Genomic DNA, 288,358 nt, shown 5'->3' on the forward strand with positions numbered 1-288,358 from the left:
TGGTGTTTTCTGGCACCCACTGCCATCAGAGGGTGCCAGAACATTAAAAAAAAAAAAAAAAAAAAAATCCCTTGGAACTTTAGGAAGGAAAACAAAGGAGGAAAGAGCGCTGTTTCTCCACTTACCATGGAGCTCCGTGTGGTTCCCTAACAGCCAAGTGATCTGGGGAGGGGGCTTGCTTCTCACGGTGGAGCATTTAAGTATAACTTGTTCTTCTCTATTTGGCATTCTGATGACTGAAGCTTCCAGGGTTGACTTGAAAGGAGTTGCTAGGAAAAAAACAGATTTTTCTGTGCTTAAGTAGCTGGCCTACATATCTCAGCAAAGCACAGAGCCTAATAATCTACAGGGATCAGTGTGGGTTATGGTCTAAATCATGGGCAAATTTTTTTACCTGACCTTTTCCAGAATATAGTTAAAGGGCTTTTATGTACCTGGAAAGCTACTTTGGCTGTAGTCAGAATGTTTGTCACCCAGAGCGTGATCAGGCCCTAAAAATTTCCAAACTGACTATGTTTCAAAAACAATTTTTACATTTGATATATGACTGTTATGTGATTGGCTGAGCACTAGGTCAGGAATGGAGACCGGAATTCTAGCTCCACGTTTGCCACCAACTTGTAAGAGCCTGGGTTAGGCCCCCAGTTCCTTGGTTTATCAGTTTCGTTGCCTGTGACGGGCAGAGACTGGTTTATGAGCTGACGGTTTCAGCTCTAAACTTCCTGGGCCTGAGACTCACTTCAAGGTAAGTTGCTTCTGTCCTCTCCCAGCATCAAGGACACGCGTGTCTTATGAAGGGTTCGCTGGTCCCTTTCCCTCCCACTCCTGTCTTGGGAACACGCTTTAGTCAGACCTCTCGCTCTTCCCGTTCTGCTTCGCACGTTGGCCCTGACCTGCCCCTTCACACTGAATCCCCGCTGCCACCCAGACGGCGCGAAGCCAGCTCCAAGGACCCCCCAGATGTGTTAGGTGCTGGCAGCTCCGATATGGGGGAGACGAGGCCGGTAAGGAACAGCGGCTGTTGGGACTCGGCCCCTAGACCGTTCGTTGGTTAGAAGACGACGTGATGGAGGTGGGCATGGGCGTGGGGCTGCCGAGGGCCCACAGCAGCCTGAGCCGAGTGCGGGGTGGCCGCAAGGTGAGGGAGAGACAGACCTGAGCTGTCACATTGGGCCTTGAGACCCCAGGAGCCACTCCTCTCCTGACACTCTCACTGTGCCATTCCTTTATGGAGGGCACCACACTATGGTTCCTCAATAAGGGAAGTTTAAGAAATTCATTTGTATGATATGTGGAATTAAGTTTTTAACTGAGCTGTTCTGCCACAGAAGCAAAACTGTAAAGATCGTAAGACTTGAGCTGAACAAAAGTGCCCATCTAGAGAACCAAGCAAGTCCCAGCCGAGCAGGGGGCTGCCACCGACTCGTGTCCCCACCCCCAGCCCACCCCCAACCGAGAGAGGGAACTTTGGCAGAGGATGCGGGCTGATTTTCCAGGGCAGCTACGTCCGAATCACGCTGTCATAATGTCCTACCTCATTACACACACGTGCTGCCTTTCTCAGCTAGCGAGCGGACTCCTGTGGGCAGAGGCTGTGCCTAGTTCGCCTCATTCCGAGCCTAGTGCAGTGCCTGACACAGGGTCTCAGGTCGTCAAATATTAATGCTCTTTTTCTAGTTCCCCGGAGAGAAAAGTAAATTGCTGCCAAAGATGGATTTCATGAATTCGCACTTTAATCTAGGGCTTGCCACTGAAAATGCTCCTTTCTGTTTCCTTTCCACAAAAGGCGGCCGAGGGGCCCAGGTGATAGCTCGCTGGAGGTAACGTTTTAAAACCGAAATGATCCGTGAGGTGCCTGCGCACCCTGCCCGCCTCCGGGGGCCCCGGCTGGGAGCCACTCACCCAGGACGACCACGCGCACCCGCTGAGTGCTCACGGCGCGCCCGTAGTGCAGGCACTTGTACACGCCTTCGTCCTGGGCCGTCACGCGGGCCACGCGGATGGCGAGCCGGTCGGGCGAGCGGTGAAGCAGCTGGTACCTGGTGCTCCTCAGACCTGTGCGGGGCAGAGGCAGAGCGGCCGTGAGAAAGGCCGCAGAGGCCAGACTCAGCGGGTCGACTCCTCCCAGGAGCAGCTCTTGCTTTTCACGCTTTAAAGGAACAAATATCCCATCTTGAATGGAGCTGACTTGCAAATTCTAGTTTTACCAGCTGGATGCCTGTCAACAGCTGGAAGTTAGTTTAGGGAATGTTTTGATACTAGTCTTTGCGAAATAAACCATTTGCTCTATTGCTGTTTGTAGGAAATTAAGAACACTATGCTGGTGGAGGGTTCAGGTGGCAGAAGAACTGTAAAGAATTCTATTTTCTACATGATGAAAAAGGCCTCACTAGCCCTGGCTGGTGTGGCTCAGTTGGTTGGGCGTTGTCCTGAGCACCAAAAGGTTGCCAGTTCGATTCCCGGGCAGGGCACATGCCCAGGTTGCGGACTCGATCCCCAGCAAGGGGAGCGTGCAGGAGGCAGCTGGCCAATGACTCTCTCATCATGGATGTTTCTCTCTCTCTCCCTTCCTCTCTCTGAAATCAATAAAGATATATTTTAAAACAACAACAATGCCCCACCTTTTTTAGGTCTGATTCATTTGATGTCTGGTCAGAATAAATGTGAAGAATGGAAAATAAAAGCTTTGGTCGTCATTGCTCCAGCTGGGCGCTTTTTATTTTTAATTTTTAATAGTTCATTATTATTTGAAGTTCCCCAAGGATTATGATTTAGTCTTTCCAGGTGTGCAGCCAATGGGGGTTTAAAAAATCAAACTCTGGAGAATCCCAGCCAGTAGCAAGTGTTCCTCGTCATTCTTTGTCGACCTGGGAAGCCCATCTCAAGTGAAGGTCCCTTCGCTCACCAGAGGCTCCTGAAGCGAGTCGCTTTGTCTTCCCTCCCTCCCTCCCTTCCTTTCTTTTTTCCCTTTCTGTTAAGATTTATCATATGAACAAGCCTAAACTTGCTAAACCTTGAATGGCTGAGAAGGAAGACTGTTTCTTGTCTGGAACCAGGGCTGCGTCCTGATGCTACCTGGACTGAATGCAGGAACTCGCACCTCAGCACCACTGACACTTGAGTCCTTAGTTCCTCGCCTGGGGCTGTTCTGTGCACTGTAAGGTGTTTACCTGCACCCCTGGCCTCTGCCCTCTGATGCCAGAACCCTCCTGCTCCCCCGCCTTTCTCCATCGCTGCCGCAGACTCTCTGCAGATCCTGCAAATGTCCCTGGAGGCAAACGTAGCCCTGCTTGGGAACCAGGGAGCTCAGTTCAGGCTTCCTGCCTGACATTTGATGACGTCATCACCATCGAGTTTAAAAACCCAACACAAAGAACCGAAAGCATCATGTAACAGAATTATCTCTATGTGAAGTTTTTCTGTCAGAGCTTTTAACAGTTAATATCTATTTCTTCTATTGGAATCTAGTCTTAATAGTTAATTTAGCTTGAAATAGTTATATTTAGTTATTTTACACCTAACATATCAACACTTAATAATGTTTTCAAAGCGTGTTACATTTTTCAGAGGCTCTGCTTTTTAAGAGCAGAATGAAATTTGCTGTTCTGAAGACTTTCCAAGTTGGAAATACTGAGTGGAGATATACGATGACTTATTGTGAAGGGCGGGGGGAGGGGTTACTATAGTCCTGCTCACAGAGATGAATTAAATAGGCTTAAGAATCCTGCAAACAAGAGATGTAAGTATATGGGGGTCATTTTGAATTTATATACACACATAGCAAGTCATTATGTTGTACACCCGAAACTAATATGTTATATGTCAATAACATCTCAGTAAAACTGAGAAATGGCTCCCTTTCCATGCCAGGCATTGAGGACACACTCAGGTGTGTTTGTGCAGAGAGGAGTGACGGCCTCCTTTCCAAGGCAGTGTGTCCCATCGGCTGCTGTAGCTCAGCCATCTGGACTTTGTTAAGGCTGAAGGAGATAGCATGCGACAGGACTGGATTGCTCAGGGGGACAATGAAGCAGCTGGCTGCAGGTGTGGGGGGTGCTGGCTGCAGGTGTGGGGGGTGCTGGCTGCAGGTGGGGGGGTGCTGGCTGCAGGTGTGGGGGGGTGCTGGCTGCAGGTGGGGGGGGTGCTGGCTGCATCAGAAGGAAGAGCAGTTAGTGGCTATGTGTCTGTGTGCAGCTGCTTGTTTCATGGTCACCGAGACTGGAAATGTGACGTGGGGATGAGGGGCCAGGCGGGTCATGAGAATATGCTTCATAATTTGAATCCCCTTTACCAACCACTCTGGTGAGGTTTCCATTTCAGACTTCCTGTCACAAAACGGAAGGTAGCCAGGTGTGAAATAACAAGCTTCTGGGTGATTCTGGGGTATTAGTAGGCGGGGCTAAGCCCACCCTTTGGGTGACTCATGCTGGCTTTCTGTCCCACCCACTTGTCTGTCTGGAAAATCCCTCCAGTTGAGGTCTGGGGCAGTTTATTTTTCTTTCACTTACCAGGATGCTCATTTAAAAAAATGGTGTACCCCGAGGGGGCCAGCCACTGCAGGGGGGCGGCCTTGGCCTGGGGCGCCATGCAGTCCAGGGTGAGGGCGTCGCCTTCCTCCACCGTCACCGTCTCTGTGCGCCCCGTCCTAAAGGCCTCTGCGGAGCGAGAGAATCGGGGAGGGTCAGGCTGGCCTGAGCCGGGCCGCTCCTGAGCCCAGGCAGGGACTCAGCCCCAACAAACCTCCCTCACTTCTTCGAGCATTTCATATACATTTCTATAGAAACAAAACGTGAGTCAATACCAAGAAACGCGAGGCGCGGAGTGGGCACTGTGTGCAGGAGCAGGACAGATGCTCCTGAAGGTCTCAGTGAAGGGGTGGGGTCTGGATAGGAAAAGGGGACAGTTGAAGAGCATCTGTGGGCACTTGTTCAGTCATGTGCCAGGAACTGTGACAGGTCACGTTACCTTCATTTAGATTAACTTTCGAACTACCCCTACAAAGCAAGAACTATTTGGCTCGCTCTACAGCTGAGGGAAGAGAGGCTCAAGGTCACACAGCCTTGGAGCTGGGGTCCGTACCCAGGTCTATAGGCCGCGAGCTCCAGGCCCAGGTAACTTGGTTGCACTAAGTGATGAGACCCAGGAGCCTCAGCCTCTCTGGCCTTGCTCTGTGAAACCAGCCCCTGAGCCTTCGAGTGCGAGTCTCGGTTCCCGGAGACAGAGTGTGAACTGTGTTGCCGCCCGTGGCGGGACCAGCTGGCTCCTGCAGAAGAGCTCCTACCCCGAGAGGGCGTCCGCAGAGGAGGCCAGTGGAGCATCCACAGCAGCACCCCTGCAGCAGGCGTGCAGTCTGACTCCCCAAGTCACAGTCCCCAGAGAATAGAAAACAACTGATCTGAAGCACCTGTAACTTGAGCCTCCCAAAAAGATAGTGACAGAAAAATAAATTGGCACACTTATTGCGGTCTCTTACTTCTTCAAATTTTAAATTAAAATTTTTTTTTCTGAGGATGACAATTCTTATCAAGGAGAGTACAAAACACTTCAGTGCATGTAAGAATACTGTGGGGTAGAAATTATGAATGACATGTAATGAGTTTTACTGCATTATTTTAAATTTTAAAAACGAGAAATAAGAAAGGAATTATTTGCTTGTGACAGATTTCAAGTATTAAGAAAGGTACTTTGGAGAGCTCTGGAAATTAATTGGTGTGGACCTTTTCGTTTGTTGCATTCCTAGGTCATTAATTCAATCGAGCCTCTGGCAGTAACCACCCAGAGTCATTGTATTGTATTCATTCTGCCTTTCCTGGGAAAAATTTCCCTGAGTCCCAAGGGAAAATACCCATATCATCAGCCAATGTTACAATGACCAACAGAGAGTCAATAAAAAGATTGTTTTTTCACAAAAGCATTGAGGCATAAGGCCACAGTTCTGCTTCGGTCGGGTCATTTGGAAACATTCCAATCTATAAAACCGATCCATAATTGAGTAATAAGGGTGTTAGCAGAGAGGCTTTGAAGTGACAACAGAATTTTCTCTAAGGTTAAACGGCTCTGAGCCAAGACTTTGATCTAGAGCTTCCAATGGTTGTGTCCACAGCCATTTCATTGTGACTCCTGCTTTGCTCTCTAGTTCTTGTGCATTACCTTGCTTCCCATAAACAGACTGAAGTTTCTGGAGGGCAGTGAGTATGTTTCACATTCCTTCCTTACAGGAACTATCGCGGTGCAAGCTTAAAAAGCAATGACTTAATGCCAGCCTCGTGCTGGCACAACAATGCAGGCAAGTGGGCAGAGATCTAGGTTCTCCTGTTTTTAATAAGAGCACTGAGAGGCAGGAGGGACATGCTGCATTGAATCAATAATAGAACAGAAACTACTGTAATCAGCATGCCCTGATTTCATCCTTCTGGCCAGAACTGATACTTAGAAATTTTGCCAATTTCTTCCCCTTGGTAAATGATTGCCCAGACAGGAAGCCTGCATCTGGGGAGACGGGAGTGGCAAGATTTATCGGCAGCCTGGTTATGAATAAATGCCTCTCATTTTAAACATGTGTATATCATTGTCTTTTTCTTGGGATACATGCTTATGAATTAAGTTGTACGGCTTTTTAGCCTATGCTAAAGAATTGCATCTCCTGAGATTAGTGCTTGCTCTTGCTGTTGAGAACGCAGGACCAGGCTGCTGAGCAGACTGCCCACATTGCAGGTGCCTGAGTTTAGACGGAAAGGGCTGTGTTTGAGGCATAGAAAATTAGTTGTTGTTTTTCACTGTCTGTGCTCCAAGCCTTGCTTCTGGCTGTACAGGCCTGTTTATCCTTCAGGGCTATCATGCAGACCCCACGCTTGATTCGGAGGCAGGAAGCCACTGCAGAAGGCAAGAGCACCAGCTGCGAAGGCCCCGGCCCCTGCTGCTTCGCTGCAGTGCTTGAAATGTGCACACGGCGTCTAGCGCATGTTAAGGGGGGAGAGGATGGCTGTACCTAAGTTTTGGTGGCACATCTTTTAAGTAACAGTTCCCCATGATCCTCTCATTGACATTTAAAACTAAACTGGAACTCCTCTTTTAAACTGTTTTCACCAAAGCTTGGAGTCAAACTTTCACCGTCTTCATCAGAGGGATGGATGGGGTGTGGGCATCTCCTCTGCTCACCACTTCCTCTCTGCAAGCTCGCAAACATGTACGTCTTTACTCAGCCTTTCCTGGGCAGACCTGAGTGCTCTGTGCCCGTTTAGTCTTCCCCGTCTGAGTGAGGAGTTCCAGCTGCAGATTAGCTCTCTGTGGCTCTGAGAGGCTGAGCGTGCAGAGCTTGGCAATGAATGACTTGTCTCTCTTGGTGTCGCCAGTTACCACTGGCAGGTCATGCTCACTCAGTGACTGTTGATTTCTGGGCTTGGCTGTCACTTCCATGACTGAATTCATCCATCCATGCAGTGTGTGTGTTAAGAGGTTGCTTGTTGAGTCTATGAGGGCTATTGATTGTGACTGGTTTGTGTGCGGAACTGGAACCTGCGACCTTTCACCATCTCCACCTCCAACCCCATTACCTAACTGTCCTAACGGTGGGACGACTTCATGCCAAAGCACATGTGATCCACTCCCCAGGCAAAGGGCAGGCAGCAGGCACAGCCCCCTGCCAAGCACACAGGGGTAAAAGCTGTGCCCCTCTAAAGAGTCCTTGGTTTTCCCCAAGGTTTGGGGAGTTGCAGTGTGATCTCTGCCTCTACTGCAGGTCAGCACAGTCGGCTGAGGAAAGGATTAGTATCCTTTCTTTTTCTTACCTTAGTGGGTTAGATTTGCATGTGATAAATTTAAAAGCTCCAGAACAGAGTCTGTCCTGCAGGGACCCTAAGATGGACACGGGCAATGGGAACCCACTATTTCTCCTGCTCCGTGCTGCGGGCACGCCTAGCACAAGCACGCCTCCTGCTCCTTTCCAGTGTTTCCTTGTGTTCAGTAATGTCCTCACCAGCCACTGCACACCAGATACCGGGAACCACTTTCTATCTCCTAAACACCTCTGTAATCAATTTGTCCCCCCCGCCCCTTCTTCATCTTTTTATTTTACGTTTTTACTGCTATTACTGCTTTAGCTGAGGCACTCAGTGTTTCTTTGCTGGGCCACTGCAATAACTTCCTTCAAGTCTCTGCTCCCTCGAATTGATCATCCTGATCTGCTTCTAGAGTTCCATTGAAAAACATAAATTTGATCACCTGTTTCCTCTACTAGACTACTTGTTAAGGCTCCTGTTACTTGCAAGAATGAGACCAAAATCCCAAATACCTTGATTCCTATCTTCTTGTCCCATATCACTGGCTGATACTTCTTTCCAGATGCTCCATGCAAGTGGCCAGTTGTTTTCCGAAAGTCCAGGCTCATGAAGATACTTTGCTTTGGTTCATGCTGTTCTCTTGGCCTGGAAGACCTTTCTTATCTCTTTCAAGACTAAACTCAAATTACACCACTTTTGTCAAACCTGCCCTACCCGCTCCGTCTTCCCCACAATGACCTACCTACTCTCTCCTCCAGGTCCCCAAAGGCGTTCAACAGGCTTCTGCTATAGCACTTAGCACAGCACTTTATAAATAAGTGGTTACACGTAAGTCTCTGTGGATGGATTACAAACTCCTCTTGGAAAAATGGTTTGCCATTCATTCATTTTATATTACCAGGGCCTAGCACAGAGTAAGATTTTAAGTATTAGTTGAATTAATGGCTAAAAATGAGTAAATGCACAATTCAGTAATAAGATGCTGACTTTGTATTTGTTGTGTTGAAAAATAAAGACTAGAGCTAAGTTAAAACCAGAGACATGCAGTGAGTTACTTCTCCAGCCAGGGCCTCATTTACAAGACTATTGTGAGGTGGGAGACGAAATGCGCTTTCGTCCATCAGAACTTCACAAAGAGGAATGATTATTATTCTGAAGATAGAATCAGTAGAGAAAATTATGAGTGTGAAAAAGAATCTGACTTTGGCAAAATCAAATTATTTCTAGTATAACTTTAAAGAAATTGCCTCAAATATGTGCCAACAAGCATATGACTTTTCCCTGGTCAGAAGAATCGACAGGACCCCACTCAATTGCAGCTGTTCCTTTGGTTTCCTGTAGCCTACCCTCCTCCAAGTGGCCAGCAGAGAGGGTGCAAGTTGGGGGACTGTCACCATCCACAACAGAGGCCAATGGGATTGATTCTGAAAAACCCTTCGTGCTTACTGATTAGCAGCCCTCGAAGCTAGTTATGCCAACGACAACCTTGGAAGGAGTGGGCTCCGAGACTGTGAGGCTTTTCTGGCCTGTAGACTTTGGGCAGCCTTAGAAGTTGCCACTAGAAGACGGTAGAGGGATCTCCCCGTAATCAATTAGCTAAGCACAGCTGATCATTTATAGTGGTGCCACAGTGGATTTCCTGCCTCTGTACCAACACGAAAGGACACAGTCAACCCCTTTCTTATTTGGGACTCTGGTGGGCCTGAGCCAGCTTAGGTCAGAGAGAGCAATCAGTTCTCAGATGTCAGTGGGACTAGACGCCCACTGGGTGGCCCTCTGCCAAGTTTTCACATCGGGATTTTTCAATAATGGACCTTCCAAACTGAGTAAATCAGTGGCTTTCAAACTTTTGCTCCACATTAAGAAACACATTTTCTGTCACAACCCAGTACACACTCACACATGCACACACACATGCACACACACCTGTGCACATACATTGATTCATGAGAAAATACTTTTACTATGTACTTTGTAGGCTGATATTTATGTTGTCATTAACTAGTTGTGAAAACCTGGGCAGGTTTTCTAACTTCTTTTATCCTCAAATTTTCTCCTATGTAAATTGGGGATATTAATACCTACCTCAGTATCTTTGCTAGAATTAAATCTAGTTAACAGAAAGTACCCAGTGCTGTGCATTACACAATACATATTTTTTCTCTCCTCTTTATAAACAGTATTTGAGCATATTTCTAAATGACCCATCTTAGGTTTACAGTAAAACATGATTATTGCTGTTTTTATTTAAAAACTTATTTTTGTGAGGTATTTTGATGAGATAATAACTGGAATCCTGACAAAGTTAAGATCAGTTAGAGGCTTTAAACTTCAGCATAATCTAAAGCATTCTAATTTTAGCTGTCTAATGTAGGGTTTTTCTGAATGTAGTAGCTATTCTTTAAGCCACTTATTAAAGGAACAAATATTGTTTATTACCAAAATTGCATACTTATCAAGTCCTTAGGGTACAGGGATCAAACTAGAAGGCACAAATTGAAATGTATGAGATAAAAAGTTGAAATACTAAATAAAGTAGGTAATTTAGTTTTTTAAATAGAATCTTTCCGAATCAATTCTATGGCAGGTACAGATTCAGGGGGACGGGGACGTCCCGTGTACCCAGGTTCAATGCTTGACAACAAGCGCGCACACACACAAGCAGCAGCACATTTCTGAGCGTTTCCTCTGCACGAATTGCACACAAGCCGCAGTCGCCGGGACACCCACTGCCCTGCCCCCACTTGGGGTAGGAATAATTTCACCTGCGCTCAAAAGGCAGCTGAGTCTTCCTTTAATTTGCACAAGGCTGCATTCGAATTAAAAACCAAGAGTAAAACTGAGAATGATGGTGAACACGGAGCACGGCGGCCCCTACGACACAGCGCGCGGTCCCGCCGCCCATGACCGGCTCTGCCTGACCCAGGCCCCGCAGCGCTTTGCTGCGCCCAGAGCGCTCCCGCGTTTTGACCTTGACCGTGTAGCGCCCGGGCATCGGTGGGTCACACTGTCCTCTTCATTTCAAGATGCAGAGACTGGGCTTCAGGGAAGCTGCATTGCTTGGCTAAGGCTCACACAGCAAGGAAATCTGAGAATCCAAAGCTGCCGCTCCTCCGGCGGGCACACTGAAGAGGCGGCCCCAGCAAGCTCGCCGCGTGTCCCCGACAGGTCCCACGGGGCCCACAGGACAGCGGCCTTCACTCCACCCCGTGTCCCCGCAGCGCAGGACGCCGCAGGGCTGCGCTTGGTGTGAGCGGGCGGACCCGCAGACCCCCTGGGCTGCTTCTGCGGGAGCTCCCGGGGACGCCGCCCACCGCCGGCAGCTCTGCCCCGACGCCAGGTGGCGGTCCGGGCGCGCCGGCCCTGAGGCCTTACCTTGCAGGGGGAGCCAGCCCAGCAGGCCGCAGACGGCCCACCACATCCTGCGCGGCGCTGCTGAAAGGCCGCCGCTTCCTCCCGGCGCTGAGCAACAGGAGCAGGTGGCGGCTTTTGAAGGGGGGAGGCAGCCGGTCTGTGACCTCATGGTCTCGCTCCTCCCCAGCCCTGGAAGCCCCCCTGCATTAGCTCCCCCAACACCTCCAGCTGGAACCCCGAGTGGGCCACATGTGTCATCGCCGTGGGAGAGGCGCGCGATGTGCCGGTGGCACAGATCATTCTGCCCCGCGGGCAGCGCCGGTGAGTCAACCAGCTGCAAGGCTGGGGAGAGGAGGCGTGGGAAGGACATTAAAGTGTCCTGTACAGTAAGGTCGCCTTCTCTTTACATTTCTTTTCTAGTTTATTAAACAATTATAATTAGACGAGTTTTGCTGAACCCTTGGCAATATTTTATATTTCTAATTCTGGCAGCAATTTATAATGGTTATTAGAAGCAGAATTCATTCTTTCACATATTTACTCATTTAAAAAACCTGTATATCTATCTGTCCATTATCCATCCATCATCCATCCATCCATCCATCCATCCATCCATCCATCCATCCATTATCCATCCATCATCCATCCATCCATCATGCATCCATCCATCCATCATCCATCCATCCATCCATCCATCCATCCATCCATCCATCATCCATCCCTTCATCTGTTCATGCATCCATCCATCCATCATCCATCCATCCATCCATCGTCCATCCCTTCATCTGTTCATCCATCTAGTAGGTATTGTTGTAAGATATATTCAGATAGGACAGATACATCTTTGTTTTTAGGAGGTTGTGATCTAGTGGGGGTGACAATATATAAATGAACAATTTTGGTATTTAATCCTCAAAAATTGTACAAGTTGAGATAGATTTGATTTCATTTTTCCAAGGACACACAGCAACATATGAATAGACTTATGTTTAGAAAATAGAAGCTAGTCTGTAATGTTTGGAAAACTGTAAAGGAAATAATATTTACTAGTTCTAACTGACATGAGTGTTAATATTCTGTAAATGTGTTAATAGTTTGGGTAGGCAAAACTCTATCCATCAAAACTGTCTTTCAAATATTTTACCTATTTCAATAGGCAGAAAGAGAATAAGAAGAGGAGAGAAAATAGATCTTTCTTAAGCAGTTTAGCGCGACCTAATATGTCTCAAATTGTATGGTGACATGAATGCCTTGGCCATCAGCTAAAATGCAGATTGCTAGAGTCAGCCCAAATTGATTAAACCAGATCTCACAGGAATGAGGAGCCTCCTGCATGCTTACCACGCTCTCCAGACACGGTAAGGAGGTCTGAGCAGCACTGAGGGCTCTGGGACAAACCAGGAGAGCGGGAGCCAGCCCTGACTCTGCCGTCAGCTGGGGTGGCTGGGGCCAGAGAAGGGTCTCCTAAGTGTGTGTTGACTGTATTGAAAAATACTGACTGCTTATGGAAGCAGGGAGTGAGTGTTGCAGTGTACCATTTTTAAAATAATGATTTAAGACCCTAGCTGGTTTGGCTCAGTGGTTAGAGCGTCGGCCCATGGAATGAAGGATCCTGTGTTCGATTCTGGCCAAGGGCATGTACCTTGGTTGCAGGCTCGATCCAGGAGGCAACCAATCGATGTGTGTGTTTCTCTCTCCCCCCTTTTTCTCTCTCTCTCTGAAAAGCAATAGAAAAAATATCCTCGAGCAGGGAATAAAATAAAAACAAAGAATCAAGGAGCTTGCCTGAGCAGACATGGTGTCCGTGGCAGAACTAAGAACACAAGGGAACACTTGGGTTTTTGCTCTGATTACTGTTTTTTCCTCACAAGGCTCCCTCCATGGACTCTAGTTTTTCCAGTTACGCCTCCATGGTGTCTCAGCCATGGCAGTCCTTCTCCAGGCAATGCCACGTCCTTGTTTGCGGGGGAGGCTTTCTTTTTGTGCCCATCTCCTACCCCCTTAAGAGGAAAGCCCACATGACGTGTTCCTGGCAGGCGACAGGCGACCACTGCTAGCTACCGGCTTCTCCCGTTTTCCCCCGAAGAGGCTGTTCTTCAGGGTTCTCTACCCGCCCGGTCACGGCTCAGGACAGGGCTTTGCCTCCAGGCTGCCAGGTGACGTCCTGGGGTCAGCGACACTGGTGCTGCTTGATTTTTCAGACCGTGAGCTGATCAGACAACTTGAACTTATGCGGAGGTAAAAGATCACTTTCACATGAAAAAAAGTTAAAATGTCATCATGGTACTTTTCATTTTAAGCCAGCGTAGGGACAACGTTGAACCAATTTTGAACTAAATTTAGGCAAAGGGCCTGCAAAAGGGTCACTTTGTTTCTCTATTTTCCAGTTGTGGTTGTCTGTAATTTTCTGTTGGGTAAAAAATGTACAGAAACACAGGTGAAAACAGAAAGAATACAGGACTCAGGTGACCAGAGAATGAAATATGCTGAGACTGAAACTTAAATTTACAGTGCGATCGATCCCAGCTCTATCGATTGACTATGGTCCTAGTGCAATGCCTGTGAATGGACCCACATGAGATTTGCCAGGTGTCCATTTGCCTGCAGGCGGGCAGCCTTTCTCTTTGCTCTCCACTCTCTTTCTAAAGCTCAGATTTGATGTTATTCTTCTGGTCAGAAACTTTCAGTGGCTTCCTTTTGCCGGAAGGTCAGAGTCCAAACTCCTTAGCAAATCACTCAAGGCCGCTCACACTGGCCGCAGTCTCCCTTTCCTCTCCCCTGCGGCTCTCCCAGTGTATCCCCGTAGAAATTCTTGCTGTATTTCAAGCATAGCTGCAGGCCCACCGGGTCACAATGCACACGGACCTCTGACGAAACAGCCTCTTTCTGGGGAGGCTCTACGCACCCTCCAAGGCCCGGGCCGAGCGAGGCTTCTCAGAGCGAGCGGTGACCAGTGAGCACGAACAGGGACTCTGGAGCCACCGATTCACCCGTGAAGCGGGTGGAAGGACAGCACCTCCAGACACGGTTGTCGTGAGAATTAAAGACGTCAACGTACTTTAGTGCCCTGCACATCGTAAATCCTGTATGAGTTAGCTGTTCCTATCCTCTACACTCCCAGAAAAAAATTCTCTCCTTTTCTTTGCCCCCATAATAGTTTCTTTCTTTATATCATGCTAGTTTTTATTTTGATTTGCATTCTATTTAGTTGAATGTACATCTGAGCTCCCTGGAAGCAGAGTTTGTTTCTTATTTACCTTTGTGTTCCTGAGGCCGGGCGCAGACACCTGCATAGGATAGTTGTTTTTAAAATAGCCCTATTGACATATAACTCACATAAGGGCTATATATTTGAAGTGTAGAGTTTGGTAAGTTTTGACATGTGCTTACACCTATCACACCCGTCACCCCAAGAGTTCCCCGTGGCCTTTTCCTGTCCTCTCTCTGGCCCGCCCCACATCCCTTCTTAAAACAACCACTGATCTGCCGTCACTGTCGGTTAGTTTTAATTTTGTAGACTTTGTGTAAGTGGAATCATACAGCATGTGTTTCCTTTGTCTGGCTTCCTTCGCTCAGCGGCATCATCCTAAGGTTCCTCTCTGATGCCGCAGGTAAAGTTCCTTCTTTTCTATTGCTGGGTCGGATCAGTGTATGAATACAGCCCAGGCACCTGGAGATGCACTTCTAGGCTGCTTACCATAGTATAGTTTTTAATGCTTGCTTATTAAATTGAATCAAGTGTAGGAAAACTTTAAATAAAGGGAAACTGGTGTGTTCCCACATTTGCTTTTCATGATAGTCTCCTAATTCAGAGGGAAAGTTCAAAGTTAGCAGGAGCAGTTAAATCAAATGCTGGTCCTGAGCAGGCACTTGGGGTATACACTCTGATGGACCACCCAGTTCTCTCTTGACCCCTGGCAGCTGGAAAGATGAGACATGTCATCTGGGTTCCTTTCTGAAAACTGCTTCAGTGGAAAAGAAGATCACACCCCTCCATGGGCACCAGATGGAGCTTAAAGGCCCTGCTCCCTTGCCTCAAAGAGGAGCAGCTCTGCAGGGAAGGGTTCCAGCTCCAGTGCTCCCGACACAGGATCAGCTGAGGCCGTTGTTCTGACTGCATTTCAATCCATCTTCTCTCCTCCTGGTCTTGCTTCCTTCTCAAGTATTGTCCCCGGAGCACTCCCTATAAACCCTGGGTGCAGATCACTCAGCATTGGACCCAGGGAACCCAACTCACAACAGCTCTTGAAGCACAAGTGAGTGAGTGAAAAATGAACGGACTTTCCCTTGAAATAGAGACACGGCTCTTTTTGCTCTGAAACCGAATGGATGTCTGGACTTACAGTTCTTCCCAAGCATCAAAGGAAATCCTACTTTAAATTTCACTGGGTGATGAGAAGTGTATCTTTTCACCCACAGGTGTGATATGCAACTGGTCAGAAAATTTCACAAATGTCACGGGAGTTTGTTGGACTCAGAGATTAAAGATGGTCCTGTGGGGGAAACGCTGCAGGCAGGGTTGTGAGTGACGTGAACTTGTGGTTTTCACAGTGCTTCCCACTCTCTCCTGCCCACACTGTGGCCTGCAGCCCATCCTGGGCTCAGCAGGGGAAAGCAGCCAATGGGGCTGCTTGCAGGGTGGGGGAAAAGGTGAGGTGGCACATAGTGGTCAAGCAGTGACCTTTTCCTGTTCCTAGTGGAACAATGTCTGCTGACCACCCTGAATGTGGGAGGCCTGGCAGCTGACGGCAATTTGTCATTTTGATCAGCATTTCCTGACAGTCTCCTGCAGTTTTAGTACTAGTAGGAAGTAACATTTGATGGGGTGGTGGCATGGGGACAGGTTTTAGAGAAATAAAATAGATCCTCTTTATTTCCCATCATCCCCGTGGTCAACATAGATTGTCAGGAGAGAGAAAAGCTGAAAAAGGAGATGCTTGTTAAGCAGGTGAAAGTTGGGCTGTTTCAGGGGCCACAGAGGACAGGGGATTTCCCCATGTGTGGAAGCCGCTGGGTTTTTGCTGCAATTACAGGAGAGGCCTGAACTTTCGTCTCGCCCTTTCACAGCTTCTGTAAAGCGTGCGCGGCCTTTCCCAAGGCCTGGGCAAGAGGGGGCTTGGCCTGCATTTCCCAGCAGCCGCTTCGAAGGGCTGGTTCACCCCAGTGCCGGGGTTTGGGCCTATTGTAGACTTCCACCAAGAGCAGGGAGTTTCCGCTCCAGAGCAGCAGCCTTTGTGGCTGGTCACTGGCTGAAAGAAAGGCTTCCTTGGAGCAGCAAAGCTTTAGAGGGATGAGCATGGGGGCAGGAGACAGCGACTAGATGTGTTGCCCGGACCTGTCACTAGCAGCCGCGGAGCCCTGAGCAGACTGCTGCCCCTGGGACTCAGTTTCCTCACCTGTGAAATGAGGAGAGTAGCGCAGCACGGGTGGCTGGGGCTGAATTAAGCGGAGGACCGAGGCGCCCGCTCATGGCCCACAGGCCTCCCTTAATCTGCAGCCCACACACGTCTGAAGCACATCTCGGCCACAGGGACCACGGTGGGTGAGACGTGCCTGGGAGGGGACGGAAGCAGCAAGCTTCTGTTCTTAAGGCCTATGCCTAGAGCTTCAGCCAATCAAAAGAGAAGCTAAGTAGGAGCCGATGTCAGAAGGACATCCTGGTCTGGGAGAAGGCACCACAGCACAGCAAGCGCCAGCTCAGGCCTCAGCCCACAGTTCTCTCCCAGGAGAAGTGACTTCCCTCAGTGTCTTTATCTGCAAATGAGGGATTGGATGAGAGCAGTGGTTCCCAAGCTGCGTTCAGAAGAACCCGAGTGTCCCCCAGGTGCCTCAGGGCTCTGCAATATTTTCTTGAAAATTTATTTAAATTTTATTAATCCAGGCTCTAGAACCAAGCTCACAGGCTCAAATCTCAGCTCTGACACTTACTAGCCATGTGACTTTGGACAAATTGTTGAATCCTTCTAAGACTCAGCTTTGACTTTGGTAAACTGAGACTAATAATAGCATCTACAAAGAAGGTCGTGGAGGAGATTAAAGAGGTTGACACATGTGAAGTACTTAAGGAAAGTGCTGGCTGTCACTGCCAGCCATGGATACCAGAGATCTATTAATCTGTTATGCCAGGTAAACTCGTTTCTGTGTCAGACTCCGCTGGCTTGGAGCAAATTCCAAAGGCTTCATCCTGGTCTACAGCAGAGGTCAGCAAAGTTTTCTGTAAAGAGCCAGGGAGCAAACATTTCAGGCTTGCAGGCCATGTGCCTTTAACTACTAACATCTGCCCTGTATCCTAGGACTAGCCACAGGCAATATGTGCATGAATGAGTGTGGCTGTGTACTAATAAAATTTTATTTATAGACACTGGAATTTGGATTCCATATGATTATCATGGGTCATAAAATAATATCCTTCTTTTGATGTTTTTCAACCATTATAATTTTGGGTGGTACAAACACAGGCTGTAAAAACATTCTTAGCTTGTGGGACATACAAACACGGCTATGGCCAGGTTCTGCTTGTGGGCAGTGGGTGACCCAACCCTGGTGTACAGGACCTATGTTTCTGGGTTGCCTGCTTCTTCAACCTCATTCCCCCCCACTCCCTGCTGTCCTACTAAGCTTTGGTTTCCTGCTCCTTGTGTTCTGACCCAGCCACTCCTCTCCATTCAGGAGCCTGGGCACTTGCTATCTGCCCGCAGGCCTCCTCATTCAGCTCTTCACCACGACCAGCTTCCACTCAGCCCCGACTGTCCATTTAAGTGCCGCCTGCCCAGGAGCACACACCTGACCTTCTTATCTAAAGGAGTGCCCCGTCCCACACACCTCCCAAAGTTACTCTCTATCATAGGACCCCGTTTATTTCGCCCTAAGCAGCAGTATTGGTCAGCGGCTGCAATTATGCGTCTTGTTTATTTATGTGTCCTGTGTCCATCTCTCCCCCTCATGAGAGCGGGGACATTGCTTTCTTACTTGCTGCGGCTGCTCCAGCCTTTCACTCTGTTAGGAAACAGTGTTCAATCAATATTGTAGGATGAGTGAGTCCACTGCCTCAGTATCTAGTTTCATACAGTGAATTAATAATGCTTGGCCTCCTCACCTTGTAAAATTCTGATGAGAAGCAAGTGAGAATGTGTTCCTAAGACTATAGTCTACAACGGGAAGGTGCAAGTCATCAAGGTAGCCTCTCAGACAACCCCAGAGGTCAACCAACACACCTACTTTTACCATTCTCCTCTACTGCAGAAGCTAACTTATGGGCAGAAGAGCAAAGTAATATCTGTATGGATGAGCCATTTTCATTCCTTGTCTTTGATATTCCCCATAGATAAGAAAATGGCTATATGTATAATCTTTATGTTGGCCTTAGCAAAAGCAACTATTTATTAACATGTAGTATTGTTATTAGTGGAAGTGGGGTTCTTGGGCTTCCGCTGGAATAAGAATTTCCAGATGTCCCACAGGAAGGTGAGATATTGTAGAAAGCTTAATTTCTGTGGAATCAAATCCCTGAGTTTCCAAGGTCCCCGCTCCCACCATCCCGCCAAGAAAGAAGTCCAATTTTGCTTTCAGCAGAGCTAAAATCAAAGCCAGTGTCCAGAGTCTCCATTTCATGTTAGAGCACAGTCCAACCCAGCATCGGGCTGGCTTAGTTTGTGTTTCCTGCTGTAGATTATCAGTCCATTAGATGTGGGCCTACATGGCTGGAACATGTGGCTATGGAGGCAACACAGACAATTACAAAGCCAAAGGAACCGGAGAGCCAAGAGTGAGCCAAGAGTGAGCCAAGAGCTCAAACTCCTTCATTTGGGAGATTATGTATCCCCCAATTTTTGTGGGCTTGCAATGGCCCTGACGACTCTAGCCAATCTGTGGTTTCCCAGGCTTGACTGGCAGACAGCTATCTTCCCTATGTCATCCTGACTCACTGCGCATGCACCCATCTTCCCCTTTGTCCAGTCCTTTCCCCCAGTAACCTGCAGAGACTGGGCTGGTGGTTTACTGGGGAATGTGAAATTGCAGCTTCCTGGTGAAGCTGCCCAAATGGCCATGCTTATAATACCTGGCCTTTCTTTGCTCCTTTCTTATTATTAATAGCTAGCTAATTACAACGGTATCAGTCCCGCCTTTAGACAGAAATGAGCCTGTTTGTAATCCTACAAAGAATGAATGGGTGAAGGTCTCCATCTTGTAGCTGCTTCATGCTGTCGAGGGGCACAGGCCTGCCTATCCCAAGGCTCAGAGGTTCTCCCCTGTCTGACAGAGGAAGGAGAAACAAAAGGGAAGGAGGGGTCTTCCTGCAGGGAAGAGGGATTTTGTAAAGTCCAGGTCAGTCTGATGTCTCTGGGAGGTGGCAGAGGAAGATGCACTAGATGGACAAGCTGGCATCCTTGCGGTATTCTAGAGGTGACAAGCTTGACGAGTTGGTTAAAAGGCATAATTCAAAAGTGAGGAGACTTACGGCAACTAAAGGCCCAGTGAGAGGTAAAAACCCACGTGATAAAGGGAAAGGTGAACTTCCCAATGTTCTAGATCAGGTTGGAGAAGTGGCTTCCCTGGAGGCAGGTGTGTCGCACCTGGTTGAAGTCCTCCTGTTCACTATACTTAGTCAAATGAGGCCAAGGGGCATAGTCTAAGACTTTCCCTGAGAGAAACTGTGGGCCTTTTCTCTCTGAACCATTTGGCCAGGAAAGGGAAAGCGGTTTCAAGTGAAGCCAATAGACCGTCCATACTTCATTGACTCAAAATAAGTCCCAATCATTGAGACTCATTTCAGGAGAAGGGGGTACAGATGGCTTCTAAAGTGAGGCCTATACTGTGCGAACAAGCAGTCAGGTAAATAAGGTCATAGGCACAGAATCCGTACAAACAGAAGGAAGAACACAAGACACAAAGGCTGGAGCACACAGCAAGTCCTGAACCACTTGAGACTTCCAGATGCAAGGCTTCTGCTGGAATGAGAGCAGTGAAATCTGATAGATTCCTTACAGTTAGAATATTCCTGGTGATATCATTAGGTGCTGAGGTCTGCACGGCCCACACAGGCATAGCCTTAAAAACAAAACTTTGAAGACAGTTAACTGCACTGCAGCCCAATATTCATAATTGGGCATTGTGATTTTCACTGAAACATAATTTAAGATTACCCTTATTTTCAAAGAGGCCGTATTAAGTCCGGTTTTAATTTGACCTGATTATTTACATAAACACAACAAGAATGGCAACTAACCTAATCAATCACTCATGCTCTTTCAAATTTGCTTTGCTGGAATTTTTTACAAGGAATCTGTAAATTGAGCTATAGTCAGCCCCTCAGGGCAAAGAAGCCAGACCATAGCTGCCATCAGGTTTTGCCTACAATACCTGCAGGTTTAGGTCAAGTCCTCAAGTCCTTCAGGTCCCTAAAGGTGTCTTGAGGCTCCTTTCTTGCGATCTTTCATGAAAACTACCTTTGTTCCTTACCTGGAAAGGTTGCCATGAACCACGTGACCAAGCAAGGTCTCAGGCCATTTCTGCAGCCCTTCTTCACCATTGGCTCTTCCAGAGTTTGCTGAGTGACCCCACAACTGGATCAGGGCACTGGACCTACAGAGGAGCCTCAAGCAGTAGGTGCCACTGCCCCCAGATGGCTGTGGCCAGGAGGGCCCTCCAGGCTTGGAAGTGTGGATCCCTAAAGCCTCCCAGAGCCTGGTTTCCCAGCTGCTTGGGCCTGAATTATTATAAGGGAGCTTTCTGTCCCATCCCACTTGACGGATATGGAAACGGAGGCCTGCAGGAGCACATGACTTCTCGTGAGCGACCCAGCCTCTGAAATCAGGCTCGGTTTCTGGACCTTGGAGTCAAGATCCTTGTCAATTGGAGCCCAATTAAATTTGATTTCAGATAAAAAACAGGTAGTCTTCCAGCAATCATGCCTCATGCAATATTTCATGTGCTGACATGCTATGTCTGGCAGCCCTACTTGTCAGGCCATGGAGCTGAGCCTGCACAGCCCCTGTGGCAGGTCGGAAGCTGGAGGGGAAGCTCCCGAGACACCTCCAGGGCAAGGACACATGACTTACAGGGTGACAGTGACTGAGTTAGTTTTCTATTGCAGCTCTAACAAGTGATTTCACATGGAGTAACCTGCACCACAAAGTGTGTGATCCCAGGAGGTGGGCGTGAGAAACGTGAAGTGGGTTCATTGGGGTGCACTCCTCCCCGCAGGCTCAGAGACACCTGGCCCCTGCCCATCGGGGGTTGGAAGAATCAGCTCCTTATGGGACAGTTTCCTTCTCTGTCACTCCCAGCTTCGAGGGGCCTGCAAAAACCTTGGCCCCTGGTCCCTTCCTCCAGACTCAAAGCGAGACATGTGGGTTGCGTCCCTCCCGAGGCATCTCTGACCCACGCTCCTGCCCACTTCCCAGGGTCAAGACACCTGGTTACTGAAGGTCAGGACCTCGGGCTGGGGAAACACCTTTTGTGCATTCAGTAGAGGGTCTGGGGTTTGTTGGTGCTCAATAAATGTTCATTCACAAGGGACACCTGGAACACCTGGATACCTTGGCTCACCTGGCTGACTTGGAATGGTTGCCGGGTTACCTCTATGACCTATCTTTCCAATGTGACCTGTCTCACTTCTGTGACCTGCTGCCTCTTGATACCCCACAGGGCTGGACTGAGCCTCAGCAGGGTGGCTCTCCAGCAGGCTCCGGGAAGGGCTCCCCAAGATCTTGTCATATTTCAACTCAGACTTGGCTGTTGAGACAGAGCTGGCCACATGGAGAACTGGGGAAGCCACCCCCAAAGGGACAGCAAGTACCCCCAGGGCAGGGAGAGCCAGGCTGGCTGGGGTGCAGAGATGGCTGGCGGGTGATTAAAAAGCCCTTGGTTGATTTGAAAATGCTCTCACAACCAGTAAGGCTTTTAGTCAAGAGAATAACATGATCTGATTTATATTTTTTAAAGATCACTCGTGATTTGACATTTGAAATGATATTTGAGAGGGTAGGATTTAGACAGCTGAAGACGGTGAGATGCGCTTCAGGTCCAGAGAGTGGAAATGCGGCCTGGAGACCGGACAGATGAACACTGAGGACCAGAGCACACACCGCTCAGGGCCTGTGAGTGACGACGCAGGGCAGGGAAACAGAAGAACCCCATGGAGGGGATGAGGGAAGGGGGACAGGGGACCCTTCATGGAGAGTGCAGAGGGGAGGGGACAAGGGACCCTCCATGGAGTGGAGGGGGGAGGGAGGATAGGGAACCCTCCGTGGAGGTGAGAGGTGGGGTTAAGGGACAGGTCATGGACGTGATAGGGTAGGAAAGGGATCCTCCATGGAGGTGAGAGGACAGACAGGGATGCTCCATGGAGGTGAGAGGGGAGGACAGGGAACCCTCCATGGAGGTGAGAGGGGAGGTAGGGGACCCTCCATGGAGGTGAGAGGGGAGAACAGGAATCCTCCATGGGGGTGAAAGGGGAGGTCAGGGGACCCTCCATGGAGGTGAGAGGAGAGGTTAGGGGATTCTTTATCGAGGTAAGAGGGGAGGACAGGAAACCCTCCATGGAGGTGAGAGGGGAGGTCAGGGGACACTCCATCGAGGTGACAGGGCAGGACAGGGAACCTCCATGGAGGTGAAAGGGGATATTAGGGGATTCTTTATGGAGGTGAGGGGACCCTTCAAGGACCTAGATGGCAGGACAGGGAACCCTCCATGGAGGTGAGAGGGGAGAACAGGAAATGCTCCATGGAGGTGACACAGCAGGACAGAGAACCCTCCATAGAGGTGAGAGGGAAGACGGGACAGGGAACCCTTGGTGAAGGTGAGAGGGCAGGAAGGACAGGGCACCTTCCATGCAGGTGAGAGGGGAGGTCAAGGGAGCCTCCATTGAGGTGACTGGGGAGGTAAGTAGACCCTTAATGGAGGTGAGAGGGAAGGCCAGGAAGTGCTCCATGGAGGTGAGAGAGCAGGACAGAGAACCCTCCATAGAGGTGAGAGTGAAGACAGGGGACAGGGAACACTCCATGAAGGGGAGAGGGGAAGTCAGTGGACCCTCCATGGAGCTGAGAGGACAGGAAGGACAGGGCATCCTCCATGGAGGTGAGAGTGGAAGAGACGGGACAGGGAACCCTCCATTGAGGTGAAGGGGAGGTAAGGGGACCTTTAATGGAGGTGAGAGGGGAGGTCACAGGATGCTCCATGGAGGTGACAGGGCAGGACAGGGAACCTTCCATGGAGGTGAGAGGGAAAGCCAGGAGACAAGGAAACCTCCATGGAGGTGAGAGGGGAAGAGAGGGGACAGGGAACCCTCCGTGGAGGGGAGAGGGGAAGACAGGCACACTCCATAAAGGTGAGCGGGGAAGACAGGAGACCTTCCATGGACCTGTCCCCTGGGCATGGGGGACAGGGGACCTTCCATGTAGGGGGCAGGGCATGGGGTACAAGGGACCTGCCATGGAAAGGCCAGGGCATGGGGGACAGGGGTCCCTCCATGAAAAGGCAGGGCAGTGCGGAAAGGCACCCTCCATAAAGAGGTCAGGGCAGGGGGACGGGCCTTCCATGAATGGGCAGGGCTTGGGGGACAGGGGCCTTCCATAGAGGGTTCAGGGAAGGGGGACAGGGATCTCCCTACTGAGGAGTTGAGCAGGGAAGATGGACCTTCCTTCAAGGTGAGTGGGCAAGAAGGACAGGGACCCTCCATGGACAGGGTCGGGCAGGGGGACAGGGAAGCCCCTGTGATGGGGCAGTGCAGTCATGGGCGGGGATCCTACTTGGAGGGGAATGGCCAGGGGAACAGGAGCTCTCTGTGGAGGGGAATTGGCAGGGAGGACAGGGCACCCTCCATGGAGCGGGCAGGGAATTCAGGACAGGGGACCTTCCACGGAGGGGGCAGGGCATGGGGACAAGGGACTTTCCATGGAGGGGGCAGGGCATGGGAAACAGGGGTCCCTCGATGGAGGGAAATAGGCAGGGCGACAGGGAACCCCCCCATGGATGGTGCAAGGCAGGGGGCAAGGATTCTCTATGGAGTTGAGAGGGCAGGGGGAGACAGTGCACACCCCTTTAAGGGTCAGGACAGGGGGAGAGGGGATCCTCCATGAGGGGAAATGTGCAGGGGGACAGGGAACTAACCCTGTGAAGCGGCAGGGGAGGGAAGACGGGAGCTTCCATGGAGGGACATGGGCAGGGAAACAGGAATATCCAACTGGGGTGGCAGGGCAGAGGGACACGGGACACTCCTAGGAGGGGACATGCAGGGAACACAGGTGACATCTCTTTGAGGGGACAGGGCAGGAGGACAGGGGCCCTCCATGGAAGACAATGGGTAGGGGCCAGGAAATCCCCTACTGAAGGGGCTGGGCGAGGGGGCAGGGGATCCCGCATGGAGGGAGCAGAGCTGGGGGACAGGAGACCCTCCAAGGAGATGACAGGGCAGGGAGGACAGGGGACCCTTAATGGAGGGGAATCAGCAGAGGGGTAGGGAAGCCCCTTTAGGGGGCAGGGCAGGGGCCACAGGGGATCCTCCATGGGGGCAAATCGGTAGGGCGAGTGGGAAACACCACCCTGGGAAGGGGCAGGGCAGGAAGGACAGGGGCGGCCCCTCCAAGAGCATACAAAACAGGGGGACAGGGGACCCTCTATGGAAGGTACAGGGCATGAAGGACAGGGGAGGCGACTCCTAGTAGGGGTCTCAATGCAGGGAACCCTGGAGACAGCCCTTTGAGGAGATAGGGCAGGGAGGACAGGGGACCCTCCATGGAGATCAGAGGGCAGTGTGTGTAGGAGGGAGGGCAGTGGACCCAGCATGAAAGGAGCAAGGGAGGAAGGGCAGGGGCAGATGAAGAGGTGACAGGGGACCCTTCCCCTTCCATTGAGGATCCCCTGTCCCCCCATGGAGGGTCCACTCTTCCTCCAGCCCTGTCCTTTCCCAGAGTCTCCTGTCCCCTCTGCCCAGACCCATTTTCCCTGTCCCCCCTGCCCAGCCCCTCCCACAGTCCCCTGTCGCCCTGCCCTGCCAGCCCATGATGGGCCCCTTATCTCCCCTGCTCTGAACACTCTGTGCTGGCTCCCCTTCCCCTCTGCCTCGTCCCCCCATGGAGGGTCTTCTGTTTCCCTGCCCTGAGCCCTCACTCACAGGCATCTGACAGGCGTGTGCTCTGGTCTCTCTGGTCTTCATCTCTCCTGCCTCCAGGCCGCATGCCCACCCTCTGTACCTGAAGGTATCACACCCTCTTCATCTGGCTAAGTCCTACCTGTATCAGGACACATCTCAAATATCATTTCAAATGTCAAATCACAGAGTGATCTCCAGAGGGGAAGGGGGGTGAGGGAGGTAGAGGAAGGTACAGGGGGGAATAAATGGTGATGGGAGGATTCTTGACTTGGGGTGGTGAACACAAAATACAACATACAGATATTTTATTATAGAATTGCACACCAAAATCCAATACAATTTTATTAACCAATGACACCAAATAAATTCAATTAAAAATAAACAATGGGGATATTTGATCATGATTAGATCATGAGGTTGGAGTCCTGAGGAATAGGATTAATTCCTTTTCAGAGAGACCCAATACTAGACTTAACAAGGGGATCACTTTGTAAGTTATATTAAAATCTACTGAACATGTTGTACACCTGAAACTAATATTAAATATCAATTCTAATTGAATTTTTAAAATTATTACAAATTAAAAATTTTTTAATAAAAGTCAGAGTGATCTTTAAAAAATATAAATCACATCATGTCACTCTCGTGTCTAAAAGCCTTAATGGCCCCAGCAGTGCTCAGCTCTCCAGCCAGCCTTGGTGCGCTGCTTGGACCCTCTTGAGCTCAATCAGGCCCAGCAGAGGCAGCCATAGACAATGAGTTACTTTGTAGCTCCAAACAGGTTGTCCAGGGCCAGTCACAGGACGCGTCTGGCATTGGCCAGCACCAGAGTACCTCTCAGGAGGCCTAAGGACAACGAACCCAGTAACCAGCTTCTGATGACATCAGAGCAGGACACAATTAGCTTCACAAGCGGCATATCCATAGAGAGATCTTGGCAGACACCAGAAGAGGTGAATTCTGCTCCATGTGGTCAGCACGTGCACAGCAGCTTATACACTGGTCAGGGTTGAGCTTCAGCCAGCCAGCCTGAAGGTCGACACCACACACAAATGGGCCACTAGCAGCAAGAAGATTAAACTACAACAGGAGGGCCCACACGGCACACACAAAGGACATTCATGGAGCACTCAGCTCAGGTGATCAAGAAGACTGTGCCACTGGGTCCCACAAGATACCTACTGCATAAGGCCACACTACCAAGACTGGGAGTCTAATATATAGAAACAAACACGGGGAGACAGCCAAAGTGGGGAGACAAAGGAACATGCCCCAAATTAAAGAACAGGAGACACCTCCAGAATAAAAGCTATCTACCAGATACAGAGTTCAAAAAAATGGTTATAAGGATGCTAAAGGAACTTAGGGGAAGAATGGATCACATCAGTGAGAACTTAGAGAGAGGATAACCATAAAAAAGGTATAAAAAGCATAAAAACGAACCAGTCAGAAATAAAGAGTACACTATCTGAAATGAATACACTAGAAGAAATAATCAGCTGGTTTGATGGCAGAACATCAAATCAGTGGTTTGGAACATGAGGCAGCAGAGGAAACCCAACCAGAGCAGCAAAAAGAAAAAAAAATTTTAATGACAATTTAGGGGACCTTTGAAACAACATGAAGCATAACAACAACCTCATTTCAGGAGGGCAAGAAGGAGAAAAGAAAGGGCAAGGGATCCAAAACCTATTAACATAAATAAACACTGAAAACTACCCTAACCTGGTGAAAAAAAGACACACAAGTCCAGGAACCAGAGTCCCAAATAAGATGAACCCAAAGAAACCCACCCCAAGATACATCACAATTAAAATGGCTAAAAGCATTTTAAAACGTTAAAGACAAAGAATCTTTTTCTTTTCAAACTTTTGTTTTTATATATATATATATCTGTAATGATTTCAGAGAGAGGAAAAAAGAGGGAGAGAGAGAGAGAGAGAAACATCAGTGATGAGAAACTCATTGATCGGCTGCCTCCTGGGGATCGAGCCTGCAACCTGGGCATGTGTCCTGACTGAGAATCCAACCCTGATTGCCTTGGTCCTAGGACGGTGCTCAACTGCTGAGCCATGTCCTGCCAGGCTAGATAAAGAACCTTAAAAGCAGCAAGAGAAAGGCTGTCAGTTGTGTACAAGGGAGCTCCCAGAAGACTGTCAGCTGATTTCTCAACAGAAACATTTCAGGCCAGGGGGGATTGGCATAAACTTTTCAAAGTGATGAACAGCAAAGATCTACACGCAAACTTACTCTCACCAGGAAGACTATCATTTAAAATTGATTGAGAAGTAAGGAGCTTCCCAAACAAGAAAAAGTTAAATGAGTTCGTTAAATCCAACCAGTGTTATAAGAACTGTTAAAGGGTCAAGAAAAAGTTGGGGTGAAGGAGGAACATAGTTATAACAGTAAAATGGCAATATATACGTACCTATCAATAATCACTTTAAATCTAAATGGCTTAAATGTTCCAATCAAAAGACGAGGTAGGTGAATGGATTAGAAAGTATGGCTCATATGTATACTGTCAACAAGAGACCTACCTCAGAATGAAAGATATACAAACAAGCAAAAGGATGAAAAAAGATATTTCATGCAAATGAGAATGAGAAAAAAAGCTGGGGTAGCCATACCTATATCTGACAAATGGACTTTAAAACAAAGGTTATATTAAAAGACAAAGGAAGACAATAATGATAAAGGGAGCAATCCAACAAGAGGCTATAACCCTTGTAAACATTTATGCACCAAACAAAGGAGCACCTAAATATATAAAGCAAACCTCGATGGACATAAAGGGAGAGACAGTAATAGAGTTACAGTAGGGGACTTTAACACCACCTTGACATCAGTGGATAGATTTTCCAGACAGGAAATCAACAGGGAAACCATGGCCTTAAATGATGCAATAGATAAGATGGATTTAATTGGTATCTTCAGAGCATTTCACCCTGAAGCAGTAGGATATATACATTATTTTCAAGCATGCATGAAACATTTTCTAGGATAGAGCACAAGTTAGGACAAAAACATATCTGAACAAATTAAAGAAGTTTGAAATCATAGGAAGAATTTCTCTAACCATAATGCTATACCACTAAGAGAACAATCACAAGAAGAAAAAACTGATATACAGGTGATGTAATATAGATTTTACACACCTGAAGCCCATATAATTTTACTAAATAATGTCACCCAAATACATTGAATAAAAAAAAAAAAAAAAGAGAAATGAGGAGAAAAAAAAGGCCTGGAGGTGGATGGTGTGGTGATAGTTGTATATCAGTGTACTTAATGCTACTGAATTGTAGACTTAAATGTGGTACAAACTGTACATCTTATGTCATATACATTTTGCCACAAGAAAAATTGTTATTTATAGGATTGAAAAAATGAAAATAAAAACCTGCCAAACAGAAAAAGACGTGGAGGCTAAATAACATAAATAACGTTACTAAACAATGAATGGATTAACAGTGAGATTAAGGGGACAAAAATCAAAAGATACCTTGAAACAAATGAACATGAGAACACTACAACCCAAAATATATGGGGAGCAGGAAAAGCAGTCCTAAGAGGGAAACTCATAACATTACAGGCCTACCTCAAGAAACAAGGAAAAGCTCAAATGAACAACCTAACTTTACACTTAGAGGAACCAGAAGAGGAATAACAAACAAAGCTCAAAGTGAGCAGAAGGAAGGAAAAAATGAAGATCAGAGCAGAACTAAATGAAACTGAGTCTTCAAAAATTACAAGGGATCAAAGCAGCCCTGGACAGTGTGGCTAAGTTGTTACAGCATCAGCACACCCACCAAAGGGCAATGGGCACAATTACCAGTCCAGGGCACATACCTGGGAGGCAGGTTCAATACCCGGCCCAAGTCCGAGTGTGTGCAAGGGCCAACTATTCGATGTGTCTCTCCCACACTGATGTTTCCCTCTTTCTCCTTCCCTCCTCCCTTCCACTGTCTCTCAAAATCAATGGAAAAAATATCCTCAGCTGAAGATCAACAACAACAAAAAAGAGTGAGAGAGAGATCAGTGAAATCAAGAGCTGGTTCCTTGAATAGATAAACAAGATTGACAAACCTTTATCCAGACTCATCAAGAAAAAAAGAGAGAGAGGACCCAAATAAATAAAATCAGAAATGAAAGAGGAGATGTGACAACTGACTCCACAGAAGTGCAAAGGAGTCTAAGAAAACAGAACGAACAACATTATGCCAACAAATTGGATAATCTGAACAAAATCAAAAAATTCCTAGAGATACACAACCTTCCAAAACTCAATAAGGAAGAAGCAGAAAATCTGAATAGACCAATTACAACTAATGAAATTGAAGCAGTCATCAAAAAAAAAAATCCCAACAGCCCTAGTGTTGGTCACTGGTTAGAGCACTGGCCAGTACACCAAAGGGTCAGGGGTTTGATTCCTGGTCTAGAGCTCATACCTGGGCTGCAAGTTTGATCTGTCGTCTTGGTCAGGAGGCAAGCAACAGAGGTGTCTATCCCACATAGATGTCTGTCTCTCTCTCCCTCCCTCCCTCTCTTCTTTCCCTCCCCATCTTTCTCTCCCCTCCCCTACTTCCCTTCCTTCCATAATCCCTAAAAATAAATCAATGGAAAAAATATTGGGTGACAATTAAGAATAAAAAAAAAAAAGAAGAAACATAGAAACAAACAAAAAAACCCTCCCAACAAACATGCTGGACTGGATGGCTTCAGAGGTGAATTTTTCCACAGATTCAAAGAAGAATGAATACCTGTTCTCCTCAAACTATTCGAAGACATGGGAAAACTCCCAAGCTCATTTTATGAGGCAAGCATTAGCCTAATTCCCAATCCAGATAAAGACACAACAGAAAAAATTACAGACCGATATCCCTGATGAACATAGATGCTAAGTTGGTCAACAAAATATTAGCAAACTGGATCCAGCAACACATGAAAAAAATCAGACACCATGGTTCAGTGGGATTTACTCTGGGGACTGAAGATTGGTACAATATCAGCATATCAGTAAATGTGATACATTACATAAACAAAATAAAAAAGAGGCATGACATAATGGTATCAACAGATGCAGGGAAAGCATTGGACAAAACCCAGTGCCCATTTATGATAAAAACTGTCAACAGAGTGGGTATAGAAAGAACATACCTCAACATAATGAAGGCCACACATATGGCAAACCCACAGCCAACATTATACTCAATGGGCAAATACTAAAGGCATTACCCTTAAGATCAGGAACAAGACTCGGATATCTACTTTCAGCACACTTATCATAGAACTGGAAGTCATAGCCATAGCAATTAAAAAGAAAGAAGAAAAAAAGCATTTGAATAGAAAAGAAGTAAAACTGTCATTATTTGCAGATGACATGATACTGTATGAAGAGAACTCAAAAGATTCCACCAAAAAACTACTAGAACTGATCGATGAATTCAGTACCTTAGCAGGATACAAAAGAAATATCCAAAATCAGTTGCATTTTTATACATCAATAATGAACGATTAAAGCAAAACGAAAAACAATCTCATTTACAATTGCATGAAAAAAATAAAAATAAGAAAACCTAAAAATACATTTAACCACGGATGTAAAAGACTTGTACTTGGAAAATTATAAGAAACTGAAGAAAGAAACTGAAGAAAATACAAATAAGTGGACTCACATACCATGTTCATGGAAAGGAAAAATTAACATCATCAAAATGTCCATACTACCCAAAGCAATCTATGGATTCAATGAAATTGCTATCAGGATACCAATGTTCTGTATTTTACAGAGCAAAAAATATTCCAAAAATTTATATGGAACCACAAAAAACAAACAAACCAAAAAAAATAAAACACACATACCCACAGCAATCTTAAGAAGAACAAATTTGGAGGTATCATGCTACCTGACTATGTTACAAAGCCATAGTAATCAAAACAGTGTGGTACTAGCATGGAAACAGACATACAGATCAATGGAACAAAATTAAACACCCAGAAATAAACCAGGCATTTATGGTTAATTAATACTTGACAAGGAGGCAAGAACATACAATGCGGTAAAGATTTTCTATTCAATAAATGGTGCTGGAAACTGGACAGAGAGGTGCAAAAAAATGAAACCAGACCACCTTCTAGCACCATACACAAGAAGAAATTCAGAATGGATTAAAGACTTAAATGTTAGACTCAAAACCATAAAAATTCTAGAAGGAAACACACTAAAATCCTGGACATTTCTTGCAGGAATATTTTCTCTGATATATCTCCTCGGGCAAGGGAAACCAGAAAAACAAGTGATGCTGCATCAAACTAATGAGTTTTTGCACAGCAAAGGACACCATCAACAAAATAAAAAGACAACCCACTGAATGGGAGGACATATTCGCAGATATATCTGATAGAGGCTTAACATCTAAAACTTACAAAGAACTTCTAAAACTCAACACCAAAATCCCAAAAATCCAATCAAAAAATAGGCAAAGGACCTGAACAGATACTTCTCCAGAGAGCACATACAGATGGCCAAGATATATGAAAAGATGCAAAAAGTCACTCATCATCAGAGAAGTGCAAATTAAAACCACATTGACACATCACCTCACACCAGGCAGAATGACAATCATCAATAAATCAACAAAGAAGTGTTGGCGAGGACCTGGGGAAAAGGGAACCATAATGCACTGCTGGTGGGAATGCAGACTGGTGCAGCCTCTGAGGAAACCAGTGTGGAGTTTCCTCAAAATATTAAACACGGAACTTTCTTAGGACACAGAAATTCCACTTCTGGGAATATATCCAAAGAATCCCACAACACTAATTTGGAAGAATAGATGCACCCCTGTGTTCATTGCAGCATCATTACAATGGCCAAGACTGGAAGCAGCCCAAGTGTCCATCAGTCGGTGAGTGGATAAAAATGCGGTGGTACATTTACACCGTGGAATACTATGCAGCTGTAAAAAAGAAGGAAATCTAACCATTTGTGACAGCGTGGATGCACCTGGAGACCATCCTGGTAAGTGAAATAAGTCAGAGAAAGTCAAGTATCCCATGATCTCACTCATATGTGGAATCTACTGAAAAAAAATAAACTAACATAATAGAGACAGGCTGACAGAGAACAGACTGTCAGCTGTCAGAGGGGAGGGGGTTGCGGGGCTGAGTGAAAAGGGTGAAGGGATTAAGGAAAGAAAACAACTCAGACCAGACGACAGGAATGTGATTACCGTGGGGAGAGGTTACAGAGGGAAAAGGGGAATAAACGTGACCAGAGGAGACTGGACTTGAGGTGGTGAACACACAATACGATATACAGGTGAAGTATCTAGAATTGTGCCCCTGAAACCTACATAATTTTATTAACCAATATCACCCCAATACATTGAATTTAAAAAGGAAGTACCTAGTGGCACATGCTGCACCTGGAAGGACCTTGGAGACATTCTGCTCAGTGAAAGAGGCAGTCACGAGAGGACAAATACTGTGTGATTCCGCTCAGTTGAGGCCCTCGGGACGTCGGAGTCAGAGACAGAAGGTAAGATGGAGGTGACCAGGGGTGGGGAGCGGGATGGGGGGTTTGGTGGGGCAGAGTTTCAGTTGGAGAAGATGGGAACAGTGATGAGATGATGGTGGTGTCAGCCCCACAACAGTATAATGTACTTAACACCACTGAACTGTGCATCAAAAAGTTTAAATGGGAAATGTCACTGTGTATCTTTTACTGTGAGCAAACCATCCAGAGAGAGAGAGAGGTCCGGGTCCTAAAAACAGAACAGTGGTGGGACGTGCTCAGGCTCCCTGAACCCCTGCTCGCAGGAGGCCTCGGGGCACACAGTGATGAGAAGGGCCTGGGGTCCGAGGTGCGTTGAGCAGCCTTGGACAAGCCTCAGTTCCCTCCTGTCTACTTCACAGGCTTATGAGACAAGCAGAGGACGCCGTGTGTGGGGAGCGGCCACTGTGTGTGCAAGTGCAGAGGGGCACAGCCAGGCCAGCCACCGCCTTCTCAGGCCTGAGGACAGCCGAGCAGCCCCCCCGATGCACAGCCACCTTTAGCTGACGGAGGGAACCCAGCATGGCGACCCCGCAGGCCAGCAGCGCCACAGAGCTGCCCATGAAGGAGCCAGCTGAGAAGTGCCTACAGGGCTTAGAATGATGGCCTGTTTTATTTATTTATATGTTTTCATTGTTGAGAGTATTATAGGTGTTCCCCATGTCCCCTTACCCCCCATCACCCATCTCCTACCCCGCCCCAGGCCCACACTTGCCCATTGTCTGTGTCCACGGGCTGTTCATTTATGCTGTTAAATTCCTTGGCTTATAAGTTGTCTTCCGACCCTCCTTCCCTCCTTCCCTCTGAGATCCTATTTTAAATCTTTACATTAATAAACGTTTCACCCCAAATAATTGATTCCATATGATAATGGTGCTATCCTAGAAAATTGTAGAATTTGACTTCTAAAGTACTGACTCACAGGGCTGCATTGGTGATGTGTCCACTCAGGGACACGTGTTACAAGCAGGCGGCATCGTTGGTCAAGGCTGTCCCTGTGTCCCTGACTTTAACTTCATCTAAAGATGAGACCAAAGGTCCAAATTTATGACCTTGAGGTTAAAATGAAACAATCCCCTCCCAAGGCACCCACCTACATACACACCCATTCACAATCATTCATCACACTGACATGCACAATCCCAGACAGGCACACTCCCATGCACTCACACACTCTCACAGTCCCAGTCCCACCCGTTCATACATTCACACACACACACACACACACACACACACGCTCACACACACACCCCTGTTGTAAAGGGCACATCTCTGCACCTGGCTTTGGTCCCAGGGTTCGTCCTGCTCACTCCTCAGATCAGGGCCGACATCAGCATCTCCAACTTGTGAAAGGTCATGAGCAGTGTCCTCGGGTTTCCTCAGACTCCCTCCTGGTGCAGCCTTCCAGCTCCAGCAGAGCACACCTGGGTGTCCCTCCTGCCCCTCCCCCGACTGTCCGGCCACTCTGGCAGGTGGGCAGCAGCAGGACAGTCCCCCGCAAAAAGAACGAAAGAGAAAGGAACAGAAAGCTGGTTGTGACACCCACACCCCAGAGGATCCTTAAGGGCGCTCCAGAAAATGCTGGGCTCTGCAGGGCCTTCAGGCCTCAGCCTCTCTTGTTCACGGATCCCTCTCTCCCTTCCCTGTCCTGCTGTCCTGTGAAATGCATATTTTCTCAGAGAAGAGAAAGTCACAGCCCAATCCCAGCCCTGGCTGATGGGAGGGAAAGGCTCAGCCTGGCCCCCTCCTCGGGGACGTACCCAGGAGTCCCAGCTGCCCCAGCAGACTCCCTCCCTATCTCCTTTCACGTGAACTTCCTTGGACAGGTCAGTGCTGGGAGACTCAGATGCAGGACCACGTTTCCGACAGGGCGTCCACGTGCTGTGCCACCTTAGCCAACGCAGACTGACGCATCAGTGACAGTACAAGACAGACAGACCAGTTCTGGACATTTCCCTGAGTTGACTTCACTTCGTTTAAACCTCAATACAGTTTGCAGTGCAGTTACCATCACCCCATTGTACAGATGGGGAAAGTGAGGCTTAAACAGCCTTCTCAGGTGGTAAGGCTGCAGTCAAGGTCAGTGTGGGGTGGAGCCTGACTCTTGGCTGCTGGGCCCAGCTCCTGCAGGGGCTCAGGAAGGGCTGGGCAGATGCTGGGACGTGGGGTGGACGGATTCATCACCCAAGGGGGTAGCTGAGTTCCTGGGACACAGACCATGATGGAGCGACCCTCGCTGCAGTCAAAATGCCAGGTCCCAAGCCACTCTGTCATCCAACAGCAAATATGGGAACCACCAGTGCTGGGATCACACACACACCATCACCAGTGAGTCAGGCCCTTCCCACACTGGACCTTGGATGAAGGCCTTTCCTCCTGTCTCCCCCACGCTGACCAGGGAGCTGCTCCTGGCCTGCGTCCCTGGCACACGGCATGAGGTCCCACCCTCAGCACCCCTATCACTGGCTGAATGGATGGACACACAGATGGGCAGACAGGTGGACAGATGGCGTGTGATTTCAGGTAGAGGACATCACATGCATACACCTTTTCCATTTTCTCTACATCAGGACTCTTCTCAGAGGACTGTGCTTGCAGTATTACAAGGTAGGACACAGACCAACAACTATCATCAGGGACGCCCCCAGGCCAGGACCCTGGGGCCTGCTTAAGGGAACAGATAAGAATGGTGTGTAAGTTGCCCATCAGTGAATAATTCAGAGCCCCTCAAGTGTCCGAAAACCTCTTGTTCTCTTCAGTAACCTGATTTCTAATGTTTCCTTACTTTGCAAACCTTTAACTACTTTAAATTTTAATAAATGTGCATTTAACATAAAATAGTGCAGAGGGCTGTTTAGACATGGGCTGAGAGATGGTGGGAGAGACACAAAGGGGGGGAGGGAGGGTGTGATGGAGGAGGGAGCGAGAACACTCCCTAATAAATGCAGGGGCCAGTGCGGCTCAGCAAGCACAAAGTCTGGTGTGAATAATTGGTAAAGTGTAAGAAAGAAACATTCCCCAGACATTGGCACTAGGAACCTCGCCTGTGAGTGGAAGGGGTTCGAATCTGAGGCTGTAAACCTCAAGTACACATTTCAGTCTTGCCAAGCAAAGCTACCAGCCTTTAATCTCCTAGGATCTGAGGACAAGATCAATGCCCAGTCTAACACTTTAGTGGTCATCTACAGGAGACAATGTGTTGTACAGATGCCCTAATAATTTACACGCCTTTCAAAATATCACCTCCACATGGGTTCTTGGCAGGGGCAATATCACACCCAATGGGCAGAAATTGGTCCAGAAGCAGGTAACAATTATTCACTATTACAAATGGTCTTTGACTCTGCCAAACTCAACTTTACCTGACAAAATCTTACTCTTTAATACTAATTTATCCCTGGTGAATACAGATGCTAAAACCCTCAACAAACGATTAGCAAATCAGATCCAGCAATAGATTAGAAAGATCATACCAGATGTCCAAGTGGGATTTATTCCATGGACACAATAGATGCAGAAAAAGCATGTGACAAAGTATCATTGTTTGTGTATAAAATGCCATCGGTGCTTGGAGGTTAATTTTGTATTATGCTCTTATTTTCAAAGATTCATTAAATTGAGCAGTTTTGGGCGCAATCTTAAGGGTTTTCAGTGCACGATTTCATGTCATCAGTGAACAATGCGGGTTCTAGTCCCTCCTCTCCAGCCTGGATGCCTTTTATGTTTCCTCCCTGTCTGATGGGGGTGGCCGGGCTTCCAGTTCTGTGTTGAATAAAGGTGGTGAAAGTGGACATGCGTCTTGTTCCTGTTCTTAAGGGAAATGGTTTTAGCTTTTGCCCATTGAGTCTGACGCTGGCTGTAGGTTTTTCATATTGGCCTTTATTATATTGAGGTATGTTCCCTCTGTTCCCACTGTGCTGAGAGTTTTAATCAAAACTGGGGGCTACTTTGTCAAATGCTTTTTCTGCATCTATTGTGTCCCTGGAATAAATCCCACTTGGTCATCTGGTATGATCTTTTCAATATATTGCTGGATCAGATTTGCTAATCTTTTATTGAGGATTTTAGCATCTGTATTCACCAGGGATAAATTAGTATTAAAGAGTAAGATTTTGTCAGGTAAAGTTGAGCTTTGCAGGGTCAAAGACCATTTGGAATAGTGAAGATTTTTTACCTGCTTCTGGACCAATTTCAGCCCCTTGGGTGCGATATTGCCCCTGCCAAGAACCCATGTGAAAGGTGATATTTTGAAAGGCGTGTAAATTATTAGGGCATCTGTACAACACATTGTCTCCTGTAGATGACCACTAAAGTGTTAGACTGGGCATTGATCTTGTCCTCAGATCCGAGGAGATTAAAGGCTGGAAGCTTTACTTGGCAAGACTGAAATGTGCACTTGAGGTTTACAACCAACTTTATTTTTCTACACTCATTTCAAAAGTGTAATTTTTGAACTTTATTTTCAATAGTTCCTGCTGAGGCATGTATTTCAGAATCATAAGACTAGCTCATATTTTAAGAAGGAAAAATGGATTTATTTACAAATATGAACTTGTTCTTGGACCTGATGTCCTGGCTGGGGGATCTACAGGCTGGGGCTCCAGAGCCCAGCTTCTCCCACTTGACCTCGTGCCTGTTCACAGTCAGTTATTTCGTCCCCCTAAACGTTGGATGCAGCTACGCTGGATGGACTGTCCCTAGGGACGGGTTCCACAGCCTGTCTTCCCACCACTGACAGGCAGGGGGGAGGGACCACTGTGAGTCTGTGAGAACACTGAGTTCAGGCCGCAGAGCAGGCTCAGTGTCTGTGGGGGTGACCTCAGCACCCAGGTGGCCCAGGCCCATGCGGCCTCAGGGTGGGCTCCCTGTGGGCCCAGTGTACCCCCAGCACGTCTTCTCTTGGAGTCCAGGCCCCTTTCTCAGTCCTTCCACTAGAAGCTCTGGTTTCCCTCAGAGCTTTCGCCCCCCTTCCCCTGTGCACTGTGTTGAAACTTCACATAACGGGGTGGTTTTCAGGGCAAAGTGACAAAAGAAAAACAACAAGAATAAGCAAGGTTTCCCCAGATTGTGGAGCATGGGAGCATTTTTTAGGTCCTCAGCAGAGACGGGTTTTCCTCAGCGTTTCAGGAGCTTATGCCCCGGCCACGGCTGCAGCAGCATCAGGGCAGGAGCAGGGCCAGGCGAGGAGAGGGAAGGGTCCCTGCAGTCAGTCGCCACTCTGGCTGTGACAGGCCCCTTGTCCAGTCCTCTGTGTCCTTCCCATTCTGCCCGGGAGCCGTGCTGAGACTCAGCCTTCAGAACAAAGCTGAGGCCCAGGAGGGAGACAGCCAGCTCCCTGTCCTGCTGGCCAGTCCTCGGGGTCTGACTGCCCAGGCCGCCTGCTGCTGCTGCTTCCGGGGTCTGTGGTTCTGGGCCTTTCTCTGCTGTCCTGAGTCCTGCTTGTCGCAGTGGGGCAGGGCGGGTGTGGACCTGCTCCATCTCGGTGGCCCCAGAACAATGTGACCTCTAAGAAAGAGAAAGGGAAGGAAGTGGGTCTGGACACGAGTAGACTTTCTTTGGAAATAAGGGGACAGTTTCTTTTCTCATGGTCTTTGAAGGCTGTGTTGCTGGGCATGAGCTGCTTTTATTTTATTCTCTCTGGATACTCTTCCTGAAGGTGGTGACAGTGTAAAATGAACAAACACGGGGACGGAGGGTGGGCTGCCGTCCCGGGTCCCAGGGGCACAGTGTTCCTGCTGCTTTGTTTCCCAGCCTCTCTCTCCCTGTGAGGCTCAGGCCCGGCTGGAGGTGGGACCAGCCATTTGAGTGGCTCCTCCTGGGCTTCCTGACACCAGTGGTCTGTCTGTCCTGCAGGCCGTTGCTCTGTGCTCACTGCCAGCTGAATGAGGAGGGTCAGCAGGCCTCGGGGCATGTGGTGGAGCCTCATGTCCGGGGAGCCCTGAGTCCCTGAGTCACTGAGTGTGGGGTGGAGCCCCGGTGGCTGCCTGGCCCACATCAGGGCACAGGAGCAAGTAGATTTCACTGGGTCAGGCACTGAAAAGTGTGTCAGGACAGCTCCATGTTAGTGCCCTGAGGGGGACATTCTTGCAGGGTGTGTGTGGGACTTTGGATGAGTCACTTCCTGTGTCATCTCCGTTTAACCCTCTGCGGTGGGGTGTGTTGAAGTCACCCACCAGCCTTGCTTGTCCTCCTGTCATCCCGTGTCCCTCACGGGCACTGAGCCTATGACAGCTGCCAGGACCCAGCCCAGGTACCAGGGTGAATCTGCTCCGCTAGCAGGACCCTGGCCCAGCCACCTGGGGACACACACCTACCTGTCCCTGTCACCTGTTGGATGTGGTTTAATTAAAGGGAAGGTCCCGGGTGGGGGGGACACTCTACCTGGGCTTTGACTTGTGAGATGGTCAAGACGCCTGGAATCTCCTTCAAGAAACCAGGTGGGGACGGGAAGGAGCCTTTCACCGGGTGATGACATCAGCGTTGGCAGAGACAGGGAGGCTTTGTTCAAGGTGGTGGCACCTTCATGATGGGAGGAGCAGAAAGAAGCTGTGGAGGTCAGGCCTCTGGGTGTGGCCTCGGCCCCCTGACCTCCAGGTTCCCTGGGCAGTTCCTTATTCCCAGCAGGGGCACAGCCAACCCTCCTGGGCCAGAATCTCTGGGGCCAGGAAGGACATCTGGGTCCACCTGTTGTTCTTCAACTTTTTTTTTTGGATATAATTGTAGATTCACACTGTTTGTGAGAAATAATGCAGAGGGGGCCGCATATTCTGACCCAGTTTCCCACAGTAACAACATTTTATATAAATCTCACCATCAGGATGTTGACACTGACACAGACATCTATGTTGGCAGGTTTCCTGGTTCCCTGAACCGTTTGTGTAAGAGCATCTAGCTCTGTGCACTTTTATCCCGTGTGTTCTCCGTGTGGTCCAGGTAGAGACCAGCCCCACCCACTCCCCAGCACTTTTATCCCGTGTGTTCTCTGTGTGGTCCAGGTAGAGACCAGCCCCATGGATGCCCCAGCGCCCAAATAGTGCCAAGCACACGGCAAGGACTCCAGAGTCAGCAGAATGAACCTTTCAGCCTGCCTGGGCATGGCTCCGCCGTTGGGCATGGACCTAGGATCCAGGAGATCACAGTTCCATTCCCAGTCAGGGCACGTGCCTGAGTTGTGGGCTCCATCCCCAGCAGGGGCCGTATTGGAGGCAGCCAATCAATGACTCTCTCATCATTGATGTTTCTCTCTCTCTTTCCCACTCTCTTCCTTTCTCTGAAATCAATAAAGATATATTTAATAAATAAAAAAAGAATGAGCCATTCAACTCCCCCCTGAAGAGGCCTGTGGGACTTTGGTGCCAGGTCAGGGAAGCGACAAGGAAGCATTTTGTCAACACACCTGGGACACTGTGGACGTGGTGCCAGCCCAGAGCTTTGAAGCGAGGGGCGGTCAGCTGGGTAGACGCGGCTGTTCTCTCCCGAGTGCGTCTGCCTGTGGAACATGAAGCAGGTGCAGGCGTGTCAGTCACCGCACATCACACCGAAAGACACTCAGATCACCTCCAGGTGTCTACCTGTAGCTCTAAGGGGCTTCTCCTCTGGAGTAGCTCTGATGTGGGGGATGGTTGTCACAAGTGTCCTCACGGTGCAGGGACAGGCTGTAGACACTGCAGGATTCAGTCCTGGGTTGCCCCCCTCTCGGACACGTGTGAGGTGCGTGTGCTCCCACCAGCCTCATGTCCCTTCTACAAAGGACGGAACAACATTGTCCGAGCTGCCAGGGTTCAGGTGCTGCGCGGCCAGGAGATGGAGCAGGCTGCTCGGGGGCCCAGGAGAGAAGTTCCTGGGGGGAAGGTGCTTGCAGACTCAGTAGTGAGCTCGAGAGGGTGGGAGATGGGGGCCACAAAAGGAGGAGTTGAAGGAAAAAAAGCTGGCTGCTCTAAAGTTAGACAAGAAGTTACAGTTAGGGTTCAAGTATGGGGCTGCCAGCCAACAAGAGGCAGCCTGAGAAATCCCCCCCCCAAGCAGAGGAAACGGGGTGTGAGCGCTGTGTGCAGTGCACAGTATCCTGGGGATGGACTTGGTGTTTCTTCTGTCTCAACAAGGGGAGGGGCTGTGAATCGCAGATTGTTGCAGACACAACTGCAGATGCCCTGATGAGGGAGGTGCCCCGGATGCCCCGCATGCACGTGACGGTGGCCTCACGGTCACCTGCACTCCCCGTCCTCTCCTCTGCCGCTGACGGAGGCTGCCCCTAGTGAAGGTGGAGAGCACTTAGTCTATTTTTACTCACGGTTAAGTCCCCTGTGCTCTGCCTGTAGAGTCTAGAAAGCTGAAAGCCAGTTAACCTGAGTCCGTTAACAGGGCTGATCACTAGAGCAGATAAACCCACAATAAAGAGCGGCACCGACACAATCCTGTTTCCTGTGTACCTGCTTCTAAAGGGAAACAGGTGCGAGAGCAGCCGCCAGGGACCCCAGGTGCGAGGCTCTGCCACCCTGACCCATGGCCTCTCTGGCTGTGCTGTGTTGTCCCATTTCAGCCACAGCAAGGAAACCCACGCGTGGAGGCACCTGGTAACAGAGATGCCGCAGGAGGGAGGTCCCTTGGCAGGCCGAACCCCGCAGCTTGTCACACCACATCTTCTGTGTGCCTGGACTGTGTAATTGATCTGCCTCAGGGACAGACCCCTTCCACTCACAGGTGAGGTCCTAGTGCCAACGTCGGGGGAATGTTTCTTTCTTACACTTTACCAAGAATTCAAACTACACCTTGTGCTGGCTGGGCTGCACTGGCCCCTGCGTTTATTAGGGAGTTTTCCCCCTCCCTCCTCCATCACACCCTCCCTCCCCCCTTTCTCTTTCTCCCACCACCTCTCTTTCTCAGTATAATCAGCCCTCTGCACTGTTTTATGTTAAATGTACATTTATTAAAATTTAAAGTAAAGGTTTGTAAAGTAAGGAAACGTTAGAAATCAGGTTACTGAAGAGAATAAGAAGTTTTCAGACACTTGAGGGGCTCTGAATTATTCACTGATGGGAAACTTACACACCATTCTTAACTGTTCCCTTAAGCAGGCCCCAGGGTCCTGGCCTGGGGTGTCCCTGATGTTAGTTGTTGGTCTGTGTCCTACCTTGTAATACTGCAAGCACAGTCCTCTGAGAAGAGTCCTGATGTAGAGAAAATGGAAAAGGTGTATGCATGTGATGTCCTCTACCTGAAATCACACGCCATCTATCTGTCCATCTGTCTGCCCATCTGTGTGTCCATCCATTCAGCCAGTGATAGGGGTGCTGAGGGTGGGGCCTCGTGCCGTGTGCCAGGGACACAGGCCAGGAGCAGCTCCCTGGTCAGCGTGGGGGAGACGGGAGGAAAGGCCTTCATCTGAGATCCCGTGTGGGAAGGGCCCGACTCACTGGCAATGGCGTGAGTGATCCCAGCACTGGTGGTTCCCATATTTGCTGATGGATGACAGAGTGGCTTGGGACCCGGCATTTTGGCTGCAGCGAGGGTCGCTCCATCATGGTAGTCCCCCAGGGACTCATCTGCCCCCTTGGGTGATGAATCCGTCCACCCCACGTCCCAGCATCTGCCCGGCCCTTGCTGAGCCCCTGCTGAGCCCCTGCAGGAGCTGGGCCTAGGAGCTAAGAGTCAGGCTCCACCCCACGCTGACCTTGACTGCAGCCTTACCACCTAAGAAGGCTGTTTAAGCCTCACTTTCCACATCTGTACAATGGGGTGAAGGTAACTGCAACACAGGCTGTTTTCAGGTTTAAATGAAGTAAAGTCAATTCAGGGAAATGTCCAGAACTGGTCTGTCTGTCTTGTACTGTCACTGATGCGTCAGTCTGCGTTGGCTAAGGTGGCACAGCACATGGATGCCCTGTCGGAAACATGGTCCTGCATCTGAGTCTCCCAGCACTGACCTGTCCAAGGAGGTTCACGTGAAAGGAGATAGGGAGGGAGTCTGCTGGGGCAGCTGGGACTCCTGGGTATGTCCCCGAGGAGGGGGCCAGGCTGAGCCTTTCCCTCCCATCAGCCAGGGCTGGGATTGGGCTGTGACTTTCTCTTCTCTGAGAAAATATGCATTTCACAGGACAGCAGGACAGGGAAGGGAGAGAGGGATCCGTGAACAAGAGAGGCTGAGGCCTGAAGGCCCTGCAGAGCCCAGCATTTTCTGAAGAGCCCTTAAGGATCCTCTGGGGTGTGGGTGTCACAACCAGCTTTCTGTTCCGTTCTCTTTCGTTCTTTTTGCGGGGGACTGTCCTGCCGCTGCTCACCTGCCAGAGTGGCCGGACAGTCCGGAGGAGGGGCAGGAGGGGCACCCAGGTGTGCTCTGCTGGAGCTGGAAGGCTGCACCAGGAGGGAGTCTGAGGAAACCCAAGGACACTGCTCATGACCTTTCACAAGTTGGAGATGCTGGTGTCGGCCCTGGTCTGAGGAGTGAGCAGGACGAACCCTGGGACCAACCCCAGGTGCAGGCAGGCCAGGTGCAGCAGGGAGGGGCGTCTACCCTGCCCCTCACAGCAGGGTGTGTGTGTGTGTGAGTGTGTGTGTGTGAATGTATGAACGGGTGGGACTGGGACTGTGAGAGTGTGTGAGTGCCTGTGAGTGTGCCTGACTGGGATTGTGCATGTCAGTGTGATGAATGATTGTGAATGGGTGTGCATGAAGGTGGGTGCCTTGGGAGGGGATTGTTTCATTTTAACCTCAAGGTCGTAAATTTGGACCTTTGGTCTCATCTTTAGATGAAGTTAAAGTCAGGGACACAGGGACAGCCTTGACCAACGATGCCGCCTGCTTGTAACACGTGTCCCTTAGTGGACACATCACCAACGCAGCCCTGTGAGTCAGTACTTTAGAAGTCAAATTCTACAATTTTCTAGGATAGCACCATTATCATATGGAATCAATTATTTGGGGTGAAACGTTTATTAATGTAAAGATTTAAAATAGGATCTCAGAGGGAAGGTGGGAAGGAGGGTCGGAAGACAACTTATAAGCCAAGGAATTTAACAGCATAAATGAACAGTCCGTGGACACAGACAATGGGCAAGTGTGGGCCTGGGGTGGGGGGGGAGATGGGTGACGGGGGGTAAGAGGGGAAGTGGGGAACACCTATAATACTCTCAACAATGAAAACATATAAATAAGTAAAACAGGCCATCATTCTAAGCCCTGTAGGCACTTCTCAGCTGGCTCCTTCATGGGCGGCTCTGTGGCGCTGCTGGCCTGCGGGGTCGCCATGCTGGGTTCCCTCCGTCAGCTAAAGGTGGCTGTGCATCGGGGGGGCTGCTCGGCTGTCCTCAGGCCTGAGAAGGCGGTGGCTGGCCTGGCTGTGCCCCTCTGCACTTGCACACACAGTGGCCGCCCCCACACACGGCGTCCTCTGCTTGTCTCATAAGCCTGTGAAGTAGACAGGAGGGAACTGAGGCTTGTCCAAGGCTGCTCAAGGCACCTCGGACCCCAGGCCCTTCTCATCACTGTGTGCCCCGAGGCCTCCTGCGAGCAGGGGTTCAGGGAGCCTGAGCACGTCCCACCACTGTTCTGTTTTTAGGACCCGGACCTCTCTCTCTCTGGATGGTTTGCTCACAGTAAAAGATACACAGTGACATTTCCCATTTAAACTTTTTGATGCACAGTTCAGTGGTGTTAAGTACATTATACTGTTGTGCGGCTGACACCACCATCGTCTCATCACTGTTCCCATCTTCTCCAACTGAAACTCTGCCCCACCAAACCCCCCATCCCGCTCCCCACCCCTGGTCACCTCCATCTTACCTTCTGTCTCTGACTCCGACGTCCCGAGGGCCTCAACTGAGCGGAATCACACAGTATTTGTCCTCTCGTGACTGCCTCTTTCACTGAGCAGAATGTCTCCAAGGTCCTTCCAGGTGCAGCATGTGCCACTAGGTACTTCCTTTTTAAATTCAATGTATTGGGGTGATATTGGTTCATAAAATTATGTAGGTTTCAGGGGTACAATTCTAGATACTTCACCTGTATATCGTATTGTGTGTTCAGCACCTCAAGTCCAGTCTCCTCCGGTCACGTTTATTCCCCTTTTCCCTCTGTAACCTCCCCGCATAGTAGTCACATTCCTGTTGTCAGGTCTGTGAGTTTTCTTTCCTTAATCCCTTCACCCTTTTCACTCAGCCCCGCAAGCCCCTCCCCTCTGACAGCTGACAGTCTGTTCTCTGTCAGCCTGTCTCTATTTTGTTAGTTTATTTTGTTCAGTAGATTCCACATATGAGTGAGATCATGGGATACTTGACTTTCTCTGACTTATTTCACTTACCAGGATGGTCTCCAGGTGCATCCACGCTGTCACAAATGGTTAGAGCTCCTTCTTTTTTACAGCTGCATAGTATTCCACGGTGTAAATGTACCACCGCATTTTTATCCACTCACCGACTGATGGACACTTGGGCTGCTTCCAGTCTTGGCCATTGTAATGATGCTGCAATGAACACAGGGGTGCATCTATTCTTCCAAATTAGTGTTGTGGGATTCTTTGGATATATTCCCAGAAGTGGAATTTCTGTGTCCTAAGAAAGTTCCGTGTTTAATATTTTGAGGAAACTCCACACTGGTTTCCTCAGAGGCTGCACCAGTCTGCATTCCCACCAGCAGTGCATTATGGTTCCCTTTTCCCCAGGTCCTCGCCAACACTTCTTTGTTGATTTATTGATGATTGTCATTCTGCCTGGTGTGAGGTGATGTGTCAATGTGGTTTTAATTTGCATTTCTCTGATGATGAGTGACTTTTTGCATCTTTTCATATATCTTGGCCATCTGTATGTGCTCTCTGGAGAAGTATCTGTTCAGGTCCTTTGCCTATTTTTTGATTGGATTTTTGGGATTTTGGTGTTGAGTTTTAGAAGTTCTTTGTAAGTTTTAGATGTTAAGCCTCTATCAGATATATCTGCGAATATGTCCTCCCATTCAGTGGGTTGTCTTTTTATTTTGTTGATGGTGTCCTTTGCTGTGCAAAAACTCGTTAGTTTGATGCAGTATCACTTGTTTTTCTGGTTTCCCTTGCCCGAGGAGATATAGCAGAGAAAATATTCCTGCAAGAAATGTCCAGGATTTTAGTGTGTTTCCTTCTAGAATTTTTATGGTTTTGAGTCTAACATTTAAGTCTTTAATCCATTCTGAATTTCTTCTTGTGTATGGTGCGAGAAGGTGGTCTGGTTTCATTTTTTTGCACCTCTCTGTCCAGTTTCCAGCACCATTTATTGAATAGAATATCTTTACCGCATTGTATGTTCTTGCCTCCTTTGTCAAGTATTAATTAACCATAAATGCCTGGTTTATTTCTGGGTGTTTAATTTTGTTCCATTGATCTATATGTCTGTTTCCATGCTAGTACCACACTGTTTTGATGACTATGGCTTTGTAACATAGTCAGGTAGCATGATACCTCCAAATTTGTTCTTCTTAAGATTGCTGTGGGTATGTGTGTTTTATTTTTTTTTTTGGTTTGTTTGTTTTTTGTGGTTCCATATAAATTTTTGGAATATTTTTTGCTCTGTAAAATACAGAACATTGGTATCCTGATAGCAATTTCATTGAATCCATAGATTGCTTTGGGTAGTATGGAAATTTTGATGATGTTAATTTTTCCTTTCCATGAACATGATATATGGGTCCACTTATTTGTATTTTCTTCAGTTTCTTTCTTCAGTTTCTTATAATTTTCCAAGTACAAGTCTTTTACGTCCGTGGTTAAATGTATTTTTAGGTTTTCTTATTTTTATTTTTTTCATGCAATTGTAAATGAGATTGTTTTTCGTTTTGCTTTGTTCATTATTGATGTATAAAAATGCAACTGATTTTGGATATTTCTTTTGTATCCTGCTAAGGTATTGAATTCATTGATCAGTTCTAGTAATTTTTTGGTGGAATCTTTCGAGTTCTCTTCATGCAGTATCATGTCATCTGCAAATAATGACAGTTTTACTTCTTTTCTATTCAAATGCTTTTTTTCTTCTTTCTTTTTAATTGCTATGGCTATGACTTCCAGTTCTATGATAAGTGTGCTGAAAGTAGATATCCGAGTCTTGTTCCTGATCTTAAGGGTAATGCCTTTAGTATTTGCCCATTGAGTATAACGTTGGCTGTGGGTTTGCCATATGTGTGGCCTTCATTATGTTGAGGTATGTTCTTTCTATGCCCACTCTGTTGACAGTTTTTATCATAAATGTGCACTGGGTTTTGTCCAATGCTTTCCCTGCATCTGTTGATATCATTATGTCATGCTTCTTTTTTATTTTGTTTATGTAATGTATCACATTTACTGCTTTGCTGATATTGTACCAATCTTCAGTCCCCAGAGTAAATCCCACTGAACCATGGTGTCTGATTTTTTTCATGTGTTGCTGGATCCAGTTTGCTAATATTTTGTTGACCAACTTAGCATCTATGTTCATCAGGGATATCGGTCTGTAATTTTTTCTGTTGTGTCTTTATCTGGATTGGGAATTAGGCTAATGCTTGCCTCATAAAATGAGCTTGGGAGTTTTCCCATGTCTTCGAATAGTTTGAGGAGAACAGGTATTCATTCTTCTTTGAATCTGTGGAAAAATTCACCTCTGAAGCCATCCAGTCCAGCATGTTTGTTGGGAGGTTTTTTTTGTTTGTTTCTATGTTTCTTCTTTTTTTTTTATTCCTAATTTTCACCCAATATTTTTTCCATTGATTTATTTTTAGGGATAATGGAAGGAAGAGAAGTAGGGGAGGGGAGAGAAAGATGGGGAGGGAAAGAAGAGAGGGAGGGAGGGAGAGAGAGACAGACATCTATGTGGGATAGACACCTCTGTTGCTTGCCTCCTGACCAAGACGACAGATCAAACTTGCAGCCCAGGTACGAGCTCTAGACCAGGAATCAAACCCCTGACCCTTTGGTGTACTGGCCAGTGCTCTAACCAGTGACCAACACTAGGGCTGTTGGGATTTTTTTTTTGATGACTGCTTCAATTTCATTAGTTGTAATTGGTCTATTCAGATTTTCTGCTTCTTCCTTATTGAGTTTTGGAAGGTTGTGTATCTCTAGGAATTTTTCGATTTTGTTCAGATTATCCAATTTGTTGGCATAACGTTGTTCGTTCTGTTTTCTTAGACTCCTTTGCACTTCTGTGGAGTCAGTTGTCACGTCTCCTCTTTCATTTCTGATTTTATTTATTTGGGTCCTCTCTCTCTTTTGTTCTTGATGAGTCTGGATAAAGGTTTGTCAATCTTGTTTATCTATTCAAGGAACCAGCTCTTGATTTCACTGATCTCTCTCTCACTCTTTTTTGTTGTTGTTGATCTTCAGCTGAGGATATTTTTTCCATTGATTTTGAGAGACAGTGGAAGGGAGGAGGGAAGGAGAAAGAGGGAAACATCAGTGTGGGAGAGACACATCGAATAGTTGGCCCTTGCACACACTCGGACTTGGGCCGGGTATTGAACCTGCCTCCCAGGTATGTGCCCTGGACTGGTAATTGTGCCCATTGCCCTTTGGTGGGTGTGCTGATGCTGTAACAACTTAGCCACACTGTCCAGGGCTGCTTTGATCCCTTGTAATTTTTGAAGACTCAGTTTCATTTAGTTCTGCTCTGATCTTCATTTTTTCCTTCCTTCTGCTCACTTTGAGCTTTGTTTGTTATTCCTCTTCTGGTTCCTCTAAGTGTAAAGTTAGGTTGTTCATTTGAGCTTTTCCTTGTTTCTTGAGGTAGGCCTGTAATGTTATGAGTTTCCCTCTTAGGACTGCTTTTCCTGCTCCCCATATATTTTGGGTTGTAGTGTTCTCATGTTCATTTGTTTCAAGGTATCTTTTGATTTTTGTCCCCTTAATCTCACTGTTAATCCATTCGTTGTGTAGTAACGTTATTTATGTTATTTAGCCTCCACGTCTTTTTCTGTTTTGCAGGTTTTTATTTTCATTTTTTCAATCCTATAAATAACAATTTTTCTTGTGGCAAAATGTATATAACATAAGATGTACAGTTTGTACCACATTTAAGTCTACAATTCAGTAGCATTAAGTACACTGATATACAACTATCACCACACCATCCACCTCCAGGCCTTTTTTTTCTCCTCATTTCTTTTTTTTTTTTTTTTTCATTCAATGGATTTGGGTGACATTATTTAGTAAAATTATATGGGCTTCAGGTATGTAAAATCTATATAACATCACCTGTATATCAGTTTTTTCTTCTTGTGATTGTTCTCTAGTGGTATAGCATTTTGGTTAGAGAAATTCTTCCTATGATTTCAATCTTCTTTAATTTGTTCAGATATGTTTTTGTCCTAACTTGTGCTCTATCTTAGAAAATGTTTCATGCATGCTTGAAAATAATGTATATCCTGCTGCTTCAGAGTGAAATGCTCTGAAGATACCAATTAAATCCATCTTATTTATTGCGTCATTTAAGGCCATGGTTTCCCTGTTGATTTCTTGTCTGGAAAATCTATCCACTGATGTCAAGGTGGTGTTAAATTCCCCTACTGTAACTCTATTACTGTCTCTCCCTTTATGTCCATCGAGGTTTGCTTTATATATTTAGGTGCTCCTTTGTTTGGTGCATAAATGTTTACAAGGGTTATATCCTCTTGTTGGATTGCTCCCTTTATCATTATTGTCTTCCTTTGTCTTTTAATATAACCTTTGTTTTAAAGTCCATTTGTCAGATATAGGTATGGCTACCCCAGCTCTTTTTCTCATTCTCATCTGCATGAAATATCTTTTTCCATCCTTTTGCTTGTTTGTATATCTTTCATTCTGAGGTAGGTCTCTTGTTGACAGTATACATATGAGCCATACTTTCTAATCCATTCACCTACCTCGTCTTTTGATTGGAACATTTAAGCCATTTAGATTTAAAGTGATTATTGATAGGTACGTATATATTGCCATTTTACTGTTATAACTATGTTCCTCCTTCCCCCCAACTTTTTCTTGACCCTTTAACAGTTCTTATAATACTGGTTGGGTTTAACGAACTCATTTAACTTTTTCTTGTTTGGGAAGCTCCTTACTTCTCAATCAATTTTAAATGATAGTCTTCCTGGAGAGAGTAAGTTTGCGTGTAGATCTTTGCTGTTCATCACTTTGAAAAGTTTATGCCAATCCCCCCTGGCCTGAAATGTTTCTGTTGAGAAATCAGCTGACAGTCTTCTGGGAGCTCCCTTGTACACAACTGACAGCCTTTCTCTTGCTGCTTTTAAGGTTCTTTATCTAGCCTGGCCGGACATGGCTCAGCAGTTGAGCACCGTCCTACGACCAAGGCAATCAGGGTTGGATTCTCAGTCAGGACACATGCCCAGGTTGCAGGCTCGATCCCCAGGAGGCAGCCGATCAATGACTTTCTCATCACTTATGTTTCTCTCTCTCTCTCTCTTCCTCTTTTTTCCTCTCTCTGAAATCATTACAGATATATATATATATAAAAACAAAAGTTTGAAAAGAAAAAAAAAGATTCTTTGTCTTTAACGTTTTAAAATGCTTTTAGCCATTTTAATTGTGATGTATCTTGGGGTGGGTTTCTTTGGGTTCATCTTATTTGGGACTCTGGTTCCTGGACTTGTGTGTCTTTTTCCTTCACCAGGTTAGGGTAGTTTTCAGTGTTTATTTATGTTAATAGGTTTTGGATCCCTTGCCCTTTCTTTTCTCCTTCTTGCCCTCCTTTAATGAGGTTGTTGTTATGCTTCATGTTGTTCCAGAGGTCCCCTAAATTGTCATTAAAATTTTTTTTTCTTTTTGCTGCTCTGGTTGGGTTTCCTCTGCTGCCTCATGTTCCAAACCACTGATTCGATGTTCTGCCCATCAAACCAGCTGATTATTTCTTCTAGTGTATTCATTTCAGATAGTGTACTCTTTATTTCTGACTGGTTCGTTTTTATGCTTTTTATACCTTTTTTATGGTTATCCTCTCTCTAAGTTCTCACTGATGTGATCCATTCTTCCCCTAAGTTCCTTTAGGATCCTTATAACCATTTTTTTGAACTCTGTATCTGGTAGATAGCTTTTATTCTGGAGGTGTCCCCTGTTCTTTAATTTGGGGCATGTTCCTTTGTCTCCCCACTTTGGCTGTCTCCCCGTGTTTGTTTCTATATATTAGACTCCCAGTCTTGGTAGTGTGGCCTTATGCAGTAGGTGTCTTGCGGGACCCAGTGGCACAGTCTTTTTGATCACCTGAGCTGAGTGCTCCATGAATGTCCTTTGTGTGTGCCGTGTGGGCCCTCCTCTTGTAGTTGAGTCTTCTTGCTGCTAGTGGCCCGTTTGTGTGTGGTGTCGACCTTCAGGCTGGCTGGCTGAAGCTCAACCCTGACCAGTGTATAAGCTGCTGTGCACGTGCTGACCACATGGAGCAGAATTCGCCTCTTCTGGTGTCTGCCAAGATCTCTCTATGGATATGCCGCTTGTGAAGCTAATTGTGTCCTGCTCTGATGTCATCAGAAGCTGGTTACTGGGTTCGTTGTCCTTAGGCCTCCTGAGAGGTACTCTGGTGCTGGCCAATGTCAGACGCTTCCTGTGACTGGCCCTGAACAACCTGTTTGGAGCTACAAAGCAACTCATTGTCTATGGCTGCCTCTGCTGGGCCTGAGTGAGCTCAAGAGGGTCCAAGCAGCACACTAAGGCTGGCTGGAGAGCTGAGCACTGCTGGGGCCATTAAGACTTTTAGACACGAGAGTGACATGATGTGATTTATATTTTTTAAAGATCACTCTGATTTTTATTAAAAAATTTTTAATTTGTAATAATTTTAAAAATTCAATTAGAATTGATATTTAATATTAGTTTCAGGTGTACAACATGTTCAGTAGATTTTAATATAACTTACAAAGTGATCCCCTTGATAAGTCTAGTATTGGGTCTCTCTGAAAAGGAATTAATCCTATTCCTGAGGGCTCCAACCTCATGATCCCATCATAATCAAATATCCCCACTGTTTATTTTTAATTGAATTTATTTGGTGTCATTGGTTAATAAAATTGTATTGGATTTCGGTGTGTAATTCTATAATAAAATATCTGTATGTTGTATTTTGTGTTCACCACCCCAAGTCAAGAATCCTCCCATCACCATTTATTCCCCCCTTTACCTTCCTCTACCTCCCTCACCCCCCTTCCCCTCTGGAGATCACTCTGTGATTTGACATTTGAAATGATATTTGAGATGTGTCCTTTTACAGGTAGGACTTAGCTAGATGAAGAGGGTGTGATACCTTCAGGTACAGAGGGTGGGCATGCGGCCTGGAGGCAGGAGAGATGAAGACTAGAGAGACCAGAGCACACGCCTGTCAGATGCCTGTGAGTGAGGGCTCAGGGCAGGGAAACAGAAGACCCTCCATGGGGGCGACGAGGCAGAGGGGAAGGGGAGCCAGCACAGAGTGTTCAGAGCAGGGGAGATAAGGGGCCCATCATGGGCTGGCAGGGCAGGGCGACAGGGGACTGTGGGAGGGGCTGGGCAGGGGGACAAGGGACGGTAGGAAGGGCAGTCAGGGGGACAGGAAAATGGGAAGGGGCAGGGCAGAGGGCACAGGAGACTCTGGGAAAGGGCAGGGCTGGAGGAAGAGTGGACCCTCCATGGGGGGACAGGGGATCCTCAATGGAAGGGGCAGGGTCCCCTGTCACCTCTTCATCTGCCCCTGCCCTTCCTCCCTTGCTCCTTTCATGGTGGGTCCACTGCCCTCCCTCCTACACACACTGCCCTCTCATCTCCATGGAGGGTCCCCTGTCCTCCCTGCCCTCTCTCCTCAAAGGGCTGTCTCCAGGGTTCCCTGCATTGAGACCCCTACTAGGAGTCGCCTCCCCTGTCCTTCCTGCCCTGCCCCTTCCCAGGGTGGTGTTTCCCACTCGCCCTACCGATTTGCCCCCATGGAGGATCCCCTGTGGCCCCTGCCTTGCCCACTAAAGGGGCTTCCTTACCCCCCTGCTGATTCCCCTCCATTAAGGGTCCCCTGTCCTCCCTGCCCTGTCATCTCCTTGGAGGGTCTCCTGTCCCCCAGCTCTGCTCCCTCCATGCGGGATCCCCTGCCTCCCTGCCCTGTCCCTTCAGTAGGGGATTTCCTGGCCCCTACCCATTGTCTTCCATGGAGGGCCCCTGTCCTCCTGCCCTGTCCCCTCAAAGAGATGTCACCTGTGTTCCCTGCATGTCCCCTCCTAGGAGTGTCCCGTGTCCCTCTGCCCTGCCACCCCAGTTGGATATTCCTGTTTCCCTGCCCATGTCCCTCCATGGAAGCTCCCGTCTTCCCTCCCCTGCTCCTTCACAGGGTTAGTTCCCTGTCCCCCTGCACATTTCCCCTCATGGAGGATCCCCTCTCCCCCTGCCCTGACCCTTAAAGGGGTGTGCACTGTCTCCCCCTGCCCTCTCAACTCCATAGAGAATCCTTGCCCCCTGCCTTGCACCATCCATGGGGGGGTTCCCTGTCGCCCTGCCTATTTCCCTCCATCGAGGGACCCCTGTTTCCCATGCCCTGCCCCCTCCATGGAAAGTCCCTTGTCCCCATGCCCTGCCCCCTCCGTGGAAGGTCCCCTGTCCTGAATTCCCTGCCCGCTCCATGGAGGGTGCCCTGTCCTCCCTGCCAATTCCCCTCCACAGAGAGCTCCTGTTCCCCTGGCCATTCCCCTCCAAGTAGGATCCCCGCCCATGACTGCACTGCCCCATCACAGGGGCTTCCCTGTCCCCCTGCCCGACCCTGTCCATGGAGGGTCCCTGTCCTTCTTGCCCACTCACCTTGAAGGAAGGTCCATCTTCCCTGCTCAACTCCTCAGTAGGGAGATCCCTGTCCCCCTTCCCTGAACCCTCTATGGAAGGCCCCTGTCCCCCAAGCCCTGCCCATTCATGGAAGGCCCGTCCCCCTGCCCTGACCTCTTTATGGAGGGTGCCTTTCCGCACTGCCCTGCCTTTTCATGGAGGGACCCCTGTCCCCCATGCCCTGGCCTTTCCATGGCAGGTCCCCTGTACCCCATGCCCTGCCCCCTACATGGAAGGTCCCCTGTCCCCCATGCCCAGGGGACAGGTCCATGGAAGGTCTCCTGTCTTCCCCGCTCACCTTTATGGAGTCTGCCCTGTCTTCCCCTCTTCCCCTCCACGGAGGGTTCCCTGTCCCCTCTCTTCCCCTCTCACCTCCACGGAGGTTTCCCTGTCTCCTGGCTTTCTCTCTCACCTCCATGAAAGGTTCCCTGTCCTGCCCTGTCACCTCCATGGAGCATCCTGTGACCTCCCCTCTCACCTCCATTAAAGGTTCCCTTACCTCCCCTTCACCTCAATGGAGGGTTCCCTGTCCCATCTCTTCCACTCTCACCTCCATGGAGGATGCCCTGTCCTGCCCTCTCACCCCCATGGAGGGTCCACTGACTTCCCCTCTCACCTGTATGGAGTGTTCCCTGTCCTGCCGTCTCAACTCCATGGAACGACCCCTGACCTCCCTTCTCACCTCCATTAAGGGTCTACTCACCTCCCCTCTCACCTCAATGGAGGGTCCCCTGACCTCCCCTCTCACCTGCATGGAGGGTGCCCTATCCTTCCTTCCCTCTCACCTCCATGAAGAGTCTCACGTCACCTCTCTTCCCTTCTTACCTCCTTGGAAGGTGCCTTGTCCGTCATATTCTCTCACCTCCATGGAGAGTGCCCTGTCCCCTGTCTTTCCCTCTCACCTCCATACACAGTCCCGTCTTACGCTCTCAACTCCATTGAGGGACCCCTGACCTCCCCTCTCACCTTCATGGAGGGTTCCCTGTCCCCTGTCTTCACTCTCACCTCTATGGAGGGTTCTCTGTCCTGCTCTCTCACCTCCATGGAGCACTTCCTGGCCTTCCCTCTCACCTCCATTAAGGGTCTACTTACCTCCCCAGTCACCTCAAAAGAGGCTCCCTTGACCTCCCCTCTCACCTGCATGGAAGGTGCCCTGTCCTTCCTGCCCTCTCCCCTTCATGGAGGGTTCCCTGTCCCGTCTTCCCTCTCACCTCTATGGAGGGTTCTCTGTCCTGCTGTGTCACCTCCATGGAGCATTTCCTGTTCTCCCCTCTCACCTCCATGGAGGGTTCCCTGCCCTGCCCTGTCGCCTCCATGGAGCATCTTGTTACCTCCCCTCTCACCTCCATTAAGGGTCCCCTTACCTTCCTTTCACCTCAATGGAGGGTTTCCTGTCCCCTCTCTTCTCCTCTCACCTCCATGGAGGGTGCCCTGTCCTGCCCACTCACCTCCATAGAGGGTGCCTTGTTCTTCCTGCTCTCTCCCTCCATTGATGGTCTCCTGACCTCCCCTCACACCTCCATGGAGGGTTCCCTGTCCTGCCATCTCACGTTCATGGAAGGTTCTCTGTCCTGCCCTCTCATCGCCATGGAGGTTCCCCTGAACTCCTCTCTATCCTCCATGGAGGGTTCTCTGACATTCCCTCTCACCTCCATGGAGGGTTCCCTGTCCTGCCATCTAGGTCCTTGAAGGGTCCCCTCACCTCCCCTCTCACCTCCATAAAGAATCCCCTAATACCCCCTTTCACCTCCATGGAGGGTTCCTTGACCTTCCTCTCACCCCCATGGAGGTTCCCTGTCCTGCCCTGTCACCTCGATGGAGTGTCCCCTGACCTCCCCTCTCACCTCCATGGAGGGTTTCCTGTCCTCCCCTCTTACCTCGATAAAGAATCCCCTAACCTCTCCTCTCACCTCCATGGAGGGTCCCCTGACCTCCCCTTTCACCCCCATGGAGGATTCCTGTTCTCCCCTCTCACCTCCATGGAGGGTCCCCTACCTCCCCTCTCACCTCCATGGAGGGTTCCCTGTCCTCCCCTCTCACCTCCATGGAGCGTCCCTGTCTGTCCTCTCACCTCCATGGAGGATCCCTTTCCTACCCTACCACGTCCATGAACTGTCCCTTAACCCCACCTCTCACCTTCATGGAGGGTTCCCTATCCGCCCTCCCCCCTCCACTCCATGGTGGGTCCATTGTCCCCTCTGCTCTGCACTCTCCATGGAGGGTCCCCTGTCCCCGCGCCCTCGTCCCCTCCATGGGGTCTTCTGTTTCCCTGCCCTGTGTCGTCACTCACAGGCCCTGAGAGGTGTGTGCTCTGGTCCTCGGTGTTCATCTGTCCGGTCTCCAGGCCGCATTTCCACTCTCTGGACCTGAAGCGCATCTCACCGTCTTCATCTGTCTAAATCCTACCCTCTCAAATATCATTTCAAATGTCAAATCACGAGTGATCTTTAAAAAATATAAATCAGATTATGTCATTCTCATGGCTAAAAGCCTTACTAGTTGTGAGAGCATTTTCAAATCAACCAAGGGCTTTTTAATCACCCGCCAGCCCTCTCCTGCACCCCAGCCAGCCTGGCTCTCCCTGCCCTGGGGGTACTTGCTGTCCCTTTGGGGGTGGCTTCCCCAGTTCTCCATGTGGCCAGCTCTGTCTCAACAGCCAAGTCTGAGTTGAAATATGACAAGATCTTGGGGAGCCCTTCCCGGAGCCTGCTGGAGAGCCACCCTGCTGAGGCTCAGTCCAGCCCTGTGGGGTAGCAGGTCACAGAAGTGAGACAGGTCACATTGGTAAGATAGGTCATAGAGGTAACCCGGCAACCATTCCAAGTCAGCCAGGTGAGCCAAGGTATCCAGGTGTTCCAGGTGTCCCTTGTGAATGAACATTTATTGAGCACCAACAAACCCCAGACCCTCTACTGAATGCACAAAAGGTGTTTCCCCAGCCCGAGGTCCTGACCTTCAGTTACCAGGTGTCTTGACCCTGGGAAGTGGGCAGGAGGCTTGGGTCAGAGATGCCTCGGGAGGGACGCAACCCACATGTCTCGCTTTCAGGCTGGAGGAAGGGACCAGGGGCCAAGGTTTTTGCAGGCCCCTCGAAGCTGGGAGTGACAGAGAAGGAAACTGTCCCATAAGGAGCTGATTCTTCCAACCCCCGATGGGCAGGGGTCAGGTGTCTCTGAGCCTGCGGGGAGGAGCGCACCCCAATGAACCCACTTCACGTTTCTCACGCCCACCTCCTGGGATCACACACTTTGTGGTGCAGGTTACTCCATGTGAAATCACTTGTTAGAGCTGCAATAGAAAACTAACTCAGTCACTGTCACCCTGTAAGTCGTGTCCTTGCCCTGGAGGTGGCTCGGGAGCTTCCCCTCCAGCTTCCGACCTGCCACAGGGGCTGTGCAGGCTCAGCTCCATGGCCTGACAAGTAGGGCTGCCAGACATAGCATGTCAGCACATGAAATATTGCATGAGGCATGATTGCTGGAAGACTACCTGTTTTTTATCTGAAATCAAATTTAATTGGGCGCCAATTGACAAGGCTCTTGACTCCAAGGTCCAGAAACCGAGCCTGATTTCAGAGGCTGGGTCGCTCACGAGAAGTCATGTGCTCCTGCAGGCCTCCGTTTCCATATCCGTCAAGTGGGATGGGACAGAAAGCTCCCTTATAATAATTCAGGCCCAAGCAGCTGGGAAACCAGGCTCTGGGAGGATTTAGGGATCCACACTTCCAAGCCTGGAGGGCCCTCCTGGCCACAGCCATCTGGGGGCAGTGGCACCTACTGCTTGAGGCTCCTCTGTAGGTCCAGTGCCCTGATCCAGTTGTGGGGTCACTCAGCAAACTCTGGAAGAGCCAATGGTGAAGAAGGGCTGCACAAATGGCCTGAGACCTTGCTTGGTCACGTGGTTCATGGCAACCTTTCCAGGTAAGGAACAAAGGTATTTTCATGAAAGATGGCAAGAAAGGAGCCTCAAGACAACTTTGGGGACCTGAAGGACTTGAGGACTTGACCTAAACCTGCAGGTATTGTAGGCAAAACCTGATGGCAGCTATGCTTGGCTTCTTTGCCCCGAGGGGCTGACTATAGCTCATTTTACAGATTCCTTGTAAAAAATTCCAGCAAAGCAAATTTGAAAGAGCATGAGTGATTGATTAGGTTAGTTGCCATTCTTGTTGTGTTTATGTAAATAATCAGGTCAAATTAAAACCGGACTTAATACGGCCTCTTTGAAAATAAGGGTAATCTTAAAAAAATTATGTTTCAATGAAAATCACAATGCCCCATTATGAATATTGGGCTGCAGTGTAGTTAACTGTCTTCAAAGTTTTGTTTTTAAGGCTATGCCTGTGTGGGCCGTGCAGACCTCAGCACCTAATGATATCACCAGGAATATTCTAACTGTAAGGAATCTATCAGATTTCACTGCTCTCATTCCAGCAGAAGCCTTGCATCTGGATGTCTCAAGTGGTTCAGGACTTGCTGTGTGCTCCAGCCTTTGTGTCTTGTGTTCTTCCTTCTGTTTGTATGGATTCTGTGCCTATGACCTTATTTACCTGACTGCTTGTTCGCACAGTATAGGCCTCACTTTAGAAGCCATCTGTACCCCCTTCTCCTGAAATGAGTCTCAATGATTGGGACTTATTTTGAGTCAATGAAATATGGACGGTCTATTGGCTTCACTTGAAACCGCTTTCCCTTTCCTGGCCAAATGGTTCAGAGAGAAAAGGCCCACAGTTTCTCTCAGGGAAAGTCTTAGACTATGCCCCTTGGCCTCATTTGACTAAGTATAGTGAACAGGAGGACTTCAACCAGGTGCGACACACCTGCCTCCAGGGAAGCCACTTCTCCAACCTGATCTAGAACATTGGGAAGTTCACCTTTCCCTTTATCACGTGGGTTTTTACCTCTCACTGGGCCTTTAGTTGCCGTAAGTCTCCTCACTTTTGAATTATGCCTTTTAACCAACTCGTCAAGCTTGTCACCTCTAGAATACCGCAAGGATGCCAGCTTGTCCATCTAGTGCATCTTCCTCTGCCACCTCCCAGAGACATCAGACTGACCTGGACTTTACAAAATCCCTCTTCCCTGCAGGAAGACCCCTCCTTCCCTTTTGTTTCTCCTTCCTCTGTCAGACAAGGGAGAACCTCTGAGCCTTGGGATAGGCAGGCCTGTGTCCCTCGACAGCATGAAGCAGCTACAAGATGGAGACCTTCACCCATTCATTCTTTGTAGGATTACAAAGAGGCTCATTTCTCTCTAAAGGGGGGACTGATACTGTTGTAATTAGCTAGCTATTAATAATAAGAAAGGAGCAAAAGAAAGGCCAGGTATTACAAGCATGGCCATTTGGGCAGCTTCACCAGGAAGCTGCAATTTCACTCAGGAACCAGTGGTCCATCCCCTGCAGGCCACTAGAGGTAGGGGTCCAACAAAGGGGGGATGAATGCATGCACAGTTAGGTTGGGGTATCTAAGGAAGGTGCCTGTCAGTCAAACCTGGGGACAGGGATCATTAACCCTGAGTGGTCAGGGTCACTGCATGCCTGTGAAAATTTGGGAATACACAGTTCCCTAAACAAAGAAATTCTCTCTTTTGGCTCCCTCTTGGCTCTCTGTTTCCTTTGGTCTTGCATTCGCCTGTGTTTCTTTCAGGGCTGCATGGCCCACAGACATGCAGACCCCACATGCAATTGAGTAGACTGCAGCGGGAAACACAAATGAAGCCAGCCTGATGCTGGACTGGACTATGCTCCAACCTGGGACAGAGACTTTGGACACTGGCTCTGGTTTAGCTCTGCTGAAGCCACAGCTAATCCTCTTCCTTGGTGGGGCAAAGGGAAATGGGACCTTGGAAACTCAGGGGTTTGATTCCACAGAAATAAGTCTTTCTACAATACCTCATCCTCTCAAGCGAGTCTCAGGAAATTCCTTTTCTTAGGATATCGCAAGAAGCCCACTTCCACCAGCAACCAGTGGAGATGAGGAACTCTCCACCCCAATAACAGAATTAGGTATTTTATGTTCATGTCCTGTTTTATGGTTACAACCATGCTGCAAACTATCATTATGTGCCCATTATTCAGGTGAACTGAGTTTGAGCAGCTAACCAGCTGCTCTAGTAAGCAGCTAAGCCAGCATCATAACTCATTTTTACCAGACTCTTCGGAAACCTGAGGCTCTTCCCCAGTGACACTCAGACCTTCTGATGGCCCATCAGCACAATGGCAACCTGTCAGCTGAATAAACTTCGATATCTTTTCATGGCCAGGAGCAAGCCATCTGGGGTTTACATGTTTATTTCTGGCAAAATGCAGTATTTTTTATTATCTTACTTCAGAAGGAAGACTTTTTTGGTCCTCAACTTAAAAAAAAAACACCAGACATTTTGTTGATTTTAGGTTAAACAAATCCAAAGTTCATTATTTTCTCTTGTTTGTAGGCAGCCTTTACATATGTCAGAAAAGGGCAAAGTGAGTTTGGGAATCTGTCAAGCAGGGAATAGCTGAGAACCTGCCACAAGGCTAAAGGCAGGCTGGCATTTTGTGAGATGTGAGCATTAGCTGCTATGTTTCTGTCAATGTAAGAAACGTTCAAACCTGTGAAGAATGTTTGTTAATCTATTTGAGCCAAACTGTCGACAATTGCCGGGGAGCAGAATCTCAATGGATTGAGATAATGCTCCAGAGAATGGCAGTTTTCCACCTTATTTTATGCATTACAATCAAAAGAGGAGACATAAGTGGGTTACATGAAATCCACTGGCGATAGATTAGGGAGGTGGGAGAAAGCAAAGTAGGGAAACCTAGGTTTGGATGAAAAGTAAAATGATGGACACACACTTCTTTTACTTAAGTGGGTGCAGGATAGTTAACAGTCAACAATTAACTCAATACAGTGATGGGATTTGTGGTCTCCACAGAGCAGTGCCTGTGCTTTCAGGGTCCAGAAAAAGGAAAATTACTTTAGTATCCCAAAGATACGTTATTGTAGATACAAAGACCATAGACAGGCTTAATTAAGGTGAAAATTGACCTTTGTCAGGGAAGATACCAGCATAGGACATGACTACCCACTGTAAACTTTTAGACAGTTTTCATTTCAGACTACCCTTTGGTTACTTTAGGTCTCTGAGTTTGCAAGGCAGCCAGGCAGGTCTCCCCTGAGCTTATTGGTTTCATGCGCGGCCCCTTTTCACCCACTTTTCCTCAGGATGTGAACCCTACCAGGGTAGGAGCTGGTGTGTCAGTGAAAATCTGCATCATTTCCTGGGCATAAATTTTCATATATGGTTTAAAATCTATTTGCTAACATGTGATTACTTTAAAAATGGGGTCCATGTAAGAGATTAGCAACAACTAATAATATAACAATTGTAACAATATACTGTAATAAGTTACATGAATGTGAAAAAATGGGGTCTATGGCTTTTAGTAATGGGAACCTGCTTTGAGCTGGATTTCCTCTCTCTTAACCAAATTCTTACTCTGTGGAGGCTCCTGATGCACCTCCCAAGGGGGGTAGTGGTGAGACCTGAAGGCTCGCACATGGGGCAGTGGAAGCATTTTGGAGCTTGCATTCCAGCCCTGGGTGGGTCTTCACCTCTTCAGCCTGATGCCTCAGAGGGGACCAGGGACCCACAGGGCTGCTAAGCATCCTCCCGTTCCCATCAGCAGCAAGCGGCCCTCTGGTCCTCACAGTCTCAGTGGAAACTGACAAATTAACGATGACCACAGTCACACCTGAGAACATCACAGGACCAGAGACCACTCAGGACTTAATATGAAATCACTCTGCATTGACCAAGGACAGCTTCTTTTATTAAATCTGCTGTGAGCCACTTAAGTGGAGATGCTCAGGAATGAAGTCATCACAGCGGTGGCAGTGCTGTGTCGGCGGAGCAGGCCGCCAGGAAAGCAAGGGTGCCACAGCATTACAAGGGATCTGGCGACACAGGTGCGGTTTATTTTTACACAGACCTCTTTCTTCAAATAAATACACCTGAATAACAGAGAAAAAACGATACAGTAGCCTTATAAATGAGGAAGGAACCAACATACCTCCAAAAGCAGAAGGTTCAGCATGGTCTATGCATTACCAACATGCTTTGGATGGTCTCGCCTTGAGTGGCAATCAAAGGAGCCAGCACACGTGTCCCATGTGCCATGGACAGCGTCCAGGGAGTTAAACAGCTGCAAACTCTCCACTTCTGTGGGCGTGATGGCAGCTAAGTGGTACCATGTGAAACATTTTTAAGAACTAGTTGTATATTAAGCTTGACTATTCATCACTTTAATTTTAAACCTGCATACACTGAACATATTACATGTATTTAAAAATTAAGTTATTTCCTCTGTATTATAGAGGCAATTTTTCCCTTTCTTGACTTTTCATAATAGCTAGTCATTTTCCTAGGAAAATTCCATGTGTTGAGTATGAAGAGAGAAGCAAATCTCATTTTAATCCCATGTTTAGAGATGAACAGCATCTTCTGTTACCTAAGGAAACACCTCCTTCACGTTTGTAAAGTGAATATTAACCTAAATAGATGCTAAATCGCTCCCTTCCCCTGCGTCACTGGCCAGTTTCATTCCTCTCGGCAAGGCCGCTAACGCCTCTTGGTTCTCACACATGTGAGGACTACAATTTAAATGCATATAACCCTGTGCCTCATCCTCGGAGAATTTCCTGCAGACACCGTACAGCTGTGACAGAGCCTGCGAAACTTAGAGAGGCTCCTCTGCATTCTAACACACACACACACACACACACACACACACACACACTCTCTCTCTCTCTCTCTCTCTCTCTCTCTCTCTCAGAGTAAACCCAAAAGAGCAATTCAACCCTGCTTTCCAGTTAACACCGGGCAGCAGAGTGCTTGGCTGCAAAGGCAGGCTTCCCTTTGCCACATGGGGGCCTCTCTCAAAGGCAATGACAAAGGAACTTCTCTCACTGCAGCTCTTCAATTACTAACCGGTAACACCAGGCGACTGAAATAAGAGGTGCTGTTTAATACACATGCAGCTACTAGAAAAGATACAGTAAGGTAATGCCCAACACAACTGGAGGACAACAGATATGCATTCCAAATACCACTGACCACATCAGCCTAAAAGGCAAGAAAATTAGCCACAGTGATTTACCAAATTGACATCACTCCAGAAAACATTTTTATTTTAAGTTTTATTTTTTTTTGCAAAATCATCTTTGAAATATAAGGTTATTTTAAAATAATTCTTTGGTTAAAGTGTAATTAAAAAGTAGAAGCTCCAAGAAGCCCTTCTCTGCAGGGTGAGAAACACCTCCCTCTTTCAGCCATCAGATGGCCACTTAATCAGCCATTCAGTCTATGAATCTCAATGTAATGGAAAACTCTTCAGAACTGCAAACTCGGGCGAGCAATAAAGCTCCTAAGGAGATGGAGATGAGAGCCTGGGAACAGGAAACTCTGCTTCTGCATTAAAATGTGCCAATTACTCCTGTCCTCCGAGGGGCAGGCGTCGCATTTTAAATCCATAGAAACCAAGGTCCCATCTATGACTAGCACTGGGGTGTCAGACAGCACCCCTGTGCAAGCAGCAAAATGCTTCAGACTTTCAACCTGACTAAATCCTTTAGTTAATGTCCTCTCAATTTGTCTCAGATAACTTTCAACATTAAAATAAAAACTCCTCTCTGCAGGAAACCATTTGGTTTTTATCTGGCATTTCCTTCTCCCTGCCCCTCAACCCCCCTTAATCAACATTTGTTCTTAATAATCATCAGGCTCAGATAAAAATAACCAGCCTGAACTTCAGGTGGTAGTATCAAGAACTAGAATTTTGGGTGAATATGAAATCATGTCTCATTTATTACACATAAATTCAACATGATTTCCAAAGAAGTTCTCATTTGGAATTAAAGTTTAGTTGTTTAAGTAGGTAAATATGAAAAGAGAATTTAATGTGAATTCAGATATTCAGGCCATTTAAAAAAAACCTGGATAATTAAAGCAGAGGACTTACTCAGGGATTTCCACCTCAAATGTTCAGAAAATGATTTCAGATCTGGGCCTCCTTTGACTCATGCAGACAGTAGCCTCAGGCTCTGTCCACACTGAACTAAGGACAATGTATGCAGCCCAGCTAAACTGGCTGGGTCCTCACAGGACCAAGACCACCCAGAGGAAGGGAGAGGGTATCTGGTGTCCGTGTAAGAACAGACACAGCCCAGGACATAGGGCTGTTACCACCCGGGACATCGCATGCGAGGTGTTCAAGCACTATCCTGAGCGCTGAACGCAGAACCTAGCATTACTCATGTGCAGAATGTAATACACAATATAAACTGGACCCAACGCGGGTCCACTTCCTTACGGATAAAAGAATGAATGGCAGCAACGTTACATTAACTGTAAAGTGATGTTTCTCTTACAACCTTTCCCAAGCTCTGGCCGGGCGGCTCAGCTGGTGGAGCGCCGTGCCGCACACCCAAAGGCTGCCGGCTTGGACCCCCGGTCGGGTGTGTACCCGCGGCAACCAATCCGTGCTTCTCTCGCACATCGACGTCTCTCTCTCCCTTCTTCTCTCTAAAGTAAATGAAAAATATACATCCTCGGTAAGGATAGAGAGAATCCTTTAATGAGAGCATTTTACCAAATGAAGGTCAAAACATTTAGATTAATCAATGATGTCAGCAGAATTACTCCTATGCTCAGAAGCTGTCTGTGAAATGCTAGAAGAAATGAGGATTTGCTTCTTAGAATGTAAAATTCATGACATATTTAAGTGTCTTCAAAATCCCCATTGTAATCCTCTTGCTGTCTGGCAAACACAGCCAGTGCCCTTCCACTCCCTCTTCTTTCTAGGGGCCATCAAATTCCCGTTTCAAACAGGCACACGGACCTGTGTTACACAGCGCGGGGCCTGGGGCTTGTGCGGGCCTACAGTGTGAGCTGTCGGCTTCACACCGATGTTCCAAGGGCACAGGGCCCCTCCAGCGCCACACTCAGCAGCCACACACCACACGGGCGTTCATGACTGATGTTTTGGCTTGTCATTCATTTTTTCAAATAAACTCCCTCTAAATTCAGGAAGCAGGTGTGAAGAGAAACCACAGGATATGGTTCTCCCAACTTTCCTTCAGTAGCCCTACCTACATATTTAAAATTATTATAGAAAAACAAACAAAATTGACAGCACAAGTAGCAGTGCAATCGTGACTGCCGTCATTTAAACTAGTTCCCTGACTTCGTACATTCACCCTGGTGTGAGGATGCAGCTGCGAATGTCCTGGTGACTGGCAGGTGCTGGGTGGAGGTGGGCCGCAGCCTGGCCTTGGTGCGGTTGGTAGATGCTCGCGTTACACGAGAGTGAGCTTTTCCTGCCTCAAATAACTCATGGAACATACATCGTTTCAGAACGTCAACTTCCTTAGCTAGTTACCACAGTCAGGCTTGAGGGCCAAGGACAAGTGACCAGGCAATTCAGATGGATGATTCAGTCACTTTATATTTTGAAAATTCTTTGCTCCTACAATTGAATACTTCACACATTTATTTTCCTCCTGAGTACCCAAAAGTGCTTCAGAGAGCAAAAGTGCTTTGTCTTCCCTTTCACAGACAGAGGCAAGGGGGCAGGGCCGCTGCGCAGTGGGAGCCAGCTGCTCTGCGACGGGCTGCACCCAAGCGACCAGCGCCCGCACGCACGACCTTGTGACAGGGGCCTGGAGCCAGCAGCACTGGTGGTCGTGGGACATGCAGCTTAAAAACAACTCTGCAGGGCATGAGGCTTTCTGATAACCTGAAAAGAATCCTTCAGCTTGGCTTTGCCTAACTGGAACATGGAGTTAAAAAGAAAATCCCATCACCAAACTGGCAGCTCAGTGTCCCTCCAGCTGGCTTCTGGACGTGCTCCTTCCTTCCTCCCTCCTGCATCCTCCCTCGGGGGGCTGGCACCTCCCCTTGGGAGACTCAGGGCCTTGGCCACGCATGGACGGAAGGAAGGACACATCCTCTGCCTTGGCTGGTGCCTCGACAGAGGAAGACAATTCTCGAAAGCCCTGTTAGCTAGGTAAGAGTCCAGAGAGAAAGAATTTTATCCCTGAATCAAGTTTTTTTTCCTTACGTACACAGTCTCATCACAAGAATTTAAAGCATGAAAGGAAGTATGCTAAATTATCTGAGCTGCCGCTTATAATGTGGTGCAGACTTTCACTGTTACTCAGCACACAAAGTCACTTCTCCCAGAGGCTTTCTAAGGCTTTCCCCCTCTTCATCGGGGTGGTTCACTCTTGCAGCAAGGTCTCTCTCCAGTTGAAGCCCCCTGTTGGTCCATGGGTAAGAGGAAGGATGGGTGGATCTGTCAGCTGCCATATTCCAGTTTCTCCCAATTCTTCACAGGAACAAAACCCCAAGTATGGAATCTGAAGAGTAATAAAGAAAGGAAAACAGAAAACAGAGGTTTAATGCTTCAACTTTTACCTATACACAGAGATCCTTGAGAATAAGGAATATTCAAAGCAATTAACAGGGGCTTTGTAGACAAGCATCCCCCCAAACCCATAAAGAAAATGAAATGGAAAAAGCTGGTAACTTAGAGGGAAGAGCATTTACACTGCAACGGGAGTCACTGGACGATCTATTAGGCGGTGATGAGCTCCTCCAGTGCAATTAGCTGTTCACAGCTTGCTGCTTTGTAGTGTGGCCGGGAAAGAGCACAATATAGAAAGTGAGGTGCTGGGAGTTAAGTGCTAATTACAAGTCAAGCCAAAAATGCAGCTCAAACATTTCTGAAATTATAGTCGACATTGGGACACTTTTGAGAAGCTGTTAATCTGTCCCACCCAGCCTCACTGACTTACTTCCATGTGTGTCTGGGACGTTCAGAGTTGAGGCTGTGCCCTTCCTAACTTCAGTGTCCATGGCATTTCACAGCTTATCTGTGTGTGTGTCCAGAGCTGCACTTATAAGCAAGACAACAATCTCTGCCCTTAAGTAGCTTCCAGAGCAATGGAAAGACAGACGCAGAAATAGGCTTTTACAAAATGAGAAGAGACTTGCAATCGAGTTTGAAGAAGGTTCTCTGGGGCACGGAGGAGCACATGTCACCTGGAGGGAAGCGTGTGGGAGGGTGGCCGGCAGGCGAGAGGAGGATCCGGGCGGCCTCCTGGCTTTTCTGTCTCACTGCCCTGCTCCCCGTTTGCCTTTCAGACTCACATTTTAAATCGCTGCTTCCCATGGCCGACCAGTCAGGCCCCGCTTCTAGCTGAGCTGTCAGATGCTGTGTTCTGGCCACACACTGCTCTCCATCCGACCCTGTCGCTCAGGGAAAGCCAGACAATCTGCTTGTACTTTTTAGCTTCTCCCTACATTTTAGCTCAGAAACTAGAAGCAGGCCAAACTTGCCTTTTTCTCTCACACAAGGCCCAATAAAGTGCCCTACACAGGGCACCATCAGGACATCTTGGTCGGGTGAGTCAATAAATGCATCTCCCGGCTCAGAGAATGTGCCTCAAAGAACGGCCACCAGCCAGCCGCTGAAAGATTCTGAAATTACCAGGCACCACGGGCCCGAGTGGAGGCATGATTACCTTTCGGACCATCTGTACGAAGTCCTTGGAGTTCTGAGGTGACAGGCCCTGCAGCTGGCAGGTACATGCTTCAAGGGAAGACGCATGGGCCACAAACAAGATGTTATTTCCTGGGGGAAAGAAGCAAGAGCCGGGAAGACTATTTCTATAAAGACATACATACACTTTGTCAACACCGAAGCCAGTGTTCAGGGGAGAGGCACACATTCTCAGGGAGACGATGTGGCCAAACAATATTCTGAAAATGCTTTGTGTTGTTAAGGCAACCTAATGTCATTTTAAAAAACACTTTAATCTTAAAATAGTTATAGATTCATAGGAGGTTACCAATGTAGAATACATGTATATATAAAATTATTGCTGAGCTTTGCACAGCATGGGTTCGAACCCTGCGGATCCACTCATATGCAAATTTTTTCATTAAATACTGTAAGTGTATGATCTCTTCCTTAGAATTTTCTTAATAACTTTCTTTTTTCTATTTTACTCCATTGTAAGAACATAGTATATAATACATAAAACAAACAAAATATGTGTTAGACCACTGTTCAGTAAGGCTGCCAGTCAACAGTGGGCTATTAGTGGAGTTCTGGGGGAGCCAAAAGCTCTAGGTGGATGTCCAGCCGCATGGAGGTTGACACCCTTAACTCCTGTTATTCAAGGTCAGCTTTACATAGAGTACATACACCACACGCCTGTACATTATATATGCCTCACAGATCATGTTTATACACACACACGCACACATACATTTGCATACCGCGTGGGCCTGTACACAGGGTATGTACACTACACATAGACGCACACGCACTCACACCAGGGTCCACGCACCCCTGCCAGCCTCCTCCCACGGCAACCTCTTGCCTACCTGCTACCTGGCCCTATCAGGAGGCGGGCGCTGACCCAACCCACACAGCTTATTTAAGTTCCATCAGGTTTACTCAGTTCCATCACATGTGTAACTTTTGTAAACACCACCACATTCAAGACACAAAACTGTTCGTTGCCTACAGTGCTCTCTGCTACTCTTGATCTGGTTTCCAGTGTTGCCACCGTGGACCGTGAGCACTGACAGTGCTCTCTGGTTGGCAGAACACGCTGCGTAGCTTCATGGTAGGATCACCGAAGAGGTGACGAGGCGAGTGCTTCAGGAGTGATACGGAAAGCTGGGGACCAACCATAATACTGCTGACCAGGGGTGCCCACCGTTAACATTCCAGTTTATAATTCCAGGCTTTGCTCTACAGATACACACTGACCAGGGAGGGGTGTCCACTGTTAACATTTCGCTGTATAATTTCAGTCTTTGCTCTATAAAGATACATATTTTAACTTGAAAAAAGCGATCAGAATGTATATACTCTTCTGTAACTTGCCTTTTTTACTACATATTTTATAGTGAACAGTTTGACATATTATTAAATATTTGAGTTCAATGTTTATAAAATCCAAGAGCACACAGACTTGAGTCCTACAGAGCACCTCTTGGCTGGCGGTAGCAGTGGCAGGGGCTGTGCTTGCATAGGTGTATTTGTGGGGGTGCTCGCGCTCCTGGTCCAATTACAGAAAAGGCCACGGTCCGCTAAAGAGCTCCGAGGGTGCACCGGGAGCCTCCGCCACAGCGCAGCACGAACGGCTGGCCCGCAGACGCTAAGCAACTTCGTACGGAAACCGAGCTGGCGGGTTCCCGGGATGCCTGCTGAGTCAGGTGCTCAAGGGAATATGAAGTTTAACATGAAAGCACCTACAGGAGAGTCCGGGAATGTTTTTTATTTATTAAGTAAGCTGAAACATCTTGACTAGCCTATTAACCATGATGGAGAAATGGTCACATTTAAATATGGAGTCTAAAATAATACCACTTACCTTTTTTACATTCACTTATTATTTCTTTTGTTACTTGGAAACTTCTGTTGATATAAGTGTCGTAGGATTCTGAAACCGCTAATTTGCTGACTGGAATGTGAGGTCTGTAATAGAAAAATGAACAAAGGCAATAAAACATTCTGATCCTAAGACAAAGCAACCGATATTACTCTTAACTTCTATTTCAAGAGCCTTCCAAAATTCCCATAATTCCGTTTATCCATCTCCCTAGAAAGGAAGGAGGCAGAGTATTCCCACTACCTAGATGTGCCCTGAGATGCACAGAAATAAAGGCTGTGGGTGCACAGGGCCACAGTGACCAGTTCAAAGTGAAACACTCAGTGCAGGCTTCACCTGCATGATTATTTACAAGCAGTTTGACTAATTTTACTGACCATCAGCCCCAAGCCACACAGCCAATAGGAGGCAAAGCGGAGGTTCGATTTCATTGTCTATTTAGAACACCAGATATTTGCTAAGCCTCTCTTCGGTGGCCTTACAAACAATAATCCGCAAGGACGGGATTATTTTTTTATAATTTTGTCCCAGCTTTACCGGGGTACGCTGACATGGAGCCCTGCGTAAGGTCAGGGCGTAGGGCGCTGGTCTGATGCGCATGTGCTGGAAAAGGGTGATCGCCACAGCCTTAGCGAACGTGTCCATCATGTGACATATCACTTCTGTTCTTCGTGGTGAGGACACATAAGATGTACTCTCCTAGCAACTTTAAAGTATATAATATACTCTTATTAACTATAATCACCTTACGGTTACATACACTAGATCCCCAGAACATGCTGGCTTTATAACTGGTAGTCTGTACCCCCCGGCGACCCTCTCATTTCCCCGAGTCCCTGGTGACCAACGCGCTGTCGTCTGTTTCTCGGAGTTGGGTTTTTGTAGATTCCACATAAATGATATATGCAGATGTCTCTTTGAGATCCTGCTTTCATTTCCTTTAGACATATACCCAGAGGTAGGACTGCTGGATCATATCGTGGCTCTATTTTTAATTTCTTGAGAAACCTCCGTTCTGTTTTCCATAGGGGACACCAATGTACAATTCTAAGAATACTGCAAAAAGTTTCCTTCTTCTTCTGCTGTTCTTGCCAACAGCAGATAGCTTTTGCATTTTGATGATAGCCATTCTAACGTGAGGTTTTGATTTGCATTTCTCTGATTAGTGATGTTAAGCACATTAGTGATGTACAAGCACCATGTCCTTGTGAGCTATTTGTATGTCTTTGAAAAAATACCTATTCAGTCCTTCCGTCAATTTTTTAAATTTAAATTTTATTTTTCAATGAGAGTACATATTCATTATTATTTTGTACTGGTTTCAGGTGTACAGCACAGTGGTCAGACAATCACATATTTTAAAAGTGACCCCCCAATATTTCCGGTGCCTTCCTGGCACCATGCGGGGTCATTACAGCAGCAGACTGGATCCCTGTGCTGTGCTTCACAGCCCGTGACTGCTTCGTAACTGCCACTTATGCTGCCTGCAGCCTTCACCTTTCCCACCCAGCTCCCAACCCACCTCTCCTCTGGCAACCATCAGGCCTCCCTCTGTATCTATGAGTCTCTATTTTGTTTGTTCATTTATTCTGTTCTTCGGATGTCACATGTAAGTGGAACCGTCTGGTATTGGTCTTTTTCTGAATTCTCTCACTTAGCGTAATACTCGCTAGGGCCATCCAGACCGTCACAAACGGTAAGACTTCGTTCTCTGTTAAGTCATAGTCCACTGCAGGCACGAACCACCTCCTTTAGCAGCCGTCCGACGGGCACTGGGGCGGCTTCCGTACCCGGGCTCCTGTCCGCACCGCATGAACACCGGGCGCGTATATTCTTTAGAACGAGCGTCTTGAGTTTCTTCAAATATATGCCCAGGAGTGGGATCTCTGGATCTAAGGCAGTTCCACTTTTAATTTTTTGAGGACCTTCCACACTGTTTTCTTTTTTTTTAAATCCTCACCCTGAGATATTTTCTTCGATTGCTTCTCAGGGAGAGTGGAAGGAGCAGAGAGAGACAACGACGTGAGAGACACACTGACTGGTTGTCTCTGCTCTCTCCCCTGCTGGGGTGGAGCCGAAACCGGAGTATATGGCTTTGGCTGGAATCGAACCCGGGACCCTTCAGTCTGTCGGCCGGCGTTCTAACCACTGAGGGAACTGGCCAGGGCCCTCCGTGCTGTTTCCACAGTGGCTGCACTAGTCCCATCCCAACGGTGCACCAGGGCCCCCTTTTCTCCGCACCCTGGCCAGCACTTGTTGTTTGTGGATTTATAGCCATTCTGACAGGTGTGAGGTGACATCTCATTGTCATTTTAATTTGCATCTCTGATGATTGGTGACACTGAGCATCTTTTCATAGTCTACTGGCCATCCGTATGTCCCCTTCGGAGAAGTGTGTATTCAGTATCTGCCCATTTTGTAATTGGATTGTTTTTCCTTTCTTTTTTTGGTATTGAGTTGTATGAGTTCTTTATAAACTTTGGATATCAACCCCCTATCCAATGTATCATTGGTGAATATCTTCTCCTATTAAATAGGTTGTCTTTTTTCCTTTCCAAATAAGCAGGATTGTTTCCTTTGCTATGCAAAAACATTTTAGTTTGATGTAGTCCCAATTGTTTATTTTTTCCTTTGTTTCCCTTACTCAGGAGATATATCAGAAAAAAATAATGCTAAAAGAAATGTCAGAGATTTTACTGACTCTGTTTTAGTCTAAAAGTTTTATGGTTTACTATCTTACTTGTAAGTCTTTTAAAATCTATTTTGAGTTTATTCTTGCAAATGGTGTAAGATGGTCTAGTTTCATTTTTTTGCAGGTATCTGTCCAATTTTCCCAACATCATTTGTGGAATACATTGTCTTTACCCCTTTGCATGTCCTGGCCTTCTCTGTCAAATACTAATTGACCATATAGGTAGGCGTGGGTTTACTTCTGGGCTCTCCATTCTGTTCCACTGATCTCTATGTCTGTTTTCAGGCCAGTATTATGTTGTTTTGATTACTACGAACTTGTAGCATACAGTGTGATACCTGCACGTTTGTTCCTCTTTCTCAAGGCTGCCGAGGCTATTTGGGGTCTTTTGTGGTTCCACATAAATTTTTGGATTATTTGTTTTAGTTCTGTGAAAAAAACCATTGTCCTTTAGATCAAAATAACATTGAATCTATACGTTGCTTTGGGTAGTATGGACATTTTAATGATGTTAAGTCTTCCAATCCATGAGCCTGGTATGTGCTTTCATTTATATCTTCAATTTTTTTTTCATCGTCTCATAAATTTCTGAGTATAAGTCATTTAGCTCCTTGGTTAAATTTATTCCTAGGTATTTTATTGGTGTGAGGCAACTGTAAATGAGATTGTTTTCTTAGTTTCCCTTTCTGATAGTTCATTATTAGTGTATGAAAATGAAACCGACTTCTGAATATTTATGTTGAATCCTGCTACTTTGTGGAATTCATTTAGAGGTTCTAGTAATTTTTTGATGAAATCTTTAGGGTTCTCTATATACAGTATCATGTCACCTGCAAATGATGGCAGTTTTACTTCCTCCTTTCCAATTTGGATGCGTTTTATTTCTTCTTGTCTGATCGCTGTGGCTCGTCCTTCCAGCACTGTGTTGAATAAGGGTGGTGAAAGCGAACACCCGTCTTGTGCCTGATCTTAAGGGAAATGCTTTTAGCTTTTCTCTGCTGAGTATGATGGTGGCTGTGGGTCTGTCATATTGGCTCTTATTACGTTCCTTCTATTTCCACTTTGCTGAGTTTTTATCATCAATGGGAGCTGGGTTTTGTCAAATGCTGTTTCTGCACCTAGTGATGTGCTCATGTGGTCTTTGTCCTGCACTTCGTGGATGTGACGCATCATGATTGATCTGTGGGGACTCTGCCAGCCTTGCACCCCAGGAATCAATCCCACTTGGTCTTAGTGAATGGCCTATTTAATGTATTGCTGAACTTGGTTTGCTAATACTCTGTTGAGGATTTTTGCATCTATAGGCCTATAATTGTCTTTCTTTATAGTGTCTTTATCTGGTTTTGGAAGCAGGATAATGCTGGCTCCGTAAAATGAGGCTGGGAGACTTCCATCCTCTTGAAATGTTTGGAATAGTTTGAGGACAGGTGTTGGCTCTTCTCTCTTTGGTAAAATTCAACTGTGAAGGCATCTGGTCCAGGACTTTTGTTGTTGGTAGTTTTTTTATTACTGTTCCAATTTTTGTTGATTTTCATCAGTCCGTTCAAATTTTTTCTTCTTCTTGACTCAGTCTTGGGAGATTGCATGTTTCTAGGAATTTATCCACTTTTTCCAGATTGTCCAATTTGTTGGCATATAGTTGTTTGTAATATTTTAGTTCTCCTCTTTCATTTATGGTTTTATTTGGATCCTCTCCCTTTTTCCTTGATGAGTCTGGTGAAAGGTGTATCAATCTCGTTTATCTTTTCCAACAACCAGCTCTTATTGTCATTGATCCCTTGTATTTTCTTTAGATTCTCTTTCATTTATGTTCACTCTGATATTTAATATTTCTTTCCCTCACTAACTTTGGGCTTTGTTTGTTGTTTTTCTAGTTCCTTTAGGTGTTAGGTTAGATTGCATATCTGAGATTTTTCTTGTGTGTTTTTTTGGTAGGCATGTATTGCTATGAATTTCCCTCTGAGGACTGCTTTTGTTGTGTCCCATAGATTTGGGGTTGTTGTGTTTTCATTTTCATTTGTCCCAAGGTATCTTTTGATTTCTTTCTTAATCTCATTGTTAACGTATTAATTTTTTTAGTAACCTGTTATTTAGCCACCATGTGGTTGTGTATTTTTTACTTTTTGTCTTTTGAAGTTTTATACCACTGTGTCCAGAGAAGATGCTTGATATGATGCCAATCTTCTTAAATTTACTGAGATTTGTTGTGTCCTAACATGTAGTCTATCCTGGAAAATGTTGCATGTCCCCTTGAAAAGAATGTATATTCTGCTGCTTTGGGGTGTAATGCTCTGAAAATGTCAATTAAGTCCACCTGGTCTAGTGTGTCATTTAAGGTCACCATTTTCTTGTTGATTTTCTGCCTGGAAGATCTATCCATTGATGTCTATGTGGTGTTCAAGTCCTGTGCTATAACTGTGTTATTGTCACTTTCTCCCTTTATGTCTATCAGTATTTGCTTAATGATTTCGGGGCTCCTATGTTGGGTGCATAAATGTTTACAAGGATTATATCCCCTTGTCAGATTGATCCTTTTAATATTATGTAATGACCTTCTTTGTCTCTTTTATATCCTTTGTTTTAAAGTCTAATTTTGTCTGACATATACATTGCTACCCGAGCTTATTTTTTAGTTTCCATTCATATGAACTACCTTAATCCATTCCTTTACTTTTGGTCTGTGTTTGTCTTTTGATATGAAGTGAGTCTCCTGCAGGCAGCATATATATGGGCCTTGTTTTCTAATCCATTCAGCTACTTACGTCTTTGGATTGGAGCATTTAACTCATTTACATTTAATGTGATTACTGATAGGTACACATTTATTGACATTTTATTATTCATATTTTGTTCTTCTGTTTTTTCTTTCTTCTTAAAAAAATCCTTCTGGTACCCTATGGTGCAGATGCTATTATGTTCATGTTGTCCCAGGGGTCCCGTAAACTATTCTATTTTTTAAAAAAATTATGTCGGGGCACATGCCTGTGTTGTAGGCTAGATCCCTGGTAGGGGGAGTGCAGGAGGCAGCTGATTGATGACTCTCTCTCATCACTGTTTCTGTCTCTCTCTCCCCCTCTCCCTTAAATACACACACACACACACACACATATATTTTTAATTATTCTGTTTTTTGCTGCTTTCATTGGGTTTCTTCTGCTACCTTGTCTTTCAAATTGCTGATTCAAGCCCTGCTTCATCTAACCTGCTGTTACTCCTTCTAGAATGTTCTTCATTTTAGATATTGTGTTCTTCATTTCTGACTGGTTCTTTTTTTTGTTTTCTATGTCCTTTTCATGCTTACTATCTCTTTGCTGCAGTTCTCATTAAGTTAATCCACTCTTCCCCTAAGTTCATTGGGCATCCTTATAACCACTGTTTTGAACTCTGTTTCTGGTAGATTGCCTCCAATTCATTTAATTCTTTTTTCTGAGGATTTCTCCTGTTCTTTTATTTTAGGTCATATCTCTTTGTTTCCCCATTTTGAGTGCCTTTCTGTACTTGTTTCTGTGTGTTAAGTAGATCTGCTATGTCTCCCAGTCTTGGTAGTAGGTGCTCCGTGGGGCTCAGTGGCACAGTCTCTGATTACCTGAGCTACATTCACCAGGAGTGTCCCTTGTGTGAATTATGTGAGCCTTCCTGTGGTAGCTGAGTCTTGATTGTTTTTGCCCCTTTTGTGGGTGGGGTTGGCGCTCAGGCTGGCTGACTGTGAGAACTGACCCAGACCACACTGTACTAACTGCTGTGTGGAGGCTGACCACATGAAGTGGAATTTGCCCCAGTGGGATCTGGTGCCTCCTGAGAGCTCCCTTTGGGTGTGCCACTTGTGGAGGTAGCTGGGTTGTGCTCTGATGTGGTCTGAATCCTGCCACAGGTGTGTTGGTTCTGGGGCCTCTTGGGAAGGCCTCTAGTGCAGGTTAATGTCAAATGTTGCCTGCGACCAGCCCTGGGCTACCTGTTAGGAGTTTCAAAGCAATCCACGTTTGGTGGTTGCCTCTGCTAGGCCTGGGTGAGTGTGAAAGCAGCAAAGCTGCACACCAAGGCCAGCTTTCACCAGTACCAAGCCTGGTGCAGGTCAGGAAAGCCTCTACCCACATTTTAATCACACTGCTTTCATTTTACTATTGAGCTGTATGAGTTCCTTATGTATTTTCTGTATTAAGACCTTATGAAGTATATGATTTGCAAATATTTTCTACTTTGTAGGTTGACTTTTTATTTGGTTGCTTGTTTCTATAGAAGTCTTTTAGTTTGATGTAATCCACTTATTAATTTTGACTTCTGTTTCCTGTGTTTTTGGTGTTGTATCCAAAAAAATCATTGCCAAGATCAATGTTAAGCAGTTTTCTTCCTATACTTCCTTAAAAAATTTTTATGGTTTCAGCTCTTATGTTTACATTTTTAATCCATTTTTAGTTAATTTTTGTGAGTGATGTAAAACTGGGGTCCAATTTCATTCTTCTGAATGTGGTTATTCAGTTTTCCAACACCATATATTAAAGAGTCTATCTTTTCCTCATTGAGTATTTTTGGCTCCCTTGTCAAATACTAGTTGAGTATATATTCAAGGGTTTATTTCTGGGCTTTTTTTTTTTTTTCAAGTCTGTGCCACTGGGTTATGCATCTATTTTTATACCAGTAGTACATTGTTTTGATTAGTACAGCTTTGTAGTATAGTTTGAAATCAGGAGTGTAATGCCTCTTTTTGTGGTTCCGTGTAAATTTTAGGATTGGTTTTTCTATTTGTGTAAATAACATCATTGGAATTTTGACAGACATTGCATTTAACCTATAGATGCCTTGGGTGTTACAGAGAGCTTAACAATATTAATTCTCCCAATTCGTGAGCATGGGATATCTTTGTATTTGTGTCTTCAGCTTCTTTCATCAAAGTCTTAGAGCTTTCAGTGTATAGATATTTCACCTCCTTGGTTAAATTCATTCCTAAGTATTATATTGTTGTTGATGCTACTGTGAATGGGACTATTTTATTTTATTTTCAGAACTCTCATTGTTAGTGTATAGAAAAACGATTGATTTCTGAATGTTGACTTTCTGTCCTGCAACGTTGCTGAATTTGCTGAGCAGTTCTGACAATTCTATGGTGATCTCAGGATTTTCAATACATCCTGTCATGTGCAAACAAGACATTTTACTTCTCTCTCTTTTCCATTGGGATGACTTTCATTTCTCTTCTTGCCCGATTTCTCTGGCTGGGACTCTTAGTACTGTAACTGGAGTGAGACGTGTGGGCATCCTTACCTCGTTCCCAATATTAGAGAAAAAGCTTTCACCAATGGGTATGATGTTAGCTGTGGGCTTGTCATATATGGCTTTTATTATGTTGATTCCTGTTTCTTTTATACCCAATTTGTTGAGCATTTTTATCATGAAAGGGTGGTGTATTTTGTCTAATTTTTTCCTGCGTCTATTGAGATGATCATTTATCTTTTATCCTACTAAAGTGGTGCATCATGTTTATTGATTTTCGTGTTGAACCACCCTTGAATGCCACTGGATGGTGATGTGTGATCCTTTTAATATGTTGATTTGGTTGGTTAATGTTTTGTTGAGAATTTTCACATCAATGTTCACCAGGAATATTAATCTGTAGTTCTCCTTTCTTGAGGTGTTCTTATCTGGCTTTGGTATCAGGGTAAAGCAGGCCTTGAAAAATGAGTTGGGGAGTTGTAGAATAGGTTTTAAATGCAGATATTAGGTCCCTTTACTATTTAGAATTTCTGGTCTATGAGATATTTATCTTGTTTTTAAATACAACTATGTCATATTTTTTGTTTCCTTATCTTTCATTTTTGATATTTAGAGCACGGTGGGTGGAGGTGGTAGTGAGTTCTCAAAGTGAATTCACACAAAATCTTGATCAGAATACATTACTGCTGCTACTACCACTATTATTACCACAAAGACTTACTGGAGGATTCCCATGTGTCAGGCTCTGTGCAGAGTGCCTCTTGCAGTCTCTGAATATAACCCTTCTAGCAACCCTTTTGCACATCCTGAGTTTATGGATGACAAAACTGAGGCTCAGAAAGGCTGCAGATGACTTGCCTATGCTTATGCCATTGGCAACTCTTAGAGCCTATTTTTGAACTTGGGCCTGAGATCAAAGCCTCCACGTTGGACCACTTTTGACAGTGTCCTCCTCAGGGCTGCCCCCTGTGCACCTGTGTTCACTGTCCAGAGAGGAAGAATGTTGTTCCACCTGAAGGGCCCCGGCCCTCACCTACAGAATGTTCTCTCAGCAAACGTCCTTCTCCCAGGAGACAGTCCTCTGACTCTCACAGCACTCAGGCTGGGGAAGGCACGAGTCACCGCTGATTGAGGCTGCACCTCACTGTTCTGGAACAAACCCTCTCTCCCCATCCAAACCTCACATCCAGGTCTATTACCACTATGTCGCCTGGTCCAGATGCACCCACTTCCCCACGAGAAAAGGCCTCTTTGTAAGGTCCAGACAGTCATTTCAGGTGAAACCACACTGTAATGTATGAGACTGGTGTAAGTAAAGAGCAGATGGGCTTGGGGATCCAGTTCCTCCTGGCCAGCTCTTGCCTTTGGCAGTTCTTGACTTGAAATTGAACCTATGAGTGGCTTTCATGTCTGAGCCACCAGTCCTGATGGGCATGGGACAGAGTCAAATATTTCTCACCCGTCAGCGGCATGTGTCATGCTCTAGCCACACCTGCAGGACACACGTGCTGTACCCAGAGTCAGGTGGGCCTCCAAACACCAACTAGACCCAGAACCCTGAGCTCTGGGTACTCAGGCACCATCCCTACAACATTAGTTTCCCCAGTAAACTCTGTCCGCCTCACTTTACTTGGGTCTGGGCTTCTGCCTTGAGCCCCACATCAAAGCTTGAGTCATTGCCCCTCTATCACTCCAGATCCACGCCTCCCCCATTTCCTACTCCGTCCAGCCAGGACCCCATTCTGAAGCTCCATCCAACTGCTGTACATATATTTTTTCTGCCTTGCTCCTTGGGGCCCAGCTCCCTAAGACTGGGGATGCTTTCTACACCCCGCGCACAGGCTGGGTCTTGCTGCCTGGGGATGACGTGACATTTGGATATTAGTCACCAGCCTGGTGCATTTCCCTTCACCTGGCTTCAGTCCTGCCTCCCTCCTGTTCTAAGGTGGCAGGGCTCTTCAAACAGATCTTGCTTGATCTGTAAGGCCCTGGCCAGCAGTCCTCACCTTCACTGTGCCTCTTCAGTCATCTGCACCTCTGCCTGCTTCCAAGGCCCACTCCCACATAACTAATTTCAGAGAAAACTTACCTCAATTTTGTGGTAAAAGCATGTGGTAAATTACTGACTTTCACAACTGATTTATACAATTAGGGGCTTTTTTCCCCTCTTAAACACAAAATGATTGAATTTTTATTTTCTCTAGAGGAAAAGAAAATGTGCAATAAGGACCATGTTCTGACTCCCAGGGTCCTGACATTCATCACTCTGCTTGGACTGCTGACGGGGTGTGTGTCTGTGTGGGCCTGTGTATGTGGTCTATGTGTGCCTGGGTGTGTGCCTGTGTGTGCCTGTGTATGTAGTCTGTGTGTGCCTGTGTATGTGGTCTGTGTGTGCCTGGGTGTGTGTCTGTACCTGTGTATGTGTGCCTGGGTGTCTAGGTGTGGCTGGGTATCTGTGTGTGCCTGGGTGTGTGCCTGCATGTGTTCAAAGGCTCAGAAAGAATTATTCTGGAGACATCTGTAAATCAGCTTGGGAAGAATTGCAGGACCCACTTAAGAAAAAAGCTGAAGACATAGCGGGCCCAAGTTGGGCTGGGAGGTGCTGGGTGGTGAAGAAAATCATTTTACCAGTGTTGGCAGTTAATTCACCCTCTTTCCAGGCCAAAAAGATGATGATTGTTGGCATGGGGACAATATTTCATTGCTGTTTTCCTCAAAGAATAAAAAAATCAGTGGCCATAGTGTGGACAGGACAAAATCTGATTAATTTAGTTTTATTTTTGAGGAATGCAAATTCTTTTAAGCAGGAAGAGGTAGTGCACATTAATTATGTATGGGGCTATATGAAGTCTTGTTTGCGAGCCGGAAAATAAGCATGGGGAAAAGATGTTCTCTTCAACCTTAGCCAGAAACTTCAATGGCTTATTGCGGTTTGAGAGGCTTTTGAAACGAGAGGTCAAGAGATATCACAAGGAAGAAATCTCTGCTTATATTGGTCACTTGTTCCAAATTCCAAAGTATATGAACTTAATTTCCCACTATAGCAGTTGTGACTAGCTGGCCCTCTCAAAGACAATATACAAATGTCCGCAGGGATTTCTGACAGTTAATGTAACTATATTATTATTGTCAATCCTGAATTATTTACATGTGGGTTATTCACTCGTGAGCAATGTACAAACACTTCTTTTTAACCCTAGCACAGTCTGGTGCAGTGGGAAAAAAGCAAAGGACTGGGAAAGGGAAGACGCTAAAGGAGATTACACAGTGCTTCACATGCAGAAAATGACCAATAAGAGTTATTGTTGTTATTACTGTGATATGTGTCCACTCAATGTATACTTTCAGGAAAAGCCACTTGCATTCTCTTATACATAAAAGTGGCTTGTGTACATTCTAGGGTTATGGCAATAATAAATGAGATAAAGAGAATTAAAAATGCTTTGAGCCATGGCTGGTGTGGTTCAGTTGGTCGGAGAGTCATCCTGTGCACCAGAAGGTGGCAGGCTCGATTCCTGGTCAGGGCACATACACAGGTGCAGGTTTGATCCCCAGTTGGGGTGCATGCGGGGGGCAACTGAACCATGTTTCTCTGACATTGATATTTTTCTCTCTCTCTCCCCCTTCCTCTTTCTAAAATCAATAAAAGCTGCTTTGAACAATTAAATAGGACAATTTAAGGTAAGATGTGGTCATCTCCCTTATCTCCCAGCAAGCTGCTGGAGGTGCCTCCCCACTGGCTGGGGCTGCTCCTGGCACGCACAGTGTTTCTCTCCCTGGGAGAGGTAGAATCAAGTCAGGAAAACCCAACATGTGGGGGTATAATCTAGAGTAAGGCAGACACAAGGGAATTCTGGCTTCCTGCAGCTTTGGTGTTTGAAACCATAGCCTGCCTTCTAGCAACATGGTAACTCCTGCGGGTGGTCTGGCCCTTCCCTTCCTTTGCAGCCTGGCCTGCGAGGGACGTCCTTCCACATCGGCCCAGGAGACAGCGGCTCAGAGGGTTACCTGTAGGTTGTATCAACACTCAGGTTGGCCGCAGCTAACTCTGACGGAGGTATCCACGCAGGCAACGTGCTCCCAGGGACCCATTTTGTCCACTCAAATAAGCCAGGCTCTACACGGATCTTCAAGTGGTTTTCTTGTTGTAAACCTTGGAGGTGAGAGAAAATGAAGGTGAAGGAAACGCCATTATGTTCTCAGTGAAAAAGTGAGTAGAGGCCAAATGGTTATAAAATCCTGGTCAATCTTCCACCCTCTTTTCAACCGGATACTATATACAGACAAAAGAAAGTGGGAGCATGTGCGTTTGGACCGGGTTTTTCATCTTGGTGAGTTACAGATATATGAGTGTAACACTGAGGCCACAGCACCGGAACAGGATGCACGCTGGCTTGAAGGGGTGTGTGGTTTTGGAAAAACCACAGTCATTGCCCTCGTAACTCACACAGTGCTGTGCTTACAACAATTCCTTTTTCTAAAGTAAGTTCCAAGAAGCCTCATGAAGAAACTTCGGAGATTCTCTTAGCATCCACAGTCTACAACAGCTTACACTGTATTTGAATGTCGTGTAAATTATTCATTTTCTCTATCAGAATATCCCGTGTTGAATACTTACAAGTGCCAGGACACAGCTTCATGTTTTATCAAAGTGTAATGACCCGCAGAGTAGGAATTGTCCCTGCTTAACTCTCTTTATAGTGCCCTAAGCCAAGTTTTTCTATGCAAATTTAATACATAATGCATTTACATATGTAAATATATTCTGGTTTACTTAAGACTAAACAACAGGAGTCTCAAATACAATGCAAATTCTTTGCTGGGTCGGCTATTTCTGGCCCTTCGTTTGTCTGGTGTAAGTACAGTCCAACGTTGTTTCTCTCAGTTTTCTTTCCAGTGAAATGGAAAGGTGATTCCTAGAACTCGAGCTTCCGTGGATTTTAGGGTGAAAGTTGAGTACCTGTATAGCAGGGGTGCTGTTAGAGTCATTCCCCTAAAGAAACGTGATGTGCAGGACCCTTGGAGAGCCACTGCCCCCGGGAAAGGAGGCGCACGGCACCCTGGGAGAGTGACCTCACCGTCCCTGTGCTCCAGGCTCCGAATTATTGCCAGACAACAGTACTCTACATGCCTACAACTCACCAAGAAAAATTTTCAAGAAAAAAAATTATTTGTATGCTTTCTTTGATTACACTTATGCTGCTAGAATATGGTTTGGGGACTCTTGTAGAGACATCTTCCAAAAGAATCATTGCTAAAACTCCCCAACTTGAAGCTGTCACTGGGCTAATGTCCCACGAGTCTAGGACAACTGAGGTGTAGGGCAGCCTGGAGACAGAAGGATGGACTCGCTGACCTTTACCAAGTCTTACCTTTCAAGATGTTGTGCGCAGTCTGAACGCAGCGCAGGGATGGGGAACAATAGACGTGGTCAATGATGGTGTTACTTTCTAATAAGGCTTCGCCTGCAAAGAAAACCAAAGGATCAACCTGATGGGCTCAGCCTCAGCTGGACCCTCAGTGTGGGAGAGGAGGCAGGAGACCCTGCTAACCTCTCTTTTTCAGGGAGGGATCACGTAACGCCAGCAGCTTCTGCCTCCTTTGTTTCCAACAAATCCCTTCATAGAGAGAGGTCTGTTTCTAGGAAAAGAAGCCAAAAGACTCCTTGTCTTTTTCTTTCCTCTCTCTGGTGCTAACAAGTGGCAAAACGTCCACCAAGGAGAGATCTAGAACCAGGATAATGCTCTGATTTCACGTTGGTGATAAAAGTAGGGTTTATATTCTGGAAATTAGGTCTTGACTTAATTTTATGTGCTAAACAAGGTTTCAACTTGTCATGTTCTTGGACCCGGTAATTCAACACTCTCCTCGTGGAATCCACTTCTTCCCTCCACTGGGTAAAGTCCAAACACTTTAATAGTGGTCAAGGTCTTCCACAGACTTGCCTTCATTCATCTTCCAGCCTCACCTGCTCCCCACTCACGATCTACAGTCGAGAAACAAGACAGGCTGTTTCCTCCACACTCCCAGTGCTGCTTCCCTTCCCTGACTTTACGCTGCTCTTCCCCGGGAACTGCCTCCCTCCCCTCCCCCTTCACCCAGCTGGCTGTGACTCGGGTCTCAGCTCACCCTCTTCCCCTTCGTGTGTCTTTTTTTGCTCCCATGATTCTTTTATCATTTAGTTAAAAGGGTGAAATCAGTTAGTCTTTTTAAATTTTGTTTTTCAATTAAGGTTTACATTCAATATCAATTTGCATTAGTTTCAGGTGTACAGCATAGTGTTAGACAACCATACATTTTACAAAGTGTTCCCCAGATATTTCTTGCACCCACCCAGCACTGCACACAGTTATTACAATATTATTGACTATGTTTCCTATCTATACTTTACATCCTCAAGACTGTTTTGTAACCACCAATCTGGACTTCTCAATCCCTTCACCTTTTCCACCCAGTCCCCTCAAACCACCACCCCTCTGGCAGCCATCAGTCTGTTCTCTGTGTCTTGTGAGTCTGTTTCTATTTTGTTTGTTCATTTTACTGTGTTCTGCAGATTTCACATATAAGTGAAATCATATGGTATTTGTCTTTTTCTGACATTTCACTTAGTATAAAACCCTCTAGGTTCGCACATGCTGTCGCAAAAGGTGAGATTCAATTTTGGGAGGCTGAGTAATACTCCACTGTGTAAATATACCAACTCTTCTTTATCCACTCGTCCTTTGATGGACACTGGGCTACTTCCGTATCTTGGCTATTGTAAATAATGCTGCAATGAACATAGGGGCGTTTATATTCTTTCAAATTAGTGTTTTGGGTTTTTGGGATATATGCCCAGAAGTGGAATCGCTAGATCATAAAGCAGCTCCATTTTTAATTTTTTGAGGAACCTCCACACTTTTCCTCAGTGGCTGCCCCAGTCTGCATTCCCCCCAGCAGGGCGCAGGGCTCCCCTTGCTCCACACCCTCGCCAACTCTTGTTGGTTCATCTACTGATGACTGTCATTGTGACAGGTGTGCGGTGGGGCCTCACTGTGGTTTTCCCTTGCACCTCTCTGATGGTGAGTGACTCTGAGCACCTGCTCATAGGTCTGCTGGGCATCTGACTTCCTCTCTTGAGAAGAGTCTACTAGGCCCCTTCCCACTGGGTTTTTATCCTCATTGGAGGATACGTGTTTAATGATTTTAGAGGAGGGGAGACAGAGAAAGAGGGAAACATCAACGTGAAAGAGAAACGCTGACTGGTTCCCACCCATACATGCCCCAACTGGGGATCGAACCAGAAACCTAGGAATGTGCCCGACAGGGAGTCAAACCCACAACCCTTTGGTGTATGGACGACCCTCCAACCGACTGTGCGGCCCAGTCATAACACCCTCTGCCCATTTTTTAATCGGGCTGGTTTTTTTCAGTGTTGAGTTGTATGAGTTCTTTATAAATTTTGGACATTAATCCCTTATCCAATGTATCATTGGCAAAAATATTTTCCCATTAAGTAGGCTGTCGTTTTGTTTTGTTGATGGTTTCCTTTGCTGTGCAAAAAACCCTTTAGTTTGATGTAGGCCCATTTATTATTATTATTTTTTTGCTTCCCTTACTGAAGGAGATATATCAGAAATACATATTGCTAAAATAAATGTCAGAGATTTTACTGCTTGTGTTTACTTCTAAAAGTTTTATGGTTTCCAGTTTTACTTTTAAATGTTTAATCCATTCTGAGTTTATTCTTGCATATAGTGTAAGAAGGCGGACTACTTTCATTTTTTTGCAGGTATCTATAGACTGTCTTTACCCAATTGCATGTCCTGGCCTCCTTTGTCAAATATTAATTGACCATAAAGGTAGGCGTGGGTTTATTTCTGGGCTCTCCATTCTGTTCCACTGATCTCTATGTCTGTTTTCAGGCCAGTACTATGCTGTTTTGATTACGAAGAACTTGTAGCATACAGTGTGATACCTGCACGTTTGTTCCTCTTTCTCAAGGCTGCCGAGGCTATTTGGGGTCTTTTGTGGTTCCACATAAATTTTTGGATTATTTGTTCTAGTTCTGTGAAAAAAACCATTGTCCTTTAGATCAAAATAACATTGAATCTATACGTTGCTTTGGGTAGTATGGACATTTTAATGATGTTAAGTCTTCCAATCCATGAACATGGTATGTGCTTTCATTTATATCTTCAATTTCTTTCTTCATCATCTCATAAATTTCTGAGTATAAGTCATTTAGCTCCTTGGTTAAATTTATTCCTAGGTATTTTATTGGTGTGAGGCAACTGTAAATGAGATTGTTTTCTTAGTTTCCCTTTCTGATAGTTCATTATTAGTGTATGAAAATGAAACCGACTTCTGAATATTTATGTTGAATCCTGCTACTTTGTGGAATTCATTTAGAGGTTCTAGTAATTTTTCGATGAAATCTTTAGGGTTCTCTATATACAGTATCATGTCACTTGTAAATGATGACAGTTTTACTTCCTCCTTTCCAATTTGGATGCGTTTTATTTCTTCTTGTCTGATCGCTGTGGCTCGTCCTTCCAGCACTGTGTTGAATAAGGGTGGTGAAAGCGAACACCCGTCTTGTGCCTGATCTTAAGGGAAATGCTTTTAGTTTTTCTCTGCTGAGTATGATGGTGGCTGTGGGTCTGTCATATTGGCCTTTATTATGTTGAGGTATATTTCCTCTATTTCCTCTTTGCTGAGAGATTTTATCAGAAGTGGGTGCTGGATTTTGTCAAGTTTTTTCTGCATCTATTGATATAATTATATGATTTATATCCTGCACTTCGCGTATGTGACGCATCATGTTAACTGATTTGTGGGTATTGTACCAACCTTGCATCCCAGGAATCAATCCCACTTGATCATGGTGAATGATTTGACATATTGATGAACATGGTTTACTAATACTTTGTTGAGGATTTTTGCATCTATGTTCCAAAGGGACATAGGCTATAATTTTCTTTCTTTATAGTGTCTTTATCTGGTTTTTAAAGCAGGATAGTGCTGGCTCCGTAAAATGAGGCTGGGAGACTTCCATCCTCTTGAAATGTTTGGAACAGTTTGAGGACAGGTGTTAGCTCTTCTTTGAATGTTTGGTGAAATTCAACTGTGAAGGCATCTGGTCCAGGACTTTTGTTTGTTGGTAGTTTTTGGGGTTTTTTATTACTATTTCATTTAGTTGATTGTAATAGATTTGTTTAAATTTTCTCTTTCTTCTTGACTCAGTCTTGGGAGATTGTATGTTTTAGGAATTTATCCATTTTTTCCAGATTGTCCAATTTGTTGGCATATAGTTGTTTGTAATATTTTCTTGTAATTCTTTATAATTCTGTGGTGTTGTAAGTTGTCCTCTTTCATTTATGGTTTTATTTATTTGGATCCTCTCTTTTTCTTGATGAGTCTGGTTAAAGGTGTATCAATCTTGTTTATCTTTTTCAAGAACCAGCTCTTATTGTCATTGATCTCTTGTATTTTTTATACTCTATTAATCTACTGAACCCCGTGGACTGGTTAGCAGAAGGCCCAAGGCACCCCGAGACCTTCCTCTGCCTGCCTTCGCCGGTCAGCTGCATGTTAGGCTGTCATCGTCAGAGCCTCTGGTGAGACGAGAGCAGGTTCTCAGTGAGTCAACAGTTAGGTGGGAGTGGTGTTCACAAGACTGATACAGGTTCAAGCTCAGCAGATGCTGCATCAGAGGCTGCGCAGCAAAAGTTTCAGGGTTCACCAAAGCCAGCTGCCACCTGCTGTGTGCCTGCTAACCTTTGTTTTGGGGCATAGTCTCAGGGATGTGAAGGTGAGGCCAGCAGCGTTCATCAGGCCCAATGAGGCCAGGATTTGGCCATGTGAAGGGAAGGCTCTGCACAGGAAAGGGTAGTGCCAGTGGGGCTAGGGAGGTGAGGGAAAGATGGCCCATGCCACAGAGCCACACAACTTAGTATCTCCCTGAAGCCGTCTGGACACTTCAGAGCCGTCCAAGGGTGTGTGCACTGAGGGCCTAGGCTGGCATGAGCTCGGCAGGGCTGGATAACAGGGAGTGGAGAGGTGTGACTATTGCATTCCTCCAGCCTGATGCTATATGGAGGACAGTGCTCGCCCCAGGAAAGATGCTGTGAGCCGTGTGAAAGAGGGACTCAGCACAGGGATCTTGGTGGCTGTCCCTTCCACTCTCTCTTGGCAGCCACACTCAATTCCACATTTGCTCCAATCCGCTCTCCCTCTGTGGCAGTCCAGGGTAAGTGGCTGCAAATGAGATTTTGTGTGTTTAGCTCTTTGAGAGGGTTCCTGTGTTTCTTAGCAGACTCCTGCCTCTTCCTGGTCGACAGAATCCTTGCTGATTTTCACAGCCAGATGTTATGTGGGCTCCTCTTTCCAGCTCTGGTGCTGTGGGCTGGGGAGCCAGGCACAGGGTTGAGACCCACACTCTTCAGGGGGACCTTTGCAGCCGAGACATTCCTCTGGGATCTCAGCCACCACCCTTGGGCCCAGCCCTTTTCATGTCTCTGCCCTGCCTGCAGTCCTGATGTGGCTTCTCTGTAAACCCTTGGTTATGAGACTCTTCGGCTGGTCTTCAGCTGGTTATTCAGGTTGACTGCTCTATAATTTAGTTGTTATTCCAGTTTGATTCTAGGAGAAGGTGAGAGAAGCTTCCACCTCCTCCACTGCCATCTTGGGTCCCCCTGTGCTCCCATAATTCCGGTGCATAGTTTTATTTTTGAATACCACATTCTAAGATATTTATGTACTTACAAGTTTGTTTCCCTGAGGGTGGGGACTCACGCATGGATGCCCAACACCAAGCACAGTACCGAGCACAAAGAGTGACCAATCAATACATGTTAGGTAGTCAAATGGGAAAGGCTGCTGCTCCGTGTGGCAGATTCTCTGCAAAGAACGGAGCATTTTCAAAGGATCCACTGGCCTCAATATACGCAGCCTCACCAGAGTTCCCTACTGCTCACCCTGTGCTGACCTCTCTGCACCCCAGGCCTGGCCCTCCTGCCTCGCTGGGCCATCCTCCTACAACAGGAGTCACAGCTGTTCACTTCGGTGAACCAACCCTGTGCCAAATGCAGTGTCCTAAACTTAATGGTTATGTAAGAAACTCCTGAGGATATTTACCACTTGTGGAAAAGTCACAGAAGCCGCTAGGACGTGCCCTAGCATACCCACGGAGCCAAGATTCGAAGCATGTGGCCAGGATAGCTGTGCAGCTTCTTCAGGACACTTACCCACTAGTCTTGCTTGCATACATCCAAACACAGTGATGGGAGCATCCTTCTCGTAATCCCGGAAGCCACCACTCCGCTGAGGTAAGCTGTGAGGCATGTTCAGGTTGGTGCGGATGTAGCGGCCTAGAGAAAGTCATGCAAAGGCCATGTGAGTTCTTGTTTCTTTAGGACTTCCACTGCTGATCCTGACAGCCTGTTTCCGTTGGCCAAAGAGACTAAATTGAGCTCTCTAGAAAATATCAAGGCTGACACTTTTCCTTTGTTAGAATGTCTTGAAATCCACCCCTCTATTCTGCTGACAAAAGTGCCAAGAGATAGGTTTTAAGTGAAAACAGTAGCCAGGTGCTCTAACATGGGGCCTCCTCTGCTATCTAAGCCTCCCTATGTGAAACATGCCACTCAAGTGAAAACGGAACCACTGTGAATGTGGGTGAATTAAGGGTGGGGACTCTGGCCACGGAATCAAGATGCCTGTCCCTGCCTCTGACTGCCATATGACTGTGGGCAAAACATTTGCCCTTTGGTCCCTGGTGTCCCAGTTTATAGAATGGAGACAAGAACACTTACCGCTTCCCTTGCACTCAAGACAATAGGGAAGGATTATGAATGTAACACATCACAGGCTTTTCTACAGCCACCTAACCATAAATGACTCCATCCCCATAAACGTGGCTTGACTGTGCCCCCTGGAGGCCATGATCAGTACAGCAACGCTGAGCAGCCAACCCACTACTGGCTCACCTTTGGCATCGAAGCACTGGGATAGCCAGTACTTCCCAAACACGACATCCATCCTCTCGCCATGCCGACACACAAAGAGGCATCTCTTCTGGGGGCCAGGCTGGCTGCTGACCCTCAGAGGCTGCAGATAAAGAAAGGCTATTAGTGAGAAAACATGAGAAAGCAGGTATGTCCTGGTGCCAGGTGAGCTGAGCTCTAGAGCAGGCTCTGCTAATGTAAGACTTGGTCTATCTATAAACTGGGGGGGGGGGGCAGGACTCATCCTACAGACCTGAAGTTAGTTTGAGGCTCAAGTGAGATGACTTGCAGGTGCTGTGAAAAGTGAGAAGGGTGAGGAAGATGGTAGTGTCTCTGTTGCTGCTGTTAATAGGAGTGGTGTTGGTCAACACTAACACATGGGCACCAGCCGAGCTGCAGCTCAGAGGGAAAACTAGTCAGCATGTAGAGAAAGCCATCAGAGGAACAGTGTCCTCCCCTAGAGGGAAGCTTCATCAGCCGCTTCAGGGAGCCAGAACCTTTATCACCACAAACACGTCTGCCTTCTCTCTAAGGTGTCCTGGTTTCCTGCACAATGAGGTCCTGCCTTCCTACTCTGATCATCAGGCTCTGCCGTCCTACTGCAGACACGCTGGTGCTCCCAGAAATGGTTCTGGGAGGACAACTGCTGCTTCTGGGCAATGAAATGGGCAGGTCTAGTCCACGGCACGTCCAAATGAAGGGTCTATGCCACCAGGGGGACATGACGGATGTTTCCATCTGCCTTCTCTCTGAGTCAGCCATCCCCAGTTTCCCTGTCTCCCAGCTTCACGACGGCTACATTCACTCTAGTTCCTGGCTGCTCTGAGAAAATTAATGGATGGCCGTGGCATGGTCTCCCCATCTCTTCCTTACTGTTTCTAATTCAAGCCCTGGGCTCTGGCCAACGCCATCTAGTCCCTTGGTCCTCAACATGCTTGAACATTCAACTCGCCTCTGTATTGTTCAAACTACTCTTCACTCAGCACATTTTCTGGCAGATATTGAGCACCGTAACACACACCAGCACTCGCTATGCTCTGGGTACTGTGCTGAGAGCCCTAATCTTTCCTGTAATGTTTCTCATTCAAGTATAATCGACATGCAATATTATATTGGTTTCACGTGTACAACATAGTGATTCGACATTTATGTACCTCATGGTGTGATCACCATGATGTACCTAGTAACATCGGTCACCATACAAAGCTATGATATGAGTTACTATATTACATTTCCAGAACTTATTTATAACTGGAATCTGTACCTCCTACTAGTCTTCACCTTTCCCACCCGTCCCCCCACCCTATTTCCTGTGGAGCAGGTCCCCCCATCAGTGCTACTCAGATAATGTGTCCTCTCTGTGGAAGAGCCTTCCTTCCAGCCCGGCCCCACATGCTGGCAGTCCTGCTCAGGAGCACCCCTCTCGTTCTCCCTAGCCTCCAGGTTTGTAGACATCAGGGGGCCCACACTTAGTAAACAGATGCTCAGTGGGTCTCGAGTGCCGCTGAGGAAGTCCTGGTGGAGAGCCTCACCTGTGTGGGCTGGCAGATGATGGTCAGGGGGGCCACCTCCCCCAGGCCCTGGTCCTCATATGGCCGCCTGTCCAAAATGCCGTCACCAAATGAGAGCACGCTGGAAGATGACGTGTTTAAGATCGAGTAGGAACTGCAGACGAAGATGAGGAAGATGTTAACTGCGCCGGCCAGTTGTCAGCACCGCGTCCGGGACTGGTGGGCTGTGGGCACTGGCAGGATGTACCCCCTGGGCAGCACAGTGTGGGAAAGCCGAGAGGACCCCACTGCTGGGGAGCAGCATCCTGCATTATACTGAAGCCTTGCAGTTGATAAATTAAGGGTGCATGGATTTCGCTACTTGGAATAGATGAATTCATCCCTTGGGGCAAGGACAGGGACTGTGATTTCCTGCTTATTAAGATGCCACAGGCATGGTTGGCACCAAAGTCAACTTAAAGAATAACAAAGGTCAGTTCTGTACCACTGTTTCCGGCTATTTTTCTGGCTCAAAGGCAAGAAATAATTCCTGTTGCCTTTTTTTTTAATATATCTTTATTGATTTCAGAGAGAGGAAAGGAAAGGGAGAGACAGAGATAGAAACATCAATGATGAGAGAATCACTGATCGAGCCCGCAACCCAGGCATGTGCCCTGACCGGGAATCGAAGCCCAAGCGCCTGGATCCTAGGTCAATGCTCAACCGCTGAGCCACGCCAGGCCGGGCCAATTCCTGTTGCTTTTAATCTTTTCCATGATGGTTTCCATCTGAACTCACAAATTACAGGGAGCATTTTACTGTTGAGCAAACCTTGGGGCCACACCCCCTATTCTACCTTCCTCAGTCTCCAAACCCCTTCCTACCCCTCAACAAGATCATGTTACTACAGAAGAGGTTATTCTCACCAGATGTGCAGAGCTGTGAGCCAAGAGCTCTCATTTCTGGGTGGGGCACTGAACTACAGAAGCCCCAAAGAGGTCTTGCTAAAGGGAGGCAGCAAATCATGCTATGTTTAAATTATTTTGATTAATCAAGGCCTCCAAAAAGTTTTATCTAATGAACACTGCAATTTAAATATGGCATTAGGCAAATCCTGTGACCATCTCCTTCCGTATCCCTGGGCGGTATCAGGGAGGGCATTTAAATTCTAGATTCTCACTTTTTACAAGTAGGGCAGCCACAGGTCCCAGTCTTCCCAGCCCAGTCCTGGTTTGTATCTGCTGACCCAGCAATCTGCACAGTTTAACGTCTGCTCTGGATGTGTATTTTTAACACAGTATTATTCTTAGAATTTTAATTTTAAAAAGAACTTTTTATAGTCACCAATATAATAAAGATAACTGGTTGTCAGTAAAAATTCTTCCAAAACCTGTATGATTTTAATAATTTTGCACCCCTTTTACTCTCCAGGGCGTCCCTTTCTTTAACTGTAAATAGTCACCTTCCTCATACACAAAGGTCACTGAAGCTTCAAACCCTAAACAAGTGATGCTTCAACCCTTGAGGGTGTTGGAATCCCTAGGGGAGATTTAAAACACACACACTGGGCCCCACTCCTCACGGGTCAGGACTCAGCAGGTCTGGGTTGGGATCCAGGAGCCCACAGCTTAGCAAAGCTGTGTCGGTCAGTATGACATGTGGCCAAATCAGATCTATTTTGGTAAAATTTAAGCAACTGCACACCAAAGAAACCTCATGCCATCCGCAGAGTTTAAGAGACCAGCTGTTCTCTTTTGTTTTAAACCGAGACCCTCCCAACATCAGTTAAACTCAGGTTCACTCTCTGACTCATTAGAGCATTAGGCCCAAAATGCCTGGATGGCATCGTCCCGGCATCGTGTTTGCGCCTGCCCCTAACCCCTTCCTTTGTCGCTGTGAGGACACTGACAGATTCCCTTCTCCCTCGCCCGCAGTCGGGTCCCAAGGAGAACGCCAACCTCCTTCTCCTGTCACTGTAACAGGACTTGACTCCCTCGGAGACAGCTGGGCCGTCAGCTCCAGGAGGACAAGTCAGATGCTCTCTGCTGAGAGCAGCGGAGGGAAGGGGCAGAACCTGACACCGGAACACTTCCCAAGTGCCAGGAAGACAGTGGCCTTCCCTAGGGCACACCGGGCGGAGCATAAGCGCAGAGGACCCAACGGGGCCTCCCCAGCTGAAGTGTCTGGGGATACTCAGAACCAGGCAAGACGCTCTAATAAAGGGCGGGAGGAGTCTTTCCTCAGGCCGGACTCGGAGCTGAGGACAGGGCAGGAAGAAGTGAAGGTCCCAGGCCCCACGTCTCACGTGCTGGTGAGTGTCCTCCCTCCCCAGTGTCCCATCACGCCAGCCACGTCACACTCAAGCCCCCCACCCCCGGTTAGAGGCGGGGGCCTGCCTCCCTGAGCCATTTCCACCTCTGTGGTTACGCAGAAAGTGCAAGTCTTCTACAGGATCCCTTTTGGAGAAGAGACATTTGATTTGAGAAGATGTAAAGAGACTAGAAAACACAAGTTAGGAAAAAGAAACCCGTCAGGCTGAAGACTGCTTCAGATCCAGTGCTGTCAGGTGGGCGACGCTGACCCACGTAAAGCCCTAAAGCCGAGTCCTGGACTGCAGGCTTCCCAACGCCCTGTGAGCCAACGCAATGAATCGCGCCTTCATCACAGAGCAGCCAACAGGCTCGGAGAGGAGTGGAACTGGCCAAGGTCACACAGCTAGTATGTGGGAGAGTTAGGATTTGAACTGAAGACTATTGGAAGAAAAACTTGAATTCTCAGTTACCACGTCCTGACACCTAACAGCATTTCCCCACTCTCAGCAGGGCTGGAGGCAAAAGCTGGTAGTTCAGTGTCAGACATGGTTCCCAGAAAAAGTCACCGGTAACGTCTCGAGATAGAAGGAGACGGCACACACACCTCCCTGTGGCCCATGGACTGGAGTCACTGAGGCTCAGCCCCTGGTCAGCCTGAGCTCCAGTCTGGGCAGGAGTGGGCTGGGGCAGGGCTCTGGGCAGATAGCGGATTCTCACGCTCCTCCCCCGACACAAGCCCACGTCTAAGAAAGTGACCTAAGAGCTGTGGTCATCCCACAAAGGATCCTAGTTCTCCAGTTACGCATCTCACGCCTCACTTGGTTTCAAGGGATAAAAGGGTAACTTTGGAAACCAAACTTATTTTCATATTCGGAATAATTTCTGCAAAAGCAAATGTCTGGGGAACATGAGGCAGCTTCGACCCTCCCACTTACGCCACATACTGTTGGGAGGAGGGAGGCGTTTCAGGGACCTGGATGGTTAAGGGACATGTTCTTTCCCATCTCTGGTTTGTGGCTTGTCTGCTTGCTGCTAACCGGCGGGGCAAAACACTCACTGAAATTGCATCTGCTTCTCTTTCGTGGTGACCGTGACAATGCCAGACACCGCGTGGCTGTGCCCAGAGCTTCCGCTCTCAGCCACGCTGGCACGTGGCACGAACAAGTGGGAGGAAAACAGACCGCAGCACACACTGGCGGACGCCTGCCTGTGCCAGGGAAGGCTGGCTTTGACCTGCTCTGAGAGAAAGTGCCCTTATTCTGTTTTATCGGGACAAGCTGGCCACACTACACAGGCCACTCGGGTGTGAACAGTCGGCTTAGTGAGGCATGAGTGGAGTCATCACTCCAGAGACAACCGGGGGGCCAGTGTCTTTTTCAGGCTCCGGCAGTGGCCCATTTCCTCAAGCACGCTCTGTCTTCTAGGCATTCGTGTGCTGAGTCTGAGGACTTGCTCAGAGTCACCTACTGAGTGAGGGGGTTTAGATCTCCTGACACCCGCACTCTCGTGACTGGCCTGGCTGGTGCAGTGGGAATGAGCCCAGCTGCTCTGGGGAGGCAGCCGACTCTGATCAATGACCCAGGATAAAGCAGACAGAACCTGAAAGCCGTGAAGACTCAGGGCCAATGACCCACACTTCAGCCATAGAGACGGACCCCCAGCAGCCTCAGCTTAGGCTCTGACCTGCAACCAGATGGACGCTTAGAGCAAACGGGGCAGGAAGGGCGATCCACCGCTCGTCTCGCCCGGGCCCAAGTCAACTCGTTCCCGGGAACCAGGAGCCCACAGGGCTTCCTTCCCCGTGGACTTCTTCACAGTGACAGCTGCCCTGTGTGTCCAGGACTCAGCCCACTTCCCCACTGCCTCCTGAAAGTCTGCAATGTTTTCAAAACAGCAGGCGAAGACCTTCAAGGCAGCTCACCTATGGAATATCCAGGTGCTGCACTCGTCGGCCTTGGTGACGTAGTTCTCAGGCAGGAGTCCGGAGCAGCCGCTGGTCAAGGACGTGCCGTAGACCCACCCCTCACTGGTGCTGGTCTGCTCCACGGGGGACGTGAAGATGAAGTCCCCGGGGACCAGCTCCAGCTCATCTTCGTTCTGCGGGCTGTAGGGGTAGATCACCTGCAGTGTCTGAAAGAGAGGGTAAGTGAGGCCTCACCCGAGTGCCTCCGGGGCAGGCCTACGTCCTGCTTTCACCTGCAGGGGGCTCAGGCTGATGCAAGGACTTCAGAGGGGGAGCTTCATCAGGAGCAGTAACAAATGAGCTTTAACAAGTAAGAGACAAAAGAGGCCGAGTTATTTTTAGAAAATAATTCATTTGATCGCTGCTGCCTCTTCCCCTTGGTGCCAGCCGAGCACAATGTGGGTCAGGCAGAAAAGCAGTCACCCTCGGAGCCCACTGGCGACAGTGCTGATGCGAAGGTGTCCTTGGAAGATCCCGTCGCTGCCTCCGTCGCAGAAGGCTGGCTTCTCCCCGTCCTTGCGCACGCAGCGCTCACCGCGCTCTCGGAAAGAAGGGGTCCGATCAGCCACACCTCTTGTTACCTTCAGGGTTCCTTCCAAGTGATTCCAGGTGTCAGAATTCTCAGGATCCAGCCCAGGCTCCTCGCTGTGTCTTCACAGAAGCTCTCATCAAGCGGCTCTGGAGGACACGGCATTCCCTGGGCACTCAGACACCACCACCCGCCCCGGCACTCGGGGCCCATGCCCGCCCGACCTCAGGTCATGGCCGCTGCTCCCGACACGGCCAAATCCACGATGAGGTCGCCTGGTCCAGACCCTGAGGTTCTAACTATTTTTCATATTAAAAGAAATATCTAAAAGAGATGTTAAAAGACTATGTAAACCTTAAAAAGCCAGTTGTCCTGCTGTTGAAAAGCTAAAAAACAAAAGTGTTTAATAAATGTAGTTAAACTGGACGACAAATTTTTCATCGAACTATGTATCTTTTTGTGGGTGGGGTACCGGCTTTATTGCTCAGAATCTCGGAACTCTGGTTTCAGCTCTGGTCCCAAATTCCTATTTGGCTCTGGACCAGCCACTTGATCCCTTCGTGTCTCAGGAATAAAAGGACAATATTACTCTTCAGAGATGGAAGATGGCACAGGCTTGTCCTGAAACAGTGTTGATCCCTCAAAACAGCGATGCCAGGACCACGCCGATCGTCGCTGGCTCGAGCTCTCGGTGTCTGGTCTGCGCTTCCACCTCACGAGTGCCTGTCATCTCGCCTGCTGGACTCAGAGCTCCTGAGGACAGTGCCACATTTGAAAACCTGGTGTGTGTCATGGTTGGTGCCACACATGCTGTAGGTAGTCAGCAGGCGTCTGTTGCTTGTGTTCACAGACTTATTTATGAGTATTGATGTGTTCTCACCAAAGGTCAGGAAGATGTCTGCTCTCTATTAACACCATGAATTGATATAAATTTAAAGTGTTTCCAACATACTTTCCTATCTGTTCTCCCCTTTTGTTTCCATATCGTTCCAATAAGGTGGCTGGGCAGACAGCACAGTGGGGCTATCACACGGAGGAGCCACCTGGCACTCGGAGAGGAAGGATGCAAGCTCACAGCTTCCTCGTGAGCTGGGCAGATCCTGGACAAAGTCCTGGGCCCGCTGAGTCCCGGTCTGGTCCTGCCTCACCGCCTTCCCTCGGTACCCACCACTCACCCCTGCAGCGAGCAGCAAGGGCTCCCGGTTGTGACCGCACCCTTGCACCGCAGCTAGTGTCAGGAGCCACAGTGAGACATTACCTCATGGTTAGCAAATCGGATGTCCCGGGAGAATATGGTGGCCACCCAGTCGCACCCTAGTTTGACATCAATGTTCTGGGCTAGTTTCTCCAGGGTGGGTAGGTGGCTGGCTTGGAAGTGGTAAGCCAGGGTCACATGCAGCTGCTTCTTGTGAGGTTCCACGTGTACTTCTGGAAAAGGAAGGAAACAGGCCGTTGTCAGAACACAGTAATCCTAGCAGTGGTGGAGACTATTGAAGAGCACAGAATTCTCCCTCCCCGAGAACAAAAGGGAGCCCCGCTGTCTTTCATAGCAGCAGGGTGGGGGTAACCAACCCTGAATCAACCCACAATTTGAGAGATAAAGAGCAGCACATCTGCAGGAGCTGTGGCTCGGCTCAGAGGCAGTCATTTTGGCTGGCCCCTCCCCACGAAAACTGCGATTATGACCGGCCCCACCACTCAGATGAGAAAATCGAGGCCTAAGGGATGAGCTAATTTGTGTAGAAATAAAGCAAATTTTGTAATGGTGAGATTCTCAAAGCTATACTGCCTTTGTTTTGAAATCAAGTCTCTTAGCTTCTGAGTGGCTCTGATGGAGAAATGAAGGAAAAAGAGACTATTTTCAAAGTTTAAAACACGGTTTCTCAACAGCATTTGGGTCAAATAAGTCTTTATTGTGGGCGCACTGTGGGCGCTGTCCTGTGTGCATTGTAGGGCTTTTAGCTGAATCGGCGGCCCCTGCCCACTAGATGCCAGTAGCAGCACCCCCAAGTTGTGACAACCCAAAATGACTGCAGACATTGCCGAATGCCCCCTCGGGGAAAAAGTGCCCTGGTTGAGAATCACTGGTTTAGAGTAGACAGACTGTTATTCTAAGACACCCTAGAAAACAAAACAAGACCAACCTGCCTACCTCTGAGGGAATGGCTTTAATTTCTCTTTTGTATGTCTCTATGTGGGGGATGCATCTACTGTCCAAGCTAGACATAAGGACGGTGCAACTAGAGGGAATTTGGGGAACCTGAGAAATTAAAGGGCTTGCTCAAGTCACGCCGAGAGGGAAGCACAGGTGGATCTTTCGGTTTTGAGTGCCTTCTGTGTTGCACTGCACAGCATCCCTCGGTGCCGGCCCCTAGGCAAGGGCTTCACGTCTTTCCGCTCTGTATCCTGTGCGCAGCACATGATTAAATGAATACATACACATGGATCTCCTTACGGGGGTAACACTAAACCTACCTGCTGAAGGAATCTGGGTGTGCCAAAAATTCTAGAATGCCACGCACGAGCTCAAGGGCAAAGCCACGATGGGGCCACGATGGCCTGCTTTCAGGCTGCAAGGAGCCGGCCAGCCACAGGCAGGCCGCGCAGTTCTCCCTGTCACCCGCAGGGGCCGCTCGAGGCAGAGGCAGAGAGGCCCGGCTGCTGGGAGGAGCAGGCTCTCCCCTCCCACCGGGAAGGCAGGCGGGGCCCAGTCAGCGCCTGGGGCTCAGACCTGCTGCTCTCACTCGGGAAGGATCCGGGTTTTGTGGCTACAGCATTAGTTTTGGTTTGGGGGAGAGTTTTAGTGGTTTTGACAAAGCTGCTGTGGGATGAAAAGGAGCCATTTCCCTGAGAGAGACTGTTAGACACAGGAAATCAGTTTCCTCTTCCCTCTGCCCTTTCCTGAAACATTAAGGTCCTTGAAGTGACAGGCTCCCGAGGAAGAAAGGGCGCCTGGGGAGGGGCGACGGAGGCCCCACTGGGGAGCAGAGAGGTCTGGACGGCTGGCGTCCCTGAGAGCCTCCCGGCCCCTCGGGGTGCTGGGCCCTCGTCCCTCTTCCTGGAGCCCCCAGCACTGTTTGGGCTTCTCCAGTGAAGGATCCAGAGCACAAAGTCCCTAGTTGGGGATGAACAGCAGCAAGGAACAAAGGCAGGTGAGGTACAGGCCAAGGGTCAGGAGAGCAAGGGACAAAACAGGGGCTTTCCTGAGGCCCCTCCTGGCTCTGGTCCTCCACGCAGGGTGGCGCTGGCAGGCTCGGGTCCCCCCCTTTGCACCCATCACTCAGCCTGAGCTGTGCCTCCACCCTGAGCTCTGCTCAGGAGGCCTCTAGGCCACCCTCTGCCTGCTCCTGCTGGTGCCTGTGGCCTCCCCCAGGCCCCTCCTCAGTCTGAGATCGAGGGGACTGTGTGAGGGTCCCTCCCTGAGGGTGGAGCCACTCTGCCCACCAGGGCCTCTCTCTCCTCAGTCAGGAGTCGGCTCCCAGCTGTGCGTCCGCCTGGGAGAAACCTCTTCTGACTGTGGCATTCCTAAGGGCCCTAAGGGCAAACCACAGCCAGCAGGTGTTTAGTGGGCACTGCTGCGTTTACCTCCTAATTCTGAAGGGGGCCACAATGGAGTAAGTTTACAGCTCAGTGGGGAACAGTTAACTTGAACTTGGGTGTTAGGGAGTAGGCGCTGGACATGATCTCAGGACAGTCAGCACAATAGTTTAATATTTTTGAAGGGGAGCCACAGAGAGTGGGTGTGCTCCCGCCCCTCCCCCTCCGACTCCATCCCACCCTTCCCCAATCTCCGCTCCCCGCCCACCATCCTCGCACCGACCGCTGGCAGGCAGCTGGCTGGCTCACCGGTTTTCGATGCAGCCTCCGCAGCAAAGTCGGCGGCAAACTTCTTGAGGATCTCAGCGCTGTCCTCCTTCACGAAGAGGCCGATGAAGTTGGAGGAGGTGTAGAGCTCCAGGGGCAGGGGGGCCGAGAACTTACACTTCCAGCGACTGACGGTGGCCTGCAGGGCTTCCCCCAGGGCGTCCACCTTGCTGTCCTCACACTGGAAGGGGAGAGCAGGCTTCACTCAGACAGGGGAGGTGCATGTCTGCTGCTCGTCAACACTGGCATCCCCTGCCGGGTGCCATTACTAAACCATCCCTGTCTGTGAGGGGCAGGACACTGCTCGCTCCCAGCTGTCTGGAGATGGACTGCCCAGCTGGTGGATTAAACTGGGGCATGGACAACATCTTACCCCTCTCCCTGCTCGATGTGACCCTCTGAGCCCAGCCAGAACCAGGAGATCTGGTCCAGCACAAAGGAAAGAATGGATGGATGTACTTGGAGAAAATACAGTATCCGAGGATAAATTCCCATGTGTTTTCTACTGTTTTGCATCCTCTGTGCTTTTTCTATTCCTCTTAGATGATTGAAAGTTGACTGTACTTCCAGTCCTGTGACAGTGGGACGGGCGAAGCCCAGGGAGCAGTGACTCACCCTCCTCCCTCCCCAGAGCTCCGGGAGGAAGGCGCGGGATGTCTACAAGGGAAAGGTTTGGAGAAGGAGCCTGTGATGACTAAGAGGAAACGATAATCATTTTAATTTTCAGAGTGACTGGTAAGAGAGAAAGTGTTAGGAACATATTTTTATGGAGAGAGAGAACAAACAAAATGCCCTCTCACAGTGGCACCGCCCGCGTGCTTGAATACACCTGTATAAATCCTTTCCTCACCGCCGCTGGGCGCCCAGGAGCTGGGCACGGGCCGGTGCCCGCCCGTCCCCGGGAGGCCCGCGGGCACCCCGCCCGGACGGTGGCCACGCCCCAGTCGCCTTCCCGCCCCTAGACCACGGTTCTCGTCCCACGTCCCAAGCGCTCTAACTTCTACCCTCCCCTCGAGTGGAGAGGCCGACAACAGAGCCGGGAGGCCGGACAGCGCAGCCATTCCCGCCGGCCCTGGCCCGGGCCTCCTGGGCCTCCGCAGGATTAGAACCCGGAGCCGAGGGCGGTCGCCGCGGGCTCGCTCCTGGGCGGCCCACCCACGGCTCGGAGCCCTTGGCTACTTCTGCCAGTTCCCGGGTCTTCCCACCCACCGCGACTGTGGGTCCCAGAAGGCGGGGGGCTCACCATGAAGAACTGGCAGAGGGTGATGTGCGGGAAGATGTTGTGCGCCTTGTTCCTGCCGCACACCTGCTTGGACTGCTGCCAGAAGTCGGAGAGCTTCTGCGCCAGCGGCCCCGTGGGGCGCAGGTAGAGCACGTACTCCCGGGGCAGCGGGTCGTCCAGGAAGGGGTCGCCCACGTGGGAGAACAGCCTGCGGGGAGGGCGCCCGCTCAGACGCGGCCCAGCGGTGCCCCGAGGCTTCCACTTGGGGCTTAAGACCCGGCCCTCGGCCCCGGCCTTGGTAGCCACCCCCGGGCAGCGCCCTGCCAGTCCTGGAGCATCTGCAGCGCCGCCCTGAACCACCCAGGTCGCTCCCCAGGAGGCACCCTCGGTAAGCCCGAGTCCTTTCCTAACCCCAGGGCAGCTGCAGGGGCCCCTCCGGGTCAGTCTGTGGCTAAACCCCTGCGCCCCGGAAAGACGAGGGCAGCTGGGAGCCGCTCTGGGAGTGACGCCCTCAAAGGTCAGGAGGCTTTTCTGGGTTGATCTGCGGGCGTCCACGTGCTTACATTGCAACCAAGCGGCTGGGGGAGGCGGCCCCTGGATGGGGAGCGACTCCGGGCACCGCTGGGGCGTCTGTGCCCATTGTTAGGGAGAAGCACAACCTGGGGCCAGGGCTAGGAGGCAACTGGTTTGATGATGTTCTAGCCACATGGTGCTTCCGCTCATCTCTGCCCCCTCTCTCTAAGGACCCCCCAGGGCCCATTAAAGACGCTGCACACCCCTGCTCATCCACCCCTACTTAGAGTTAATTCCATGTCATTTTCTCAGTTTATTCATCTTATACCAACCAGTCACAGGCTGCCTGCACACTCCTTCCTCCGGTGGACGCCAAGGCCTTTTGTCTGGAAGAAATCAAATTTCCATTGTTAGTATTTTTAGCCTCCTGTCAGCTTCTCTTATTGTATCGGGAGAGCTGAGTGTGACATGAGCAACACCAAGGCCTCCTCGGCGGCAGGGCAGACCTGCAGCAGGACCCCCCGGGGCCATGGGGAGGTATGCGGGCACGTGAGGGATTTCATGGTTAGCACTGGGTCCGCACACAGCCCGGCAGCCATGTAGTTATTTTCCACAGGTTCCACATTAGAGCTTTATTTCTGCTTCCCTAAAGGTTGTCATGTCTTGGTTTTTCCTACTTCATTTTCATGCACTGCTCTCTTAGTGACCCAGATCCCTTACGGAGTGTTGTTTCTTTATTGGCAGCCCCTTGGCGGGTTGCTAGAAAGTAGGGCTAAATGCCCACAGGGACATTTGGTTTGGCTCAATTCTGTGCCTCCTCCCACCCACCTCCAACCACCACCACCAGCCTCAGGCTGGATCCGTGACCTCCAACTATTTCACAGACACCTTCGAGGCTGAGTGGCCAGAGCCTGCTGCTCACTGCGGGAGAAGCCTGACGGGACAGAGCCACCTGTGTGTAGGCACACAGTAGAGCACTGTTGAAGCTTCAGCCTGGGCTCCAGGAGCCAGAGTTCTGGGTCTGTACCCAGCTCTGCTGCTCACCATCCATTCACTCAAGAAATACTCTCCATGAGGGTAGAGATCATCTGTGACCCAAGTTCTTCATTCTACACAGGGAAATTGGGGGAAGGAAGGAACGTGCTGAGGGCATCCTGGCGCAGGTGATGGCTGAGCAGAGGCCAGACTATTCTCTGTTCCACAGCCCAAAGGTAAGTGAAATGCCTTCTTTTCTGACATGAAAATCTTAGCATAAATACCAAACAACCAGGGCAAAGGAATTTGCACAGCTAAGTAGAAGAATATTATATTAGACAAGCTTACTTTCAGGAAGATGGAGTTAAGAGGAAGCAAGATAGACGCTCGAACCTCTCAGAACAGAATTTCTTGGGACAGATACTGCTGAGGACAATACTGGAGAACAAGTACCCCCCCTTCCCACACCTGGATAAGGAGCTTACTGCACCCCTGCTTCCTTTCCTGTTCACTAGGCAATCAGAGACCACACATCTTGCCCTTTCTTTGGATCCAGAAGACATGTACACACAGAAGAATGCAAATCATAGTCTTTTAGAAGTTAGAATCTACTAGGGATTAAATTAATCAAAAAAGACCTATTGTTTCAAAAACAACTGAGAAAAAGAAAACTCATTTGTGGTACAATGTGCTATTTATATAGATGATCCAATTTCTTTTTTGTATGCCATTCCCCCAGTGAAATATACCCTACTGAAATTTATTTTTCTTTAAGCACTAGGAGCATCCTCTGGAAATGAAAGGTCTAATTAAGTCCTGGTCTCTGTAACTCATAAGACAACTTTTGGAGAGGGTTCAAAACTACAACTGAGAAAGATAATGAAAGGTTTGGATGATAAGGCTATGATAAAAGTTTATGGAAGTCCAAATTTTTCTTTCTAAAGAAGACAAGTCTGAGAGGTCTTCAGTTTTCTGGGAGTAACACCTATCCTTCTGAAACTATTCCAAAAAATTCAAGAGGAGCGAAGCCTCCCAGGCTCATTTTATGAGGCCAGCACTATTCTTACAGAACATGACCAAAGACATTACAAAAGTAGAAAATTATAGGCCAATATCCCTGAAGAACAGAGATGCAAAAATCCTCCACAAAATACTAGCAAACCATATTTATCAATATATTAAATAGATCACTCATCATGATCAAGTGGGATTTATTCTTGGGATGCAAGGTTGGCACAATATCCACAAATCAATTAGCATGATGCATCACATACACAAAACGAAGGACAAAAATCACATGAGCACATCAATAGGTGCCGAAACAACATTTAATGAAATTCAGCTCCTGTGTTTGATAAAAACTCTCAGCAAAGTGGGAATAGAAGGAACATACCTCCACATAACAAAGGCCATGCATGACAAGCCCACAGCCAACATCATACTCAACAGGGAAACACTAAAAGCGTTTTCCTCAAGATCAGGAATAAGACAGGGATGTCCACTTTCACCACTCGTACTAAACTTAGTACTGGAAGTCTAGCCACAGCAGTCAGATAAGAAACAGAAATAAAAAGCATCTAAATTGGAAAGGAAGAAGTAAAACTGTCATTATTTGCAGATGACATGATACTGTCATTAGAGAACCCTAAAGACTACACCTAAAAACTACTAGAACTGATAGATGGATTTATTAATTAGCAGGATACAAATAAATATTCAGAAATCAGTTGCATTTTATACACCAATGATGAACTATCAGAAAGAGAAACTAAGCAAATAATCCCATTTTCAGTTGCCTCTAAAAAACAAACAAAAAACCCTCCTAGAAATAAATTTAACCAAGGAGGTAAAAGACCTATACTAAGAAAATTATAAGACACTGAAGAGAGAAACTGAAGAAGATATAAACAAGTGGAAGCATATACCATGTTCAGGGTAGGAAGAATTAACATCATTAAAATGTCCATACTATCCAAAGCAATCTACAGATTCAATGCAATTTCTATCAAAATACCAATGGTATTTTGTTTTTTACAGAAATAGAACAAAAAATCCAAAAATTTATATGGAACCACAAAAGACACTAAATAGTCACAGCGATCTCGAGAAAGATCAACAAAGTTGGAAGAATCACACTATGTGATATCAAACAGTACTACAAGTCTACAGTAATCAAAACAGTGTGGTACTGGCATAAAAGCAGACACACAGATCAGTGGAACAGAATAGAGAGCCCAGAAATAAGTCCATACCTACATGGTCAATTAACATATGTAAAAAAAGACAAGAATATACAATGGGGTAAAGACAGTCTATTCAGTAAATGATATTGGGAAAATTGCACAGATACATACAAAAAATGAAACTAGACCATGTTCTTTCTCTATATACAGGAATAAACTCAATATGGATTAAAGACTTAAATGTAGGACGCGAAACCATAAAACTCCTAGAAGAAAACATAGGCAGTAAACTCTGACATTTTTCTGATATATCTCCTTGAGCAAGGGAAACAAACAAAACAAAACAAAAAGTGAAGAAATGGGACTACATCAAACTAAAACGTTTTTGCACAGCAAAGGAAACCATCAACAAAATGGAAAGACAACCTAGTGAACGGAAGAAGATATTTGCCAGTGATACATCATTCAGTTAAGTAGAAAACGAATTAGCTGAGCTTTCCAAATACTTGAAGTTGTTCTGTCCTTAGCTTTGGATTGATGGCCGAGCGCACTCATGGCCTCAGGGTCTCATTTGCACTCAGCGCACTCATGGCCTCTGGGCATTGGTTCTCTGGGACCAAGGACTTATTTGTGTAGGAAAAGAGAAGATAAAGGGTTAAGTATGTAATCCTCCAAGTGGATGAAGCTCCCTATGCAACCAAAATTAAATATTAAATTTCCTTCTTGTATCTAAGACAATCTCAAAATTAGAAACATTTAATGCTAAGTGTAGGATTTTTAAAAGTGTTCTTAACCTCTAGCATGGCAGTTGTTAAGTTTTCCACACCTAATGCTGAGACTTCAGTTGGCAGAGGGCCCAGTTATTCACATCTCTCATCCTAGGGCTGCTCTAGGCTGGAGGTGGGCAAACTTACGCAGAACCCAAGTCCTATTTTTCCTGGTCGGCGAGTTCAATCACTTAAAGAGGCCACTGTTGCCACCAAGCAAAATGGAGGGATTCTTTTAGGGTGTACTTAAATCACAGACTCTATTTTGTAATGTGGTTTTAGGTAGGAATATCAGAGGCTTTTATTGTGCTCTATGAAGAACCCCCTGCCCAGTGCTGACCTTCACAGGACACTGTACAGCCTGCCCGAGGCCGACGGCTACCCCGAGAACAGCGGGTGAGCAGTGACTTCACATCTGTTTGCCTCTCTGGTGGGAGATATGTAAGCATGAGGAAGTCGGTAGTGACTGAAGACCTGCGTGCACCAGGGACTTACCAGATATAAACCCTCATGACAAACAGTGAACGGGTATTGTTAGGAGCCTCGGGACCTGGGTGGCTCTACCCTCACAGGTTGGTTGTGCCACCTTCTCTGTGGTTGTCCCAACCCAGGGGCTGGTTCTGAAGCTGTGGCTAGTCTGAAGCAGTGAAAGGAGTATACTGAGTAATGGAAGCACTGAGCCCAGAGCATCTCACCAAGCCTTGGGAAGCATCTCAGCTAGTGGCCTCCAAGCTCCCTCTTTGGAAACACAGGGAGAAGTGGCCCCTAAACCTTTTGCTGGGTGTAATCATGGAGATCCGCCCCAGACGCCTGGGATGCTTTTCAGGTTGGAATGGGCTTCTCGGCAGAAGACAGAACGCCCCCATGTGCAGGGATTCCCAGCAGGAGCAGCGGGGTCTGAGGATGAAGTGGATGGACACAAAATAAAGGGCAGACGTGTGTCCAGGCACTGCACTGGCCAGCGGCAGGAGATGCTTACAGAGCTACCAACTTGATCCCCTGATCTCACACCCTGCCCCTCCTCTCATGCACCACTGCCTACCAGCTGAGACTTCAGTCTCCGATTTGGTTACCTCTCATCCACCAGGGGCCAACAAAATCCGTACAGTTTTAGTCCCGCTTTTAATTGATGGTCAGAGGCCAAACCCATGTGGGGGATCATCTGAGGAGCAGCTAAGAGGCACACAAGCAAAGGAGGGCGGAGTGACACTGCAGCTAAGCCTTCCTGGCTTAAGTGGAGTCAAGGACTGGCCCAGTGCTGCAGCTGGTGCCTGCAGGGGCCACAACATGGGCACTGGTTTTCAGGCGCCTTTCCCTGAAGGAGGACTTTTCCCAATTTGGTGCTTTAGCTTTTTTCATCTTCAAAGAGAAGGTGATGAATGTGCACAAGAGGAGGAGAGAAAGAAAGATGGAAGGGTGGGACATTTATAGTGTTCTGAGGTCCCCAGAAGCAACCATAAGTGACAGAGAAACTGATTCCGTGGCTGCCAAGGACATTGAGACCATCCTGATTCCTCCTCCTTGTGACCAGACAACACAGTACTTCCTCCAGTGTTGGACCAAAGGAATCTTCTTGTTTCTACAGACCGTAAGAAGAGGGGATTCAACACTGCCTCCTGATTTCTTAATGGCCCTTGTGCTCAGTAAGTTCTTCCATGTGTCCAACCTCCTTCCACCTGTGCCCAGACTCACGCTACCTTTTCCATACCTGCTAGAGCTGCCACTCTTTGCCTACTTGGCAAGATAGTTTCTTCTGTCACTTTAACACAAGGAATTCCAGCTACTTTTGTCAACAAGGCGAGTGAGATAGGCTTACGAAAAGCCTGGGCAGCTCAGCTTAACACATTCATCTCTGAAGTCTCTGCCCCTTCGCCCCCCCCCCCCGAAGCTGAAGGGAGGCAGTGGAGAGCCTGTCAGTAACTATAAACCATAATGGCCCCGCTCCCTCCTTCGGAGGAAATGAACCTAATGGAGAAGGAGGCATTGATCATAAAGACCCAATTTCAGAATCGAATCTGTCTCCTGGCGATGAGCCTTCCCGTTAGTGGGGCTAATGGCCTGGGCTTTCAGCTGCTGTGGCCAAACATCTAACAATCAGTGGACAGCAAGCCTGTGGGGGGCTGGGGATGCTCCCATGAGCCGGCCAATGGCAGCAAAAATGCTGTGGGGTTTTTTTGTTTTTTTAATAAAACTAATCAGAGAAGGGGAAAAGCTGCTGAGCTACTTGGGGGCCTAAGAAGGACTTCCAGTTGAAAAACTCCAACCTGCCACAACGTCCCTCTTCCCCTCCCATCACAAGACTGGTTCCAACCTGCCAAGAGCCCGGTCAACAGCTCTCCTCAGGGGGTGGCTAGCAGGGAGAATGCTGCTCAGGTTCCCTGATGTTTTTAGGTGGCAGAGCCCAGCAGCCCATGTAGAGAGGCCTTGTTTTGTTTTTGTTAAAAAGGCTGGAGCTCTAGCCTCTGCTGTAGGGAGGCGGCGGTCTGTAATTGGGAAACCGGCCATTAGACCACGGGTAGGGGACAGTAACACACACCTCTCTGCCTCTGCCGCAAGTCTCCCTAGGGTCACAGTGCCTCCCTTCCTCTGGGGTCCATAGGTTTTTGCGGAGGCACCAGTGGAGAGTTCGCAGTATCAAAGGAACACATTTTGGAAGCCAACCTCTTATTAGTTGTGGAAACCGTAAACAAATTAATTATCCAAACATCCATTTTTCAAGTCCTTTAAATCTGGATAAGAGTACCTACACCTTGCGGGGCAGAATGACAATCGACATCAACATCAGGAACATATCTGAGAGCTCAGCATATACTAGATACTTAAAAATAACATCCACACGTCCGCCTACACGCATTACCTATCAGTCTCTGCGGTTCTCCTAGTATGAACGTCTACAAGCTCCATGCTAATAGAAATGTTTCAAGGCTGGGCATCGAAGGCCCAGATCCCTCCTCTGCTGAAATGATCTACAGCCATTCAGGAAGGTCGTGAGGAGTGCTTGGGATCTGGGCAGAGAGAAAGCACTCCAGATAAGGCAATTGCACAAGAAAAGGTGCAGAGGGGAGAGCGCCAGTTGTGGGTGGCTGGTAGAAGTCTGTTGGGCAGCTTTAACTGGAAAGGGGCAGGCAGGGGGTACAGCTTCTGTCAGGAGGAAGTGGGAGTCACGGAGGCTCTGAGCGGCAGAGGGACAACACTTCCAGTACTGGAGGTCCCAAGGAGAGAAGAGACACCCTGAGCTGGGTGTCTACAGTCGTCAGGCACCGGGGAAGGCTAGCCAGGGTCCCCCTTCCTCTAAGAGCCTAAAAGCCTGAAGGACTTGCACTCCCAGGGGCCTTTATTCCCTGCTCTGCAGAGTGATACCATCTCTCCCCACTGAGTTACCCCTCAAGGAACCAGGATAAACCTTTTAAAAGTTCAGTCTCTTGCACACGGTGAACTATCACTCCCTGAACAGGATCAGAAGCTGCTCTGTTTTCCCCAAAGACACACAGCAAACTGGGGACACAGTGATGCCCAAGTCAGATTAAATGAGGTCGAGAGTGTTATACTAATATGTGGCACAGTCAGTCCCTGCCTATAACAAGTGCTCAACAAACATGGCCATGATTTATATTTTTGTGCCCATCTCCTCTCCGGGATGCCACCACTTCTGTGCTCTCACACTTTTCCTCCCTGAGAGATGCTGCGAGTGGGAGGCGGTCAGTGCTCCAACCCTCAGCCAGTCAGTTTCACGGTGAAGGCATCGGCTCTCACTCTTTGTCAGTCCAGAAGATTCCGTTTCTAGGTTACAGGTTCTATAGAAAACCATGGAAACCAGGCAGCCTGGAGAGCTGTATCTGTCATGCAGAGTGTCTGTGTCCCTGAGGAGGAAGGCCCAGCTGGTCTGGGGGCAAAGGTGTCCACTGAATAAGAGGCTGTTTCCCATGGGGCACTGTGGAAGGCAGGGGGTTCAGAGACACAGGGAGCCCCCAGGTGCCCCGGGGAAGTGCGCCTCGGAGTGTGGAAGGCAGGAGCTCCTGCAGGCAGACACAGAAACTGAGGGGCAGTGACTGCTCGGAGGCAGGAGGTGCCAGGGGAACTGGCTGAGCTCCCTGCTCACAACTTCCACATAGTCATGGATCCTCTCAAAAGCCCAAGGGGCAGGCAGCACATCACTGTCATTTTTATTTCACAGATGAGGAGGAGACAACAGAGAGGTGAAAAGACTTGTTCAGCTCACAGCGTGGCATAGGCCAGGGGTGGGACTGAGTCTGACCTGCCTGTTCTCGTCCAGAAATCCGAGGTGCCCTGGGTCTCAGGAGTGAAGGAGAGGCAGGGTCTACGCAGTTAACCTGCACGGCAACACCTAGCAGGTGGGGTTTAAATAGGGACAGGGAATAGCCCCTCACCCCCCAAAAAAAGGATCTGGGAGAAACAGGTGAAAATGAGGATCATTTCAGGCTGCATAGACTAATTTTTTCCTGTTCTCATTTCTACCTCCTTCCTCGCTAAACCACTAAAATCAGCCCCAAATACTTAAACACGGATGACTTTTAGTCCTTCTGAAATGGTTTCAGCCCAAAGCTATAGGCGAGGCTCTGACTCACAGCGTTGCTGGGTCGGAGAAAAGTACCCAGACCAGACAGAGCCCCTGTTGCCGTTCTGTACCTTTGCACGTACATGATGCACTGGTTAGCATGTACTGAGTGTTTGCAAGGAGGCAGCACACACTAAAAGTTTTAAACTTAATGATCTCATTCAGTCCTTCCCTAAAAGGCAGGTCCTAGTATTTCCCTTACTGAACACATGTGGAAAGTGAGGCGGAGAGAGATTGTAGAGCGTGGCCCAGGCCCCACGGCTGGGAAGAAGACACGGCACTGAAGCGTCAACACGGCCACTGGCCACGTGTCCTCCCGAGCAGCAGGATGGCATCAGCGGGAGCTGCTGTTTCTGGGCCGTGGTGAGGTCAAGTACAGTGATGCTCTTCCACAGGAACTTGCTACAAACTATGACCTCACTGCTCTCTCAACCCAGCACTGGACAGTTGGCTTGTGTGTTCCTTAAGCAAGCTTACATTGGGTCAACTCTGTTGCCAGACACTGGATCACTGGCTGTGAATATAAAGGTAGAAAACATGGTCCCTGCCCTTAAGGGAAATCATTATATGACCACTTCAACCAAGATATGTTGGAAAGCAATGGATGCTAACAGTAATGGAACACGTGTGATGTGCTGTGTGACTTACAGGTGCCGTCTTATGTAATCTTCAAACAATGTGGTGGATAGGTACTACTGACTCCCATTCATGCACGATGAAACTATGGTACAGAAAGCTTAAGGCTGTGGTTCAAGGTGTACAGTGAACAGCTCTGGGTGGTGGCCACGCTGAGATCAAACCAGGTCTGATCTTCAGTCCATGTCCCAGCTCTCACTGGTGCCTCAACACATCTCCCTCCACCAAATGACTGAGGTCAGTTTCAAGGGGAGTATATGGGTAAATGAGAATAAGGCCTGGGTCTGGAGAACTAGGCTGACAGTTCTTTACCAGGACGATGGGTTATCAGGATGCGTCGGCAGACTTTTGAAGAAGACTAAGTGTACCAAATTCTACCAGAGCAAACAGTCTTGAGGTCAAATCCCATTCTGCTGGCCGCTTACTTAAGAGGTATCCGTGGAGACAAAAAACGGCGCAGTCTAGTTTATATGTGATATTCAGAGCAAAGAGGAATTGGTGTGTTTAGATATTGTTGTCATCCTAGATTCAATACAAGGCATCCCCGATGCATTTGTAAAGACCTCATCCCCAACAACGTAGAGACTCCTTATCACGGTACAAGGGTCCTCCGTGGCCATTCCTGTCTCCTCTTTAGCTTCAGCTTTAAGCATTCTGCTCCTTGGCTCCTGTCTCACACTCAAAACCTTTCTTCTGTTCATTCCTTTTTCTGCAAGACCAACTGCACCCTCAGTGACCTGACTTCTTCCCACCTTTAACACTCCAGATGGGTTTCAGCTCCTCCAAAAGCTGTGCCTGACTGGTCTGGTCATCTGTAACTCCCTGTACCTGGCTGTCATAGCACCTTCCACGTTACATTAAATGATCTGTCTTCCACAATGTGCTGTGAGCTACTTAAAGCAGAAACATGCTTGTTTGGTTTTGGTACTAATTGCTGACATAGTACTTAGCACATAGTAGGTGTTATATAAACCTTTAAAGTGGGGAAAAGCAGAACTTGGTGGACATCTTGGTCCTTTCCAAAGGCACCCAACCCTAGCAGAGGGAACCACAAGCTGTGCAGTGTGGAAAGCTTCAAACAGGCTACTCATGGCCAGTCACAAACAGTGTCTGACATTGGCCTGCACCAGAGACCATCCAAAAGACTGGGAGTCCTAGCAGATCTACCTAATACACAGAAACAAGTCCAAACAGGCAGCCAAAATGGGGCAAAAAAACAAGCCCCAAGTGAAAGAAGAAAAGAATTATCTAGAAGAAGAGCTAAATGAAATGGAGATAAGCAATCTATCAGATGTAGAGTTTAGAATATTGATCATAAGGATGCTCAACAGCATGAAAAAAGTTATGGAAACTATGAAGGAAATTGAGAACGACATAGTAGAAATAAAAAATACCTTGGAAGGAGTAAAGAGCAGATTAGGTAGGGGAAAGTTTAAGGGAGCTGTGGGACAACATGAAATGTAATAATATATCATAGGAGTGTCAGAAGATCTAAAAAGTAAGCAAGGGTCAGAGAACCTGTTTGAAGAAATAATGGTAGAAAACTTCCCTAACATGGTCAAGGAAAAAGTCACACAAGTTCTGGAGGCACAGAGAGTCCCAAGCAAGAAGAACCCAAAGAGACCCACACCCAGACAATGCCAAAAATTCAAGACAAAGAGAGACTCTTAAAGGCAGCAAGAGAAAAGCAAGCTGTTACCTACAAAGGAGCTCCCATAAGGCTGTCAGCTGACTTCTCCTCAGAAACCTACAGGCCAAAAGGGAATGACATGAAGTATTCAAGGCAATGAAAAGCAAGGATCTGAAACCAAGATTACTCTATCCAGCAAGGCTATCATTCAAAATAGATGGTGAAATAATGAGCTTCCCAGACAAAAACGGCTAAAGGAGTTTATCATCACCAAACCAGCACTGCAAGAAATGTTAACTGGACTGCTGTAATAAGAAGTTGAACTAGAGAGAAAAAGAAACATAGGCATAAAGAAATAAAATGGCAATAGGTAAGTACCTATCAATAATGCTCCCATCAAAACATAGGGTAGCTGAATAGATAAGAAAACATGACCCAAATATATGCTGTCTATAAGCATCCCACCTCAGAACAAAAGGCTCACGCAGGCTGAAAAAAAACTTCTGGAGAACTTTAAAGGAGAGATGGACAACAATACAGTCATAGTAGGGGATTTTAACACCCCACTGACTTTACAGGATAGATATTCCAGACAAAAAAATCAACAAAGAAACAGTGACTCTAAATGACACACTAGATCAGATGGATTTAATTGACATTTACAGATCATTTTACCCCAAAGCTGCAGAATATGCATTCTCCTCAAGTGCACATGGGACATTCTCAAAGATAGACCACATGTTAGGACTCAAAATAAGTCTCTACAAGTTCAAGAAGATTAAAATAATATCAAGCATCTTCTCAGACATTTACACCATGTAATACTTTGCAGCTATAAAAAAGAGGGATCCCTTACCCTTTGAGACAACACGGTGGGACCTGGAGAGTATTGTGCTAAGCAAAATAAGCTAGTCAGAGAAAGACAAGTGTCACATGATCCTACTCATATGTGGAATCTAATGAACAAAATAAACTGATGAACAAAATAGATCCAAAGACATAGAAGCATGGAACAGACTGAGGACTCTCAGAGGGAAGGTGGGGGTGGGTGGGGGAGGAGAGAATAACCTAAGAACTTGTATGCATAACCCATGGACACAGACAATAGTGTGGTGAAGGCCTGGGGGGGGTGCAGGTGGAGGGGGGCAATGGGGGAGAAGGGGGACATTTATAATACTTTGAACAATAAAGATAAATTTAAAAAAAGAAAGAAAAATAAAATGAACTTATTGAATATGATAAAGGTACAGCCAGTGTGGCAGACAGGTCCTAAATGACACCCTAGTAATACCACTTTCATGCATTCACTCCTCTCTGCACTCTCATCCCTTAGAGTGTAGGCGAGCCTCAAAACCTGCTTCCGTCCAACAGGCTATGACAGAGGTGATGGATGTCATGCCTATGATTTGCTATAATAAATAAACATATAAGGCTCTCCTGGCCTTGCAGCAGGAGAGCTCCTGTTGGGAGCAGCCTGAGGAGCACATAGCAGGCAGCCATGGGTGGCCTCTAGGACCTGCACGTGGCTCTGGCCAACACTCAGCAAAAAGCTGGGCCTCAGACCTACCACCACAATAATGACTTCTGCCAGCAACCAGAATGAGCTTGGAGGTGGAGCCTAGTTGAGTCCCCAGATGAGAAGGCACCCGGCCAATGGCTGGATTGTAAGCAGACTCAGGAGAGACCCAGCTAAGCCTGGATTCCTGGCCTCCAGAAACTGTGAGATTACAAGTGTGTTTTAAGTCACTAAGTTTGTGATGTTGACTAATGGAAAACAAATACAGCCAGCTTTTCAGGAAAGGGAAACAGGCAGGAAAGTAACACACCGGCCTCTATGAGCTGGTGAGACCAACCTCGGCATGAAGGAGTAAACAGGCACTCAATGCAGGAGACGGGAAGGATCAGTCCCAGAACCAACCGCAACTGGCTGATCTTCCTTCATCATGAACACATCCTCATCTCATTCCTGCCACCAGTTACACTTAATTTAGGCCGTTGTTGGCTAAGAATCATAGCTTTGTCCGTAAGGGAGCAGGTAGAATGGAGTGACCAGGACACAGACTTGGATTCGGACACAGTGGGGTTGGAAACCATGGCTGCCCCTCTAAAGATGCAAGGCTCCAGGCAAATGACCTAACCTCTCTAAGCTTAGTCCCCACCTGAGTAAACTAAGGCTGATTGCACTGCTCTGTCATGTCATGTGAAATGGCATAAAGAAGTGGCTAGCTCAGGAGCCTGGCATGGTCTGTCCCCCTCCCGACACACACACACATGACTACCCTCCCAACTAACCCGGCTTGAAGGCTGAGCCTGCTCGGGAATTCAGGGACTTCCCTGGATGAAATCTTTTGGTAACACAGTTCTTGGCTGATTATTTGGAGGTTCTTACTACAGCTGAAATCCCAGGGAATTTTGCCCGTTCATGTCGGCTGAGCTGCTGACAGGCCAGGCGGTTTCCTGAAATGACTTATTGCTTCCTCTTTCATGGAGCATTTTCTATAGTATAAATGACACTTTACCAAACCAACATGCTGGGAAATGGGAGAGGTCCCCAATTCTCCAGGCCACCATTTGTTCAGCAGCCAACTCCAGTGCCCCAAGCCACTGTCCCCCTGCCAGGCCATCTCTGTCCCATCCCCTGCCTCAGCTCCCAGAGCTCAGGGAGTCCAGCTTTGGCAAGCAGTGAGTACACTGCCACCTTGCCAGCCTGGGACCCTGGGATGCCTCATTCAGAGGAGTGGCTTTTTTCTTCTTCTTCTTCTTTTTAATAGTCACTACTTTTTTTAAATTCAATTTATTGGGGTGACAATGGTTAATATGAGCATATAGGTTTCAGGTGTGGGCTTCTGTCAAGATCTGTATATTGCTTTGTGTGCCCACTACCCAAACTCCTATCTTCTCTCGTCACCATTTATTAAGACCGCTTCACCCCCCAACCCCCTTCCCTGTGGGAACCAACACACTGCTGTCTGAGTCCACAAGTTTCAATTTTATATCCCACACGAGTGAAATCATATGGTTCTTGGCTTTTCCCAACTGACTTATTTCACTTAGCGTAATATTCTCAAGATCCATCCATGTTGTTATGAATGGCAGGATTTCATCTTTTCTTATGGCTGAGCAGCGTTCCACTATGTACATGTCCCACAGCTTTATCCAGTCCTCTACTGCAGGACACTTTGGTTGTCTCCATGTCTTGGCCACCGTGAATAATGCAATGAACATAGGGGTGCATGTTTCTTTGCAAGTAGATGTTTTCAAGTTGTTCAGGTAGATACCCAGAAAATGGGCTGCTGGATCACATGGTAGCTCTATTCTTAATATTTTGAGGACCCTCCAGACTGTTTTCCACAGCAGCTGTACCAATCTGCATTCCCACCAGCAGTGAATGACGGCTCCCTTTTCTCACAACCTATCTACACTTGTTATTACCTGTCTTGTTGATAACAGCCACTCTAACAGGTGTGAAGTGGTATCTCATTGTGGTTTTGATTTGCATTTCCCTAATTACTAGTGAAGTTGAACATGTTTTCATATATCTATTGGCTTTCATATGTCTTCTTGGGAGAGGTGTCTGTTCAGGTCCTCTGCCCACTTTCTGATGGGGGCGGGTTGGTTGTTTGGTGTTGAATTTTATGAGTTCTTTATATATTTTGGAAATTAAACCTTTGCCAGAGCTACTGTTCGCAAATATCATCTTCCATCGAGCTGGCTGCCTCTTTGTTGTCAGTTAGTTTCTTTTGCTGTGCAGAAGTTTAGTTTGATACAGTCTCATTCATTTATTTTTGCCTTTACTTCCCTTGTCTTTGGAGTCAAGTTCATAAAATGTTCTCTATGACTAAGGTCCATAAGTTTGGTACTTAAGTTTTCTTCTATGTAACTTATTGTTTCAGGTCTCACTAAAAAAAGAACAAAAGCAACCCAAAGTCAGCAGAAGAAAGGAAATCATAAAAATTAGAGCAGAACTGAATGAAATAGAGAACAAAAAGACTACAAAAAAAATTAATAAAACAAAGAGCTGGTTCGTCGAAAAGATTAATAAAATTGACAAACCCCTGGCTAGACTCACTGAAGAAAAAAGGGAAAAGACCCATATAAACAACATCAGAAATGCGAAAGGAGAAGTCACCACAGACATCACAGATATACAAAGGATCATACTAGAATATTATGAAAGACTATATGCCACCAAATCAATAACCTAGAAGACATGGATAAGTTCCTAGAAATGCATAACCTTCCTAGACTGAATCATGAAGAATTGGAAAATCTAAATAGACTGATCAGCAGCAAGGAAATTGAAACAACCATCAAAAACCTCCCCCTAAAAAAGTCCAGGACCAGATGGCTTCACTAGTGAATTCTACCCAATGTTCAAAGAAGATTTGAAACCTATTGTTCTCAAACTCTTCCAAAAAATTGGAGAAGAGGCAATACCTTCTAACACGTTTTATGAGGCCAATATAACCCTGATACCAAAACCTGGCAAGGATAACACAAATAAAGAAAACTATAGACCAATATCTCTTCTTTTTTAAAAATAAGGTCTTGTCGCCCAGCTGGGCGTGGCTCAGCGGTTAAGCATCGACCTAGGATCCAGGCGATCAGGGTTCAATTCCCGGTCAGGGCACATGCCCGGGTTGCGGGCTGCAGCCCATCAATGACTCTCTCATCACTGATGTTTCTCTCTCTCTCTCCTCCTCTCCTTTCCTCTCTCTGAAATCAATAAAGATATATTAAAAATAAAATAAAATAAAATAATAAAATAAAATAAGGTCTTGTCTTTCCACTGGGCTTCAGGGAGCTCAGAGCCCTTACACCTTAGGAGCCCTCCTCCCTCAGCCTTAGGAGAGAAGAAAACAAAGCCAAAATTTTTAATTTTATGTTATGGATAGAAACATACAGCCTATTTGTCTACTACCCCGCAGCCTGGGAAATCTAGACTTATCAGATGTCAACGGATGCCCACTCCTGCCAGGCCCAGGTATGGCAGTGTGCCCATGGCATGCAAGCGGCAGCTCAGGACCTGCTAACGGCACTGTATTCAGAATCTCACCGCTGAGGTCGAGCCACTTACTTCCTCCTGCCATGCAGCACACAAGGAAGAGAGAGCCAGGTCAGTGGCTGGGTGAGCACAGAAGATAGTGTCCCAAGTCCCCACCCCGTGCTCTAGGCCCGTTACCAAGTTGTGTCTCTGCTTAGACTGTGCAACTCAGTCTCCTTTGGGTCTAGCGCCACTTCTTGACTCCTGGGCAGGGCTAGTTTGCTGAGGCCCTGGGACCCCTTCCTAGGGAGCAGAACCAAGAGAAAGCCACTAAGCTTCCCTTGGGCCCCGCAGTGCGACCTCAGCGGCAGCTGATCTCCTGCCCCAGGGCCTCCTCCTTTCTTTGGCTCCTCCACACTGGGTATCCCAGGCCCTGCCACAGGCCTCCACACTGGGCACTACAGCCTCAGGGAACAGCTACAGCCACCCCTGATGTGAAGGGAGAAGAGTCTGCAAAGAGCTAAACGTGCCCCTTCCCTGAGGTCTAGGAGCTGGACAGGGAAAATAAAAGGGGTGCAGTAGGGATGAGTGGGGAAAGGAGGAAAGTGGACAGGGGGCCCAACACAGCTCTGGGTAACTTGGGGAAGCCTTTTTCACGCACTTCATTTTTACTCCCACATTCAAATGTCACCCCGGACTGCAGGGGGCTGGAGTCCTCTTAGGCCACCACGTGGTAATGCTTGTAACTTAGTGTTGAGCTTGATTCCTTCCATCCTAATAACTAAGCCTCTCCTTAACCAGCTCATGAGTTGCCGAGGAACACCTGTGTCCTACAGCCAGCACCCTCTTGGGTGGTTAACAGGGAGGCGCATTGCAGGGTTTGGATACAGATGATTTCTCTAAGGATCTCCAAACCCCAGGAAACAGACAATCAAATTAACCAGTGAGTAAGAAAGCAAAGCAGATTACAATTAATTGTCCATGTTTAGACACGGTTTGTCTTTCGCCATGAGATTTACAAGAGCTTTCTGATCTCTTTTCTTCTTACTAAATATAAATCCAGTTTTAGAATTGTAAGACCTTCAGATGAAGTTGCGAAGGCTAAGGCAACTGTCCCCAGCTCAGAAGAGGATCCTAAATGAGTCATTTCCTCAGGCCCGCTTCCCCTGGCTGCTAAGGCCTCCCACTGGGGGTGGGAGGGAGAGGCTACTTTGGCAGCTCAGGAGCAGCAGGCGTGCCCTGCTCTGTGGATTACTTTCATTGGCGTTGGAAGCCTTTCTGGACCTGGCTGGGCAAAGCCCCTAGTGCCAGTGGCCACACTCTCTGGCCTTCTGTGCCTCCTGCAATCCAAAACCTTATCCTTAAAAAAACCCCAGAACCCTATAAAATGTTTAGGCCTTTCCCCCAGAAGGCAACAAGTCAAAAGGGCCTCACTATCTGGGTTACCTGAGTACTTGTTATGATGAAAAACTGGTAAGCGGGGCGAGGAAAGGCTGGGGGTCCTGTGCTTAGAACTAAGCTGAATCCATAGTGCTGGGCAGTTTGAGGCAACAGCAGGTATTGGCTTCATTAGATGTGCTCTGTTGAAACCCATGCAAACATATTCACCACTGGACTGTGAAGGGGAGAAACCATGTGGTCTGACTTCTCCATTTCACAGATCAGGGAGCTGAGGCTTAGACACGAAAACAACTTCTCTGCAGTCGCGAGGAGCCGGTGCAGAGCTTGGCTTAGAGCCCAGACGCACACATCCCCAGGACATGCCTACCCCATTCCAACCCCGGTCTCCTTTCCACCTGTGGCTGTGCGCAGCCCTGGGACAAGAGCCAAACTGGTGGTGCAGCCGGGTTCTAGTCCGGCTCCATCACTGTGTGACGCTGGGAAAGTCCCTTAACTTCCTGGGATCCTGGAAAATAAAGGGACTCACAGAGACCTCAAAGGGAGAGCTGTGGGTTCTCCTCTCCTCCCACACACCAAGAGGGGAAGCCAGCCGTTTCTTTAAATCTTAGAAGGCAGTGAGGGATTAAAAAACAGAGGTGCCAGGTGTAGTACTAGGTTTGGGCTGATCATGAAGTGAGTCCTGCAAGGGAAGGAGGGAGGGACAGGGACGGGTAAATGGCTCTGCAGGCCTGGGTTTAAACGGGGCCACATGTAGAGGAGACAAGGTCAGCCAAGACGACAATTAGGTTTGAAGACAGTCCGACCAGCTTTGTACAGGTGGAGAATGCTTTTCCTTCAATGGATTCCATGTTTTAGTATAAAACATTTCAAATACTTTTGTTTATTAAGTGATAATGAGTTCACTTCCCAGCCCAAAAGAACATAGAATTTTGTTAGTTGAGCCTTTACTTTAGAGATCTGACTCCCTTTGGTTTCAGTAATTGGTTTTACCCTGAACCAAACCTCCATGGCCCCCAGTATTCATCTAGAGGCTTCTCACACTGGCTGAGGAGGAGGTCCAGCAGTGACGGCTGGGGTGTGGCGCCCAGTGACTGCTAATGGCATGTGAGATTATCCCGGAAAGAGCCCAGGCTCCCAATCCACTGCAGAAGGCTGGGGGGTGTGCCCCCCACCTTCATCCCCTTCATAATAAACACCACCTTCCCGGGGGAGAGCAGGGCTGCAGATAGTCGGCTGTCGCCTGTGTGAGGACTATGCAAGCACAACAGTTGTGACTGAGTATAAACAGAATGCCCAATTAAAATGCCTAAGTATAAGGCAGGCTGGAACCAGGAGGTTGGGCTGTGTTGGTGGCTCTGAAGCCAGCTGCCAGCAAAGCTGCCAGCATCTCCCAGATCAACCACAACTGGTCTTAGACTGGAAGAAGCCTCCATGTTTTCAGATGCATTGGAGGGTTTGGAGGGCAGAGGCTCTGCAAGAGGGGAGAAGGCTCATTTCCATTCCTAGGGCCATGGAGCATATGCCCCCAAGGAACAGTGAGGCAGCTTCCTGGACAACCTAAAGGGAAGGCGCTCCTCAGTGCAAGAGAACTGGGATTTCACTTTCTTGGGATCCAGTTGCCTTATGTATAGAATGGAATATCTAAATCATAGGATTATTATGAGATAAGTGCTGCCAGGAGTAACTTAAAAAGTCTTTGCTCTTGACTAAGCTCTGCAATTGATTATGCACTTTCCCCAAAAGTGGGAACAGCAGTGGCCCAAAACCTGGGCACAAAATAGAGTTCTTCCTGACGACCTACAGGTGTTCATCCCTCTTGCCAGCCACTGAAATGTTGATATCCACTCAACTCTACCTCAATCTTCACACGGTCGGTGCTATTCTAACCTTTCTCAGTGATACTGATGATAAAGGAATTTCTGTGATCTGTCCTCCTAGGATCTCAAGGCATGGTTCACACAGTTGTCTATTATTGCCACCTTCCTAAAATGTTGCCAAGAGGGTGAATATTTGAATCTTACTGGTGGATAATTGGGGCTCTATGTTCAAGTGACTTGCCCCCAGCTCCTCCAGGATTGCAGAGGGAGCGTTTGGACTAGGACCTTAAAATGCAAGCATCCCAGTCATCTTAAAGTGCAGGAGGCTCGCTTTGGTCCTTGTGGAAAGTGGACACATGAAACAGAGAACTACCAGGTGGCATTCAGGTGGTGCCTGAAGTTTAAGCTTCTCTGAAACCATTTTACAGGCCTCCTCTGGGGAGAGTACAGCTTATATTTCTCCACACTACAAAAGGGTGGGATTTGGTCCCTCACCTTATAGAAGACATTATAATTAGTCAAATGGCTTTAGCTCACGTAGCACTGGCTGAGTGAGTGGAGGTGTTTGTAGCTTTGGGGGTTTAGGTCAAAAGCATGACATTAGATGGGTGTAACTGAGGGTACATTGTGCCTATGAGTGGAGAAAACACCATGTCCATCTCAACCAGCCTGAGCAATATACTTGAAAGGGGGAGCCCTGCCATGGAACCCCATCTCAGCAGTGGATGCCCAGCACTGGCAAGCCTGTTTCCTTAGCAACCTAGACATTCTCTGACTGCGGGAAGGGAGTCGCACCAAGAAACACACTGAATAGTGGTCAGAGGATCTGGCCTCCAGCCTTGGCTCTGCCATTTACTTTGCCATTGGTGTCTTATCTGTAAAAATGGAAAGATAAGGGTTGTTCCCAAATCCATGGCCTCGAGAGACAGACAATGAATCTGAACCCCATTCCACTGCCTACTAGGTACATGACACTTAGGTAATTCACTGAGTCTAGCTAACCCCTAATGATGCTCAGGGTTGTTTGGAGGTTTGCGCTGACACAGTGCCTGGCGCACAGTGGGTATTTATTGTCCCCATTAGGGCTGCAGGTCTAAGATGTAAAGCACAAAGCAACTGCAAACAATTGCCATCATTTTCTAGTCTGTGGGCAAGTGTTGCCAATGACTGCTGTGCTTCACATATAGTCGACGCATAGTGGCTGCCAGCGTAATTATGGCGTCTGTGGCAGCTGTGTCACGATGGAATTCAGCTCGGAGATTAGTCTTAACAATGACTGCATCTCAGGCTGCCAGGCCTACCAATCGGACCGACTGAAGATATGCAGTACATGACTCAGCTGTGTCTCGGGAGGGTTCCTGACAGCGAGAGCTGCCAGGGACCAGGCCTGAGTACAGCTGATAGATCAGCAGAAGGCTCTCGCTTGCACAGCGAGGAGAAACACTGGGCAGCGACCCCCTGGGACCGGCACACACAGCTCTCCCGGGTTGTCTCAGCAGCAAGGACTCTCCCTCCCTCTGTCCTTCCTTCCATGTGCTCTGCTCCTCACTGACAACCAAGAGACTTGGTAGGTGGCAAATGAGTGTTAAGCCCTGGCGTGTACAAGTGACCCAGGGAATGGGACAGGGCAGGCTGCTGCTGTTCACCTCCAGGTGACCACTGGCTGTAGGATGAACATCCAGAGCTGCCCACACTTCAGGTAGGATGAATTCCATCAGTTCGCACCTGCTGAGATCACTCGACTTTTTCTTACTTGCCACAACATATTTCTTCAAGCACAAGGGAGGGATTCCTTCATTGCCTCGCAGGATCTGGGGACAGCTGCACAGACACCCTCTTCCCAGTTAATGCTCAGGGCTAACCTTCTGTCATTTAAGCCTTACAATTAAGTCACCGTTATGCCATCTCATCCTCGCAGCAGTCAGCTCATGATGATCATTCCCAGTAGACAAACGAGGCTCAGGGATGCTAAGCGCTAGTCCAAGGCACTCTCGGATCTTAAGTGGCAGAGTCAGGATTTGAACCCCAGCAGCCTGCCCGAGTCTCTCCCACTGCTGCACTGTAAAGCCGAAACTTTCACAGGCTCCCTGTCCTTTCCAGACGAAGAGCGACACAGAAACCATTCCAACCCCCCTTTACCCCAGCGCCTCCTATGGACCTTCTCTGGCCTTGGGCTTTAACTCTTAAGTGCTAGAGCCCAAACCACCCCACATTACTGTGGTTGTTGACCCCTATCGTCCATAAAAGAAGCTTGAAAATGTTATGTCATTTCATTCTCACAGTAGGCCCAGTGGGGGCTCAGAAAGGTTGGAGACTGTCCAAGGTGGCAGAGCAGGCTCGCCAGGACCACGGCTCCGGTGCTCTTTCCCCTCCCGTCCACCGCCGCTTCTGGGAATTCTCCCAGCGTTGCTCCCACCGAGCACCTGGCATGTCCAGTGGGATTGAAATTTCCCAAAGGCTGAAGCCACCAGCCAGCTCCACCCCCCGGGGCGTTCAGCGCCCACTCACTCACTTAACCTCCATACACAAGCCCTGCTGGTACCCCTCCCTTTATTCCCCAGTCCCCAGTCCATACTCCACTGAGGCAGTCTTCTTAAAATAATGACCCGGGCCATGCCACTGTCTTAGTGAAGATCCTTCAGAGGCGCCCAGCCGCTGGCCACAGCCTGTGCCGGCTGCTGGGCGCCTGGCTGCCTCTCCTGCTGAACCCGCTACTCCCGCCCCAGCACACGGCCTCTGCCGGGGCCCGGGAGCCCTGCGTCACCTGAAAGACCCGAGGCTCCCTCCATTGCACATTTGTCCCCTTCACTTTGTCTAGTGGGATTTCCCACAGCTCTTCTTTTCCAACTGGTGAAATAAGGCCCCATAACTGTTTAACTTTGTGCCTTCAGGATATAGCACAAAGGAAACCCCTGGCATGTTCATGAAATGAGGAAGAAGGAGTGATCCTCCCCTGCTGTCCCCAGCCTAGCGGAGCAGGTGTCTTATGAGGTCTCACAGGACTTTGCAGTATTCTCCCAGTAGCACCTGCTAGTCTTATCTCTAATAATTTTCTACTTCTGTCTCCCCACTACATAGGAAATATTCTTCTGCATCAGACTCCGAGATCGTTCCAAGGTAGGAGGTACTGCCCTGAGCACAAAGCCCAGCACACAGTAGGTTCTTAAATGACTAACGGGAGAGGTTCCCAGGTTCTTGCCCTTTCCTGCCAATGCTAACCATAGAGAGGCACCATCTTACACCTCAGATAACTTTGGCCTAAGCCCAGTGGCTTGAATTTACTCACACTGAAGCCACCTTCCTCTTGTCTTCCAATTCACATCTTTGGAGTCTACCCCAGGGGCGTGGCACATCACTACCAAACAGCTATGCCATCCACAGACCTGTGAGTTTCACCCTAAGCTTTCTATTCCAGATCATTTAAAAAAACGTAAATGAAGCCTAGACTCAGCACCAGCCGCTGATAAAAGTCCGTGGGCCTTGGGCCTTGGTCTGCACGCCGCATCCTGGCTGGCATGCCTTTAGTGTCTGCCTTTCACTGCATGAAGGTGAGGGAGAGGGCGTTCACCTAACCACCCTCTGTCCACCTACCCATCCTTCCCACTCGTGCTGAACATCTGAGAAGGACCAGGCCCTGTGCCAGGCTCTAGAAAATTCAGTGATAGACAAAATGTAGTCCCTGGCCACAAGGAGCTCCGCTGAGACAGAATACAAATGTGGGGCCAGGTCCTTTCCAGTGTGCAAGTGGGTCACCAGCAGAGACATGAACTCCGCCCACACAGCGGGCAGGGTCTGAGCTGGGCCTTGACGGATAAGTAGCAGACTTCTGCCATCCAGACAGGAAAGAAGAAGGAACAGTAGGTATAGTGTGGGAAAGGTGGGGAGGTTCTAGAAGCTCAATGTTGGCCAACAATGGGGTGGAGGAGGGCATGGCAGGAGAGAAACCTTACCCACCTGTCTTTTCTCACTACGGAAATTTGGTTTCCAAAACTGTGGGTCAATAATATTACCTTAATGCGTGAAGAAAGGCATATTGATTATGGCCTTCCCTCCACTGATAGCCAGAAAAAGCCAGAGCCTCATCTAAAAGCCACAGAAAGGCCCTGCCAGTGTTGCACAGTGGTAAGAGCGTCGGCCCACAGGCCAATGGGTCGCGGGTTTGATTCCTGGTCAAAGGCAAGTACCTCGGCTACAGGTTCCCTGCTCTGGTCCGGGGTGTGCGGGAGACAAGCAATGATCTCTCTCTCTTTCTCCACCCGGCCCCCCTGCTACTCTCTCTAGAAATGGATGGAGAAAATGTCCTCGGGTGGGGATTTAAAAAAAAAGCCACGGAAAGACCTTTAGGAGAAACCTATGCTTTCGCGCAGTACTAACACACCTGTCACACTGAGGTGTGTGAGACGTGCGGGCAGGGGACTGCAGCTGTCTGCCTGAGTGACCGCCCGAGGCCAGAGGCGTGGCCATGGCCCGAGCTGAACCCCAGGAGCCTGGAGCATCCTTGGTACCCAGTGAGCACCCCATAGACACTTGCTGAAGGAGCTGGACTCCTGCTTCCTGCCAGGAACTGTGTGCAGTTCTGGGGATGAGAAATTAGCCAGACACATTCCCTGCCTTTCGAGCTGGGTCTCTGACATGATTTAGTTCCTAAGGAAGCCATTTTTGGATTCATAAGAAATTATTTGTTTTAAAGCTTGGGAAAAAAAAAGGCCTTCATGAGCTGAGAGATGAGCTCTTTAGAGTCGACAGGCAAGGCCTTGGCAGCCCCTACATGCTTGCAGACACCGCTCTGTGCTCCTCCCTCCTGTCATCCGGGCACAGAGTCCGCTGGGAGGGCAGGGGGTCCTGCCCCTCCCCACAGGTGCCCTGAAAGGAAGCCCTCTGCCTCGGCTGCCTTTCCCAGGCGGGGCATACACGCATGGTGCACAGCCACACACTCACGACGCATGCTCACATATGTCACAAGCACACACACATGACCATGCTCAGTCACACATGATTGCACTCACACATGCTCACACAGACACACATACATGATCTAGCACACAGCACATTCTCACACACATGTGCCCACATGCACACATATACATGTGCACACACACAAGTTCTCAAATTCACACACAACAGCCTCATATACCCAGGTCTCTCTCACAAACACACACAGCCTGAGCCATTAAAGTGACAGCACTCACATACTCACATTTTCCATCTATTGGTGGTTTCAAAACAGGAAGCCAGAGTGGGGAGCGAGAGCATGTGAAGGGGCCCAGGTGCAGGGGCTGGATTCCAAGGGGACATCTCTCTGGCACCTGTCTCCTCCACTGGCAGGACCTGGGCTGCAATGCCCTGGACTGGCCCAGCCTCTGAGCAGCATCAGTCCTGGCCAAAGCTGCCTCTCAGCAGCCTGGCTCCTGACTGTTCAGCTGGCTGATAGCAGCAAAGATGCAGCCCCCAGATCAGGTGCCTTCTCTCCCTCGGGCTGGGATTTGCTGTGAGGAGGAAGGGAGCACCCACACCTTCCTGTCTGCCAATATGGAGCCCCCACTCTTCTACAAACCACCTCTCCAGGCAGGACCCCCCAGGACCAGTTCTTCTGTGTCGCTGTCACTGACCCTCATGTCCTCTGCTGCTCAGTCACGCTTCCTTGCAATGCAAATTCTCTGTTCTGTGCTTGTCCCCAACCCCACTCTACGATAAAATAAACCAGGGACCTGTTCTCCAACAGCAAATCCTTGTAGCTCCGTGTACTTTACAAAGTTTGCGTAACCAGCATCTCCTTCAGTTTTCAAGACAGCTCATGAGGCTGTTACTACTCTAGCCACTTAACAGGCGAGGAAGCTGAGAACAAAGAGAACCAGCCACTGTTCCAGGGCTCAGGGTAGAGTGCTCTCCCTCTCCACTTAAAGAATGCTACAACTCATACCTCCACCCTGGCCCTGAACCTGGGGGATGTGTAAGATGAACAGGTACCTCAGAACCACTGGAGCAAAGACTGATGGTGAGAAGGGAGCTGAAAGGAGAGGAGACTAAGAGAGATGGGACGGAGCTCCGCCACAGGCTGGCCACGGGCCACAGGCCATGCACCGCACCCTGGCTCTCACACACGAGTGCACACATACCAAACCACACATGCAGAAAGCAGCTGTGGCTGGCCTGGCACCAGAGGTGGGGTAGGTCCATTTCTATACTTTAATTGCCCAGGGCAGTTGGGGCTGAATTCCACAACTTACTGAGAAAGACTGAGGGGAAGCCATAGTGAGATGACGTTTCTGGGGCTAAATGACATTTCTGGAACTTTGCGGTCTCTCTCTCTGTCTTTCTTTCTCTCAGAGTGATGGTTAAAATCATTTTTTCCCCACAGTAGTGACCCTGCAGAGGAAACTGGCCTCCCTGCTCTGAGGCTGAGAGGGAGGCACACACATGCCCTTTGCATGGCTCTCTGTGCTGCACGCTGCCCAAGGGTCTCTAGAGAAGGGTAGTCAGCCCAGGGGAAATCTAGTGACAGTGCTCATGCAACTGGAGGGAGACAGGAGAACTGAAAGACCAGGTTGGATTTTCCTGCCAGGCTAGCACTTCTGTTGACCATGGCCTCTTCCCATGTCCCCTTCCTTTAGGGTTTTACATATTCACAGCCGGGACCTAGAAAGTGGGCTATCAGAGGTCCCAGGAAAAAGGGTGGGTTAGATTTGGGAGTCCCGGAATTTTCTTTCCTGGAGATCTTTAGGACAGAAACAGGAGACTCCAGGACTTGGGAGAATTTCTTGCTCTTCTTGGCTCGCTTTGCTTTTCCTGTCTGAAATCTCTCTCTTTCCCCAAGTCCCACCCTTTCTTAAAAGCCTCTCCTGACCCTTGCAGGGTTTAGTGCTCCCTGAGGTTAGAGACTGACCAGTGGAGTCTCAGTGACTGACAAGTGAGAAAGCAGATGCCCGAGGGGACCTTGCATTCCACCCACCTCCAGAGCGTGTGTGGTCACTGCAATGTTTTTGTTGGGGGGGTGAAGGGCAGGGGTTCTCAGGGTTGTGCTCCACCAGCAGACCAGAGAGACTGACTTCAGCTGTGTGGGTGGGGAAGGCGGCCCAGGCTCCGAAAGGCGTCGTCCTGGTGCAGCTGGACTGCTTGGGTTGGGTGAATTGCTCAAGGCTGGTTTCGTTGGTCAGCAAAAGGTTCCAGGAAGCAGAACCCATGGGAGGCAAACGGGGCCGCTCACTCCAGAGGAGGCTCTCGGCAGCCTGGCCACCCAAGTTCAGCAAGTCCAGCCGTGGGCCTGGAAGTATGAGGGCCTCATCGGGGGGAGCAGCTGGGCTTCCAGCCATGGGTCTGCTCTTCCAAGCAAAGCGCACTGGGACTCGGACTCCAAATAGGTCAGGGGACCAGCAGGGATTTCAAGTTTGGAGTACTCGATACTTCTGCAGCTCTGTGATGTGGGAAGTTGAGTAACCGCTGTATGAACTGACTGAGCTAACAGTGACTGAATTGAAATGAAGCAAATATGACCTCCAGTTAAGCTCATCAGATAATTTCTGACATGAACTCAAATGCTCCTTTATTACTAAACAACCAACACGTGGGCTATTTTTGTGGTTAATTTACATTTTTGTTTTTTGGGTTTATTTTTGGTTTTTGAAACACTTCATGAATATAATTTCACAAGAATCAAATTGACAATTCTTAAAATTCATTGTTAGGAAAAAAGAAGGCAGAATATAAAAATGTTCTATGAACTGAAAGTAAATTGATTTTTTTTTTCCTGGGCAAGTTCCCATAGAAATCTGAATCCCATAACAACTTTACTCTTTAAAATAGTTGGAGGTTTAAGCCAATCTGCATTTCTTAATATTTCAATAGAAAACAAATTTCATCATTTTCAAGGTGAAAAAAATGAATAACTGAGGAGTACTTTTACTTTATTGGGCTTTACTCTGATGACTGAAAATCAAGTCAAGCATTATGTATATTTTCCAACTAAGGAGGACTCAAGATTCCTATGAACAACTGGGTTTTCAATCAGATTTCTTCTCCTAATCCTCGTGTCTCATTTGCACAATTATTATCTCCCACTAAAAATAGTGTCTAAATAATGGGCTCTATTTCACTTTAAAAGTAATACAATTGAGTTTTATAAAAAGTAAATCTGCAAAAATATATCTACTAATCCATATTAGTGTTCGGTACTCAGAGCTGGTCTCAACCCACCCTCTGCCTTCGCCCCCTTGTCTGTGCCACTCCCAGTTCCCAGTGCTCAGCACCCAGTGCCCAGCTCATGAACTATGGTTGAGTGCAGGATGCTGGATTGGGACGGCTTATGTTCAAATCACAGCTGTGTCACTGTGTGATCGTGGGAGAGTCACTCAGCCTCTCTAAGCATCAGTCGCCTCCTGAGTAAAATGGGAATAATATTAGGACCTGCCTCATATGGTTGTTCTGAGCATCAAGAAAAATAAAACCTAAAGCACTTAGCACCCCGAAGGCACATCTAAGCTCTCAGCAAACATCGCTAGAACCCCAATCCTGGGATGATGAATGACCCACTCTTCTCAGGGCCAGATGCCCTCCTTCAAATCACGTGCTGCTCCATCAAAATCGTGTCAGGAGAGCCCATTTCCTTTTCTTCATATGGGAAAATCAAGCTCACACTTCAAGGTTGAGTTCAAATGTCAGCTTGGCTAAAACTTCTTCTTGTAGCTCCCTAGTCCCACCCACTTTAAAGCTAGTTAGTGACTCCTACCTAACCTAGCCACTGTCTACTGAAACTGCGTCGGTAGGTCCTGCTTTTTCACAAAAGGCAGTGGCATGCATAGTGCAGAACTGAGTATTATTCCTTTGCTCTGTACATGCCAGGTACCAAGCAGACACTCTATAAATGTTTATTGAATGAATAAAACCAAATGACATCTGCGTGTATGTCAGGATGTATGGAGCATATGGCTTTAGAGAAATATAATCCAGATTCCATCTTTTCCAGAAATTCTGGGTGTAAATGAATTTAACCAAATCAGATGTCATGGAACATGGGATGAAAAAAGAAACTGGAGGAGAAATCCGGCCTGCGCCATCTGTCCAGGAGGATGTGCTATCCATTTTGGAGGTCAGGGCCTAAAAACCTGAACGGAAAAGTGAGACTCTCAAGCCACTGCCAGCTCCAAACACAAACTCTTATATCAAGACATTTTGGTGGAAAGCAAATAAATGATGTCAACTTGCCAAATCAGGGAGTGAGCAGAGATGACAACTTATGCTACTCTTGAAAGAAAACCTTTGGAAGAGAATACTGTCGTTTCATTTTAGGTAGAAAGCAGTTACATCTCTGAAAATTGGGTGACAGCAAGACATTCAGGCACCTACCAAGAGTGGTTGGAGAGGGGGCGGTGGGGACAGGAGTGGGAAGGAAATCAATGAAGTGTCCCCTGCATGACAAGCACCTAGGTACCTGACATAAACTATAATGCTCAAAGGAACCTCAGAAAAAAACATTATCATCCCTGAGTTGAGTTAAACTCTCCACTCTTTTAAAACTGTCCATGGTTCCCTAACATTCACAGAATGAAAATTCACATACTCTCAGACTCATTAATGTGACATTCTTAGTAGGCTCAACTCCCACTGTAGCTTGGCCTGCATCTCCCGACCGTCACGCACGACCGTGTCCCCGTCGTGCTGTGCGATTCCACGCCGCGGGTTCCCTGGCCCGTGTCCGTCCTGCGTCACTTTGCTTTCTTCTCATTGAGAGGCAGTGCATCCTTCTTTGCCTCTTCCACTTTTCCTGCCTGTGCAGTCCCCCTTCACATGTAAGCAACCTCTCCCAAAGCCTGTCTCACTTTCCTTCTAACTAAAAGTCAGTATAACTGGCACCTCACCAATAGAACTGCTCCCCCTGAAGTCCTCAAGAGTTCTTCATGTCAAAACTAATGCAAAAATTAATGGCTAATATTTACTGGACGCTTCCATACCGATCTGAATGCTATACCAGCACACAGATTGAGAGAGGAGGCTCAGGTAAAGGAGACACCTGCCTCAGGTCACCTGGTGAGCAGCAGAGAGAACTGGAGCCACTAGTCTCATCAGTGGGCTTTCGGAACCTGTCTCTCGAGCCTCAACAGCACTTCTCATGACGGACACTCCCTTTGCCTTCTACTCTTTTTTTTAAATCCTCACCTGAGGATATTTTTTCCATTGCTTTTCAGAGAGAGTGGAAGGGGGAGAGAGAAAGACAGAGAGAGGCGTTGACGTGAGAGAGACACAGCGATTGGCGGCCTCCCACACGTGCCCTGCCCAGAGCCGGGGGTCGGGCCTGCAGCCGAGGCCCGTGCCCTTGACTGGAATCCCACCGAGACCCTTCAGTCTGCGGGCCGACGCTCCAACCACTGCGCGAACCGGCCAGGGCCGCCCTGTACTCTTTACTTCCAGACACTGTACCTTTTTCCCTGTTGCTGTTTTCCTGAGCTGTTCCCTTCCCTGTCAATTCTGAGTCTTCTACAGGCACTTGAACGGCTGATCTCCTCGAGAACCTTTCTTTGCCCGGTCTGGTCGCCCTCCAGGAGCCCTCGGCCTGGCCACAGCTCCCCCTCCACATGTTCACAATGCCCCAGCCTCTGTGTGCTGCCCACCATGTCCCTCTCGTAACCTTTGGGCTTCCCAACATGTTCCTTACTGGGAATCTCCACCTGAATATCTTGCTTGATTAAAACGCATGCGTTTGAAAACCAAACTCACCTCTCCCGACCCCGGACCTGCTTCTCTCCAGATTCTCTTAGTTGATGACACTAAGAGAATCCATTTAATTTCCCAAGTTAGGAACTTAAGATCAACCCCTGACTTCTCCCTCCCTCCCTCTCGTCTCGCACCCAATCAATCAGTGCATCCTGTCCAAGTCTGCCTCCTAACTCTCTTACACACCTGGTCTCTTCCATGTCCCACCTGCTCTCTGTGCTAAGCCATCATCACCTTTCTCTTTTTTTAAATCCTGCAGCTTTCAGTTTTGCGTTTTCCGATTTATTTTCCAGATAAGCAATAATCACACCACTCTTCTGCTTAAACCCTCAATAGCTTCCTATTTCCTTCAGGATAAAATTCCAAAACCTTAACATGGCTACCAAGGTAGGGAGCTCTATTTTCTGGCCTCTCCTACCCCTGCTTTAGGCCACCCCCCTTCTCTGCGTGCTCTTGTCACACATCAGATTTTTTTCAGTTTCTTGAACATGCTAACATGCTACATTTTCTCACAAGTGAGCACGTGAACACGACTTGTCTCTTCAGGAACACTCTTCCCTCCCCTGTGCCCATCTCTCTGCTCACCTTTCACGCCTCAGTTTAAATCTTCTGTGTGCTTTTCTGGATCCCTTAGATCAATGTCTCAGCTACTATCTCCCACGACACCCTGCATTTCCCTTTCCCAGGCCATTCCTTCTACTTGTGCCTAAGCACTTTATGTCTGCCTTCCTCCCCGTAGTGCATAGCATGACTATCACTCTCAGTGCCAAGGGAAGTTCCGGGCATGTGGTAGATGCTCAGCAAAAGTGAACAGCCCAGCTCAAACCACCTACGTGAGGTCGTCCTGAATTCTTCAGGCTCCTCTCCATGCCTGCACAGCCCTTGGCTTGCATTCGGCCTTGGTTAGCACGGACTGTTCCAACTTCCTCTCTCCTCCAGAGGCCTATGTATGACCTTCCTGAGGGTAAAGGCTAGGCCTTCATTCTGCACGACTCACCTTCTGGCATAGCAACAATGTTGTCGATTGAATTAGAGAGGAAAGAGTATAAGCCGAAGCCTTATCCATTAAAAATCCTCAGACCTAAACGAGCCAGGGATGTGGAGAGAGGTCGAGTCCCCAAAAAACTCTAGGGATGAGTTACCCATTTCAGAAAGGAGACGGGGGCACCAACAAGCAGAAGGAACTGCGTGTTGGCGGTTACACGCTTTTATCTGTACATCTTTTAAAAATGGCCACACCATTGAAACAGTTAGAAATTAGGAACCATTCTCGACTTCTCCTTCTTCCTCACACCTGTCCTCTGTAGGCACCAGAGCGTCCTGACTGGCTGACACTCCTTCTTTGCTCCCCTGTACCTCCTCTGTCTCGGGCCTTCACCTCTCACCTGCATACCTTCGCTGGCTCCCGAGTCTTCCTCCCCCTTATACACCATCCGCAATAATATCTGTTAGATATTATTATAGAACTTATATTTGACCATGGTACCTCTGCTTAAGCCTTCAGAGACTCCATTACCTACAGGATGAAATCTTTTCCCTATGGCATCCAAGGTACTCCATGGTGGTGCCTGAATTCACCTTTCTAGGCTCAACCCTGTCCCTTCCCTCCCTTGCCCCCCATATTTCAAAAACCCTGAACTCTCTCTTCCTCAATACATTCTTTCTTTCATGGTCTTTGCACATGCTTGGCCCTCTGCCTGGAACACTCCCCACCTCCGCAGTCGTGTCTTCTGCATACTTCTCGGTATCGGATCAAACATGTCGCTATGCTATACAGTGGATGAGTTAGTTGTTCCTACCAGGGGTCAGAGATCTATTTGGATATCTGTGAAATTGTGTTTTCCTTTACTGAACCCAAAGAAGATAGGATAATGCCCTTCACTTCCCTGAATCCCTGGCACCCATCATATACAAGGTGTTCAATAAATGTTGAGTCAATAAAGGAATGAAGTCTAGGTCTTTGTGAGTTAGGGTGGTGGAACAGGCCTTCCTGTCTGTCTGTCTCTGTTTTTGTTTCTTTCCTTAATTAGAAGGTTGTGCATTTAGCCTCTCTTTATGATGAGTTGTTCCTGTTAGAGAAGTTGTATCACACTGGCTTTCTGTTACCCACACACTGATGGGTTACCTACCCTGAATTTTGTTGCACACCTACAATATGTGTAAGAATTGCGAACGAAAGCAGTTTACTGTGCTACAAACAAGATCTTAAGTACATTCAAGGGCAAATAAACAGATGGGGACTATACGCCTTTGGTTATCATCTATGTGACTGCTCTCATGTCATTCTGCTGATAACTAATGCAGTTCCCCTTCTCTGTTCAACTCCCTAAGTGCAAATAATTGAAGATTGTCAAAACATTTTAAATAGCTGTGACCTCTGTGGGCATAGTGAATGAGACAGTGCAGGAAAAGGGAGAAGCTCACTCCTGAGTGCCTTAAGAAATGACAAAATGAGTTTATATAAAGCTTGATAGGGAACAGGAAGGTTAAAAAGGACTGAGATAAGGAAAGGAAATGCTGACCCGAACAGACATCGGAAAATGCAGAGGGAGACGCAGGGACACAGATGCAGAATCATTTCTCCCAGGGATTTTCTTTTTTTAACCTCAATTTTCTCTAATAGCTCTTCTTTTTATATAAATTTTTTATTGTTGAGAGTATTGCAGATGTCCCCCTTTTTCCCCATTGCCCCCCTCCACCCGGTTCCTGCTTGCCCCTGTCCTTCACCACTCTATTGTCTGTGTCCATAGGCTCTGCATAGATGCATGTAAATTCTCTGGTTAATCTCTTCCCACCCTCCCTCTCCCCCTCCCGAGATTTGTCAGTCTGTTCCATTTTTTTTTTTTAAAGATAGGGCTACAAAAGTGAGAACTGAACTCATCATAATTCTGTAAGACAAGCATGGCTGATGAGAGGGGAAATAATTATTCACTCCACTGCAGTTGCTTTCATGGAAACTTCTTGATGAAAGCTGTGTCTTAAAATACTTGTTCAGTGATGAGGAGTTATTTCAAGATGTGAATCACGGAGGCGGTTGCAGTGGGGTTTGTATGTGGAGCACACCATGTCTTCAGGATGCTGAGTTAAGCCAAATGAGCAGCAGTGTGCTGACACTGTTTCCCCTGGCTTTTCGGGCCAGCTGGTTCCCAACCCAGAGGCATACTGGAAGCCATCACCAACTAGTGAGTCTATGAATACCACCCCAGCGAAAGGACAGGGCCAGCCCTTGAGCCCATCCTTTCCCCTTTGGTAAACCCTAGGCAGGGTCCTTCCCGGGCTCAGCCATTCCAGACACTTTTTAGTTCTCTCTCTCTTCACTGTAACTGGGGAAGGCCCCCAGTTGATCTTTAGGCCTCCATTCCTCTTTCTGTGCTCATGAAAACCAAAAGGTTTTGGAGTGCAAATATCTAGAGAGGAGAAATTAAATATCAGCTGCCCAATTCAGCTGTCCCTGTTCTTGTGCATCATTTAAGATTCAAGTCAAATGTCACCTCCTCTGATACCTCTGCAGTTCTCCCAAGCAGGACACTACTCCTGCACCCATAGGTGTATGTACAAACCTCTGTCGTCAGATACTCTTATCATTACTGTGATAATCTGCTTGCATACCTCGGGTGCCTTTAAGGCAAGGATTGCATTGTAATCAGCCTCTTTCCTGAAGATTGGCACAGAGCTACTCAGTACGTTCAGTGAAATAATTGTATGAATGAATGCACTTCCAAATGAAGGACTGTGATAAGGAGATTCCGCAGGTTGACACCCATTTAGAGACAAGAGCCAAACATGCTGAGTGGCAAGACCTGCCAATGTGAAACTCTAATTTGGGCCGAGCTGCGGTGCAAGATGCCCGAGCCGCATAAACAAGCAAACTGGATGGCTGGGATTTGTTTCCAGTGACTAATCATTGACACACTTGCGGATGTTAAGACTCCCCTTTCCAAAGTCAAATGCCTTCACCGTCAGTGCCAGACATCTTTCCCTGATGCATTTAAAAGGGGCACTAGGGAGCTCTAGAAAACCTGGAGCTTGAAAAAAGCACCTTACATTTGTGATGATTTGGATTAAAATTTAATTGGGATTTGAGATGGATTGAGTGGGAGGCTGCTAAGGTCAGTCTTCAGCGCAAAGGGGAGCACATTTTCTGTTGTGTGGAGTCACTATTTGTTCACTCCAACCCTACACTCACTCCACATAGCCGCAGTCCTGTCTCATTTCCTATTTAGCACACGGGCTTTGGCTCTCCAAAGAGAGAAGGCCAATTGCATAGCCAATGTAGGTGGGAGACATTTACCCTGCTATCTCAAAGGCCTTTAAAACCTTCTCTTTGACATTATGTAGGTACAGTCATGGGTGTACCACTATAAGTCAGGAATGTCAGCATAGCACATTGAGAGATACGAAAACATTTCATTGGAGGGGAGAAAGGAGGGAGGGAAGGAAGGCAGAATTCTGACCCTATCTGAAGAGAAGGAGCCATTTTGAGAAACTATAGTTTAAAAAATAACTCAGCTTTTTGGGTCTTATAGCTAATACCTGTTAAATGGAGTCCAGAACACTGCCAGTCCCTTTGAATGGACATCGGAAATTTCAGGGGAAGCCTTGTGACCTCACAAAAGTGACCTCATTATAGGGCTATTTTAAAACAGCTTGTTGGCTTGTGTACCTGCGGCTTTCTGGGAATGAGACATGGAGTGGTGGAAAGACAAACCATGGTTCTCCTCCGCTATAAACAGGAAACCAGTGCTACAACAGGACTTCACAAGCTGTACCTTACAAACCGCAGGAAACACCATGGGAGAACACAAGCTTAGTTTAAGGTGAAATGAAGTCCAGCCAGGAGCAAAATTCCTGATTCTCAATTAGGTTACAGATACCTAAAGTGGGCAGGGCCTGGGCGATAGTATAAAGGAAGCCACACACCCAATGCCTAAATGTTTACAAGTAATAAGTGAACAAACTGGTAAATAAAATGGGTGCTGTCCTACCATTTGACAAATCTACCCTCCCAGCGGCCAGGTTAGAGTTCCCAGACTCCTTGGCGTCCCATGAAAGCACATGGCAGTCTGGAAAAAGAGACAGCACTAGCAGCCCCTGCTCCCTCCGCCTGTGGTCTGTCCCCATTCCTGTTAGGCCCCAGGAGGGGGGCATATATAGGGACACCTCGGGAGCATGTCAAAATTCTGCCTACACCCCTACACACAGCTGCTGCCTGGTCGCTCTCAGGACTAGGGTGTCTGTCTTCAGGAGGCCGGGCATGGGGGGAACCCAGGAAGCAGTCTCCTAGTCATTTGGATCCCCAATACCCAGTGTGTGGGGTATGTGGTGGGGGGAGGCTCCACAGGCTCCCGGTAAGCATGTCTCCAAAGGGCATGGCCACAGGAAGATCAGAATGGAGCCCTCTAGTCTAGAGCAGGGCTGGGTACCGAAACTTCAAATCTAAGCTGAACAAACAAAACACAAATTCAGAGATACAGAGAACAAACTGACCGTCACCAGGTGGGAGGGGGCTTGAGTGGGATGGGTGAAAAAGGGGAAGGGATTAAAATGTACAAATTGCCACTTATAAAAACAGTCATGAGGATGTGAAGTACAGCATAGGGAATATAGTCAATAATATTGCAATAAGTATGCATGGTGTCAGATGGCACTAGACTTACGGAGTGATCACTTTGTAAGTTATATACAAGGTGGGGCAAAAGTAGGTTTACAGCCGTGAGTATGCAAAACAGTTTATTCTTGTATTATCACTTATTAATTATTGCGTTATTTTCCATATGAACAACTGTAAACCTACTTCTGCCTCACCCTGTAAATGTCTAATCACTATGTTGTACCTCTGAAACTAATATAATATTGTATGTCAACTGCAATTTTAAAATAAACAATAGAAAAGGTAGTGTCCCAGTCCTTCCATGTGCCCTCTACGCTAACTAGGGATTCAAGCCAACTACCACAGGCCTCTGCAGCAGCAGCAACTGCTCTGCCAGCCTCCACCCAGTCTGGAAGGGTCTCACTGCTGGGCATGGAGGGCAAAGGGAGAGATCCACGACCTGTTTTTAAAATTGTTTATTCTAAAAATTTTCAAACATATACAAAGGTAAAGGGTATGGTATAACCCCTCCCCCTCCAACCCCACATTCACGACCCAGCTTCAATAATTATAAGGATTAATGTTTTCTCAAATTGTTCATCTATTCCTCAACTTTTTTCCCTGGAATATTTTAAAGCAAATCCCAGACATAGTAACATCTCACTCCAAAACACGAAGACTTCTTTTTTTCTCCTAGTGTGTTTTAAAACAGCCTAGACACCGGTATGCATGTCTGACTGATGACTGATGTTATCATATCTAACATTTATGATTCTTTAATATCACTGAATATCAAATCCACATTCATTTTCCCTTTTTGTCTCAAAAATGTCTTTTTACTGTTAGTTTGTTTGAATCAGGATCCTGACCTTATTTTAGCAGGACGGAAAGCCCTTCTATGTGGTTTCAGACCAGAACCTCTCTCACACCTTATCCTAAAGCCCATCAGGCATCTCAGCTGAGTGGAGCCATGAGGTCAGAACTGATGAGACCTTCAACTTGAGATTCTGGCCTCTGAGAATGAGGTCTCGATGGGAACTGCAGGCAGCTGGGCCCCTGCTGCTTTTGAGTAGCTCTCTCTGCTGCCCAAGTCTGAGAGCCAGTGTCCAGAGCTTCCAAGTACCTACAGGATTTAGGTCACTGAGCAATGGCCAGCATGCAGTGAAAGGGAGCGCCTGCCCTCCCGGGTCCTGCCTCTACTTTTCAGGATTTGATCTTTCTAGTTAAAGGCCACAAGCAAGCTGCATGGGGCGCTACAAAGAGCTGACAGCAGGGACTGTGGGCCGATTTCTCTCTCTGCCCCTGTCTGACTGCTTGTCTTGAATGTACGTCTCTCACCATCAGCGTCTTCACGTCTGAACTGAGGGGGAGGGGCTCAGCAGCCCCTGCGCTTCTGCAGCTCCAGCAGTCTAGAAGTCCAAGCTCAAAAGCCACCAACACGCCTCGCCAGATGTCGGGAGTACACAGACACCTCCCCTTCTGGACCATAAACTCTCTGTGGAGAGGGACTGTATCTTATTTTGGCACTACCAGATTCTAGTACATATTAGGCACTCAATCAATGTTACTGAATGAAGTACTTAATCCAACAACAAATTCTTGAGTATTCCCAATAAGCCAGACACAGTGCTAGGCCAACGTCCACAAAAACCTCCCCAGAGAGGCTTATGTTTAAATAGGAGGCTGCTCCATAGAGAATGCAAGTTCTCTAATTGTAACAGAAGTGATCATGGGTCTTAAATGGCATTGGACTGTTGGCCCCAATCTCTGTGTTTCCTGGCCCCCAAATTGAACCCCATCTGCTCCAACAGGAATACCAGAGAGAGCTGGCCCGTCAAAAAAGGAAGCGTGAAAGCTGCCTGTGCCCATTTACAAAGAGGAACATCTCCAAACCGTACCTGAGCCCTCTCAAGGGTCTGTGTTCCTGAAGGGAGGCCACAGGAGTGGCACAGACCGTGAAAGCTCCGTAAGCAGGCTCACACGTCCTGGGATCCCCCCGAAGACAGAGTCCAGGTCCAGCTAGGACAGCTGCATGGCTCCACTCCAATGTGGGCCAAAACTACAGGCTGGAAGAGGGTCCTTGTCACCTGGACCTCCTGTAGGTGAGGTGGTGCGAGCCCTCAGCATGGGAATGTGCCACTGGTTACTGTCCTGCCTGGCTGGGTGGGGACAGCAAAGGGACTGTTCAAAGTCCCTCTAGGTCCTTGGGTTGTGCAGACTTCTTCTATTCATAAAGCTGGCACTGGCAATGTTTTGAATGGAGTTACCCAGAATTAAGTTCCCCATGACCAAGTCCACATTTGGGACAATGGCCTTATGCTCTATACCTAAGAACCAAAATAAACACACTGCCTCAGGAGAGGACTGCCAAGACACATTCCAATAAAACAAGACCTAGATCCCTTTCAAATGTTAGCCAGCCTCTGTGGCTTTGAGTCAATAGCATCTCTGCCCTTTTTTTCTTGAGCTCATCTCAGAGGCCTCCCTCTGGCTGTCCACCACATGTATGGCGGATGGCTAACTGCTGGTGTTGGACAGCAGTCTCTGAAGGCCACTGAAGTGCAACTTCAGAACTGAAGAGATCTTTGGGATCTTCCAGTCTAGCCACTGACTAGTTTCACAGACAACTTCCTTCCTCTGAGCTTCTGCAGCAGCCCTAAGGAAGGTGGGGATTCTCCACAGAAAGGGAAGGTGAGAAGATGAGCTGTCTTTGTGACCAGGATGGGTTTGCAGCTCCAGCTAATGAGAGCCAGCACTGACTCATGCTGTGCTGTGATTTGGGGTCTTAAGGCTTCTGTGTGGCTCAGCACATGTGGTGGAATAAATAAAACAGATACCACACAGAGCACTTGAAGCCACATGTGTGCAGGCAGGAGTCTCCAGCAGGATGAAGCTTAAAACCAGATACACATGGCCCAGCAGGGAGGAGGGTTGCAAATTAAGGCTCAGAAGTTTTGAGGAAAAGCTGGACGGAAGAAAAAAACCAACAACTTGTTAACAATTAGAGGCCTAATTTTTTTTTTTTTTTTAAGTAGGTCCTGGGACCAAGTCAACTAGAGGAAATATTTCACTGAAAAATCACTAGAATAGAACCACTGTGAGAATCCCTTCCACCAGAAAGCTCAAAGCAGCTGACAAATGTGAAATTACTTACAACTTCCCCACATGGGGGTCAGAGTAGACAGAATATTGTCTTCATTTTACAGAGCAGAGAGAAAATGGCACAGCACACTCTCTGTTACTCCATTCTAAAGGAATAACTGCACTAGTCAGAAATCCCTTAAGGAGTAGGTTTTTATTTTTTAAAGAGCTTGTTGACATACTGCCTGAAGAAGAGATGCTATGTATTCTAAAAGTGCCCACGCTTACATAAGTAAATGGGTACAGGAAGACTCTAAATTCATATTTGCTCATATTTGCATAAGTAAATGCTGGTAGGACACCCAAGAAACTAGTACGAGAGGTTTCCTGTGGCAGGGATGGGGTATGAGCATAGGTGCAGGAGCAAGACTTGTAGTAATGTATTACTTTTTCCATCACTGGGCTTTTTTTAAAAATGTGATTTTACTGATTTGAGAGAGAGAGGAAGGGAGAGGGAGAGACAGAAACATTGATGTAAGAGAGAAACATCAATCAGCTGCCTCCTGAATGCTCCCTATCGGGGATCGAGCCTGCAACCTGGGCATGTGCCCTGACGGGGAATCGAACCTGTGACCTCTTGGTTCATGGGTTAACACTCAACCACTGAGCCACACTGGCCAGGCTCACTTTGCTTTCTGATTTATGAGAATGCTACCTATTAATAATAAAATTAAACGCAAATATAGTCTTTAAAAAGATAAAACAAGCAATGGACCCACAGTATTCCTTCTGCGTAGGCTACATTTTAGGGGAACAGAGTATAGTACACTGCTTCTACCTTATCTAAACAGGAGACAGGAAGAGGGAGTATGCAACCCCTCTTCAACCTAGAGAACAAATGGGAGTCCAGATACTCGCAGGGCCCTTCTTCAGGTCACCCTGAAAGTCATGGGCAGCATTGGCACCAAATTCTTCAGGCCCTAGCCTGTTGGTCACAGTTGATGTTGGGCCCTCTCAGAAATGGTGGATATCCTACACTCACATTTAGTGAGTGTGAGAGACTCAAGTTGTCGTGCTGGTTTGTTTCCTTTTTTATTGTGCTATGCTCCTGATAGCAACTAGAATGGTTTTATTAAAATACAAACTTGAGCATGCTGCTCGAAATCCCCCATGACTCCCAAGGACTCTTCCTCCAAGTGAAGCCCCAATCGCTCGGCATTTACGGTTCCTATGACGGCACTTGCTGACCTCTCCACTCACCTCCCACCTCTTTCTGACACCTCACATTCTCCAGTTTATGTCATTTCCTGCACCTGCCAGAGTTTTCACACCTCTGTGGCCCGGCTCGTGCTGCTGCGTCCACCTGGAAAGCCTTTCCCCTTTCCTCCGTCCAGCGAACTACTACTGATCTAAGAGGCAATGCTGCTGCCTCCACTAAGAAGCCACCTGCAGCTCAGGCCTGGCCCGGCCCCTCCATGGCGCACAGCCAGCCTGCTGTCTGCTCCACAGCACTGACTTCGTCTATTACAGTACTTCCCACGGCAGCTCGGCACTGCAAAGATCTGCTTCTGTGTCTGTTTCCCAGCAAACTGTGAACTCCCGCAAGGCGGGGTCCCTGCTTGTCCTCCTTTATGCCACAGTGGTGGACACAGAGCTTGCTGAGTGCTGAACAGAGGTGAGCAGCCAGCGACACTGGCACAAGGCACCTTCAGCATGCCTTCCTTCCCTCCATATGCTCCACACATAACTCATCTAATGCTCACCACTGACCCAAGAAGTAGATACTAGTGTTATCACAATCTTACGATGAGGACACTGGGTCATCAGGACATAAACAACAAGGCTACTAAATGGCACAGCCAGATCTTGAACCCAGGTAGTCTGTCTCCCCATTCCTAAGGCAAAGGTCCCCCAAGTTCCAATTTCTGAAATCCCAAGAACAGCCACCCCCTGGGGATCGGGCTGAGGAGGGCACCTCCACCATCAACACCAGTGTTCCAACTGCAGGAGCTCACAGTGGTCCAGGGCCTGCTGGGACAGAAGAGATCTGCTCTCCAGTTGCTTTTACACACTGACATTACCTCATCCACAAGCACCAGAAGATCCACTCCGAGTTTCCCCTACCCACCCAGGGCCACCCTGCCTCCTTCCCATTACAAAGAAACGTGAAATTGTGGGGTTTCTTCATGATGATCTAGCTCCAAACACAATGTACATAGAAAGAGGACAGATTTCCCACTAGCTCTCCCCACCAGTGGTCAGGAGTTTCTGCCTGTGCTCTTCAGAATTCTTTCCTGGAACTGGGCTTGAATGACCCGCTTGGGCATGGAGGCCAGCGCTGGGCCCCTGCGCTGTTCACTGCGGCCACGCCTCCTCCAGGCTGAGGATGGGCCTGTCCACCACTGTGGCCAGGCAGGCCCAGGCAACTGACATGGAGGAAGGTCTGAAAACCTGCGCAGAGCTGCCCTCGGGGAAGATCTGGACCTGATGAGTGAGCCTGCTGATGAGCAATCAGAGTACACAGAGAAATCAGCACCCCAGGGTAACTGAGGGTGGGAGTGAGCCTCCCAAGGGAGACTATGGTGGAAAGAGACTCAGGCTTAGAGACAAAGGCCTTAGGCCGAGGTCTGGCTCTCGTTCTGCAACTTAGAGACTCAGAATAAGTTATTTACTTGATTTGAGCAACATCTGTGAACGAGGTTAACAGCTTCCTCATGTGTTGTGGGGAACAAATGAAATATTATATACAAAAGGGCTTTGTAACCTAAATAATGGCTTCCAAGCCTGGTTAACTGTCAGAATCACCAAGATTTAAAACAAAAACACACACACCAAAAAAAAACAGATTTCTGGATCCTTCTTAAATCTTCTGAATGTATATCTCCAGAGGAAGAGTCCAGGAATCTATATTCTCAAAAACTCCCTGGTACTTCGGAAGTACAACCGTAATTCTAAACCACTTTACAAATGCTGGCACTGCTATGAATCCATGAGAGAAATAACAGGCCTGAGTATTACACTTAAAGGTACCTCCAGAACTGCCTGACTTGCAAATGGAGGACTTCTCAGGGATGTGACTTCACAATGGATATCCACTGAGTTGGAGTTTGGCTACCCATGAACGCAGGGAGGCAGCTCTCCGAGGATATAGAGACGGTTCCTTCTGCCTCTAGCATTCTCCATGGGAAAGAACAGGCCCCAAATACACAGAGACAGAAGACATTTCCCTTCTCTTAGAACCTGGTAGAAGCAATAGGATCAGAAGCAGGGTGTTGCAAGTTAGAAATGGACTTCTGCAATAAAAGACAACCAAGTATTTGAGAAGGGAACCTGAGCTCCCGGAGGGCAGGGCAGAACCAGAGGGTGCTCTCAATACTGAGGGGAGGCCAATGCCGCAGTGGGAGCGACCCGGGTATGACTAGACCATTAACCAAGACACTTCCCTCGCTGGGCCTGGTTTCCATCTGTAAAATGTGGCTACAATTGTCTGCTACAGGAGGCTCACAAGCATCCAATGAAACGACAGATCTGTGAAGGGCTGCAAAGTGGGAAGAGCCAGGCAAACACAAGGCAATGCTTTTACTCCTCAAAAGTTTTACGACTACTGCACTGTACCACGAATAAGGAGCTTTCTCCAAAGAATTCAAGTCTCTGAAACTGGTTCATTTGAAAACAAGTATCCTCTATGAACACTGTTGCTTGACTCCCCAAGGAATAGAAGGCTCACTGTCCTAAGAGACATCCCCAAAGGCCAGGGTGGCCTGTTTCTAACTGTCTCCCCTAAGAGACGGAAGTGCAGTAGGAGACCTGCTGGCGAGCGGCAAAGTCTAAGGTTATGTTAGGTGACTTGGAAAAGAAGAGTTAAAGTCTTCAGGGTAGAAAGGAAAAAGATCCTGGAAGGCAAAGTAACAAATGTAGCACCCACCTCCCACCCACACACCACTGGAAATAACTTTAAATAATGCATCTGACAGTGTCTGCAGCACAGGCAGTCTGGGTTAAGGACTTTTAAAGGGATGGTGTCCCAACAGGACTCTTCCAGGGAAACTGTCTTAAGAGTCATTTAATCCTCACGCAAACTTGGAGAGAGGGCTGAAATCTTGGTGCGGTCAGTATCATTAGGTTGAAGATAAATTTATGGCAGAAAAGGAATTTATGGCAAAAAGGCCACGAGGTGAATTTACGGCAAAAAGGCCTTCCCAGCCACTGTGTTCCCACTCTCAGCCCCGATGTGCTGCGGGAGAGTCACCGACTCCAAGTGAACAGAACTGCATAGAGCTTGGCTGGTGATTCAGAATCTGTAGAAACTGAGCAAAAGTCATTTACTCTTTTAATAAATATTAACTGAACATCTACCACATGCCAGGCACTGTTCTGGCCCTGGGGATACAGCAGTGAGCAAAACATACAAAAACCTTCACCCTCAACAGTTCATATCCTCGAGGAGAGAAATGACAATGAAAAAAAAGCATACACTTTACAGTAAGTATTTTGGAAAAGCATAAAGCAAGGGAGGAAGGGAAGGGATCCCCCGACATCATACAAGGTGGTGAGATAAGACCTTAAATGAGTCAGGGAGGGAGCCGTGGGGACATCTACCTGAAGGGCCCTCCTGGCACAGGTACCAGCAAGTAGGAAAGGCCTGAGGCTGTGGCATGTTAGGTTTATTCAGTAACAGTAAGTAGATGGTGTGGCTTCAGCTGAATAAGCAAGGAGATGGGTGATAGGAGATAAGATTCAGAGAGGCAGCAAGGAAACACATTGGGTAGGGATCTGAAGGGTTTAGCTTTTACTTTGATGGGGAAAAAACATTGTGGCATCCTGTGCTAAGGAGCAGTACAGTGATAGAATCTACCTTACAGTTTAAAAGTATCTCTGCTTATGCTGCTGAGGACAGGAAAGCAAAAGTGAAAACAGGGAGGCCAGTTGGAGGCAATTACAATAACACAGACGGACAAGAGTGATTTAGACGAGTGTGGGAGCTGCGAGCTGGCAGATTTGCAGGCGGATTGAACATGAGAAAAAATGAGGCAGTGAGGGTGGCTATAGGCGTTGGGCTTGAACCTCTCAGAATGGAGCTGCCACAGCTGGAGGTGAGAAAACTCTGCAGGAGGAGCGATGACTGAGATGCTTCTTTGACACCCAGAGGTGATGCTGACTATGGAGTCTGGAATACAGGAGAGAAGACTGAGCCGGGTAAAATGCAGGGCGTCAGCATTTGGGCGATATGTGAAGCAGGAGTCAGGGGAGACGGTCACAGAAGTGAGTTCAGACAGTGACGTGAAGAGGCCTGGGTTTCAACCCCGAGCCCTCCTTCATCAGAGGCAAGGACACGAGGAACCCACATGAAGAGGCCTGGGTTTCAACCCCGAGCTCGCCAGCATCAGAGGCAAGGACACGGGGAACCCGCATGAAGAGGCCTGGGTTTCAACCCCGAGCCCGCCAGCATCAGAGGCAAGGACACGGGGAACCCGCACGAAGAGGCCTGGGTTTCAACCCCGAGCCCTCCAGCATCAGAGGCGAGGACACGGGGAACCCGCATGAAGAGGCCTGGGTTTCAACCCCGAGCCCTCCAGCATCAGAGGCAAGGACACGGGGAACCCGCATGAAGAGGCCTGGGTTTCAACCCCGAGCCCTCCAGCATCAGAGGCAAGGACACGGGGAACCCGCATGAAGAGGCCTGGGTTTCAACCCCGAGCCCGCCAGCATCAGAGGCGAGGACACGGGGAACCCGCGAAGGGGTCGGAGCAGACGCAGCCAGGGAGGCAGCAGGGCCCCGAGAGAAGAGCCTTTTGGCAGCCAGATCTCTTCGAGGGAGTGTCATGGGAGGAACGAAGGGTCACCTGCATCAAATGCCACCGAGGCACACAACTAGGATGAAGTGACCACGGGACGCTGTGATGCCAACACCGCTGCTGACCTCGGTGGGGCCAAGCCCGACGGAGTGAGTTCGGGAGAGGAGGGGACAGGAAGTGGGGCAGCCGTGCAGGTGTCCCGAGAGCCTCACCGGTGAGGGCCCGTCGCTGACGCTGCGGGTTTCGCGGGAAGAGAAGCAGCTGCAGTGCCCGCTCAGGCGGCCGAGCGGCTGCGAGGAATCCTCACCAGAGGCCCCTTGACTTGTACGATAAGATACATGCTTGGTTCCGACCAGCTAATGACACACGCACAGGCCTCTCACCCCCAGACTTGTTTTAAGAAGGAAGAGGAAGGCCTAGGAGAGAGAAGCGAAAGGAGGCGGCAGGAGAAAATGTAACACTTTTCAAAGCTCACTTTAAGTTTCTGAAATGGGTTCTTTTTCATCGCCGACATCACTAGAAAGTAACTCCCAAATTCCAGTCTCCAGAAAGGTTCCCAGGTAAATTCAGGGCAGACGCAGAAGTTTGGACATTAGGGTGTATCTAAAACAACCCTGATCAGGAAATCGGAGCTCGGAGAAGGGTGCCGGCCTCCCGGCGCCCCAGGCGTCGCGTGGTCTCGGGCAGCGAGCCCGAGTGTCGCACCGACACTTGTAAGAACCCCCAGCCCCTGGGCTGTAACGAGGCTTAAGATACTCATTCGGGTAAGATTCTAAGGACAGTGCTGGCACATGGCGAATGTGAAAAGGCATTATGCCAAATGCTTGATGTGCAGGTCACGCGGGGCTTGTGTCGTACTTGAGCAGCAAGGTGGGAAGGCAGAGCCGTCCTCTTCTGGTAAAAATCCCGACAGAACCTCATCCTACGCGTGACAGACACACTCCATGAAAGAGCTTTTAATCTCGGCCCCTTACCCCTCTATTCGCTCTAATCAAAGACTTAGTCCGTACCATCACCATTAATATAAAAGTACTGTTGATGAGCATGATGCTATTTGCTTTTTCTGCATCACACTTAATCCTTGCACAGGCCCACAGGGCAAATTAACGATCCCACCGACAGGTCAGGAAGCTGATGCTAAAAGGTCAAATAACTCGCCCAAGGTCCTGTGGCTGAAGGTGGCAGAGCTGCAATTCAACGGAAGGCCGTCAGACCACAGAGCCTGGCCCCTCCGCAGACGCTCAGCACTGCGCCAGGGGCTCTGTGCTATGTCTTAGGGACCTGGCCGAACCTGAGTCTACAGGGCTGGATTTTAGGTTGTTTGGAAAGAAGGAAAGCAGCGCTGGGGGAACTGTGTGTTAAACATGTGACTCGGCACTCACACATCTGCTGTCTCAGAGGCGTTTAGAACTTAGGTGCGAAACGCACTTACAGCTGAATTCATTCTCACCAAGCGCTGCTCTGGTGTTCGTGGGGGCCGGGCCATGAGGGGTAGTAGGGGAAGGGAACAGGAAATCATTTGCTAGTGGTTGACCAGGCCAGGCCCTCTGTGACTTCTCAGTTACAGAACTACCACCAACAGTCACGGCAGGCCCTGGAGAATGAAAGCCTTGGGATCAGCCAGAGGCACCTGTGGTGACATTGTGGGGGCAGCTGTGGAAAATACACCATCTCCAAGGGGTCGTCTCTCCCTTTGCGAACAGAGTGGCGACTCTATAGCTACCGTGCTCCAGCCCCACCAAGGCCACTGGCCTGCACAGGTGCCTTTGCTGTTTGCTGTTGATCTGTGGCCACAACCACGCCTGGTTCAGGTGGCGGAGGCCACAGGGTGCAGGCAGTGTGGCTGTGGGTGTGGGTGAGGACACCCTGATTCCCACCCCCGCTGGGCTTCTGCCAGGACACCTCACCCTGCTGCAGCCACTTCAGGTTCTAATGTGGTTGCTGAGTGGGAGTACAGGGTAGGACCACTTCCCTGCGGGGGAGTGGGGACCTATCATTCTCACTGTCTCCAGTCCAGAGTGGAGCAGTTCCCAGGGCAGGTAACCGGCATCTGGAGGGTAGGCCTTAGAGGGGAGAGGAAGAGAGCATTTCCCTGTCTCTGGGCCTCCCTCTGCTATGCTGAGACTCCAGGGAGTCTGGCTCTATTTGAAGGTTATTTTGGGGCCTGGGGGGCAGGGGTCTCTGCCACATGGAGGCAGCCAGGCCAGGCAGAGAGGAAGACCTGAGGGACCCTCCTGAGATGAGGTTGGTCCTAGGAGTAGCCCTGATCCTGAAAGCGAGTCAACTTCTTACACTGTGGCCTCTGCTGGGCCAGGGGACATTTAGGCAGGAGTCTGCTGGGCAGGGGGGGAAAGGAGAGACGGAGCTGTAACTGGCAGGACTCCTTCTGTGATCTACAAGTTGTGAGGTCAGAGCAGCCTTGCCCAAAGGCTTCTGCTGGGAGGAAAGGGAGGACTTTCCTTCTACCTGCCCTCTTGCAAACTGTCCTGGGGCTCCCCTCCTCACCTGGTGTGACAGCCACGGCTTTGAAAACTGGACTTGACTTCACAGTCAGGAGTTTTATCTAAGAGGGCAACGGTGCAGCTGTGCTACCTGCTGGGGTGGAGGGAGTCTATACCTACACCCCACGCCTCCTTAGAGAGCAGCCAGGACTGAAAGCTCTGAGCAAGGGTCCCAGACAGCTGGCCTCAGAGTATGAAAGGGACTCCAGATGTCCCACCGTCAGCATGTGGAGATCCCTGTGTTGCTGCTCGCGTCCTGAGAGTCCCCAGCTTGCTGCCACCACATGGAGGGGCAGTGAAACATAAGTAGCAATCTCACCCCGACGTCTCTCCATCACCCCCACGTCTCTCCATCACCCCCACTGCCTGCAAACCCAATACTCAGAGTGCTCGCTGGGTGGAAAGAGGGAACAGGAGTGTCTGAATCACCTCCATTTTTGGAGCATTTTCAAAACAGAGAAAGTGTAATTTTGACTAAAATTCAAGGACTTGAACTCCATGACTCTATTCTTTGAGGGAGGAGTGCTGTCTCTGTCACAGCCTGTCCGAGCCAGGGGCCCATGCTGGATCCTGAGGTCTCTCTTTCCTCGCAGTCTGCAGGACCTGGCAATGCCCAGAAGATGCATGCTGTTCCAAGACTCAGCCATAAACTTGCTGGATTTTTTGGATTTTGTTTTTTTAATTATTACCAATTTGAGAGAGAGAAAATGGGTGTGTCTATGTGTGTGCTTTGAAGGGGTGGGGAACAGGAACAGATGGGAATGGGGGGCAGGGTACAGTAAGAGCAGGGGGAGAGTAGCAGTTACTCATGCACTTTCTGGTCAGTTTCTCCAGCAAGTTCCCCTGTGTCTCTTCTGGCGACAGACGGGGAAAATGGCCCTAAAAGACTGGCTCGACATCAGTCACAGGGACCTTTTATTTTTTTTTAAAATATATCTTTATTGATTTCAGGGAGAAGAAAAGAGAGGGAGAGAGAGATAGAAACATCAATGATGAGAGAGTCATGATCGACTGCCTCCTGCACGCCCTCAACTGGGGATGGAGCCCACAACCCCAAGCATGTCCCTGACCGGGAACTGCACCTCGATCTCCTGGATCCTGGGTCAATGCTCAACCACTGAGCCACGCCCAGCTTGGCCTCAAGGACCTTTGATTCAGAAGCTTTCTGGCTGGTCTCTGCCAAAGCAACACAGCAGCACAGTTCCCCCTTCTCCCTCAGATCACCGGCCCAGGCTGCACCTCCCCACTGGCAGTGATGCCAAGTCCTTCCAGAGTGAGGACTCGCCCGCTGGACTGCCAGCCAGTAATAACAAGAAATACTACTTCTTGAGTGTTACTTATGTACCAAGCACTGTGTGAGCCTTTGACACTTATCTCATTTACTCTTCAATGTTAACAACTTCGTGATGTAGCTACTATGCTGTGCCTACTTTACAAACAAGCAGAAGAAAAGGTAAATAATTTGCACAGATTATGCAGATAGTAAGTGGGACCCAGGCTCAAATTCAGGTTTGCCTGACACCTCTGCTCAGAACCACCACTCCCTTGCGGTCCTGTCACCAGCTGGACTTGTTTCCCTGTGAGCAGGGCCGGAAGGAGAAAGCACACTGTAGAGTGTCTGAACTTAATTCTCACCCCAATTCGCATTTCCAGTTTTACTGATGAGGAAACTGAGGGTCACAGAGTAATGTGTCCGAACTCATGTACCTGAGAAGCAGCAGGACTCGGAGCCAGGACTGGGTTCAACCCCATGCCTACTCCATCTATCATGCTGTCTGGGGACCAAATTCTGGAAGGGTCTGCCTCTCATCTGCTTCAGATTTTACCATAAAGGTAGAAAAGGAAGATTGGATGCTTTTTAAAAATGCTCCATAAATATGTTTAGCTGGGATTTTGAAAAATACTTGAACTTAAGGGCCATTGGGTAGCAATTTCAGGGAGGCAGATTTTTTAAGAACTTCCTAATATGTACAAAGATCACATGGACTGCCATGTAAGGTAGAAAGGTTCCTGACAATGGAGGAGTTCAAGCAGTCTTGATGAACACTTTGTGGCTATCCAGGTGAGGGGTTTGTAGGGAACAACTCTTGTCTTGGCCATACAGTATCTAAAATCCAGTAACCTAAAATCCTCTTCTGCTAAGTTTGCCAGTGGTTTCTGACATGGGGTATAAGCATCTAATGGAAGGTGGGTGGATCAGATCTCCAGGCTGGCTGCGTATCTGGATCATGGTGCAGCTCAGTAGAAACACAGGTTCCAGGTCCCAGGTTCCCCAACACCTTCAGCACCAGAATCTTCAGAGCTACTCTTGAAATATCTGTGCTGAGCTTTCTAAACTACCCAGATGATTTTGACATGTAGCCACATTTAGGAATAAATCTCTACAATCCCCCCCAAAAATACTACTATTCTCTGAAAAACTCTTACCAAGAATTTGGGCATATCTCTCAGAAAAATGCAAGATGTCGCTAGTTTATTTACATTTGCTAACATGCTTATCTCAATGGACAAATAACATACACTCCCCAGAGGCCGAAGCTATGATATTTCTTCCATCTTCACAGGATATTCCTTTCTAAGGGCTTCTGCATCTGCAGATCTTTACCATAGTTGACATAACTTCACGCCTTCCTCAATGAAGGAGACCCATGTTTGTATGGGCATTCACCTGGTGCCACAACGTTGGCCAAGCACAAGACTTTCTACTGTCCAAACCCAGGCTTCCCTTCACCGCATGGTGCTGCTCCTACGATCTGCTGTGTCTCTTCTGTGTGCCTGAGGGAACCTCATCCCCATTCGGAGCCTCTGCTGCCCTGCCTGAAATGAGGACCACTAGTACCACGATGCCTCGTCTAGTCTCATGGCATAAGAAAAACAAAAGAAGCCGGAAGGTTGGCACATCACAATCTCCAAATTCTGATTACAAAGGCTCAGAAAGGAGTTGTTTCTGAGATGGAGATGAAGATCCACTCAACTGTATCACCACTGCTCATTCATCCTAGAGAAAAAAAAAACATTTTTCCTGCAAACAACTGCTTTTAAGAAGCTGCACTCGAGGCCACAGGAGCTTTCTGTGTTTCAGAGGGTTTCTTTGTTTCGTTTTGTTTTTTTAACACCATGGGTAGGAAGAGACTTCTGAAGCTCTTCTAGTCAGGGCACTTCCTAGGGAAGGAGATTCCATAGCCTCCCCTGGTAGCCCTCCTGGTGCTCAATAAGGTTGGAGGGTGCAAAAGATTAGAGCCAACTGGACCCAGGCTGTGCAAAACCATCGCTTGGGGGCAGCATGGAAGAAGGCATAAGAGCCTCTGGGTCCATTTAGGCTCCTGAGAAAGTTCCTGTCATGAGACCCACCCTCCAGAAGCTCCCAAGCCCACCCTCGGGTGTATCCACCAAGGCAGCTCCTTAGGAAAGTTAACCGACCTCCCACCTCCTCACCCCAAAGCTTCATATCAGCCACTGCCCTCGAGAGGACCTTGAGAACAACTTGGCCATCTGGTTTCTGTTCAATTTGCATCTGTACAGAGCACATACATTTATCTTCCAACGCCTTCAAAATGTACACAGCTGAATTCTACTGCTGACTTTGGCACTCACTCCTGGTATCTGAGAAGAACAGATTCAATTAAAAAGGAAGTAACAGATGCTGCAAATCACTCCCTCATTTTGAGAGAAGTATTTTTTTTTCCCAATGGCCTGAATTACTTGATGATGAACAGCAATGCAGGAAAAGAAAGAAGGGAAAAAAAAGAAGCTGTCATAACAACTTCCAACTTGGCTCCCAGACCAGGGGAAGCTGTGGTCCTTCCTCCGGGTGGTCTTTATGCCAGGCACGTTCTTCTTTCTGGTACGGGTATTGTTGTGTGGAGAGCTTGGCTGGAGGTGGGGAATGGACAAAATCAACCCCGGAGTGCTTTTTAGCCTTGAGATCTTTGCTTTCCTTCCTATCCTGACAGTATCCTTGTGAAGGGTGTGTGCAGACATCAGGAGCAAGGTTACGACCCCATTTTCGAGGAAGAAGAAGGGAGGCCCAAGGAAAGCAGAGGATCTGCCCAAACTTAAACCCGGAAAATCAGTTCTGTCAGGAAACCTCGGTTCTTTTCCCATGTGCATCTGTGCCAAATACGCAGAATGAGGCCAAGGCCAGGCTGACGTGCCCTGGAGCCCGCTCAGGAGACTCACAGGCACATGTATTCCTGGTGCGTGTCCTTGCAAGACACTTGAGAGTTACCAGTGTCTGGCCTTCCTTTCCTACCACTCAGACCTGCTCGCTAGGTCCACATTCTGGCCCGAGTTTGGTTCTACCCTGCCTGCGTCCTGCGAGCCTGCCCAGCCCTCAGGGACAACCACCTTGTCACTGATGACTCTGGAGGGACACAGGCACTTGCGTGGAGAGTGTGCAAGGAAAAAGGGAGGCAGGAGGTGGATTTGTGAGTGGGATTCAATTCTCTCTCCTTTTCCTTAAACACTAAAGCACCAAAAAGATTAAGAATTCCAGGTATTGCTCTAAGGATGAGGTCCCTCTCCCAAAAGAAATACCTACTTCAGAGATTTTGAGCCTGGAACTACAAGGCCAAGATCCTTTCTTGCCAGAGTCTTAAAGAGGATGGATGGCAGATCCCTTTGGGGGAACTGGCTGAGGGGATCTTCCTGAGTGTACAGGCATAATGTCAGGAATGCTCGGACTTTTCTTTCCGTGAATCATGCTTTCAAAAGACAGGGCTCCCGCACTTCCTACCCCCACCACTTTACTGGTGACCTTATTTTCTAAAACGAAAGTCAAGATCAATGTTTTGTCTATGGCCTGTCAATAAAAGGCAGGATTTCAAAACTAAGATTGTTCCAGAAAACCCAAGATGTACACTTAGCTATTCCCCTGACCTCTCCTCCACCTCCACCCCACCCCATCACGTGGGCTTCCCCTCCCTGCGGAAGGAAAGTGCAAAAGCTCTAGGGAAGTGGTGGGCAGCATGGGCTCTGTTCCCACAGCCCGCCAAGTCTGTGGGTCAACCTTCTGGGTTAGCCTCCACCCCACATTCTGCGGCCACACCCTTATTTCCATCCTGACTGTGGCAGGGCCAGCCGCCATTTAACTGCAGCTCAGGCTCACGTGCTTCTGGAGGTGGAGGCCGGAGACACCACAACCAGCTGGATGAGGCTTTCACTTCTGGCTCCATGGCTTTGCAGATGAAAGATGTCGGGTATAAGGTCCCTACCCTCTTTTTGCAAAATGGGAGGAGACCGGATCAACCCAGCAGCGTGGTTGCGATGTAGAGTGAGATGACATATGCAGAAGACAGCAGCATGCCTGGCACACAGCAACGGCGGGCCCACCACCTCCCCAACCACCAGCACATCCACCCTCGCTCTTCCTCCTGCACATTCGAACTTCTGTTACCCTCCTCCTGTTGTGGTGACTCGGAAGGCCAGGCCGTATCACTTATTATCCATTATCTTAAGTCCATAACTAAGAATGTTCTTTCAATCCAAGGCGACTGAACGAATGAATGAATCACATACACAGAAAACAACTTAGAGCTCTACCTTCTGAGACCGGCACTCAGGCCACCATCAAACTCAGGTTCTAGGACCTGTGCAGGCCTTTGAGAGATACAAGTGAGTGTTACTGTCTACTTGGCAATAAAATTTGTTGAAAGAATGTACAAATAAGTTACCAAAAATCAAACTAAAATAAAAATTTAAATGATTTAGTAAAATTTCCTGAAGACAAGGCATGCATCTCACATCTGATGGACCCCCTTCCACCCTCTCGTCTCTAGGATGCTGAGGGTGGGGAGGGCCTCTGAGATAATCACTGTCAATCCCTCTCCTGTACAGACAGAACACTGAGTCCCAAAGAGAAAGTAACTTGGGACAGAGTCAGAACCAGGGCCCAGGTTTCAGATTCCTGGTCCACTTTCTCTACTAGTGTTATTATGATGCCAGGAGGAGAGCTGGCCACAGAGGGGATCCATCACAGTATTCAGGAAGGCTTAGGATATAGGAGATCAGCTATTTCCTGCTGCTCATGGAGACCAAGGAGACAACAGGCTTTAACTGCAACCTGATGTAGGATACTTATTCATTCAACAAATAAATATATTTATCAGGCACTGTGCTTAGTAATGACAAAAAAAGATAAGCTGTCAGGGACCTCACAGCTTAGTGAGAAAGAAGTTCATTCAAATAACTATCTTTGATCGCGATAAGGGTTCTATGGACAAGGTGCAGGGGCAGCCCAGAGGAGGAAGAGACAAATTAACTCTCTTGCAAGGGGTTCTCCAGAAGGTTTCAGAGGAGAGATGAGGAGGGAGGGCCTCAGGCAGCAGAGGCACAGGCTAGGAAAAGGGGACAACTCCCCATCAGGGGCAGGAGGGGAGTACTGGAAAAATCTGCAGAACAGGGATGGAGAGTCTCCTCTTAGGATAGGAGCAGGAAAGCTTTATCTGCCTGGTGGCTTACAAGAATATGGGTAAATCAGTTGGTCCCAGATATGTGCATTTTATGGGCCAATGAACTTTGAAAACTGGGGCCAGTAGGACAGGGGTGGGTCACATGGAACTGTTCAGCTTTAATTTTCTCAAATAAGAATCTTCTTTTTAAATTTTTTTTTTTTTTATCCTCACCTGAGGATATGTTTTTGATTTGAGAGGGAGAACGGGAGAGGGACAGAGAGAAAAACATTAGTCCGCCAGGCACACGCCCCCTCCGGGGATCAAACCCACAACCCTGCAACCCCTCGGTGTATGGACAATGCTCCAACCAACCGAGCTCAAGTGAGAATCTCAGTCTAAAATCCCCGCTACCAATGATCACCATTAGTTCACGGAAGTAAGGATGTTTCAATACCAAAAAAGCTGGAAGAGCACGATTTCAGAATAAGGGGCATTTCCTGAGGACGATCATCTGGAAACTTTCCACAGTAACCTTTTTACTTTACTCTTTTCACTTTGGACTAATGATAATGTTGAAAGAGTTTGGCACCACATCCTGACTGAAGAATATAGCCCATCAGCCTGCCAGATTTAGGTGGAGGCTAAACATTTGCCTTTACCTGAAATGGCACGATCTTCTGCTTGTTACACATAGGACAACATGCAGCTGAAATTCTCCCTCTTAAAGCCCAGTCCCTTTTCAGCATATGAACCAAACTGTAAGTTATTAGTTTTGTGTACATACAGGGTTGGGCAAAAGTAGGTTCATAGTTGTTTGTATGGTATAATACAATAATTAATAAATAATGATACAAAATAAACTGCTTTGTGTACTCACAGCTGAAACCTACTTTTGCCCCACCCTGTCTGTATAAGTGACTTCTTGGTACTCCTTCTAGTCATGGATTCTATAACCATCCATAAGCAGTTCTGAAAGGCTTCCACTCCTTTTTGGATTCCAACATCAGTAGAACAACAGGCCTTAAACTCATTATTCTGAAGGCTATCCCCAAACTAGCCACCCCCCGAACACACTGTTATGAGAATCAGTAATTCCCAAAGGGAATCTGCATCCAGGGTACCAGAGTGAAGTGTAAAATGTACACTCTCACTTAACAACACACATTGTCAGCAGCAAAGCCACTTCCTTCAAGCCTTTATGGGGAGGGGGCCTTTTCCACAGCCAGCCAGGTGTATAAACAAAGCCTTTGGATTCTTTCGAGTGCTCAGATCATAGAGGCCACCGAAAGGTTATAGCTCAGGAGAGCCTTATCAAATCTGTTGTGTGTTTTTTTCCGACTTTGTTCGAGGGGACGGATGGATCCTTCCAAAGAAGCCGTACTTTCTAAAGTCCTAATCCCTGGATCTGAATCTGGGGGTGTTATTAAGAACCAGAGCTTTAGCAAATACGGAGGAACTATCTTTATCTTCTGTCTTCACGGTGAAAATTTTGACCCCTTAGGAATAGCCCTTAGAGCATCAAGTGGCCTGAAGTGCAGGCCCAGTCAGGTTAATGTGTGTACCAGTGCCCCAGTGCAACCTGTGGACACTGATGCCACACCTGGGACTTCAGTTAGTCACCTGCTTCCACCACAAAAGGAGAACACTGCCTCTGAGGGCTGAGTTAGGCAGAGTAAGGGTATTAGAAGCGCTATGATAGAGTCAGGACGCAAGGACAGGAAGGTCGGAAAGGATCTGTTTGCAGTTGTTTTCTTTGTCCACTCACCTACTTGCAGGGCCTCCCTATGAGCTAACCACATGAGGCAGCTCAAGCTGGGAGCTGCCCCATTGGCTAGGCGACATTCAAGGTCAGTGGTGAAGAAGCTGTGGGCCACACCAGTGCCTTCAGGATGGGAGCTCCTTGAGAAAGAGGCTTTCTTCATCAGGACTGGAGAGCAGGCCTTGCTCCTACGGTGTCTCTGAGAAAGTTCCGTGGCAGGTGAGGGAAGGAAGGTCACTGCCCTCAGGCAGGGGACGGTGGGCTCTGGGATTGTCAGTAACGGAGAAGACTGTCCATTGAGGCACATGCAACCTCAAAGCCACTCTCCTCTGGAACTGATAAGTTTGTCTGGAAGCTGGGAGGATAGCCTGTGTCCATAGGGGCAGTTTCTCTTCTGCGGGGCCAGGGGGTGGGATATGGCCAAACATCTCATTTTGGCCAGGTTAGCACCTGCTCCTCCCACTGTTGAAGTAACTAGATTTGGAGCTGTAACACAAGTCCTTCTTTCACCATACGTTCTTCTTCCAAGTGACTTTCTTCTAACCCCAAAATAAAGAACACATAAGGGAATTAACTGTTCCCACCCTCTGCCACCTCTAGAAGTGCAGTCCTTAAAGAAACCCTGGGATCGCCTTCTTCATTTAGAGAACAACAGGAAGAGCTGCTTCCAGGGGCATTAGTCCACACTCTGTGGGACAGTGGCCTCTCTAACACACTGGCAGCCTGGGACCAGGACCAGCCTCTCCTTACCTGCTGCTGCTGAAGCTTCTCAGGCCCCTGCACTCAGCACCCCCCCCCCCCCGCCCCCCCGGAAACTATTCTCACACCGCTGGCCTGCCTGACCTTTCGCAAGGCAATCTGCAACCAAGGTAAACAGCAGCAGGTGTTTTCAAAGCTGAAAACTATTAACTTCTTCCCATCACTGTCTCGGAAGAAGGCCCTGGGCAGCTAAATTCATACATGCAGCTGGCAGGCTTCAGGGTCCCCAAGCCAAGCACTGAGCCCATGTCAACCAGCTCTAGTTTCTCTGAGTTCACACACAGCCTGTGAAGCACTTGCTCTGGTTGGGAAGCTTTGCTTTTGTCTCTATGGGACCTGCAACGTCACAGGCTCCTTGACCAAGGCATGCTGATGCCCGAATTCAAGCAAGTCATTCTGGAAACGACTGGTGGCCTGTAAGGGGCAGTGGCCCCTAAGCCAAGAGATCCTCTTGTCCAGGAAAATCGGAGGAACAAGCACCTAAAACCAGCAGGGCACGTTCCACGGATGCCAGGTCCCAAGGGTGCACCTCTCAGGGGCCATGCCCTTGCTGCTCTCCCTTCCACCCTGAAAAAGGTGCTTTCCCATCCCCTTTAACCCAACACCGGGTCTCCAAGTCCCCTTTCTCTTAGGCCTGCTCAGTCATCTTCTATGTCCTGGGAAGAAGTAAACCTCACCTCACACAACCAGAGTCTCAGAAGCACAGCAGCACAACGCTTTATATTTATGCCACGAGCCCTGGAGTCTCAGACAGCCCCACTTATTCTCAATGTCTAACACTTCTATTCAGACATGATATAAACTTATTTTTGAAATCAATAAACTGCCGAAGTTTCAAAGCATAGTCTATGATTATTATTCAGGCAGATTTCCCCGTATTTTCTTAGGAGATAAGCATTGTTTGACTGGAAATTGTTTTGAAAAGTAAAAAGAAAAAGGAATTCCAGAGACGTATGGGGCATGTCTGCAACCAACTCATTCAAAAGCCAAGTACTAAGCACCTAGTGTGGGCCACGCTGGGGGGAAAGAGGGGAGAACCAGACACGGCACCCACCTCAGGGAGTGTGTGATGCATCTAATGAGCGAGTGAGTAAGTGAACAAAGGAATGACGTGCACATGCAAAATCAGGACTGGCAGTAAGTTTCAGAGCAATGTCTGCCCTCCATTTCAACGTGATTAATATAGTACAAAGAATAGTACAGGGAATCTGCATTCTCTCTGAGTAAAATCTGATGGTTCTTCTTGCTTAATGTTTTATCTGTCCCCAAAACCCCAAACACATTTTTGGTTCCTAGAATTTCTTGTAATGTTCTCTGAAGTCTCCAATCTGAACTTCAATAATGAAAGCAAGGAGTCTTCATGCCTTGTGGAGATAGAGTCCTCTGTTTTATTGTATGTGATGATGTTATCTGCCCTCCTTAAGTACTTTCAACAGATCTTTATTTTAGACTCTCTCCATGCTGATGTTACTAGTGTTTTGGATGAAGTTTCTTTGCACCCAACTATGCAGACATGGTTTCATTCTTAAAGAAAATGATTCCACTTTTGAGGAACTAGTGACACTTCCCCTCCTGGGGTATTTGCTGATTGTCTCTGTTGAGTGTACACTTTAGTACTTGTGAGCCCCACGTAGGACTGGGACAGAAGGAGCTCCTGCTCTCAGAGACTGCACTCCTCTGGGCATCCAGGTGAAAACATGGAAGACTTACATGGTGGCCTAAGGCCTCATAAGGAGGCGGCCAACATATGCCCTGGAGTTCAGAGGAGGGAGATGCCTTGCTGTGGGCAAAAGTTGCTAGGACAAGTTTTGAGATGGAGGCAAAGACATTTCCAATGGAAAGTCAGAGGAAAGAACTGGTCGTATTCTCAGCTCTCTGTCCCTCCTACTCTGAACACTGGCAAGTGGGTGCTATGGGGGTGCATGCAGACGCAACCCCGTGACACGGGTATACCTCTGTGCCTCCGGGGAGCTGAGGGCCCTGAGGTGAGTGTCAGAAGGAAGAACAAGCCCCTTGTGAAAAGCCCACAAATGTTGGAAACTGTGAGTATTGCCCAAAAAGCAGTTTGAAGAGGCTCCCACCCCATCAAGTGACCAGCAGAACTTGTCACTATAGGTGCCTCTCTCTCATTAATAAAGCTTATTTTATTATTTCCATGCTATGTAGTTTCTCCCACTGCCTTTTAAACTGGAACATTTAACTTTCCGCGCTTGCGTTAATTACTCTGGGGACTTCGAGCCACAGACCTCCCCCGCAAAAAAAATAATAACAGCAATTAGAACATTTCTTACTGTCTTTTTGTTTCTTTGTAATCCAAAAATCAATCGGTAAAGTCCTCAGACCCTCCCAAGATACAACTAGACTTTCTAATGTCCTTGGACAAAGAAGCCAAGAAATCCAAAGCAGACGGAGCAGCCTCACAACCATCAAGCCCATCCCGGCTTGTGGGCCGAGCAGGGTTAGAGTGCTGGGAACTGGGAATTTTTAATGTAAATCATAAAATACTGCCCATGGCCCTGATGTTTTTTGGTGATGAAACAGGATGATTCTGGTTGAATGTGGAGCAGAGTAGCTATTTCTGTAGCTCTAGGCGCATGCAAAGGCTGAGCCCTGCATCTCTCAGGGTTTGTCACCATCGCCTACCCCAGATGCAGCTCTCCTCTCCCTGTCAGCATATGCTTCCCAGCCACACCCCTCACTGCTCACATCAAGATTAGAGGTAATGATCAGAAGTTATGTGAGCCAATAAGAAACACAGGAAATTTTTAATTGAAAAAATAGAATGAAAAAATTAAAAAGAAATGCTAAGCTTATCCACTAAACTATAAAGTTAACAAAAAATCCTAAACTTGGAGAATTATTTTTAAAAAGCACAGTACTCAGCATCTGCATAACTCTGGTCAGAGCCAGCACCAAAGACGGAGACAAACTCATGATATTAAACCGTCCACCCAGCACTGGGGCCTTCGCATGTAGCCTAAAGCCTCGAGCAAGAAGACTGTGAGCCACGTCTGTGAAGGATGACTTCTGGGTCTCCCCCTAATTGCCGGGGACTGACTTCTCCCTCTCGCAAGGCAGAGCTGCTCCAAAGTGGATGAGGACCTCCCAGGCCACACCTACTAGGCCTCCACCAATGCCCACACCACACGCCTGTCCACCGAGTGATCCAGGCGAATAAAGCTCCTGATTGACTAATGAGCAGTTTCCACCACTGGCCTGTGGGTACCAATGCCAGTTCCTTGATCGATTTTCCAAAATTAAGTAAAACCACTTATGTAGAAATTAATACATCACAAAACATTTAAATCTGTCACCGATGTGTTTCTCCCAGTAATTCTGGAAGGTAGATACTATGTCATACAGGATAGGAGAAGCAGAGATTGAAGAGATCACCTAGAACACACAGGAAGCTGCTGAGCTGGGATTCGAACCCAATCCTGTGCCCCCACATGCAGGCTCTCTCCATGTGTCCTCCAGCAGGAGCCACACTATCGCTCTAAGATGTGGAGGCAGGCGCTGCTACGTGTGACGTGCAGCAAAGTGGAAAGAGCGTGTGCCTGGACAGAGGGCTGGTTTCTGACCCTGGGTCTGCAACTTGCTAGCTGGAAGCCTTGTGTCAATGGCCTTCCCACTCTGAACCTCTCTGTCTTCTCTGCAGGAGAAGTGTTGTTATGAGGGTTCAATAAAATAGCTTCTCTAGAGCAAATGCCTAAAAGACACTAGTTCCCTTCCATGGAGCCCCTCCGTCTCTTTTGCCCCTGCCCTGTGGGGGTCCAGAGACTCAGAACTAATAGTTTGCACACATTACACATTTGTACACACAACTGCAGGTTAAAATGAACATCAGTGGAGCACTGAAGGGAAAACATTTCCAAAGGGGTGGGGAGCGGAGGGTGTAAGGAGAGTGGAGGGCGGAGGTGTGTGGGAACGCGGGGGGTGGTGAGCCAGCTTTAGGTATGGCCTTTGTAGCAGCATCGGAAGCCTCCACAGTGGCACCCAGGGCGCCTCTGGCCTGGGCGTACCTCGAAGCTGGTGCCCACCTAACACTTACCCTGGACTTTCACGGCGGGCGCTGTTTCCACGGTCCTGTGCCCCACCTTCTCTCTACAGTACTTTATGCTATCCTTACTTTTCTGTAGTTGGAAGGTAGAGAGAATTGTACCAATCAAACGATCAAATAAGCTTCCTTGTGAATGACTTTTGTCAAAGCCTAGATGAGGGGCATGAAGGATTCTGGAAGGCAGAGAGCAACAGGAAGCAGAATTCAATTGCAACAAAATTTCTCATGACTACGGGGCACAGGTGAGGGGAGAGGGGTCACCCACAGTGCTGACAGATTCCATCTGATGGGACAGAGGAGAATCTGGACCCTAGGAGCCAAGGCCTGCCAGGGCTGCTGGGAGGAAGAGGGATGTGCTGATGAGACCCAGCGCTGCTGCTGCTGAGGCCACAGCAGTCATTCCACCGCTCTGGTTCCCCATTCACAGGATGTGGGGGTGGACCGGCTGGCTTTGGAATTAGGCAAACCTAGGTTTAAATTCAGACTCCACCACTTATTTGCTCTGCAACCTTGGGCAAGTTTCTTTGTATGCCCAAGCTCCAGTGCAATTGTCTGTCATGTGGGGACAAGAAGACATGTCTCCAGGAGCCGGTGCAGGATTGCGGGAGGAGCTGTGTAAATATGTACCCTCTTGCATGTGACAGGTTCATGAAGCTCCCAGGATAGCAACTGCTTGCTCAATAAATACTAGTCTCCTTCCTTAAAACTCTCTCTAAATTGCTGTAAACTTTTGAATCTACGGTGTGATGCAATGAGCCGATCCCATATTATTGTACAGTCTATATTGCACCCCCTAAACTTCAGCTGCCAAGGCGCTGAAATGCTACATGCTGAAGCAGCAGATGGAGAATCCAACTTGGACAAAAAGAAACAAATGTGAGGCTGGATGGCGGAGGAAAAAACTAAAACTGGGGGGCGGGAGACCTGGGTTTGGTTTCTGGCATCCTCAGTCCCTAGCTGTAAAACACACGACTTCGGTCAAAACGTTTTTAGTATTTCTGGGCTTCAGTTTTCTCATCTGTAGCATGGGACTAGTCATACATGTAAAAGTGCAGTTGGAATGCGAGTGGTCGACTGCATGCTATAATTCCTGGAAACTGATTTGAAAAACTGTCCATTTGTTTGAGTTTGAAAATGCAGTTTAGATGTTTTGTCCCTTACCAGTCAAACAAAACTTCACACTTCCCCAAACCCTCATCTCCAAACTCGGATGGTATGTGTGGGGGTTGATGTAGTCCCAAAAGAGCTTGGCTGGCTTTTCTTTGCAATCAACAAATCCCCCCAGTGACCCACTGGAATCACCAACTACTGTCGTGATCTTTACTTGAAAAACAATATGATAAACCACCCTCTTATTTTAACAGCCAGCATAGGGCAGGGCAGAGGAACCCCCACCCACGCTTGTTCTGAACAGACAGGAGTTGCAACTGATGTGAAAACAAGATAAGGAGAAGCGCCTGTCAGCAGCTCGGCCTCCCCGAGCCGGACGGCTTTGGGAGGACTCTGCGCAGAGGGGAAGCCAGAGCCCAGCAGTGGCCTGCAGCGCTGCTCCGATATGGCTGGGATGCTAGACACAGCCGCCCACACCTGCGACTGACTCGTGCTGGCCTTCAGCTGCCTTTCAAAATATGTATTTAGTGACATAATGCCTGGTAGAAATCATCATTAAGGTTAAAATTCTATCTGCTTAGAACTGAGACATTAAAAACTGGTCATCAGCTAGGTACCACATGCTCAACATGGCTGCTCAGTCTTCCCAGCAGCTCCGTGCTACAGGTAGCTCTGAACAATGCGCTGGAAAACCTCATTTTAAAGCCCCTTTGACACGGCCGGGATGCAGAACCCATGAACTGACGCGGGCCATCCTTTCCCGTCATTCCCGAGCATCACTGGCCTCTGGGAGAGAGGCACAGTGTAAGTGAGGGTGCAAACATGCCCACAGTGCTAAAAGGTTTGCAGTGTAGAAAATGTGATATGCATGAATGCTTACGAACGGTGAAAAAACTTTTTAAGGAGTAAGAAAAAAAGCACATCTCTGAGAGCTACTGAAATGGTGATGATGCCACAACATCCACATCCACCATCTCTGGTGGTCATCTCTCTGAGAACAGTGAGTGACCATTACAGGATCCAAGGAGCGGGTCCCAGGAAGGGTGCAAGTGTCATCACAACACAGGGTGGGGAGGACTCGTCATGTTTGCAGAGCACCCAGGTGTAAGCACCCTGGTGCCAGACTCCGATATGGGAGCTCCTGGACACCCGCAGGCTCCTTCCAGGAATCGATGCGCCTGAGTGAGGATCCGGGGAGACGGAACAGAGAGACAAACGCAAGTGTTGGGATTCAAAGCAGATCAGCTGGAATGGCATGTCCCAGGAGACTCGCAGGCTAAGTGCCAAGCTCGACGCTAGGCGCTGGGACCTCAAAACCAGTACAACGCAGCAATTTTGGCACCCAAGGCACCCCTAGTCAAACACATCTCTCAGCGGCTCATCCTCACTTCCCCCCTCCTTTCTCCCTCTCTCCCTCCCTCCCCCTCCTTCCCCCCTTTCTCCCTCTCTCCCTCCCTTCCTTCCCCCCTTCCTTCATTCCGGATTCCAACAGCTTCACAGTGGCAATGACTGAGCTTCCTGAGCTCCAGCAGCTTCCTTTATCAACTCCTCAGTTTTGCTATATCTGCATCTGTACTCTACTGTATTTAAGTATTTTCCTTTAAAATAACTCATTTACTTGAACTCAAAGAGATTTTAAACAAAATTTTATATGACTTCTATAAATGAAATACTAGTATCATTTGCCATGAACAGAAAATATCCAATAATTTTAAAAAAAAAAGATAGGAAACAAAACAATCTTACTTAATTCTAGTTATACACTCTTGCCCACCACAGTTCTGAGACGAAGGCCTTAGCTCTCTGTTAAAAAGACAGATTAGCAAGTGTTTGAGAGGGAGTGAACATCCATCCATGAGCTGAGCTGAGATCCCTTGGAATCAGAATTGAAAAATATATAGTTGTTCACCATGTGAGTCTCTGTTTTCTTAATGTCGTGTCTGCATCGCACGCCAATCAGTCCCCAGGGCCCACGGACACTGGCCGCGGCTGCGCCGGGCGCCTCAGGACTGGGCCTGGGGTACCAGCAGGGCCGCTGAGGTGCCCCGCACACCCGGGAGTGAGCGCAGGCGCGTGTACCTCGGCCTCGCCGCCTCTCCCCGGGCCTTCCTTACTCCGGCCCTGCTTACAGGCTCCTTTTGCCTCCCGTGACCCCTGCCCACTCATAAACCTCCCTGCCTTTTCCATTCTGTACACTTGATGGAATGTTTTCCCTTCTCCCCCCACTTTCCTCCAACTGGTTAACTTGCAAATCTGCCAGTCTTGGGTTGTGCCTCCCTCCCTCCACGGTTTTCTTCAGCCCTCTGGCTGAGAAGAGCAGTCGCTGCCAGTAGTCCAGCCTGCGAGGACCTGATCCCAGTTTCACGTGATGCCACTAGTTTGCTTGTCCGCCTCTCCCACCAGTCTCTAAACTCCTTGCAGGAGGAAATGCGTCTTCTCCTTCGGGCCATTTCCCCATATGCTGTGAGCAGACTCTGCCTCCCCCTCCCTGTCTTGTGCGGAGGCCTCTGCCTGGGATGCCTTCGACAATCTGCAAACTCCCCTCCCTGTTTCTCTTCTGAGAAGGCTTTCAGTGCCCATCTCTCAAGCCAACTGTTGCCACAACACCCTTTATATCACTTTAACTGTGGGGTGTACCCCATGTCAGTGCCAGTCTGCTTTGTGCCGCCGGGATTCCACACACTATGAGCTTCTCATTCTCATGTTCCCAAGGTCTGGAGAATGTCTGCCACATAGTCAGTACGCACTAGATATTTTCTGAAGGAAGAAATGACTGCCTGGTAGGAAAACATTTTTCTACTGACCTCTTTCCTCTTATCAATTCTAAAAGTACCTGAAGTCAATATCAATAAAAGCATAAAAACATTAAACTGACTGCTGACATCGAAAGAGTTCTTACTATCTGCCAGGTGCTTTATAAGCATTCACTCATTTAATTACCCCCCACACTTGTGAGGCAAGGACTTCTCTTGACACCAATTTGCAGGTGAGGAAATCTGGGCTTAGGAAGATTAAGTCACTTACTAAGGTTACGTAAATGGCGGAGCCACGAAATGCACCCAGGCCTGAAAAACACCCATGTTCTTGGCTGCCACCCTGGCCCAGTCTGCGACCTTATTCCGTCCGACCTCCCGCCCTCCTTCATGACCACAAGCCCGATCGTGGCAGACAGACCAGGGCCTGCTGTGGTAGCCTGGACTGTGCCCTTGGAAGCATGAGAAGCCACCAGGCTGGCCCGCCCAACACACAAGGCCCGGCCACAGAACGGCCACCAGGGCCTCTAGCTGGATCCGTGGGACTCGGCAAAATCACCAGACCCACAGTTACCCAGCATAAGGCAAATCAAGGCAGCCTTTCTCGTTTGTACAGTAGCCCACAACTTGACATTTTACCATTTTCCTGCAAGTGGTAGGTGGCTCTCATAGTAACAGATGAACTAGTGTCTTCGAAAGTTCAATAAAAACGCTTTCTCAATAAAGATTTTAAAGTTTAAGCTGACAGAGGAGCGAGGTGGGAGTGCAGGAGCAGCCCAGAGGAAGTCTCGGCAGATTTGATAACAACCCTCTGCGCAGGAGAAGGGGCCTCGGTGGCTCTTCGCACTTGCTGTCCGGTATTGAAAGCGGCTGCGCTGCCAAAGGCCAGTTTCCCCTGCTTTGCACCCAAGGAAGTGAGAGAAATGCCACTGGCTGCAGAAGTTTCTGTGCAGAAAACAGTGAATGGCCTACAGAAACCAGCTTCAAGTATTTGTATGAAATTCAGGAGAGAAAAGAACTCCGAGTCGCCTGATGAAAGCTCTCCCTGTTCTCCATGGCACTGACAGAGTTCCCTGCAGAGAAGGTCCGCGTGAGCGAGGGCAGGACAAGAGCCCGCGGTTTTGTTTGTCCAGGGATGACTCTCTCAGGAAAGAGGCCGACATATCTGCACAACTTAACCGAGACCTCTAATCCTAGGCTCCTTTTCATTTGCTGGAAATAACCACGGTCCAGGCAGAAAAATACTGGGGGCTGACCCAGGAGACCCGGGGTTTGGTTCTGGCTTTGCCACTTACTTGTTTTATGACCTTGAACAAATCATTTCAGCGCTCCGGGCTTCAGCCTTTCGCAGGCCGAATTATCACTGACTGATACTAGGGAGCGCGTTGCACAGAACAAGCTGACAGGTCGGAACCACTCTCGGGGCGTCACACTCTAAAGCGGGTCCTTTTCCAGGAGCCGCAGTGGTCGCCTGAGCTAGCACACCCGCCTCAGCCACCATTCCTTACGGCAGCAGTAAGGCAACAAGGATGCGCCTGGGAGAGGATGACGTCGCCTGGCTCTCAGTGGCTCTTCTGGGCATGTCCTTAAACTTCAGCAGCCGCTGGGCCACATGGTATATTGGTGGGTACAGAGCCAGGTTCTGGGGGTGGTGCTCAGGACAGCAGCAGTCTGACGACCACGCCCCACCCGAGGCTGCCGTACATGACAAGCCCGCACCGAGGCCGAGCTGGTATCCCCATGGCCCCTGTTTCACCTGGTCTTTCCACCACCCTTCACACAGGCTGACAGTTAAACCACACAGTTCTCCCTATGTTTCTTGAGGACATAGTCTACTTCTTGGCACTTAAGAAAGTAATCGGACATACAGTAAGGTACCAGCAGCCACTGTTTATTAAGAGCTAACTGTGTGCAAGGCGCTGTGCTAAGAACTTTATATGTCTTCTTCTCCAGACCCAAGACAGTGCTTTGAAATGGGTGTTGTTACCTTCATTTTATCAAAGATAAAAATAAGGCTTTTGTGTGTGTGTGTGTGTGTGCATTGTATTTTTCTTTCTTATTTTTTTAAACTGAATTTATTGTGCTTTTAATCTCAGTCTGGTATTCAGAACACAGAAATTTATCCGTAATGTTCATCACAACAAACTGACCCAGATTTCCAGAAATAGGAAATTGATTATATGGTATATTCATCTAGTGGCATATTAGAAATGCATGAGAAATTGTGTTGAATAATTAATGACGTAGAAAAACGTGCACAACAAGTTACTAATAACCCAGCTCTGTTTAATTTCTACATAATTATATATAATATATAGGGTATTTGCTTGCTCTTCCTGTATTTTTCTATATTTTCCTAAATTAACACAATAAGCATATATTGTTGTTTTTTATTGTAAGGCTATTTCAAGGCTCATTAGAAATAACCAAGAGCCTATCCCCATTCCTTTTGGTGTCTGGATCCTGCCCAGTCAGAACCAAGAGGTCCCCTCACTGCCCCCCCCTTGCTGAGGCATGCAGCATACGAGTGAGGAATTGAGGGGAATTTTAAGGCAGATAACAGCTCTCTATCTAAGGCTACATCTCCTGCCACGCCAGGCAGAGAACCCAAAACACACCATCTAGTAAAACAAAATGAAATCTTGATCCCATTTACTGAGTGACCCTGGGAAAATTCTTAACTTTCTCATCGTAAAATGAGTTTAAAGGGGCTATTGAACGAAAGAAAGGTAGCAGGTAAAATACACGGCACAGTAGGGGACATGCAGTTTATGCTTCAGATCTTCCTCCAAGTCACCCCTCCAACATCCTTTCCCCAACACAACACACCTGTTCTCCATCATCAGGTTCTAAACTCTTTCCCCTCGCAGGAGCGAAGCCACTGCGGCAGCCCCCCGCCCCCGCATCTGAAACCCCACGTTGTGAGGCAGCATTTCAAATGGACGGTTTGAATCCAAGTGCCCAGCCACGTAATCGGTCATTATTGCCAGATGAGATTCAGGCAGGATCCCAAACAGATGGCAAATTGCCACCTACGTACACCCAAAGCTGCCCCAACCTCCTCTTATTTATTAGGCACCCCCCTAAAGGGTCCAAGGTGATGGCGACAAAAACATCTACCATCTGTGTGGCTTCGGATAAACTTGCAACGTTTCATATTTATTGTACCTCACCTCACTGGAGGCACAGAAAAATAGGAAACAGTTTCGTTTTACTTAGGAAAAAACAGGGCTCAATCAGAGAGATGGCTGATTTGTCAGAGATCAGTTGGCACATGAGAGGAGACATGGGGGAAAAGGGGGTTCAGGGAAAGGAGTCAGTGCCTGGACCGGCTGTTCCAGGAAAGCACCGATGCAGCAGTGCAGTCTCCTCACCCTCCCCTCCGCTCTCTTCTCTGCTCACATGCCCCAGGGCCTTTCTTCCATGGCCAAGAGCCTTACCCCGCACAGACCCAGCACCCAAATCTTTTTTATACTTGGCTTATGGTGTCCCAGCACCATCCCAACCTTTCTTATAAGTCCGCCGATGCACAGCGCACGGCACCCCGGGGTTCCACTCCGGGAAATGCTGCTGCCAGCTCGGAGCCTGGAGGTCACGCCGCCTGGCTCCCTGTGCACTGAGTGCCAGGCCTGTGCTTCCACACGAGGTCACGTGTCACTGGTTTTCTTACACACTCTTCCTCCACGGACAGCTGTCTCTGACGTGACGCAAGTTGGCCTGATGGAGGAAAAGTCTGCTCCTCCTGGTTCCACATGGGCACGCCTGGCAGACTTGACTTTCTGCTGGACACGAAAGCAGCCTCAAATCCTGTGCCTCCTAAAGAACCCCAAACCACTACGGCTAAGCAGGGCCAGCTTCCCACTGGGCTGGGTGGCCAGGGATGAGCCTGCTCCCTGTTGGTCTTTATTTTTCATGAGCAGAGAAAGGAGATGGGCCTGGCGGTCGCACAGACTGTTGTACCCGAGAGAACAGTGGCTTAGGTGCGGGCAGGCCCGGTTCCAGTGCCGCTTCACTCCCTGGCTGCGTGACCTTGTGCAACTCACTCAGCCTCTCAGGGCTTCGGTTTCCTCACCCATGAGCAGTGGTAACAGCGCCTGTTCTGCCACCGCTTTAACAGGCTCCTGTGAAGATCACTAAGACAAGAAAGCAGAAATGCCTTGTAAACTGTAATGTGCCACAGCAATGAGAGGAGCTGTTGAGGGAAAGGGTCTGCTTTTAACTTCACATTTTAACAAGTCCACTTCTGTGTATAAACTGAAGCACTAACATGAAGAAACATTCAGAGGGAGACACAGCCCAGGTAAGAAGAGTAGGGTTAGCAGATAGATGCATTAATTAATTCTATACTCTTCGGCCAGCTCTTCCGGACAGCGGGTGCGGGTGAAGGGCGGCCCAGTCCCTGCCGTCAGGAAGCGCACTCCAGGAGGAGCGCAGGCCGGAGCGGGCAAGCAAACACCAGGGCGGGGTCTTCCCACTGCGGACACAGGCTGGCTTGCGCCTTCCACTTTCTTGTTGTGAGGCTGCAGGAATGTTGGCTGCAAACTCGGTGTTAATCCAAAGACTAGACCTAGGACTGGTGAAGAAAGAAATTACCTTCCTTCTTTCTGTGCTGACAGCACTCTTGCAAACGTGGCAAATATTCCTAAAGCCCGCCCACTTTCTGTAAGTGTGGCGCACGTCAGGCCAGCAAATTACAGCAGTACAAGGGCAAGGACCCTCCGCATGTGCAGGGCCAACGGCGTTGTGACAGGAAGCAGAGTGCAGTGGTAGGGCAGACTAAGCCGATTTTCCCCAAAAGGGCTAAAGCTACAAAGAAGATCGTGCTGAGGCCTGAAGGCGCTGAACCCAACTGCAGGGGACTGAGAGGTGCTGGCGATTGAGAGATGCAGGCGATTGAGAGGTGCCGGCGATTGAGAGGTGCCGGCGATTGAGAGGTGCCGGCGATTGAGAGGTGCTGGCGATTGAGAGATGCAGGCGTTTTGAACTGGGAGGAGATAGAAAGAGAAAGGGCCAAGCCATCCAGTTCTAAGCTTCATATTTTGTTTTATTATGTGACAATAAAATCCCGAGGATAAAAACAAGAAGTTAGCCTCCCCCTGCCAGGACAGGATACATGGTCTGAGATCTGGAGCAGGAGAAGACGAGTGGTTCTCTGTACTTTTGGCACAGTGACAACATGATGAGATGCTGATGAGCCAGGGAAGTTAAGGAACGGGAGACCTGGACAAAGGACTTTCCAGCTACATGAGGGTTGGACCTCAGCTTGGAATCCACGTTGACAATCTTAAAAAACAAATACAAGTTTGCCTCACTCTGAGTTCCTCTCTATTTTTCCAATTCCAGGAAACGGAATCAAATACTGCAGTTCTAAAATTGCTCATACCTTATCCTTCAAAATACATCACCTCCTCCGGGAAGCCTCAGATTACCCAGTGAGATTAAAACCCTCTTTCCTGCAGCTTCAGCATCTGTAACTCCACACAGTGCTTTCACAATGTACATCATTCCTGTTTTACTAGTTTATCCCTCACAGAGGACAAGCATGCACAGGCCAGGACTCTGTTTTTTTGTCTTTGAATCCCCAACACCTAGTATCATGGTGGACACATAATAGGTACTCAATAAACACTTATTCATAAAATCACTTCTCATTGGTCAATCTTGTATCTATAACCAATTTAATAGATGGCTGACCATGAACACAGACTCTACGACACACTTTGCAAGTTGGTTTACCAACGCAAGTGCCCCATCTTACCTTACTCTTCAGTGACTTTCTCATTTCTTTTATAAGGACTAATGCTGTGGCTGGTGTCTTACCAAGAGTTTCTGGTCAGGTAAGGTTTTGATCTAAGTGAAATCTACATTAAAAATCAATAGTTTCCTCTTGCTGTAACTATCAGTTTATACGAACTGCCAGAAAGAGATGTTCCATACTGCCCTGGACTGCCATCAGCATGACCCAGACCTGGGAAACTACAGACATACGACCTAGTTCCTGGTTCCACTAACAAAGAAATTACAAATTAAAAATAAGAGAAGGGAGGGGAAGGAGGGTAGCCATGTTCCCGAGCACCTCCCCAGCCTGCGATTTCAGAGTGGAGTACTGAGTTTAGCTAACCCAGAGCCTACATTTTAAATCTCATCATCATCTGAGTCCAAAGACAAAGCACAGAGGAACACAAGGCAAAAGCTCCACTTCCTCTGTGAGCAACTGCTTGTTCGGCTAAAGAGTCGGGTTGGGATAAAGGAAAAGGCCACAGATGGGGGTGGGTACTGTTGAGAAAAGAGAATTTACTGATGGAGTTTTAAAAATCTACAATGTCCTGGATTTTGCTATAAGACTCTCTTAGGCCTGCTCAGTTTTGGGTGAGAAAACAAGTGGAACACGTGCTTCATTCTATTATGCTTCTAAATGAAGGGTGGGGAACATACCACCCAGAAAATCATTTGGTCTGGCCCTGCCAAGGCAATCGCAGGCAGGACTAGAAATTCAATAAATCTAGGAGCTTTTTCATAGCTAATTTTTAAGTTGATAATTTTGTATGGCCCACGAATTATACATATCCAAATGGCCCTTGGCAGAAAAAAGGTTCCCCACCCCTGCTTTAAATAAAGATTATAATGAACAACTCACTAATAACTATTAATGAGAAAGGTTTAAATAAAAGGACACAGGTATATATGAATTTCCAGCCAAACTTCATTTTTTATGGAGTAGCACCTAATCTTAAAAAAAGAGCTGTGCCATCTTATTTCAGGTGTTGAAAAGCCCTGGGTCTTGCTCTAGATAATACATTTTCCCAGGACAGTCTGCTTACAGCACTTTGACAAGAAGCCCTTACTAACCATTTGTAACTTATCAAAAGGAAAAGGTTATTTGCCTTGTAAGCAGTCCTTATTCTGCTGCAGTCGTGGGAAAAAGGTAGCACTGTAGGTCCTCTTTTAAACCCAAATCCCTTACACGTGGAACAGGGACGAGCGTCCTTAGAAGTAAGCACCTCTGTAAGTTGCTGTATTACTTTGAGAAATGTGTTTTCCCACTCTGGGCCTTCTTTTCCTCAGCGGACAGATAAGGGCTGGTTCAGATGTCATTCCCAGCTCATCTGATTTTCACAATAAAGCATAAAGGTCAGGAGGTATTATTTGAAAGTTGAAGGTCAAAATCCTAAAGGTCAGAGGTCAGCAAATTACAGCCCACAGCCACATCCGCCTGAGGCTTCCTTTTGTGCAACCTGAGCTAAAAATGGTTTTCACATTTTTAAATGGTTGGAAAAAATCAAAATAGTATTTTGTGACAGGTGAAAATTACATGAAATTCACATCTCAGTGTCCAAAAATAAACTTTTATTGGCACACAGCCACCTCATTTGTTTGTATATTATCTGTCTGCTTTTGCACCTCAACATGAAGTTGAGTAGTTGCCACAGAGACGATGAGGCCCTCAAAAACTAAAACATTTACTCTCTGGTCTTCACAAAGTTTGCTGACCTATACTATAGCTGTGTATGTCTACAACTTAAATGCACATACTGATCACCCAGGGATTTTACTAGAATGTAGACTCTAACTTAGTAGGCTGGGGTGGAGGAGCTGGGAGTCTGCATTTCTAACAAGCTCCTGGGTGGTGCCAAAGCTGCTTGTCTGGGGACCACACCTGAGAGGCAAGGCCAGGCACCAGCTGACACATCTGGGGATGCCGTAAACATGCTCAACACCCTCCAGTGCCTGTCCAGAGCCATCAGGCTTTTTAGTAAGATGTGATTCTTGCTAGTCTCTCCAGCTGCACTGCCCACCATGCACACCCAGAAACATATCCCACGTGCACACAAGTGCCCTTCCACTCCCAGATGAACCGGGTTTTCTCATTCATGTGCCTCTGACCACACTGACCTCTTTGCCTAGAACATCCCCTCCTCACCATACCCCTCCACCATCCTCAGCATGTGCAACCGTCCAACTTCTGTCCTTCCTGCCCCAGTGCACATGGCACCTCCTCTGAAAGGAGCCTTCCTAGACTCTCTGAGGCTGGGCTAAGTGGCCCCTTAGTACCTCTTGCCCCTCTTCAGAGCCCAACCACATGGCCTATGACACTGACGTCCTTAAAGCAGAGGTCGTCTTGTTCATTCCTACGTGCCTGCTAACCAAGCACAGCTCTCTGGGCACGGCAGGGTAGAATGCATGTTATTTGTAATGGGGCAAATGAGTTGCCCAGGATCACTCAGCAAATCAAGTGTGAAGCTGGGACTGAAGCCCACACCTTCTGAATACTGTGTGACTCCCCTTTCCCTACTCCATGCTCAGAAATGATGCTCTGTGCCAACTGGTGAAGGAATCGGTTCTCTGGCATTTCAGGCAGAGGGACACTCAGGCTGAGCTCTGAACGGGTCGGAGTGTTTGGGAGCAGCAGTCCCTCCCCCTGGCTGGCCACAGCATGGAGTACAGAGAGTTTCTGAGCCCAGGAGGCAGCCCTGAAAACACATCTTTTGGCCTCAGTGCAGCAGATCCTGGCAGCAGTGAGTCAGTCATTCTGGGACTGACCGCGTGAGAAGTGTTGATAAGTGGTTAGCGAGAAAGCCTGGGAAAGAGATACCGCCTTCACCACATTCTCTCCCTGAGGCTGCAGACGTTTCCCTTCTCATTTCTTGTGGCTTCTATTTTCTTATCGGTTACCTGGACCAGAGGAACGTGGATCAGCCATACAGACAGAGGCAGAGGGTAGCACCGCAGAAAGAAGGGCAGCGAGCATGGTCCCCTCTGTCAGCCCAGCTAGCTGAAAGGGACAGGGCAGGAGGCAGTGGGTGAGTGGAAGGGGATGTGTACAGGGAGCCACAGCCTGCCCTGAAACATGCCCCCACCTGCTCAGTATGGCCTCTTCCCCACCCCTCCTCCATCTGGCCTAACATTCCTATCATTAAATTCAGAGGTATTCTCTCCAGAAGGTCACTGATGGTTGCTGTGGACTGAACTGAATTGTGTCTCCCCAAAATTCATATATTGGAGCCCTAACTACCAAAGTGATGATATTTGGAGATGGAGCCTTTGGGAGGTAATTGGGGTTCAATAAGGTCATGAGCATGGCACATATCTGATAGTATTAGTCTCCTTGTAAGAAGAAAAACCAGAGAACTCGCTTTCTCTTTCTCCACAAACACCCACCCAGGAAGGGCCATGTGAAGACACAGTGAGAAGGCACCTGTAAGCCAGGAAGAGGGCCCTCACCAGAACCCTAACCCTGCAGACCTTGATCCTTTCTCCAGAACTGTTGTATAAGTCCCCGGGGTGTGGCAATTTGTTACGGCAGCCCGAGCTGCCTTCTTTCACAGGTAAGTGGAGCAATTTCAGTTTCCTCTAAGGAAATTTATTAAGCTCATGAAGGCAGGAACAAGTCTACCTTTGCTTGACACTGTCTCCCTAGCATCTAGCACAAGGCATAGTAATAATAAATGTTAATAAAGAAAGGAAAGAATGAAGTGAGTGCTTGCTACGTACTAGGCACCACACAAAGTGCTAGGGAAATAGAAAAGAGTAAGTCACTTTCACTACAAGAAGACTGCTGTAAACTGATAATGAAAAATACGGGATGGGGTTCAGCCAATGTATGTGGGCAGTGTGCACACACACACAATGTACAATGACCTGCCTTGCTTTTCCCATTGTCTCAGGATTGATAAAGCGGAATTAACACACAGGAAGTTCACAAAAAATGTAAGTGCGCACACACGATGAAATGTGAACAGTGAGCAAACACACACAATGAACACGGGCAATGCGCACACACACTGAACGTGGGCAGTGCGCACACACACACAATGAACGTGGGCAATGCGCGCACACACTGAACGTGGGCAGTGCGCGCACACACACAGTGAACGTGGGCAATGCGCGCGCACACTGAACGTGGGCAGTGCGCGTGCACACACACACAATGTATGCGGGCACTGCACACACAACGAACTCGAGCAGTGTGCACACACACACATCCTGCCTTGAGATGGGAGTGGAGAAAGGTGGGTGGAGGAGTGAGAAACAGGTAATACACTCTGAGAAACTTTCTCGAAGGAGAGTGTATTTGAAGAGGTCGTATGCTATTTCACCCAAGAGAATAGCGCACCCAGGAAAAGACAGTTGGTGATTTGCTGCCTGATAAACACACTTGAGCAAGACCCAGAGGTGTTGAAAATGTAGGAACTTGAGTGGTTGGAAATAGCTGAATGCCACAGAGGACATAGGGCAGGAGGAGAAGGCAGGGAAGAAGGGCTAGAAAGAGAAAGACTGTAATTATCGCCTGAAGACAGATACCTGGAACCACACAGCAGGGAGCAAAGGGAAAGGGGCAGAAGACATTTCCATAGCAGGGGAACGTAGGACTGTAGGGATATTGAAACTTAAGTGGAATCGTCGAAGGCCTGTACGGTGAGGCAGAAAGGCAAAGGCTCTAAAAGCCGGATGAATTCACCGATGTTGGTAGTCTCAAGTTGGATAAATCCTTTAATTGACCTTCCTTGCTTTTCCCATTGTCTCAGGATTAATAAAGCGGGAATTAACACACAGTAAATTCACAACAAATGTAACGTCTCACTAGGTGTCTATTTAATTAGTTCCAAAAACCTGCATCCCCAAAATGGTCCTTTGAAAACTTGGAGGAAACACAGCTCCCCCTCCAGCAGACTGTGAACACTAAGAAGAGCTCCTGGTGGCTAACTGGGCTCAAATTAAAAAAATAAAATAAAAACAGACTAGCAGTCATTTCTGCACAGAGGCCTCTCACACAAACTACACTTTCTGGAGAAGCTGCTCTGAACTGCCTGCCTGCACCGTGTTTCTGCCGTCTAAGCAGCCCTTATAAAGAAGTTTCCGGAATCATATTTCAAGTATTAGGACTGAGGCTTTCCATCCAATTGGAGCTGCACAGCTCTGACCAACCAGAGCAGCTCTATTCTGACCGATCAGGACAATGCCTTTGGACCAATCAAACTGTGAGGGTCTGGAGCCCTTATTTGCATGAAGACAGACAAATGAGGGACCCGGAGCGGGACTTTTGTCCATGTAAGCCATCTCTCCTCCAGCTCAGGAGAAGACTGTGTCTGCCTGGCTGAGCTAAAACACCAGGTCTCGCAAGAACAGCGTGGAGCGGAGCAGAGCAGAGCTCTCTAGCCAGAGAGGGGCTGGGCCCCAGGGCTACCTGGCCCCGGGGCTGCCTCACAGCTGTGCTGTTTTCCCTGCTGTATCACAATGGATAGCTGTTTGGCACTGAATAAAGTTTCCTTCTTCACCACACCCCAAACTGGGGATTCCTGTTGGAGCTGACTGGCATGGACAGCCATAGGTTCACAAGGCCTACCTTCTTGTATGGCGATTATCCCTATCTACCCAAGTCCAATCTCAGGGATTCACAGAAGCCAGGAATGCATCCTTTTTGTCTCTCAGGCCCATGGGTCAGCACAGTGTTTGGCTCAGCAGAGAGCTAAACTGCACAGATGGGCAAAGTGGATGTAAACTGTCTCAGCCAAAGTCACAGAACAGATGGGCAGTAGGGCTTATTCTAGAACTTTGACTTCACAGTCCATCGATTTCTGAGCCACACAGCCTCAGACCAAACAAAGACTCTGACCTCATCCAGTACGTACGCATTCCTCTCCAATCCCCACCAAATGGGAACTGCCACCCAGCAATGAGCACCCGTGTCCTGCCTCTCTCAGAAACGGCATCCTCGCTTTCGCCTGGAGAAGCAGACACAACACTTGAAATAACTCTTAAAACACTTTCCTGCAATGTGGTCTATAAACACAGGAAGCACCAGCTGGCTGGGTTGCCAGTAATGTTTATTTGCCAGTCAGGGTGCTAAGCTGTGTGCGTAAGTTCAAAGCTGTGATCCACGCATGAAAATAAACCAGTAAAGCAGAAACTGAGGCAGCAACCTGACTACCAATCTCATGAAAAGGCCTCTGGGGTCAGAAAAACTAGGGTTAGAAACCTCACTCTGCCACTTACTTACGATGCATGTTAAGTAAGTCTCTATTTCCTCATTTTTAAATGGGCCTGTTAATGCTAACTGCATAGGTTTTCAGGGAAGAGTAAGTTACAGTGTTTGTAAGATATCATTGTAATTTAACCTGGTTATGAATAACAGGAAAGGAGCAAGGGAAGGCCAGATAGTATAGACAGGCACTTGCGCAGCTTTGCCAGGAAGCTGCAGTGTAACGCTCCCCAGGTCTGTCCCCCACAGATCCTAGGGGAAGGGCCTGGACAGGGGAAGAACAGAGGCATTCCCAGTAAAGTCTGGGTGAAATGGGAAAATACTTGCCTGTCAGTCACACCTGGGAACAGTATCATTGGCCAGAGTAGGTGTGGCCACTAGAAGCATGGGAAGATTTAAGATATTTAATCTCCTAAACAAAGGAGTTCACTCTCCTTTCTCATGGGACTCTTGTTGCGTGGGTGTGTTCTCACCCTCTCACATTTGCCCACATGGCCCACAGCCATGAGGACCCCACACAATGGACTGATGGACTGCAAGTAGCCTGATGCTACACTGGACCCACCTCCAACATGGAACGGAAACTCTGGAGCTGGCTTTGCTTCTAGCTCTACTGAATCCCCAGCTGCACCTCTTCCAGAACTAGATTAAGGAAAATGGGACTTTGCAAGCCCAAGGATGTAATTCCACACAAATAAAAATCACTCATCCTCCCGTGCGGTCTCTGATAATCCTTTTCCTCGAGATATTGTAAGGATCCAACCCCCAGCATCCAGTGGGGAAAAGGATACCTCACTGTCACCAATAACATAAGGTGCTGAGGCTGGTGACTGGCACATAAAAGATTATTAAGATGGTATTTTCCATCATCATGCTCCTTGGTGTTTACACAAACGAGATGAAAACTTATGTCCCCACAAAAACCTGCACAGAGATGTTCATAGCATATATATTTTTTAAGTGACAAAACCTGGAAGCAACCAAGATGTCCTTTACTAGGTAAATGAACAAATAAACTGTGATAATAAACTATGAAGCCAAGACATGGAGGCATCTTGAATGCATATTACTAAGTGAAAGAAGCCAATCTGAAAAGACTACATGCTGTATGACTCCAACTACATGACATTCTGCAAAAGGCAAGTCTGTGGCGCCAGTAGAAAAGATCAATGGTTGCCAGGAGTGTGGGGGAGGGAGGGGAGACTAGGGGAGCACAGAGGACTTTTAGTGTAGTGAAAATACTCTGTATGATACTATAATAATGGATACATGTCATTATACGTTTGTCCAAAACCATAAGTGTACAACTCAAGAGTGAATCCTAAGGCAAACTGCAGACTGTGGAGACAATGATGTGTCGGCACAGGCTCATCGCCTCAGGCGACGCCCCGCTCTGGGCAGGGCGCTGGTGTGGGCGGCTGTGAGGCGCGGGGTAGGGGCAAACGGGAATCTCTGCACCTTCTCCTCATTGTTGCTATGAAACTAAAACTGATCAAAAGATAATAAAGTCTTTTAAAAATGGTATTTACCTTCAGTATCTTTGAGGACCTAATATGAATTCACTTGGCAATAGCCAGGTCTTTGGAGGAACTAGGGACCCTAAGGAGACGTTCACTCACTCCTGTGAGTCCATAGCAACTTACGCCTCTGCTCTGGGCACCTAGCAGAGTGCAATACGCTTATGTGATCGCTTCTTTGGCTCCCGTATTAGACGTGAGGGCTAAGGAGACAGACGCCATTCTTTATCCACTTGTGTTACCTTCGATCCTGACAGGGTACAGACCCAATAAATGTGTGTTGGGGCAGAAAAAGCCCTATCAGCAGGGAATTAGTGGGAGGGGTAGGAGTAGCACCCTGGACCCTTGGCGGACGGCTCTACAGCAACACTCCAGTATTTTGGCAGGACTCCGGCAGTAAGCTGAGAAAAGCGGAAAAACATGATGGCACTTCCTCCTTCACCATGATCTTCTTCCGTTTCTTTTAAAGAAGAAAAACTCCCTCTCTGTAAAAGAGCAATTCCAGAGCAAAGGGGACAAACAAGGAACTAGACCTGGGCTCTTGAGCAAAAAGTGCTGCAATACACAGACTCCTCCTCCTCAGAAATTACAGACAACAGAAAGAACATCAGCCCTTCCAGAAACTTCTATTTTACGAGTTAAAGGCTGACCTAGGGCTAGTCCTCTTACTGCTGAAAACTTCAGCATCCTAAGTATATTATAAACTTAGCGCCATCGTCATTCCTTCTCCTTAGCTAACCTCTCGGGGTGGCTGTGCCGCCCTGGCTGCTGACACTGCTGGCCATCTCCTTCACCGCAGCTTGCTCTGTGCTGCTTCTCCAGCTGCCACCCAATCCTCTGGCCCAGCGCTGTCCCCACTCACAACCACCTGTCCGGACCCAACCGGTGGCTAGTAAGATTAGCGAGTGCTTGCCCAGAAAGGGAATGCTCAAGGTCCAACCCTCTGAGGCCGGCACTCACTCCCTCAGTTCAACTCTGCACAGCCCGTCAACTCAGGTGTGTGAATAACCTATCCTTAACCAACCCTGGTGGTGTCACCCCAAAAGACGATGCCTGGGAATCAGATGTTCAGAGAATCCCAGGGACTTGGCACCAAGACACTGTGAAGACAGCAGGTGTGCAGGGAGGGGCACACACCTGGTGGGATCACTCCAGCAGCCTCCCTAAGTCTTGGCCATTCAGTACCTCCAGGAGTCCACGGGTCTCTCTGTGGTCTCTATCTGCATGCTCATGGTTCTGGGGCCATTTAGTTGTACTCTTTAGTAGCTTTGTATGCATTTCCCTTCTGTAAGCTTCAATTTTTAAAAAACTTTTAAATGGGGAAGACTGTCTGTTTTACTGTGAGAGCTGTGAAAGAATCATGTGTGTGAAAGCACCTTCCAGACGCTTACCTATAAAGGACATCTCCGGACGGACACCTCAGCCTTTCTGGCAGACCTCAGATGACATTCGATCATAACCAAAGGCAGAAAACACAACCTCGGGAGGCACAGCACACCATAGCTGGGACACTGATTTCTAAAAGTTGTTTTCCCTGGTAAACCAAAATCTGCGACCCAGCAATTAGAGCCACTGACTGAAGTCCACAAAACAAGTGTCCTCTTTTCACACGACAGCCCTCCAGTTACTACAGGAGAGATACCTTCCCTCCCGTCCTATCTTCCACATGATAGTGAAGTTATCAGCTTGAGTCTGTCTTTCCCAAGAGCTTGGTTGCTTCCTGTGGTCAGAAACTAGGTCTCACTAATATTCGTCCGTCCAGCACTTAGCACAAATCCCTAGTGCCTGCCACAAAGTCACTGCTCAGTGAAATGTGGTTGGATTAATAGGATCTTCTTTCTGTCCTGCCTGGGCTGCTTCCTTACCCCTTAAAGTCCTCTTCAGGCTAAACATATTTAGCCTCACATACCTGTTCACCAGGTCAACTCAGGAAAGCAGTAGCTAGTTCTGCCGACTGCACAAAATGGAAAGGAGACATTTTTTTAAAAATTCAAACAAGATTTCGCCTCTTATCTTCCACACCTTTCACAGCCAGCTGCCTAGCAAACAGCGACCTTCTATGTTTACTCAAGTCGTTCCATCTGAAAGCCTTCACCAGCCATGCGCCAACAGGCCCTCTTGCTGAATGAAGTCCAGCCACTCTTCCTGGGCTGGCCCACCTCCCCATCCCGCTGGCCTGCAGGGCTGGCAGCCACAAGCCATAAAAACACAACCACACTTATCACCTCCCTGCCAAGTCTTGACCGATGAAGTGACACCTAGAGATCTGTGGGGCCTGAGGAACTGGGCAGCAAAGGGGCGTGGCTGCCCTTTTAGTCTATAGTTATAAGCCTGTGATCTCACATTCACTGGAAGAGCTTCAGATGTTCTCAATCATGACACACAAAGTTACTGTGGGTCTCAGTGAGGTCTGAGATCCCCATGAGGCTCGTCTTCCTCAATCAGTTGATTTTCAAGACCCACCTACAAACAAACTCCCACAGGGCCCCTTGGCATCATCACCGCACAGCAGACACGTCAGGGGTCCTTCTTGAGAAGGAGAGCAGTCTGGGTGCTTGTGAGGCCAGGCAGGAAGGCAGGAGTGATGTCATTAGGATTCTGCGCTGAGGAATAGAGGCATCCCACGTTTCTAACCAGCTCATCTCTTTGCCTCACCCCAGAATGCATATCCAGTCAACTGAACGCTATTTAAATTATCCCTAAGCCCCAGGACTTAAAGAGGTTGGGGCAAGAACTTAGAAACACAAGCTCACCAAAGATTTAGAATGACTTATTAACGCGTGTCCAGAGGGCACTGTGCACTACACAAAGCTAGTGGTCTTAATCACCATATCCACCACTTACGCACTGAAGAGTTGATCTCTGCGTTAACTATTTTATGTGTATTACCTCATTTAATCATGATAACCATCCCTTGAGGCAGTATCATTCCCCTCATTTAACAGATGAGAAACTGAATCTCAAAGGAGTTTAGTAACTTGCCCAAAGCAGAACAGGAATATGAATGTACATCACTTTGACCACAAAATCTAGTACCAGGCGAACCACTAGGCACCGTCCAAGGAGGGCCTCGTGGGGGCCACAGTAATGGGAGCCACTTCCCGTTCCTACTGTGGAGGCTCAATCTGCAGCAGCCACTTGGTGTTCTACTAACCTGAGTACAATCCTGGGCCTGTCTTCTCATAGTGTGGAGCCGAACCAAGATGGGTAGCTCGCATGCGTGGATGCGCGGCGTGCACACAGACGCGCATATGCTTTTAGAAAGGGTGATTATCACTGTCACTCCAGACCACATCAAACAGCAACTAACACTGCAGTTAGTTGAGGCCCAGTAACAGACCAAACCGAAGGACAGTGAGGCTGCCCTCCTGAGCCCGGTTCTGTGTGATCTAGGGACATCACATCATTCCTGTGGACCTCAAGTTTCTTTCCTTCTGCCATTCACCAAACTTTACTAAGCAACAGCTACACATCAATACTGGTGGTGCTGCTTAAGGACAAGGATTCCAGAGTCAGCCTGGCGGGTTCTACACTTACTGGTTACATGATCTTGAGCAACTTTAAAACCTCTGCACCTCATATCTGCCCATGTTACATTTGATAAGGGGTTAACATCCAAAATATAAAAGAGCTCATACAACCTTACACTAAAAAAGCAACCCAATTAAAAAATGAGCAGAGGACCTGAATAGACATTTCTCCAAAGAGGACATACAGATGCCAACAGGCATATGAAAAGATGCTCAACATCACTGATCATCAGAGAGATGCAAATAAAACCACAATGAGATATCACCTCACGCCTGTCACAATGGCTCCATCAATAAGTCCACAAACAACAAGTGCTGGTGAGGATGTGGGAAAAAGGGAGCCCTCGTGCACTGCTGGTGGGATGTAAATTGGTACAGCCACTGTGGAAAACAGTATGGAGTTTCCTAAAAAAATTTAAAAACAGAACTACTATATGACTTAGCAATCCCACTTTTGTGTAGTTATCCGAAGAAATCCAAAACACTAATTTAAAAAGACATACAAATCCCTATATTCATTACAGCCTTATATACAATAGCCAAGATATGAAAACAACTTTAAGTGTCCATCAACAGATGAATGGATAAGAAGATGTGATACATATCTACAATGGACTATTACTCAGCCATAAAAAAAGAACAAAATCTTACCATTTGTGACAACATGGACAGACCTAGAGGGTATTATGCTCAGTGAAATAAGTAATAGAGAAAAAGACAAGTGCCATATGATTTCAATTATATGTGGTATCCAAAAAACAGAAAAAAATGAACAAACAAAACAAAAACTAACTCATACATACAGAGAACAAAACGCCAGATGAGAGGGGGTTGAGCAGCTGGGTGAGAAAGGTGAAGGGATTGAGAAGTACAAACTGGCAGTTACCAAATAGTCACGGGGATGTAAGTACAGCACAGGGAACATAGTAATATTCTAATAACTCTGTACAGTGTTAGGTGGGTACTAAATTTATCAGGGGACCACCTAGTAAGTTATATAAATGTCTAACTACTGTGCTGTACAACGGAAACTAATAAACTATTGAATGTCAACTGTGACTAAAATTTTTTTTAAATCTCTGTGCCTCAGTTTTCTCATCTGTAAAATGGGGGTAATGAAAGTTCCTATCATAAAGTTGTTATGGGGAATGCACAAAATAATGCACATGTTAAGTGTCTAAAATATTTCCTGGCACACAGTAAGCACTCAATAAAGGTTAGTATGAATATTTGGTGTTTGGTTGGGAATGATGAGGGTGATAAGTTAGCAACAGGAAATGCAATGAGGAGCACCGAGAAACCTCCATCCTGTGAGAAACACCATGAACTAACAGAAATGCAGAGCGAGTGCTTACACACACCCCAACCCCTTGTTTTCATAAAAGTCACTTGCTGTTCTGTGGTAGACAAAATAATGGTTCCCCAAAGATGCCCACGTCCTAATCCCAGAGCTTATGAATATGTCCCTTACAGAGCAAAAGAGGCTTTGCAGATGCAATTAAGCTAAGACCCTTGAGCTGGAGAGATGCAATCATAAAGGTTATTACAAGGGAAAGGATGAGGCAGGGGAGTCGGAGACAGAGAGGAAGGGCATTCGATGACAGAAGTGGAAGTCTAAGTGATGCATTTTGAAGGTAGAAGTTGCCACTCATCGAGACATGCGGGTGGACGGACTCTAGAAGCTGGAAAAGGAAGCAGATTCTCACCTACAGCCTCCAGAACCATTACAGCCCCAGTGACATCTGGATTTTGCCCATTTTGGACTTCTGATCTCCAAACCGTGAGAATAAATAGGGTTGCTGTAAGCCACTGAATCTGTCACAACAGCAAGGAAACTGCTACACATGCCTTTGGCCACATGTGCTGTGTTTCACAAAACCTCTGGTTTTCAAAAAGCCACTTGCTAGCTCACTATGACTTACGTCCCTACTTCCCAAAAGAGGTGAAATAAAAATTTAAGCTTCCAGAAGCAGGTGTTCACTTTGCTGGAACTGGCCCGTGAGTGGCTCTTCCTCATGGTCCTCACAGGGCCGGAATTCTCTGCAATAATGGGGCTCGCTCCACACAGCACAAAACCCAAGTGTCACAGACTTTCTGGAAGAGCCTCAAAGCACCATGACCCAACCGTTGATAACAAACACCAGTCTCACTCTACGTGGGCATGACTTTCTGTGGTTATTATTACTTTTATATACACTGCCTCATTTTGATTCACTCAACCTATAGAAATAACTTGCTCAAAACCACGTTCTCAGAAAGTGACAGGTCCAGAATTTGAACCCAGTCCTTTGTCTCTAAAACCAATTTTCTTTTCCCCATAGCAGAATGTGACTTTTGTTATCTTCCTGGGTGGGTGACTGGGACAACTATGGACCCTCTCCAACACCCACGCTACCACTGGTGCGAGACTTCACCCACCCAGCCCACCTTCCTTCTCAGAGGTAACCACTCCACTGGTCTGTTAGCTTCTGTCGGCTGAGACGTGAGTAAATGGCAGGCGAAAGGAGGGGAGCAAAAGGGAAAGAAAAGACAAAGTATATGAAAGGGCTGACCTGCCAATAGAGCAGTCCATTTCTCCAGAAAACAGAGCCAAAACCGTGTTTGAAATCTATTTCTTGGAGGCAGAGCCTGGGCTCAGGGAGGTAGCCTGACATAGAAAAGAAATTGAGGGCAGGGCTGGGGGTCAGGAAGCCTAAGCTCTGCTTCTGTCAAAGCCTAGCAGTTGGTCTTGAAAAGGTGACTTCATCTGCTCGCCTCACTTTACTTGTAGGTAAAAGGAGGGAGTTGGACTGATAAGTTCTCCCAGCGATTCCAGCTGTACATTTCTGAGAATCCACATCTGCAGGGTTTTCCCGGTAGGAACACTCTATTTCAGCAGGTACAGCTGAGTTATCCTAAACCTAGGGCAGAAATCTTCTGAATTTCTCACGCTGAAGCGAAACCTATCTTCCATCATACATGACTCTCAGGTCAGGAGCAAGTGACTATTATGCAATTTCCTGTTAGAAACAGTCTAGGAAATGAATAATTAACACTCCTTGAGCACCTAAGTTTAAAACTGTATATTCTGCGTTGACATTTTCAGCGTCTACCAACTCTTAGAAATTCTATTCCCAGAACCATACAACCTACCATGTAAAGTACAACTTCCCTTTCTTTCGGTGAATGTATTTCCTCCAACCTTGATCCAGGGGACCCCAGTTCAGGTCTTTTCTTTAGTTACTCCACCTTCTTTCCCCTATCATTTCCTTCCACAGCCCCCAATACACCCATCATCAGTTCCTATTTCACACTTTCCCACTCATCTCCAGGTTGCAGGTGAGTGTGGACAGACCAACGTGAGCAGAACAATGTGCCGTAACTTAGAAAGCTGGAGAAAACCTTCCCTCAGGGCCCCAGAAGTTGCTCCAGCCTGACTACCAGCTCCCTCATGAATCTCGATGTCTTAGAGCAGAGCAGAGACCCTCAGTTTCCTTGATGAGGTATTTCTGATGGCGAGGTGGTGGCGGCAGGGACTTACTGGAGACAAGACATTACGGAAAATGAGCGTAGTGCATGGCAGGCTGAGATCTCAGCAGCCTGTGACCAAAAAGAGGAGGACCTGAGGTTCTCAGAGCTTTATCCGCAGCACTGAATGCACCAACTGGCATGCAGGCAGGAGCAGGAAGGATCTACTGAATATCATATGGAATGGTCACTTCAGCAACGACAATGGTGTGACTCACTATGGTTTCCAATGAGGGTGGTAAGGTGGGGCTTGGTACTGAAGTACAAATGGGGGGCGATTAAAATCTGTAAGTGGAATTTAGCAGTGGAGGAATTCTAAAGGGCAGGTGAGGCTCACATCAGAGATTCCAAATAATCTGTCTACTCCCAGTCAGGGCGCAGTCGGCAGCCTGGGTTTCTGCGCGCAGGCCCCAGCTTCCTGCAGACAGCTGTTGAAGAGCTGAGCAGGCCCCAGGGCCTGGCTCCCAGGGGTCCGCAGGAGCTGGAGAGGGTTACCGGAAACCCCGACAGGCTTCCAAATCGTTTTCCTCTGGGAACATTTCACTCACAACCAATGATTTTACTCACTCTGGAAATGCAAAGGAAAAGCAACTCTTTGTTGACTTGCATCTTTTCATGAAGTTCTCTTCTGCCCTGTCGTCTCCCAGGACGTCTCTCGTCTCGCCCTTTCCTGCCTCTCCGACGGTGCTTCTTAGCCTCCTTCACCTGTCCTCTAGCCCAGACTGTCCCTCAGACTCTGCCTCTGGAGGTTGGCTTCGCTCTTCTCTTTACACTCTGCCTAGCTCATCACACCTATCCTCATGCCTTCTACTACCATCAATTCCCGAGGCTGCATTTCTAGCCCTAACTTCTCTGAGCTCCAGATCCCCATTTCCAATTGTATCTTAACATGTTTACAGAACCTAAAACATGTCTCAGGCCAAACTTGTCCCCTCATCTTCAAAATCTAAATCTTCCCCTAAAAATACCCTATTTCCTGTGAGTTCTAGCTTGGTGAATATTGTCTCCGCCTTTCCAGTGTCACAAGCTGTCAATCTTAAACTACCTTTTGTTTCTCACTCTCTGCACACAACAGATTATAAATCAGGTTAATTCGAATTCAAAAACGTCTCCAGGATCTGGCTCTTGTCCTCTTACCCCAAGCCCTATCAATCTGCCACCCGGGGTTCTGCAACCACCTTCCCCGCTTCCATGCGAGTCCCCGTCTGCTGCTCTGTGTTTCACACTGACCGTGCTCTACGGCGTCACTCCACACGCCTAGGCCCAATCTTTCCCTGCTCTCCTCCCTCGCCACTCTTCTTGTCACCTGCCCCCCAGTCCTCAGCTCCCTGTGCACCTCCGCTGGATTTCAAGCTGTCCTCTGACTGGGATGCCTGCCCCCAGGCCTAGAAAATCTTTTCATTGCTTAAGGTCTTTCTTAACTGTCACCTTCTCTGCTTTCCTCCACCTTATCAAGTTGCACTAATCGTTTTCTCCTGTGGTCCCTACAGAGCTTTCTCCGAACCTCTACTCCGGCACTAACCGTGTGGCGCCGCGTCTGCGGTTTATGATTTGCGCTCATGGGGAAGGCTGAGCTCCTTCAAGAAGGACAGTCTTCACATCCCGACAAGCTCCTGGTGCATCCAGGTACTGAGTGGATGTCCCAGGGCACAATGAATAAAACGTCAAAGCTAAACTGAGGCCCAACTATGGGCCAGGTGTGTGTGTGTGCATGTGTGAGAGAGAGAGAGAGAGACAGAGAGCCACAACTTCTCTTCTTTCTAAACCAGAAGGTAACCTAGTGCCTAAGGTGTCCTTTAGCTGGGGTGCAGGGGCTGTGGTGAGATCGAAGGCGGGAGGCCGGTGAGGAGCCTCATTCAAGAAACCCAGGTTGAAATTAAAATCTGCCTGGATCTTACCCTCATGGTATAATGTTAAGTCATTTGACCTGTCTCCCGATCTTCCCGAACTCCCCCCATTGCTCTCGCCTCACTCGCCTCAGGTCTCTGTCTGGCCATTGTACCTTCTCACTGTTACTGCATTTATCTTCTGCACCACATTTACCACATTTTATCATAATTCTCTATCTTCAACACTATTTGCCAGTTCCCTGAGGGCAGATATTGTACCTAATTATCCCTTCACCCCCAACTGCTGTTACAGGTTATAAGAGTTGCCTATAAATACGTCTTGAGGTGCCTTCGCATTAAAAAGGGCATTGCCCAGGGAACTGGCCATGGAGATGAGACAGATACAACGTTTTGTTTTGTTTTTTTCTTCTGTTCTTCAAAGATTTCAACTGTCAAGATAAGAGGCTCCGAAGAGAAAAGACCACTGTGCCTAAAGACCCTGGACAAAGAACTCTGTCGCTGTGGGCAACACGGGGTGACCGACCACCCTGCTTGCCTCACAGGGAGAAGCTTCCTGAGGCCTCAGGGAGGGGGGCAGGTGGAGCAAGAAGTGAGACGGCAGGTGCCCAGGTTCGGATCCCCAGCGACCCTTGTCCCTCCTTGTGCTTGAACAGCCTGTGCGCAGCAGCAGCCACAGGACGCGGGCTCTTGCCTCCTCCTACGCGCTGTCTCCCAGGGTCAGAGAACAAGCACTTAGTGAGCGCATGCTCGCGGAAAGTGTTTGAATGGGGCGCAGACTGCTCGGAAGCAGGGCTCTAAAGAATGCTGCTGCACCTGACTTATGGAGAAGGCTTATCCCACAAAACCTGAAAAGAATCCGGAGACATTTGGCTGCCTCTGGCCACCTGTGCTGTGGGCTCCTCCTCGGCTGTCTCCGGACCCCTGGGAGGAGCACGTAGTGTTTCTTCCGCTTCCCACTGCAGGTGGCGACAGCCCTGGTCCCGGTGGAGTTCACTGCCATGTTGCCCTATGTACAAGAATGTTTATGTTCCCAATGGGACAGAGGGACACAAGGGGAATTGTCACACAAACAGCTGGTGGCCTCCTGCAGAGAAGATGTCCCTTTAATTACAAAGGGGCCATGAGCAACGTGTCTCCCCCAGGGGCTGGACTCAAGGCGCTAACCTCCTCGCTCATGTAACCAGCACGTTAGTCATACTTTGCAGGAAAGAACATTATGTACCAATCTGAAAATTATACTAATGCACACTAGTGAAACAACTCCCCACTGTCATAATTGCCTATTATCTTTCTTTCCATTTATTTACTCTAGAATATCAACAGTCCCGAAGAGTTTTCTTAAAGGGAGAAGAGAAGAGAATTTGACAATAAACCTTTAGGGAAAACAAAACCAAATAAAAATACAGAAAAGCTAAACACTCTGAAACAGAAAAGTATACATGAAGCAGTGAAAATACCTGCCCCAAAACACTTACCTATGTCACCCCCAAGTCACCAGAACTGCAAGGGGCCTGAGAGGTGGTTGTTGACTTTAACCCCTTTTACAGCTGGGAACACTGAGGCCAGGGAAAAAAAAGTGTGTGAGTCCAAACAGCTAAGAGCAGAGTGAGAGCACAGAGCCAGGTGGGGAACTGAGTTTGCTTTCACTGTGTGTTACCCCTGAGCTACCGTTAGCAGTGGCAGCCAGCTAGGGAGAGTGGCTGATTCAGAGTGACAGATTGTGAAACCTGACATGCATCTTCTCCCAGGAACCGCACAGAATTTAGTAGGATGCTGTGTATACACTGTGATGAAAAGAGCGCTACATACCAAACTCAGCAGGCTCGGGAGGCCTACACGGGGCCTTATAAACCCAGAGACCTAAGGTAACCACATAGAATAGTCTGAAGTTAAACCTTTCTAACTAAAAGCAGTTCATGGCAGGTAGTCATGTCCTAGGCCGGTATATTTCCCTAACAAAGGTCAGCCTTCACCCTAACTGAGCTTGTCAGTCTTTTTGCATCTATGATAAGGTACCTCACCACATGCCTTTGGAATATCAAGGTAATTTCCTTCTTTCTGACACCTCAAAGCACAAACACCACCAGAGCAGAGACCCTAAATCCCCTCATTGTTACTATTATCATGTTAATTGTTAACGCTCCGGATACCCACCTATGTAAAAGAAGTAGGTGTATATTCCTCTTACTTTTTATCCAATTCCAGAGATTCCCCCACTTTGCTTTCAGTCTCTCACCAATGAATTTTATGTAACCCCGTGTCTCCCCCTTTGATTCTGATGCATAAAACAAGTGGTAAAACTGCCCTTTTTCCATAGCATTTTCTCAATCCGTTGAGATTTTGCTTCCCAGAAATTGTCGTAGGTTTGACTCAAATAAACTCATAAAAATTCTTAGGTTTGGACGTTTCTTATGTTGAGAACACTAAGAGCTCAGACAATTTCTGATGTTCACCTGAGGCACTTCACGACAGGCCTCATCCTTATAAACAGTAGGTGGCAAAAAGCAAGAGGGTAAAGTCACCAGGAAAAAGGAAACGGTAGCAAGACGGACCGACAAGAAAGGAATCAGCCATCACATGCCCTGAGTCCGACAGATGGTCCAGAGGGCTCAGGCTGCTGCGATGTCTATCCATCTGTGAGCACAGGTAGCTAGGTATTAACGAGGGCAGGGAGCAAGGCAATCGGGCATTATTAAGCAGAATCGGCCAGGGAGCATAAGCCTGCTTTGCCAGGAAGTTGGAGCATTCACAGGCACACCAGGGGATCGCAGCATTTCCCTGCCAAGGGAATGACTGTCCCTCCCTCCCCCATGCTGGGAGAAAGGACCAGTTCTCCAGCCTCCCCACAGACATGCATAGTAGGAACCAGGATGGAGAACACAGGGGGTGGTGCCTTGCCTGGAAAAAGGATCCGTTGGATAACAGACTCTGAACTCTGGAAGAGCTCAGAAATGGACTGGTTAGGGGAGGAGCCAGAGCCAGCCCAGGAAAGATGGGGAAGTTGGTTAGTTTGAAAAGAGCCTAGTCCTTCCCAAGCCCAAGACAAGATACCCAGCCTAACAAAGCATCAACCTCTCTCTCCCCCTCTCTGTAACAAGTGCTGGCCCCTTTTGCTCCAGCGTTTTCTCTCCACAGCAGCCACATGGGTTTAGCAGCCACGAGGCCAGCAGCCACGCAGACTACAAGCGTGGGCCTGGGCACAGCCAGCCAGAGCACAGCCAGGAACAGAGTAAGCTGGACAGAGGGTGACAAAGACTGGACTGGACTGAACCAATGGCACAGAACATTTGGACCTTGGCCTTTGTACTAGGCTTGATGAAGACAAGGTTGGACTTTTTCCACGGTGGGACAGAGATGGGTTTTCTGGAATGCTTCGTTTGCCCCCGTGAAAGGACACTGTTTCCACTGGCAACACATCGCTCTTCTGGGGAAGAGAAAACCCAGAGATTCTCCCATAAGCTTCCGGGTAACACCCAGGGACCCCCTGGGGAAATCCTCCAATGAAGAAGACAAGGGCTTTCAGTGCCAATGGGGACCATAGGCATCTCATCCCCCAAGCAGCAACTCTGTCCTGCCGGAGCTGTACCCACCCCAGTGCAGAGGAGCCATTCTGAGTGCATTTTTAAATTATTTTCCTCTCCAGGGCTGAAGTCTAATCCCATCTGAGACTCGTCAGAAGACAACCATATGGCACTCCTTCAAATCCCCAACCCAAGCTATTCATTCCAGGCAGCAGCTTGGACAGCACTGCCCTGCTCTGGGTCTGCTTCCACAGGCCTGGCAACCCTGGGGCTTCTACAGAGAGGCTCAGGAGAACAGACGGAAGTGCTGAGGGAACTAGGGGACGCACCACTCGGCTCTCCCCCGCACTCACTACTTTCTGCGCACAGTCCAGTGAGTGGAGGGGAGCTGTAACAGTGCAGGGTGATCCAGGCAGCAAAGGGAGCTGTGCAGAATAAAACCACCATCGGAGCAGCAGTAACACCTACTCTTCACTGGGCTCACCAAATGCCAGGCACTCTCCAAATGTTTGCGCGAAACAGCACCGTTCGGCCTCACAACACTTGTCAGGTACTGTTCCCACCAACACTTTATTGACAGGGAAACTGGGCCTTAGTGGATTCAGCAACTCGCCCATGGTCACCCAGCTGGTAAAGGGCAGGACTGGGCTTTGAACCCAGGCTGTGTGAACAGCCACCCCAAGTTTAGACTTCCAGGTATCAGGCAGATAATGACAGGGTCTCTTCAGTTATGGTTGCCAAGAAGAGGGGCACCCCCCACACACACACCAGATGCCTACTGGGGCAGGGTGGAGCTGGCAGTCCTGCCACCCTGCCACTGGCAGGAGCAGGGCTGGTGGGAGACACAGGATTCTCTAGTTTTGTTGTCTCTCTGAAAAGCAAAACATTTAGCTCTGAGAATTATTGTCCTCTCAGTGAAAAGCAGCTAGAGTTTGAGACAGCTGAGGGCAGGGTGGTGACAAAAACCAGAGGACAGAGTCATAAGGCAGGAAGCTCTTTACTCTCTGTGACACTTAATCTTTTGAAACTCAGTTTTCTCATGAAATTATCATGTCTGACTTGATAGTGATTATGTACATAAATCTGCTTTGTAATCTCTAAGTGGCCTAAAAATCTAAGGTATCGTTAGAATGTAACAGGGAATTGTCATAGGAGCTGTGTACAATGGTTATAATTATGTTACTAGCCCATTAAACTACATCAAGGTCTACACAGGAAACAAGCTACTGATGCACACACCATCACCGCCGAGTCTCAAAAATATTAAAAAGAAGCCAGGCAGGCACAGGAGTTTGCACTGTGAGTCCCCTTCCTGTATGCCTAGAAAACACCAACTTATCAGTAGTGACAAAAAGTGGATCGCCATTGCCCAGGGTGGGGTGGAGAAAACACTAACTGTAAGGGGCACAGGCCAACTTTCAGAGATGATGAACATGCGCTGTGTCTTGTGGTGCTGATTCCCCGTGTTTTCATGTGTCAACACCGATCACCCTCTAAACAGGTTAATTTACTGTACGTAAATTAGACCTTGATGAAGTTAAAAAAGAACACACACCAAGGTATTTCCTTTTGAACCGAGGCCCCTCTGTAGCCTGGAAAGCTCACCGGACTTACAGTTATAGCCCAAGGCTGCAAGGAGACATGTCCGAGCTTCTCAGATCCTCAAGTCTCAACTTTAAAAATGTGGCTTTGATCCTGTGCTTTACCTCACAGAACTGCTGTGTGGATCAAGAGGGATATTTAGTGCATGTGAGAGCAATGTTTCAGCTGTAAAATAACACACAAATGAAAGGGAGTGCTACGTGGGCAGATGGTCGTGTTGGGTGGATTACACATCCTTGCCCTACCCACATATAAGACCCTGTCGCTCCTGCGGCCATGGTTTGTCTTCTCTTTCTGCCCAGCACCCCTGGGAAAGCAGCTGTAGCCCCCGCTCAGAATCAACCACAATTCAGAAATGCTGAGTCGACCAAGTACTTTCAGGGAATCCAACCAATGTCAATTACCAGGTAAGCGGGAGATGACCAAAGAAACTGGGTATTTTAGTTCACAGGCTTTCCAAGTTGCCTCTCAATTCCTTGCGTAGCCAACTTTGAGCTCCTTTTTTCTTTGGGCACTGAGGGGTAGCAAATGAAGGTTCCTGTCCAGAGCAAAGGCGCTTCTTCCAGCTCTTTCCTTGCGCCATGGCCTTTCCTTCACTAGGCATTGTTCAAACAGCCTCAGCAGGAAAAAGGCCAAGCTACAGCCATGTGAGTCCCTGCCGAGGACCTCAGCACCATCTCACGTCCTTCACCTTCTGCCAATCCTGCATAATACCATACTCACATCTACCCTGTGTCCAGATTATACTCTCAACACCAGGTTCTTTCCTGCCCTGATACCATTTTGTCTTCACAAAGCCTTGGGAATTACACAAAATGGGCACTGCCATACATGGAAGCTGGTCAGGATATTGATACAAAGGCGTTAAGCAGAAGACTTACAAGCTTCAACTAGTCAGTCAGAAGCTGAACTAGAACTCCATCTGACCCCTGTCACAATGTCCTTTTGCTAGATTATATCTCTCAATCATTAGGAAATGTTCCAAAGCCACTGGCTACAGATAAAAGTACCAGCCACAGACAGCCTCACACAAACCCCAAGCAAAACTTGTATCAGCCCGGACTTCTCAAATCCACTGTTCAGTGACTGGCCCCCACAGTTGGCCTCAAGCTACAGAAGAGATAAGAGAGGAGCACCTCACACACATACCCCCCCAACTGCAGAGGCCACCAGGGGACGGCATAGAACAGGTGGGGTTATACAAAGCAACACCCCTCTCCAGAGCTCCTGTCCCGCCTTCTCCTGGGCCCTGCTCCCTCTTCCTCCAGCCTTTGCAGGGCACACACACTCTTCCTTTTCCTCCCACCAACCTCACTCCAGTTTTGGCAAAGCTGGGCCTTTATTTTTTGAACTTTTGGAACACAGCAGAACTATTGGGCATAGAAAAAAACGAAAGAAAGAAAAAGAAAGGGATAGGCTGTCTTGGCCCCTTGAAGTTTTCTTCCTGAGGCCTCCTGACACCTCCTTACCTTCTGCTTGCTTACACATTCACAGATACACACCATAAAGGCCAGCCCTCCGCCATCCCGCAGGCTCCTCCACAGCCCTGTCTCAGCTGGGCTAAACGTCATAAGGTGGGATGGAAAAAATCAGCACTGCTACAAGGGAGAAATGAGCTAGAGAGCACACCCTGAGGCCACCCTGCTTGCTCAGCACTCTCCCTGTAGCTCTATCAAGTACTTAAGAAGCATGTGCAGACTAATCCTGCCCCCTCAGAGGGAGGGGGTGGTGCCCCAAGGGATAAAGTGACATCCAAACCAGGCACTTGCACAAGCTGGAAAGGGACTTGGGCCTTTCTGGCCTCTGAGTTCTCTGACTGCCACCCAGGCCCAGTGGAAGATCCCCTTGCTGCTGCACAACACTAGACCCAGTTGGACCCGGGGGGACCCAGAACTGTGGGTGCTGCTTCCACTGTTCTCTCTGCCACAGGCCATTCCCCAGAAGTAGGCGTCATCCCTTCTTCCTGTCACAGCCAAGGCATCCTCACCCCAGGAGACCATCCCTGCTCTTTCCTGCTTTCACTGTCACCATGCTCCTTCCCCCAGGCTTAAGACCTAAAACTGAGGCTTCTCAGAAGCTAAGCCTGACACCTTTGCTCTCTTCTCAACTCTCCAAAATAAAGTTAAAAGCCTGCTCTCTGAGATCTCAGATGGCCCCGGGGACTGGTCCCTCTTCTTACTGACCTGAGTTGCTATTAAGGGGAAGGCTGACCATATCGGCCTTTCTAGGTTGAGGTAGGGAGTGGATTAGGTCAGATGATTGCCGAGGGCTCAGCCCACTGGGAGGCAGAGAATCTGAAGGAGGCAGGACACTCCCTCACCTTTTCAGGAAAGAGAGGCAGTGCTAGTAGCAATAACAGTAGCTGTGACAGGCTGAATAATGTCTCCTCAAAAGATGGTCCCTGGAACCTGTGAACATTACCTTATGGGGGGAAAAAGTAGCTGGCAGATGTGATTAAGTGAAGGATCCTGAGATGGGAAGATTACCCTGACTTATCCAGGAAGGTCCTAAATACATTCACAAGTGTCTTTATAGGAGAGAGACAGAGGGAGATTTGACAGACGGAAGAGAAGTTGATGTGACCGTGAGGCAGAGATCGGCGTGATGCAGCCACGGGCCAAAGAATGCCTGCAGCCACCAGGAGCTGGAAGAGGCAAGGCATGGATTCTCCCTGAGAACCTCTGGAGGGGGCACAGCCCTGCTGTCACCTTCATTTCAGCCCAGGGACACTGACTTAGGGCTTCTGGTTTTCAGAATTATGAGACTACATTTCTCTTGTTTTAAGCCACCCAGTGTGTGGTGACTTGTTACAGCAGCCACAGAAACAAATACGGCAGCTAACATGTAATGACTGCCCACTCTGTAGCAGGAACTGCACTAAGTGTTTACCCACATTAACTCACGACGTCCAGGCCCTGGATGTGAGGCTATGCCGAGCAGGCGCACTGCCTGGGTTTCAATCTCAAACTCACTGCTCAGTGTGGTGACGCTGTACACTTCATGTAACCTCTCTAAACCTGTCTCCCAATTCATAAAGAGGGCATAGTTACCTTTCTCATTGGATGGCTAGGACAACAAAGTGAGTAACAGGTAAAGTGCTTAGAACTGGACACAGAAAGTACTCAGTGAGTGCTAACTACGATGAGATCGCAGGGGTGAACCAGCCAAAACCAGACCACTGCCCCAATGTCAAGATGTGGGCCAATCCTCCTCCACCCAGTGCAGTAAAAACTCATCCCTTTAAAGCCAGTTTGAATAGCAAACATGATGGTCTGAGTAGTTAAGTATTTCTTCCCTTAATTAAACAATTGAGATCCTAACACTGGCCTCATTTCTTAAAGGGAAAAGGCCTCAGGCTGTGCTCATTCTGCAGCATCGCCCAGCACGTCCCATTCTTCAGGACAGCTGTGCACACTCATCACCCATAAGAAGGGCCTCACCTGCAGCATCCACACCTGCCCGCCCCAGCAGAGCCCACCACATCTTCTCCCTGCCACTCTGGCATCAGGAACTGGAGCCCCAGTGCTTGGAAACCAGTGGCAGACAGAACTGTCAGTCTATTTCATGGCCTTCCAAGCAGGCTGGGTGGGACCAAGTATTAGGGGTCAGTTTCGATTTAGAGGTTACAGCCAGGTTAGTAGAGAATAAACAAGGCTTGCCCAGAGGCCGGGAGAAGGAAACCTGAAAAAGGGGGTGAGGGGCACCTTTCATTAACTTTGCCTTTCCTAATAAAGTTTGCCCAGCTCCCCCTTCAGGTGATGAAATTCAAAGAAGCATCGCCACAGGCTCCCAGGCGGTGTGTTCCCACCTAAACAATCTGCAGGCAACCAAGGGAGGAGGGCCCGCCAGCCGCGGTGCTTCCTCCCGGCGGGTTCCAGCCCCGCCCTCTCGGATGCCCGGCTTCAGGGGCCCCGCCGCCTCCAGCTGGCGACCAGGCCTCCGCGCAGCGGGCAGCAGGGGCGCCACCTGCGCGGTCTCGGCCCGGGCCCGCCGCACCCCCAGGGGAAGAGGGACGGGGGAGGGCGGCGCCCCTTCCTCACTCTCAGGCGCCCAGTTTCTGCGCTGCCGTCACCGCTGACGAGAACCGAGAGCCCGGGGCTCCTGGAGAAGCTGCTTCTCCTCGCTCCTGTCCCCCCATCCCGGAGCACGCAGCACCCACGCTCCCGCTCCTCCTGCTCCGGAGGGGCCTGGACCAGAGCCGGCCGGAGCTGGCAGCCGCTGCCGCGGGAGAGCCGGCCCCGTCCGCCGTCCCTCCCCGTTCCCAGCCACTCCGAGGATCGCCAGCCGGCCTAGCGCTCGGGGTGCAGGGGGTGCCCGAATCCTCCGCGGGGCCCCGCCTCCTCGGGGGCTTGGGGCTGGGGACCTCCGGGAGCGCGCCAGGCACCGGCTCGGCCCCGCCGGCGGAGCCCGTGCGCTGGGCGAGTGCCCGGGCCTCAAACCCGGCGCCCTCGCTCTTAGGCAGGCCTTTCCTTAGGCAGCCCAGCGAGTCCCCTGCTCGGCCACCCCCCCCCCGGCGAGTCCCCTGCTCGGCCACCCCCAGCCCGGCGAGTCCCCTGCTCGGCCAGCCCCCCGCCCGGCGAGTCCCCTGCTCGGCCAGCCCCCCGCCCGGCGAGTCCCCTGCTCGGCCAGCCCCTCGCCCGGCGAGTCCCCTGCTCGGCCAGTCCCCAGCCCAGCGACTCCCCTGCCCCGCGCTCCGCGCGTCGTCTTCCCTGCGCCCCCCGGAGAAGAGGAGCGCGGGCTCCTGCGCCCACCCCGCCCGCAGCAGGACGCGGGCGGCAGGGGCGGGAGGCGAGCCGGGGCGAAGCCGAGGGCCGGCCGCGGGGGGCGGGGGGCGGGGGTCCGCGCGGGCTGCGAGCGCCGCCACTTACGCTCGGGCTCGGGGGAAGCCCATGGACAGGAGCACGTCCAGCGCGGAGCCGTGCTTGACGGTGCCGGGGCGCTGCTGGCGGCCCCTCCGCGGGGCGACTCTGCTGTACAGCTCCTCTCGCGCGGCCATGCCGAGGGGCTGCGCGGCCGCACCGAGCCGGGCTCAGCGGCCAGGCATCGCCGGGGACGGCGCCCGAGCCGGCTCGTCCCGGAGCAGGGGGGACCTGGCGGGGGGAGGGCCGGGCGCCCGGGGCCCAGGGCCCGCGGGAGGCGGCGGCGGCGCTCGGAGCTCCGCGGGCGGCGGGACTCTGACGCTTCCTGGAGAGGCCGCCGCGGCCAGAACTGCGCGGCGCGGCTGGGGCCGGGCGCCGTGCGCTCGCGGGCCTCCGGTGCCACAGCGCGGCGCGCGGCTCGGCCCTCCGCCCCTTCCCTCCGCGCCCCGCGTCCGGGAATTCGCAGTGAGTAATTTTTGAATGGATCAAAAAGGAACCGGAGCCCGCGGCGGCCCCGCCCCGCCCGGGCCGGCCCCGCCCCTCTCTTAAAGCGGCCGCGCCGGCGAGGTCCCGGGGGCGCGCGCGGGCTGCGGCGTCCCTGGCTTCCAGGCGGGGGCCCGACCCCAGACGCTGCTTTGCGGCGGCGGATGCGGGAGTCGCTCCCGGCGCCCCCGCCATCCCCGTGGTTTGCAGTAGGGCCGACTGGGCTTCAAGGCACCGGATCAACCCAGTACGAGTTAGTGGAAGTTGAGCGCCCTGATGGAGGACGCCGATGAACCAGAAGCCAAGCCAGACGCCCAGATGAAAGGTTCTGCTTCCGAAAGACCCAGCACACCCGGGAATTGTTCCAGCCACGGAAGGCCAATTCCACCGGCCCGACCAGGGGCCGCGCGGAAAACCAGCACGCTCCCCAGCACCGAGAGTGACGTCAGGGCCGAGGGGGCCTGGGCGCTCAGCCCGGCGGGGAGGGGCTGGCGGAAAGGGGGAGGGGGAGGGGAAGATGGGGGGCGGGGAGACGGGGGAGGGGAAGATGGGAGGAGGAGATGGGGAGGAAGGGGAGGAACTGGGAGCCGCTCTCCGACGGTAAGGGGCGTTCCCTTGGAGCGGCTTTCGCGTCTCTGTAAGGAGCAAGCGCCCGCCGGTACGAGGGCGCAGAGGGACTGGACCGTCACTGGTCACAGAGGGATAACTGAACTGCCTCGTCGCTTGGCCAGAACTGCTCCCACCGCCAGTACGTGGGTTTCCCACCCGCGCCCGCACCAGAGCCGGGCTCGGAGCTGTTAAGGCTCTTCCATTTGGAGATAAACTTACTGTCCTCAGCCAGGGACAAGGGGCCCACCTGGTGCAATGGAAAAGGCGCAGAGTCAGCCTTAGCTGCTCCCTTTTTCAGGTAATTTATTGGACTGCTGGATGTGTCAACCATTGTGCTAAACATAATAAATGAATTAACTCATTGAATTTTTACAAGATCCCTATGAAGCACCTATGGTTATTATCTTAATTTTACAGATGAGAAAATGCAGCTCAGGGACAGAGGAAGACCATAGAGCACGTAGGTGCGTGGCCACAGCTTTTATCCACTGTGGCTCTTTGGACAAGTTGCTTGTGCCTTCTGCAGCCCCATGTCCTTGCATGTATGCATCATGGCACCTTATATGCACTGGGCTCTCCAGAACTGCGAGCTCCTTTCCCTTTATGGAGTGGGGAAGGGGTGGCGACCAGCACTGGAGAGCAGCTTTTTGATGTTGCTTTATAAGGCATCTAAAAGTTTTACCAGGGGAAATGACACAGTTTAATTCTCTTAGCCCAGAATTGGTTTTCTGAGGAATACCCAGTGGTGTTTGAAAGTGGGGAGATAAGGACTCCTGGGGCTGAAGCAACAGTGCGCGGAGGGAAAGTTCATACTTCCTGGGTGGGAGCTTCTGCCAGAGCAGAGGAAGCGTGCTGGGGCCTTGCAGAGTGTTTTTCCAGGGCATGGAGCAAAGAGGCAGAGGCGGCTGGGAGAACAATACCTAGTAGACATCTTCCTTGGGAATGTATTCAGTAGTGGATGCTGGACCTTACCCAAGATTCTGAACTTCTTCCAAATGCCTGGGCTTAGAGTCAAAATCTGGAGCCTAGTCAAGAGCTACTAATGCCTGTGGAAGCTCTTTGTAAACCATAGCACTACACAAATAATAACTCAAATGTATTGAGAACTTACTATATGCTGGTGGTGTTCCTAGGCTCTTATACATACAACTCATTTACTCTCTCAACAAGGCAATAAAGTAGATGCTACCATCATAACTAGCTAGCTAATAAAAATAATAGGAAATGGGAGGCTGGACATTTTAAGCATTGTCATCTGGGCAGCTTCACCAGGAAGCTGCAGCTTCACACTCCCCAGGGAACTACCTGTCCCTTCCCTGCGGATCACTGGGGGAAGGGGTCCAACAAAGGAGACTTGGGCGCATGTAGGAAAGGTGCTTGCCTGTCAGTCTAGCCTGGGGAACAAAGATAACTGGCTAGAGGGGGTGGAGCCACTGCAAGCTTGGAAAATCCTGAAGGATTCATTGGTTAAGCTCCTAGTTAAAATGCTCAAAGAATTCTCACTCCTTGTTCCTCTTGCATCGTTCCAGCTTCCTTGCTCTCGCCTGCTCTGTGACCCTCTCTAGCCTGCCATGTGGCCCAGAAGCAGCAGGTTCCATGGCCATGCGGACCCGACACGCAATGGACAGCAGCTGGGAACACAAGCTAAGCTAGCCAGATGCTGGACTGGACTGTGCTTCAGCGCGGAATGGAAACTCTGGGCAGTGGCTTTAATCCTAGCTCGCTGAAGACAAAATGGGACTTTTTTTCATGGCGGGATGGAGGGAAATGGGGACCTTGGAGGGGAACTCCCTTAATGTCACATCACCAATAAAGCTTTCCATGATACCTCATCCTCCTGTGGGGGCCTCAGAAAATTCTTGTTCCCATGGCACCCCAAAAGCTCCACTTCCGCCTGCAACAGGTGGGGACATAGAGGCCACCCTACCATAACATAGGTACAACCATATTTTCACTGGCCACTTTACAAATAATATTGAAGCAGACAGAGATCAACTCTCTTGTCCAATATCATATGGCTAGTAAGTGGTAGAACCAGGATTTGAACTCTTAAAATTTGTCCAGACAACCATTTACCACCATTGTTATGATGATGAAGAAATACCAACCATTAAAATAACGTGGTCACCTTCTGACTCCTTTTATGCTAACTTGCACAAAATTGCTGGATCTGTTTCTCCAGAAAACTGTCTGTGTGTGGGTGGAAGGAACTTTCCTCTACCCTCAAGTTGCTTTCAGCTGGTCTAATAATCAAGTAGACATGAGACCGATTAGCATGACAAAATAACCAAAGTTAGTCCATATGTGTGCTTGGGAACCCTGAATCCATGAGAGAGTGAGAGATTCCCCCCCACAAGAGAGGTTCAAAGTCAGAAAGGGAGCATGGGTATCTAGGACATTCTGAGCTAGGAATGAGGTAAGCTGCCCTGGGAGCTTCGAAGGGTCATTGCAAAGAGCAATAATTAGAAGTGTGGCCTTCCCAATAGGTAGTCCGATACTTATGGGCAAGGCTCCTTATTCAGATTCATCAAGGTGGCTGAGGTGGGGAAGTTTTCTCTTGAGCCTTCACTAGAGCAACGGTTGCCTTTAGCTTAAAACAACCTGCGTACCATAGAGGCATATCTTGGGGGGACTCTTTCTGAACCTCTATAGCTTTCTTCTTTCCTCTAGGCAAACAGTGAGAGGAAATGATGGATATAAAAATAGTTTTAGGTAGCCTGGAGAAAGCACTATGGAAAACCAGACACCTTGATGGAGACTATTCTGTTTGAGGCACTTTTGTAGACGTCACATGGGGCTTCCTGATCCTTCAGCTCTGCGCCAGAGCACTCGAGACTATTGCCATTTGATTTGCAAGGGGTAGGGGGCTGACAAGGTGCACTGTGTTTTCATTGTATTTACCATTAGAAGCTAGGGAAAGCTTTATGAATGTCCATGCTGTGATTTTCCAAAGAGAAGAGAGATGACTTTGCATCTGACAGCAGTGGGAGGGTGAGTCAGGAGTGCTCCGCACAGGGAGGAGCTGACAAGTAGCTTGAAGCTGCTTCCTAGAGAAGGCGAGTTGTCCTGCAGCCCCGACTGATGGTTAGGTCAGAAGGCACCCTGGGCCACAGACCTCTGTTCGCTCCTGCGAGCACTGTTTTACAGCCCCCCCCCCACACACACACACACACTGGCCCCAGCCGCCTTCTTGTTGGGTTAGCCCTTCTGAAATGGGCTCAGGGATGCCCAAGGTGGGCCCAGTTAGCTGCGCTCACTATCTCACCTGTCTTTCCCTTCTCCTCTGCCCTTGAGAAAAATCCAAGTGACTGCATCAGGAACAGGCTGTGACGTCTACAGGACGCCCCCAGTCCTCAGGGTTGGGGTGGTGCTTTGGCAAAAGACAGCAGCTTTTGAACCACTGGGGATGACTTTGGCCCCTGGACTCCCCAGGGACCCCTCCTAGCCAGAAGATTTGAACCCCTGTGGTAAGGAAAGAAAGGAAATAGCATGAGAGGGCTCCAGAACTGGGAATCCGGGCGGCTAGGTGTTGACTGTGACTTTACTGTGTTCTCGGCCCCTCCCTGGGTCTCAGCTTCCTCACCTGCCAAATGAGGGGTTGGCTTAGGCTGCGACTTCCTAAGGGTTTGCCAAGGGACTTTCGGGGACTCCTGATGGCCAGGGGTTGGGGCTGCTCACCTGGCGCTCAGGGGCGGAGCGGGGCGTTGCCCTCTTTTCAGAGCAGGTGCACTTCATCAGCCTCAGCACGGTTTTCTGTGGGAAATGGTTTAGACTTCAGAGGATCAAAAAGCATTTTAAGAAACACTGTACTAGGTGGTGTTCAATGCCGTTTAGTTCTGAGAGACCATGACTGAATAAAAAGGAAGGGGAAGAATGGAGTAGGGTTGGCGAGGGGAAAGAGGCTGCTGGGAAGCGAAGGACAGATGAGGGGTGGGCTGGGGAAAGAGAAGGGTCCTCCACACCGGTGCTGTTCCTGGCATTAGAAGAAAGTATAATCATGGGACTCAGAGTGCAACAATGGCCGTCCTATTACAGTGTATTGATCACATCAATATGCTGTACGCTGTCGATCAGACCCAGATTAAATTAAAATTGAGAACTAGTCATGTCACTCCTACCCTGCCCCTGAGGCACAATGACAACAGATCTAAGGGCCTGAAGATTGGTGACTGCTTTCAGTCTGAGGTTTGTCCCTAGGACCAGCACAGGAGCGGGCACCCAGGAAGAGAGCGGCATTGACGGGCCCTTGAGTCTGTGAAGTCATGTCACACAGTAGGAAAAGCTGCGGCTAAAACAAACTTGGGAGCATCACTCCAGACCAATAAACAGCTCATATTTTTCATACACATTGAAAAATTAAGCTCTCTCCCAATTGCAAAAGAGAGAGGTGGAGGGGGGGGTGTCCATTTTTATTTTATTTTTTGCCCATCTCTGCACAAAAATCCCTGTGCCTGTTCTGGAATCCTCCGAGGAGACACTTCACTGCCTGTGCTTCCTCCTGCGAAGGCCTCACTGCCCTGGGTCTGTGTCCTGGACTTGCCACATAACAATAGAAGTCTTGTGAAATAACAGCACAAGCTAAAAAAAAGGTCCTTTCCTCTTTCACACCACTTCCTTTTTCATACAAAAGGAAATATATGGGCAGCCGAAGGGGAAATTTTATTTCTAAGAAATAGAATTGAATTAAGTAGGTATAAAAACCTAGATATGAAGAAAACACACAAAAGAACTTGCTTTCAAAGAGGAACCCTGCCATGTCAGAGGGGACATCAGGCCTCCCCGGGGGGCGGCAGGGGCCCAGGGAGTGCAGAGTCGGGAAACCTGTGCTGCGTGTCCATTTCCATGGCTGCCGTCCGTGTGCCTGCCTCTCCCTGGGCTGTGCTACAGGACACCAGGCTAAATTCAATGGAAGCTTGCTTCCTTGCTAATATTTTAAAAGTATAGATCAGAGAATGAATTCTCTTAGAACCATTATACTTTCTGTGCTGTGTTGCTTTATGTCTCAATCTTAATGGGACACTCAAGGAATGCAATATTTTCATTGTAACTCTGCCGATATCTTTATCTAGAGGCCTATTGCCATTTTTGTCTTTTATAAAATTTCTGTCACCAAGAAAGGCAGAATTATATATTTTTTCTTCCAGATTGAGTTGGTGTAATGATTCTTGGTTATCAAAACACATATAGCTTTGGGACTTTAAAATGGTAAATATTCATGGTGTGTGGAAAAGCATGATACAGAACTATACAAACTTATTACATAAAAATGGATGCTTAGTTGTGTAGGGACACACGGGACCTAGAAGGACGTGTCAGATTGTGAACTGCTTATGTTTATGGATGGCTTTGTGTTTTTGGTTCCCATTATGCATATGTTAACTTTTTAAAAAACAAAAGTTATTTCAAACACCTGAAAAAAAATTAAGAGTGGTCTTGTAGGCGGTGGGAACAGCACCGGGTGTTAGACTGGTGGGGTCGGACTGGACCTGGCTTCAGCAACCTCGGTACTTGAACTCTGGTTAGGAAAGAATTCAGAGCCAACACCCAAACTGTAAGAGAACATTTATTTGGTGAATCAAAGAGATAGAAGAAATAATTCATAGAAAAAAATGGGCTCTTGGTGCTTGGGCATGAGGAAGCTAATGGTAACTCACCCGGGGGGAGAGAAAGGCACTCTTATGCTCCCAGGAGGAAAGTGCTCTGGGTCCTCTGTCCTAAGGATTTTAAGGATGGAGAGTTTAGGGGTGGTCCCAGGGAAGACCTCAATAGAATAGTTAGCAGTTTCTGAAGGGTAACCTTTCAGGTTCTAGGTCTCCACTGATTGATTGGTCGGCGCCAAAGTGGGGGTCATTATCCAATGCAGCTGGTCCTGAGGTCAGCTGTGGCTGGTTTTGTTGCTTTTCTGGGCCTGGAGCTGAAATACAACTGAGGCCGAGGTGTTATCTCTAGGAAGGAAAGGTCAGGGGGTACAAAACACATGACCGGAGATTTGCTAGGGGAGGAAAGGGCTCCGTGGGGCAAGGTCCCACCCTACAATTGTCCTTTGCTAGGCACCCAGGGTTTTCTGCCCTGGTGACCTTCTGTACCTGGCCCATTGTCCTTGCTCTGCTCATGTCTATCTAACTGCCTACCACATTCTCAGCAGTTTCAAGATATAATTTTTGAGTATTTCTTTTTTTTAAATGTAAAGGTTTACTTTCAAATTCTAGAAAATGCATTTCAACGAATCTTTGTGGAACTGTGTACATTGATGTTAGATATATTTTTCCAAATCATGCATGATATATAATGTAAACACAAATAACATAACCTCTATGAAGAGGGGAATTTTGTTATGACAAGACACAGGTACACCACCAGTCTGGCCAGAGATATGCTTCCATCTACATTCTGGAAATGACAATATTAAAAGTGCCTGTCGCTGCCTCGCGGGTCAGTTGCCTGCCATGCTCTCTACCCGAACCGCCCTCCAGAGTGCTCAGCTGCGCTCTGCGGCGAGTCCTATTCTAGCCAAATGGCTAAAGTTGTAGGTTTGGGAAAGTGAGCAAAATAATTTACCTCAGTTCCTCATCTTTAAAACAGAAACAATACTTAACTCATAGGGTTTTGCGCTAATTAAGAGAATCACGAGTATGAAAGCACCACTTGAGTGCACGTGCACTAGGCTTGCTGAGGGCTCAGTGTAACGGACTTTTCCCTGAGCGCTACTCATCTTCCTGGTCTCGTCACAGTCGTTCAGCAGTTTCTTTGTTTAGTTAGACCTTGGACAGCAGATTAGATTAATTATAATTCATGCTTCATATGTGATTCAATTTTAGCCATTTAGCTAGCATTTAATCAACTTGTTTTCAATAATACAATTAGCGCACACAAATACTTTACCTAAAACAAAAGTTGGGACATGGCAATAACTATATCTTACCAGATGACAGCTCCCCCGACCAACAAGCCCAACCCTGCCTTCCCATACCCCAGGTATCTTCATCCTGTATCTGATGTTCATTACTCCTGTTCTCCTTTCCATATAATTTTATTGCATTTATAAGTAGTCCTAATGAGTATACTTTAATTTTTAAAATATGTTTTTAGTATCATAAAAGAGTATAATGCTGTTTGCCATCTTTGGGGATTTATCACTTTTGCTCAGTGGTCAATGGCTAACGTATTAGACTGTTGAATACTGGGTAACTCATTGGTCTCACTGCTCTATAATAGTCCACTCTCCTGTTAATTCATGTTTGAATCAGGTCTAAGTTTTTGCTTTTATCATTCTACTGATATGAACATTCTTCTTTTCTTAAAATCCTCACCTGAGGACATGCTTATTGATTTTAGAGAGAGGGGATGGAGGGAGAGAGGGTGGGAGAGAGAGAGAGGAACGTAGATGTGAGAGAGAACATCAGTTGGTTGCCTTCTGTACGTGCCTTGACCACAACCAGGGATCAACTCCCGAAACCTAGGTATGTGCCCTGACTGGGAATCAAACCCACAACCTTTTAGTGCACAGGACGATACTCCAACCAGCCGAGCCACACCGGGAAGGGGCAGGAAATAAATTGTACTTTCCAGATCTTTTGGAAGAGGCCACTCTCCTCAATTTATACTGTTCCCTCTGCCTGGATCTCTTCCTTCTGCCTGGATCTCTTCCTTCTTACCTCCTCTAAGGGGCCTTGCCGGACCTCACCGGCCTTCCTGGCCCATATTGCATGGGTTAAATCTATAACCGCCTGTCGCCTGTGCTCCCTCAGCACTAAGCCTGGCGGGAGGCATTTCATGACTTAATGTTAACCTCCAGAGGAGAATGTGAGCACTACAGGCTCCATGTGCCTTACCAACCGCTGTCCCCCAGTAGGTGCTTAATAAACGGCCCTTGAACTGATGTGAATTGCACTGAAGCTGAGGTGAGCCGCCCTGATAGCACATACGCACTTGCATTTCCTCACTTCCCTGGTTTTGAAACCGAGGCTAAGAGACTCTCCACCCCAGTAGCTGAGCTGGCTCAGAGCCCTCCCTCAGCTTCCTCGGTGAGGACACAGGCTTCATCTTCAGTCCGTGTCTCTGGTGCATAAAGTGCAGTGGTTTGGGAGACACGTGCCCTATGTGACAAGTAACTGTCCTTTCAGGTCCCAACTTTTATGTTAGCTGTTGTCCTCCCACCAGGCTAATTAAGGTGCTTCTGGGGCCGAGTGTACAGCGTGAGCATGCACAGCGCCCACAGGCCCTGCTCAGTCTCCCGGCAGCCTGTTCTCAGCGCATTAGCTAGAGCTCCTGCAGAGGAAGCAGAGAGCAGAAGTGCAAGTCCACGGAGCCCCTGGTCAGAGGCTTCACCCAAGAACCGGGGACTGAGACTGTCCGTGAACTCAATTACCTGTGCCCCGCTACCCACCCAGATGTTCTATTTAGTGATAGTGTTTACATAGTGCTTTAGAGCTTTCACGCCGTTTCAGGCTAATACCTTGGGTACTTACTATCCCGCTAAGGAAACAAGCAATGTGAAGTTACAGTCACTGCCTTTTTCTAAGGGACAGCCCCCCCAAAGACTGAGGCGCAGAAATAGCATGTGACATCCCGCTGATAACACAGTAATGCAGGAGAGTGAATCAGTGCCTAAACCCAGGCTTTAAACATTGAAATTAAAGTTGTTCTGGTAATATTTCTCTCTCTTTCTTGGGCTGGGTCCCAAAATGCTTTATGGTTTGTGTGAACCCTGAGGGGGGGAAAAAAAGACACCTACTAAAAAGGGTTCCTGGTGGCTAACTGGGCTCAAGTTTTTAAAAAGAGCCTAGCAGCCACTTCTGCACAGGGCCTCCCGCGCAAACTGCGCCTCGGGAGATCCCAGCGCCGCCGGACCCCGCACCTCTGCTCTCAGCCCCCGTGGGCGCGGGGTTTCCGCCGCGGGCCAGCCCTTATAAGAGGTCCTGGGATCCTGTTTCAACCAATAAGACCGAGGCTTCCCTCAGTCAATCAAAGCTGTGCAGCTCCAGCCAATCAGAGTGGTTCTATTCTGACCAATCAGAACAGTGCTTTTTGGACCAGTCAAACTGTAAGGGTTTGGAGTCCTTATTTGCATGAGGATGGGCCAATCAGGGGCCGGGGTGGGGACTCCTGTCCATATAAGCAGCTCTCCGCGTCTGAAGGCCGGGCTTGTCCTTCGCATTGAAGGCTGGAGGGGGGCGCGGAGCGGATAAAGCGGGGCGAGCAGCGCTGTCCAGCTGGAGAGTGTTGGCGGCAGGGCTGCCTCAGGGCCCTGCTGTTCTCACAGCTCTGCTGTATCACAATTGAGCTGTTTGCACAGAATAGTTTCCTTCTTCACTGCACCCCAAATTGGGGATTCCTGTTGGTGTTGAAACAGCACCAACTACCGGTTGACACTTGGTCCTTTGTTGAGGGTAGGGCAGATTCATTACAGCAATATAGACAGATGTTTTGAGTAAGCCAAGGGAAGGCTGCGCTCACCCCTCAGCCTCTGAAAGGCACCCAAAGGGGAGATTCTCTCCGGAAGGAGGTATAGCAGCCCTCTGGAGTCGTGCTGTGTCGCTGGTCACCCTCATAATGTCTCCGTAACCCCCGCCTGGAGAGCAGAGGCTTAGAAATGCATTGACTTAAAATTGCATTTTAGAATTACAGTTGAGAGCATACCTAGCACATAGATTTTCATTTCTAATTACTATTTTATCCTAAACCGATCAGGGCTCCGTGAGGAATGCAGATCTCAGGAAAGAGGCAGGGACAGCACAAGTATGACCTGCAGCATCTTGTGCCACACAGTAGGGAATTGCCACAAGATTACTGGACTCTGGAAAGGATGCAGGAGCGAGCCGGAAGGAGCTCCCACAGCCAAATCCAGTTTGAACATATCCCTCTCCCCTCACGGGTGGTTAATGACAGAGGGAAAACCTGCCATCACAGTGCAGAGAGCAGATGGTCACCACCTTAGCCCAGAACCTTGTCACTGCCAATTGTGGGTGGGCTTAGGTACTTGTGATTCCTGAGATGAGATGCAGTGGAAGGTACACGTTACAGCCTAGGTGGTGCTCTTGTCAGAAGTGTCACCTTAGTCTAACCCTGAGGAAACTGTCCTTCATCCAGAATGCGGGACATTCTGCAGGACAAGTAGCTTAGGCTTGTTAAATAAAGGACCCAGGGCCATGAACATCAGAATGAGACACTGGAGTGTTCATAATGCATAGTAGACCTGGGTCAGATTCTGGACTTGGAAAAAAAAAAAAAAAAGCCACTATAAAGGACATTTTGGGGGCAACTTGGGAAATTTGACTATGAACTTGTGGGGAAGGGGAAAATTCCCTTTTCTCTCCTCTGGTTCTTTTGGCTGGCCAAATCAAATTAACAAGAGACCAATTGACAAGAGAAAATCAAGTTTAATTTTGTGCTTGTGGAAACCCAACATACAGGAGAGAATCAGAGGCACAACATATATGAGATGTTCAGAGACAGCAAGGGAGAACAGATACATCGACATTCTGAGCTAGAGATGAGGTAATGCACCATGGGGCTCCAGAAGGCACTTCAGGGAGAGCACATGTTCAGTACTTAGGAGTTTGCCCTGCCATGTAGCTAGGTCACAAAGGATCATCTTGGATAATCTCTTATTATGAGCAAGGCTCATAATTTAAATTCCTCTAGATGATTAAAGAGGGGAGGCTGAGAGAAGTTTGCCTTTAACTCAGAATAACATCCACATACTACTGAGGCACATCTTGGAGTGGCTCATTCTGAATCCCAACAGACTCAATGTATTAATGTTGATTTTCTTGCATGTAATAATGGTGTTGTAATTATGCAGAATGTTCTTATCCTTAAGATGCAAACTTAAAACCTTAATTCTGAAATGTCCTGATATGGGAAACTTTCTTTTGGATGCTTTAGTTAAAGGACAGTATGCATGCACACGGAGAGAGGGGAGTAAGGTGGGTGTGAAAAGAACTTGGTTGGTGAATGTAGGTGAAGAGATGTGGTATTTGTTGTATTAGTCCCTCAACTTCCCTGTGGATTTGAAAATATTCAAATTAAAACAATAAGAAATTGTACTTCAGCCTTTCAAATTACAAAAGACATTAGGTTTCTCTCAGTAGTAGTGATCCATTTGCATGAAATATGGCCCTAGAGCAGAGCCAGCTCTGCTAGTGATGGAATTGGAGATGCGGGTCTTTATTCTTATGGAAAGTCCCTGGCCTGGCCAGCAAAGCCCCAGGGCCCCAGAGTCATTCTGGCTGCTTAGAGTCTTGATCATGGACTCTTTTTTTTTTTTTTTTAAATATGCTTTTGTTGATTTTTTTAGAGAGGGGAAGGGAGAGCCAGAGTCATTCTGGCTGCTTAGAGTCTTGATCATGGACTCTTTTTTTTTTTTTTAAATATGTTTTTGTTGATTTTTTTTAGAGAGGGGAAGGGAGAGGGAAAGAGAGAGAGAAACATTGATGTGAGAGAGAAACATCTATGGGCTGCTTCAGACGGGATCGAACCCACAACCTAGGCATGTGGCCAGACTGGGTGTCGAGCTGGCAGCCTTTTGATACACAGATGATGCTCAACCAACTGAGCCACACTGGCCAGGGCTGAGCTCTTCCTCTTTTACACCATCGCACAGACTTCTTTCTCACAGATCCACAGATTAGCCAGTAATCACTAGTTATGAGTATCAATGTGGTTGACCTTTGAAATCTAATAACGTGCTTCTTTAGGATGCTCACAAAGCAAGTTTCCCTGTAAATAATGGCTCTTGAGACCATCTCCAGGGAAGTGGTACTCCCTGAAATAGGGTTGCCTCACCCCCCCATTGGCCTTGTCACACACCACCCTACTCTCCCATTGAAGCTAGTGTTTTTAAGCCTTTCTCTAAAAGAATGCTCTAGATATTTGTAATTCTATTTCTGGTCTCCTTTGTCTTCACAAATGTCACTGTCCCTTACTTTCTATAACTACTATGCATTGTCCCTCAGAGCCAATACCCTTCCCATTCAGAAAGTAGCTACTGGCAAGGTTGCCAACAGATGCTTCTCTGAGCATGTATGGAAAAAGTTCTGGGGAGCTGAGTGATACTTGATCTGAGAGCTGTAACGGGGTGCTAGAGTTGTGGCTTGCTACTTATCTGTTGGTTATTTTGAACACAATAACTCATTCACTTGTTCAGGATGAGTAACAATCCATGATGAATGAATAAAAAATTTATTTCATTTCCTGTGGATGTATTCTACACGGGTCTGACTGGTAGAGAGAAGCATTCCAAAAATGTTTTGAGCCAATACAGCACAGTTAGCAGAGTGGGTAGCTTCCCCAGATACACTGCTATACGGGGGCAGCATTCATTAGATGTTTGCATTCCACTATGCTTACTTGCAATATCAATCTTGGTTTTTATTTTATAATCACATCTCACATTTAAACTAGTAAATCATTAAGAACAAGGGATAGTGGAAGGAGACTAACATTTACTATCACCAATTGCGTACCAGGTAGTTTACATGAATTGTTTCATTTAATCCTTGTAATATATCCATAAAGTTCTTTTCTTCATTTAATAGATGAGAAAAGCAGGACTCAGAGAGTTAAGAGACTCCAAACGCACTGTTAGAAGTAATAGAAGCTAAAATCCATGCTTTGTCTACTATCTCCAGTAATTTATAGTCACCGTTTATATTTTCAGGTCTTGGTGATAGCCAGCAGGCTTTAAATTGTTAATTTCCTTTCACCCTCAAATATACATCTGGGCCATCTCCCCTCCATGACCAGTCAGTGTAAGCTCTGAGTGAAATGATCGTCAATAAAATCTGCAGAGAAGAGTAAGTACATGCATTTTCAAGCCAGGTATCAATGAGCCTGAAAAATAAACATACTCGAATCATTCCATTATTATACGCATCAATTATACCATTGCTTTCAGTATTTCTCAGTCCTCCGGAAGTTGGCAGATACGGGATTCACCAACTTTCTTAAGAGACCTTGTAAAAGTTAAACATTAATTCTGAAAACAAAAATAGCAACAATGACAAATACCCTTATCCAGAAGAAAAATTATATTGCACTTTCAGGAGACATCAGCACATAATTAAAAATGTAAGCCTTGTAGTCAAATATCTGAACTCTTCTATTTAGAGTAACTGCTAGTGCTGTTTAAACTTGGGAAGCAAGCTAAACCCTACACCCTGCAGTTGTCTCACGGGTAAACAGAGGTAAAGGGGGCATCAAGCTCCATACTAAAGGATGGAAGTCAACTTCAGACAGAGCCTAGCACACAGAATAGCTTCCAGACTTAAAAAGGCAACGAATAAGATGATGTCAAACAGCGGTACTGACAAATGAGGGGAAGGAAATAGAGCAAGTGCACGGGAAAGACGGTGAAGGCGAAGGCGGCCGTTCAGCGGAGGGAGGGGCAGGGGCCAGGGCCTCAGACAGGGAAGGTCCGAGCTCCGGTCCCACTCTGCCGTTTCGGACCTGGTCCACTGTAGGCAAGCCTGGGTCTCACATTCCTGATCTACAGAAAGGAAAAATAGAAATATACTTAAAGGGATGTGAGAATTAAAATAAGGAAGCATATAAATGTGCATTGCAGACTGCAAACTCCAAACATTATTATGTTCATTGGTTCATCCGTCCTTCTTCCATTCCCTTGTCTTCTCATTCACTCTGCAGGGTTGATGGAGTCCGAAAAACTGGAACGGGATTGGCACTGGGTAGCTTTTGTCTCTGTGGTTCGGGGCAGTCACTCCTCTAGTTGTCTCACAGTAGGACAGGGAAGCATCGTGACCATTAGACAGATGAAGAAATTGGGACTCACCTTCAATGACATGCCTGAAATGACAATACTCACATTTGAGGAACTGCCTGTCTCCACTGCCTGGTGAGATCCCCTTGAGGGCTAGGATGTCATTAATAAGGACTTGGATGGACTGTGGACGTTCATTTAGGGAATCTTTCATCTTCTCAGCCTCTACTCATTCCTAAAGTCCCTACAAACTCCCTAGGGGAGCTACTAGAAATGAAGACAAGATGGACCCAGCCGGGGGGGTCTCCTCCCCGAGAAACACAGTGAGAAACCGGCCTTGCTGGGTCCCAGCAGCAGGTGTAAGGCCACCTACAAGCAAAGTAACTGTATTTTCTGAACCCAACATCAGCTCACATGACCTGACAATAGGACACAATATTTAGAGTCAGACCATTCCTAACAGCATAGGGTTGGCATATGGTGTCCGTAGAGAGGAACCGCCCTCTACAGTGGGCTTGGGCCTGGCTGACTTGCTGACTACCAGTAATACTGGGGTTAGAATGGGAGGGAGAACAGGAAAAGGGAAACAAAACAAGCGCAGGTAACAGCAGCGGTCAGACCCATCCACCTCCAAATTCTTGAATTTTCCTGCTTTTATTCATTAACACCCGGAGAGGATGGCTCTTTGTGAACTCCTAAACTCTCTGGGATAACAGCCTCAAAGTGAGAGTGGTTTTGCCAAAATTATCTGTAAGAAATTAAATTACGTAAATTTCTTGAAATGCCTGGCAACTTCAACTCCCCTGGGCCCGTAGCGAGGACAGACTCCAGCTCCAGAAGTCCCTCCCTGTTGGTCTGAAGGGGTGTGAGAGCCTTCCCGGGTCCCAAGGCCGGCGTGGAGGAGGGGTTTGGGAAATACCAGGTGAGATAGGAGAAAAGACATGAGGGAGAGACCGAGGATCGGCCCCTTTGACCGCCTCCTTTTGTCGCAGTTTTAGCACTTTAGGTCTGGGCAGAACGTGAAGTGGAAAGTGTTTTGTGGTCGTAAGAACTGCAGCTGGTGGGCAAGGGGGTGGAATGACAGGTGCTCTGGAAGAGAGAGCAGAGGACAGGAGGGCGGGGAGGAAAAGAGCCAAGCGGGTGGTGGGATAAATAAGTATTTTCCTCTCCATCAGGCCCACTTACTCGCCTCCCCATGTGCAAGTCAGGAGTTTGGGTCATGCTTAAGTTCTGCTGTCCTGCTACAGTCGCTGAGCTTAGTCACTGGTTTGGGTTCTATTTGGTTTAACATTCGCTTTGGGTTCTGTTGCTCTCACTGTCACGTCGGGCGAGCCCCTTAACCAGGGGCTTCAGATCCTTCACCTGTCAAAGGGAGATCGTTCTACTTAGAGCACAAACTTATTGAAAATAAGTGAAATGCCTTGCAAACTGAAACACACATGTAGGTTACCCTTGGCGTTTTCTAGAAATGACTAGAAGGCATGGTGGCGGGAGAGGGCTCCAGAAGGGCAGTGTCCTGCTGTAATATACCCAGCAAGTCCTCATCACCCCACCCCCGCGGCTCACCTGCATTTTCTAGTCCCTTCCCCCTTTATGGACACTGGGTCCTCCACAAAGGTGTCCACCACTGCCAGCCAACTTGCAGTGCCAGTCATGCCTCCCCCGTCCCTGGAAGCTCTGGTCTCCCACCCTCTCCTCACCTGACTGCAGAGTACTGGGGGGAAGGGGCAGTGTCCATCCTTGGTCAGTTCTTCAAGCGAGGTAACAGGAGGGAGAGGAGGGTGGGAGGGAGGAACAAAAGAAGGAGGGCTGCTCTTCTAATTTTTTTTTTGAAGTATTGATTTCAAACTTTTATTGATTTTTTTTTTAGAGAGAGAGGAAGGGAGAGAGAGAAACATTGATGTGTTCTTGAAGGCAGACAGGTAAACATTAGTCAGTTGCCTCCCACAGGCACCCTGACGGGGATTGAACCTGCACCCTGGGGACAGTGTTCAACCCAGTGAGCCACACTGGCCAGGGCTAAGTTTTTCAAATCCTCATTCGAGGATATATTTAAATTTGTTTTGTTTTGTTTTGTTTTTAGAGAGAGAGGAAGGGAGAGAGAGAAAAACATCAATTAGTTGCCTCCCATATGTGCCCCACCTGGGGATTGAACCCTCAACCTGGGTATGCGACCTGACCAGGAATCAAACCTGCAACCTTTGGGGCACAGGTTGATGCCCCAACCAACTGAGCCACTCAGGCAGGGCAGGGCAGGTCTTCTTTTTACTTATCCTGGCTGAGCCTCTGGTCGGCTCCCCCTAATATCTTTCCTCAACATAGTCTGTGATCATGAATTGCCCCAGGGCTTCTAGTCCTTCATTTTCTTTAATATCTCTCCTCTCCTCTCAGTTGCACTTGAGCTATGCAAATAGCGAGAAGAAGTAAGAAACGACGACAACTTCGTGAGCATCTGCAACCACATTGTAGTTCACAGTTGCTCCATGTCTGTGCACCAGTGAGACCTCGGAAATGCCCTGCCATTATCCCATTTTACAAGTGGGACACTGATTTCAGTGATGGGAACCGATGGGTCCATGATCACACACCTTGATTTAATCCGAGTGACTTAAGGTCATGCAATCACTACCACCTCTTTCACTGCTATCATCATCCGGAACACACATGAGTGAACCAACATCCCTGACTTCAAGATTTGTGCTGTGTTCTTGAAGGCAGACGGGTAAACGGGCAGTTACAGGGCAGAGGGATCACTGCTGTTACTGTGAAATTCTGGCTTTTATGGGAACTCATAGGAAGGACACCTGGGCCAGGTTTAAGAGATCAGGGAAGACTCCCAAAAGGAGTAATATCTAAGCTAAACACTAGATAATGATAATACTCAGGAGGATTAGGAGAGAGAGTAGTCAAGCAAACAGAATGGCGCGTGTCAATGCCGGAGGCAAACGAGGACAGTAAAGTTCAGAAAACAAACAGAGAAAGGGCGTCTGTGGGTCAGTGAGACATGAAGCCAGAGGCAGACGGGGACCAGATCCTGCTAAGGCCTTCTAAGCTTTGCCAAGGGTTTTAGACTGTGTCCCCAAGGCCATGGGAAACCAGGGAAGGGTTTGAAGCTTCCACTGAGATGAACAAGGAATTGGGGGGGGGGGGGGTCCTGCTAGCATTTTGCACAATTGATAAACATTTTTTGAAAGGAACCACACAAAACTCTATGTCAAGCCTGGTAGGGGGTACACAGAAAGAACAGCCCTAAGAATCTTCCCCCTAAGAATCTCAGTCTGGAAGGGTCAGATTAAAAAAACACCACAAAACCAGGGGGAATATTAAAATTGTGATAATAGAGGTATAATCAAATGTTAACTGAATTCAGAAAGTAACTTAATTTAGTTGGGGCTTTATTTAGATCTCATGGGGATCTCCATGTGCTGAAGACTAGGAGGAATGCCAGTCAGAAGTGATGGGAGTGCAGAGGGCCTAGGCGGACGGGTGGTCAGGAGTCTGAGGAAAAAGCAGGAGAGCAGGGAACGGCCCTCAGCCTCCTGTCTTACAGGGTGGGGTGAATACAGTGGAGGTAAGCCTGGCAGGCTGGAGCGAGAGCATACCAAGGGCCCCGGATGCCAGGCCAAGGATTTTGAATTGAACTCAGCCAGTAATGGGGAGCACTAATGGCTTTTGGTTTTGTTTTGTTTTAAATAATATTCAATCTATTTAAGGGATCAAACTTTTTTTTTTTTCACTATGTCCACATAAAAACCTGTTCAAGCATTGTAAAGTCTATGTTATTCCTAAATAGTTTAGCATACCTTTCTAAAAATAAGTTCAGTTTCTTAAAGCAACTATATCACACTTAGGAAAATGTAATAGTAATATCTTAGTATCATCTAATATTCTCATTCCCCCAACCATCTCCCTGGTGTGTCTTTACAGTTGGTTTGTTTAATTAGGATTCAAAAAAGGTTCACATGTTGCATTTATTTGCTCTATATCCTTACTTAGTCTCAAATCTTCAACAGTTCCTTCCCCACCATTTCCCCCCATACCACTGACTAGTTGAAAAGATGGGTCAGGTACACTGCAGAAGGTCCTACATTCTGGATTTCCCTGTTGGCTTTCTCATGGTCTATCCCTCTTATTTCCTATAAACTGGAAGTTAGATCTAAGGGCTTGATTCTATTTGGATTCATACTTTTGGGGAAGAATACTTGATCATAAGGCAATGCGTTCATGGTGCGTGACATTGGAGGCACCATGTGAGACACACATTGATGAGTGGGTTCAGGTGGTGACAACTTCATCCCTGCCTGTAAAGATATGCTTCCCCACATATGATCAGCAAATATTTTGTGGGTTAATACAAAGGGTTATCAACTATCAAACAAGGTGCCTCTGCTGCCACTGACTACCACTTGATGTAACGTCTCATGTGGAATATCATTCCTTTTTTTAAAAAAATTTATCTTTATTGTTGAAAGTATTACAGTGTCCCATTTTTCCCCTATTGACCCACTGCACCTCGCTCCCACCCCCTCCCCAAGACTTCACCCTATTTTTGTCTGTGTCCATGGATTATGCATATATGCATATAACTTCTTTAGTTAATCTCTTCCCACCCCCCTTCCGTCTTCCCTCTGAGATAGGACAGTCTGTTGCATGCTTCAGTGTCTCTGGGTCTATTTTGTTTGTCAGATTCTTTTGTTCATTAGCTTCTTCTTGAAGAAGACCCTTCAGTATTTTATGTAGTACTGGTCTGGTGGTGATAAACTCCTTTAGCTTTTCCTTATCTGGGAAGCTGTTTATCTGGCCTTCAGTTCTAAATGACAGCTTTGCTGGGTAGAGTCATCTTGGTTGTATGTTCCTACTTTTCATCACTTTGAATATTTCTTACCACTCCCTCCTGGCCTGCAAAGTTTCTGTTGAGAAATCAGCTGACAGTCGTATGGGTGCTCCCTTGTAGGTAACTAACTGCTCTTCTCTTGCCACCTATAAGATTCTCTCATTGTATTTAACCTTTGGCATTTTAATTATGATGTGACTTGCTGTGGGCTTCTTTGGGTTCCTCTTGTTTGGGACTCTCTGTGCTTCCTGGACTTGTAAGTCTGTTTCTTTCCCCAGGTAGGGGAAGTTTTCTATCATTAATTTTTCAAATAGGCTTTCAATTTCTTGCTCTTTTTTTCTCCTTCTGACACCCCTATAATGCAAATGTTGGGCTGCTTGAAGTTGTTCCAGAGACTCCTTACGCTGTCTTCATATTTCTCGATTCTTTTTTTCTTGTTGCTCTTCTGGTTGAATGGTTTTTGTTTCCTCATATTCCAAGTTACTAATTTGATTCTCAGCATCCTCTATTCTACTGTTGATTCCCTGTAAATTATTCTTCATTTCAGTTCGTGTAGCCTTCACTTCTGATTGGTACTTTATTATGCCATTGATGATCTCACTAGTTTCCTTAATAGTCTTATCAAGATCCTTGAGCATCCTTATAACCATTGTTTTGACTCTGTATCTAGTAGCTTGCTTGTCTCTATTTCATTCAAATCCTTTTCTGGAGATTTCTTCTGTTCTTTCATTTGTGACATATTTCTTTGCCTCCACATTTTGGCTGCTTCATGGCATTTGTTTCTATGTATTAGGTAGAGCTGCTATGTCTCTGGGAATGAGTAGAGTGGCTTTGTGTAGTAGATGTCATGTAGGGTCCAGTGGCTCAGTTTCCCCAGTCACCTGAGCTGGGCCTCGTAGGTGCTCCTCTGTGTGGCCCATGTGCAGCATCCTGAAGTAGTTGAGCCTAGGTTGCTTTTGGCATCACTGGGAGGAATTGACCCCCAGTCCAATTGGCTGTGAGGACTAGCTGCAAATACAGATGAAGAGCTGCTGTGCTGGAGACATCCCTATGGGGCAGGATTTATTTCAGTGGAGCTCTGGTTTTCACTGAATCTGCCCCTTGAGTGTGTCATCCCTGGATGCGGTAGGGTTGTAATCCAGCATGGTCGAAGCTGATCACCAGGTGCACTGTCTCTGGGGCCTCCCAGCAGGTGCAAAGTCAGCCTCTGCCAGTGCCTTGCCCAGGGCCACCCAGCATGAGCTACACAGCAAACTGTAAATGGCTGCTACTTGTGCCAGGCATGGAGGTGTCCAGGAGAGGCCAAGCTATGAACCAATGCAGGCTGCTGCTAGTGGCAGACCTGGGGCCACTTATAGAGAGGTATGGGGCATGCTGAAGCCAGCTGCTGCTGGTTTGGGAGACTCTACAAAAGCCCTTATCATGAAGCTAGAGAGGCCACTTGCATAGAAAAGCCACTGGAAATGCTTGGATGAGCTTGCAATTAGGGAGTGGCAGGGTCTCTGGGAATCACCAGCACGAGGCAAAAGGTGTGAGTCAGGTTGATGGAGATTCAGAGAAGGCGCCTGCTTTGGGCTCTGTTGGGGGAGGGCTTGTCAAAGGAGCAATGGCCTCTACCAGCTCTTCTGTCTGGGAGAAAGCTGCCCCTCAGCACTCTCCCTGATTCCAGGCAACTTAGTTCCTCCCTGAATGTCCCTGGTTCCTTTAAGGCTGCTGCCCATTGCTGGCACTCAGAGGGAGTGAGTCTGAGTAAGTCCATTTACCAACCCTTTAAGAGGAGCTGCCTGGGACTCTCTCAGCCTCCATGTCCCTCAGCCACAATCCCTGCTGGTTTTCACAGCCCCAAGTTGTGGGGACTTCTCTTCCTGGCTTGGAACCCTGGGCTGGGGGACCTGATGTGGGGCTGGGTCCCCCTTGCTCCTCCAGGAAACCTCCACCACTGAGATAGCTCTCCAGCTTTTAACCTGGGGCACCGAGTGTGGGATCCCGGCCATGTCTCCTTGAGTCATCCCAGATTCAGCTCTGCATCTCTGCTTCTCCTACAAGTCGCGATGCTTCTTCAGTTCCCTAGTTATAGGACTTCTGTTCAGCTAGATTTCAGGAAGTTCTGAATGATGGTTGTCCTGTATTTTAGTTGTAATTTTGAAGTGGTTATGGGAGGTGGTAGGTAATGCGGTTATGTACACCACCATCTTGTTTCTCCTCAAACTTTTTTAAAGTTCCCCATCTGAGGATATGTTCATTGACTTTAGAGAAAGAGGAAAGGAGAGAGAGAGGAACATTGATGTGAGAGAGAAACATTGATTGATTGGCTGCCTTCTGTACATGCTCTGACCACACCCTGTTGGAGGGTTGAACCCAAAACTTAGGTATGTGTCCTGACTGGAAATCAAACCTGCAACCTTTTGCTGTATAGGGCAATGCTCCAACCAACTGAACCACCCAGCCAGCACTGATGTTATTTTGTTTTTTAAAAAAGAAAAGATGTTTTAAAATTGAGTTTTAGAGAGAGAGGAAGGGAGGGTGAGAGAGTGAGAGGAACATCAATGTGAGAATAAAATCGATCAGCTGCCTCCTGAACACTCCTTACTGGGATAGAGCCTGCATTCCAAGCGTGTGTCCTGACTGCGAATCAAATCGGCAACATTTTGGTGCACAGGATGACGCCCAACCAGCCACTTGGACCAGGGCACTAATGGTTTTTAAGACCAGAAAAATAATGATAAAATTTGAAGATTAATTGGTCCAATTAATTGGCAAGGGTGTCTATATAGCAGTGTTACTCAACTGGGGTGTGTGGATATATTCTCAGTGCTCTGAGAATTCTACAATAATTTTCAAATTATGTCTTTTTATCCTGATGACAATCCTAAAATATTATAAATCTTAAAATATTATAATATTCTGGAATATTTGAATTGCCACATAACAGAATTCTGCCACATCAGAATATCTATTCCTTCACTCAAAATATTAATTAAGCACCTACTATGAGCCAGGCATTATTGTAAGCACCAGTCATAGAGCAGTAGACAAAAAAAGACCAAAGTTTCCCTTAGCAAATTTGAGCACTAGTGGCTATTTATCAATATTAAGAAGTTATTGCTATTTTTAGGCATATTAATGGTATGTGACTATGTTTTCAAAGAAGTTCTTCTCTTTTAGAGATATGTACTGAAATATTAGGTATGACTTTACATGGCATCTACGATTTCTCAGAACAGTCCCGGGAGGATGGGGTGGAGGAACGTGGGTGAGGGTATAGATGAAATGAGTGTCCAGAGCTGATTGGGTTGTAGGTGGTTAAAGGGTGTAAAGAGATTCACTGTGCAGTCTCCTTACTGTTGTGTCTGCTTAATATTTTTCACACACAAAAAGGAAACCTTCCCCTTATGAAATTTCCTTTCTAGTGTTTGAATCTATGTTTATGATGCACCAACACAAAGTTAAGGCAATGTGGTGTCCTGACGCCAGACAAGAATGGTTGAGAAGCAGGTTTAGTAAAACAAGTGAGGACGCCAAGACCTTACCTGGCCCATGAAATGCAGGCAGCCTGGATTCCAAAGAGCCTGTTCCATACATGAAACCTCCTGGGAGCGAATGTTTCCTGAGCATCTGTCTCTGTACATTTTAACCTGCAACTGCTCATTAGCAAAGAAATAAGAACGCATTAAAAACATTTTCTTCGAATTATTGAGCACACAGTTAAAAACCATTCAGTGTCAGTTTCAAATATGTTTGTTGTTAAATTCAAACATGAATTATTGACAATAATTCAAAAAGTGTTCTCCACACGCATAATCAAAAGAATTCAGTTAATAGCGAATAAAACACAAACAACAATTCACCATTTTAAAAACTAGTCTCAATAAAACAACATATTCTTGATTTAAGTTCATGTATTTTAGTTTCATTAGTTTTGCATGTCTATTTAATTTAATGTAAAATGTTTTAATTATATAGTGTAAGAACTGTAAAAGCCATTCGTAATTAATTTTATGCTTTCATATACTTAAATAACAGTGTAATAAAAAATGAATTACATCAACACTGAAGGACCTTAGGATTTTTCTCCCCTTTTGGTATAAAGTCAACACGTTTTTCAGGGATAGAGAGACCGAGTATGATGTCACAAAAACCCACGTGAGAAACTGTTGAACAGAATGTGGGCAGTGCCGTTGAAAATGAAATATTAGATTAAGGAGATGTTTTGGAGGTAAATCCACTCCTTCTAGAGAATTGAAAATGACTTAGATATAGAAAGTAAATAAAAAATGTTTGAGTCTCCAGGACTAAGAAAATGCTATTCTCAGAAACTGTATACTCAAGAGGAGAAAATTATTTGGGGGCAGGAAGAGCAGGGTTTGTGAAATTCACTTTGGACATGTTGCATTTGTAAAGCAAGCATGGAGGCCAGCGGGAAAGACGAAACTGGAGCCTAGAAGTATTATTGATTCTTCCCCAGGACGGGAAGACATGCCACCTGTCCCACTACATTTGGGGTCCAGGGCCCCTGACTCCTCACAATGTGGAATGGGTTAAGTATGAAAACCACACTCAGAGCCTAATGCAAGGCATGGTCCCCAGGAGCAGAGGCTCACAGCCAGCTCCACCCGAGCCCTAGTTGGAAGGTGCCACGGCCATCAGACTCCTGTGTCCCAGACCAGGTGGGTGGGACAGAAGGCCCAGGGCTCCCCCCTGCCTTCTGCTCCAAGCCAGACGGAGTTCCTGGTGTGACGTCCAGCCACCAGATTTGTGAGTTGTCACTTCAAGACAATTGTATCTGCCTCCTGTTTCTGGTTCAGATTACAGACAATAAACAACCAAAAAAAAAAAAGTTTGTGTTTCGGAAATCGGAGGCCATCTGTTTCTCCTCTGATTTCCTCTCTTCTCTGGATCTTTTTCTCTTTCCCTCTCCCCTACCCTAAGGACACGCAGCTCAGCTGGGAGCATAGTGACCTTACTTGACTCCCTTCTCTTTAATGAGAATGTTGGATTGTTATTGGGATTAAAGTAAAAGATTCCTTGTTCTCACTCAAAATAGGTGCCTTGGATTATTTATTTAAAAACAATTTTTTTTGACATCAGAAGCATGGCAGCCTGAGAGGTTCCCTTGGTCTCTCCCCTTGAAGTTATAACAAGCTGAACAGCTGTAATTCAACACAGACTTCCCTGCTCAACACACAAACACGCCTGAGACCCCCACACTGACACATCTGAGAGTGGGCGACTCAGAGTGAACAGGGAGGCGGGCAGGAGAGGAGCAGAGACCAGCGTCTGTGCCTGGGCGCAGCCTGGAGCTCACTGAGGGTCGTGAGGAGGGGAGGAATGGGCTGCAGCCCGAGCTCCCTGCCCGCACGGAGCAGAGGTGGGCAGCATGTGTCCTGACTGAGGGGTCAGCACCTGCTGCTGCTGACCCAGTGCTGAGGTAGAGACAGGGCGCAGTGGTGTGGCCAAGGTGGAGTGGTGGCCACCATTTCCAGGCAGAAAAACAAAGCCACGGAGCTTGTCCGCCTCCCCGACCCTCCCAGACCTGGCTGCTCTCGCCCTCCAGGGCTCCCCTCCGCTTACCCTGGCAGAGCGAGCAGGGCCCCAGAAGAAGCTATAGCAGTGAGGGCTGGATACAGAGCACACTACCTGCCGCCCTGAGCACTGGGGAGGCCGAAGCGCTTCTCCCTGAGCCGCAGGTGCGCTCTGTGGTAATCCCAGGGACAGCGGCGGAGACTCAGAGGTGATGCCCCTGAGGCCTGGCAGTCGACATTACTGGGAGCCACAAACACACCACCTGGCCTCTCCCAGCTCCCCCTGCGCCCCCCTTATGGCTGAGCCCAGAGTGGGCATGTGGGCCGTGGCAGGCAGCACAGCACCGCCCAGCACAGCACTTCCACAGGGTCTTGTTGCCGGAGATAGCGCTGGGATTTCACAGGCTCAGGACCCCACCACCCACCACTTTCCCTAGAGGAGGGTGTCCTGTGACTGACGTGACCTGGTCTTAGAGAAGACACCCACCTCCCCAAGGAACTCGGCATTTTCCACCACCCAGAAACTACCTGAGAATCCAGAGCAGTGCAGGAGAAAATCATAAACTTGCACATCATTGCCACCTACTGGGAAACAAAAGAAAGACCTCTAATCACCCTGAATAGAGAAGTGTCGCTCTTAGAAAACACACACAAAAACAGATTTTATGCCTAGGCAGAGAAGGAATCCATCAGATACCATGAATAACTAAGGTAACCAGGCAGCTCAGAAAGAAAATTTAAAAATCTCCAGAAAATAAACTGGAAGACATGGAAATATGGGATTTAAAGTAAGAGAATTCAAGACTGTAGCCCTGAAAAACGTCAATGAGATATGATAAAACACAGACGGATAGTTTAATGAACTCAGAAACAAAAGCAATGACCAAAGTACTTTACTGAAGAGATGAAAACTAAAAAAAGAACCAAGAAACTCTGCAGCTGAAGAGCTCAGTAGAAGAGATGAAGAATGAACTAGCAAGACTAGGAAATAGAGCTGAACAGATGGAGAAAATAATTAGGAACATCAAAGATAGAAATCTAGAAATGATGCAGACAGAAGCAGAGAGACTTGAGAGTAAAAAAAAAAAGAGAAGTCTACAAGAACTAGCAGACTCTATAAAAAGACCAATACAAGAATAATAGGTACACCAGAAGGAGGAGAGAGGGAAAAGGCAACAGAGAGCCTATTCAAACACATACAGTAATTGATGAGAACTTCCCAAACTGATGAGGTGGGTGCTAGAATACAAGAAACAAACAGAATACTTATCTCAATCTAAAAAGGCCCTCTCCAAGGCACATGATATTAAAAATGTCAGAAATTACTGACAAAGAAGGAATTCTCAAGGCAGCAAGGGAAAAGAAGACAGTGACATGTAAAGAAATCCTCATTCGATTATCAAATTTTTGAGCAGAAACCCCAGGAACCAGGAGAGAGTAGAATCAAATATTCAAACTACTGAAAGAGAGAAATTACCAGCTAAGATTAATATAGCCAGCAAAGTTATCCTTTAGATATGAAGGAGAAATTCAGACTTTCCCAGACATACAGGAGCTGAGGGATTTACTACCATAAAACCTTCATTATAGGAAATACTGAAGGGGGTTATTTTACCTGAAACAAAAAGACGAAAGGATACAAAACTAAGAACAAGAGGACTGACAGACAGACAGATGTGGGAAATTGCAACCCTTATTCAGAATACGGTAATATACACTAAACGTAACATAAAGATGGAAGGTGGTAAAAACATTTTAAAAAGAAGACAATAGCTACTGCAAACTGGAAAAGAACTCACAGCATAAATGGGGATAATATGTGACAAGAAAATATAAAGGGAGGAGATAAAGACCTGAATTTGCAGAGTGGGACGGTAGGTAAGGTGCATGCAGAAGGAAAAGGACTCCTGGATAAGACACTTCCTTTTCCATAAACCTAATGGTGAGCACGCGCGCACACACACACACACACACACACACACACACACACACACACACCAGAACTGAGTCCATAACATAAAAAAGAGGAAATGGGAAAAGCATAGACTATCATCGGACTAAAACAGAAACACAAGGGAAAAGAAGCAATGGAGACAAATGTACTAGAAAACAAAAGATAAATTGACTATAGGAAGTCCTCCTACATCAGTAATTACCAGAAATGTAAATGGACTGAGCTCACCAATAAAGAGACACAGAGTAGCAGACTGGATCCAAAACAAAACCCAAGTATGTGCTGCCTTTGGAAGACACATCTCAGCTGCAAGCACAAATATAGACAAAGTAAAGGGTGGAAAATGGTGCTCTAAGCAAAAGGCGTGCAGAGAAAAGCAATTGTAGCCATACTTATGTATATTCTATACCTTTATTTTAAAAATTACAGTTTACATTCAATATTATTTTGTATTAGTATCAGGAGTACAGCATGGTGATTAGATAATCATATACTTTACAGCGTGTTCCCCTTGATATTTCCTTACTTGCTTGGCACCATGTGAAGTTATTACAATATTATTGACTATGTTTCCTACGCTGTATTTTGCATCCCCATGACTATTCTGTAACTACCAATCTGTACTTCTCAACCCCCTCACCTTTTCTCCAAGTCCCCAGCCCACCTCCCCTCTGGCAACCAACAGGCTGTTTTGTGTATCTATGAGCCTATTTCTGTTTTGTTTGTATATATTGTTAGTTAGATTCCACATATAAGTAAAATCCTATCGTATTTGCCTTACTGTGACTGACTATTTCATTGAGCATAATACCCTCTAGGTCCACCCATGCTGTCAAAATGGTAAGATTTCATTCTTGTTTATGGCTGTAATATTTCACTGTATATATGTACCACAGCTTTTTAATCTACTTGTCTATTGATGGACACTTGGGTTGCTTACATATCTTTAGCTGTACTTACATTTGAGAAAATATGATTTAAGATAAAAGGTAACAAGAGACAGAGATGGATATTTTATCATGATAAAAGGGGCAATTCATCAGTAAGACCTAACAATTACCAATAAATATGCACCTAAACAGAGAACACCAAAATGTATAAAGTGACTATTCACAGAACTAAGGAGAGGAACTGACAACACAATTATAATAGGGGACCTAGCTATTCCATTGACAACTATGGATAGTTCATCCAAACTGAAATCAATAAGGAAATATTGGCCTTAGATGGCACAATAGACCGAATGGACGTCATTGACATTACAGAGCCTTTCATCCCAGAACATCAGATTATACCTTCTTTTACAGGGCCCATGGAACATTCTCAAGGACAGACCACAGGTAGGGACACAAAACCAGCCTCAACAAATTTAAGAAGATTTTAATCATACCAAGCATATTCTCCAACCACAATGTTTTGAAATTAGAAATCAACTGCAAAAAGAAAGCTGAAAAGCCCATAAATATGTGGAGATTAAACAACATGCTACTAAGGAATGACGGGATCAAAGAAGAAATAAGAGGAGAGACCAAAGATACATGGACACAAATGAGAATGACAATGAAACATAAAAACTGCTGGGATTCAGCAAAAGTGGTGATAAGAGGGAAGGTTGTATCATTACAGGCCTATCTCAAGAAATAAGAAAAATTCCAAATAAACAACCTAACGCTGTATCTTAAAGATCCAGAAAAGGAGGAACAAATGTGACCCAAAATCAGCAGAAGGAAGGGAATAATGAAAATTAGAGCAGAATTTTAGAAAATAGAGCAAAATGACAATACAAAGAGTCAAGCGGCAAAGAGCCAGTTCTTTGAAGAGATTAATGAAGTGGACGGACCTCTGGCTCGACTCACTAAGGAAATAAAAAGAAAAGACTCAAAGAAACAAAATCAGAAATGAAAGGCGAGAAGTTAAATGGACATCACAGAAATACACAGACTCATACAAGAAAGATTAAATGCATAGAATCATACTATGAGAGACTACATGCCACTAAATTCAATAACCGAGAAGAAATGGTCAAATTCTTAGAAATATATAACCTTCCTAGACTGACTCATGAAGGACTAGAAAATATAAATAGACCAGTCAACAGTAAATAAATTGACCATCATCAAAAACTTCCCAAATAGTAAAAGTCCAGGACCAGAAGGCTTCACCAGTGAATTCTACCAAATGTTCAAAGGTTTGAAACCGATCCTCCTCAAACTCTTCCAAAAAACTGAAGGAGAGGCAATACTTCCTAACACATTGTATGAGGACATGACCCTGATACCAGAACCTTGCAAGGATAACACAAATAAAGAAAACTACAGACCAATAGCTGTGCATCCTCAATTTGTCAAAGTGTGGCTGGTTTTGTACCATAAACTTTATATTTTATGTATCCCCATAAAAAGTGTAGTAGATAAATTTTCTTTGTTCAAAGCTTAGTCTGGCTTTACTCGTTATTTCAAATCAGTCTAGCCTGAAAAGGAGTGAAAATTAAGTGAGTTATCAGCTATTAAAATGTGTATACATTGTCTGGAACACCCTGTGTCCCCAAAAAAGTGTATACACAGTTTGGATAATTATAAAGGCAGTGTTTATAATTCAACTGCATTTTCAAACTTCTAGTAGCATTTTAGGATGAATTTCCTTTGTTCAAAGCTTAGTCTGGCTGAAAAGAAAGAAACATCAATTGCGCTATCAGCTGTTAAAGTGTGTATGTTTTTGGGACACCATGTATGTGCAAACAACAGCTCTGACAAGAGGTTAATATCTAAAATATACAAAGAACTCCTACAACTCAGTGACAAATGAACAATCCAATTAAAAAATGGACAGAGGACCTGAAGAGACACTTCTCCCAAGAAGACATACAAGTGGCCAACAGATATGTGAAAAGATGCTCAACTTCACTAACAATTAGGGAAACGCAAATCAAAACCACGACGAGAGACCACCTCACACCCGTTAGAGTGGCTGCTGTCAACAAGACAGGTGATGACAAGTGTGGAGAGGGTGTGGAGAAAAGGGAGCCTCATTCCCTGCTGGTGGGCATGTGGACTGGTACAACCACTGTGGAAAACAGTCTGGCGAGTCCTCAAACATTAAGGATAGCGCTGCCATATGACCCAGCAATCCCTCCTTTGGGTATCTACCCCCAATATTTGAAAACATTTATTCTCAAAGACATATGCACCCCTAAGTTTATTGCACAATTATTCACGGTGGCCAAGACAACCAAAGTACCGTTTGATCAGGAGCATTTTTTTAAAAATGTTTTTATTGATTTCAGAGAGAAGGAGGGAGAGGGAGAGAGAGATAGAAACATAATGAGAGAGTCATTGATCAGCTGCCTCCTGCACTCCCCCTTCTGGGAATTGAGCCCCAAAACCATGCATGTGCCCTGCAGGGGAATCGAACCATGATCTCCTGGTTCATGGGTCGACACTTAACCACTGAGCCACGCCTGCCAGGCAATCAGGCACATTCTTAATACGAATGTTTGCCAGGCACCTTCCTCTCCCAAGAGATAATCAGGCTGTATATTGGTTTTTAGGCAAACAAGCCAAAAGAACAAGCATCTTAGTTTTAATTCAGTCATTTCAAAAATCAGAAGTTATAAATACTCCAAAGATAGACCAGAAATTTTTGTTTAAATAACTAGAGATTTACTGCAAGAACCATATAATCAAAACTGTTTCTTCTTGCCCTAGCCGGTTTGGCCCAGTGGTTAGAGCATCGGCCCGCAGGCCGAAGGGCCTGGGGTTTGATTCGAGCCAAGGCCATGTACCTCAGTTTCGGGCCGGCCCTGGTGGGGTGTGTGCTGAGACAACCAACGGACGTGTCTCCCACAGGATGTCCTTCCCTCTCCTGCCCTTCCATTCTCTCTAAGAAGCAATGGAAAAATCTCCTTGCTTGAGGATTAAAAAGAAAACAAGAAAAAATTCTTCCTTCTTGTAGCTAAGGTGTACAATGCATAAATATATAAAAAATCAAATTCACAGTATTTTTTCAAACCTCACCTGAGGTCATTTTTTCTTCCTGCACCCACCCCGACCGGGACCGGGGATCAAGCCCACAAACAGGCTCGTGCCCTTGAGAGGAATCGAACCCGAGACCCTTCAGTCCACGGCTGACGCTTTAACCACTGACCTAAGTGGCTAGGGCCGCAGTCAGTTGTGACACTAGAATTCAAATGTGGCTAGTAAGTCTTAATTTTATAAGTATATTAAATCCTAAATACAACATAAGAGAGGCAGCATTGTCAGATGTACAGTTAAACAGAAAGAAGGAATAGGCTCTGATGGAAGTAATTCCTTCTGTTGCCAGTAAGCAGGACACCGGAGTGTATTTCAGGCTCTTTTACTGAGGGGCGTCTGAGTTAATTGCTAAGAATACGAAGGAGCTTTTGGGCAGATTAGCAACAGCCGTGCAGTGGTGGCATTTACGTGTTCTCACGCGCGGACACAATAAGGCAGAGCTCGGAGCATTAAGTTTAAAAGTCTTTTTTATCTCATCTTGTTGAAGCCGGCCTCTTCCCCATCTTCTGACTGCGCTGGGGCTGGGAATGAAGGGGTGAGAGGATGTGGGGAGGGAAAGGTTGGGGGAGGGGGCGACCAGAGGCAGGCCAGGCCAGGGCGCGGCAAGGGACTTAGGCGAGCTGACCCTGCCCTGAGCGACCCCTTCTGCTTCCATCACCAGGACTCCCCCGCCGTGACAGAAGCAGCCAACTTAAATGCCAAGGTTTGAAAGCTTCGGGGTCGTCCACAGTCTCCTGTAGATTAGCCGGCACTGTAACTGCTTCATGACCATCAGCCCAGCTGGCCTGAAACAGCCCCTAGAAAGGCCCCCGGCCCCCTTCCCTGGGCAGCTCGGTCCCGCACGCCCAGTCCTCCTGGGGCTGCTCCGCCTCCAGCGGGCACTGGGCGCGGGCCCTGCAGAAGGGGCTGCAGGTGCTCGGACCCCTGTGCCCTGCAGTCTCTGCACTTTCTCCTGTTCATCCTCACGACTTTTCTTGAGAAAGAGCTGCCTTCCCTTGCTCACTTTGTCATCCGTCTGGGCCTCACTCCGCTCCCAGTCACTGTCTCGGGCTTCAGGAAGGTGACCCCTTGACCAGGAGCGCCCTTGGCCTGCCCTTGGCCCCTGGGCTGCCTGCGACCTTTAAGCAGCTTCTCCCTCAGGCACCCTCTGCTCTCGGCTTTCTGGAAGGTTTTGTGTTTTAAAATTTCTGCTGCTGTGGGCTCCTGGAAGGATCTTTCTGAAGACACAGTGAAAGTAATTTTCTGAAGGACTTGCCGTAGTTTGTCAGCTTTTCTTCACCCCCTACTCCTGTTTCCAAAGTTGGGGTTCACTTGGCAAAATAAACACTTGCGCTCTCACAGGAGGGCTTTTATGGTGAGGCGCTGCTCCGGGGGCGGATTCAGGGGCAGTTTCTCCAAACCCCACCTGTCATAGCCTCTCGCCTGTCCTATGGCTCCAGGGGCCACCCAATACTGTATCTATTGATAAGATCATCTGATTTTTATCCTTTGTTTTGTTAAAGTGCGGTATCACATCGATTGATTTATGCATGTTGAACCATCCTTGTTCCCCTGGAATGAATGCCACTGGACCATGATGTATTATTTTTTTAATGTATTGTTATATCCTAGTTGATAGTATTTTATTTAGGATTTTTAAAACAAATTATCACTTATTAAATGCTGCCTTTTTCCACAGTCGTCCAAAGTTCATGGTAGGGGACAATTAAAAGGAAACTTCCTAACAAAACAATTATTAACTGTAGAACTAAAGACTATGTTAGCAGAACCACAGAAATGCATAGAATACAAGCAGATATTATTTAAATAGCTACAAATTGTGACCAGAAAACAAATGGAGTGCAATGAAGCAGTAAATAGATCAGTTCAATCCAGACTAGAGGTGAAGCAACCCAGGTGGACGACTACAGACCTAATCTGACTGCAGAAGGTATAACCAGAGTCCATAGGGCGGGGACCATAAGACCATCCCACGTGCATTTGGAGACCTCACTGGCACAGCAACTGCGGAAAAGAAGTCTACGTGTCCCGTGGGTGTAAGAAAAATCCGCCTGGAGCTCCGCACCTCCCGACCTCAAGCACGGCAGCACTGTTGGCGCGGAATTCCTTCCTCGGTGGGAAAGATCTGTCCTGTCCTGTCTTGACTCAGGGCTTCCTGGCTGCTGCTGCTGTAGGAAGGCACCGGGCGAGGGACGGTGAGGCTGCCAGACGGAGGCGTGGCCGGCGCCGGGTGCGGGAGAGGGACGGGCGATGCACAGGGGAGCCCGCACCTTCGGAGACGGAGGGGCGCGTCTGAGGGAAGGATGGGTCTGCCTCGCGCATATGCATCTTTCCGGTGGGCACCCCAACTGCCACAGAACCAGAAATGTCATAACCTGTGGTGATCTGACTCACACAACTGCAGTAGCTGCCTGTGGTGGTGGAAAGGTGGTAACTCCTGCTGCTCACACCATGTGTCAGCTTAGGTAGGGCCATGAGGAAAGACAAAAAACCTAGAATTTTTTAATTTTATGGAATAGTCATTTAATGTACAAAGGACTGGCTATTTTTAAAAAATATGTTTTTATTGATTTCAGAGAGACAAAGGGAGAGGGAGAGAGAGTTAGAAACATCAGTGATGAGAGAGAATCACCTATCGGCTGCCTCCTGCACCCCCCTACTGGGGATCGGGCCCGCAACCCGGGCCTGTGCCTCAGCCAGGAATGGAACCGTGACCTCTTGGTTCATGGTTCGACGCTCAACCACGGAGCAACACAAGCCAGGCTTGACTAGGATTTTTCAATATCGTGTTAAGTGAAGTCAGAACAGAAAAAGTTAAGAACCATATGACTTCGCTCATATTAAACTGAAAACAACAAATGAACAAATAAAACAAGGAAACAAACAAAAACTCATAGACACAGACAACGGTGTGGCTGCCAAGGGCCATGGGGGTGGGGGGAGTAGAAGGGGGTAAATGGGCTCAAATATATGGCGACGGCGGAGACTTCACTTTGAGTGGAGAACACACAATACAATGTACAGATGATGTATCACAGAACTGTACACTTGAAACCCGTACAATTTTATTAACCAAGGCAACCCCCTCAAATTTAATAAACAAATCATACCTTTTCCATGGAAGTAAAGTTTCTCTATTTAATCTAAACAATAAATAAATCTAAGTAAAGTAAAATAAATAATCATGTCTGATTAAGCCAAATGCACTTTTGTTGAAGGCCATGCACAAACTCCATCTTAGTGTCTTATTAACAGACTCATTAAATTTAACCAAAGGATAATAGTTGACTTTAAATCAATTAAGGATAAAAAAATAAGATATTAAACTGGCTAACCTGGAGGCAGCAGCTGTGGGGCCAGGGCTGCCCCTGTCGGGTTGGGGGGCAGACTCCTCAGCTGTCTGCGTCTTCCTGGGTCACAGGCCCCTCCTGTGTTGGTTGTCAGCACTTTCTTGCTTCTGTCCTTAGTACCAGGACAACACGGTGATTCCACAGTGGAGTTTATCCGCTCATTGCGATCAATGTCCTCCTCACCATCAACTTCACCACCACCACCCTCAGCATCCCCGTCAGCGTCACCGGAGGGGGAGAGTGGGGAGGCCGGTCCCATCCTCTGGCTTTGGAACCAGAGCTGAACCTGAATTCTCTCCTCTCCACGGTGCTACTCTGAGGGGCTTACACCATTGTACGTTGGTTTCTGCGTTGATTAAATAGAGGTGATAATGATACTCACATAATTGTTTTCAGGAGAAATAGGATAAAGTGTGTAAAGTGACTAATGTCGAGGCTCAAAAAATGTAATTCCCTTTCCCAATCATTTCTCCTCTTCTAAGGAAGACGGAAGTTCTTGCAAAGAAAGAAAGGGTCAAGATCCAATTGAGGTGGCGAACACACAATACAATATACAGGCGATGTACACCTGAAAACTATATGATTTTATTAACCAATGTCACCCCAATAAATTCAATAAATAAAAATATTGGTAAAAAGATGTAATTGAGGCACTTTGGATATGCTGGAAACTTACTACAGGATTGAGTAATCTTTTTTAAAAAAAATCCTTACCTGAGTACATTTTATCCATTGATTTCTAGAGAGAGGGGAAGAGGGGGGACAAGAGGGTGAGAGAGAGAGAGGGAGAGAGAGAGAGACATCAGTGTGAGAAAGACACATTGCTTCCCTCCTGCACGTGCCCCGAGAGGGGTGGGAGCCTGTAACCAAGGTGTGTGCCCCTGATGGGAATCACACCTGCGACCCTTTGGGCTGTGGGCTGAGGGCCGAGGCTGCGACCACTGAGCCAACCCGGCCAGAGCAAGGACAGAGGGATCTGTAAGCTTCCTACCTAACAACAAGGCAACCCAGTTAATAAAATGGAAAATCGGTCAGTGATTTGGTTTTGCTAATTATTATGCCTAGGAGGGGACCCTTTGCCCACTTCCCGTTTCCCCAACTCCCTGCCTCTCCCGTCACTACTTAGAAAGGCGGAGGGTCCTATCTTTTCTTTGAGTTGTTGACATCTGGCAAGTGTCTGCTTCTTCTGTCCTGCTCATAGCAAGTCCTCAGGTTAAAATACAAACACATTTCTTGAGATAAGTTAGGAGAGTTATGTGTGCAAAGCATTCAACGAGGCAGGAAGAGTTCTCACTCTTCATAATTCATGTAGAACTCAGGCAAAAACTCACTCAGCCCTCACCACACACCACCTCGTTCTTCATCACTTGCCCTAATGCGTGCATCTCCAGGCTCCCTGCGGGCTGCCTCAGTTCCTCTTTAAATTCCTACCAATAAGCACAGACTTAACACGAAGTCAGATTTAATGAATATTTATTGAATTAAATTGAATTGTGTATCTAGATTGCCCAAGGATACTGGAAACATTTCAAAGACAGGAACTATATTTTCTGCTTCTTTGTATCCCCTTTCCTCTCCCTTTACCCCACAATGATGCTCAAAAAACAATAAATATTGATAATATTTGCAGTAAGGAACAGAACAACACAGCAGACCTAGAATCCCGATGCTGCCAGGAGCCCCCCAAGCACCCAGCTCAGGCCTGGATCCTGTGCAACAGTCCTGCTAGAGGCCATGGCCCTCTGCCGGGGCCGCTCCAGTCCTGGGCACGCACTGCTTGCCAACGCAGCATTTCAGGAGAAAGTCTCTTTTATATTGAGGTACAGTTTGTCTTCCTTTAGCTTTCATCTTCAGTTTAAAAATCTATCAGTTGGAGGAATACAAAGCACTTTAAAACCTACTTTTCACAAGATAGCCCATCACATATTCAAAGACAGCTCTTGAATCTATTTTCTGTGATAAAAACTTCAGTCCATTACATGACATAATCTTAGTTTCTTTGTCATCCGGGTCTCTCTGATTTTTCATTTGGCTCTTCTCTTGGAATTAGTTATCGTTATTTTTAATTGAGAATTCACTCTGTGCCAGGCATCGTGGTAAATTGCTTACAGTTTGTCTCTTCTAGTTCCCCTAAACTTATGAATTAGGTATAATTTCCACAGCTGAGCAAACTGAGGCTGAGTGGGGATAAGTAAGTTGCCTGGATAGCGAACAGCAGAGCTGGGACTGGCATCCAGAACTGTCGCTTCCCAGGCCATGCCCATCTCCGCGGCGCTGCACTGCCATCCCCAGGTCAGTTGCATCCGTCTGCTCAGCCCTGTTCATTTGTCATCTTTTTGGCCTATTTTCCCCATTTCCTCTACTATTTTTGTAAAGAAATGTGCCTTTCTCCTAATGTTGAGTAATTTTTTCCCTTTAGGTATTCTTCTTGCTACTTCTAGTACAAAGCCATCTCCTTTTTGTTCTTTAGCTTAAAAATTTTGTTTTCAGCTTTGCAGGGTGACTGGTCTAATTTATCAAAGTCCCGTCCAGGCACATTAGCTGTCACAGTCATCGCCACGTGGGATACCAGGCAGAAGCATGTCTACCTGTTACCATACTTTCATGTACCTAAGATGACGTTCCAGTTACCTTGGCAACATGGCCAAATGAATAAAGGGAGTGAGAAGGTGTCTGCAAGGTTGGGGAATCCGCTGGACATCACTCATGAGTTCCTTGGCAGAACTGCAAATTCCAGGTGGTGGTGGCCAAATGCTGGGGGCAAACAACATTGTGGTTAAAGAGGCAAAAACCAAACCAAAGCAAGTGTTGTGACAGCAGGTGTTGTCACCCCAGGATGAGAAGAGAAAATGAGACTTAAGGCCTGAATTCAGAAATATTGGGAGTGGGATGTACACTGGGTCAGAATGAGAGGCTGCGGAAAGAGACTATGAACAAAGAAAGGGTAACAGAGCCTCCGATTTTGCGGGCAGAGATGGAGGCTCAGAGTCAGACTTTATCATCTGAAGCCACCGGCAAGTCCAAATAGAAATAGGGGAACCAGTGCTTTTTTGTTAAACTTGGTTTTAATCATACGTTTTTCTCCCCTCCAGAGCTGTTCTGAAATGCCTACTCAAATAATGAACATTTTCAACCAACTGACTCATTAGGCAAGAAGAGTGCCTACATGTGCCACTGTGTAGCCTGGACTCTGACCTCTGTGCTGGGAGGTGGAGTGGTTATAAAGTCCATCATTTGGCTGCCACCTCATAAACACTGGGAATGAGTGTTTTTGTTGCTTTTTCAAATAGTGACAGCTTGACCTATATTTAGTATTCCAGGTGACACATCTAGGACAAGCATTCACATTTAATGGAGAGTCTGAGGTGAGGTAAAGGAAAACAGCAGGGAGAGAGAGTGGGAGGAGGGAGGCAGGCAGAAAGAGCATGGTTTTCTAATTCATGAAGTTATTATAGTACCATGTTTCTTACTATAATAAAATACACATAATGTAAAAATTCATGAGATTTTTAAGCATCTTGAGGTGATGGTTCAGTGACATTCGATATGGTCACATGGTTGTGCAACCATCACCTCCACCCCCATCTTCAGGTGGTTCTCACCTTCCTGCACAGAATCCCTGTACCTGTTACATTAAATAGTAGCTCCTCACGCCCCCCAGCCTGGATCCCGCCGACCATCGTGTCCCTTTCTGTCTCTGTGAATTTGACATTCTGAGTACCTTATGTAAGTGTAATCATATAGTATTTATTCTTTTGTCACTGGCTTATTTCACTTTGCACAATGTCCTCAAGTTTCCTTCCTGTTTTAGCTTGTGGGGGTTTCCTTCCTTTTAAAGGCTGGCTAGGATTCCATTGCAGGGATACACCATTTTTTGTTCATACACTTGCCACAGAACCACACTTTTTGAGGCAGAAAAATGCTGCTATAAGTACTAACTTCAGGGCTCCCTAAAGTTAGCAGAATCACTAGGAGGGCTACGGAAGAAGGGCTCTATGATAACGGTTGGACCTTACACCATGGGTGAAGATCCCTGTGGAAGACACCGCCTCTGGTGGTGAGCTCCAAGGTGCTGGAGTCAGCAGGGCAGCCGTGGAGAAGAAAAGCTTGGTGGGCAATGGGTCAGGGACTAACAGAAACCCAAGGAATAAACTGGAACCCATGAAGACAAATTGGAGCTCACCCTTAAGGACAAAGTAGAACCCACACTCATCTCCCCCACATCCAACTCCACTAGCACAGGAAGAAGCTGGTGCCCTCCCATGGACCTGCAGAAAACCTGGCAGAGGACTCAGTGGAGATGAAGGGGAAGAGCCAGTGGGACCTGGAGGATCTTTGGCCCCATTACTGCCCAATGCTGAGGAGATGAGCCAGCAGATAAGCACATCACAGGTAAATGGGTGTGTCACCTGAGGCCTTATGCCCAACCTTCCTACTATAATCACTGCTGCTTCCCTCTCACCTTCCACATTTTATGAAAATTTCCCTTGAGGCCAACTTAACCCAGAACCATACAGGGAAGGGGACTCTGGGAAACATAGTTCTAGGTTAGTTAAGTTGACACAGTATGAAACCACTTCAATATCTTAAGAACTATTTAGAGGTAATTATTTCAACATGTCAAATTCCAAGTGCTTCTGAGGCCTTCAACAATTAATGGTTTTAAAAGAACTGAAGTAGACCCAATGTTCTTCTCTTTTGCTGTGAGATAGTTGGGATGGAGACATCTAAGTGACAGCATCAGGGTCTCGATTGTCTAAGTCATGATAAAACATACCCTTAATCAGAGTTTATATCAGACAAAAGAATGAAAGGTGGAAGATTCAGCATCATGCAGCAAGTTCCTTTGTCTCTGCTCACCACTGCGTTGTGGAGGCCTGAGGATTGAGTTCACTACTCTTCACCCTTCTCATTGAGACAGTGAGGCTGTCGGTGCATGTGAAGAGGTCCAGACTACTCAGTGTGTGTGTGTGTGTGTGTGTGTGTGTGTGTGTGTGTGTGTGTTGGGGATGGAGAGAGTGAGAAGAGGGTTCAGAGAAAATGTCATTCTTCTGGGTCTTGGCTCACACAGGAAGTGAGCTGGACACCTTTCCCATTGTCAGTCCCCCTGGGGGCATGTTCTAATGATACTGATATTGTTATAATTAGCCAGTTATTAATAATAGAAATGGAGCTTTTAAGACACTATAAGCATGGCCACTTGAGCAGCTTCACCAGGAACCTTCAATTTCCCACTTCCCAGGGAACTACCTCTCCACTCCCTGCAGACCACTGGGGGAAGGGTTCCAACAAGGAGGAGCTGGACCCATGTGCAGTGAAGTTGGGGTGATGTAGGGAAGGTACTTTTCTGTCAGTCTAGCCTGGGAACCATGGATTGACTAGAGGGGGTGGGGCCAATGCAAGCCCATCACAATTTGGCAGTACATAATCCCCCAGACAAAGGGGCTCACTCTCTTGGCTCTTGGCACTCTTGGCTCTTGTGAAGTTCTCTTGCATTTTTCTGTGTCCCCTCCATAGCCATGTGGCCCTACACGCGATGGACTGATGGACTGCAACTGGGAACACAAACTAAGCTGGCTTAATGCTGGACTGGACACTGCTCCAACATGGAACGAAAACTCTGGGCAACGGCTTTAGTTCTTGCCCTAGTAAAGGCCCAGATGAGCTTTCTCCTTGGTGGGATGAAGGGAAATGGGACCTTGGAAACTCAGGGGTTTAATTCCACAGCAGTAAAGCCTTTTACAGTCTCTCATCCTCCTGTGGGGGCCTACGAAATTCTTATTCCAGCAGCACCCCAAGAAACCCACATCGCCCAGCAGCAGGTGGAGAAACGGAGAGCTCCTCTCTGATAACAATACCAACTAGGCCACTAAACAGTGGTGGTTCCCACAGTTTTCGTCTATGACCCAGTTATTACCTCTTCCTGCCTGCTCCGGGGGCTGGCTGCCCACAGTATACTTGGCTCATCTGCCCCTCTCCTCAGCCCCTTTTTTGACAGCTGCATCGTGACCATATCCCAGCTTGTTAGCAGCCTCCCTGGAAGGAAAGTGACAGAGAAGTACAGAAACTCAAGTCTCCCTTGCTTAGGAGCTCCTGTCAGATTCCTTGGGAATGGAAAATGACACTGTTGGCTAGGATTGCCCATGGAGTTGGTTTGTTTTATTGTGTGGCTGGTTTGTAAGTTTGTAAGTTTGTTCTATCAGGGAGGTATCTACACTCTGAAATATATCTTACTTTCCATTTATTTCTTCATTGAGTTATTACTTCAATAAATATGTAAGACATTGTGAAACAAATATGAATATAACGACTTGCTGTCCTTGAGTCAAGTGGGTGGTGGGAGACACAGGCACAGTACATTTAACTCAGTCATTATAATACAATGTGGGAAGTCATGACACGGAAATATACAGGATATGAGTGTGTTATAAAAAAAGGAGCATTAACATCTGGAGAAATTAAAGGCTTCTTGGAGGAAGCAATATCTGAGCTTATCTTTGTGCTATTACTCTGCATGTGACTGGCATTGTGCTGGGCAGGTGGAAATGAGTCTGTTTAATTGTCTATTGTTATGTAATAAACCACTTCCAAAACACAGTGCGTGGAAACAACAGCTATTCATTTGCTCCTAATTCTGCAGTTTGGAGAGGGCTTGGCAGGCTGGTTTGTCTCTGCTCCTGTGATATTGGCTGGGACAGTTCAACTAAGGCTGGAAGGTCCAGGATGGCCTCTCTCACCTGTGCTGCCTTAGGTGCAGAGGCTGGAACAGCTGGGGGGCTGGCTGAGCCTCTCTCCCTTTCACCTCCCAGGGCTCCACTCTTTCCCTGTGCCTCTTTCTCCAACAGGGTAGCCAAACCTCCTTAAATAGCAGCTGGTGTCCAAGAGGGAGAGAGGGTGCTGCCCATCTTCTGTAGGTCTAGGACCAGGAGTGGCATCGTGTCACTTCCACCACCCTCCACTGGTCACAGCAAACCACAGACCAGCTCAGATGCGAGAGAATCGGAAATGGCTTCACCTCCTGATGGGCTGGCAGGGAGGGCTGGTGACCACCTTCAGGGACACTCGACCATGGGGAAAAGGAACATGAATCAGACCGAGCTTCTTTCCTGAAGGAGTTCACAGCCTACCCTCCTGTGAAGATGGACGCACACTTTGAACAGAGTATAGCAAACCCTGAGCTCTACAGTTTGTTCCCGGGGGCGGTGGCATGCAAGCCTTGATCCCTATGTGGTTCTGTGTTCAGCTTTTGGTTTAGGAAGATTTTTGGTTACCTGGTACTCTCAGGGTAATACCATCCTTTCCCTGGAATGTTGTTCCTCCCTTGCAGAATGTTTAAAGCACTAAAAGGACAGAGAGCTGGTGATCACTGAGTTTACTGAGCAAGTTACATGAACTGTTCTCTGTCAGTTTGCTCCTAACTGTTTAATAATTTCTTATATAAATTATTAAATTATTATTGGTTTGAGACTTATTTTCATAATTTGGTAGCTAGGTTATAGGGGAGCAGCTAATTTTTACCTTCTTTAAAATTCCGCAGTGGCTGCGATTTATAAAAAAAGGACCTAGGAGCTACGTGTGGCTGCAGTGGCCCAGCCAGTGTAGCAAGTAGTCTCCCCTTTGCACACGTCAGGCCACTATCTCCAGCTACCGCCTCACTCACCTGCTGTCAGCTGTGTTTTGTCTCCTAAGCTGACTTCACCTGTGCACAAAAGGGTCCCCTTGTGCTTTGCGCCGGGCCCTGCATCCCTCGGGGCTGGCTCCCATCCTCGGAGGAGTGCCTCTCCCTTCCTGTGCACGATGCCGCCAGTCTGCTGGAGGCATGAATCAAAAGGAACAGTCTGTTTGCCAAGGGAATGTATTTGTGCAAAACATAGCTCAGCACATGCTGCATGAAGTGGAAACTCGCAGCACCTGCCAACCCACGGAGCCTGCTCACAGCTTTTCTCTGCACCCCGCCCCTTCTCGGAACAGCCGCTGTGGTTCTAGGAATCACAGGTAAGCAGCTGTTCTGGAAAGAATGCAGGGCTGCATGGGCTGTCTGAACCAAGGCCTAATTTGTGCTTCAGCAGATGGAAAGTACTGGCGTGATTTGCCTGCAGGAAGTTGAAAGCTGTAGGGTGAAATCTGAATGATGTTTATGTTTGCAAAGGGTTTTTATCCGGGACTTTTAACTGAGGAAATCTGCCCTAAGTATACACCCAGATAAACTAATGTTCAATGGTCGTGGAAGCTATTTAATGAAACCTATAGCAAACATTTATTGCAGGTCCATTATAGTCAAGAACTGTGCTAGATGACGTAGGAAAGGTAGAGGTACTTTTATCAGGGTCTGATTGTTTTTTTGGCCCCAATTAAGTTTAGAAAACAAACGGTGTTTTATTTGTGTTCCCCATGGATCCTGGTGCTGTGATCGGTGACTGAGCTCAGGATTAGAATCAGTCGATGCATATGGGGCTTTATTCATTTATTTATTTTTCAAGGCATGGCTTTTGTCGCATCTTTAAAATATTGCAAATAAGTCTGAGGACTTGTCCGGCGTCTTGTTTCTGCAGCTGGACAACTTGTGCTTTATTCAGCAGCCCACTGGACTGTCCCTTCTTCAGGAACACAGACACCGTCCAAAAATGTCCTGACATCCTTGGTTTGTTTCTTGTTTTTAAATTTGTATTGATTTTAGAGAGAGAGGAAGGGAGAGGGAGAGAGGGATAGGTACATGGATGATGAGAGTCATGGATCGGCGGCCTCCTGCGCACCCCACCGGGGATCGAGCCCCCAACCCGGGCACGTGCCCTGAGCGGGAATCGAACCCTGACCTCGCGGCTCATAGGTTGACGCTCAACCACTGAGCCACGCTGGCCGGGCTCTGCCCTCTCCTCCAGGAGCCTGACTCCTTTAGGTACCTCCTATCAGTGGAATTGTGCAGGATTTGTCATTCTGTGCCTGGCTTATTTCTCTTAGCCAATGTCCTCCAGCTCCCTCCTTCTTGCAGGCGCAGGATTTTAAAGCCACTGCGCTCAGGCCCATTTGGGGAGGCCCCAGTTCATTCCCCAATAGAGCCTCACTCCCGGCTTTCCCTAGCGCTGCACTTTCTATGTCGCCGTTGCCTTAGGCCAGGTGAGCAGCAGCCGTGAGTCTGCCCATTGTCGCCTGTTTTAAGTGGAGGCTGAGCTTGGGGGCAATGAGGGGCAGGGAATATTAGCGCCTTCATTTTCAACCTTCCCACAGATGAGAAATGGCACCGCCAATTTCTTTACTGGTTTACCTGTTAAATAAGAACATCCCTCTAAGACACATGGTAGATTTTTCCTAGAGGCAACACAACCTATATCCATTCCAGGGAAATAACAGTTTCTCCATTAGCAAGACCCTGGGTCTAATCCTTAAACAATTGTTTTTGTTATGATGCTAAAAAACCTTTGGATTCTTTTCTGCTTCAACTAAGAGGCCTTGAGAATATCATAAAAGAATGACAGTTGCTTTTAATGGTTCTCTGTCCCTATTTCTCAGGGACTGGCCCTTGAAAAGGCACAGCTTCAGGATCTCCCTTTGTTGGAGGTGTGTGGCCACGGGGATGTTCCCAATTCCTCTCACCTCTTTCTGCTTCGGAAAGCAGTGCGAATGGGGCAGAGGAGCAGGCTCCCCTCAAACGCTAGGGATTCCCTTAGTGAAGTGTTTTGAGAGGCTGGAACTTAGAGAAAGCACGAGCAACACAGTAAGAACAAGTGGCCTAGAATTCTGACAGGGAGGGATGTGCCCGAAAACCTGGGGCTTGTCTGTGTGCCTGCTGAGGAGCCTTCTGAGAAAGGACGGGTCGGAGGGAGAAGGTGGCAGAGAGACAGGCAGAAACCAGCCCCTGTGTCCGGGGCAGAGGGGAGGGTGTGCCACCCACATTGTCTTCACCCTGCCCCATGCGTTCTACATCCCAGGGAGGAAGGGGAGGGGAGGACAGGGCCTGCAGATAAGTGACACAGAAAGGACAGTTTTATCAAAAACTGAAAATTTTTGGAGCATAAGGGTTTTGGAGCCCTTAGCCTCAGCGTCCTTTCAATGAGAATATCTAGGTCAGCAAAGAAGTTGTCTCATTTTGCCATGGCACTGCCAAGTCCCCTCTCAGAGTCTTCTGCCAAATGCCAAGCCCCTGGTCTTTCCAGTGCCCCAAGCTGCCCCTTGAAACAGCCCTAAGCTTCAATTCCCTTTCACTGTCTTATTCCCGGAGACACCCAGGAGGGGGAGGCCTTTCTTTCTGCGCTCTGTCCCTCTCTCACGGGCTCCTCGCCCTTCCCCGTCGGCCTGGTCATCATTCCTGCTGGTCCCGGGCAGGCACCTGGAGACCTCCTGCTACAGGGAGCAGCAGCGCCGACGGGGCTCCGGCTGCTGCGTCCTGAGATCCCATCGCCCTGTCTCCGTGGGGCTCTCCTGCCCCTGGCTGGGCGGCCGGCTGCTAAGGCCCCTCTGTCCCTACAGACCTGGCATTCTGCTGTCTGCTGGCTTTGGCTCAAGGCCTCCTGAGGTCTGATTCAGGGCACTTCTGCCGCATCTTCCCTCCTAGTGCTCCCAGCCCCAGCTCCATCTCTGTTTCCTTCACAAATATCAGAGGGCGCGCAGGACCTGGGCTGAGAGGGTTGCCTGCCAGGCAGCTGTCACCTGAGAGCGCGCCCGGCCTCTGCGGTTTCTCTCTCTGGCTTCACGGCCTCTGATGAGATTCAAGGGCCTGGGGAGAGGACAGATTCTCCACCAATTGTAATTCGCCACCTTGTAGGTGCATCAAGATTGTAGATTGAGACAATAATTTCATTTTTCCCCGAAATTTTGACTTCCTGCCTTCTAAACAGGAACGCTGGCTTTTCATGCTCATTTGGCTGAAGAAAGGCAGGTTTTGTAGGATCAGCTTGCAGAAGCTGCTTGAAAAGATCTGCGCATCCTGTGCTTCGGGAAAACCTCAGCTCCTTGTGCCAGGTGTCTCTGAAGAAGAGAAACAATGCTTTGGGGAGAGGAGAGCAGGACAGAGATTTCTCAAGCCCAGGGTGGGTAAGGTGAGCCACAGATTGTGCTAAAGTGGGGGCCTGAGACTCGCCTTCTTTTGGGAGTAAATGAGGAACAAATAAAGAGCTGTAAGGAACTCTGAGTGGGTGGGAATGGCTCTGTGGGCTGCAACGGGGCATCCCCGGGCCTGGGCTGCCCATCTGCGCTTTGAAGTCATCTGGTGCCTGTGTCCCAGCCTGTAACTCACCTATTTTCTCATGACTTTCTCATCCTTCTGAACACAGGTTCCCAGGAGTGGATCAAGGCTCCCATCCCCAAATATGGCCTGTAAGTGACAGAGCCACAAAAATTCCAGGTACCGTTTGGGGCAGGGCAGTGGGGATGCCAGCAGTCATTGGTGAGAGCTGAACACAAAAGTCCTCTCCTGGTCCGTGTCGGCCTCCTGGACTTTTGGGCAACTGAAGGGGGAGGATGGGCCCTAGTAAGTCTGGGATCGGATTTCCCCCAACTCAGCTATGATTTGATTCTTTCCTTATTTCATTTTTGAGACACAATTCACGTAGCACAGAAGTCATGCTCTTAAAGTATACAGTTCACTGAGTTTTAGTGTATTGACAGAGTTTTGCAATCACCATCTAATTTCAGAACATTTTCACTACCCAAAAAACCCCTGTACACATTTTCAGTCACTCCATCCTTCCTCCCCTAATCTCTTTTCTGTGTCTACAGATTTGCCCGTTCTGGACCTTTTATATAAGTGGAATCACACACTGTGTAGCCTTTGGTATCTGGCTTATATCATTTTTTAAAAAATTGTTGAGAGTATTCCAGATGTCCCCCCATTTCCCCCCTTTAACCTCTCCTCCCAGCCCCTTCACCACAGCTTGTCTGTACCCATAGGTTATGCACATATGTATATAAGTCCTTTGGTTAATCTCTTTCCATCTCCCAGCCCCACCCTCCCCTCTGAGATCTGTCTGTCTGTTCCATGCCTCCATGCCTCTGGACCTATTTTGTTCATCTGTTTATTTTGTTCATTAGATTCTACTTATAGATGAAACCATGTGATATTTGTCATTCTCTGACTGGCTTATTTCACTCAGCATAACATTCTCCAGGTCCATCCATGCTGTCACAGAGGGTAAGAAAGCCTTCTTTTTTACAGCTGCATAGTATTCCATGGTGTAAACGTACCACACATGGCTTTTTTATCCACTCATCTACTGATGGGCACTTGGGCTGCTTCCAGTACTGTGTTAAATAAGAGTGGTGAAAGCAGACACTCCTGTCTTGTTCCTGATCCTAAGGGAAATGCTTTTAGTTTTCGACCATTGAGTATGATGTTGGCTGTGGGTTTGTCATATATGACCTTTGTTATGTTGAGGCATGATCCCTCTATTCCCACTTTGCTGAGTCTTTATCATAACTAGGTGATTGATTTTGTTGAATGCTTTTTCTGCATCTATTGATATGATCATGCAATTTTTATTCTTCATTTTATGTATGTGATGTATCACTTTTATTGATTTGCAAATATTGTACTAGCCTTGCATCCCCAAAATAAATCATGTGTATGGCCATCGTGCATGATCTTTTTAATGTATTGCTGGATCCAATTTGCTAATATTTTGTTGAGGATTTTAACATCTATGTTCATCAGGGATACTGGTTTGTATTTTTCTTTCTCTGTAATGTCTTTATCTGGTTTTGGGATTAGGATGATGCTAGTCTCATAGAAAGAACTTCAAAGTGTTCCTTCCTCTTGGATATTTTGGAATAGTTTGAGGAGGATACTTGTTAGTTCTTCTTTGAGTGTTTGGTGAAACTCTCCTGTGAAGCTGTTCAGCCCAAGACGTTTGTTTGCTGGGTGTTTTTTGCTTTGATTTCATCATTTGTTATCGGCCTATCCAGGATTTCTGATTCTTCCTGATTGTATTCATTTTGCAAGATTTTATTTTTCTAGTAAATTCTAGTAAATTATGCATTTCATCCAGGTTGCCCAGTTTGTTGGCATTGTGATATTGTAACAGTATTTTGTTACAATCTTTGGATTTATGGTGTCCATTGTTACTTTGCCCCTCTCATTTCTGACTATTTATTAGGTCCTTTCTTTTTGTTTCTTGATGAGTCTGGCTAGCTGTTCATAAATCTTGTTTATCTTTTCAAAGAACCAGCTCTTGGTTTCATTGATCTTTTGTATTGTTTTTTCAGTTTCCATGTCATTTATTTCTGTTCTAATCTTTATTATTTCCTCCCTTCTTCTTGTTCTGGGCTTTAAAATATGTTTTTTATTGATTTCAGAAAAAAAGGAGAGGGAGAGATAGAAAGATCAATGATGAGAGAGAGTCATTGATCGGCTGCCTCCTACATGCCCCCTTCTGGGGATCGAGCCCACAGCACGGACATGTGCCCTGACCAGGAATCGAACGGTGACCTCCTGGCTCATAGGTTGATCCTCAACACTCAGCCATGCTGGCCGGGCTCTGGGTTTTTCTTGTTGTTCTCATTCTAATTCTTTGGTTGTAGGGTTAGAGAGTTTATTTGAGATTTTTCTTGCTTCTTGAGGTAGGTTTGTAATGCTACAAACTTCCCTCTCAGGATGCTTTCTTGGTGTCCATCCCTCAGATTTTGGTATTCTGTGTGTTCATTTTCATTTGTTTCCAGGAAGTTTTTATTTCTTCCTTGATCTCATTGGCAATTCATTCACTGTTTAATAATATGCTATGTGTTATTATGTGTTTGAATGTTTTCAAGTTTTTTTTTATTGTAGTTGATTTCTAGGTTCATACTATCATGATCTGAGAAGATGATTGATATGATTTCAATCTTCTTAAATTTCTTAAGGCTTATTTTGTGTCCTAACATATGGTCCATCTTTGAGAATGACCCATGTGCACTTGAAAAGAATATATACTCTGTTGCTTTTGGATGAAATGTTCTGTAACTATTAATTAGATCCAACTGATCTAGTGTGTCATTTAAGGTCTCTGTTTCCATGCTGACTTTTTGTCTGTAGGATCTATCCAGTGATGTCAGTGGGGTGTTAAAGTCCCTACTATGTCTGTATTGCTGTCTAGCTCTCCCTTAAGGTCCATCAAGTGTTTCTGTTATGTGTTTAGGTACTCCTGTGTTGGGTGCATATATGTCAGCAATGGTTGTATTTTCTTGTTCGATTGACCCTTTAGTATTATGTGGTGACCTTCTTTGTCTCTTGTTATGGCCTTTGTTTTGAAGTCTATTTTGTCAGTTATGAGTATTGCTACCCCAGCATTTTTTTTTTCTTTCCCATTTGCATGGAATTATTTTTCCACTTCTTCCTTGCTCAGATTCTTCTCCTTCTTGTACCCCTATGATGTAGATGTTATGTTTTATGTTGTCCCAAAGTGAGTCCTTTGTTCTGAGGTGGGTCCCTTGTTGACAGCATATATATTGGTCTGGTTTTCTTATACATTTGGCTACCCTATGTCTTTTGATTGGAGCACTTGGTTCATTTACATTGAAGGTTATTATTGATAGGTACTTATTTCTTGCCATTTTTTCTTTATAGCTTTGTTCCTCTTCCTGTATCTCTCTCTAGTTTCCTTTTCTTAAAGCGGTTCCTTTCACATTTCTTGCAGTTCTGGTTTGGTGGTAATGTCCCCGTTTACCCCCCCTTTTTTTTTAGTCTGGGAAGCTCTTTATTTTGCCTTCAATTTTAAATGATAGCCTTGCTGGATAGAGTAGTTTTGGATTCAGTCTCTTTGTGATAAAAAGAAATCACTTTGTATACTTCACGGCACTCCCTTCTGGCCTGAAGTGTTTCTATTGAGAAATCAGCTGAAAGTCTCATGGGAACTACCTTGTAGTTAACTTCCTGTCTCTTGCTGCCTTTAAGATTCTTTCTTTGTCTTTAACATTTATCATTTTAATTACGACGTGTCTTGGTGTTGGTCTTTTGGGTTTATCTTGATTGAGACTCTCTGTGTCTCCTGAACTTGTGTGAAGTTTTCCTTCACCAGATCAGGGAAGTTTCCTCATTATTTTGTCAGACAGGTTCTCTATTCCTTGCTCAGGTTCTTCTCTTTCTTGTGCCCCTATGATGTAGATGTTATGTTTTATGTTGTCCCAAAGTTCCCTTAAACTGTCCTCCTGCTTTTTAATTATTTTTTCTAATTGCAGCTCTGGCTGGCTTTTTTTTTTCCTACTTTGTTTTGTAATTTGCTGACTTGGTCCTCAACTTCTTCTTATCTATTGTTGATTCCTTCCAGGGTGCTCTTTATTTTATCTATGCCGTTCTTCATTCCAGTTGGTTCTTAGTCATGGTTTTTATATCTTTTTTCATGCTGATGTAGTTTCCACTATGGTCCTTGTAGTTCTCATTAAGATGCTTTTGTTCTCACTAAGTTGTTTGCACATCTTTACAACCATTACTTTGAACTCTACCTTATAAGTTGTTTGCCTCCATTTCATTTAGGTCTTTTTTCAGCAATTCCTCCTTTACTTTCACTGGGGGGAGGGGGTTCTTTGTCTCCCCATTTTAGCTGTCTCTTTGTGTTTGTTTCTATGTATCAGGTAGAGCTACTGTGACTCCCAGTCTTCGTGAGGTGGCCGTATGTAGACAGTGTCCTGTGGTACCCAGTGGTGGAGCCTCTCTAATCTCCTGCTCTAGGTTTGTCCCTCGTGTGGGTTATTTGCTCTGTTTTGTTGTAATTGGGTCGTGATTGTTGATGCCCCATTTGAGGGTGCAGTCTCCCCCCAGGCTTGCTGAGTATAAGGCTCAACCCCGACCAGGTTGTGTCAGCTGCTATAGAGGTGCTGACAGAACACCACCAGACAAAACAAGAACCAATGATAACACAAAACAAAAAACAATAACAACAAGAGAGACTAAAAAAGAAAAAGAAAAGGAAGAAAAGAAAACAATGATTACTAAAAGGCATGAGACCAAAGGAATTAGGGGGAGGGGAGAACCAGAAGGAGACCACAGAAGCAAATACAAGAGAGAAATGAGCTTTGGACCTGCTCTTCATGTAACTGGCTGGAGTTTAGTTGGATGTTGTTGATTCTGGCCCTTGGTGTGTCCGTCCTGGGACTCCGGGGAGGTTCTCTGCTGCAGGCCAATGTGAATCACTGTCCATTCCTGGCCCTGGGCAACCTGGCAGAAGTCTGGCAGGGCACAGCCCCAAGTCATATGGCAGGTAGGACCTCCATATCCCAGAGGCTGGTCTGCCTTGGGTCTCACACCTTGAATGTCCCTGTTCTGAGCTGTTCTCCCTGCCCCTATGGGCCTGGGCTCTGCAGGGGTTTTCTGCGTCCCAGCCAGGATGGTTTGAACAAACTTGTACTGGGAGTGGTGTCCCTAGGGTGTAAGTGTGGAGGAGGGGGCACTTCTTCTTCTTCCAGTGCATCTGTTCTGCCTGGCTTGCTGGCACCCCCTCACTGCCACCTCAAGCAAGAAGGGCTTTAAATATTAATAAAAAATAGAATAAATACATTTTAAAAATTAAAAAATCAGCCCAGCTTGGCACTCCAAACTTTCAACGCACTTCCCTGGCTGAATGGGGCTTCTGCCAAGGCTCCTTCTGACCATGCCCAATGTCCAATTCCCCAGCAACAGGCCCGCTGCAGGTGCGCAGATTTCTAGTCCAGCAGTTCAGCACTTCCCCCCTTGCCTGAGTTGCTGCAGCAGGCAGAAGCAGTCATTCTGCAGGTGGGGTAAAAGGCCCTCCCCAGCACTCCAGTTGACAGGACTGATCTTTCTTCTTGGTCCCCACTGTCCAGTTCACGTCCTATTCTCCTAAGAGTTCCCACAAGTCTGCAGCATTTTCAGTGTCCACCTGGCTTTCGGTTCTAGTGTCACCCTCCCAGACACACCCTGCAATTTCCTACCCTGACCTCTGGAATTGGGGCTGCGCATCCCAGCCTGGCCTGTATGTTGGAGGCGAGGCCGGGTGGTGGCCCTGAGGTAGGTCCGCTGGATGTAGGTGATGGAGCAGGTGCGCTGGGGGCACATGATGGAGCAGGTGTGCTGGGTTGAGGCACTGGGTAAGGCAGCTGTGGGGGCCCGGTCCTACTGACAGGACCCAGGGCTGGGATGCCAAGCCCCTGAATCAGGGCAGGGCAGTTGGGGAGGCTGGGTCACGGCAGTGGGGCTGGGTAGCTGACGCTCCGGGTGACACTGGGTCGCAGCCTCTCCCTGAAGCCTCCTCCCAAGAAGGACATTGCAGATCCTCCAAAATGTCCCCCTCTACAGTCCTGTGTGGCAAGAAAAACTCTTCTGAGCAGCCCGTGGGAGTGGCCAGCAGCTCCCCTGCCAGGAGAACCCGAACTACCTTCCCAGAGCCCAGAATCCACAGGCAGACACCCATCCACACGCACAGACACATGCTCTCCCCCACACAAGCTCACCACCCACCCTCACTCCACTCCTGCTGCCCCCTTGTTGGAATCCCCTTGGGGTATCTGCCTCCTTTCACTTCACATGTTTCCAGATTAATCCACTTTGCAATGCGCTCGGTGCCTCCAGACTTTTTCTGACTGAATGACAGCCCATCGTGTGGTTATATCATAGTCTTTGTCTATTTATCAACTGATGAACATTCGGATTTTTTCCACATTTTGGCTTCTATAAATAATTCTGCTCTTTGTATTCCTTTACAAATTTAAGTTTGGACATATTTTTCAGCGCTTTTGAGTGTATATCTAGGAATGTAATTGCTGGACCCTATGGTAACCCCATGATTAACTTTTGAGAAACTACAAAACAGTTTTTCAAAGAGGCTGCACCACTTTGCATTTCACCCCCATGTATGAGGGTTCCAGTTGCCCCACCTCCATGTCAGCACTTACTATTGTCTGTCTTTTCAAAACTTATCATTATAGAAATCCGAGTGGGTAGTAAGTTGTATGTCATGGCAGTGGTTTTGATTTGCATTTCCCTAAACACCAATGCACCTTTTCATAATTTTTTTTAGCTGGCTGCACATCTTCTTTGGAGAAATGTCTGTTTAAAATTTGGTCACTTAAAAAATCAGATTACCTGTCTTTTTCTTGTTGAGTTGTAGGAGTTGTTTATATATTCTGTATGTTAGTTTTAATTTTATTTTGATAAAGTAAAGAAACCTAGTTTTTCTTTTATTCTTTATTTTATTTTTTCTATCACCATTCATCCCCCCATGCCCTCTAGCATTCCTTGTTCTCTTGAGTATGTGGACTAAGAGTCATGCCTATTACATTGACTATCTATTCCCTGAGAGCACCATTTTTGTAACACCCTTTATAATTATTTGCTCAATATTGGCCTTTCTACTTAAACTATAAGCTACATGAAAGCAGGTCCTCTATTTTTCTCTTTATCATTGTTCAGTTTCTATAATTTATACTCCTCTAGTGATCTGTTTGCCTGTTTGGGTATCATTATGAAATTATTTTATTTATTGTGGTAAATAAAGTACATATTTTATAATATATTTTGATAGTTATTCTTGTTCTTCCACAAAATTACATATCATGTATATTTTTTCATGTGATTTTTAGAATAAAATTGTCTAATATTAAGAAAAATACTGGTTAATATTTTAAAATATTTATTTATTTAAAAATTAAATACAGTTCCGTTTTAGAGCAGTTTTAGGTTTACAGAAAAATTGAGCAGACTATATAAAGAGTCTCCGTATACTTCCTTCTCCCTACCCCACAGTTTCCCCTATTTTTAATATTCTGCCTTAACTTGGCTCCTTAGTTATAATTGATACACCATCACTGATACATTATTATTGACTAAAGACCATAGTTTACATTTGGGTTCATTCAGTTGTGGAGTTCTATGGGTTTCAATAAATGCAGAATGTCATGTATCCAGCATTACACTCTCATGCAAAATAGTTTACTGCCCTAAAAATTCCCTGTGCCTCACCTATTCATCCCTCTCCCACTGTCTGCCACCCCCAGTAAAACCCTTGGCAGTGGCTGATTTTGCTATTATCGCTGTAGTTTTGCATTTTCCAGAATGTCCTATAGTTGGAATCACACAGTTCATAGCCTTTCAGACTGGCTCTTTCACTTAACAATTTGCATTCTTTCCATTTCTTTTTTATTTTACTTTATTTTTATTGTTGATACTATTCAGATGCACCCATTCCCCCCACCTGCACCTTTTACCCAGCCCGTGTCCCCTTCCCTCTGGCCATTGCTGCACTGCTGTCTGTCTATGGGTTTGCACATATGTTCTTTGGCTCATCTCTTCACCTTCTTTCATTCTATCTCTCCCACCCCCTCCCCTCTGACAGCTGTCAGTCTGTTCCATGATCCATGCCTCTGGTTCTATTTTGTTCACCAGTTTATTTTGAAACAGTAGCTTCCTAAAAAATTAAAAAGGGAACTTCCATTTAACCCAGCAGTCCCACTTCTGGGAAAATATCCTAAGAATCCCGAGGCACCCATCAGAAAGAACATATGCACCCCTATGTTCATAGCAGCACAATTTACAATAGCTCAGATCTGGAAACAGCCCAAGTGCCCATCAGTGGACGAGTGGATAAAAAGCTGTGACACATTCATACCATGGAATACTGTGCAGTTGTAAAAAAAGAAGGAACTTCTACCCTTTGGGACAGCATGGGTGGGCATGGAGAGTATTATGCTGAGTGAAATAAGCCAGGCAGGGAAAGACAAATACCATGAATCTCACTTATATGTGTGTGTTTTTATGGTTTGATAGCTCATTACTCTCTACTTCTGAGTATTTCCTAAGTGAATGTACCACAACTTACATATCCATTCACCTGAGTTGCTTCCAATTTGTGGCAATTATGAATAAAACCACCATAAACATTTAGGTGCAGGTTTTTGTGTGAACATACCTTAAAACTCACTGGGGGTAAATATTTAGGAATGCGATTGCTGAGTCGTGTGGTAAGACAATGTTTAGTTTTCTAAACAAACTGTCTTTCCAAGTGGCTGTGATATTTTGCATTCCCACCAGCAGCAAATGAGAGTTCCTGTTTCTCTGTCTGTTAGTAATTTAATTGGGATAGAGTTAAATTTATAGATTAAGTTACAAGTACTTGGGTTTTTTATTATATTTAGTGGTATCATCCAAGAATAGAATAGATCTGTCAATGTATGTAATTTTCATTTGTGTCCCCAATACCATTTTAACATTTTCTCTACATATGTTGAAAGACAGTTTCCCACGGATTTCTCATGTTTCTACATGTCTTGTGTTTCTGCCTTTGCTCCAGTTTATCTTTTCAAGATCGAGTGTCTTCCTCTTGAGCAAATGACAGGTATGCTTAATGCCTAATATAAAAGATTTAGGTTCCCTAGGCTCAGGATTCTTCTTCAGTATTGCAGCTGCCTGGGCAGGTGTCGCCTGGCCCTCTTTCATGTTGTTCCGTGGGAACTAGAGCTCAGGGAATTGGCCCAAGGAAATACTAATACTCTTGGTTACTGTGAGTTATAAATTCTTTGTCTCTGCCCCAGGAATCTGGTGTCTTCTGCCAGCATCAATGAAACTGTGGCAGACTAAATTATTAGTTTTCAAGTAAGGTAAAATAAGATAGTTGTTTAGTAGGGAAAAGATCTTGTTTAGTAGAAAAATATGTTGATTATGAATAAAAAAGCTATTATTACTAATTAAAGTCTATTTTTAACTTCTATTATTATCAAAAGTGTATTATTTTGTTGTATTGTTACCTCACTAAATTCTCTTATTGTTTCTAATAATTTTATTGTTAATATATATATATATATATACAGATTTTTTGTCTGTCTTGTCCAGTACCTCCAGAAGTATGTTAAATAGAAGTAATGATAATAAATAACTTTAGTTTCTGACAAATAGAATTGCTTATACTACTTCACTATTAAGCTTGACACTAGCCTTTAGCTAAGAGTTTATATAGCTATAAACGTAGATATTGATACAGGTAGGCGTAGCCATATGAAATCATATTAAGAAATAATTACTGCCCTGGTCAGTTTTGCTCAGTGGTCAGAGTACTGGCCCACGGGCTAAGGGTCCCAGGTTCAGTTCCTGGTCAAGGGCACATACCTGGGTTACAGGTTCTGCACATCCTGGTCAGGGCATGTGAAGGAGGCAACCAATTGGTGTGTCTCTCTCACATCAGTGGTTCTCTCTCTCCCCCTCCCTTGCTCCCTTCCACTCTCTCTCTCTGAAAAAGCAATGGAAAAAATATCCTAGGGAGGATTAACAATAAATAAATAAGTAAATAAATAGATAAATAAATAAATAAAAGAATTATTTAAAAATCAAGAATAAATGTTTAATTTTATCAAATGATTTTATGGCATCTATGGATATACATTTCATTTACTTTGATCTTTTAATAGGCTAAGTTAGTGAATTACATGAATAAAACTCTTAGTATTTTCCTATTCCTTCTAGGTTTAAACTCTGTTTGGGTCCTGGTATATTATGTTTCTGACAAGTTATTGAATTATATTTTTACTAATGTTTATTTAGTCCTTTTGTATTCATATTCATAAACTAGTCTTTAAGTTTTGATATTATTGTGGTATATTTATTAAATATATTATCGATACAGAACTCAGGTTGACTGCCTGCTGCTTTGAAAGCTAACACTCCAGGGACAGGAGCTGGTGCGAGGAAAGAGGGTTTTTCAAGAGCCAGCGTCCTAGGAGATAGTGGGCTCCGGCTGCAAAGACCACCTTAACACCTGGGCTCAGGCAGGGGTTTTATCGGGGGGGGGAGCATAACAGAGAGATGGGGCGGGTGCGCAGGCCGCGTCCTGCTGCTCCGGTGTGGAGCTTTCCTTCAGCGCACTGGAAAGGTCAGCGTCACCCAGATTCCTGCGGCTGGCTGATCGGCACCAGCCAAAGTCCTGTGGTCAAGGCTATTTCTAGTACAAACCAGAACTGCTGGTACCTGCACTATGCTCATAAGAAAACTGTTAGGATATGAGCTCTGTTCTAGAAGTGTGTTGGTATATTTTATTCTAACTCTATTTCATGATTAGTCAGAGCAGTGTAAAGTCTTTATTCCCTGTTACAGTATCAATATATAATGACCTATAAAGAGTATTGGGCATCTTTATTTTTTTATGCCCTGGAGTAGTTTACTCATATTGGAATTTTATATTCTTTAAATATTTATGAAGCTAAATGGTTTGGTCCTAGTGCTCTTAAAATGGGAAGCTCTTTAATGATATTTCAATTACTTTTTAAAAAATCATTACTGTGTTCTTTTTTATAAAAAATTTACCTTTATTGTTGAAAATGTCCCCAATGTCCCTCTTTCTTCCCCCACTGACCTCCCCCAGCCCACCCCCAGGCCTTCACCGCGCTGTCTGCGTCCCTGGGTCATGCATAGCCGCATGTAAGTTCTTCGGTTAATTTCTCCCTGCCCCTCCCCCCTTCCCCCTGAGATTCCTGTCTGTTCCATGCTTCCATGTCTAAGGCACTTACACCCTGTGCCGTTTTCATTTGTACTTGGTTATGTTACCCTGTACTTGTCTAAAATGTTTAATATATCGCACCCTTATTTATCCAAGGAGACCCCAACGACCACAGGGCCTCACAGTACTGGGCACATTCTTCTTTGCTTAGTGCCGACTTATAAGTTGACTAACTTGCTCCTTGAATATACCTAGCGAACCAGAACCTTTAATTTACCAACGTGATGAGCCTGAAATCCATAAAGTTTAATGGGCATTCTGTGAGAAATATTTTAGCAGATCAAATACATTTTATAAACTTTGGCTTACACAAGGGACCAGGTTTCTTCACTGCAGAATATCTCAGAACCTACACCACGCAGAGCCTCTCTGAGATGAAGATAGAGTAAGAACATGTGTTTTTTACATTTATTTGGCCATAAAAATTACCCTGGCCCCTGACAAGAGAGACACATGTTCTGTAGCAATACTACTCAGAGTGTATTTTGTAAGATTTTTTTAGAAATTTAATTTGTCGAGTAATCTATTTTTATTGTATATTACAAAAATATCAGTCTGTCCTAAGTTAGAAAATTTTAAAAAATTGTTGGAGGAGCACTGTCCTATAGCACACTCTTTGATATGCTACTTGTACATGGCACACATCTTTGGCATCTCTTCTGATTCCTTTGCTGCAACATAAATTTTTTTATTGCAACTTAAGTGTGTGGAAGAGTTAACTCCCCATGGAGTGAATTTTGACCGATGGGAGACCTGAGGTTGGCAGGAGCAAGGCAGAGTGATTCCCCACTGTCTTCTCTCCACAGCCGCTGCCGAGGTGTCCCATGTGCCAAGTGGATGCATCTGCAAAGATATGCGACATCTCTTGTGGCTTGTCATGAACCGCAGCCAGATGCTAACGCGCTGTCTCAAGTCTTTCTTTCCCTCATTTCCTTTTTCCTATTTTCCTTCCCTTAGATTTGTATCTCACACATAAGTACCAGGTTCTGTTTTCCAGGGAACCCCAGCTAAACACTACTTTAGATATAGCGTCTAAACAGCTTTCAGAATGATTTTCCAAATGGACGGATAAACATACAGATATAGCAATAGATATATTTAGAATATACAAATTTAAAATCTAAGCACAACAGCAGAATTTTTGAAGACCTTTTATCCTCAGTTTATTCACTAATCATGTTGTGCGGGCCTATAAAATGCTGTTTGATAGTCGGAGACCATGATGAGTAAAACCTAACCTGTGTGCCCAAGGAGACCATGGGGTGTTGGATGCAGGCAAGCGCGAGGCAGAACCACTACAGTGGGGGGGGTAGAAGTGCACACATAGACGAGGCTGGCACCGGACCCCCAGGCTGAGGTGATGATCACAGGGAACCTCTCCAGAGCTGCCCGTGAATGACTTCAAGTGACTGCCCAGGGGCAGGGGTACAGTGGGGCTTGGCCATCCCAAGCAAAGATGGCATCTGTGTACAGAAGTCCCAGGCTGTGTTCAGTCAGGGACCCCGGAGTTGTTTGGTATGACTGAAGCTTGGGTAGGCGGTGGGGAGGAGAAGAGGCATGAGTTGATGAGACCGAAACCCAGACGGTCAGACAGGACCCAGATCAACAAGGGCCCTGAAAACTGAATCTCATCCTGAAGTCAATGGAAAGATGTTAAACAGAGGGGTGGTGCCATAGTTTAAAATATGACTGCAAAGTCTATGACACTGCTATGACTTTGTAAAATTAACGCTTGTTAAGTAGAGCCCGGGGTGTCAGACAGTGAGCGGTGACACAAGGCCAGGAGGGAAACTGAAATAAGTTTAATCCTCCAAGTCCTAAAGAAAGTATGCAACATTCCTGGAGGGACCACATACGAAGGTCAAGGCAGGGTGCAGGCACAGATCGTGGCAGGACCAAGGCACGTGCCTTTATTAAAAACGGTGAAAAGAGTGCTTTGGCATTGAGCTAGGGCCAGATTGGGCATTTCAAGCAAAAAAGTGTGGGGTTTGGTAAGCTTTGGGGTCTCGCAACGGGAAGCCCTGAGAGGTAGGGGATGTTGTTAATCGCAAGGGCTGTTGGGGTGTCATATCAGGAATTTACATTGCGACTCTGCAGGCTGTGATCCAGGACATGTGCTTGCTGAGGGGGATGTCACCTTAAGGCCCCCGCTGGCGGCTTGGCCAAACGAAACAGATGCCAAGACAGCAACATCCTGGAGTAGTCTACCGAAACTCTCACTCTCAGCAGCGCTCTTGCTTTCCAAGGACGAAGTCAAATTCTCCTCCTCTTGAGTGTCAACCAGACTGAGAGACACATTTCTATTGAATAGGAGGTGGTGGAAATGACACTGATTTCTGAGGCTGTACTAGGACAGGCAAGCGAGCTTCTGCCTGGGTCTCTCTCAGGACTCTTGACTTTGGACCTCTGGGCCACTATGCAAAGTCTGGCTAACTTGCAGCTGCCACAATGGAGGGACCACAAGTAGCAACCACATAAAAATAGAAAGTGCTGCCCAAGGAGCCCCCAGATGTTTGAGTCTTCCCAGTCTAGGCACCAGTCATGGGAGTGAGCAAGGCTTCAGGCGAGTCCAGCCTCAGCTACTGCAGTCACGGCAACACTCTGAGTGAAACCATCTAGCTGAGTCCAGTCCAAGTCCAGGACCATGAGGAATAGATCACTGTTATTGTTTTCAGCCACTGCTTTACGTAGTTTATTACACGAGAATAGATAACTAATGCAGATGGCATGATGGGATGGCAGTTTAGACGCTAACTCTGGTTTGCAGGGGAAAGAATGAAGACAGAGAAGGCATAACCATGTGGGGCAGAAATGCTGAGCTCTTGAGGCAAGAGACCCCAGAAACTGTTTGGGCAGCCTTCCTGATGTGGGAGTCCTCCTTGTATGTCAGGAGTTGCCTAATAAGCACAGTATCTGTGGGGTGCTGAAAACCTATTTTAACCCAGAAAAATTAGCTGGTGGGGTCCCTGGGGCCAAATAGCTTGGCAAGTTGGGATGCTTGATGAAGAGTGGAGTCCACTAGACTTAGACTGGGCACTTGCAGGAAGATTGCAGCCTGTAGCTGAGGACTGAAGCTCTTACCACAGCTCACACAGGAAAGAACGGGACCAGCCTGCCGCCAGACCACAACAAACCTACCTGTAGCACTGGTTTTGTGCCAGACATAGTCCCAAATGCTGCGCATCCGTGGAGATGATCGTGGAGGTCAATAGCGTTGGTCTAGGATCTTAGTCAGTTCGGGCTGCTCTAACAGAAATACTATAGACTGGGTGGCTTAAACAGCAAGCATTTATTTCTCACAGTTTGGAGGCTGGGAAGTCCAAGATCAAGGCGCCAGAAGATTCCGTGTATGTCTGTCTTCTGGCAAAGGGCAAGAGAGCTCTCTGGGTGTCTCTTATGAAGGCACTAATTCCATTTATGAGGGCTTCACTCTCAGGACCTAATCACCCCCCACAGGCCTTATCTCCTAACACCATCCCATTGGGCTTAGGCTTCCACATCTGAGTTTGGGGGACACAACCATTGAATCCGTAGCAGTCAGGCTTTTGTGAAAGACTTGGAATTAATAGGGCAACATGAGCAAGCAGGCCTGAAATAGTCTCTGCCAAGACCTTGGCTCCATGCGCTGCACCTGCTTATGTTTTTATATTAAGGTGGATGGCTCCTTCAAGAGAAGGCAGAGGGAAGTGTTTTGCAGCCTTTTCTCTGGTGAGAATTCAAGAAACAGCCTCTGCCTGCGCCCCACCCCGCTGGCAGCACCCCCCGCTGAGCTATCAGAACAGGTGGCATGTCCTCCCTCCCTGGAGGCAACCAATGCCTTCCCTTGTCCAGAGACCGATTTTAAACCATTTAAGACCAAATTCAGGACCCCCACAAGCTTACCATTTTCTACTTTATTTAGTCCCTCTGTCTTCACATCCTTCAGACTCTAGGGGACGCAGCCTCATAGGGTTTTTGCTGTGAGCACACCCATGCCGTTTCCCACTCCTGGGCTTCCACTTGGGCTGCTCCCTCAGTTCACCGTGCATTTCCCTCCCTTCATGGTGATCCAAAATATTTTCATTCCTTTAGGATCAAACTCCAGTGATACCTTCTCTGAGGGAGTCCTCTTGTCTCCTATTAAAAATTAGTTGTTGCTCAGTCCCATCTCTGGGTGTACACATCCAAGGGCCCGAAGTCAGGGTCTCGTGTGCATTGCATCATTGTATCACTGTTCATCGCTCCAATATCCCACATATGGGAACACAAGTGTCCCTCATGAGGGCAGGCCATAAAGAAAGTGTGGTGGGCAGGTACAAGGGGGACTATTCAACAGTAAAAGAGAAGGAAACATTGCCTTTTGTGACATCGTAGATGAGCTTGGAGGTTATTTAGCCGAATGAAATCAGCCGGTCAGGGAAGGCCAGTGAGGGCCCGATTGCCCAGATGAGGCACTGAAATTGCCAGACTCACAGAAGCGGAGAGCACGGGGTGGTTGCCAGGGGCTGGGGGTGCTGGGGTGAGGGAAACGGGGAGCTGCTGTTCACAGTCTAACGTCTCAGTTGCCCAAGATGAGTAAGACCTGGAGGTCTGCTGTGCGGCATGGTGCCTGCGGTTAAATAGGGTGCGCACTTCACACTTAGTTAAATTCAAAAACCAAAAACAGGGGGACCCGAGCAAACTCTAGGGGATACTGGGTGTGTCCACCACCTTTACCGTAGTGATGGTGTCAGGTGTGCATATGTCCAAACTCACCCAGTCGTACACATCACGGAGGTGCAGTTCTTTGTGTGTAAGTCAACCTGGATAAGGCTCCTGAAAATTAGCCGTTCCTTTTGCGCCTACACAGCCGATTGCCTCGTCTCTGTTGCTGCCCTCACTCTGCCTTATCCTTTAGTAATCTGTTTACTATTCTGCATTCTCCTAGTCAACTAGGGGCTTCTTGAAAGGACGATTCCGCCTTACTTATCTTTATGTTCCTCCAGGACCTAGTAAAAGGGTGTGTGCAAAGTAAGTTGTTGATGAACTGAATTTGCATGGACCAGATAAGAGAGGAGGTGGGTATGGGTTGGGCTTCAGTTGTCAGTTCTCCTTGAGGGCATGGATGAAAAAGGACTTAGAATCTGTTTGGTGCCAGCTAGGACTTCTCTGGGGTCAGCGTAATGACCCTGGCTCTCTCCTACAACACCAGTCTTCTTTTTAAAAAAATATGTCTTTATTGATTTCAGAGAGAGAAGGGAGAGGGAGAGGGAGAGAGAGAGAGAGAAACATCAGTGATGAGAGAGTCATTGATCGACTGCCTCCTGCAGGCCCCCTGCTGGGGTGGAGCCCACACCCGGGGCCTGTGCCCTGACAGGGAATTGATCTGCCGTCTATGGGTGCTAGGCTGATGCTCAACCGCTGAGCCAGGCCCCCCGGCCGGGCCTACATCAGTCTTACACCTCTGCTGAGGACGTGGCCTCTCCCCCAGCTGGGCTTTGCTGTGACAAGTGGATTTGAGGGAGACTTCGAGAGACCTTCTATAGTGTTGACCGTGTGTCCTTTGCCAACACTGGGAAAGGTGCAGCGCTTTCAGTTTTGGCCAGCAATTCGCACTTTGTCCGCATGTTACAGTGATGCTTCACTCCTCCAGTGTTGACCAGCACTCTCAAGCATTTATGGTGCAGCCGTAAACCCAGAGGGAGACGGTAAAAGTAGCCAGGAAATAGGTTTCACAAGCTGTATCCTTTCCTTTCTGCTTCAGCAGAGAATGGAACCACTGCCAGGCTGTTGGTTCCAACACCTTCCTGGAAGCTGGCGAGCTGCTGGGCTGCCCGGGTCCTGCCATGGAGGACTGACAGCCGAGGCAAGGGCAGTCCTGGCCTTGGTGACACCCTCAGACATGGCCAGACAGGACAAGCAGGGAGAAGTCCCTGTTTATCTCGTTTAGAGAGAAGCAAAAGTTTAATTATTGCTTATTTTTTCCAGGAAATAAGGACATATATCATATCTTTTAGATATACTCCCATCAAATTAGTTTAAAAATAAATAAATTAAGGTTATATGGACATAACTATCGTTGTCCAATCTCAGGGAAGTTCTGTGATTAAAAAGGTATACTGCAGCAACTAAAATAGTTATAAAATAATAGCATTTACTCCTGTGTCTGAGGCACATGAGGTCGTGAATATGTAGATCGCAGCAGAGCTTCTTCCCCCTTAGGACTTTCCTCAAAACAAGGGCCCTGCCCCTTCGTGCTCCCCTCCCAGCCTTGGCCTCCCAGACGCTCATTCCCTTCTTGTGTGTGTCACCTCCCTGCGCATCACTGTGCCTCAGTCCTGCCTGTCCGGGGGGTGGGGGTGGGGGGGATGCAGCGGAGCTGAGCCAAGCCCTTTGCAAGTCGCGGACAGAAACCCAGACAACACGCCCATCTTCCTCCTTCCCTCTATCACAGCAGGATGAGCTTCATTTATGTGTTTGTTTCACAACTTCTTTTTAAAGGAATGTCATTCTTTCTCTTATCTTTTTGAGATGCTTTGTGTATTTATTTAAAAGTCATGTGATTGTTCTATTATCTACATTTTATTAGGATTGATTTCCTTGGCTCTTTTCTCTTTGTGTTAATTTTTCTCATGTGCTTTGGAAAACAGCGAACAGAATCAATGTTTGGAAGCTGAATCCATTTCTAATAAAGTGTAAGTAGTAGAGCAATCTTAGAGTTATTTGGAAATGCTGGTTTCTAAATGAGAGTGTCCCCTTTTCTGCAGTCAGTCTTTCCTGTATGCAGCTTTGTGATTGGCTCCACTTGTTCCCCTGGACCCTCCAGCTTAGAAATTAGGTCTCGTCCTGACAGCTCAGGGTTCCTCCCCACCGGGGGTCATGGGGGATTACCCCAGACGGGGCGGATGCTTCGGCTCAGCTTCTGCGTGTGCCTCTCTCTTAGCCCCTCTATCTTCCCTCTGACCACCAACCTCTTACACAGGCCACAGTGGTCCAGGCTTCCCAGCTCCCCTTTCCTGCCTTTCTCTGGCCCCTCCCCTCCATGTTTCCCCACAGGCCTTGGCTTCCCTCCCCCAGGCTTCAGAGAGACTCGAAATGCCTATGGCTACAGCCCCTACTTCTGGCTCTGCACTTAGTACCACTCAATAAATATTTATTAACAAAATAAATGTATTAATCTTGTTTTTGAGAGCAGCTCTGTCCTTTTGTCTTTAACAATAATTCTCACTGTTGACTTGGGCATTTAGAGATGACTTCATCTTGGCCAGGCTACCCCTCAGTTCTCTGGAACTACACTCAGGTGCAGTAGCTTGTTCTTTGCTGACACTGGGTAAGGTAACTGTTACTATACTCGTGGGTGGGCAGGATGAGCTTCACAGCCGACTCTGCACAGGGATGCACGACTCAGCCGTGTTGAAACTCAGAGTCCTAAAGTCATAGGCGTTGTAAAGGAGCACAGAGAGCGCCTGGGACAGACTCTGTGACTTCCTAATGGGCATTCATCTGGCTGCTTGAAACAGTTAGTGATGGAGAGCTTGTTACCATAGGAGCATAAGGAACAGAAATTCTTTAGGTTGGGCCTAAAAACATATCCTGGAAATTTCCGCTCATTGGCTTGCAAAACAAACCCAATTCTATGTGATATAAGTACGTGCCCTGAGTTTTCTCTGTTTGGGGTAAAAGACCCCCAGTTTTCCATCTTCAGTAGTGATTCAGTGCAGAGTCTCTGCAATCGGGCCTAGGGGCAATGACTTGCTTAGCACAGGGGTCGGCGATCTTTTCCTATGAAAGGCCAGGAACTTAGTTCACAGTAACTTAAACTTTGTGGGCTACACAGTCCCTGCTGCAACCGCTCAGTCCCTCGGTTATAGCAGGAAAGGAGCCACACACAAGTGGCTGTGTTCTAATAAAACTTTATTTACAAAAACAGGGGCAGCTGGGATTTGGGTGGTAGTTTGCAGATTCCTCATTTAGCCATAGTTTCTAGACTCTCATGTCTGACCAGCTCCCTGGTCCTTCCATAGCCTCTTAAAATACCTGAGGACAGCAGTCCAGGTGAGGGGGACCACAGTCCCACAGACCTGTGCCTAAGAGGGACGCGGGTGCAGGCAGACAAGTGGGGGTCTCGCAGGAAACGCGGGGGTGCTGGCTGGGCGCCCCATCCCGTGCGGACCCTCGGCTTCTGCATTCCCAAGATCACGTCTCACACTGCCCCGCGGAATTGCTCTGAAGGTTGGGATGAAGCGTGTGACGGATGCAGCACGGGGCCAGGCATGTGGAAAGCAGCTACGCATTTGAGTTAAAAATGACAATGTGCTGTCAGGTCTACGGTGACTGTGCTTTCGGAGCCCGAGCTGCAAACAGAAGGAAATTCCACTGCTTTGAAAATTAGGTTATGGCAGTTGGCCTCCGCTCCGTTCACTCTGCTGCTCACCCCACCCTCTGTGCTTCCACTTGTTACCCCACTAACACCCTATTATGCTGACCCTGTGAGAAGCCTGAGCGGGCTCCTTTCCACACTCTCGCCGCCACCTTCCTCACCCAGCGCCCGCGTCCTCTGCCAGTTCTCCCGGGTGTGTGCCTACAGAGGGCGTTAAGGTTTGCCAAGGGTTCCCCGGACAAGAAATTAATGTGGTAATTAGTGCAGATGTCTTAGCAGAAGCTTCAGTCCTGGGCCTTAATCAGAAGAGATGATCTCCACTTTTCTTTCACTTTGAAAATGTAACATGTGTGTGTGTGTGTGTGTGTGTGTGTGTTGGGGGTAAGTGGGCAGGGCTGGCGCACACTGGGTAAGGGAAAGAGACAAGGAGAGAGGCCAAAGAGAAACAGAGAGATGACGATGGGAGGAAAGAGAGAAACCAGGCAGTGAAAGGAAAGTTTAATGATACAGCTTTTGAACTCTCACCTCACGCCTTCTTAAGTTTAAACTGAGCAAAATGGGGAGGTCTGGTAACCTCACTCCTCCTGTAATAAAGAAGCCGCGTCCTAAGTGGTTCTCACTCACCTCACACAGTGCTAGGTGCTCTACAGCTGTTATAATTGTTTTTGTTGAGCCACATGTGTAATCTTGGTGTCCAAGATGCCAGTGGTGGACTTGCAGGAACCCCTCTTGCTAGCATGCTGGCCGAAGGGTGCTTAGCAAGAAGCTGCACAGAAAGCCATTGGCTTAGAGCATCACGGATGGAGGGGGCTCAGAGAAGTGATTCTATGACCCCCCTGAGCGCCTTGCTACATGTAGATTCTGATTCAGTGCACCTGGGGTGGGTGGAGTGTCTGCATTTCAACGAGCTCCCAGGTGACGCTCGTGCTGCTGGGCACACTTGAGTAGAAAGAAGATAGACCAAGTCCATCTTGAGTCAGCGTGAGGGACCACTGCTTCAGCGTGGCACCTGGCTTCTGTTACCAGTAGCCATGCTTAATTGCATAATACAGTGTTTGACAGTCATAAAAATCAGCATCAGTGGGCCCAGGACTTGTCTGTGCATTGAGCCTGTCTACTGAGTCCTTAGTTTGACTCTGAACCTTCCAAAGTAGCCTATAGTCATTGACTCTGACCATGAACCAGTATCTGATCTATGTCTCATTCTAGAAAGAGACTAAATCAGGAGGTAGCTAAGTTTCCTAAAGGTAGAAATTGCTATTGTTCTAAATTAAAGATGAGCAGGAAATGAAATTGGAAGACCAGAGACTCTAACATTTACTAGCAAAGTAGTAAACTTCCTGGGCCTCAGTGTTATTATCTGTAAAATAGGATAACACACTGTAGTGCCACTTACCTCAAAAGGTTGATGGACAAAGAAGACAATCCCTAAAATGATAAGTGGCAATAATACACGAGAGTGTTCTTCAAAGTAGCATTATTTTGAGGCAAATTGCACAAACATCTCATCTCTGCAGAATAGAACCAGAGCACAAGGCTGCGCCTATTGCTCTGTGCACATCGAGGATGAGTGGCAGAGTCTGCGTATGTCTAAAAGATGTTTGCCAATAGAGACCTGCTTTCTTACCTGACTATCAGGAACTGACAAATAAGATGTATTTCTGGGCATGATGGGACAGAACAATTACATATGAAATAACTTTTGGTGTTTCTGTAATTATGCGACTTCTCTGTTCATACATAGGTTTCCCTGTCATAAGATGAGGCGTTCGGCCCCCTAGCTTCTGGGTCCAATCTGAGAAGCTCATTCAGTTAAGGTTATGGAACTCCAGAGAGCTGCATGTTCCCTAGTCTGCCTGGCCCTGCATGACTGTCCCATGAGGCAGATCATTGATCTGGTGAATCTGAGAGCTGTATGGGTCCTTTGAAAATGTTCTGTCCAAGCCCCTCGTTTTTCAGACGAGTTGCTGTTGTGCTGGCCAGGACCACACTGCCTGTTAGTGGAGAGCCAAGGCTGGGATCTGTGGCTTGGACCCCTGAGCAGGGTATCTTGCTCTACACCAGGTTGTCAGTCCATCTTTAGGGACCTGGAGAAGCTCAGCATAAGGGTTCTTCTCCCTGGGTGGCAGGCTGTGCTTAAGAACAAATGACCTTGGATACCTCTGTGCCTGTCACAACCGCCTGTCACTCAGGCTGATGTGCCCTCTCCAGGAGAAAGCTTGTGCTGTCTCAGGACCTCCAAGAGTTAATTGCTCTCTGGTGAGGGGCCATCCAGAAATCACCCTCAGTTTCTTTCCCATGGGCAGTACTGCAGCCAGGTGTACTTGTTACTGTAAACATTACTAGTAGTAACGAGTTATTAAGAAGATAATGATAACGTGAGGAGAATTTTGACGGCACCTTTAAGTTGCCTAAGCATTTTCATAGGACACCTGTGTTCTTATAGTGCTGGGTCTACCACACACAGACCATACGCTCGCAGGGCAACGATTTCACCTTCCTGAGCTTCACTTCTATCATTTTTCCAATGCAGTTTCCACTGCTGCCTTCAAGACGAGGAGCTGGAAGAGGGAGTGACAGCAATGTGACCACAGTTGAAGTCTCCTGTACGAACAGTGAATTGGCTTCGAGGTTGTACTTGGCAGACGAATACAGTCAGGAGTTAAGTTCCCCCTCCCCTCTTTTTCTTTTGCTGAGCAACTCAGAGTCCTTTATAGTTTTGACTTAATCCTGTTTGTTTTATGTTTGCTCCAGGATGACAACATGAACCTGAGACTAGCAAAGGGGAAAGGGCTCTGTCCTGAAGGGATTAGCCTGGCCGCGAACCTGCCAGATGGACTCCCATTTACCCCGAATCCCTCAGCTCTGCCATTCAGATGGAGGCCCCGTTTAGTGTGACCCCAGCATCACATGCCTGAGGAGGAGAACCACAGTTCAGTGGCCCCGAGTTTGCTGCACACTAGACATACCCAGGGGCTTTTAGGAATCCTCACACCCAGGTGGCATCCCTGTCCCTTAGGTCTGAGTGGCTGGGTGGGGCTCAGCATCAGTGCTTCCTGACGATCCCAGGGAATTTCAGCTCCAGCAACTGTGTGACTCACTGAGATAGGAGGCAGGCCCCCGTCCTCACAGCAGAACAGAACAGAACCTCTGGTCTTCCTTTTGCTTCCCTCTGGATTGATTTTTATGGAAGACAATGAAGGAAAAAGTCTGCAAAAGTGCAAGTTGGAGAAATCAAAATAAGGAAGATGGTTAGATGAGAGAAGGTATAAAGGAGTAGGGAGGTGAAGAGGAAACTGAGGAGCGAGCTCCAGAGGTGCTGAGGCAGAAGGGGCTTCTGCCTTCAGCATCTAAGAACTTGGGATCCCCAGAAGGGGGCAGGAGGGCTCAGGAGTTCAGTATCTCCAAGCAGCACGGCCGGATGTGGGTGTGCAGGGCTCGCACATCAGCTGCTGCACTGGAGGGGTCCCCGGGGATGGTTCTGTGTTGGGAGACTCATTCTTTGTAACTGATGCAGAGAAGGTAATAAATCCTTTCTGAAGCACTGCTCAGGTTCCCCAAGTGGACTTTATACACCAGGTGCAATTCATCCATCTATTACTAGACAAGTAAAATTTTATGTTTTCTGTCTGCTCAACTGTATTCTCCCCGGGTACTTATGTTGTCTAAGCCTAGAGAGAAAATGACTCCTTTCTATTTGGAGGCCTCTCCAACCTGAACTCCTCTGTTCGGAAGCTTAGAGATAGGTCATTGGATGCTCTGGGGAGATTAGCCGAGGTTGCCCATGCTTTCTTCCAGAATGTTCCAACATTAGCAAGGCTTTGAAGGCAGGCAGGTGCCCTCCTATGTCTGGGTTAGTTGGCCCCCAGTGGCTCCCAAGGCGCTGTGCCTGTATCCTCCACGGACCATACACTCTGTAAGGCTGGGGACAGCTCTTCTCATTCCCCGCAGACTCTTCAGCACCTCCACGCGCCTGACAATCCGTATCTGGAATGTTGAATGAAGGAATGAATGCTGATTTTTCTAGGTTACACCCAAGTAAACTTGGTTGGGTTACTCACTGTCTCTGAGCTCCAGTTTGCTTTATCTGCAAAATGAGGACACTAATACACACCTCATGAGGAGATAGACAATTAGAAATGCTTTGTGTAAACTGCCTTTATTTTTAAATTTTTTTAATTTCAAGTATTTTTATTGATTTTTTCTTTTTAGAGAGAGAGGAAGGGGAGGGAGAAAGAGAAACATCGATGTGAGTGAAACATTGATAAACTGCCTCCTGCATGCTCCCTACAGGGGATGGGGCCCATAACCCAGGTATGTGCCCTGACCTGGAATCGAACCAGCAACCTTTTGGTGCATGGCATGATGCCCAACCCACTGAGCCACACCGACCAGGGCCTAAGGTGCCTTTAGAATATCTGTCCCAAGTAGGCACATGATGTTTGATCACCGTTGCAGTTCTTGTCCAATAAGTGAACATGAAATTTACCTCCAGCCCATCTCCTGTGAGCCTACAGTGCTCACCCTCTACACGTTTCCATGAGCCCTACTTCAGCTAGGCCTCCAGATAGTTTTCTTTTAAAATGAATCACAGTGCACACATTTTGACTAAACTTGGTGTACCATTATGAGTTTTCCAAACGTAGAAACATGGCCCAGAGGCCCATACCCTACCATGTTCCTGATGTTCTCACGTGCTAACACTGTTTCAGTGCTTTATGCTCCTCCAGGGTTAAAAAGAACACACTTAGAAGTCCCCACAACCTCGGGTTGTAAAAACCAACAAGGACTGTGGCTGAGTGACACAGAGGCTGCTGGAGTCCCAGGCAGCTCCTCTTACAAGGCCCACAAAAGGACTTACTCAGACTCACTCCCTCTGAGCGCCAGCACTAGGCAGCAGCCTTAAAGGAACCAGGGACATTCCGGGATGAACTAGCTTGCCTGGAATCAGGGCCAGAGCTGGAGGGGGAGCTTTCTCCCAGGCAGGAGAGGGGGCAGAGGTCATTGCTCCTTTGACAAGCCTCCCCCCACAGAGCCCTAAGGTGCCTTCTCTGAATCACCACCAACCTGACTCGAACCTTTCACCCTACCCTGGTGATTCTTGGAGACCCTGCACCTCCCTACTTACAAGCTCTACCATGAAAGGTGTCCGTCCTGCAAAGGTACATTTCCACTATCCCCAAACTGTCCCCGGGACAGAGTTGCATTTTTCGGGGAGCGGAGGGTCTGCAGTTGGGCCTTCAGGAGCTCAAACTCCAATACCCAGGTGGCTAATCCTCTCTGATGTTACAGACAGCTCAGCCCCTTCCTGGGACTGGAGAAAGGTCAGCATTCCTGAGGCAAACTCCTTGGGGGGGGGGGGGGGGGCGGTGTCAGGGTCCAGGAACAGCAACCAAGTCAGAGTGTGTCCTGTCCTTGGTCTGCTTTGAAAATGTATTTTTCTTCTTGCAGCACATACTCCAGTCTCCCAGGGTCTGCAAGAAAACCTCTTAATCTATAGTTAGTAAGGGGAATCATGGTTAAACAGCTGGCTCCATCCTTGTAACATCCCTTCCCCCCATCAGGCCCTCAATAACACTTGTTGGAGGAATGGGGAGGACACTTTGGGCCTGGGGCAGGGGTGAAATGAATGGAAGCAGGGTGGTAAGGGTGAGACTGCAACAGGGCTGCTGGAAGCAGAGTGGGCAGGAGAGACTGGGCCTGAGGCAGGAGCCCTGGGGGGCAGGGAGGGGGACTGAAGCCCAGGCGGGGGTCCTGAGGGCTGAGGGGTAGGCAGGCCGAGCTCAGAAGTGGGAGACTGCTGGAGGCCGGCAGCCCAGCGGCCGAGAAGAGGGGCGGGCACTTGGGGGAGGCGGCTCGGGCAGGCAGATTCAGCGGGGACCCCGGGCAGAACCTGGAGGGGACTGGTTCAGCCGTTGTCCAGTGACTGTCACCGAGTGGGCAGGGTGAGCTGGGTGACCAAGAGGGTGGAAAGCCGGGCGCCTGCCCTGGGCATAGCGAGGGGCAGCGACCTGAGCCAGAGGCCCCGCAGGTCGGTGGCCGCAGACGGCGAGGTGCCGGCGGGAGGAGGTCGGGGTTGGGGGCCGCAGGCGGGAAGGCGCCCGGGCTGCGGGGCGGCGGGGCGGCGGGGCGCCCGGGCTGCGGGGCGGCGGGGCGGCGGGGCGGCGGGGCGCCGGGGCGGCGGGGCGGCGGGGCGGCGGGGCGGCGGGGCGGCGGGGCGCCCGGGCTGCGGGGCGGCGGGGCGGCGGGGCGGCGGGGCGCCGGGGCGGCGGGGCGGCGGGGCGGCGGGGCGCCGGGGCGGCGGGGCGCCGGGGCGGCGGGGCGGCGGGGCGGCGGGGCGCCGGGGCGGCGGGGCGGCGGGGCGGCGGGGCGCCGGGGCGCCGGGGCGGCGGGGCGGCGGGGCGGCGGGGCGGCGGGGCGGCGGGGCGCCGGGGCGGCGGGGCGGCGGGGCGGCGGGGCGGCGGGGCGCCGGGGCGGCGGGGCGGCGGGGAGGCGGGGCGGCGGGGCGCCCGGGCTGCGGGGCGGCGGGGCGGCGGGGCGGCGGGGCGGCGGGGCGGCGGGGCGGCGGGGCGCCGGGGCGGCGGGGCGGCGGGGCGCCGGGGCGGCGGGGCGGCGGGGCGCCGGGGCTGCAGGGCGCCGGGGCGGCGGGGCGGCGCCCTCCCCACGCGATCCCCGCCCGTGGAGCCCGCGGAGCTCCTGGGGCCGCGCCCCGCGGCTGGAAGGGCGGGGTCCCCGGGGCCTGGGCCAGCGGGTCGGGGCGCGGACCCTCCGGAACCGAGACCCCGGGAAGGCGGCGCTGCGGGCCGGCACTGTGACCCCCCAACTTTGTGCTCCTTTCCCGGTATTACTGGGGCTGTTTGGGGTCCTGTTTGGTGCCCGGTGAAGGTCTCGGTGTTTGCTCTCGTCTGTGGACGTGCCCTTGGCGTTTTCCTGGGGCTGCGTGGACCGTGGATCGCTTTGGGGGTGCAGGCGCCTGACGGACCCCAGTTCTTCTGATCCGGACCCTGGTGCCCGCCTCCCCGCGTCCACGCCGTCGGTTTCCTCCGTGTCCCGCAGTCGTCAGCGCCCGCTCTTCACCTCCCTGCTGAAGTTCGTTCCCGGGAGGCTCGCCGTCTGGGGGCCGCTGCGATGGTACAAGGATTGTTTTTCTGTCTCTGTCTGAGAGTTAAGTGTATAAAATGCCTTCGGTGCCTGGAGGTTAATTTTGTATTATGCTCTTATTTTCAAAAATTCATTAAATTGAGCAGGTTTTGGTGGAGTCTTGAGGGTTTTCAGTGCACGATTTCATGTCATCAGTGAACAATGCGGGTTCTAGTCCCTCCTCTCCAGCCTGGATGCCTTTTATGTTTCCTCCCTGTCTGATGGGGTGGTCGGGCTTCCAGTTCTGTGTTGAATAAAGGTGGTGAAAGTGGACATGCGTCTTGTTCCTGTTCTTAAGGGAAATGGTTTTAGCTTTTGCCCATTGAGTCTGACGCTGGCTGTAGGTTTTTCATATTGGCCTTTATTATATTGAGGTATGTTCCCTCTGTTCCCACTGTGCTGAGACTTTTAATCAAAACTGGGGGCTACTTTGTCAAATGCTTTTTCTGCATCTATTGTGTCCCTGGAATAAATACCACTTGGTCATCTGGTATGATCTTTTCAATGTGTTGCTGGATCTGATTTGCTAATCTTTTCTTGAGGATTTTAGCATCTGTATTCACCAGGGATAAATTTATATTAAAGAGTAAGGTTTTGTCAGCTAAAGTTCAGTTTGGCAGAGTCAAAGACCATTTGTAATAGTGAAGATTTTTTACCTACTCCTGGACCAATTTCTGCCCCTTGGGTGCGATATTGCCCCTGCCAAGAACCCATGTGGAGGTGATATTTTGAAAGGCATGAAAATTATTAGGGCACCTGTACAACATATTGTCTCCTGTAGATGACCACTAAAGTGTTAGATTGGGCATTGATCTTGTCCTCAGATCCGAGGAGATTAAAGGCTGGTAGCTTTGCTTGGCGAGACTGAAATGTGCACTTGAGGTTTACAGCCTCAGGGTCGGACAGCTTCCACTCACAGGCAAGGTCCTAGTGCCAACATCGGGGGAATGTTTCTTTCTTACACTTTACCAAATATTCAAATCAGACCTTGTGCTGGCTGGGCCGCACTGGCCCCTGAATTTATTAGGGAGTTTTCCCCCTCTCTCTTTCTTCACACCCTCCCTCCCCCCTTTGTATTTCTCCCACCACCTCTCTCTCCCTGTATAATCAGCCCTCTGCACCATTTTATGTTAAATGCACATTTATTAAAATTTAAAGTAAAGGTTTGCAAAGTAAGGAAACATTAGAAATCAGATTACTGAAGAGAACAAGAAGTTTTCGGACACTTGAGTGGCTCTGAATTATTCACTGATGGGAAACTTACACACCATTCTTATCTGTTCCCTTAAGCAGGCCCCAGGGTCCTGGCCTGGGGGCGTCCCTGATGTTAGTTGTTGGTCTGTGTCCCACCTTGTAATACTGCAAGCACAGTCCTCTGAGAAGAGTCCTGATGTAGAGAAAATGGAAAAGGTGTATGCATATGATGTCCTCTACCTGAAATCACACGCCATCTATCTGTCCATCTGTCTGCCCATCTGTGTGTCCATCCCTTCGGCCAGTGATAGGGGTGATAAGGGTTGGGACTCATGCTATGTGCCAGGGACACAGGCCAGGAGCAGCTCCCTGGTCAGCGTGGGGGAGACAGGAGGAAAGGCCTTCATCTGAGATCCCGTGTGGGAAGGGCCTGACTCACTGGTGATGGTAGGAACTCTGTGTCCGAGGAACTCAGCTGCCCTTTTGCGTGATGAATCCAGCCAACCCATGTCCCAGCATCTGCCTGACCCTTCCTGAGCCCCTGCAGGAGCTGTGCCTCGCAGCTAAGAGTCAGGCTCCACCCCACGCTGACCTTGACTGCAGCCTTACCCCCTGAGAAGGGTGTTTAAGCCTCACTTTCCACATCTGCACAATGGGGTGATGGAAACTGCAACACAGGCGGTTTTGAGGTTTAAATGAAGTGAAGTCAATTCAGGGAAATGTCCAGAACTGGTCTGCCTGTCTTGTACTGTCACTGATGCGTCAGTCTGCGTTGGCTAAGGTGGCACAGCACATGGACGCCCTGTCAGAAATGTGGTCCTGCATCTGAGTCTCCCAGCACTGACCTGTCCAAGGAAGTTCATGTGAAAGGAGATAGGGAGGGAGTCTGCTGGGGCAACTGGGACTCCTGGGTATGTCCCCGAGGAGGGGGCCAGGCTGAGCCTTTCCCTCCCATCAGCCAGGGCTGGGATTGGGGCTGTGACTTTCTCTTCTCTCAGAAAAGATGCATTTCACAGGACAGCAGGACAGGGAAGGGAGAGAGTGATCCATGAACAAGAGAGGCTGAGGCCTGAAGGCCCTGCAGAGCCCAGCATTTTCTGAAGAGCCCTTAACGATCCTCTGGGATGTGGGTGACACGACCAGCTTTCTGTTCCGTTCTCTTTCGTTCTTTTGGGGGGCACTGTCCTGCCGCTTCTCACCTGCCAGAGTGGCCGGACAGTCTGGGGGAGGGGCACCCAGGTGTGCTCTGCTGGAGCTGGAAGGCTGCACCAGGAGGGAGTTCGAGGCGACCCAAGGACACTGCTCATGACCTTTCACAAGTTGGAGATGCTAATGTTGGCCCTGGTCTGAGGGGTGAGCAGGACGAACCCTGGGACCAACCCCAGGTGCAGGCAGGCCAGGTGCCGGGGGGAGGGGCGTCTACCCTGCCCCTGACAGCAGGGTGTGTGTGTGTGTGTGTGTGTGTGTGTGTGTGTGTGTGTGAATGTATGAACGGGTGGGACTGGGACTGTGAGAGTGTGTGAGTGCATGTGAGTGTGCCTGACTGGGATTGTGCATGTCAGTGTGATGAATGATTGTGAATGGGTGTGCATGAAGGTGGGTGCGTTGGGAAGGGATTGTTTTATTTTAACCTCAGGGTCGTAAATTTGGACCTTTGGTCTCATCTTTAGATAAAGTTAAAGTCAGGGACACAGGGACAGCCTTGACCAACAATGCCGTCGGCTTCTAACACGTGTGCCTGAGTGGACACATCACCAATGCAGCCCTGTCAGTACTTTAGAAGTCAAATTCTACAATTTTCTAGGATAGCACAATAATCATATTGAATCAATTATTTGGGGTGAAACGTTTATTAATGTAAAGATTTAAAATAGGATCTCAGAGGAAAGGAGGGAAGGAGGGTCGGAAGACAACTTATAAGCCAAGGAATTTAACAGCATAAATGAACAGCCCGTGGACACAGACAATGGGCAAGTGTGGGCCTGGGGTCGGGGGGAGATGGGTGACGGGGGGTAAGAGAGGAAGTGGGGAACACCTGTAATACTCTCAACAATGAAAACATATAAATAAATAAAATAGGCCACCATTTGGAGCCCAGTTGGCACTTCTCAGCTGGCTCCTTCATGGGCGGCTCTGTGGCACTGCTGGCCTGCGGGGTCGCCATGCTGGGTTCCCTCCGTCAGCTAAAGGTGGCTGTGCATCGGGGGGGCTGCTCGGCTGTCCTCAGGCCTGAGAAGGCGGTGGCTGGCCTGGCTGTGCCCCTCTGCACTTGCACACACAGTGGCCGCCCCCACACACGGCGTCCTCTGCTTGTCTCATAAGGTCTGTGAAGTGGACAGGAGGGAACTGAGGCTTGTCCAAGGCTGCTCAACGCACCTCGGACCCCAGGCCCTTCTCATCACTGTGTGACCCGAGGCCTCCTGCGAGCAGGGGTTCAGGGAGCCTGAGCACGTCCCACCACTGTTCTGTTTTTAGGCCCTGGACCTCTCTGTGGATGGTTTGATCACAGTAAAATATACACAGTGACATTTACCACTTAAACTTTTTGATGCACAGTTCAGTGGTGTTAAGTACATTATACTGTTGTGCGGCTGACACCACCATCGTCTCATCACTGTTCCCATCTTCTCCAACTAAGACCCTGTCCCCACTGAACCACCCCCCATCCCGCTCCCCACCCCTGGTCACCTCCATCTTACCTTCTGTCTCTGACTCCGACGTCCCGAGGGCCTCAACTGAGCGGAATCACACAGTATTTGTCCTCTCGTGACTGCCTCTTTCACTGAGCAGAATGTCTCCAAGGTCCTTCCAGTTGCAGCGTGTGCCACTAGGTACTTCCTTTTTAAATTCAATGTATTGGGGTGATATTGGTTAATAAAATTATGTAGGTTTCAGGGGCACAATTCTACATACATCAGCTGTATATTGTATTGTGTGTTCACCACCTCAAGTCCAGTCTCCTCCGGTCAGGTTTATTCCCCTTTTCCCTCTGTAACCTCTCCCCACGGTAATCACATTCCTGTTGTCTGGTCTGTGAGTTGTTTTCTTTCCTTAATCCCTTCACCCTTTTCACTCAGCCCCGCAACCCCCTCCCCTCTGACAGCTGACAGTCTGTTCTCTGTCAGCCTGTCTCTATTATGTTAGTTTATTTTGTTCAGTAGATTCCACATATGAGTGAGATCATGGGATACTTGTCTTTCTCTGACTTATTTCACTTACCAGGATGGTCTCCAGGTGCATCCACGCTGTCACAAATGGTTAGATTTCCTTCTTTTTTACAGCTGCATAGTATTCCATGGTGTAAATGTATCACAGCTTTTTTATCCACTCATCTTCTGAGGGACACTTGGGCTGCTTCCAGTCTTGGCTATTGTAATAATGCTGCAATGAACACAGGGGTGCATCTATTCTTCCAAATTAGTGTTGTGGGATTCTTTGAATATATTCCCAGAAGTGGAATTTCTGTCATAAGAAAGCTCCATTTTTAATATTTTGAGGAAACTCCACACTGCTTTCCTCAGTGGCTGCACCAGGTTGCATTCCCACCAGCAGTGCATTATGGTTCCCTTTTCCCCAGGTCCTCGCCAACACTTGTTCGTTGATTTATTGATGATTGCCTTTCTGCCTGGTGTGAGGTGATATGTGTGGTTTTATTTTGCATTTCTCTGATGACCAGTGACTTCTTTGCATCTATTCATATGTCTTGGCCATCTGTATGTCCTCTCTGGAGATGTATCTATTCAGGTCCTTTGCCTATTTTTTGATTGGATTTTTGGGTTTTTAGTGTTGAGTTTTATAAGTTCTTTGTAAGTTTTGAATATTACGATCTTATCATATGTATCTGTGAATATGTCCTCCCATTCAGTGGGTTGTCTTTTTATTTTGTTTATGGTTTCCTTTGCTGTGCAAAAACTCTTTAGGTTGACATAGTACCACTTCTTTTTTTGTTTCCCTTGCCCGAGGAGATATATCAGAAAAAATATTGTTGTAAGAAATGTCCACATTTTCCTATGTTTTCTTCTAGAATTTTTATGGTTTTGAGACTAACATTTAAGTCTTTAATCCATTCTGAATTTCTTCTTGTGTATGGTGTGAGAAGGTGGCCTGGTTTCATTTTTTTGCACCTCTCTGTCCAATTATTCCAGCACCATTTATTGAATAGACTATCTTTACCCCATTGTATGTTCTTGCCACCTTTGTCAAGTATTAATTGACCGTAAATGGCTGGGTTTATTTCTGGGAGTTGAATTTTGTTCCATTTATCTATATGTCTGTTTCTATACAGTACCACACTGTTTTGATTACTATGGTTTTGGAACATAGTCCGGTAGCATGATACCTCCAAATTTGTTCTTCTTAAGATTGCTGTGGCTATATGTGATTTTGTTTTGTTTTTTTGAGATTCCATATAAATTTTTGGAATATTTTTTGCTCTGTAAAATAGAGAACATTGGTATCTTGATAGGAATTTCATTGAATACATAGATTGCTTTGGGTAGTATGGACATTTTGTTGATGTTAATTTTTTCTATCCATGAACATGGTATATGCGTCCACTTATTTGTAGCTTCTTCAGTTTCTTCAGTTTCTTATAATTTTCCAAGTACAAGTCTTTTACATCCGTGGTTAAATGTACTTTTAGGTTTTCTTATTTTTATTTTTTTCATGCAACTGTAAATGAGATTGTTTTCTTACTTTCCCTATAATCGTTCATTATTGATGTATAAAAATGGAGCTGATTTTGGATATTTCTTTTGTATCCTGCTAAGGTACTGAATTCATTGATCAGCTCTAGTAATTTTTTGTGAGTTCTCTTAATAGAGTATTATGTCATCTGCAAATAAATAGTTTTACTTCTTTTTCTATTCAAATGCTTTTTTCTTCTTTCTAAATGCTGTGTCTATGAATTCCAGTTATATGATAAATGTGCTGAAAGTAGATATCTGTGTCTTGTTCCTGATCTTAAGGGTAATGCCTTTAGTATTTGCCCATTGAGTATAACGTTGGCTGTGGGTTTGTCATATGTGGCCTTCATTATGTTGATGTATGCTCTCACTCTGATGAGAGTTTTCATCATAAATGGGCACTGGTTTTTGTCAAATGCTTTTCCTGCATCTGTTGATATCATTATGTCATGCTTATTGTTTATTTTGTTTATGTAATGTATCACATTTACTGATTTGTTGATATTGTACCAATCTTTCAACCCCAGAGTAAATCCCACTGAACCATGGTGTATGGTTTTTTTAATTTATTGCTGGATCCAGTTTGCTAATATTTTGTTGAGGATCTTAGCATCTATTTTCATCAGGGATATTGGTCTATAATTTTTTTGTCGTGTCTTTATCTGGTTTGGGAATTAGGCTAATGCTTGCCTCATAAAATGACCTTGGGAGTTTTCCCTTGTCTTTGATTATTTGGAATAGTTTGAGAAGAACAGGTATTCTTTTTTGAATCTTGGTAATATTCACTTGTGAAGCCATCCAATCTAGCCTGTTTGTTGGGAGTTTTTTTTGTTTGTTTGTTTCTACGTTTCTGTTTTTTCTTCCTAAGTTTCACCTAATATTTTTTCCATTGATTTTTTTTTTTAGGGATTATTGAAGGGAGAGGAGTAGGGTAGGGGAGAGAAAGATGGGGAGGGAAAAAAGAGAGGGAGAGAGGAAGAGAGAGAGAAACAGCTATGTGGGAGAGACACATCTTTTGCTTGCCTCCTGACCAAGACGATCGATCAAACCTGCAACCCAGGTACAAGCTTTCGACCAGCAATCAAACCCCTGACCCTTTGGTGTACTGGCCAGTGCTCTAACCAGTGACCAACACCAGGGCTGTTGGGAGTTTTTTGATGACTGCTTCAATTTCATTAGTCGTAATTGGTCTATTCAGATTTTCTGCTTCTTCTTGATAGAGTTTTGGAAGGTTGTGTATCTCTAGGAATTTATCGATTTTGTTCAGATTATTTAATTTGCTGGCATATAGTTGTTCGTTTTGTTTTCTTAGACTCCTTTGCATTTCTGTGGAGTCAGTTATTACTTCTCCTCTTTCATTTCTTATTGTATTTATTTGGGTCCTCTCTCTCTCTTTTGTTCTTGATGAGTCTGGATAAAGGTCTGTCAATCTTGTTTATCTTTTCAAAGAACCAGCTCTTGATTTCATTGATCCCTCTCTCACTCTTTTTCGTTGTTGTTAATCTTCAGCTGAGGATATTTTTTCCATTGATTTTGAGAGACAGTGGAAGGGAGGAGGGAAGGAAAAGAGGGAAACATCAATGTGGGAGAGACACATCAAATGATTGGCCCTTGCACACATTGGGAATGGGGCCAGGTATTGAACCTGCATCCCAGTTTAGTGCCCTGTACTGGTAATTGAGCCCATGGCCCTTTGGTGGGTGTGCTGATGCTGTGACCGCTTAGTCACACTGGCCAGGGCTTCTTCGATCCCTTGTATTTTTTCAAGACTCAGTTTCATTTAGTTCTGCTCTGATCTTCATTTTTTCCTTCCATCTGCTCACTTTGAGCTTTGTTTGTTATTCCTTTTCTGGTTCCTGTAAGTGTAAATTTAGATTATTTATTTGAGCTTTTCCTTGTTTCTTGAGGTAGGCCTGTAATTTTATGAGTTTCCCTCTTAGGACTGCTTTTCCTTAGTCCCGTGTGTTTTGGGTTGTAGTGTTCTCATGTTCATTTATTTCAAGGTATTGTTTCATTTTTGTCCCCTTAATCTCATTGTTATTCCATTCATTGTTTAGCAACGTTATTTATGTTATTTAGCCTCCATGTCTTTTTGTGTCCTACAGGTTTTTATTGTTTTGTTTTTTCAATCCTATAAATAATAATTTTTCTTATGGCAAAATGTATATAACATAAGATGTAGAATCTGTACCACATTTAAGTCTACAATTCAGTAGCATTAAGTACACTGATGTACAACTATCACCACCATCCAACTCCAGACTTTTTTTTTTCCTCCTCATTTCTTTTTTTTTTAATTGAATATATTGGGGTGACATTATTTAGTAAAATTATACAGGCTTCAGGTGTGTAAAATCTATAATACATCACCTGTATATCAGTGTTTTTTTCTTGTGATTGTTTTCTAGTGGTATACTATTATGGTCAGAGAAATTCTTCCTATGATTTCAATCTTTAATTTATTCAGATATGTTTTTGTCCTAACTTGTGCTCTATCCTAGAAAATGTTTCATGCATGCTTGAAAATAATGTATATCCTGCTGCTTCAGGGTGAAATGCTCTGAAGATACCAATTAAATCCATCTTATCTGTTGCGTCATTTAAGGCCATGGTTTCCTTCTTGATTTTCTGTCTGGAAGATCTATCCACTGATGTCAATGTGGTGTTAAAGTCCCCTACTGTAACTCCATTACAGTCAGTCTCTCCCTTTATGTCCATCGAGGTTTGCTTTATATATTTAGGTGCTCCTTTGTTTGGCACATAAATGTTTGCAAGGGTTATATCCTCTTGTTGGATTGCTCCCTTTATCATTATTGTCTTCCTTTGTCTTTTAATATAACCTTTGTTTTAAAGTCCATTTGTCAGATATAGGTATGTGTACCCCAGCTTTTTTACTCATTCTCATTTGCATGATATATCTTTTTCCATCCCTTTGCTTGTCTGTATATCTTTCATTCTGAGGTAGGTCTCTTGTTGACAGCATACATATGAGCCATACTTTCTAATCCATTCACCTTCCACCTCTTTTGATTGGAACATTTAAGCCATTTAGATTTAAAGTGATTATTGGTAGGTAGGTATATATTGCCATTTTACTGTTTTATCTATTTCTCTCCCCCCCCCCCTTTTTCTTGACCCTTTAACAGTTCTTATAATACTGGTTGGGGTTAACAAATTCATTTAGCTTTTTTTTTGTTTGGGAAGCTCCTTATTTCTCAATCAATTTTAAATGATAGCCCTGCTGGAGAGAGTAGTTTTGTGTGTAGGTCCTTGCTTTTCCTCACTTTGAATAGTTTATGCCAGTCCCCTCTGGCCTGAAATGTTTCTGTTGAGAAATCAGCTGACAGTCTTCTGGGAGCTCCCTTGTAGACAACTGACTGCCTTTCTCTTGCTGCTTTTAAGTTTTGTCTTTCACGTTTTAAAATGCCTTTAGCCATTTTAATTGTGTTGTATCTTGGGGTGGGTCTTTTTGGGTTCATCTTATTTGGGACTCTGCTTCCTGGACTTGTGTGTCTTTTTCCTTCACCAGGTTAGGGAAGTTTTCAGTGTTTGTTTATGTTAATAGGTTTTGGATGCCTTGCCCTTTCTTTTCTCCTTCTTGCACTCCAGTAATGAGGTTGTTGTTATGCTTCATGTTGTTCCAAAGGTCCCCTAACCTCTCATTTAAATTTTTTTTTTTTTTTTTTGCTGCTCTGATTGGGTTTCCTCTGCTGCCTCATCTTCCAAACCACTGATTCGATGTTCTGCCTATCAAACCAACTGATTATTTCTTCTAGTGTATTCATTTCAGATAGTGTACTCATTATTTCCGACTGGTTCATTTTTATGCTTTATATGTCTTTTTTTATGCTTGTCCTCTCCCTAACTTCTCATTGATTTCATCCATTTGTCTCCTAATTTCCTTTAGCATCCTTGTTACCATTTTTTTGAACTCTGTATGTGGGAGATAGCTTTTATTCTGGAGGTGTCTCCTGTTCTTTAATTTGGTGCATGATCCTTTGTCTCCCCACTTTGACTGTGTCTTCTTGTTTGTTTCTATATATTAGACTCCCAGTCTTGGTAGTGTGGCCTTATGCAGTAGGTGTCTTGTGGGACCCAGCGGCACAGTCTTCTTGATCACCTGAGCTGAGTGCTCCAGGAATGTCCTTTGTGTGTGCCCTGTGGGCCCTCCTGTTGTAGCTGAGTCTTCTTGCTGCTAGTGGCCCATTTGCGAGTGGTATTGACCTTCAGGCTGGCTGACTGAAGCTCAGCCCTGACCTCAGTGCACAAATTGCTGTGCACGTGCTGACCACGTTGAGCAGAAATCGCCTCTTCTGGTGTCTGCCGAGATCTCTCTATGGATATGCCACTTGTGAAGCTAATTGTGTCCTGCTCTGATGTCATATGAAGCTGGTTACTGGGTGGGTTGGCCTTAGGCCTCCTAGGAGTGACTCTGGTGCTGGCCAATGTCAGACGCTTCCTGTGACTGGCCCTGAACAACCCTTTTGGAGCTACAAGGCAACTCATAGTATATGGCTGCCTCTGCTCAGTCTGAGTGAGCTCAAGAAGGTTGAAGCAGCACACTAAGGCTGGATGGAGAGCTGACCACTGCTGGGGACATTAAGGCTTTTAGAATCGAGAGTGACATGATCTGATTTATATTTTTTAAAGATCACTCTGATTTTTATTAATTTTTTTTTATTTGTAATAATTAAAAAAATTCATTTAGAGTTGAAATTTAATATTAGTTTTAGGTGTACAATGTGCTGAGTAGATTTTGATATAACTTACAAAGTGATCTCCTTGATAAGTCTAGTATGAGGTCTCTTTGAAAAGGTATTAATCCTATTCCTGAGGACTCCTCCCTCATGATCAAATCATGATCAAATATCCCCACTGTTTATTTTTAATTGAATTTATTCAGTGTAATTGGTTAATAAAATTGTATTGGATTTTGGTGTTCAATTCTATAATGCATCATCTTTATATTGTATTTTGTGTTCACCACCCCAAGTCAAGTCTCCTCCCATCACCATTTATCCCCCCTGTACCTTCTTCTACGTCCCCCCACCCCCCTTCCCCTCTGGAGATCACTCTGTGATTTGACATTTGAAATGATATTTGAGATATGTCCTTTTACAGGTAGGATTGAGCCAGATGAAGAGGGTGTGATACCTTCAGGTACAGAGAGTGGGCATGCGGCCTGGAGGCAGGAGAGGTGAAGACCAGAGAGACCAGAGCACACGCCTGTCAGATGCCTGTGAGTGAGGGCTCAGGGCAGGGAAACAGAAGACCCTCCATGGGGGGGACGAGGCAGAGGGGAAGGGGAGCCAGCACAGAGTGTTCAGAGCAGGGGAGATACGGGGCCCATCATGGGCTGGCAGGGCAGGGCGACAGGGGACTGTGGGAGGGGCTGGGCAGGGGGACAAGGGACGGTAGGAAGGGCAGTCAGGGGGACAGGAAAATGGGAAGGGGCAGGGCAGAGGGGACAGGAGACTCTGGGAAAGGGCAGGGCTGGAGGAAGAGTGGACCCACCTTGAGGGCAAGGGAATCCTCAATGGAAGGAAAATGGTCCCGTCACCTCTTTTTCTGCCCCTGCCCTTCCTCCCTTGCTCCTTTCATGGTGGGTCCACTGCCCTCCCTCCTACACACACTGCCCTCTGATCTCCATGAAGGGTCCCCTGTCCTCCCTGCCCTCTCTCCTCAAAGGGCTGTCTCCAGGGTTCCCTGCATTGAGACCCCTACTAGGAGTCTCCCCTGTCCTTCATGCCCTGTACCTTCCATGGATGGCCCCCTGACTCCCTGTCTTGTACCCTCTTAGAGGGGCCCCTGTCCTTCCTGCCCTGCCCCTTCCCAGAGTGGTGTTTCCCACTCCCCCTACCCATATGCCATCATGGAGGATCCCCTGTGCCCTCTGCCCTGCCCCCTAAAGGGGCTTCCCTATCCCCCTGCTGATTCCCCTCCATTAAGGGTCCCCTGTCCTCCCTGCCCTGTTATCTCCTTGGAGGGTCTCCTGTCCCCCAGCTCTGCTCCCTCCATAGAGGATCCCCTGCCTCCCTGCCCTGCCCCTTCACTTGGAAATTTTGTGGCCCCTACCCATTCTCTTCCATGGAGGGCTCCTGTCCTCCTGCCCTGTCCCCTCAAAGAGATGTCACCTGTGTTCCCTGCATGTCCCCTCCTAGGAGTGTCCCCTGTCCCTCTGCCCTGCCACCCCAGTTGGATATTTCGTGTTCCTCTGCCCATGTCCCTCCATGGAAGCTCCCTTGTCTTTCATTGGCTGCCGCTTCACAGGGTTAGTTCCCTGTCCCCCTGCACATTTCCCCTCATGGAGGATCCCCTGTCCCCCTGTCCTGACCCTTAAAGGGGTGTGCACTGTCTCCCCCTGCCCTCTCAACTCCATAGAGAATCCTTGCCCCCTGCCCTGCCCCATCCATAGGGGGGTTCCCTGTCGCCCTGCCTATTTCCCTCCATGGAGGGACCCCTGTTTCCCATGCCCTGCCCCCTCCATGGAAAGTCCCTTGTCCCCATGCCCTGGCCCCTCCATGGGAGTTCCCTTGTCCCGATGCCCTGTCCCCTCCATGGAAGGTCCCCTGTCTTCAATTCCCTGCCCACTCCATGGAGTGTGCAATGTCCTCCCTGCCAATTCCCCTCCATAGAGATTTCCTGTTCACTGGCTATTCCTCTCCAAGGCGGGTCCCCTCCCACCACTGCACTGCCCCAACACAGGGGGTTCCCTGCCCCCTGCCCGACCCTGTCCATGGAGGGTCCCTGTCCTTCTTGCCCACTCGCCTTTATGGAAGGCCCGTCTTCCCTGCTTGCCTTTATGGGGCGATACCTGTCTTTCTTCCGTGAACACTCTATGGAAGGTCCTTATCCCCCAAGCCCTGCCCCCTCCATGGAAGGTCCCCTGTCCCCCTGCCCTGATATTTTTATGGAGGGTGCCTGGCCCCATTGCCCTGCCCTTTCATGGAGGGACCACTGTCCCCCATGCCCTGCCTTTTCTATGGAAGGTCCCCTGTTCTCCCTTCTCACCTACAAGGAGGGTCCCTTGTCTTCCCATTTCACCTCCATGGAGGGTGCCGTCTTCCCATCTCACTCTATGCAGGGTTCCCTGTCTCCTGTCTTTCCCTCTCAACTCCATGGAGGGTTCCCTGTTCCCTGTCTTCCCCTCTCATCTCCATTTAGGGTTACCTGTTCCCTGATGTCCCCTCTCACCTGCATGGAGGGTTCCCTGTCCTCTCTCTTCTCCTCTCACCTCTATGGAGGGTTCCTTGTCCTGCCCTCTCAACTCCATGAAGCATCCCCTGACCTTCCCTCTCACCTCCATTAAGGGTCTACTTACCTCCCCTCTCACCTCATTGGAGGGTCCCCTGACCTCCCCTTTCACCTGCATGGAGGGAGCCCTATCTTTCCTGCCTTCTCACCTCCATGAAGGGTCTCATGTCCCCTCTCTTCCCTTCTTACCTCCTTGGAAGGAGCCTTGTCCTTCATATACTCTAACCTCCATGGAGAGTGTCCTGTCTCCTGTCTTTCCCTCTCACCTGCGTGGAGGGTTCCCTGTCCGCCTTTTTCCCCTCTCACCTCTATGGAGGCTCCCTTGACCTCCTCTCTCACCTCCATGGAGGGTGCCCTACCCTTCCAACCCTCTCATCCCCATGGAGGGTCCCATGACCTACACTCTCACCTCCATGGAGGATTCCTGTTCTCCCCTCTCACCTCCATGGAGGGTTCCCTGTCCTGCCCTGTCACCTTCATGGAGCATCCCGTGACCTCCCCTCTCACCTCCGAAGAGGATCAGCTAACCTCCCTTCTCACCTCTTTGGAGTTCACTGACCTCCCCCTCAGCTCCATGGAGGGTCCCTGTTCTCTCCTCTCACCTCCATGGAGGGTTCCCAGACCTGCCATTTCACCTCCTTGGAGGTTCCCTTGACCTCCCCTCTCACCTCAATAAAGAATCCCCTAACCTCCCCTCTCACTTCCATGGACGGTTCCTCTACCTCCCCTCTCACTTCCATGGAGGGTCCCCTGTCCTCCCCTCTCACCTCTATGGAGGGTTCCCAGACCACCCCTCTCACCCCCATGGAGGTTCCCTGTCCTGCTCTCTCACCTCCATGGAGTGTCCCCTGACCTTCCCTCTCATCTCCATGGAGGGTTCCCTGACCTCCCCTCTCACCTCCATAAAGAATCCTCTAACCTCCCCTCTCACCTCCATGGAGGGTTCCCTGACCTCCCCTCTCACCTCCATGGAGGGTTCCCTGACCTCCCCTCTCACCTCTATGGAGGGTTCCCTGACCTCCCCTGTCACCTCCATGGAGTGTCCCCTGACCTCCCCTCTCATCTCCCTGGAGGGTTCCCTGACCTCCCCTCTCACCTCCATAAAGAATCCTCTAACCTCCCCTCTCACCTCCATGGAAGGTTCCCTGACCTCCCCTCTCACCTCGATGGAGGGTCCTCTGTCCTCCCTCCCCTCTCAGCTCCATGGAGGGTCCCTTGTCCCCTCTGCCCTGTACTCTCCATGAAGGGTCCCCTGTCCCCCTTCCCTCGTCCCCTCCATGGGGTTCTTCTGTTTCCCTGCCCTGCGTGGTCACTCACAGGCCCCTGAGAGGTGTGTGCTCTGGTCCTCAGTGTCCATCTGTCCGGTCTCCAGGCCGCATTTCCACTGTCTGGACCTGAAGCGCATCTCACCGTCTTCAGCTGTCTAAATCCTACCCTCTCAAATATCATTTCAAATGTCAAATCACGAGTGATCTTTAAAAAATATAAATCAGATCATGTTATTCTCATGACTAAAAGCCTTACTGGTTGTGAGAGCATTTTCAAATCAACCAAGGGCTTTTTAATCACCTGCCAGCCCTCTCCTGCACCCCAGCCAGCCTGGCTCTCCCTGCCCTGGGGGTACTTGCTGTCCCTTTGGGGGTGGCTTCCCCAGTTCTCCATGTGGCCAGCTCTGTCTCAACAGCCAAGTCTGAGTAGAAATATGACAAGATCTTGGGGAGCCCTTCCCGGAGCCTGCTGGAGAGCCACCCTGCTGAGGCTCAGTCCAGCCCTGTGGGGTATCAAGAGGCAGCAGGTCACAGAAGTGAGACAGGTCACATTGGTAAGATAGGTCATAGAGGTAACCCGGCAACCATTCCAAGTCAGCCAGGTGAGCCAAGGTATCCAGGTGTCCCAGGTGTTCCTTGTGAATGAACATTTATTGAGCACCAACAAACCCCAGACCCTCTACTGAATGCACAAAAGGTGTTTCCCCAGCCCGAGGTCCTGACCTTCAGTAACCAGGTGTCTTGACCCTGGGAAGTGGGCAGGAGGCTTGGGTCAGAGATGCCTCGGGAGGGACGCAACCCACATGTCTCGCTTTGAGGCTGGAGGAAGGGACCAGGGGCCAAGGTTTTTGCAGGCCCCTCGAAGCTGGGAGTGACAGGGAAGGAAGCTGTCCCATCAGGAGCTGATTCTTCCAACCCCCGATGGGCAGGGGCCGGGTCTCTCTGAGCCTCCGGGGAGGAGGGCACCCCAATTTACCCGCCTCACGTTTCTGACTCCCACCACCTGGGATCACATACTTTGTGGTGCAGGCTACTCCATGTGAAATCACTTGTTAGAGCTGCAATAGAAAACCAATACAGTCCCTGTCACCCCATAAGTCATGTGCCCTTGCCCTGGAGAAGGCCTGGGAGCTTCCCCTCCAGCTTCTGACCTGTCCTGGGGGCTGTGCAGGCTCAGCTCCATGGCCTGACAAGTAGGGCTGCCAGACATAGCAAGTCAGCACATGAAATATTGCATGAGGCATGACTGCTGGAAGACTACATGTTTTTTATCTGAAATCAAATTTAATTGGGCTCCTATTGACAAGGCTATTGAGTCTAAAGTACCAGGAACTCAGCCTGATTTCAGAGGCTGGGTCGCTCATGAGAAATCAGGTGCTCCTGCAGGCCTCAGTTTCCACATCCGTCAAGTGGGATGGGACAGAAAGCTCCATTATAATTCAGGCCCAAGCAGCTGGGAAACCAGGCTCTGGGAGGCTTTAAGGAGCCAGACTTCCAAGCCTGGAGGGCCCTCCTGGCCACAGCCATCTGGGGGCAGTGGCATGTACTGCTTGAGGCTCCCCTGTGGGTCCAGTGCCCTGACCCAGTTGTGAGGTCACTCAGTCACTCAGCAAACTCTGGCAGAGCCAATGGTAACAGAAGGGCTGCAGAAATGGCCTGAGACCTTGCTTGGTCACATGGTTCATGGCAACCTTTCCAGGTAAGGTACAAAGGTAGTTTTCATGAAAGATCGCAAGAAAGGAGCCTCAAGACATCTTTGGGGACCTGAAGGACTTGAGGACTTGACCTAAACCTGCAGGTATTGTAGGCAAAACCTGATGGCAGCTATGGTCTGGGTTCTTTGCCCTGAGGGGCTGACTATAGCTCAATGTACAGATCCCTTGTAAAAAATTCCAGCAAAGCAAATTAGAAAGAGCCTGAGTGATTGATTAGGTTAGTTGCCATTCTTGTTGTGTTTCTGTAAACAATCACATCAAATTAAACAGGACTTAATACAGCCTCTTTGAAAAGGCTATTGAGTCTAAAGTACCAGGAACTCAGCCTGATTTCAGAGGCTGGGTCGCTCATGAGAAATCAGGTGCTCCTGCAGGCCTCAGTTTCCACATCCGTCAAGTGGGATGGGACAGAAAGCTCCATTATAACTCAGGCCCAAGCAGCTGGGAAACCAGGCTCTGGGAGGCTTTGCATTTGTCTGTATTGCCTCCATAGCCACATGGTACAGCCACGTAGGCCCACATCTAATGGACTGATGGACTACAGCAGGAAACACAAACTAAGCCATCCTGATGCTGGGTTGGACTGTGCTCTAACATGAAATGGAGACTCTGGACACTGGCTTTGATTTTAACTCTACTGAAAGCAAAATTGGACTTCTTTCTTGGCAGGATGGTGGGAACGGGGACCTTGGAAACTCAGGGATTTGATTCCACAGAAATTAAGCTTTCTACAATATCTCACCTTCCTGTGGGACATCTGGAAATTCTTATTCCAGCGGAAGCCCAAGAACCCCACTTCCACTGATAACAATACTACATGTTAATAAATAGTTGCTTTTGCTAAGGCCAACATAAAGATTATACTTATAGCCATTTTCTTATCTATGGGGAATATCAAAGACAAGGAATGAAAATGGCTCATCCATACGGATATTACTTTGCTCTTCTGCCCATAAGTTAGCTTCTGCAGTAGAGGAGAATGGTAAAAGTAGGTGTGTTGGTTGACCTCTGGGGTTTGTCTGAGAGGCTACCTTGATGACTTGCACCTTCCCGTTGTAGACTATAGTCTTAGGAACACATTCTCACTTGCTTCTCATCAGAATTTTACAAGGTGAGGAGGCCAAGCATTATTAATTCACTGTATGAAACTAGATACTGAGGCAGTGGACTCACTCATCCTACAGTATTGATTGAACACTGTTTCCTAACAGAGTGAAAGGCTGGAGCAGCCGCAGCAAGTAAGAAAGCAATGTCCCCGCTCTCATGAGGGGGAGAGATGGACACGGGACACATAAATAAACAAGACGCATAATTGCAGCCGCTGACCAATACTGCCGCTTAGGGCTGAATAAATGGGGTCCCATGATAGAGAGTATCTTTGGGAGGTGTGTGGGACGGGGAACTCCTTTCGATAAGGAGGTCAGGTGTGTGCTCCTGGGCAGGCGGCACTTAAATGGACAGTCGGGGCTGAGTGGAAGCTGGTCGTGGTGAAGAGCTGAATGAGGAGGCCTGCGGGCAGATAGCAAGTGCCCAGGCTCCTGAATGGAGAGGAGTGGCTGGGTCAGAACACAAGGAGCAGGAAACCAAAGCTTAGTAGGACAGCAGGGAGTGGGGGGGAATGAGGTTGAAGAAGCAGGCAACCCAGAAACATAGGTCCTGTACACCAGGGTTGGGTCACCCACTGCCCACAAGCAGAACCTGGCCATAGCCGTGTTTGTATGTCCCACAAGCTAAGAATGTTTTTACAGCCTGTGTTTGTACCACCCAAAATTATAATGGTTGAAAAACATCAAAAGAAGGATATTATTTTATGACCCATGATAATCATATGAAATCCAAATTCCAGTGTCTATAAATAAAATTTTATTAGTACACAGCCACACTCATTCGTGCACATATTGCCTGTGGCTAGTCCTAGGATACAGGGCAGATGTTAGTAGTTAAAGGCACATGGCCTGCAAGCCTGAAATGTTTGTTCCCTGGCTCTTTACAGAAAACTTTGCTGACCTCTGCTGTAGACCAGGATGAAGCCTTTGGAATTTGCTCCAAGCCAGCGGAGTCTGACACAGAAACGAGTTTACCTGGCATAACAGATTAATAGATCTCTGGTATCCATGGCTGGCAGTGACAGCCAGCACTTTCCTTAAGTACTTCACATGTGTCCACCTCTTTAATCTCCTCCACAACCTTATTTGTAGATGCTATTATTAGTCTCAGTTTACCAAAGTCAAAGCTGAGTCTTAGAAGGATTCAACAATTTGTCCAAAGTCACATGGCTAGTAAGTGTCAGAGCTGAGATTTGAGCCTGTGAGCTTGGTTCTAGAGCCTGGATTAATAAAATTTAAATAAATTTTCAAGAAAATATTGCAGAGCCCTGAGGCACCTGGGGGACACTCGGGTTCTTCTGAACGCAGCTTGGGAACCACTGCTCTCATCCAATCCCTCATTTGCAGATAAAGACACTGAGGGAAGTCACTTCTCCTGGGAGAGAACTGTGGGCTGAGGCCCGAGCTGGCGCTTGCTGTGCTGTGGTGCCTTCTCCCAGACCAGGATGTCCTTCTGAAATCGGCTCCTACTTAGCTTCTCTTTTGATTGGCTGAAGCTCTAGGCATAGGCCTTAAGAACAGAAGCTTGCTGCTTCCATCCCCTCCCAGGCACGTCTCACCCACCGTGGTCCCTGTGGCCGAGATGTGCTTCAGACGTGTGTGGGCTGCACATTAAGGGAGGCCTGTGGGCCATGAGCGGGCGCCTCGGTCCTCCGCTTAATTCAGCCCCAGCCACCCGTGCTGCGCTACTCTCCTCATTTTACAGGTGAGGAAACTGAGTCCCAGGGGCAGCAGTCTGCTCAGGGCTCCGCGGCTGCTAGTGACAGGTCCGGGCAACACATCTAGTCGCTGTCTCCTGCCCCCATGCTCATCCCTCTAAAGCTTTGCTGCTCCAAGGAAGCCTTTCTTTCAGCCAGTGACCAGCCACAAAGGCTGCTGCTCTGGAGCGGAAACTCCCTGCTCTTGGTGGAAGTCTACAATAGGCCCCAAACCCCGGCACTGGGGTGAACCAGCCCTTCGAAGCGGCTGCTGGGAAATGCAGGCCAAGCCCCCTCTTGCCCAGGCCTTGGGAAAGGCCGCGCACGCTTTACAGAAGCTGTGAAAGGGCGAGACGAAAGTTCAGGCCTCTCCTGTAATTGCAGCAAAAACCCAGTGGCTTCCACACATGGGGAAGTCCCCTGTCCTCTGTGGCCCCTGAAACAGCCCAACTTTCACCTGCTTAACAAG

At 47.7% G+C, this 288,358-nt stretch overlaps 2 protein-coding genes and 1 long non-coding RNA gene across 4 annotated transcripts in view; 1 reads left to right on the forward strand and 2 right to left on the reverse strand.

The window, feature by feature from the left end:
• The window catches only part of LOC308549739 (cytotoxic and regulatory T-cell molecule-like), a gene marked incomplete at its 5' end in the record, with an annotated part of 19,236 nt that extends 11,820 nt beyond the window's left edge, over positions 1 to 7,416 (reverse strand). Inside the window, 3 exons of the mRNA XM_081122751.1 lie at positions 126 to 269; positions 1,903 to 2,149; positions 7,219 to 7,416. Of these exons, the coding sequence (XP_080978877.1) occupies positions 126 to 269; positions 1,903 to 2,149; positions 7,219 to 7,416 (589 nt within the window). The remainder of the gene's footprint in view (positions 1 to 125; positions 270 to 1,902; positions 2,150 to 7,218) is intronic.
• Positions 7,417 to 64,988: 57,572 nt separating this feature from the next.
• On the reverse strand, positions 64,989 to 196,796 carry UBASH3B (ubiquitin associated and SH3 domain containing B). 2 transcript variants are annotated; one of them, XM_081122729.1, is made up of 14 exons: positions 196,599 to 196,796; positions 101,083 to 101,136; positions 100,259 to 100,445; positions 98,998 to 99,196; positions 96,410 to 96,579; positions 94,581 to 94,789; positions 90,390 to 90,522; positions 88,840 to 88,960; positions 88,099 to 88,221; positions 82,243 to 82,335; positions 80,879 to 81,023; positions 68,953 to 69,056; positions 67,087 to 67,196; positions 64,989 to 65,919 (listed from the first exon to the last, which is right to left on the reverse strand). In XM_081122729.1, the coding sequence occupies exons 1-14, from the start codon at positions 196,724 to 196,726 to the stop codon at positions 65,782 to 65,784; spliced, it is 1,914 nt and encodes a 637-aa protein (XP_080978855.1). In that variant the 5' UTR covers positions 196,727 to 196,796; the 3' UTR covers positions 64,989 to 65,781. The 2 variants fall into 2 exon arrangements, with proteins under 2 accessions (XP_080978855.1, XP_080978856.1); XM_081122730.1 differs by lacking the exon at positions 196,599 to 196,796 and adding an exon at positions 124,917 to 125,325.
• A 359-nt stretch (positions 196,797 to 197,155) lies between these two features.
• LOC308549722 lies at positions 197,156 to 199,513 on the forward strand. The gene is made up of 3 exons (XR_013997783.1): positions 197,156 to 197,979; positions 198,099 to 198,141; positions 199,211 to 199,513. It is a non-coding gene; the product is annotated as an uncharacterized lncRNA (long non-coding RNA).
• Positions 199,514 to 288,358: the final 88,845 nt, after the last annotated feature.

Source organism: Miniopterus schreibersii, assembly GCF_964146895.1.
Source record: "Miniopterus schreibersii genome assembly, chromosome: 20".
Lineage (NCBI taxonomy): Eukaryota > Metazoa > Chordata > Mammalia > Chiroptera > Miniopteridae > Miniopterus > Miniopterus schreibersii.

Excerpts from the sequence above, each read along its gene's own strand:
- UBASH3B (XM_081122729.1), bottom strand. The coding sequence starts at position 196,726 with ATGGCCGCGCGAGAGGAGCTGTACAGCAGAGTCGCCCCGCGGAGGGGC. Across the intron at positions 99,197-100,258 it reads CCCTCTGCCAGTTCTTCATG|TGTGAGGACAGCAAGGTGGA; the intron begins GTGAGCCCCCCG and ends CTCCCCTTCCAG. Across the intron at positions 88,222-88,839 it reads CCAGTGCTTCGATGCCAAAG|GCCGCTACATCCGCACCAAC; the intron begins GTGAGCCAGTAG and ends GACTTTCTCTAG.